General features: G+C 38.0%; 2 protein-coding genes and 1 pseudogene across 10 annotated transcripts in view; 1 reads left to right on the forward strand and 2 right to left on the reverse strand.

Annotated features, from left to right (window-relative positions):
* Nucleotides 1-33,872: 33,872 nt before the first annotated feature.
* ARHGAP28 (Rho GTPase activating protein 28) lies at nt 33,873-236,619 on the forward strand. 8 transcript variants are annotated; one of them, XM_037508819.2, is made up of 19 exons: nt 34,198-34,243; nt 113,685-113,748; nt 168,010-168,212; nt 173,688-173,905; nt 188,546-188,638; nt 195,385-195,477; nt 198,677-198,761; nt 201,543-201,685; nt 204,005-204,170; nt 204,274-204,365; nt 206,593-206,670; nt 214,582-214,744; nt 220,728-220,810; nt 224,109-224,306; nt 224,649-224,762; nt 228,868-228,924; nt 230,558-230,682; nt 234,458-234,522; nt 236,442-236,619. In XM_037508819.2, the coding sequence occupies exons 3-19, from the start codon at nt 168,044-168,046 to the stop codon at nt 236,534-236,536; spliced, it is 2,037 nt and encodes a 678-aa protein (XP_037364716.1). In that variant the 5' UTR covers nt 34,198-34,243; nt 113,685-113,748; nt 168,010-168,043; the 3' UTR covers nt 236,537-236,619. The 8 variants fall into 8 exon arrangements, with proteins under 8 accessions (XP_054550176.1, XP_037364716.1, XP_054550175.1 ...); XM_054694202.1 differs by lacking the exon at nt 34,198-34,243 and adding an exon at nt 65,179-65,196; XM_037508813.2 differs by lacking the exon at nt 34,198-34,243 and adding an exon at nt 112,433-113,155.
* Nucleotides 236,620-250,462: 13,843 nt separating this feature from the next.
* On the reverse strand, nt 250,463-256,631 carry LOC119242819 (mitochondrial import receptor subunit TOM70-like; annotated as a pseudogene).
* A 9,671-nt stretch (nt 256,632-266,302) lies between these two features.
* Nucleotides 266,303-288,358, reverse strand: part of LAMA1 (laminin subunit alpha 1) — a 156,332-nt gene continuing 134,276 nt past the window's right edge. The window contains exons 38-52 of one of the 2 annotated variants that reach the window (XM_037508820.2): nt 285,374-285,524; nt 284,607-284,751; nt 283,997-284,138; nt 281,683-281,797; nt 281,416-281,586; nt 280,503-280,654; nt 279,407-279,592; nt 277,537-277,672; nt 275,487-275,599; nt 273,037-273,226; nt 272,329-272,487; nt 271,662-271,815; nt 270,338-270,471; nt 267,299-267,521; nt 266,303-266,684 (exon numbers count right to left, since the gene is read on the reverse strand). In XM_037508820.2, coding sequence (XP_037364717.1) covers nt 266,524-266,684; nt 267,299-267,521; nt 270,338-270,471; nt 271,662-271,815; nt 272,329-272,487; nt 273,037-273,226; nt 275,487-275,599; nt 277,537-277,672; nt 279,407-279,592; nt 280,503-280,654; nt 281,416-281,586; nt 281,683-281,797; nt 283,997-284,138; nt 284,607-284,751; nt 285,374-285,524 — 2,332 coding nt within the window. In that variant the 3' untranslated portion in view covers nt 266,303-266,523. The remainder of the gene's footprint in view (nt 266,685-267,298; nt 267,522-270,337; nt 270,472-271,661; nt 271,816-272,328; nt 272,488-273,036; nt 273,227-275,486; nt 275,600-277,536; nt 277,673-279,406; nt 279,593-280,502; nt 280,655-281,415; nt 281,587-281,682; nt 281,798-283,996; nt 284,139-284,606; nt 284,752-285,373; nt 285,525-288,358) is intronic. The other variant, XM_037508821.1, reaches the window with a different exon arrangement.

A 288,358-nucleotide genomic window follows, 5' to 3' on the forward strand; every position in this document is an offset into this window, starting at 1 on the left:
TTGAGCAATTTTCTGTAAAAGATTTCCTAAATACATCCACAGCTTTTCATCTGCTCTTCAGTGGGGAGCTGGAAACTGGCAGCTTCTGGCTTCCAGCCCATTAAGGACTAAGTGCTCCTATTCAGATCCTTATCTCTTCATTGACACAGACATACTTATTAGCAACCATTTCTATCTGCAGGGACATTTGACTCCACCCATTTCCTGGTTGGCTTTCAGGAGACTTCTATATTAATCCCGGGAAGGCTAGCTATTATAAACAAACACACCCCAAATCCCAGCACCTCAAGGGAATACAAATGCTGATTTCCTAATCCAGACACAGGTCAATGGAGTGGGATGTGGGGGATGGGATGGGCCTGGGGATGTTTTCCAGGCCACTTGCATCTTCCACCTATTTTGAGGTCCTTGGTGTTTTCTCTGTGTGTGTGTGTGTGTGTGTGTGTGTGTGTTTCTGTTGAGATGTATTTATTTATACATACAAGACCTGGGGTACAAGCCAGAGGTGTGGGGTGTGGGGCTGTGAGAGGATTCACCAGAGACAAAGTGGGGAACAGAACAGGCAGACTGACTGAAATACACTGCTGAGGGGAGCAGCAGGCAAATCAGGAGAGGTCTGCTGCGCTATGTGGCTATCTCCCTGGCCAGGGATTGAACTCATGTGGCTGTGGCTACATATAGCTTCACAGTGCTATGCTTAAACACTTACCAGGAGGCCCTGTTTTCTCATTTTGATTGGAGATTGAGGACCAAGACAGAGCTTATGTGAGAAATTTTCCTGGGCCCAAATTTTCATTCTCATTTTCCCTTTCCTTCTCCCTCACAAGTGCCACCTAGTTCAAGGGGAAAAATAATGTGTTCTTGGTTAAATAGCTGATGAATAAACAAATGAATGGCCAAATATGCTAATGAAATAAATTAAAATGAAAAAATATCAGTTTTAGGTAATAATCCATTCTTCAGTTCATCCTTGCTAACTTCCGGTTGGTTGATTTCAACCTGAGATAGACCAAAAGCCTAGTTTTGCAGAATATAGAAAGCTTACTTGAAAAAAAAACTATGAAAATCAGCCCCCAATTTTTCATCTTGATTATATTAGCAATGTTTGGTGAATATTTGCCAGGATTTGCCTCCATAAGGAAGAAGCTATTCAGTTTCACTGATTCTGTTTTCCACATTTCCAGAGTCTCTACCTTCACCATTAATGACACCACTTGTGGTTCTGTTAGGGGAAAAAGGATGTCCCATCTGAGACTGCATCCCAACCTCCATATATTCAATCTTCATCACCATGGAAATGGTGGCAAAAAGTGAAAGGGGGGAATTATTAGGGGGAAAAGGATGTCCCAAAGCTAATTCCATATAGGCTTTGTGGACTCCACCCCCACCCTAGGTCAAAGTCAAAGACACTGGGAACTCCAAATCCCATCACCACCAAAGGGAAGGTGGCTGGGACCTGAGGGTGGGGTTAAGCAGCCAGGTGGATATAAAAGGCAGACACGTGGGCTTTGGAGGGACCCCCCCATTTTTGGCTCTCTGCCAGCTCGCAGTGTCCGGCCAGCTCTGAGAGTGACTTTGGGTTTCCAGGTCGTCGGATCGGGTAGGACGCATTAAAGACTTTATTTCCCTATTTTCTCCCTGAGTTGTACATTTTCCTTATTTCCTTTTCTCTTGTAAATAAACCTTTTATTAACCTTTTGTGTGTGTCTGTAGTAGAGTATTCATAAGTCCCTTTAAAGCGTGCGGGTGAGGATCCACAGCCAGGAACCCGTTTAATATCGGGGCTGCTCTATAACAGTTCCTGTTTCTCTCAAATCAGTTTATAACCAAGTTTAAAGTGTCTCTGTCAAATGCTTCAAGATTTAAGGCAACAAAATGTAGTGGAATATAAGAGGAAGTGAATTGTTGAAACTGTTGCTATGTGGAACTGCCAAAAAGAAAAGAGACCTGGAATTATAAGAGCTTTTACTAGCTTAAGAGAAACTCTTACTTATAAGTAAAATGTCTTCACTGGTCAATGTTGGCCTCTAATTAAATTAGCTTTTGTTAACTGGAAATACAATTTCAATGAAATTAGAAAAATAATTTATTATTTTTCCTTTCCTTCTCCCTCACAAGTGCCACCTAGTTCAAGGGGGAAAATAATGTGTTCTTGGTTAAATAGCTGATGAATAAACAAAATGAGATAATCAAAATGAGAATTCGAATCTGGAAAGCAGTCCGAATGATTTTATTCTGTGAAAAATGTTCCACAAAACCCAAGTGTGAATTTAGTTCACACACACAGGAACTGTGAAGCCTAACATTAAAAATGTCATTATTCCTGACAGGGGGCTTCTAGTTCTAAGTTGTTGCAACCTAAAGATATGTTGACTCTCCTATGCACAGAGGAAGGCTGTGCAGGATTTAATCTCTTCCTTTCTAAAGGAAGTACTGTAGAGATGCAAAGACTGAGCACCCACTGTTAAATCATTTTATCCAGCTCATTGGTCATCAGTAGGGGTGAAAAAGCTATCTTTACCTCCAGGCATCATATTTTGCATAGCTGTTTCATATTTCAAGTCTATACAAATGGCCCTGCTCTCCTGTCTGCCAGAGCAGGGAGGGTAATTTTCCCAGAACATTTATTGTATGCTCACAACCTGCACTCTTCCTGTCATGTAATCAACCTTCATTAGATGCATTTATGACTAATGTTATATCTTCTATAAAACATCAGGAAACATCTTGTGTCTTTTATCTATATTTTTACCTAAAGAGTTGTTTTAGATCATGTCTGCCTTCCTAACCATTATGGTCTAAAGCTGTAATCCCTCTTTTCCCTCCACAATGCCAAGCACTGGATCTGAAAAACACAAAGTCAACCTTATATTTTTATTTATTATTGTCTGCCATAGTAATCCTATGAACTGGGCTATTGTCTGACCATTTGATATTTCTTTAGACCAACTTTTCTTATAACATTTATAAATTAAGAAAATGGACAATATCAACACAATGATAATAAATACAGTAATAACATTTTCTATAGTATGAGGAAGGTAGAAAGTTTAAAAGACAACCAATCCAACAAAAAAAATCTGGCACCAACATTATAAGCAAACCACAAGTTCAGTTAGGAGTCCTGAGTGCAATAGTCTAGAAGATTTTTAGATATCATCAGGTTTTAAAATCAATGTTTGTTTGTCTTTTTTACTTGCAATTCATGTGGTTTCAGAAAAAGACAGTCAGGGTTTAAAAAATTGAGAGGGAGAGAGAAAAAAGATTGGAAATGTTGGTTTGGAAAGTTACTTACACCTAGGAGTGGAATTTTCGGATCATATGGAAGCTCTATCATTAGCAGGTTGAGGAATCTCCACACAGCTCTCCATAGTGGTTGGACCAGTTTACACTCCCACCAGCAGTGCAGAAGAGTTCCTTTTTCTCCACATGGTCACCAACATTTGTTGTTGCTAGTTTTTTTAATAGATACCATTCTCACTGGTATAAGAGTATATCTCATTGTAGTTTTGATTTGCATTTCCCTTGATTACAAGTGATAGTGAACATTTTTTCATATGCCTGTTGGCCATTTACATTTCCTCTTTAGAGAACTTTCTTTTTAGCTCTTCTGCCCATTTTTTTTTTTTTAAGATTTATTTATTTATTTATACAAGCACTGGGTACAGTCAGAAGCAAGGGAGAGTGAGATAATTCATCAGAGCCAGAGCGAGAAACAGTACAGGCAGGCTGACGATACACTGCTGAGGGGAGCAGTGGGCGGCAGGAGAGATCTGCATGCCATGTGGGACCCTCGCCTGGTGGCTGGGGATCGAACCAGCTCTGCAGAGGCTTGCTGGCAGCTTCGCAGCCCAGCCCTCAACCACTGGGCCACCAGGGAGGCTCTTCTGCCCATTTTTTGACTGGTTGTTTACTCTGTTTTTGTTGAGCAATTCCACTCCTAGGTATTTACCCAAAGGACACAGAATCATTAATTCAAAAGGGCACCTGCACCCCTATGCTTATAGCAGCACTATTTACAATGGCTAGGCTATGGAAACAACCCAAATGCCCAAAAATAGAGAACTGGATCAAGAAGATGTGGTACATGTACACAATGGAATTTTACTCAGCAATCAAAAAGATAAACTCATGTAATTTGCAGCAACATGGATGGAGCTGAAAGGGATCATGCTCAGTGAAATAAGCCAGAATGTAAAAGAAAAATACCAGATGGTCTCACTCATAGCAAGAATTTAGAAAACCTGAATAAAGGACCAGGAAAAAGACTAATTATAATAAAGTAAAAATCAACAAGCAACAAGCAACTATAAACCAGAGACACACTATAGGGGCTGGGGATGGGGGAAGGGAGTAGGATCAAAGCAAGGGTGGTGGGAATTGTATGGGGAATATAACCAAGATGGCAATGCATACACTGTGCAAAAATAAAAAAAAAAGTTGTAAAACATATATAAATAAAAAAAAATTAAAAACAAAACTTACATACAGACATTAGAAAAATTCTGGATCTAGCCAAGACCACAGGTTATAAGATAAAAGTTTTCACAATCTGGAAAAAGGGAAATATAAAGAACCAGTAATACTTTATATAAAAAGTCATTAAAATTACATTAGGTTTCTGTAATTCAGCCAGTCCCTATAGAAGTTCTTTTTTTAAAAGATATATTTATTTATGTATACAAGAACTGAGGTACAGGCCAGAGTTGTGGGGGGGGGGGTTGAAAGGATTCACCAGAGACAATGTGAGAAACAGAACAGGCAGGCTGACTGACATACAGTGCTGAGGGGAAGAGCAGATGTGTCAGGAGAGGTCTGCTACACCATGTGGTCACCTCCCTGGCCAGGGATGGAATCTGTGCTGCAGTGGCTGTGGACAGTTTCATAGTGCTACATCCCAACACCTTGCGCCACCAGACAGTTCCCCTTGTAGACATTTTTGATCTCTTGTTGTCAATTATTTTGTGTCCAGGTTTTTTCCATAAGTTTGATAATTGTGTTATCCTCAATTCCATGACAAAGTGTATTTCTATAATATTTGTAAAAGTTCTTTTTGTGTGAATCATTTTGAACATAAAACAGGATAAACAAGAGCTTCTGTAAATGGCAAAAGACTTTAAAATGACCTTAAGATTTGATTACAGTGTCATTGACAAGGAAATCTGCTCAATTTTATGACATAATATTTTAGAATGACAATAATTGACCAGTAATAATATTATAAAATAACATATCCAACTTTTAAGAAGTTTCAGGATAATTTTAGAATAATAATATTAATATCTGCATCCGGGTTAAATGTTTCTCCATATGTAGCAACGACTTCTATGAAATTACAACATCTCACATTGACCTAGGAGGCTAGCAAGACAACAGCAGAGTGAAGGCACTAGGCCTGACTCCTCAGCATACAAATAATTAAACTGCAGAAGAAGAAAATGAATAACCCCTGAAAGATTAATAGATGACTATAACATATAGTGGGAACAATGGTTGGTGGAAAGTAGTAGGAAAAACTTTAGCTGAGGGGCCTCCCCTGTGGGGCAGTGGTTGAGCCTGGGCTGCGAAGCTGCCCGCAGCCTCTGCAGCGCCCGTTTGATCCCTGGCTGCCTGTGGGTTCCCACATGGTGCGCAGACCTCTCCTGCTGTGCCCACTGCTCCCCTCAGCAGTGTATTTTGTCAGTCTGCTTGTTCTGTTCCCTGCTCTGGCTCTGGTGAGTTCTCTTGCCCTCCCGCGCTTCTGACTGTACCCAGTGCTTGTATAAATAAATAAATCTCAAAAGAAAGAAAGAAAGAAAGAAAGAAAGAAAGAAAGAAAGAAAGAAAGGAAGGAAGGAAGGAAGGAAGGAAGGAAGGAAGGAAGGAAGGAAGGAAGGAAGGAAGGAAGGAAGGAAGGAAGGAAGGAAGGAAGGAAGGAAGGAAGGAAGGAAGGAAGGAAGAAAGAAAGAAAGAAAGAAAGAAAAACACAGAGCGCTTTCTTCCTCTCTTTAAAAAAAAACAAAAACTTTAGCTGAACTGTGTTCCAGGGCACTATACTTCATTAGAGAGAGGGGCAGAGAGAAGGTACAGAGCCCCTCTATAGTTGGGGACAAAGGACATATATGCTGTGCAGATATAGCAATGCACTAGATAAGGGTGTGCACAGAGTTAGCATCCAGGACAGAGGGTGCACAATCAGAGAACTATAGGAGAAAGGGTGCAGAGAGATGACTAATGGCTTAAGCCTGAGGCTCCCAAATATTATAGGTGGAGCCTGAACCAGCAGAGAAAGCCAAGTGGAATCACCTGTGTCTCCTCATTGGCGTTATTTGCAACCTAAGACTGCGATATTTTAAACCTCTACCAAAAACCTCTCCCAAGGCCAAAACCAAGACAAAAACTGAATGCTTTCATGAAGAGTTTAAGCACCTGGACCCTAACATGAGCAAGCCCCACAGGGGAAGGCATTGCATTGGAAAAAGAGAACAACTACCCACTTGTGATACAATCTCATCTGCAGTCCATGCCTAGCATCGCAGTTAGTGCTTAGCAAAGCCTAGTTGTTGAAGCTTGCAAAAAAATACATGAGCTATTTAGAGTGAGGAGATAGCCCAAGGAGTGGAATCGCTGTGGCTCCTACCACACAAGGCTGGAAGCTGCAGCACAGCAGGAAACTTGGAGCCCTCATGCTCACAAAGCAAACTTTTAGAGCCCTACTACCCTGGATCTTTTCTACCTAGTATCCCTGGCTGGTCTAGTTCTCTGATCACTTCAACAGGTGTGTGGTGGCCTGTACAGGGAAGGCATAGAGCAGTGTAGAGGCCAGGAACGGGCACAGGGCAGGTTTTCTCCCATTCCCTTGGTGTAGAGGCCAGGAACGGGCACAGGGCAGGTTTTCTAGGATCCCATGCAGACCAGATAAAGGAGGAATCAGAGTCCTTAATGGCTTTTTGCAGATCTTTTTATTGGGATTTACCCGGTACACAGCAGGTAAGGGTGCTGGGGGGCCAGGAGGCTGGCAGGTCTCCATTCTATCTGGGCTCTCCGGCCTTCTCTCTGCTTCTGCTTCTCTTGCTTCTCTCTCGGCTTCTCTTTTGGCTTCTTTCTCAGCTTCTCTTTCAGCTTCTACTGGCATCCCCGTGACGCTGCCCTAAAAGCACAGTCTTAGCCCAGATGGATCTCATCTACCTATGCCCACACCCTACACCAGGTGCCCACCATCAGGCACACATTCAGGACTGCAAGGATCCATCATCTATCCTGATGGCGGGAGGGCAGAAAAGCCAGACTTTTTCCTTACCCTACAAGCAGGATCTCTATGACCCTATGCAGACAGGTAAAGGAGAGTCCTTGAGCCCTTGGTGGCTTTTCAGGCTTTTATTGACCTTTTTTAGCTACAAGCAGGTGGCGGGGGGGGGGGGGAGCTGTGGGGCCGGCGGGAGGCTGGCAGGCCTCCCTTTCTGCTGGTTCCCCATGATGCCACCCTTATAAGCCCAGTCTCAGCCCAGGTATACCCACCTATGTAGGCCCACACCCTACTCTAGGCGCCTGCCATCAGGCATGCATTCAGGAACAAAGGGCTCCATCATCAATGCTAATGGCAGGAGGGCGGGAAAAGCCTGATAATCACTTACCCTACAGGTGCAAAGTCAGCAGTAGGATAGTCTATCATTACAACCCATAAAAATCTAAAAATGAAGAGTCATAAGAACATATCACAAATGCTGAGACAACTGTAGGGTAAGGTAAAAAGTATCAGGCTTTTCTGCCCTCCCACCATTAGGATGGATGACAGAACCCTGTAGTCCCGAATGCATGCCTGATGGCGGGCACCTGGAACAGGGTGTGGGGCATATGTAGATGGGATTCATCTGGGCTAAGACTGGGCTTTTAAGAGTGGCATCACGGGGACACCAGCAGAAGCAGAGAGAAGCAGAACGAATGGAAGAGCAGAGAGAACATCGGAGAGCCCAGAAAGAGTGAAGACTTGCTGGGGGCTGGGAGGCTAGAAGCCTCCTTGCACCCCTGCCTGCCATGTACCTGGTAATCCCAATAAAAGCCTGCAAAAGCCACCGAGGGCTCAAGGACTCATTCCTCCTTTACCCCTGTTTGCTGGATCAGAAAACCTGTACTGTGGCCCATTCCTGTCTATACACAACATAATCCCAAAAAACTGAGGGAAGTCACAGTCAAGCACAATTATGCCTGAAAATGAGTTCGAGGCAACAGCTATAAAAATGCTTATTGAACTTTAAAAAGTTTAGATGAGGCAAAACAAACAGAACAAAGACTGAGAAAACATGAGGGCCTCCCTGGTGGCACAGGGGTTAAGTCTCAGCACTACGAAGTTATCGCCAGTCACTGAAGTATGAGTTCGATCCCTAGCCAGGGACCTGACCCACATGACGTGGCAGACCTCTCCTGTCTTGCCGCTGGTACCCCTCAGCAGTGTATTACAGTCAGTCTGTCTGTTCTGCTCCCCACTCTGTCTCTGGTGAATCCTCTTACCCCTGTACCTCTGGCCTACACCCAGTTCTTCTAAGCATAAATTAAAAATAAATCTTTTTTTTAAAAAAAGGAAACATGAGACTTTAAATTAGAATAGATCTAAAGACTATATAAGTGAATTAAAAAATGCAATGGAAGACTCAAGAGCATTCAAATGCAAATGATGGAGAGAATTAGTGAACTCAAAAGCACAATGTCAGTAACCACACAAATGGAACAACAAAGAGGAAAAAGAACAAAAATTAAAAAGGTGAAAATAGTGTAAGAGCCACTTGGGAGAACCTAAGAGAAATAACATCCACATCAGGGGAGACTCAAAACAAAAAGAGAAAGGCATAAAAAATCTATTTACAGCAGTAATTGCTGAGAACCACCTCAATCAGGGAAAAGAATGAGACATTAGGATCTAAGAGGCCCACAGAGTTCCAAACAAAATAATACCAGACACACAGACACACACCGAGACACATTATAATACAAACCAATGACAAGGACAAACTACTAAATCTAGTTTAGTGTTTTAAAATACTAAAAATCAAGGGAAAAAGGGTAACCTATAAGGAAACACCAATCAGAATATGAATTTCTCAGTAGAAATATTGCAGGCAAGATGGGGATGACAGGAAATATTCACACTACTTAGAACAAAAGATTTCCAGCCTGAAATCCATTACACCATAAAATCAATATTTAGCACAAAAGGAAGAGTAAGTAACTTCATTAAAAAACAAAAGCTATTAAGAATTTATCATCACGGGCCTCCCTGGTGGTGCAGCGGTTGAGCGCTGGGCTGCAAAGCTGCCTGAAGACTCTGCAGCGCCGGGTCAATTCCCGGCCGCTGGGCGAGGGTCCCACATGACGCACAGACCTCTCCTGCCGTGCCCCCTGCTCCCCTCAGCAGTGTATTTCGTCAGTCTGCCTGTTCTGTTCCCTGCTCTGGCTCTGGTGAATTCTCTCACCCTCCCTTGCTTCTGACTGTACCCAGTGCTTGTATAAATAAATCAATAAATCTTTAAAAACAAACAAACAAACAAACAAACAAACAGACGGTGGTTGCCTTGGTGGTGGGAGCAGCTGGTCCATAGATCTGAACATGTGTGCGCCTATACCTCTAAATCATATAGAGTTCCGTAAATTAAATTAAACTAAAAAATAAACTAAATGGGACTCCTAATACAAAGGGAAAATAATATAAAATAGTAGGTGGAAGTCAGGGTTAATTTGAAAATGAACAATGTAGATAAAGACAAACAGACAAATTAATGAGTCTTCATCCATCATCATATTAATTATCAAGAGTGTCTTTCTGGCCACCAAGCTTATTGCCAACATCCCCAAGTATATCAACTCCATCCCCACCCTGAAGTCAATGTTCTTTTGGGGAGGTTGAAAAGCACAGAGATGGTGCTTTTCTATTCTGTAGGTAGGGAGTCCATGTTGGGAGAAGCTAGGTCTTTGGAGACTGCAGAGCAAGCTGCCAGCAGCCCAAGCATCTTGGGTTGCCTTCTTGCCAGTGTACTTTTTAGTAGACAGCCCTCCCCTCTGTCTGGTGGGCTATGACCCCAGAGAAGCTTTGGTAGTCCAGTTAAGGGCAGAGTGAGTGTTTCCAGGAAAGCTTAGTGTAGAATAAGGTAAAAAAGTATCAGGCTTTTCTGCCCTACTGCCATTAGGATTGATAATGGATCCCTGTGGCCCTGCATGCATGCCTGATGGTGGGCACCTGGAGCAGAGTGTGGGCATACCTAAGTGGATACACCTGGGCTGAGACTGGACTTATAAGGGAGGCATCACAGGGACACCAGCAGAGTGAAAAAGAGAGAAAAGGAGAGAGAGAGAGTGAAAGAGAACTACTAGAAGAGAAGAGAGGGAGAAGAAGGGAACGAGAGCGAAATGAGCAGAGAAGTAAAGGCCACAAGAGAATGTCATCGGAGAGCCCCAATAGACTGAAGATTTGCTGGGGGCTGGGAGGCCTGCCTGCTGTGTACATGGTAAATCCCAATAAAAGCCTGCAAAAGCCACTGAGGGCTCCAGGACTTCTCCTTTACCCGTCTGCCCTGGTTATGGAGAACCTGCTCTGGCCCTTCTTGCTGCTGCACTTAGCTAACTGCTAGCAGCGCCAGTTAAGTCAGATCAAGGCCAGGCCAGGCCAGCTGCCGGTTTTCCTTATAGAAAGGAGTTTGCCCACCTGTAATGGGCTAGGAGTGAGGGAGAAAGGTAGAGTTTGTAGCTGGTAGAGGTTGAGACTTGGTGCAGTGGGAGCAGCTTCCTAGCTTTTCCTAGACATGGGGGGAGGGTGCATGCCACCCACTTTTTCACGAAGTGTTCTAAAGAAAAACTTCTAGGAAAGTGGTATGAATTTGCCTATCTCATTCTTCCTTCCGCAGCAGGAATTTTCTCAATATTCTCTACATTTGCTATAGAGTAAGCCCAATGTGAAATGGTTGGCCTGAGTGTGGGTCCTCACCCCCACACTTAAAAAAGACTTATGAGATTCAACTGCAGGCACACAAAGTTTACAGGGTTTATTTACAAAAAGGGGAAATGAAGAGAGGATAACTCAGGGAAAAAGTTCAGTATTCAGAAAAGTTTTTCTTTTTTTCATACTTCAATTAGAACCCTTAACCCTTAAAACCTTAATGTCCTAGTTTTTACATTGTAAAGTCTGTTACATCATTATCTCTTTTAGATCGAAATACTTACAAATAACTTTCAAATATTTTAGAAGATGGTGTCTCCATTTTTTTGTGACTTTTTATTCACAGACACAAAGCTTAAGTCTGTAAGAAGTCACCAGTAAGTGAAAAATTTGGTAATTTGGAATAGATATTAACAAATTTCTGTTATTAAACTTAGTAAAATCTTAATTTTCCCAAGAGATTTTTACAGTCTTTCCTTGTTCTTTTATGATAAGAAACTACTCCTTAAATTTATACTTCTAAGAATGATTCTTTGGTTCTGAAGAAAGTGGGGGTAGAAAATTTGCATTATACAGAGACTCTAGCTTTCTACAGTCAGATATATTTTTCTCTCTTTAAATCTGAGATTTTGGATTTGGCATACAGTTTGGAAGCTGAAAAAAGATTTTCTTTTCCTGGCCATTGCAACTTTTAAAGGTATCTTTGATATTAACACAATTTATTGATGAGAATTTTGCAAAATCACAGCTATAACTTTTGTTAAAATATTTTTACATTTGACCATTGTATTTTCATTTTTTAAAAAAAAAGAAAAAATCTCCTAATCCCAGCCAGATGCCTCTCTATATTTCCTTTGTTACCAATTCAATTTTCTCCAACTAGAAATTCAGATTGAAAACCCTCCAAGTTTCTAGGTCTAATAAGCAATCAAGAAACTTTCCAGTCCAGTATTAGCTCATATAACCAGTAAATACTCCTATACCTTCCTCTAAAGTCCAGAAGTTCATTCCCTGCACAAAACATAAGAGGAAAGAAACTCAATACACAGAACAGATTTCAGCTAAACTTTGGAGCCAGAATCATAATTTATGCCCACCAAATTTGTGGCTTTTGGCTTCCAAAATTCACTTAGTCTGTATCTTGTCGGAATCAAGAAGCATGAAGGAAAATGGCAAGAGCTTGGAACTTGGATTTCTTTCCCAGGGAGTAGAAAAGAAAAAAAAAAAAATCACCTCAAGGTGGAGGTTCTTTTGTTGCGGGGAGATGATGTCCTGAACTATTTCCACAAACTCAGGTTTTATGAACCCCACCCCCACCCCAGGCCAAAGAGACCCAAGACATCAATGACTGCAAATCCCATAATGTCATCACCACTGCAGGGAGGATTGCTGGGAACTGAGGGTGGAGTAAAGCAGCAAGGCTTGGTAGATAACCAGACGTGTGGGCCTGGGGTTTTTTGGTTTTTCACCAGCCTTCAGTGTGCTATTGGGGGTCCTAGCTCAGTGGAACATGTAGGACATTTTCATCAATATATAGCACTCTCCTTCTCTGGGAGTTATTCCTCTCTTCATTTCCCTTTTTTATAAATAAACCCCTTATTAACCTTTTTGTGTGTGCCTGCATTTGAGTCTCATTATAAGTCCATTTCAGTGCATGGGTGAGGACCCACAGTCAGGCCAACCCATTTCACACTGGAGTTGCCCTGTAACTTTGTCTAAATTCAAATTAGAAATCTTTACTTTAGGGCCTCCCCTGGTGGCGCAGAGGTTGAGCGCTGGGCTGCGAAGCTGCCCCCAGCCTCTGCAGCGCCGGTTCGATCCCGGCCTCAGGCGAGGGTCCCACATGGCACGACAGACCTCTCCTGCCGCCCGCAGTGCATTTCATCGTCTGCCTGTTCTGTTCCCCGCTCTGGCTCTGGTGAATTCTCTCACCCTCCCATGTTTCTGACTGTACCCAGTACTTGTATAAATAAATAAATAAAATCTAAAAAAAAAAAATAATAAATCTTTACGTTAGCAATTCATCATAAAACAGCAGAAAATATGAAACACAAACAAAGCAGGACACATGAGAAAGATTCTGAAAACCAAGTCTCCAGAGGGAGTCCAAAAGAAGGAACACCCCCAAATCTCACTTTTGAAAAAAGGATTCAAGAAAGAAATTTCCTTTTGTATTCATTCTCTAGCTTTACTTCCAAATACAACCAAGTAGACCAGCTGATAAAAGCCTGAGAAGCTAGAAACAGCGTGTTCTACCTTCATCCCTTGGTATCCTTTGTTTCCAGAGTGGGTGGAGAAGGTGGAGATAATGTCTGGGCCTCTGTATCCTTCTTATTTAAGTTAGTTTTTATCGTTTCTTTAGTTCTGAGACAGTCTTGATCATTTCATTCATTCTGTATGAGTTTACCATTATTTCTCTGAGTCAGTTTTCTCAAGTTGTGTATGCAAATATTGAAAGATCTTTTTCAGTAATATCCTTCCATTTAAGGAACCACTTGAAAATACTGTGTCTGAGTAAAATGCCAGTTTGAGCTGCAGACTCACTCCCTTCAAACTAAGCATCTAAATGTGGAATTCCATTCCCCTCTGTGAGAAGCACAAAATAACTTGTCCCACCTGGACAGCCTGAAACAATTATCTAATACTCTTAAGAGCTATCAATCATTAGTGGGAGGTCCAAGGGCCAGGAAGAACTCACCCTCCTTGTGGCTGGAGCTCCGAGATGGGCTCCCCAGTGGGCTCAAAGGGCTCAAAGGGCCTGCTGGTACCTAGGCAAGCTTTCTGTCCTTTTGATTCTCCAGTTGGTCTCAAGCAATCCTTCTGGGTCCCTTCTATATGGCCATCAAATTGTTAACTGAAAATAAAATGTCAGTGATAGACAAAGAGTTTATTTCTAGTTAAAGTAAGTGTCTGAACCCAGGAAACAGTCTGACAGATTTAACTCTGTGAGAGCAGTTCTAACAAACACAAGTTTGAATTTAGTTTATACAGCAAGTCATTGACACTGAAAGTATCATTATTCTGGGTTGGGGGCTTCTAATTCTAAGTTGTCTCAACCTAAAGTCATGTTACTGCTCTCTATGCACAGAGGAGGGCCATGAAAGATTTAATCCCTGCCTTTCTAAAGGATGCACTATAGAGATGCAAAAGCTGGGCACCCACTGTTAAATCTTTTTTATCCAGTCTTTGGTCATCAATGAAGGTGAAAGAACTCTCTTTACCCCCAGGCATCTGATTATACATAGCTCTTTCAGACTTTGCACACCTGTCTGCCAGCATAAGAAAACAGGTTATTTCCAGAACATTTTATAGCTGTTCACACTTTAAACCAGTGAGCAGACCATTCAAAATAGATCTGAGGGCCTCCCTGGTGGCACAGGGGTTAAAGTCTAGCTCTATCAAGCTATCACCGTCACTGCGCCATGAGCTCTATCCCAGCCAGGGACCTAACCCACATGGCACAGCAGACCTCTCCTGTCTTGCCCCCTGCTCCCCTCAGCAGTGTATTTCAGTACATCTGCCTGTTCTGTTCCCTGCTCTGTCTCTGGTGAATCCACTAAACTTCCACCCTCTGGGGCCTATGCCACAGTTCTTGTATGCATAAATAAATAAATCTTTAAAATTTATATATATATATATATCTGAGGGTCAGACTCAACTGGTAGGTGCCATTTTGCAGCCTCTACTTTAACTTCTCTGCCCTTGAGAAAAGACAAGTGTTTAGAAGATATCAGAGCAGTGAACCCTAGTAGTTTACATAGAGGGAAAGTGAAGGGTGACTTCTTCTCTTTCAAAGGTTTAAGGGCATTTGGGAGTTTAAGGGCATTCAATTTTGCAAGAGTAATCATGACTTAGAACTTCTACATATTGAGCACCCTGTTATTTCTTTGCAATTCTTTATACACAGTGGACATACATGAAAAACTCAAAGTTCTTTTTCACGGACAAAAAGGACAGGTATGATGAGTCAAACTTTGATGTTAATAGGAATCTAATCTCTGTGTATGCATTGGGCGGGGGATGATGTGGAGTGTGTGGAGTGTGAGCATGTGTATATGGTTACATAATCAGCGCAAAACCAGTTTGAGAAGTCAGTGGCCACTGATGGTGAGAAAAAAATTCAAAGTCACATTCAAGCAAAGCAAAATGGCAGTTTATTTAGCCACAGTGGACATGGGGAGGGGTCAGAGCAGGCAGTAGCCACTGAAGAATAACAGTGCCTAATGATGCTGAATTTTTGTCTTTAATGGCATGCAAGGCAGCTTGCTGGAAAAATACAATTTTAGTCAAATATTTCAGAATGCCTGGTAGAAAGATATAATTTTATTGTGTTTTATTTTTATTTTAAAAATCATATTAAGGGATGGCAAAGAACAGGGATTCGAGAGAAGGAAGGGAAAGGAAGTCTGGTCAACAATACAACACTTAGGAAACTACTAAGGCATTTGGGAATTTAAGGGCATCAATTTTGCAAGAGTAATTATGACTTAGAACTTCTACATGTTGAGAAGAGAAATGAAAATGGGAGAGGACACACACCCTACGTGGAATCCGCACTGCGATTTGAAAAGTCCTGGCATGGAGGGAGTTCCCACTTAGGAACAACAATCCAAATCCCAACCACCTTCTTTATAAAAAGAGTCAGGAATTCCTCCCCGAATTGGAGACTGGAGTAGATGACCTTAATGATTCCTTGTGACAAGAAGATTCTGGGCCTTCTGGTATAAAATTTGTGGAGAAAACATGAATTTCTGCGATTTAGATTCGATGTAAAGGAAATTCCAAATTCAAAAGTCATAGAACGTCATAGGAAAAAAAAAAGTCATAGAAAAATATTCAAATTTACATGAGCTCTCAACAAGGGAAAGATATGAATTAAGAGAGGAATAAAAGGAATAAAAGATAAAAATTAAAAGGAACTTGATGCTAAGTGATGCCAAATGCTGTAAATTTAGAAAAGGAGGGCTTCCCTGGTAGCACAAGGGGTTAAGCACCACACTATGAGGCAATCCACACGACACAGCAGACCTCTCCTGACTCGCCCACTGCTCCCCTCAGCAGTGTATTTCAGTCAGTCTGTTCTGTTCCCCACTCTGTCTCTGGTGAATCCTCTCACTCCCGCCCCCGCACCTCTGGCCTGTACCCCAGTTCTTGTATGCATAAATAAATAAATCTTTAAAAAAAAGGAAAGGAAAAAGTGTGTGTGTGTATGTATGTGTGTGAGAAGAAGGATTGTTTCTAGAAGTTTGTACTATATATAACAAGACTTCGATGGAGGTCTGACCTTTGCACACTTTCCAGGCGTATCTCTTCTTGCTCAGCAGTCACATCTGCTATCCCTACATATTGTCCAGGGCTCAGGTTTCCCGCCTCAGACCTGCTATATTCATTCAGCAACAGATGCGGTATCTTTTGAATGTGTTTACATTTAGCTTTTTTGGTTTGTTTGTTTTATTGACTCACTAGCACTTCCTTTTAAACATCATTTCTCATAAATGGGTTTCATACATATCTCATGTTTCATTCTGTAAATGTCTCCCCACAATTTAGCTACAACTTTAGAAATCTTCCCTTTTCTAAGAGACTGGTCTACTCTTAACATAAGAACAATATAGCTATATTTTTTGTAATTAGTCACTTTTCAGAGTGAGTGTTTGAGACTCTGCTATCAACTTCCTAAGTCTTGTTTTTATCTCTATTTAATTTTTTAAAGTATATTGTGAAATTTTCCATGTCTTGATCCCTGGTGCTATGAATCAATAATTAAAATGTAAGTCATCAGTTGTGGTTTATTTAACCAATATAATTATAAACAACTAAAATTTCTTTCTTTAAAGAGCTAGATATATTAAATCCTCTTGTGTTTGTGGAGACTGGAAATTACCTCCTTAGATGCTCATACAAATTTCTGCAAATATATAAGAATCTTACAAAGCAGAGATATGTACCTCTATAAATATATAACCCTCTGTGTATAAAGGACAAGACTTTCTATGTAGGGCCTCCCTGGCAGTGCAGCGGGTTGAGTGCACTGCTGTGAAGCTGTCTGCAGCTTCTGCAGAACTGGTTCGATTCACGGCCAGCCAGGGAGATACCCACATGGTGCGCCAGACCTCTCCTGTCTTGCTCACTGCTCTCCTCAGCAGTGCTCTCGGTCGTCTGCCTGTTCTGATCCCCACTCTGTCTCTGGTGAATCTGCTCACCCTCCCACACCTCTGGCCTGTATACCAGCTCTTGCATAAATAAATAAAAAATCTTTAAAAAAAAAAAAGACTTTCTATGCATTTGATATATTTGAGACTGAATCCCATTGACTTTTCTTTTTCTTTTTTTCCCCACTGGCTTCATTTATTTTTCAAGGTACCAGATCAAAGACAAACTAAACCTTAAGGTAAATCTCACATTCCTTTAGTTATATGCCATATCTGATAAAGGTAAGTGAACTTTCATTCATTTGGAGTTCAATTCATTTGGCCCATTAACTCTATAACAAGAGGGACAACACACTTAGCACAAAGGGTAGGTCTCCACCTGTGGTTCTGAATATGCCACTTGGACAGTGAAAACAATCTGCAGGGGATCTCTCCTCAAATACCCAGGGAACCCACACAGATCTGAATGCCTTTTTAGTTACCATTTAGGGATAAGAAGTTAAAGGAGATAGCCAGGAATTGTATATTACTCAAAACTACCACCAACCACCACTCTCGAAAAGTAGAAAAAAAAGGAACCAAAAGACTAACATCTATAAAAATAGGAAAGGCAGGCAATAACCAAGTTGGCTGGATTTGCTCATGCTATCTCCTGTGTGTGCACTGCTTATGTTCACCTTTGTACTGAGTCATATTTTAGCCACAGGCATAGGTAGAATGACAAAGGATTCATACCCATTGATAATAGAATGAAACCGGTTTTGTGAATTCCTTTCGGCATAGCAGAAAACAGCAGTGAAGTTCTCACTTTAAAGAAAATACCTCCTCTATAAGAATTCCTAAGAAACAAACATGGAAAAAGAGAATGTGGAAGTACTCACCATGATTGAGACAACCTAAGATTTTTATCATCTTCTTCACTAAGGTATTTGATTCAGGAATGCCTGGCCTGCATTTGGTGTTGGTTTATGGCTTATGTTTAACCTTGGGTGTGTTAAGTAAAGATATCTGCTATTCCTGGTTAGCTCACTAAAATCTGGCAGCTTAAAAATGTTGACACTGTTTTGGAGCTATAGACTACGAAAGAATAATGATTGTGTGTAAATTTAAGCAATTATCACAATAACCATTGTTATTATTATGATTTAAATTAAAATAAGGCAAATGGTTACAATATTAACTTAATTCAGCAAAATTTTGGTACATTCATAGTGTCAATTTCATGTAAATTCTTGAGATTGTTTGAAAATTGTTTAGATACTTAAATTAGAATTTGGGGCTAAATAGTATATCTGAGTAGATAGGCATTTCCAAAGCTCCTGGAAATGGACCTTAAGTACCAACCTTGTTGTTTTGACGGTACTGCCTTGTTATGCATCCACTTTTAACCAAGGTGCATATTTTAGTTTAGGAAACTTTTGCTCTTCAGCAGAGCATGCTGCTTGAGAGAAGAGATACAAATGCCTGGCAGGCCAGCCCTGTCCAGGGAGGCACATCACAGCCAGATCACTGCCAGTCTGTTGAAGAGAAAATATATGGCTAAGACACATGAAAGATTGATGCAAATCCATTTCAAAGAAAGCCCCGCTGCTATTCATCAATCCCTTTCTCATTCATGCGATGTTTACTGATGTCCACTATATGTCCTCTGCTCAAAGCTTTGGACACAATTCTGAAGAGTAAGGAGAAGAGAAAGAAAATGAAAAGAGGAGGAAGAGGAGAATCATTGATTATACTGTATAGTCAAATAATATGCCAAGTACATTATCTACTTAATGGAATATCTCAGTGACTCCTGTCAACTCCTTGAGGTAAATGCTGTTATTTATTCTCACTTTTCACATGTGGAAACTAAAGTTCACTAAGGGTAAGTAATAATTCCAGCTCAAATGACTAGTGAGTGGCTGACCTTGTTTTAAAACCCAAGCCATTCTGAATTGAGAGGCAACACTTTATTAGAACAAAGAGTGCAGCCTCTGGAAACAATTGCAGGGTTCAAATTTTGAATCTGACTTACTAGCTTTGTGACTTTGCAGATGATAACCTCTCTCTGTCTTACTGTCTTTTTTTTTTTAAAGATTTTATTTATGCATACAAGAGCTGGAGCACAGGCCAGAGATGTGGGGGGGTGAGAGGATTCACCAGAGACAGAGTGGGAAACAGAACAGGCAGACTGACTGAAATAAAAAACTCCCCTCTGCTGAGGGGCGCAGTGGGCGAGACAGGAGAGGTCTGCTTCGTCATGTGGGTTGCTCCCTGGCTGGCCGGGGATCGAACTCATGCTGTAGAGGCTGCGGATTGCTTCATAGTGCGATGCTTTACCCCTTGTTTCACCAGGGAGGCCCTGTCTTAATGTCTTGCGGAATTATGAAGATAAGGTACATTAGTGTATGGAAAGCATATGAAATAACACTTGGCACACAGTATGTACTGCAAGGTAGTTTTATTACTCCAAGCTTATAGCTATCGCTTTCCCATCTTTGTGGAGCTTAGAGTCTAGTAGAGAAACAAGACTAATGGATAGGCCATTCCAATACTACATGTTAAGGACTCAGACAGAAGAAACTTAAGGACACTAGTGGAACATGCTGGTACTTTTGAATCCAGATTTTTTGTTTCAGGAAGCCTTTCTAGAGGGAAAGACATGTAGGTGCAAAGAACTAGAAAAGGAGCAAGAGTGAGTTATCCCATGGTGCAGAGAGTTGTGGCATGTGCTTAGGGAAGGGTCATTTCTGAGAAACATAACAACAAAAAAAAAAGAATCCAGGGAATAATTGCAATTCTTTACTCATGTTTTCCTGATGATTGAAAGAGGAAATAGTACACTTGACAACTGCTGTCAAAATAATATTTACAAATATATGCTAATCATTGAATCTGGAATTAGCATTTCAAATATCAAACATTTAAAAATTACTTTTGATAACTGTAGACTGACAAACACAGTGGACTTAAAATACACAGAAATGTCACTTTTCTCATCCTTTTCCCTACTAGTCCATTTCCATCCGTTCCTGTCTTTGTTCCCTGGCTCCCTGCTGTCCTTCCTCCAGTGACAGTATTCATACTTGGTCTGCTATAAACCTCTTGTCATTTCATGTGTCCAACAGCTTTGATGATGCCCCACTGGGGAGAAAGGACAACTTAAGTAATGGAAAGCCAGAGGAGAGAGGGTAGATTCAGAAATGCATATATAGAACAGTCTAGATTTCCCTAGTGCATTCTATTGTTTTTAAGTCTTACTCAGCACTCCCACCTGTTCTTTGCATTCATCATTAGTACTATCTACAAAAATGTTTCAATACTCAGAATACATTTTCACCCCCCCCCCAAAATTTAAAAATTTAACATGATTTCAAATGAGACTATTGTGAGCTCCAACCTGATCCTAGCATGTGAAAATCCATGTTTCTTAAAAACCCAGGCATGTGAAATCCATGTTTCTTCACCATTTAATGAGATGGGCAGTTGTCTTAATCACTTAATCCAGGGTTTTGCAATCCCTACAAAAGCAAAATGAGAAAAACATGGCTTTTCTTAGCACTGGCTATATATCCCTAACTGTCATTAGAAGAAAAATGTAGCACCCCTGTCTACTGCAGCAGAGGCAAAGCAAATGCTCAACCTTTCCAGCATAAAATTTCCACCCCGTGCTATGAATTAAGTTAAATATCACCCTTTTTTTCCTGTAAAACAAGGGCTTGTGCTTTAATTTTTTTCAAGAGTGTCCTTTGTTAACACTTTCCTTAAGTTTTGTTTTATCAGCTCACATATGGTCCTGCTTAATTATTTATGGCTAAGGCAACAAGGCCAGAAGCATTATACATATCCAAGGGGATACTCTGCTAGGTATTTTTAAATGTGGTGAGAGTCATAATAGTCTTTCTCTTTACTTTCTGTGACTACAAAGAAAGAAAGGCTTGTTTTGCAAAGCTTAGACAGGATCCTTGTGTCTTTTTTGACTTTTTGATGCTTTTGCTCATTGAAAAACAACTGAATTTCCTTTCTTTTAGTGTACTTAATACAGCAACTTGCAAAATCAGTATCATTTTGTAAGCTATTTAAAAACTGTTTGCATCCTATTTGATTTTTTTTCTCAAAACCTAGAAATGTCTTACAATATAAATATGAAAATACTCCAGGCCAAAATAAATCATTGTTTTAGCCATAGTTTCACTTATATTGTACTGTATACTGAAAGTGTGTTCTTGAGATTTCCATCCTATTGATTCATATATCTATATAAGCAATGAGGATAAGCCAGGCTTCATCAGAAGCACATAATTGGATGATCCTTCCCTCCTATGAGCACCTTTAGACTTGCTCTCTATATACTTGATGCATGGCACATCATGACCAGTGCAAGGGAGCATTGAGAGTTAGGTGGCCCAACCACGAAACAGTTGGAGGTGTGCATTTGAGGAACAAAGAGTATCATTAAGATATTGTTGCTGTACTTTGTAATCAACACTGCTGCCCTTTAAAAAGGACACTGATCCTATATGAAATAACCCCAGACTTTAATTTTCTGTCTTGATGCCTGATTTACAGCTCTGCTATTTCCCCTCAGATGATAGTAATGTCTTTAATTCATACTATTTTTAGTTTGACTTTCAAGAGTCCTCTCTGAATTTGAGGTTATTATCCTATTGTAGACTTCTAAGAGAAAGTTTGATATGCCCAGTACTTGTGTCTTTATTTTGATGCTCAGGAGTCCCCTTTATTTTTTTGCTTTGTTCTTCATTCTCAGTGGTAATTTGGATTATTGAAGTTTTCAGATAAATGAGGGATTTGTTGTACAAGACTGCAGTGTTTGAAATGGAAACTTTGCCTGAAACTAAGCAATTCTGAATGTGAAAATATGTTTTCTATTAAGATAATCTGGTTGTCCATATTTTAGGCATACCATGGCTAAAATTAATTCTAATTCATCTTTGACATGAATTTGACCAAAATCAAATGTTCTTACTATGAAAACATATCCCATATATAGCTTTCTTTTCACTTGATGCCAGGTGATTATTAACTTATTTCTAAAATCTCCTACAGTTCTCATGTTACGAGACTATGGTTATGGAAATATAGAACTCTTTAGTTTTCAACACATATGAACTTGATTTTAGCTAAAATCAAAGCACATATTTCAGGCAAATGAACAAAACATTGAAGCATATGAACAAAAGAACACTTAAATTTTCATGGTTATTCAATCAGTTTGTGGTTATGGCAAAACATTTCTAGTATAAAACATTTGCTGAACACATGCTTGGCAGTCTTCCAAAATAGTTTCATAGAAAAGTCAAGAGGGCAAGAATTCAAAGTGCTTTTCACATTTTCAATATTAAGTTTCTATAAAGGCTCCAGCATAGAAATCATATAGAAATATCAAATAATAGTCAGATATACTTCATTATCACTTGATCTTTTACATTTAATGTAGACTTTAAAACTTTTGTTACAAAGACTCAAAATGAAATTTGTTGTAAAATATTCCCGGGCAAGCTGAATACAGGGACATCTCTGAGATGTTGTACATAGGCCACAATGAAGGCAATTCTTTCACTAAATCTCTGTACCTTTCTTTCTAACCAATTAGCTACTCTTGAAATAAAATAAAGAACTAAATACATTAACTAAATAATTCTCATCCAAAATAAAGATACTTTTACTTTTTCCCCTTTGATTATAATTATATTTTTATCCCTTTCAAGAGTTCAGGCTATATAGGTAGTTTTCTATGTATTTTTATTTTTGCTGAAAATCATGTCACAATGAGCTAATTTTAACCTTGGATAAGTTCAAAACAATATTAAGAAACATTACTCTTAACCACACCATGCAGGGTTAAGCGTCCCGTATATTTAGGACATATTTTTCTAAGCATCACTCTATAAATACACATACATATAAATAGCACACAATTTTAAACAAGCAGAATTCTATGTATTAATTCATGATCTGTTTTTATTTTTTAAAGATTTATTTATTTATGTATACAAGAACTGGGGTACAGGCAAGAGGTGTGGGGGGTGAGAGGATTCACCAGAGACAGAGCGGGGAACAGAGCAGGCAGATTGACTGAAATACACTGCTAAGGGGAGCAGTGGGTGAGACAGGAGAGGTCTGCTGTGCCATGTGGGTATCTCCCTGGCCAGGGATTGAACTCGTGCTGCAGTGGCTGCGGATAGCTTCACAGATTGCATCTTAACCCCTTGTGCAACCAGGGAGGCCCCATGGTCTGTTTTTAAATCAAGGTATCATAAAAATGTTTCCTCATTTATTGAGTATGATATACCTTATCTATCAAAAAGTTACATACTATTCTGATACATGGCTAGACACTTGTTTATTGAACCTATTTTGTATTAATGTGTTTTTGTAATACTTCCAGAATTCATTACTTTAAGAAAGAAAAACCAAGGTGAACATCCTTGTACTTTTGTAAATCTCAGTACTAATGGGAAAGGCTAGGAAAATTCCTTTTCTGCATTAAAATCCTTGGACATACCCAAGCAATGATTTTCCTTTTCTCATAGAAAATGGAGTTGAAATTGATCATTGTCTATGAACTTAAGCAACTACTGCAAGAATCTGTGTGGCCTCTTCAAAAATGTATATAAATATATACATGCAGGGCCTCCCTGGTGGTGCAGAGGTTGAGCGCTGGGCTGCGAAGCTGCCCGCAGCCTCTGCAGTGCTGGTTCGATCCCCAGCCACCGGGTGAGGGTTCCACATGGCGTGCAGATCTCTCCTGCCGCCCTCTGCTTCCCTCAGCAGTGTATTCGTCAGTCTGCCTGCTCTGCTCCCTGCTCTGGCTCTGGTGAATCCTCTCACCCTCCCGCTTCTGACTGTACCCAGTGCTTGTATAAATAAATAAATAAATCTTTAAAAAAAAATATATATATACATGCACACACACAGATCTTTATACAGAGAGCGAGAGAGCGAGAGCAAGAGAGAGAGAGAGAGAGAGAGAGAGAGAGAGAGAGAGAGAGAGAGAGAGAGAGAGAGAGATTATAGCAATGAACATATGTCAGGGGTTATTACTACTAGCTGTTCAGCACATGATCCCGCTCCCAAATTCCATTTAGTTATATACATATATCAGAAACAGAACAGTAATGTTTTAAATTTCCTTCTGAAAAGACCTTTTTTTGTCTACATGGATATGGTCTTCCTTTTGTGTATGGTATTATATTTTTTTTTTTATTTTATTTTATAGAGGCATGTTTTATTTATTTATTTTGTTTGTTTGTTTGTTTTGTTTATACATGCACTGGGTACAGTCAGAAGCACGGGAGGGTGAGAGAATTCACCAGAGCCAGAGCGGGGAGCAGAGCAGGCAGAAGGACCGAAGTACACTGCTGAGGGGAGCAGCGGGTGGCAGGAGAGGTCTGCGCACCATGTGGGATCCTCCGCCGGTGGCCGGGGAGCAGCCGGGGATCGAACCGGCGCCGCAGAGGCCGCGGGCAGCTTCGCAACCCAGCGCTCAACCGCTGCGCCACCGGGGAGGCTGTATGGTATTATATTGATCTTGAGGAGAAAGGAAAATAATGCATTTCATCTGACATAGCTCAGCTGAACGATGATGGCTTTGAGTGTGCTTGTCTCCTAAGAAAAGACAGTCTTTTATTTTAAGAAATCATGTTTAAAGCAAGAATATGATTATCAGATAGACTGTTGCCTCTCAGGAAGAAAAGGGTTTCATTTTTTATTTTTGGGGGATCCTCTTATTAATGAAAATAAATCTAATATCTGTGTTGCTTGTTTTTACTTGTTATAAAAATAAAAAGTTCAACAAAATGTGAAGGAAATATTTCTAAGATCATTGAGTGGTTTTAAATACTAGAATGAAGGCTTTATGTTAAAGGAATAAGTAGACACAATTATTTGTTTTAAGAAATTCCGAAAGGAAAAAAAGGAGAGATTTTTTTTTTTTCTACAGCAATCTCACTTCAAGTGAGATTGATATAGAGAAGCCAAGAATCACTTAGAGCTTCCAGAAAACTGGCTCTGCCATCAGTCTCTTGGTCATACGTCTTTGATTTCTTTTGGTTGTATAGATTAAGACATACCCTTGTTATTTTACCTATGCTATTCTGAGGGATGCTATGTTCTATTAGCCACCTCTATGACCCTCTACATACAATTATCTTGCCTTTTATGATAATGGCAGCCACTTTCTTCTGACTTTGAAGCACAGCCATTCACCCTCTGGTATTTCAAGATCCCATTATCCCTATTGCTCTCAGAGAGCACATTGCTGTAATAGCATCTTTTATCATCACTGGGACTACAGAGATGCCCACATCTGAGCTTCCTTGTGATGCTCATTCCTTGTTACTTTAGTGTATGGAGTATCCTCTGAACTCCCTTGAAGCACAGCCATCTAGTGGGATTTCAGTCCTTGCAGAGCAGTTCACTGTAGAATTCCCACTCCTCTAAAGCTTTGGCCCTTTCTTCCTTAGTCTGCGATGACAAGTCGCCAGGAAATTCCTGGGTATTGCTTTCTCTAAACTCTCAAGTGCTACCTTAGCAGTGTGTTAACAATATCTACAGATAAACTTTCTCTTATCCAACTCTTCATCAAGAACCCTCAGGACAGAAACTTTCAAATTCTCTTCACTCTAAATGGTTAGTGTTGGCTAGGTCCTGTAGCTTCTTTAGAGTATAATTATTTTCCTCTCTTAATAGAGGAACACTTTGAAGTGATGTTATATTGCAATTAACTCTGGTGAGGCCACTGCTACCCAGGAAGGAAAATGAGGTTAGATATTGAGGGTGGTATATCTTACAAGGCAGATGTCTCTACATCATCTTCAGATAAATGAGAGAGCACAGGCTTTAATGGAGAGGAGGTGGGCTGAGAATTCTATCTGCTATAGAGTTCTGAACTGAGACCTCATTTTTTCCTGCTGCAGGAGGGGATAGTGTCTTTATATACTGCTAAGAGGCCCTGTGGCTTTCATACTTAGCTGTAATTGGTGATTAATTGCTGTGGCAGACAGAATAATGTCCCCCCAAAGATTCATGTCTTAATCTCAGAGACCTGTGAAAAAGGGACTTTACAGATCTTGAGTTATTGAAGATTTTGAAATGGGGGATTTGCCTATATTTTTTCTGGATGCCCCGATGTAATCCTAGGGTCCCTATGAGAAGAAGTCAAGAGGTCTAAGCCAAAGAAGGAGACTGGATGAGGACTCATCCAGTGAGGTCAGAGTGATATGATTGCTTCCTTTAAAATTAATATTCCACTGAACTCTTGAATGCATATATCTGTGTCTGCTAATGCATTTCCTTCCACTAATATCCTATGCAAGCTCTCACCACAAACATAGTCCCTTTCTAATTATTTTATTTTTTTCATAGTCCAGTTTAAAAAGTTTTATTTTTATCCATCTACTATTTCCTAGAATCACTAGGCATGTTCAAATCTACATTATAGTTAAAATCATTTTGCAAGAATTGTAACTGCCTTCCTGCCAAGCTATAGAAAGTACTTCCCTTTTTTATAGTTTTTCAGGAGTTTGTAAATAGGATGTGTGTGTGTGAGAGAGAGAGAGAGAGAGAGAGAGAGAGAGAGAGAGAGAGATATCATCACCTGTTCATTTGAGGTCCCTGCCTTCATTACTCACATTTGTTCCTTCAGAAGACCTACAGGATAAGGTCTTGAGCTCCTAGACATAGGGTCTTTCTTTCATATCAAATCCCTCTTCTTCACATCTCTCAAGGGCTACTAAGTCTAGAGTCAGTGAATTTTCTCAGAGAGAGAAAGCAAGATTTATAAGACCTATTTTACCTGGTTCTGCTGGACTCCCTTCAGTACCACTGTTGCTTTGTTGCTGAATCTGACCTACCTTGCCATGTTTCTGACTTACTGATTGTTTTCTCAAGATATCTTTTGTCTCTCCCTGATATCATTGTTATCAACCCCTCTAGCTCTTCAGGTAAGTCTGTGGATGTTTGTTTCTTATTTCCAAACAAGATTCACTTTTTCTCAAGAAATCCAAGTGTTTTAGCTATGATACCATTTCAGTACTGAATAAGCAATGAAGACAGAGGCTTCTTCTGACGATTCTGTGTCTGATCAGATCATAGAATTTTCTGGAAGGAATCATTGCCCAACCCTGTACCTGACTTTTCTGTCCACATCTAAGAGTCTTTGCTGCATGCAGTGACATTGCAATTCATGTGGAACTCTCAGTCTTTTTTCCTAAGTAGGAAATTGCTTAAAATCAAAATTACCTTTGAAAATCCCTACTATTTTAAAATCTACTGTAAAGAAAGTATAGTGCCATCCAACAGTAAATTCAGCATTGGAACAGACTCGCTAATTTTTCTGTTGAATAATAGATCAATTATTTGGCTTCTATTCACGAGCATTGTTAAATTAAGACAATAACAAAACAAACAACCTGTTTTTAAATGTGGCCAGGATGGTCAAAATGGTAAGGGGCTCATACATTAGGCAACCCCTGACTAAAGGAAATACTAATTTCTCTCTCTTAATTCACACTTACTCAGTAGTGTGTGCTCAGGAATGACTGGTAATTACTACTTATATTCCAGTTAAAATGTACAAGTCAAACAAGTGTGTGGTAAAAGTGTGCTGCATGAATGGAAAAAAGGATAGAAAAAGATAAATATTTTATCCAGGTAGTAAGAATGTGAATTTTATTTTTAATAAACTTTTATTGCATTACACTTCCAAATTTTAAACAAGTGTTCATTTTAAAAAGCATTTTATTCTTTTCATAAAAGCAATGCACGGCCATTGCAGAGAAACTGGAAAATGTAAGTAAATGAACAAAAGAAGGTAAAGATCACATCAACACCCCATGACCTAGGGAAAGCATTTGCTAACATTTTGGTATATTTCATTTCCATATTTTCCACACACCCAGATATGACCGCCTATGTGTCAAACTGGATTGATATTTGGTGTTGAGTCAGGGAGCATACTTTTATTTTTTTTCACTTAATATTGTATGGTGAGTTTTTGGCTTATTCTTAATTTTCAAAACAATGTTGTTAATGAAGGCATGATATTGCACTAAATTTCCCAATTACTAGGCATTCATAAATGTCTAGTTTTTTTAAAATAGCGAATAATGATATGATGAATAAGTTGTATATAAATATTTAACCACATATCAGATTCTTTCTTGGCATATATTACAAGAAGCAGGATAGGAATTAACTACCAGAAAAAAAGGTTCCATTAAGAATATCAATTCATGATGGGTTCACAAATACCTGAAAAAACACTGGGTATTGCCAAAAGGTGTGTTGGTGTTTCCTTTATGTCGGATGTCACACCAGCCTGTGTTTAATGAAATAAGCCCATACCTGATACAGGTAGTCTGAACCATGCAATGATTATTTCTAACATGAGGACATTTTCAGAATTTTGCCCTTCTGCTGTGGGAAGTTTTCCCTCTGCCTACAGGGATGTGTGGCACAGTAGCTAAAGAATCTTTGAAAGAATTTTGGAGAGGCTGTGGAGATAAAGGAACCCTCTTACACAGCTGGTGGGAATGTAAACTGGTTGAGTCACTATGGTAAGCTATTTGGAAGTTCCTCAGAACACTCAAAATGGATCTACCACATGATCCAGTAATTCTACTCCTAGGAATCTATGCAAAGGACAAAAGCACTAATTTGAAAAGAAACCTGCACTCCTGTGTTTATTGCAGTACTATTGACAATAGCTAAGATACAGAAACCACCCAAATGTCCCCAAATAGATGAGTGGATCAACAAGTTGTGGTACATTTAAACAATAGAATATTGCTAAGTGATCAAAAAAGGCAAATTCATGCCATTTGTGGCAACATGCATTGAACTGGAAGGAATTATGCCAGCCGAAATTAGTCAGCAGGAAAAAGATAAATACCAGATGGTCTCACTTGTATGTGGGATATGGAGAAACCAAACAAAAAGTCAAGAAAAGTCAAAACTAGGAAGCTGACCATAGATCTGTGGTATACAGCAAACGAGGGGGTGGAGGGCAAAATGGGAGGGAAGAACACAAGGGAATATGGTGATGATTTACACATGATACAGTAGTGGGAGGGACTACAATGATGTAAGAAAAAAATAAAAAGTGAGGGGGAAAAAAAGAAAAAAAATCCTTGAAAGACAAGACATTGCATTGGTGTAATCTCAAAGTAGCAGCTAGCCGGGTGAGTGCCCCTGAGTATCCCAGCGCTAGGCCTAGAGGGAATGACCCTGGGCACCCCAGACCCAGGGACTTTACTGACTACGTATGGGAAGAAATTTCTTTCAGACTCGTCAAAGCTGTGCCTTAGAACAGTCACAACTGCTTGTTAAAATACACAGAAAAAATGCTTGGTTCAGACTGAGGGGCATGTCCCATGACAGTGGAAAATGATAAGCCAAAATGTGCAGAAGGTTTGAACTTCCCCAAACAAATATCTTGATATTCATCTTGAATTCATTTCTATATTGATACACGTCACATTTGAGAAAATAGTCCAGTGCACATGTAAATAAAAGCTGAGAAAGAAATTGTGATGTTTCCTTATTTGGAATGAAAATAAGTGATTCGGGAAGATTTGAGATTAGCTTTAAACTTGTCTCTTTGCAGAAAGGTAGAAAACTACATAGAAGTAGTTTCACCTTTAAAATAAATGCTCAGTATTTAGTCTCTCTATCAATGTGTGTGTATTTGGATAATTTCCCTTTTTGTTGCAAAAAGTTATATAACATATATTCTTTCTAGTTTAGGCAGACTTCTTTCCCTACAGAAACGGTAACACTAAACTTTAGCATTAGGTCATGCTATCAGTTATTATAATTGATAGACATGATAGGTCTTGCAAAAATGCTTTTTTATGAGTAGTGACAGACACACAAAATCATTGCAGTCTCTCTCTGCATAACTAAATTAAGAGGCTCTATCATCAATCATGTCAAATTTGTTGCAATGCCTTTTTTGTCAGGTTGATATAGGCTAGCTTATTTTAGTTACTGTCAGGCTCCTCTTTTTTATTTTTTTATTTTTTTTTTAATTTTAAGCAGATGTTCTTAGTAAAAAGTATTTGATGTTAAAGGAATGAGTACTGGGCTGGTTGTGATAAATGAACCATATTTAAAGATAAAAATTGGTAGAGGATTAAGCTTAAAATATCTCCAAAAGGAGGAAAATGAGTTACTAATAATGAGCATCAAAAACGGAGGTGATGGTGCACAGGTGCATTGGAGAAGAAAATTCTATGGGGACTACACCTGAGGGGGTCAGGGGAAGCAAATATTGTTTTAAAATGAACAATGCTGTAAAAATAAAAAAAAATAGAAGGAAATGTATTCACATTAATATCAGACGAATATCATTCAACTGTTTTAGGGAGAAAATTCTGAGAAGGGTGAAAAGGGCATGCGTGCAGCCTCTGCAGCGCCGGTTCGATCCCCGGCTGTCTGTGAGGGGCCCACATGGCGCGCACAGACCTCTCCTGCTGCGCCCACTGCTCCCCTCAGCAGTGTCCTCTGTCTGTCTGCCTGTTCTGTTCCCAGCTCTGGCTCTGGTGAATTCTCTCACCCTCCTGCGCTTCTGACTGTACCCAGTGTTTGTATAAATAAATAAATAAGTCTTAAAAAAAACAAACAAACAAGATGACAAATCTTATATTTATTTTACCATAATAAAAAGTAATATCCTATTACACTAATTCCCAATATTGTATTTCTTAAAGTGTATCATAGATTACCTTTACCTATATTTGACTATCCAAATAATGCTGAGTTAGGAATCTGTTGTCTATGTTATTTAGCTGAGAAAACTAAACAGAAGAGGGGTTAACAGATATGTTTAAAGTTGCAGAGCTTGTAATATCAGAACTGAGACTGGACCCCAGGAACCTGCTTCTAAACCTGTAAATCTGAAGATAGATAAAGTCTTGTACTACTTAATAATGGGAATATGGTTTAATAAAGCCATTGTTAAGTCATCTGTTGTCCTGAAAACATCATGGAGTGCAAACATACAAACTTAGATGGTGGAGCCTATTAAACATCTAGGCCATGTTATAGCCTTTGGGGATCACCATTGATTATGTAGTCTGTCGTTTACCAAAACATAATTAAGAGATGCATGACTGTCTACTTTCTTCTGTATGTGTGCTGTCATATCTATACATTTGATTCTCTCAGTGAATCCCTCAGTTCAGTTAAAATAATAGATGTTGATATCTTGATAAACTTGAGAATTATAGTCTGTTCCTATAACTGGTAAGCCCCTCCCGAACATTTTCTAAGGCATATTCTCTGTACTTTTAACAAAATGTATTAGGCAAGTAGTGAAAGTTCTATTACCTTAATTTACTATCCGAGGAAGCAGTAAGGCTCAATGACATGCCTAAGTTCACTGGGCTATGGGAGCTGGCAGCTGAGGAGAGCTTATGCCCCCTGACCCTGTCCTTGATTCTGTTCAGCGTATAACACTGGAAATCTGTATAGGTAAGATCTGGAAATCTGTATAGATAAGATTGAGAAAATCATGCAATGTCAACATTCTTTTCCTCATGGAATCCAAATAATATAAGACAGCCTGTAACTTGGATTTGTATTTGGGTCTGTGTTACAGTGTCTCCTTCAGAAATCTATAACACTTGTGTGTGGTCACATCACATCTGTTTCCATTACAACAACAGTCTGTGTTGCACTGTATTCCTTTTATGTTTGGCCCATCATGAATGAGGCTGTGACGAGAATCGTTCAATGCTTGCAGATGGGCTAAGTCTTGAACTCTACTCCTGGTGCTCTTGTTCTGCTACACCATGCCAAATACATTCCTGAGTATGTATTGTGTGCCAGACACTATGCTAAAGGTTCTATATACATCTCCTTATTTAATTCCTTACAATACTATTGTTATCCCCAGTAAATACATTCACTTGCTCAATTTATAAATGTGGAATTGGACAAAGCCAGCATTCAAATGCAAGTAGTTTGACTCCACAGTCACGATACTTAATCATCATACCCCTTGCCTTAAATTTCTACCTTGAAGCCATGTGATTGTCACATTTTATCAATCTCTAAATAGTAAGAATGCTGTCTTATGTTTTGGCGCATGCCCTTTTCACCCTTCTCATGCCTTCTCAGTTCAGTTCTCTCCTTCTGCATCAATCATTACCAGACAATGTTTAACCTAAGAGGGAGAACCCAATGACAGTTCTCATTTTCCAGGAAATTTCATGTACTTGGTGCAATATTTCCCTTGTGTAAACTGGTATTTGATCTCAGGTTCCTCAAGACTCACTGTCAGCCTCCAATGCTTTGCTGACTCTGCAAAGCAGTGAGTGATAAATTGCCTGCTCTTTCAGCTTCTGTGCTTTAAGAACACAGTCATCCATCTATATCCCACACTTTTTGTGTCATTGTCAATGATGTCTGATAACGTGTGTACCCCAAGTGTCAAGCATGATTTCAACACGCAGTGTGAATTCATTCTAATCTTGATGGGCCTTGAGTACTGATAAACTTTTGAGAGTCACCAAACTTGTGAAAATTTAATAGGATGTATCAGCAGTTTTTCTAATGGTTGCTAAATGATTTCATGAGATCTGGAAATGCTATTTAGAACTTTTAAATGTTTTCTTCACATTTCCCAGAATTAAAACTATTTGTTTTGTAATTGATCCTAAATGCACACATAAAACTTTTCATTAGCTGATCCAGTTATTTCTAACTAGGATTTACATTTTCAATGTGAAGGTTATACTTTGAGATGGTTAATATTTTGTTTTATATAGTTAGCTCTGATTAATTAGCACTAAAAGTGACCAAAAATTTGGTACATGAAAATTTGAATTTATAGTAGGGTATTTGTTTCTAAATTTTTCAAAACCTGTAGTTCTGAATATCAATACTCCTTTTTAATCAGAAAATCCAGAGATATACAGAAAATATTTACGAGAGAGTGTTAACAGTGAAGATAAGTAGAAAGGTTGATACAGATTAGTTGTTTGCTTTGAGAGTTATGGAAGGTTTCCACTGTCTTTTAAATTCAAGTTCCTGGCGCTCAGCCCTGCTCAGTTTAGCTCTTTTGAACTTAAATGTCTTTTCTTGGTCTGTAATAAAGTTTTTTCTTGACTTTCTGGGTCCCAGCCCCTCTACCTAAAATGGAGGGGGTCACCATTGTTGTAGCTTGGACTTGGAGTTGGAGAGGAATGGAAATCTTGTATTGGGCCCTTTAATGTTCACAATTAAGGGCTTCAAATTATGGGGACTTTTTCGTACCCAGTATCTGTTTATCAGCCTATGATGGCCCAAGACCTGAGTAAAGTCACTGAGGGCAGAGAGAAATGTTTTCTGCAAGAGCACACACTGTGTGTTGTGTGCTGTGGCTTCTCAGGACAGGAAAAAGTCAGTGCTCACTTTGATACTGACAGTCAGGGGGCACCGAGTGGCCTCAGGCAATTGCCAGGGCTTGGCAAGGGCTGAACTAAGTACTAACATTGATTCTGCTCATCTGCACTAAGGCTGTCCCTCCTGAGGTAGTGCGTCTCTATTCCCTTTCAACTATTGTTTATGGATACCTACTATTCTCTGCTCCTTATAATATTTGTTTTTAATTCCGAGAACACATTTCCACACTAAAAACAGAAACAAGACAAAACAAAACTATACTCTCAGTTCTTATCAAACTTTATCAACACTAGAAAGACCGGATCTTGTGACCCTCCCGCCATGAGAGGCAAAGCTGCCCGAGGCCACTGCGCAGGCGCCCTGGCAGCCACGAACGGAGTGGGTGGAGCCTGCGCTGCCTCTACCGCGCAGTCTCAGAGCTGCCATTGACCTTCAGCTGCCAGGCCGAGGCTAGCGGTCCTCGCCTCGCCACGTTGACCCAGAAGACCTAGCTTTGAGGAACTTTGCCTCACGTTCCCTGACGCACCTGCTGCGAAGAGCAAACAGGCTTCTAGAACCACGACTGCCAAGCACAGCAGGGCTGAATATTTCTCTAAGGGTCCAAGAAATCCGTATCTCAGGACAAGTGCAGGGCCGTGGTGTGGACAGGTGCTTCCTGCGTTTGCGAAGACAGCCATGACACAAAGGCCCGAATCGCGTGACTCCTGAGAACCAGTGCTTGGGGGAGAAAGCTGACCAGTGTGTGAGGCGCCTGGACCTGGCTGCTTGGAGAGATCCGAGAGTCCTTGGGAGGAAGGTGAGCCCCAGACTGGCTCCGCCTCTGGGCCAGAAGTCCACTGTGTTCCCCTCCCATTTCGCCATTCCTTCTGAACGTGAGGTGATAGCTATGTGCACCCATAAAAATGATAGGGCAAACGCGGAGGTCCAGTTTGGGCTCAGTGTGGAGGCCCACATGGGACTGAGGATCTAAGTGGTAAACTGAGTGGGATCTGAGAAGTAGACTGAGTGGGGCTGAGGATCTGAGAGGCTCAAAGTAACCGAGGCTTTCTGGAAGATTCAGAGCTAGAGAATCAAACCAGGACAGAAATAGGGACGTCTCCATCTGGAAATTGGAGAGCATCCCGAAGTTCCAGTACACTTGGGTCTTTGCTAGCCAGAGGTAACTGCTGTCCCTAGTTTTCGTTTTCAGAACTGTGACCTTTTTAGGACAGTGCTTTTCAAACTTTGGTCTCAGATTTCTTTATACTGTTAAAAGTTACTGAGGATCCCTGAGAACTTCTGTTCCTATGGGTTTTATCTGTTAGTATTTACTATCTTTGAAATTGAAATGGGTAAAATTTAAATACCAACTTATTTAAAACAGTAATGAACCCTTTATGTGTTAACATTTTGTTTTTTTATGAAAAACAACTTTCCAGAATTAAGAGTGGCACTGTTATACATTTTAGCAATCTCTTCAATGTATTCTATCGTTTCAGCATTCATTTTGTTGTGATATCACATGCCATATAGTCGCTGGAAAACTCCACTGTAAACCTAGTGAGAGTGAAAATACATATGTAAGGTCTCTCTATTATTGTGAAAATTGTTTTGGATTTATAGGCTGCCTGAGTTCCCAGAGTCTGCACTTTGAGAACCTCTCTAGGAACTTGAGAGGTGTGATCTGACCCAGGTTAGGGTGTTTGATTTGGTTGATGCCTGTAACACATACCTTGAGGTGAGGGTTCTCTGACAAGTAATCCCTTGATGCAAACGAATTGTATCAAGAATTATGTTTCCTTGAGATACATGCTCCCTAAACTTTCATCTAGTTTAAGGATTTAGGATGGGATGAGAGTCTGGTTTCGTGATGCTCTGATAAGGGAGGTATCATTTACCTCACAGAAGTCAGTATTTCCATATTTATTCATTTTATTTGGGGCATCATTATAAATTCTGTGTGTTGAATTTTACTTCCTTTTCAGTCTTCTTTGCTTGCTCATCTTCCTTTATCTAAATATTCAAAAGGGAATAGAAAGGAATTTCACCCATAGGGTTATAACGGGCTGAACATATTGTTAAAGTACAAATAGGCATCTTTTCTTCTAGAGGGTGGGCAGCTCTCTGATTGCAACTAAGAAATACTGATGAGACTTCTAGTGCAGGAGAATGTGCAGGGTCCTGAACCCTAATTCTTCATGTTCTCTCTCTGCATGATTTTACCCAGCCCCATGACTTTCAGTGTTTTTTATCTTCAAGACATTACTGGCACCATTGTTTCTAATCTGAGTTCTTGGCTCAAAATTTAACTATTTATATGACATCTCCACTGTTATGTCTTGGAGACAACTGAAATTTAACAAAGCTGAAACTAAACTCCCTTTCTTTCCCATGATTGTATGCACTCAGGCCTGTTCCTTATTCAGTTTCCCCAGCTTAGAATTTGGAATCATTCTTTTCTCAGTTGCTCAGACTATAAATCTGGAAGTCATTATTGAGATCTACTCATTTCAACTCCTTATATCTCAATCTGTCACCATATTCTATTCATTTTCATTTCTAAGTTATATCTCTAATACATTGACTTTTCCCCCCGCTCCTACTATCCTAGTAGTCATCAATTTTGCTTCTACTACCCAACAGCATCCTTCTGTCTTTTCTCCTTATGTCCACATACTGTCTCCTCTCTAGCCTATCTCCAAATAATCTTTTCAAATAAGAAATCTGTGACTTTTCAGTTTTCTTAGGATAAAGCTCAAAGTTCTTAGCAAGGACTCTTAAGACACCTTTGTGATCTTCCCTTGTCCACTTCTTTACTCTTTCTCATACATCTCTTCATTGCTCCTTATGCTCCAACCACAGCGAGTTTCATTCACTCAGTGGTCAATATTTATGCATGTACATTGTGCCAGATACTGTTCAGATACGGAGAACACAGTGGTGCCCAAGGTCAGCGATCATGTTCTCTTGGAAATTATATTCTAGAATAGGGAATTAGGCTACAAACAATCACACTAATACATGTTAAAGATAATTAATTTCTGATGGTAAAATCACTGCAAAGAAAATTTAGAAATGTGATGGAAAGAAAATGGTGATAAGCAATTTTGATCTGGAAGGTAGGGAAACACATCTTTGTGTTTCTATCATCACATTTCATTCATCTACTCACTCTTCTGCCTCTCTAGTCTACTTTTAAGAGCCCATCTGATTACATTGTACCAGCTAGATAATCCAGGATAATCTTCTTATTTTAAGGTCAGTTGATTAACACTTTAATTTTATCTGCAACCTCAACTGCTCTTAGCCATATATGGTAAGATATTTGTAGGTCCCAGGGACTAAGAATGTGAATGTCTTCAAGAAAAAGGCAATGTTCTGCCTACCAGGAAGAGTATGGAAGAAGATGAGGTCAAAAGGTGGATTTGGACTAGATTATGAAAGGTTTATAGGCCAGGTGAAGGAATTTGGATTATATTCCAAGTGAAAGGGAACGCCCTTGGAGGATTTCTAGTAGGCAGTGAAGTGAGCTGAATTGTATTCTAAAAGGAACATTGTTGTTTATGTGGAATTGGATTTAAAGAGGGAAAAAGTAGCAGCAGAGAGATTAGTTAATAGAATGTGAGAACATATCTGGATTTGGTTAGTAGGGTGATAGCGATAAAGGTAGAAAAAAGTGAATGATTATAGGACACATTTGGGAAACCGACACTTGGTAAAGAGAGAAGAATAAAGAGGTGTGCCTAATATATAAAATGGAGAAGGTGAAAACATGAGCACATTTGAGGGGACGGAAATCAATTTTTTTGTTCATATTAACTTTGAGAGGCATACATGGTATCCAATTGGAAACATCAAGAAGACACTTAAAAGAATCTGAATCTCAGTGGAAAGGTGGGGTCTAGAGGTACGTACTTGAAAGCCACCATATGAGTGAGATTAAGCCATGAGGCTGGCTGGACATGTAGATAATGATGTATATACAGAAAAGTAAAGGACTCAGGATCAAATATTAAGACAGATATTAAGCAGTCAAGCAAAAGAAGAAAACCAGCAAAGAAGACCGAAAAGGTAAACATAGAGATCATTTCTAGCTTTTTTGAGTGGGAAAGGGGATGATTAGCAATTTGAATGCCAGCTAGAGATTGAATGAGATGGCAAATATTGTGGATATACATTATGGTGGTTGTGAGTGGCCTTAAAATAGTTTGAGTGTAGTGGTGGACATGGAAACCTTACTGAAGAGATTTAAAGAGAGAAAGGAGGGGAGAAAGTAGAGGTAGTTATGCAATACAATTTTTCTAAAATCCTAAAATGTGCTGTGCTCCATCCCAATTTGAAGCCATTATATACTTTGTTTCCTCTGCTTGATATATCTTTCCTCTTTACTGTGCCCAATTTCTAGCACATAGTAGTTGCTCAACATGCAACTCATTGATTGAACTCATTATTTGAATTAATGAGTATATTAATGTTTTTTTTTTAAAATCCTGGGATGAAAAATGTGGTCTTGTGGTATTTTACTTTTTTTTATAGTTCTTTATTTGCGTGTGATGTTTGGCAGCCATTCACAAAATAATATAAAACTATCAGGAACATTTTAACAGTTTTTAACAGCTTATACATATTTTGGCCTGAAAAATAATTCAGCATTTTTAGCAATGAATTCTATAAAGTGAAGAGTTTTATAAATCAATTGAGTTGTGACATTGAGGAGCCTGCATACTGTTCCCAAAGGCTGGCATTCCTAAATGCCAACAAAGGGCTATTCTGAAATCTAGAATACAGTCTTTGTGTTTCTTGTATATTGCCTGGACCTCAGTGGGACACCACTTAAGCTCTTAGAGTCTGAGTGTCTTTATCTGTTAAATAGAGATCATTGCCCTTATTTTGGTCATTGAATATGGTTGTTATAGTCAAATGAAATAAAATATGTGAGAGCACTTTGAAAATTCTAAAGCTCTATGAAATTCTCAAGTATTAATACTATTATGTTTCCTTTACAATACAACTCTTACTATAGAAATGAAAAGATAAAGATACTATTGCTGATTTCCTACCTTCTAAACTTGGTATCCTTTTAATAGTACTTGCAGTTAGATTAGATGCAGTTAATCCTTTTATTATTAGTTCAGGAGCCAAACACTAATATTTTTCTTTGTATCTTGTTTATACTGTTATGTGTTATCTGTTCCCTCTTGTTCATTTATCCCTCATGGGAAGAAAACAAGTCATTTGTGGATTTGGAATCTGTAGGCATAAAATGTGCCCTTTTTGTCTATTCAGAAGTAGAAAATCTTAAATACATGAAATGAGGTGTCTCTTCAATGTGCTGTAGGATTTATGGTAGAGAATTTAAGAAAGATAAGTATTTTGCCAATCAAAAAGCTGTAAATATGAAATTGCTTTTGTGTTACGAGAAATCTTTCTATTTTTTTTTTAAAGATGTATTTATTTATTTATTTATTTATTTATTTATTTATTTATTTATACAAGAACCGGGGTATAGGCCAAAAGTGCAGGAGGGTGAGCAGATTCACCAGAGACAGAGCAGGGAGCAGAACAGGCAGACTGACGAAATACACTGCTGAGGGGAGCAGTGGGTGAGACAGGAGAGGTCTGCTGTACCATGTGGGACCCTCGCTGGCCGGCTGGGATAGAACCAGCGCTGCAGAGGCTGCGGACAGCTTCACAGCGCTGTGCTCAACAGCCTGCGCCACAGGGGAGGCCTGGAATCTTTCTATTTTTTATATAGTGTGTACAGTAAACAAAGAGTGATTCTCACAAACCATAGAATTCATTATTTTACAGCTGTCCATCTCTAATGTACATATATAGTAATAGCATACTCAGCACAATGACAAGTACACAGATATAGAAATATAAAGGACTTGGTGCAAGTTTTAACTGTGCTGCTATTGGCAAATGTGTAATTACATGCAAGTTATTAACCTTTTTAAATCTCAGTTTCCTCATCTCTAAATGAGATTTTTTTGGTAAGATATTGTGAGGCATGAATGAAATAAGATGGGGAAAAAAGTAAGTTTGTAGTAAGTGGTCAGTAAAAATTAGTGTTATATCTAATTATATATTTAACTATAGTTAGTATTAATATAGCTATATTAATCACATGTTAATATATAAATACATTATAAATCTAATATATACATACATTTATAATGTGTTATATAAATATATTTATCAATGTAATTATTAGTGTTATTAGTTATTGACATTTATTAATATAATTAATATAATATTTAAATATTAGACATTTTTAGAATCTTCCTATTATGGGTGAAATTGTGTCCCCCTGCTATTCATTCTAGCTACGTTGGCCTTTCCATGCCCCAGTCGCTTTTTTGAGTCATCAAAATTACCAGTCTGTGTTTTCATTTCCTCTCCCTAGTCTGCGACTTGAAAACTGCTTCCATTGTTCACCTTGTTTGTTTTCCTTCTCTGAACTTTCTGATCAGTTTCTGATAAGTGTCTTTTCATATATTTTGTCCAGGGCTCTAGGTTTGGTGTTAAATTTTATCACTGTTACTTTGTCTGCACTTAAAGTGGGAATCTCCCTGTTAAAAAAAAAACATTTATGGGGCCTCCCTGGTGGTGTAGGGGTTAAAGTCACAGCTCTATCAAGCTATTGCTAGCCACTGCACAAGGAGTTGGATCCTCAGCCAGGGAGCTAACCCACATGGTAGACTCTCCTATCTCACCTGCTGCTCCCCTCAGCAGTGTATTGCAGTACATCTGCCTGTTCTGCTCCTCACTCTGTCTCTGGTGAGTCTTCTCACCATCCCCTTCCTCCCCCCAACACATCTCTGGCCTACACCCCAGTCCTTTTTTTTTTTTTTTGTAAGATTTATTTATACAAGCACTGGGTACCGTCAGAAGTGTGGGAGGGTGAGAGAATTCACCAGAGCCAGAGGGCAGAGTAGAGCAGGCAGAATGACGAAGTACACTGCTGAGGGGTGCAGCGGGCAGCAGGAGAGGTCTGAACGCCATGTGGGACCCTTGCCTGGTAGCCGGGGATCGAACCATCGCTGCAGAGGCTGCGGGCAGCTTCGCAACCCGGTGCTCAACCGCTGCGCCACTGGGGAAGCCCTACCCCAGTTCTTGCCTGCATAAATAAATCTTGAAACAATACATTTATATATATGAACATAGATCTATTCACTTTCCACTTTTTCCTTCAATAAAGGATACTATACAAACATGCCATATGTACTTTTCTCCATTTCACTGTGTTCAGTTAATAGTATGTCATGGGACTCTCTCCATAATAGTATGTAGAGGCATTCATTCCTTTTTGGTTTCTGAATTGCATAATTCTCTTTTGTAATTTCAGCTTGTCTGCTCTAGATGATCATTTGTGTTGTTCCCGTCTTTCGCTATTGCAAAGGGTGGTGCTTGGAACAACCTTCTGCATGTCTTTTCATACTTTTGTCAGTGTATTTTTGATTAGTTTGTTTGACATAAAATTGCTGAGTTAAAATAAAAATGCCTATGTATTTTTTCTAGAAATTGCCAATCTCTTCTTTATAAGGGTTTAGCATTTTGAATTTCCACCAGCAATATATGAATACCTAACATAACATTAATTTCCCCAAGATCTTATCAACATTTTTCAGATTTTTTTATTATTGTCAGTCAATAAGGTGAGAGATATCTATTGTTTAATCTATATTTCTCTTATTTTGAGTGAGATTGAGCATCTCTTTATAAAATTAAAGCTATTTGAATTTCTTACTATAGCTTATCTGTTAACATCTCTAGATCTTTTGTAACAGAGTTGTTGGCCTATTTCTTCTTTATGTTCAGAAACTCTTTATATTTCAGAATATAATAATGGGAAATATAAATTATAATTTTCATTATAATTTGTAATGGGAATATTATCCCACTTCTATGATAGAAATGTGCAAATATTTTTATCTTAATGTCATTTGTCTTTTTGGTTTTGTACTCATGGTAGCTTTCCTCTGTAAAAGTTTATTTTTAAGTTTTTTTATGTAATCAAATTTACTAATTTATTAATGTGCTCCCTATTTCTTCTGAAATTTGAGTTACAGTTAGGACAGTTTTTACCACTACCAAATTATAAAAGAATTCACCCATTTTTTTCCCCCCAAGAACTAGAGTGGTTTAATTTTTCACATTTAATATGTGATCTTTTTGGAATTTATCTTATATCATAAGCCAAGGCCACTGCTTGGGCTAGTTGAAGAGATGGGGTGCATTGGAATGTGATTTGAGGACAATAAAATGTGAATTTTTGTAAGATACTATCTCTGAATCAAAGTGTCATTACAAGACAAGGAATCAAAATTGCTTTTAAGAAGAATTGAATGGAAGGATACTATGACTCAGTATGGAAGATGATAAGGAAATTCGTTCTTATCAAATGAATTTATTAGTTCACTTGCAGACACAAAGCTATTCCTAAAAGATAATGAGATAAATACTAATGAATGCATTTATAGAATAAGTTGATATTAAAAAAACTTTTATTTCATGGGACAGTTTAAAGAAGCTCAAGTGAACTGTTAGGAGAGCTGAATTTTAGGGGCTGTGTAGGATAAAGTAAACATGAAGAAGGAGGGTATTTTAGCAAACGGTGTACTTGCAAGGCATGAAAATACTTGCCTTGTTTTGAACAAACAAACAAGTTCCTTTAACTTTGTCCTCTACCATATATACATTATGGAAAGGAAGGAATGAAAGAAGGGACTCAATGATTCTGCTAAACCAAAAGCCAGGAAATGTTTTCATAAAAGGCCAGATTTTAATATTTTAGACTTGCAGACCACTACTACAATTACTCTTTTCTGCTGGTGAAGCATGAAAGCAGCTAAAGGCAATATGTGAACAAATAAGTGTGGCTGTGTTCCAATCAAATTTTATTTAGTTATATAGGTATCAGTTGGATTTGGCCCATGTACCATGGTTTGCCAATTCTTGGTTTAAAATATTGGAATTGGAGTGCAAGTAGAGATATGGGGTGTTAGAAGTACAGTAAAATCTAGCGAGTGTGGGGGAAAAGTCAAAGCAACATTATTATCTACTTTAGCATCCTCAAAGAGCTAGCTTCTAGTATGAGTGCTATCACTGTGTAGTTTTTAAAAAATAGCATGTAAATTTTAGATTTCAATCTTCATGACCTTCTATTTTGAAAAGCAGGAGTTGCAGAAACCAGAAAAGAATAATGATCTCATTTTTGCCTTGCCCAAGTAGGAGCAGTAAAAGCTAAATTTTCCAGGGTAATCTTAATCTAATTACAAAGCAGGTATCACCCAATGCCAGAAGTCTCTCAAAGGTGGGAGTATGGGGATGGAGGATTTGATGTTGGAAATGAGCCTTCTTAGTGTAATTATCCAGGGGTGTAATGCTGATGGCTAAACCCTTAAAAAACTTTGAAGTCTATTTAAGTGTTATATGAAATCTGTTGAATTAGTTCTGAAAACAAAAGGGAAAATTTCTTGAAGAATTGAATGGTATGCCTAAATTGTGTTTGAAGGAGTAGATGGATTCTAAATATTCTTTAGACTTGCCAGACCCTACAAATATAGCAGCTTAATGACCAACCTATCACAATTTTTGTTTCTGACCTACTGTGAGGTAATGGAGTTTAATTGTGTAAATGCATTTTCATTTTGGTAACAGCACAGGCAATAACCATGTATTTCAAGTACAAATCTTATGAAGTCATACATAAGGTTGATGATTATTCAGACTTACAATCTTAAAAATAAAAAGTTTTGGGCCTCCCTGGTGGCGCAAGGGGTTAAGACACAGCACTATGAAGCTATCCACAGCCACAGTAGCACAAGTTCGATCCCCAGGCAAGGAGCTGACCCACATGGCGCGGCAGACCTGTCTCGTCCACTGCTCCCCTCAACAGTGTATTTCAGTCAGTCTGCCTGTTCTGTTTCCCACTTTGTCTCTGGTGAATCCTCTCATCCCCCCACAACTCTGGACTGCACCCAGGTTCTTGTATGCATAAATAAATAAATCTTAAAAAAAGTTTTGACTATGTCTCTGAAAGGAGAAAACATCTTGAAGTTATTAAAAGAAAAATGGCAACAACTTTCATCAAGGAATCAGTCACGTTTTCTCCATAATTATTGGTCGATATAAATGTTTAATTCTGTCAGAGAACTCTTTAATTTTTAGAATTCAATAGAGTGGAGATAATTATTGAGCAGGATAGATATTGAGAATGTTAGCCAGAAGCAAATTACCTTTCAACAAGATGGAAGTTTCATGATCATACTAAATGAAATTTTCTAATGTGTCTGTATGCATTATAATATATGATTTTTGAAATATGGAGATATATAACTTTGCCATTTACATGATTTTTTTTCTGGTTTATTTAGTTTGTTAGGAAAGAATTAGACTTGAAATGCATTTCACCCATTTTTCACAATTATTGGTCACTCTGCCTCTTGGGCTCTTTGTCTTTTTCTCTCTTCACTATTCTCAACAAATACATTTTTTTTCATGCAGTGACATATATTTAAGCTCCTCAGTCATCAAAGGTCCATGACTTGGGTAAAGGCCTTGAGAGTGATCTCTTCCTAAAACATTAATTTTTTTATTTTTTTAAAATTTGAATTTCGCCTCCTGTGCTTCCACATAAAGACTTGAGATGTTATGGGGGATGGGAGTGAATTTGGTTGGTGGAGGTGAAATGTGAGCAAATGGTTAGGAAGTGATGAGGAATTAAATATATACTAGTTCCCAGGTACTATGTTAAACTCTTTTCAATGTAATTTCATTTAAGGAAGTGAAATTTTCTTAATTTCTGAGAAAATTGGAGATGTCTTATTAAGATGTATGTAATATCATTTAGATTGTTTTCCCCTCATGTTTTAACACTTTAGTCAGACATCCAGTAAAATGTTGAATCTGTGTTTTGTATTTCTTTCAAAAAATTACTAATGAGCTTATGAATATAATAAGTGATCATTTCATACTATAGCCTAGGTCGTCTTCTCCATTCTTCTCTATTCCCCACACCCCACCATAATCTGAGACCTAACAAAATATTCATTCTTAAGAATTTCTCTATATCACTTCAAAAGATAGCATGTGACAGATGAGATAAAACTGTGCAAATAAATAGTATCCAAGCCACTGGGGAAATGGATGTGCTGTGCCAGTGAACTTGGTAATGGGGACCAATGGAAAGACTTTCTTAGGGGCAAGGATGATCTAACTTGTGTTTTAGGAACATATTATGCTGTTAGTAATCTAGGGGATGGATGTTTGGAACCAAGACTGGTAGCCAGGAAGACTTGTGTGAAGATTCTTGTAATGTCTACATAAGAAATGGTGAGGTCTGCACTGGGAGCAGGGATGAGAAAGAGGGATACATTTTAGGAAGATTCAACCATTTTTAGGTGTGGGTAGAGGAAGAGGAAAGAGACAGTAATATCTCTCAGATTTTTGGTTTGGATAACTATACAGATGATAACATTCTTAATAGAGGCAAAGAACACTTGAGGCTCTATTAAACAAAGCAGTATTTTCAGTTTTCAAAGTTGGACATGAACATTAATCTTGTATAGAGCAGCACTTTCTAATATAAATATAATTCGAACCACAAATGTGAACCACGTATATAATTTTAAGTTTTCTAGAGACCACATTAAAATAAGTAAATGAAAGAGATGGTTTTAATTTTAGTAACATTTTATTTAACCCAACAATTTCAAAATAATATTAAAATTGTAAACAATATAAAATTATTAATTGTCATTTTACATTTTATTTTCATGGGAAATTTTTGAAATGGTTTGTATTTAATACTGACAGTGTATCTCAGGTCAACTAGTACATATCAAATGCTAGTGTCAAATGGCTACAATGTCACTAATAACTACCATATTGGACAATGCATCTGTAGAGTATCCTGATATAAAGAAAAAATATTCTTTTTCATAAAAGAACTGGATAGCCCCTGGATATTGACTAGCTAAGATAAGTGCTCACTGACAAACAGCTCAGAAAGAAGCCATTTAGCTTAACAAAAGACTAGATTATCAGGAGATGTGACATCTGCTTTGGTTTTTAATACTAAATGTTGTTTGAACTCTGTTAAGTCAGTTTTCCTGCAATCTAATGTCAGTGCCCTTTACAGTTTACTTTGAATATTTTAAGTCAATGAATTGACTGTTTTGTGCAACTTCAGCAATTGTAGTAGTAGTGATGATCGTGATAATCACAATCTCATGCGGTAGATTCTATTATGTTCATTTCACAGAGAGGAGAATTGAAGTACAGCAGATAACAGCTGATGGCTTGTAGATTTGGATTTTAAATCCAAATCTTGGTCTTTGCCTATACCCTTAACCACTGCACATACTATTTTCTTTAAAAAAAAAGTTGTCATTTTTTTTCAAACATCATAAGCTTAAATCTTTTCCAAGTATATAAAAATAATTTCAAGACTACTGTTAATAAGTTTTGAGTCAGTTTGATTTGTACAGATAATGCAGTGTGTACCTATTCATCCTTTAAAACCACTGTTTAATGTAAAGGAAAAAAAAAGGTAATTACTGCCTTCTCATTTTTTCTAGTAATTCTCTGGAGAAAAGTATATGTGTTCTATATATCAGTCTATTGTAATTTTTATAGATAGCATGTGTCCTGTGTAATTTACATATAATAAAAAATAACTATACACTTTACTATAAACTTCATATGGCCAATTAGTTCTAACACAATTTTTGTGAGATTTTTTTCTTGGCTGAACTCTTGTTTTGGTAACCTGTGGCAGCAATTAATGAATGAATAAATATGTTTAGGGCATGAATGTTCGTTGACATTTGCATTTATATGAACCAAGAAGACAACAGTGAATAATGAAGACATATGTCAGAACATGACTCTTTTGTAGATTATGTGAGCTACTTCTTTGCTTAATCAGAAAATAACTCAAACAATAGAAGAGGGGCCTCTCTGGTGGTACAGGGGTTAAAGACACAGTGCTATCAAGCTATCACTGCAGCACTCGTTCTATCCCTGGCTGGCCAGGAAGCTAACCCACATGGTGAGGCAGACCTCTCCTGTCTCACCTGCTGCTCCCCTCAGCAGTGTGTTTCAGTCAGTCTGTCTGTTCTGTTCCCCACTCTGTCTCTGGTGAATCCTCTCACCACCCCTCCCCTGCCAACTTCTGGTCTATCTCCTAGTTCTTGTATGCATAAATAAATAAATCTTAAAAAAAAAAGGAAGACTATTTCATCATTTATTTGTGCTATTTAATAGGCCTTCCTGGTGGCACAAAGGATTAAGACGCAACCTATGAAGTTAGCCACAGCCACTGCAGCATGAGTTTAATCCCGAACAGGTTGCAGACCTCTCCTGTTTCGCCTCTACTGCTCTCCTCAGCAGTGTATTTCAGTGAATCTGCCTGTTCTGTTTCCACTTTGTCTCTGGTAAATCCTCTGGCCTGTACACACCTCTCGCCTGTACCTCAGTTCCTGTATGTATAAATAAATAAATTAAAAAAAATAAAAATAAAATGCAATGACTATATATACAACATACTTTTAGATTACATTTGTATTATGAACACTTTTTCCTTTACTTTTAAAAGTCTAGAAAATCAACAAAACAACCAAGCCCTCATTTGTAGTAGTTTGCTGATTTCTTTGGTTTAAATACCCACATCATGATTGATTTCATGCAGAGTCAGGAGGAGATTCCCAGTAGCACACCATTAATGCAGGTTCGATAGGTGCAAATAACCTCAAAAATATAAAAACCAGTAAATTGTAGTAAAGTAATTAATATTTCTTACTTTTGTTTTAAATATAATTTATTGTAAGTTTATATAATTCAATTTTAATAACAGCTGTGTTCACAATTGGTTCACAAAATTCCTAAAAGTTTAATAACTAACTGTTATGAGCCCATACAAATCAGTTCTAGTAGATTACAGGCAGAAGTATGAGGACCTTATAAGAGACCTGGAAGAAATCACATTCCCCAGCTTAGGCATAAGAGATTCAAAACCATCATGAGATTTTACAATTTGGAAAGACGACAATGTACACGAACTTTAGAACCATAAATAATTATAGTGCACTTAGCATATTCACTAAAAAAAAAAAAAAAAAAAAAAAAGCCCTTGCCACTCTTTACCAGAATCTTGATTTTAATAACCAGTCATGGTCTGTGAGAGGGCGATAATTAAATTTTTATGTAAAACATCAAAAGCAGTTGTTGGAAAAAACTAAGCCCATACTCTGAAATAAGATCTCTGTATGATTTAGATCATGTAAAAGTATCTATAAAAAAAAAACAGAGTGTGTTTTTATACAGAGTGTGTTGTTCTTCCTTACCTAAGAAATTGATGACAGGGCTTGAGCTAACACGAATGAATGGCCTTACTGACCGCAGCCACCTCTTCTGTGACTGCCTCAAATTGCCACCATAACTCAAAGTCTGCTCTGTCTTGAGATGTCTGCTTTTTGCTTCAAAGTCCTGGGTACGAAGTCAAATCATTTCTTATGCTTTTGCCTAAAGCCCACCCTGAATCATGGGTCTTGCCTGCCGAGCAGTGGTTTTGCCAGGGAACTGGTCTTAGAGCCTTTCCTCAGGTGTTCCATGGGCGTAGTATCTCCATGCCTGGGATGTAAGCCTGCACATGCTGTGAGGAATGAACGTTCATCTCCATTGTGTCTGGGTTTTCTTAGTGTCTGATTTTAAAATATTTTTAGGAAAATCCCTTCTTGACTGGAATCCATTATAAAAATAGATCTTCCATTGATGGGACATTTCCTAGGGAAACACCAGTAAGCATACTATAGGAACCCTGCCTACCTCCCAAGCACATAAAATACAAATACCTCAGATAATGTTACTTCTGATATCATGTGTTTTATTGCACCAAAAAAAAAAAAAAAATGCCTCAGACCTCAGAGCTATCTAACTCATTTAAAAAAAAAAAAAATGGAATAGAATCAAGGGGCTAGCTTATAAGGATTTCAATAATTTTTTTTTAAATTAATAAACCTTTTTTTTATTCCCTTTTCCTATCAGCATTTGATTTTCTTGACTTGCTTATTTTAATACATTTTTTTTAAAAGAATTTTTAACTTTGCCCTGAAGGTTTTTTTTTTTTTTTTAAGATTTATTTATTTATTTATGCATACAAGAGCTGGGGTGGGGGGTGGGGGGTGCTGATGTAGGCCAGAGGTGGTGGCGGGGGATGTGAGAGAATTCACCAGAGACAGAGTGGGAAGCAGAACAGGCAGATTGACTGAAATATACTGCTGAGGGGAGCCGTGGGCGAGTCAGGAGAGGTCTACTGCGCCATGTGGATCACCTCACTGGCTGGGGGGATTGAACTAGTGCTGCAGTGGCTGCAGATTGCTTCATAGTGCTGAGACTTAACCCCTTGTGCCACCAGGGAGGCCCAATATATCTTTTCAGAGAGTATCTTCCTCAACTTGGTAATTATTTACGTAGTTCTTTACTGGTCTTTCATCGACCTCTGTTTGTTACAACTGGCAATCTATTTCTGCATAAGAACATTAGCTCTTCTGGCCCTAAGCTTTATATATTTTTACTTTAGCTGCCAGACACCTAATTTATAAGCATGAAAGGTATTTGTTTATAAACTGTCAAGACCAATCATATATGAAATTATAAGGCAGAAAAATGGCTTCCGTTCATTTATATCAGACTCCTAGATTATAAACTTGCAGCTATAATTTTATCTCATTCCTGTTTTTGCACTGGGTTTTACTTTTCAAATACAGTCACAAGTGTGTATTTTTTCATTTGTTCTTAACTTAGCTCTATTCTATCACTTCAAAGATATTCTATCTTTTGATTTAAGGAATTCTCTTTCGGGTGATCATTAGATAGGATTTAAGCTTAAGTCACAACTTCCTCACAGTTGTTCTTCTCTCTGGTGGGTTCTTCTACTTGACATCATGAGGTTGTGTATGTAACACTGAGGCTGGTGTTGGCCTCCAGACATGGCTCATCTATTTTAGTTGTTGGTGGGGGGGAGGGTGGAGGTCACTTTCACATTGTCCCCACTAGCTCACTGTCTGCCTTTTCAGTATAGTCAGCATTTCCAGAAGTTCTGTCATTTCCCCCTGCTCTTCAGAATGCCACCTTGGAACTCACTGGCCCTGGGAATCTTCTGTGGCCTGCCTATACCAGCTTTGACTCTCTGCTCAGCCATCAATTCTGTGGCCCTCTGCCACAAATCATCTCTGCTATTGTGAGAGCTTTCCAGTCAGTTCCAGCAGGGGGAAATGGGAAATTGTGGCTCCCCACCATGCCCTCCACACCCTCCATAGCTACAGGAGGTGTAGCTATCTTAGTGCTGAGCAGGACGGCCAAATCTGGAGTTTCAGGTTGTGATGACATATATACTTCTCCAGCCTCAGTTACTGAAGCTTGTTGCTCATATTAACCTGCATCACAGAGATTTAGCCCAAGAGGGGGCAGATTGGTTAGCTCTCTTCCACTCAGAGAGACCAACTAGAGCATAATGGTTCATCTTTGCCACCTCTGCCAAGCTCTGAGAATTTTCAAGTCCTCTCCATGTGGAATCAATACTGCCCTTTTCTTTATATCACTCTCTGATGCCTTGATACAGTTTAATATCAGTTTTTCAGACTTTGCTTCTTGAGTCTAATGGGAAGTTTTTAGAACTTAGATAACTTAAGTGCTAAGCTTTTGTCACTGAAAGGTGTGTTTTTTTGACCAGTCCATCTGGAATGTCCTCGTAGAGCCAATATCAAAAGTAAAAATATGGGCCTCCCCTGGTGGTGCAGGCAGTTGAGCACCTTGCTGTGAAGCTGTCAGCAGCCTCTGCAGGGCTGGTTCCATGCCAGACGGCCAGCAAAGGTCCTACATGGCGTGGCAGACCTCTTTTGTTGTGCCCGCTGCTCCCCTCAGCAGTGTATTTCGTCAGTCTGCCTGTTCTGTTCCCCACTCTGTCTCTGGTGAATCCTCTCACCCTCCCACACATCTGGCCTATACCCCGGTTCTTGTATAAAATAAATAAATAAATCTTAAAAAAAGTAAAAATATGAACTTAAAGATTTAGCCATTTATGCACTTCATCTATCACAACTTATAGAAGTTCCCACGTCTGCAAATATTACTTTATTAAGGTGACTGCCTCTAAAATGTGAGAGGACTTGAAAATCATAGTAGAGCAGTGCCAGTGGGCCTCAGACTAAATACACTTGTGGAGTTGCACAATGCAGCCCTGACAGAGTAACTTTGAAGGTAGGACTATAAGGTTAAATGATATTTGTAGTAATAAAACTTATGCTAGAGGGAGAGGACAGTCCTGATCTCTGTTAACCTGCTAGCCATGAGACTGTACATGTCTGTGTATTTATATATTGACTCTCTTTCTCTCTATATATCTTACATAAAAGCATTTTATCACATTAGTTGTATGTAATATACATACATATATTTGTATTCTTTTATTGTTTATATTTATATTTCTTCCATATCCTTTCTTTGGGGCATCACCCTGAGTGCCTTTACATTGAACCCTCCACAAATCTTGTGGTTCGGAGTAGGTACATGCTGGGTTCCTGTCTTAGGAGTTGCCACATGACTCTGGCCTGGGTCAAGAAATGGATATTTGACTAAAGCTGGGCCACTTTCCTGGGACCTCTGCCAGATTTTTCTCTCTCTGTTGGGATAATGCAGCTGTGCAGCTATAGTCGTGTTGCTACCACAGTGCTTATCTGATATATATGTGTGTGTGCGTGTGTGTGTATTTTAAATTTATTGAGGTTACATTGATTAACAACACTGTGTGTGTTTCAGGTGTATAGTTTCATGCCTTTTCAAGTGTATGTTATCACACCATTTCTACTGCCAAAGCACCAGTAACCCTCCACCAGTCTAGTGGGTCCCCTCCCTGCTTTCCTCCTCACTCCCCACCATCCCCTCTGGTAGCCTGCGTTCTGTAGATATTTAGGGATTGTTTTGGTTTAGTTTTGATTCTTTGTTTCTTTATATTCTACTTATAAGTGAGATTATTCAGTATTTGTCTTTCTCCTTCTTTGTTTGATGTATCTTGAAGGCAGGAGGAAGCAAGCTGAGAAGCAGGGATTCTTCTTAACAGCATCTTTTTTAAGGTATGACAGAAGCAAATGCTACCATTGTTTTCTTCAACAGCTTAAGCTAGTGTGAATTGGGTTTTGATTACTTGTAACCATAATAATAATAAGCATGCACATGACATTTACTAAGTGCCATGTGTTGTTATAAGTACTTGACTCACTGAATCCTCACAATAACCCCTTGAGGTAGGTACCAATTATCATCCTTTTCACTTTGCAGAGAGGAAATGGAAGCCCAGAGGTTATCTCATCTGGCCATAGCAGTAGAAAGAGGTGTGAGATTTAAACTGGCTAACATGGCACCAGCTATACCATACTGCCTCTTACTCATCCAGACAAATACTGTGAACCTGGATACATAACTCAGCATCTCAGACTCGTTTAATTAGTAAATACATGATATTTTACCAGACTATGTATACAGTTCTAGTTTGATTTGATCATGTATTTACTCTTTAATTTACTTATTAAGCTTACCTTTATAAATGTGTACATTTCTAGAGAGCACATATGCTGCACACCACTGTGAGTGCTGAAGGATACAAATGTAGTCAGAACATTATGAAGTGTATTCTCAGGCTTTCTTTCTTGTATTTCCCAGTATGCTATTCTTCCTATTCAGCCAGAGGTTACAATTATGTTAGTGTGGATTCTCCAAAGGAAGGATCATGTACAGACAAAAGAAGTGTAGCGTGACTAGTGGGTGAGGGCAGGCATCAGAATTGTCTTCCCTCCAGCACAAGTTTTATTGCTACAAAATATTGTTTAATTTAACTTTACACTCCTCTCTTCAAAGTCACTCTAATAGGACTGTATTCTGCAACTCTGGGGCACAATTTACACAGTATCCTATTTTCTGGTTTTGAGGCCCTGTGGTACTACTCTCCTGTCACTTTCTATTTTTCCCATTTTCTGTAGAAAGTCACAGTAAGGTAACAGCCCTGTAGTTTCATTTCACATTTACAGATGTAAAAATTGAGACTTCAGTGCAAAAGGGTTCCATGAATATGGAACTTAACTAATAACTTAAGCCTCCTTTATACCAGATTCTATTCTAAGTGTGCTTTGAGAAACCAACCAGAAATGACTGCGTGGGAGTGCCAGTGCTGTGGCTCAGGACTGCTCCTCAGGGCATGCCACTATTCTGGCCCAGTGACACCAGAACATTTAGGCTTTCTGTGATTTTTTTTTTTTTTTGAGCTGGCTAATAACCAGTAATAACTATATCACTGAAGAATGTTCCAGGTGATGAGCAAACATCAGTTTCCTGCTCAGTTTCAAAACATGGGTCTGTTCACAATAATGGCCCTTCCTGTAGGAATATTTGTAGTCTTCAGAGTATATTGAAGTATCTTTATTGGCTACTAATCATGGTGTTTAGAGCTTACTGAATTTTCCTAGAAACTCAAAAAGTTAACATTAACAAAGCAAGGGTATAATGGCTTTTTGAATGTACAGCATAGTAAGAGGAACCTAAATTTACTGAGCATTATGCACATGATGATTTTATAAGTTATCTTTTCTAAATCCTTGCCCAAAACTGTATGGTAGATACTATTGCCTTGTTTTACAGATGCTAGAGAGATTAAAACTCACAGTCCTTCTTCACAGGGGAAATAATGGAGTTTCCTTATATATTTGTCCCACTCCAAATCCTACCTTCCTTCCACCATGACATTTTAACCATCCATCTCTTAAACTAGCTTCAAACTAACTTGCCATTATACTTCTCCAATCTAGATGACTCAGTTGAGGTCATGTAAATGTTATCGAATGATGTCCTCTGAGTCATGTTTGAGAAATTTACTAATATGGATTTGAATCTTACTATTCTCATCACAAAATCATAGGTCTATGAAAACACGACCCTCCTTATTCAGGGCTTTGTCCAGGTAAGACTACAAGGTGGGAAAGTATATTCATTTTCTCTGATATCACTTCATCTTACTCTATGCAAGGCCTTTTCTCCTCTCTTGTCCTGAGTGTGCCTCTTGAAAAGTGACTTCAGGATAGTCCTGTCTCCTAGAGTCTTCACCAAACCTGACTCTGGTGAACTCTGTTCATTTCTTGGCATTTCAGCATCATCTAAAATGGCTGAGATGTCAATTTGAGGACTCTCTCCCCTACCACCCTCCATAGTGTGCAGTTTTGGAGTCTGCCTTGCCAATACAGAAGACAAGGGTAGCATCCTGGAGGGTCACATTAGCCAGACCATTTCTCTTAACATCCAGGAAGTGCCAAGTGGAAGATAAGCTGCAGCCTAAGTATGCAATATTCTGGTGGTTTGTGTCCTGAGAAAGAAGCAAGGGTGGGAAAAAAAATATTTAATTTTTAAAGATGCATCCTGGCAAGACTCTATTCTAGCAGGCTTGTGTTCTGGTTCCTGCTGCTGCTTTGTCTTTTAATCCTGTAATATTCCCTTGATCTTCCCAAAACATTCATGTTTCAGAATTAGAAATGTCTCCATGGTTTGCAACCAAAGGACTCTCACAGTAAATTTTACTTCATTGGTGGCCCTGCATGTCACAACTCTAAGAATTTACTGTCGTGTTCTCCTCTCACCAACTTAGTGGAAATCTAATGTGTTTATCCCATCACTTTCCAGGCCAGATGGTCTTGTCTATCTAGGATGACTGTTACCAAAGCTCTATAATAATGAGCTGGTGACTGAGAGAAGGGGTAGATAGTTCTTTTCCAAGCTTCCCCTATGAGTAACCTATGTGATAGATTAAACTAAACTTCTCAACAGGTGTTTACAATCTGTCTTAGACTTTGTGTTGGATATTATTTGAAACTTAGCATCTGACCATTTGTAATTGACCCCCTCCAGCCCCCCCCCCCCCCCCCCCCCGTCCAACCAGGCTTCAGTGGGGACTCTTCTCCAAAGGAGGTTGGGATGTGGCATAGGGGATGTAGCTCAGAAAAGTTGCATGAAGACCAAGTTGTGCAGAAGGAACAATTAATCTAAAATTACGGCCTGATGTGGGTACCTATTTGAAACCTACAATTGATTTCTCATCAGAACTCTAGGATAAAGTTGAAACTTTTCACATGACATTCAGATATGTCCAGTCCCTGAACTTTCTGTCTGTCTCTGGCTTCATCTCCAACATTCTTCCCTTTACCCCATATTCTCCAGAAATTTAAACTAAAGTGCTTCCCAGTATGTGTCTTGTTCCTTTTTTCTCTGCCTTTTTCCCCAATCTATTCGATATCTCTGGAATGCCCTTCTTCACATCTCCCTAATTGCCTGCACCTACTCCTGAGCTGGCAATTTGTTATTCACCTTTTAAGATTTATTTCTAGCATTACTTCCTCTGGGAAGTCTTCTTTGATGAACTGTTCCAATCCCTCCAGCTCCCACCCCTTGTAGACACAGTGCTTTCAAATTCTAATTCACTTTTGTATTTCTAGTTGCTTAGTATTGTAGGTACTACTGATGACTGTAGATCTTGGAATGCGTGGTTGGATGGAGTGAGGAAGAGATGACTGGCTGAATAAAGCACTTGTGTAATTGCAAAACATGACACTACAGATAGTATTCCAGAGTGTAAGTCTTTTTAGACTAAAGTTTATGACTATGGCTGATTTATTCCCTCTCCCTACTTCAACTGGGTCTATTCTGGTGATTTATTTCCAGTCAATAATGATTCAATTTATTTTCAGAAGTCATTTAAGTCACTCAGTTAAGTCACTTAAGTGGCTCAGTTATATCCATCACATAAATAACACGTCCTGACCTGACAGGCTCTCATGGTGATATAGTCGCTTAACTTCATTACCACATTGATCATAGAATAGAGAACAATTACTGTAGAAAAATAGACCCTGATATCTCTTTAGAACCAGATAAGCTAAGAAAACAGTAGGAAAATCAGAGTACTCTAAATATTCTGTGCCATTATGAGAACACTCAGAAAATAAATGTGTATACTTTAATTAATGTCAGTAAGTTTTGGTAACTAGTTCAGGGTTGTAGGTCATTTGTCACGACACAATGATGGACTCATATATAACCTTTTAAAATACTTTAAAAGTACTTGTTTTTATTAGAGTATTTCCTTTTTATGTTAATGCAAATTTGTATTTATTTCCTCAATTCTGGAGGGTTTGGGGAAGTGGTGAAAGTGAGGTAGCGTTTACATATTCCCCTAGGCAAGTAAGTGTAGGGAAAATGGAGTGGCTCTGCTTTTCTCCACCTTCCACTGCTAGCCTCTACAGCTGGCACCTGGTGGTCTTGGATTCCTCCTAGGTGGCTTTACCCACTCTGACATCCAGGACCGAGGGCCTTACACATGGGCATGGGGCACACATGCCTTTCATTACAAACACTTAGGCCTAGAAGCCAAAGAGTATGAGGTACGTACATATGTAAATACAGACACATCAGCCTAAAAGTGAGTGATAAAAGGGGCTTCTCAGCTCTGATGTGGGTGGCATCACTCTGAGGGTAGGGGTTCAGTTGCTGTCTCCCTGACTGCTGGTCTCCCTGTGCCCAGTCCTCTGATTCAGCATTAAAGGCATGATAGAGATACTGTACTCTTCAAAATTCTCTTTTCGGCTGCGCTAATTGACAGTGAACCTACCCAGCCATGGATGGTTCCACAACGGTATGAAATGATCCTTCATTTCCAGCAGGATAGGAACAATGACTCTGTAATTTCAGTTTTACTAAGAGAATGACAGTCATGTCTGCAAAAGCTCATAAAGCTGCAGCTGTTTTCCTGTTCTGGTATTAGACGATTATCCCCGCAGTAGTTTTGCCAGATAAGCAGCCACGGCTACAAGAGGCACTTTTCTTTTGTCCGTGTGAAGGTTTTATATAAATGCTTTGTTTTCTTGCCTTTCCTGATGAGGTTGAATATGTTGGAATCTCCATACCTTATAATATTTACTGTCTTGTCACTAAAGCTTGCAGCCAGTGTTTGTGAGGTTTTCCCAGGTGAGTTTTATTATGTGAATTCAGTCTGACTCATCTCTCTGTAAAGGTTGTGAAAAGCCTTTGGAATTCCTAAGATCAGGTTGTTTATTCTTGAGGGCTGAACTCAAATGATGCTTCTAGAAAGGCTGAGGTAGAGGGCAGATGACACAGGGTAATGAAAAAGATGGCCTAGTGTCTACTGACCACCTAAAATATGCTTTGTACAGGACTGGTGTAGGATAAGTAAAGTACCAGGCTTTTCTGCCCTCCTGCCATTAGGATTGATGATGGATCCCTGCAGTCCTGAATGCTTGTCTGATGGTGGGCACCTGGAGTGGGGTATGGGCATACGTAAGTGGGTACACCTGGGCTGAGAGACTGGGCTTATAAAGGCGACGTCACGGGGATGCCAGCAGCAGAATGGAATTACCAGAAGGGGAGGAACAGCAGAGTGAAAGAGCAAAAGGAGAACAAGCAAGAGACCAGAAGAGAACCAGCAGAGAAGCAGAGACCATGAGAAAGCTGGAGAGCCCAGAAAGACTGAGAACTCACTGGAGGCTGGGAGGCTTGCCTGCCATGTACCTGATAGATCCCAATAAAAGCCCGAAAAGCCACTGAGAGCTCCAGGACTCCTCCTTTTGCCCATCTGCTCGAATCGTAGAAATCCTGCTCCATTCCTTCCTGCCTTTAAATACAACTGGTATTTAAAGATGCTATTTCATTTAATATTTCCAAAAACTCTTTGAAGAGATCCTCCACTTTTCAAATTGGGAAATTGAAAGAGAAATTAAAATAACAGTGTAGCACCAGGAAAGAAAAGAGCAGGTTTTCTATGATCCAGGCAGATGGGTCAAGGAGAGTCCTGGAGCCCTCGGTAAAGGCTTTCAATGATCTTTCTATACCTTTTGTAGTGAGGCAATCAGGTGCAGGGCAAGCAGGGAGGCCAGCCTCCTGGCCCCCAGTGAATCTTCACTCTTTTTGGGCTCTCTGGTGTTCTCTCCTGGTCTCCACTGTCCTTTGCTGCTGAGCTTGGTTCTCTGCTGACTGCACCTCTGTGTTGTCACCCTTATGTGCTCAGCCTCCAGGCTCAGGTGCACCCACTTACGCATACCCACACCACACTCCAGGTGCTTCCATCAGGCGTACCTGTAAGACCACAGGTGTCCATCATTGATGCTAATGGCATGAGGGTGGAAAAAACCTGATCACTTCCATTTACTCAACACATAGCAGCAATTAGCAAATTCATAATTCATAATTCAAACTCCCATCTGACCCTTTTTGGCCTACTACTCACCCTCCTTCTGTTCATTTGTAATGTGCAGGGTGTTTGTGCCCCTGTTGCTCACATGTATCACTAATCTAATGCCTGCTGTATGTGTGTCTGCTGACCAATTTGTTTTTTTTAATTTTTTAAAAATATTTTTTAAAATATTTTTGCATAGAAGAATTGGGGTGTAGGCCTGAGGTGGAGGCATGAGAGTATTCACCAGAGACAGAGTGGGGAGCAGAACAGGCAAATCTACTGAAATCCATTGCTGAGGGGAGCAGCGAGTGAGACAGGAGAGGTCTGCTGCACCAGGGTGGCTTCTTGGCTGGGGATCGAACTCAGGTTGTCTAGATGGCTGTCAGGATGATAGCGCTGAGCATTAACCCCTAGGCCACCAGGGAGGCCCTGCTGACCAATTTAGAAGGCAAAATGAAATCCTCATTAATGTGAGAGCAGTGAATGAATATGTGTATAAGAAAACAAATAATTTTGAACTATTTGGTATTGTGCATTGAAAATACATGTAATTTCTCCATTTACTACTATTGTCCTATTATTGTGACAAACATAAATCAAGTCCTATCCATTCTTTATGTTCAATAAGGTGGAACATGTTTGAATTTCTGCAAACTTTTTATACAAGGGAATAGAACATGTAAGAACCTGGATGCAGGGCGCTAGACTACCTTGGCTTGAGTCCCAATTTTGACCACATTCTAGCCTGGATGACCTTGGGCAAGTTACAGCAGTCATTTTCTTCAACTGTAAAAGGAAGATGTTAACAGTGATGCTTATCTCAGTTGCTGTGGGCATTTCATAAATTGGGATTCTGATACCTAGAACAGAATGAGGTGCATGGTAAGTACTCAGTAAATACAGGCTTTTTAATTTCCTTCAAAGGTGAAGTAAGAGGTCTATAATTCAGCGATCTGCTTGGGTCCCATGTAGTTGGTGGCAGAGTTGGTGCTGACACTGGCTTCTCCCATTGTCAGTGCCGGGCTCTGTGGTGACATTCAGAGCTCTAAAGGTTAGGAGTATTCCCTCTACTATTGCCTCTATTCCAAATAAGTTCCAGTTGCTATTTCTGTGCCCTGAATGTCCACGTTCAACCTTCATAGGGACAGTTGATCAGTCAACTCTGTGATGGGGAACCTCTTCCTGGTCCCCGTTTACTTCATTGCTTGAACCAGCGGCTACAGTCTTGTGCTGTCATCCTCTAGCTCAGTGACTTGAAGCAAGCCAAAGTGGTAACAAACTCTACAAGATCCCCACACCCATATTCCAAAATCCAAAATCCAAAATGTTCTCAGATCTGAAAGATTTTTTTATAACTCATGTGATTGTAAACCTTGTTCAGACTGGAACTGGGCAACAAAACACCTGAACTGACATTAGGCTGTTTATTGTCTATATTTATCCTTCATGGTGCTGTGTTTGTACAGTTTACTGCAGATATACTCATGTTTTTGCTTACAGGATACTGCCCCAGATCTCACTTGGGGATACCTATTAATCTGGGTCTTGGCAAGAAGAGCTGGGGACACTCTGCTCAGATGAATGATAAGAATTTAGTGGAGGGATTGTCTATAAAGGTGCAGGTGGGTAAAGGATCAGCAGGGATAATGCAGGAGGGCCACTGGAGGTATTGTTAACTCTCAGGTCTGAAGGATCAAGTAGAGGTGGAGGTACTGGAATCCCAAAAGAGTAGCTTGGAGGTGGCTGCACTCAGAAACTACTGCCCTTGGTAAAACGAGCCAGGTTTTAGCAAAATAGCAGAGAAACCTGGGAAATAACACTCAATCTGGGTTTTCTCCTTTTTGATTGCTTTTTACCTGATGCCAGAGGCAAGGGAGCACAGAGATGCAGACCATAATGTGAGCCACCTGGGCACCAAGCAGGGTAGTGAGGGTTACAGGTGGCTCTAGAGGACAAAAGGGAAATATCCTGCGTATTGTGTTCTGTGATATCCAATGTATGCATTCTGCTATCTTCATTAAATTCAAAAACTGAATGTTTTATGAGTTGTATTTTATTGTCAACAACTTATGCCTATATTTGAAAAATATTAATGCATACATGTGTGTAGGGTAAAGAAAATGTCAGGCTTTTCTGCCCTTCCGCCATCAGGATAGATGATGGATCCTTGTCCTGAATGCATGCCTGATGGCGGGCACCTGGAATAGGGTGTGGGATAGGTAGATGGGATTCAGCTGAGCTAAGACTGTGCTTTTGGGGGCGGCATCACGGGGGGACGCCAGCAGCAGCAGTAGCAGCAGCAGCAGCAGCAGAATCTGAAGGAGAAGCCGAAGTAGAAGCAGAGAACGCCTGAGAGCCCAGATAGAGTGAAGACTTGCTGGGGGCTGGGAGGTCTGCCAGCCTCCCAGCCCCACAGCCAGCACCCCTGCCTGCCATATGCCTGGTGAACCCCAAAATAAAAAACCTGCAAAACTACTGAGGACTCTGACTCCTCCTTTACCCGGTCTGCATGGGATCAGGAAAACCTGCACTGTGGCCAGTCCGGCCCCTTACAATGTGCAACTTTTTATAAAATTTGCAGTGCCATATAGACTTATGAACCATTTATAAAAATTCCTTAGTTCTCCTGAAAATTGGAATTACTACACTAAAGAGTACGATCTTATTCATTGATTCACTCACTGATTTATGTATTCATTCATTCAACATATATTCTTTATTGATTACCTACCCTGCAAAGCACTATGAGCTTTGGGATACAAAGACAAAAACTAGTCCTTCCAGTAACTTAAGATTTGGGAAAATACACTAATTTGTTGGAAAATAGTAATACAATAAAATCCTGTGTTAGCAAATAGTTTTATCTCAAAACTATCCTGCTCCTGTGAATTTTACTTTGAGAAGGAATTTTTGGTCACCTCTGGACTCAGTGGAGAAAGACTGCCTATTAGCTGCATGTGGAATGGACATATGGTACATAGTTTTGACTGACTGTACTGTAAGCGCCGGACTGGGCACAGTGCAGGTTTTCCTGATCCCATGCAGACCGGGTAAAGGAGGAGTCAGAGTCCTCAGTAGTTTTGCAGGTTTTTTATTTGGGGTTCACCAGGCATATGGCAGGCAGGGGTGCTGGCTGTGGGGCTGGGAGGCTGGCAGACCTCCCAGCCCCCAGCAAGTCTTCACTCTATCTGGGCTCTCTGGCGTTCTCTGCTTCGGCTTCTCCAGATTCTGCTGCTGCTGCTGCTGCTACTGCTGCTGCTGGCGTCCCCCCGTGATGCCGCCCCCAAAAGCACAGTCTTAGCTCAGCTGAATCCCATCTACCTATGCCCACACCCTATTCCAGGTGCCCGCCATCAGGCATGCATTCAGGACAAGGATCCATCATCTATCCTGATGGCGGGAGGGCAGAAAAGCCTGACATTTTCTTTACCCTACAGTCCACCCCCTCAGGGTTTTCTGCCATACAGTCTTTATCAGTCTCTATGTACAAATTATAAACACATGTCTCTTGGCAATATGAACACTGCAGCCATGGCCCACAAAAGTAAATGAAATACATCACAATATAACAAAATACAATGGAACACAAATACAACAGAACACAAATAAGTCCAGGCAGGGCCCCAACCTAGCGCAAAAGACAATTATTGGTACCAGCAGATGAGCCACCAAATCTGCTGCTGAAGGCACTGCTCTTACGAGGGAGGGGAAATCACACACGGCATCTGCTATAACATACCAGGAGCCGTCAGGCTTCCTGGCCTTCTCTGGCTGTAGTCTAGGCTACAAGGCACACACAGCATCCACCCCCAGGATGCACTAGCTCTGGGATTGGCAATTTTATTCTGTTGGGGGTAATCGCCAACCCTCAGGGTTTCTGTCTGCAGGCGCTCCAACACTCGGCCTTCATGGCCACCCATGCGACTCACAGACCCCTGCTCTCAAGCCAACCCACTGCACAAGCACATGGGTTGGGGATCCAAACTTTGCATTCGGCTTGGGCTCCACCCCAAGCCACATTCCCCACCCGTCCCCCAAGGACAGGTTCCTCAGCTCCTCACCCTCACTCAAGAATAAGCAGGGCATCACCCACAGGTGATTTTACGAGACTCACAGGTCTTCAGCATACTCAGGCTGCTTAACAGCCACTCAGGGCTTCTCAACTTAGCATCAGTACCAGCTTTTGCTTTCTTAGTTGGCTTTTCTCCTCCACCTGGCTGCTGGGCATGCACAGGCTGCTTTTGGCCATCTAGGCCTACTGGCCACCCCCAGATTCCCATCTCCTGGGGTGTACAAACAAAACTGTTCCACCCCCAGGGTCCCAAAACATATCAACCTGCAAGGTCCTCCGCCTTCTGGCGGGATTGTCAGTCCAAGTTTATCAGTCCATGTCCATTGGCCTCTCCCTGCGTCAGCAGCGGCCTGCTGCCTCAGGGGTCATTGGCTGGTCCTTTCCGGTGTCGTTGGCTGGTCCTCTCGGGCGTCTCCTCCACGTGAGGTCTCGTCCCACAGCTCCGGACCGTATCCAACTTCTGTGCTGCCATGGCACCTCCAGCGTCATCACAGGCAAACAGTCTGTTCTCCTTAGTCCCTTCTGGTCTTCGGAGGGCTCCAATACCCGTCTACATGGAACCTGTCGACTTACGCCAATTGTAAGCGCCGGACTGGGCACAGTGCAGGTTTTCCTGATCCCATGCAGACCGGGTAAAGGAGGAGTCAGAGTCCTCAGTAGTTTTGCAGGTTTTTTATTTTGGGGTTCACCAGGCATATGGCAGGCAGGGGTGCTGGCTGGGGGGCTGGGAGGCTGGCAGACCTCCCAGCCCCCAGCAAGTCTTCACTCTATCTGGGCTCTCTGGCGTTCTCTGCTTCTACTTCGGCTTCTCCTTCAGATTCTGCTGCTGCTGCTGCTGCTACTGCTGCTGCTGGCGTCCCCCCGTGATGCCGCCCCCAAAAGCACAGTCTTAGCTCAGCTGAATCCCATCTACCTATGCCCACACCCTATTCCAGGTGCCCGCCATCAGGCATGCATTCAGGACAAGGATCCATCATCTATCCTGATGGCGGAAGGGCAGAAAAGCCTGACATTTTCTTTACCCTACATGTACTTTCACTATATGGCAGAATGAAATTATTCTAGTAACAGAAGAACAATTTCCACAGTAGGACAGGAGAGGTTACTTTGAATTAGGAACACCTGAGAAGGCTTTATGTGACTAGGTAGAGGGCACTCAGGACTCCAGACAAAAATGGCAGGTAGGAGCACAGGCAAAGTAAGAATGCAGGACAGGCTGGTATAATAATAGTAAAAAAAAAAAAAAAAAAAAAAAAGTATTAGGGGATCAAAATAGATGAACAGGCTAAAGAGAATCTATTATAAGGATCTTACTTTATTTTGTACCAAGTAGGTTACAGCTGAGGGCTTTTGAAAATGGGAGGTCCTATTTTTTTTTTTTTTTTAAAGATTTATCTATTCATTCACGCAAGCACTGGTTACAGTCAGAAGCGCAGGAGGTTGAGAGAATTCACCAGAGCCAGAGCAGGGAACAGAACAGGCAGACTGTTGAAGTACACTGCTGAGGGGAGCAGTGGGAGTGGCAGGGGAGGTCTGTAGTGCCATGTGGGACCCTTGCTGTAGGCCAGGGACCTAACCGGTGCTGCAGAGACTGCGGGCAGCCCTGTAGCCCCGCAGCCCCACGATCAACGGCTGCACCACCAGGGCAGGCCCCGGAGGTCCTATGTTTTAAGAAAATCACTGTTATCAAGGCTTTAATGGTGGTGGTGGGGTGCTTAAGAGGAAAATGATTGGAAGCAATCTATGTAAAGGGGAGATTGTCATCACCTAGGCAATGTGATGTGAGAACAAAGACAGTGCAAATAAAAGGAATGCTTGCGGTCAGATGTTACCAGAACGAAATGGAAGATTTGATACTCAATTGGAGGGAGGAGTCAAAGTGACTCCAAAATTTTCTCTCTAAGACAAAGAGGAGGATCATTGACACCAGCATAAGGAGCACTTGTGCAGTGTTGAGCATATTGAGGCAGAGTTAGGGTCAAAATATTTACAAGGAAATACCTTGCAGATATTTAAAATAGAGTCTGTAGTTTAGGGGGAAAAAAGCTAAGAAGAAATTCTGTGTCCAGAAAAGGTGCTACTATAATTTTTTAATGGTAATTCCAAAATTCAAAGATGTTGGTGCCAAAACTTATTTGATAACTAATCTGACCTAAATAAATATGACTTTAATTATTCCAACCAGGGTCAATTCTTTTTGCTGCAGAAATAATATTTTTGAATTGTGCTAGGCTGTTCCAAATTGTCACCCCCCAGGAAAAAAGGTACACTGACTTCTCTTTCCACTCCAGTTAGCTTCCAGGAGGCACTGGGTAACACAGGTTGTCAGGATGTGAAAGGCAAAGTCAGGGTGGACCTCTTTGCTTCCCCTTTTAATTTATTAAAAGAGAGTTGTCTTTCCATTTGTGCTCTTAGTCTACATAGTGAAAATATTGGGAGACACAAAATTTCTTACGATGCCTCTTACCTGTTTTCCTGCCAGATGCCTCCCATAAAGATCTCTGAAAATAACATCGATTGACCCCATAATCAAGTTTAATTTTCAGACAAGTTGAAAGCAGTTATAATTGTGGCATTGAGGGCCAGGAGGGAAGTGGTCTGCTTACTGTAAGAGGGAACACCTGATCAACAGGAAATCAAGTTTATTGTAACTTGACTAAGTAAATAGCAATGCAATATGGTTCTTCAGTTCGTTATGTGGATGCTTTACACGAGATTGTCACATATTCTTCCTGATCACAAAGTTTAGATTGTAGACCCGGTTCTTCTCAGTGGGGTCTCCCTCTGGGGCGGGTTTCCATCTCTTCCCCAGCCACCCTTCACCTTCACCGCCCCCCCTTCATTACCCTGCCTCCAGCTCTTGCTAGGCAGGAAAAGTTCTTAGCTTTGGGCTAAGACTCCCGTTTAAAGAACGGAGTGGAGGTGGGTGGCGGGGGAAAGTTGTTGAGAAAAGGATAAGGGAAGGAAAACAAGGCGAGAAAAACTTTACTAGGGTAGCTAGCCAGAGCCCTAAGAATCACCGCCGGTTTCCAGTTTCCTAGAAACTGGGATTGACCCCCCGCCCCCATCCTCCCCGCCCCCAAATGGGGCTCGTGGGCGTGTTTTTCAATCTATGCTAATAGGGCTGCCGGGCGGGCGGGGCCGACTTCCCCTGACAGCCCCGAGGGAGCCCCCAGGAGCCGGGCGGGCCGTGCCCGCCCTGTGGTGACCGGGTCCTGGTGCGCTGGTCCATGCTCGTCCCCGCCTTTGTTCTCCGGCCCGAGCGGAGACATGCGCGGCTGACGATGGAAGTGGAGGACTCGGGCGGCGTGGTGCTCACTGCCTACCACTCGTACGCCCGCTCGCCGCCGCCCAGCTCCGAGCCCCGCTGCGCTCCTCGAGCCGCCGCCAGCCACCCGGGCAGCAGGTACCGACCGCTCGAACAGGGCAGAGATTTCCTGGGCTGGGGGGTTTCATCTTGTTGCTGTGTTTTCTGCCAGGGCATACGACCACCACCATCCCTTGATTGTTACTGCAAGTTTTAGTGGAGTAGATAAGTGAGCCTGCTGTTCTTTGTGTTGTCATTGATTGGCGGTGGGAAGTGTATGAAGTCAGTCTGAAGTCTGTCTGCAAAGGCTAAAGGCAGTGACTAACAGAGTTAAGCCGTGGAGTGGGGTTCTCCATACAACTGGAAGAGACAGGCATATGCCTCATTTCTGGCAAATGCACCAATTGAAGTACTGGAGAAGTGAAAAAAAAAAAAAATCATTTAAACTGAAAGGCAAGCAGAAAATGACTAAGTTAAAAATACCCCCGATGGTGCAGCGGGTTAAGCGCAGCTCTGTGAAGCTGTCTGCAGCCTCTGCAGCGCGGGTTTGATTCCTGGCCGTCCAGGGAGCAACCCACATGGCACTGCAGACCTCTCCTGCCTTGCCCGCTGCTCCCCTCAGCAGTGTCTTTGGTCCGTCTGCCTGTTCTGCTCCCCGCTCTGTCTCTGGTGAATTCTCTCACCCTCTCGCGCCTCTGACCTGTACCCCAGTTCTGGTATAAATAAAAAATCAATCTTGAAAAACACATTATCCCAGGTCCTTGAATACTATCAAAATCTTCGTTTGTAACTGCATGCCACCTTAGCTAAAATTTCAGGAAGAGGTACTCTAAAAAGTAAATTTCAGTAGACTTAAAACCAATTTTATGTCTAGATTAAAAAATAACCATTTCAATTGTATAAATATATTGTACCACCATTTTATTATTGCTAATGTTGACTCTACTGTAAATGCAATTTTAATGTAATTTTGGGTCACAAGAGATCTGTGTCTCACTAAGTGCACTTTCGATAAAATAAATCACGGATCCATGTTGAATTACTTTGTGTTCATCTATTTGATGAAGGCCAAGGAGAATTCCATTAACTAAGCCGAAAATGTTAGACTCTCACCAAGTTTTCCTGGGTAGACAAAAAATATTTCAATAATAAGTGAAATGCTTTGATGACATATTTAGGGAAAGCTTTATTTGTTTTAGTGTGACTATTATCTGCTATGGATTCTTTGATGAATGTTTTTTTTTTATAAATGGGGAGTCTGAGTGTTGTGCTTTTTTGGATGATGTTTATTTTCAATTTTCCCCCCATACTTTCCTTTATCTTTAGTTATGTGGTAATGATTACTTCTGTTGCTTATTTTAATTGATTTGTGAGGCTTTCAACAGATTGTAACTTTATTTCAAGAAATATCCTTTTGGCTGGTATCCATGAGAGGAACCAACTTTATTGGCATGAGGTCTATATTAGGCTTGACCAACAAAGAAAATATTGTTTCTTCCAAAAGGAGCAGGTTGGGTGAAATCTGCTTTTTATGCAAAGACAATGACAAAGTAACATTTTTCTTCCTGCTTTAGGACTTGTGCACGTTATTTTCAATGCTACTTATACAGACTTGCATTTATCTTTAGGGTATTTTCTAAGCATAATCATTGTTTATAATTGTATTTATTATGAGTAGTTAAATAGATTTGTGATTTACTGAGAAGCAAGGGCCAGGTTTGTGCATTTTTAGATGGTACTGGTGTCATTGTCTTGTCTTTAACTTTCAGCAGCTGTCCAGAGCAACAGCCAGTCTGTGCCATTTGGTCTATCCAAAACTGCATCCATTTCCAAAGCAAACCAGAAGTTCCATTAACTCAGCATGTGGTCTGGTGAAATGATAATACATGAGAGCAAAAGCATTTTGTGCCATAGCTAGTGTTTTAGCATTGGGTTGCCTATGAGATTTGTGTTGCTGCAAGTTTGCATTTTTAGTTATGTCTCCTCTATAGGAATCTTTGTGCCGGTCACCCTGTGATGCAGGAGATAGACGACTTTTAGTCTCTACAACCAAATCACTAAAGAATAGCTTAATTTCTTGGTTCCCAGTAACAACTATCAAAAAGAGGTTCCTGTATTTACAAGGAGCCAGAGGACACCATAAATCATGAGTCAGATAACAGAAATAATCAGGCCCAAGTTATTAACCTTTGACTCATTAACTATTGATCAATACATCCTTTCAAGCCAAGGAGCAAGATCATATTGTTCTATTTATGAAGAAAGCACTCTCTCTTTCAAGAATACCCTTTCCTTTAAATTACTTACACATGTGTCACATATTTGTGGAGCAGTGACCCGCATGGCTGTAGGAAGCATGGACTATTGTAGCTGACTTTCATCATTTTTTTGCCCTTGGTACCATGGTTCAATTCAAAGCAAACCAGCTCCTTATTTTCCAAACCTCCACTCCATCTGACTTTGTTTTGATTTTTTGGGGGGCCTATTTCTCCCCCACTAAAATGTCCAAATGTCCCCAGTTAAGCTCATATTCTTCCTCCCCTCACCCCCCTTCTCTCTTTTTTTCTCTTTCCCCCTCCCTCCCTCACCTCCCCCACCCCTTCCTTCTTCCTGCCTCCCTCTCCTCTCTCCCTCCCTCAACGTAAAGTGGCAGGATTTTTATGGCAGCCAACCTACTTGCACATACTATATGCCAGCAACACATTAGGCATTAGGGGTACAGGGATGAATGAGACAAAGTACCTGCCTTGAGAATGTAGCTCTTCACCTTTTAGACCAATAGGATTTTGGAAAAAAAAAAAACAAACTAGGAATAAGTTACAAAATTAGAAATCAGGAGTCTCCAGATATAAAAATGGACTTCTAGCTTCCCATAAACAACAACAAACAATTCAAAGGATCCAGTAACTCAGGCCTCAGCTGCTGCCTGCCAGCAATGATTAATGCTGAGTAATAGGTTCTCCATTATGCGCCTCTGTTACTGTTCAAAATTGAAGCTTGTAGTCGTTGCATTTCTTTTTAGATTTTCCCATTTCCTTAAAATTAGTAGCCAGGATAAAGTATACTGTCCTTCAAACTTGGGGTCAGGTTTTGCATATCTGACACCATTTGCTACCATGTGGCCTCAGGCTACTCGCTTTACCTCTTTACCTGTTTAGAATAGTATCAGACACCAAGGGAACATATATGTTAGCCGTGTTATCACTTTTGATTAGTTGTTGTTGATATAAAGAAGAAAGTAAAACATTATTGTACCTACCTCCAAAAGTTATTCATGTAGGAGAGTCCAGAGTTAGAAGTATTTGTTGGGATTGAGGAACATACTCTGTTATTTCAGAAATATTCTGTATTTTTATTCTATTTTAAAGGATAAAAGATAATGAAGAATTATGAATTCTCTGTACTGTTAAGATAAATGATTAGAATTGTGTTTAGAATCATGTGACTTTTAGAGTCTAATCTTCTAGACTCTTATTCAGAATTCAGAGTAAAAACGTTGACAATTAATTATATAACCTCACTCACAAAATGATGGGTAGCCAAAGATAAAACTGGGTAACTTGTTTTTCAAAGATTTTCTAAGGTATATTCGAATAACATACATAACATTTTTCTATGAAGGTATAGTGTGAAATGGCCATGAGTATTTCTGATGTTTATCTCGTACCATAAACTTCCTTAGAGAAGACAAAAATAGAAAAGGAAAAGAACCAATTCTTCCTCAAAAACAAATAGAATCTAACCAAGGTTATCCTGGAAATTCTAAATCTACAGCAGTGTTAAAACTTCTGTAAAGGGGATATTATTTCCTAATGTTACTATCATGGGAATGATTTGATTAAAGTGGACTGAATGATGATTAGGAATTTTTTATTTTGTGGAAAAGACTAAATTTAACAACTGTATTGACTTATTTATTGGTTCCTTCTTGGATTGAAATTAATTAAAGACATTTACTTCAATATGCCAACTCTTGTTAAGTATTTTATGTAGGTCTATGTGAATTTTTTGATATATGGAATAAGTACATCAAATACAGGGGGGAAATAGTTACACCTTTTTTTTTTTTTAGAGGATTCAGAAATGGAAATAGAATTTTAATGAGAGAATGAGATGTTTATAGGTCAGGTTATGGGTGAAAGGAGTTGGTGTCTTTGGTTTCTTTTTTTTTGTCGGGTCCTTGCTGAGTGTAGGTGCATTGTGTGGGGTAGTGTTGAAAACATCTGGCACATTTTCTTTTTTGTGTTGTTTGGTCAAACATTTGGCTAGTTGTTCTGTTCATTTTTAACCTGTTCAGTGCTCCCTGAATAGTAATCCTTAATATATTCACAAAAATTCAGAGGAGTTAGGGTGTCATACAATCACTTTCATGTCGATGAAAACTACTTTATGTGTGTATGTGTATATATATATAATTTTAGTAAAAGGCGAAAGATTTATGCGATCTGAAGAGAAACCAGAGTATATATATATATAATTTTAGACTATGGAAAAGTTGCAAGAATAGTATAGAGTGCTGTGTAATCTTTCCTAGCTTTTTCTAATGTATTATCTTGCAAACCATAGATCTGTTATCAAAGCAAAAAAAATTCACGCTGGTATAACTACTAATGTTAACTGTAGACTTTATCCTAAGTTCATCAGTTTTTCCACTATAATTGAAATTTATTATTGTAAAATTGAATCCCAGATTTCTCATTAAGTTTAATCATGACTCCCAAATCTCCTCCAGTTTGACAGAGTGTCCTTGTCTTTTATGACATTGGGACTTTTGGCATAAGAATTTCCTCAGTTTGCATTGACCTAATGACTTCTCATGATTAAATTGCAATTGTGTGATGTTGTTGAACATTCCATAGATTGATGTCAGCTCCTCTTAGTGTGTAATATCAGTGCTGTCTTCCTGATGTTGATGTTAGCTCTGATATCCTGCTTATGGTGGTGTCTGTCAGACTTCCTACTGTAAAGCTATTTCACTCTTTGTAATTAATAAATACCTGGGAGGAGATATTTTGAGACTGCAAATATCCTGCTTTTCCTCAAACTTTACTGACTTTAGCATCCATCTATGAATCTTGAGAAGTAAAATTGATCACCATGGTTTTATAATGGTGATTTTACTATTTTTGTCATTCTTTCTGCATTAGACTTTTTAAACATACTCTAAGATCCACGTTTAGTATTTTCTCTGGTTGTATCATTTTTACCTCCTTGACCTTTAAAAGGCCAAGGAAATATAAATAGAATATAAGCCATTTAACTTATTATTTCCATGATTTTGTGACAAAGTACATTAAACTTTTTATTTTATCTGGTCTGAGTTTATGAAGCCTATAAACTCCCTAATTTTCAAAGTCTGATTTCTTAGAAGCAAAATTTTAATATAAACTTAAAAGAAAATTAATCAGAAATTAACTGTTGCATTAAGAGGATAGTAGTTAAATTTCACTTTATGGAAAGTATTAAAAAACTGAGGCAGTCTTTCCATAATTTTTCCCCATTTTTTTTTTTACAGCTGTATTTGTATCTGATGGAAAACATTTCCCCTTCACCAGTGTTACTGAATATTACCTGAACATTTGCAAATGTATTATAACTTAAGTCAACATTTCAATTTGCATATAGTCAGAATTTCTTCTCATTTCATCCTTAAGCCAAACTTTCATTTCTTGAGTAATTTCCATTCTCTGTTTTCCCAATCAGTGGTCTCAATGTATCATTTCCAGCAAAGAATAAAAGTAAAATGTTAATGGCAAAGCAAAGGAAGGGAATAAAATGTTTCTCAGAAGAAAATTTTAGAAACAAAGTTTATACATAACTGTTTTGTTTTTAAATCTCTTTGAATGAACATATAAAGTCAGACATACTCTTAAATAGTATAGAAATGAACTTTTTCTCAGTGGATATCATCAAGATAGTATGATTTACAAGGGGTGTAGTACAAACACCTATTGAAATGAATGTGTAACTTTGCTTGCTTTAATAGTGAAGTGTATATATTGACACTTTTTTTAATATACTTTAAGTATTATTTGTTGTTGTTTTTTCCCCTCCCCCTACTTTTAGGCAGTCCTAAGAGGCTTTTATGCTTGTGTTCTTTCTAATATTTTTTAAACATGCTTTGTAGTTTACTTTTGATCAGATAATCAGTTTTCTCAGAACTGAAAATGCCAAAGGACTAAAATGTATAACCTAACAAAAGATTTTGCAAACATTCATTTCTCAATTTGCCTCCATTTTTCTTGTTTTGGTCTGGATAAATGCATTTAGTGAGTTTTGCATAATGCGTCATTCTTTATCACATGGAGTCCTTGTATCCATTTCTTTGTTATTAATAGAGAATGTGCATCAAAACAAAGTAAGAATATTGTGTCCAAAATCTTCAACTTAATTTATTTTCTAAAATAGGAACTAAAGAAAATAACAGATGCTTTACTATATATTTGTCTTAAATAGCTGGGGTATATGACACATTCTTTGACTATCTTAAGTGTTATGTCACTGAAATAAATGAATATTATAGATAAAACTATCCATGTAACAGGTATTAAGTACCAAGGTAATTCCAAGTGTAAGTGTGGGAGAAAATGAACTAAGTATTACTTAGGAAACCAGCTGCTGTGTCTCATGTTACTCTTAAAAACTAATTAAACATATGCATTCTATTCCTGATCCCTTACATGAATAGATGAGGGCTGCATACAAACATACAGTATAAAGGACAGGAAGGAGAAACTGGAAACCTAGCTGTGTTATGTAGAATTAAAAAAATTGTCAAACATTTGAGATGTTTTTGTACATCTTATTCTAAGTTGTGACTGGTTATCTTTATGTACAAGAAATAAATCTTTATATTAAAATTTATGGTCTGCCACAGAAGTCAAATGTAAAGTGAAGGGTGTTTTGTCATCATGCTTTTGCACAATTTTATTGGAAACATACTTAAAAATGTCAACATTCAATTTATTGATTTTTTTTTTAAAGATTTTTTATTTATACAATAGCTGGGGTACAGACTAGAGGTGTGGGAGGGTGAGAGGATTCACCAGAGGTAGGCAGACAGACTGAAAGCACTACCGAGGGGAGCAGCGGGTGCTACAGTAGAGGCCTGCGGTGCCATGTGGGAATCTCCCTGGCCGGCCGGGACTCGAACCTGCATTGCAGAGCCTGCAGACAGCTTCACAGCACTGTGCTCAATCCGCTGCACCACCGGGGAGGCCCCAATTTATTGATTTTAGGCAAACTTTTAATTCAAATACTTATGGGAAACTATGTGTTTGTTTTAAATATTATTACATTGTTGTAATTTATGCCTCCATTTTGGTAACAATATTAGATAAAATAAATATTTCACACAAAAAATTCACACAATAGCCAACAGTAAACTTGTTTCTTGTTAGGACTAAACTCATATTTATAAGTGGCACAAGGTGAAAAGCAAGAGAGATTATAAACTTAGTCAAAGAAGTAAAGACTGAATTTCTTTGATGAAGGTTTCCTAGACAATAATAGCCAGAAGAGTTGTTACCTAACATGACAACAATCACTTGGTAATTAATCATCCATTGTTCTGTGATGTCAATTCTTTCTTTAAAAGGCCTGGTTTTATTGATAGCTAACTGAACTTAACGTAATCCTTATAACAGTTCAATAACATTGAAAGAAACTGAGGCATAGAGAAGAAGCCCTAGGTTTCAAAGTGAAGTTATGATTTCAGCCAGAATTCCAACCCAGTCCTTCCCAAACTGGTGATTTTACCTGTTACTCGAATCTTAAAATATCATTAAATATTTTCTGCCTAAATTTGATTATAGGTTTATTGAGTACAGAGAGAACATTGTTGTATCTTCCCTTTAGCAACCAATGATGGTAACTTTCACATAGTAGATATTATAAATACTTGGTTTTGGTTTAATCTTTGTTTTTGCAATCATTTTTTTTTTAATTTTTATTTTTTTTTTACCAGAACTTGGGTACAGGCTGGAGGTGTGGGAGGGTGAGAGGATTCACCAGAGACAGACGCGGAGCAGAACAGGCAGATGGACCAAAGACACTGCTGAGAGGAGCAGTAGGTTAGACAGGAGAGGTCTGCTGCACCATGTGGGTATCTCCCTGCCTGGCAGGGAATCAAATCTGTGCTGCAGAGGCTATGGACAGCTTCACATCACTGTGAGCTCTACCCACTGCACCACCGGGATGTCCCAATCATTTCTATTCTGTTAACATGTGAAAGTATGGAATTAATAAAATATGAATAGATAGTTTATTTGAGAAATTTTATTATCACTTAAAGGAAGTGCATAACAGGATTTTTTTTAAGAAGTTGTATTTTTGCCCTTCATGCTCTCTTACTTAGGTAATAATATTTTTAAATAGATAAAATGTTCTAGAGAACTCATTCAACTTGACCAAGAAACTGAGATCCAAGCAATCAGTAAAAAGAAATCTTCCCAAAGCTTTTTTTGCAGGCAGAAGATAGGGGAAGCACTTTTAATCTTTTAATCCTTTAGTTTATGTTCTTAGTAACTAGATCTTAGAATTTTTCATTTTCATTTTATGAATTGCATTCTTTACTAAGAAAGACTTCTGTGGGTGAAACATTTTTCACTTCATTTTTTTGCAAAAGGATTAATAATATAAGAATTCTTAATGCAAGTTGAGAAATTTTGCTCCATGAGAATTAATGGGGTCTTTCTTTTTTCTCTCCCAGTATTCAGTCAAGTTTTCACTTAACCTGATTTGAAGTAAACTGAGGGACTAAGTCAGGTCTTGGACCTTATTTTTGTGAAGATAGGTTCTATTCTAAATCTTGCTCAAATTTTAGGGTGAGAGAGCATGTAGAAATATGGACCTCTGAGCCATCCCTAGTCTCACTGAATCAAAGAACAGCCCTTATCCATCTATGGTCTTGGAGCCATGGATAAAACTGACCTTAGGATTTCTGTTTAGAAAACTAATTTGTGGCCCTTCATAGTCTGAGCTTGAATCCTGTGGGGAATCTTCTTGGATCATCAGAATCAGAACGACCTTCAGCCATTGGGCACTTTTTTTTAATTTTTCAAGGTATTGATTTTAATAAACTTTGGTTCACAGGACACCAGAACTAGAGAATGGACAGCCATTTTAGTTATGTATATAAGCAGTGGCCTGGGTGCCTCTGCTAGCTATCATGTTAGGCGTCTGTTCTCACAGTTCTGAGCTGGCCAGAAGCTCAAGGTTTGTTACTAATAGGAACTAAGCATCATGAAAGAGCAGTCACGAGTGAGGACTGCAAAGAACAATCAATTTCTGTGGTATAATTGGGAAGCAAAATGTGGAAATGTCTCACCAAGTACTTCAGAAGGAGAAACCAGCTTGTTGAGTCACACTTTGAATTCCTTCTGCTGACCTTGGTCATCTGCTCCCATTACCATAGCACCAAATCAGGCCCACAGCATGGTCAAATGTGCTTGGGAAAAAGTCAAACCAATAGTAAGAAAAAAGTGGAGGAGGGAAAACTGGCTTTTTCATTAGGAAACATGAAGAGTACAGAACTGAGACAGGGTGGCAATGATTTATGTGAATGGGATTTCCTTAGTTTCCTTTCAAACACTGTTACAACTACCTGTGCACATTATCTCATTAAGTCTAAGTTGGAGAGTCTCAAAAATACACCCGCTGCTACTTTTCATTGGCATCTTAAAGAAAAACATTTGCTGACCTCAATAGAGTAAGCAATTAAAGTGGAAAAGAGCTGACTGTAAGTTTCCGCAGTTTCTGTTTTGAAAAAGAGAGGATGCCTGGCCCCAGTGATTTTTAACATACCATAACTTTTCTCCTCCTCATTTATAATGCTCAGTGATTATGAGGTCGACTTGGCAACTGTTTTTTAAAATCTAAATTATGCTTAGTTGCAGAAAACTCCACTCTGGAGGACTCCCACCTCCTCCAGTTGCTGGACGCATGTAATTGGAAAAAGCAGGCGGTGCTCTCCATGTTAAAAGCTGTGTCATCCTTTGTGGAACAATGAGTCAACACCAGCTAAAACAACATGAGTCATTGCTTAGAAGAAGCACCAGTGAGGCTGATTCTGATTATACCAATCCTAAACAAACACCATACTCCTTTTAACTAGACTATTAAAAAGTTCTGACTATAGAAGTTAAATAAATTAGCACCAATTCTCATTAGAATTTGTGGAAATACTTTGCTAATCATAATGCTTTTTCTGAATATGTCTTAAGAAAGAACTCTCTTCAGTTAGTCAATTTTATCTTGGTTTATTTTCTTCTTTCTTTTCTACTACCCCCACTGCAGACCCTGCTCATAGCTGATTTAGATCATCACTATTTCAATATGGTTTCAAGTGCTGTTGGATTAAAATCCTTAAGACCAAAATTATAATCTTGTAACTGCTTATTCTTTTCTGGGATCCCCCATTTACCATAACCCCTGGATTATAAAATATGGTTTAAATAAAGGAGGACCATGACTTGAAGTAGAGAAATAGGGAAGGTTAATGCCATTGTTCAAGCACAGATAAAGAGAGCCTAGACTAGGATTCTGGGAACACGGATGAAAAGGAGTAATGGATTCTGTGTGGAAAATAAGCAATGAAGTTGGTAGGATTTGGTGATTAAATGCATAGGGGAATAGGAAAGCATAACTTGGGTTTCTGTCTTGAGTTTTATTAACTGAAATAGAACTCTGATGGATGAGCAGATTATGAATGGGGAGTTGATGAGTTTAACATGTGAATTTTTGAGTTTTAGGTTCCTGTGAGATAGCTCTAATTATACATGCCCAGCAGACTGTTAGCTATACAAGTTGGAAGATTGGGAAGGAGATCAAGGCTGAAAGTTCTAAGATCTTTTTTCACGGAATATTTCAGCATTTGGGGCATAGTTTAAACTGGGCTTGAGTGACATCTGGCCTGAGAGAATAGAGTGTCTATGGAGACCAGTACTGGAACAAACCAGCAATGCTTACTATAGAAGAACAGGGCCTTGGGAGCCTTTGGAAATCTATCAGGGAAGTCTTGCAGAATCTGAGCATCCCTTCCTTTGTGAAGTCTTCCTTGAATGCCTTCCTCAATTCAAGTGGTCACTTCCATCTATGTGCCTTCTCCACCTAAACCATTCTGTAGTATTGCACTTATCTTTCCGCTTATTAGTAGTTCTTAGATACCTGACTTCTCTATAGACCATGATTTTGTTCATGTGTGGGACCATGTTTTATTCATCTCAGTATCCCTGACCTAATACGATACCAAGCATATATATGTTGATTGAGCAAATGAGCAGCTCATTAAATTGTAGTAAATGTAGTGATGATGTAGCAAAGGTATTAAATGGTGATGTTTTCATAATGTGCTATTATTTTTGATTCTAGAAATTTTGGATTGGTTGTTATGTTAGGGTATATACTGTTGTGATTTTTACTACTTTCTTTCCAAGAATCTTTTAAATTAGCCTTTTTTCACAGGATAACACAAACTCTTGGTAACATGCTATAAAGAATAATTAAAAAAAATCAAAACTGACCATTGTAAATTGTACTCTCAGTTTGCCTTGACAGATAAAACTGAGAGCAGCATGGACAATAGGTAAATAGACCATTGTTTTAAAGAGTATGTTTGTTTAAGGGTCATTTTCACTCACAATAAGAAGAATTTAAACACTAATTCTTAGACTATAAGTGAAGGTGAACATTTATTCAGCCTTGGTATGCCCATGCACTGTTACTGATGCTGAGACTATAAAAAAGGTTTTTTTTATAGGTGGCTTTTCAGTGAGGGTAGAGGGATGTGTTGATAGGCAGCTGCATCTGAAGTGCAGCTCCTTAGGTGCAGAAATTATATCCTTCTCCGTGTCCCTAACATTAACCTGCTGGCCCAGAGTTGAACACTCAGCATTTGAATGGTTGAAAGAATGATTGAGGGAAAATGAATGAAATGCTCTGTGGGGGAGCAGAGGAGGTCTGCTAGCACTGGAGGATGGGTTGGTGAGAAAGAGTTAAAGAAACTGATCAGAGGATTTAATAACTACATTAAGTCTTACCGAATGCGCACAAATCAGTAGGGGGAAATGGGAGTGAGGAGAGTGTTTTGGCAGAACTAGTCTGAGCAAAAGGCTTAGCAGCATGAAGCCACAGTTGGTATGGTTGAGACCAGGTAATAGGAGACTAGGCTAGGCAGGAGGCTAGAGACCACTTACTAAATGTTTTAGGTAAAATGAGTAGGGTCAGACAGAATTCAGTTAAATGCCAAATTTCTTCATTTGGATAATGAGAGTTTCATTAATTGACCTCTAAGTTCTCTTCCAACATTTAACTTGTATTTTTCTCTGTTATTAACTTGGAAGTGAAGGTAATCAGATAATCCTTGCATTTTAAAGAAAAACACGGTTTCAGTCCTGTACTAATTTATAACACCTTTACCCTTCTCATTTATTTACTTGGTCTCTCAGGTGCTTATGCTATCTGTGCAATAAGCATACATTTGTTACCTAATCTTAGTACATTCAACTGCTCTAAGTACAATTTAGTTTATTGTAACCAAGCTATTCAAGAATAATATATAAGATGTTTGTTTTTCAGCTTTTCTTTGACAAATACAGCTTGCCCAATTAGGCAGAACTGATTTTTGACTTCTGGAGATTATAAATTGGTAGCCCAATTAATAGAAGTGTAGAATATTGTTTAAGAATGCCACAACACTTTTATTACTTTTTTGTTTAAATTCAAAGGGAATGTTAACTAATAACTTAATTTTTGAAAGATAACTTTTATTCATATCATGTGCGCTAGCTTTAATACTTCAATTTGTACTGGTGTAAAATTAGAATACAGTTTAAATAAAACAAAGATTTCCAAGGAACCAGTGAGCACATTGTGAAATAATTTCTCTGTTTTTTAAAATTTTTTTAAAGATTTATTTATTTATTTTATACAAAGAACCGGGGTACAGGCCAGATGCATGGGAGGGTGAGAGGATTCACCAGAGACAGAGCGGGGAACAGAACAGGCAGAGTGATGAAATACACTGCTGAGGGGAGCAGTGGGCATGACAGGAGAGGTCTGGCCTGGATCGAACAGGAGCTGCAGGCTGCAGACAGCTTCACAGCAGGGTGCTCAACCATCTGCTCCACCAGGGGAAGCCCTAATTTCTCTGTTTTCTAATGGTTTAGCAAAGTACACACCACACATAACAATTAAGGAAGAAATTTAATTTTGCTTACTTCCTCATTTTCTGCTTTTCAATTTTTATCTGAACTAATAGGCCCCCAAAGTGAGATATTTTATTACATATTGTGCATATGCCTATGAAGGAAATGGGCTGAGAAACTTGATAGGGATCATCTCTCCAAAAAACTCTTTCCTCTTTCTTATTGCCTATATAATGACAATGATCCTAAAGGTCCAAAAACCAAATTAAAAAAAATCTTTTAATAGTAGTCACTATTTAAAAAAATTGAGATATACTCAATATAAAGTGCAGTTAAACTTTTATAAGTTAGATATAACTGCTTTTCAAAATAAATGTACACTATTTTTATCACACAAGAAAATTCCTTTATGCCCCTTTTCTCCAGTTAACTTTTCCTGCTATCTTCTGACTTGCATCACTGTGGATTAGTATTTCCTGTTCTTGGAAGTTGTATAAATAATACAATGTATATATTATCTCATATCTACCTTCCTTTATCCCAAATAATGGCTTTTGAGATTTAAGAACATCATTTCATCAAAACTGAAAAATAGTAAAGCAATCACTCATTCAATTCTATGAAAGAATCAGATTTAATCAAAAAAATTATTTCTTTAGAACTCTTTTTTTTTTTTAAATTTTTTTTATAGAGGCATGTTTATTTATTTATTTGTTTGTTTGTTTGTTTGTTTGTTTATACATGCACTGGGTACAGTCAGAAGCCCGGGAGGGTGAGAGAATTCACCAGAGCCAGAGCGAGGAGCAGAACAGGCAGAAGGACCGAAGTACACTGCTGAGGGGAGCAGTGGGCGGCAGGAGAGGTCTGCCTGCCATGTGGGACCCTCCTCCGGTGGCCGGGGAGCAGCCGGGGATCGAACCGGTGCCACAGAGGCTGCGGGCAGCTCGCAACCCAGCGCTCAACCACTGCGCCACCGGGGAGGCCCTTCTTTAGAACTCTTATGGCCAAATGACCCATCTGGTGGCACAAGGGGTTAAAACACAGCACTGTGAAGCTATCACCAGCCTCTACAGCACGAGTTTGAACCCCAGGCTGGCCAGGGAGGTACCCACATGACACAGTAGACCTCTCCTGTCTTGCCCTCTGCTCCCCTGAGCAGTGTATTTCAGTCAGTCTGCATGTTCTGTTCCTCAGTCTGTCTCTGGTGAATCCTCTCACCCCCTGTACCTCTGGCCTGCACCCCAGTTCTTGGATGCATAAATAAATAAATCTTTCAAAAAAGGGAAATCATAAACATGTTAGAATCATAGTGGTTCAGTCAAAGTCCCAACTGTCTTCAAACTTCACATTCATTAGAAACATACATAACTCTTATCCCAGTGTGGCTCAGGATCAGATAACAGAGTTGGGTACTGTGGATGACAGAGTTTTCCTAGTGTTGTACACCAGAGGGATACAGGACAGGTGGAGAGAGAATACTTTAACCCAACTCTCATGAAACTCTGACCCCCACAAGCATTTGGGTAATTCCATGAAGGCAAGAATGTTGCTAAAAATGGAGCAAATTTTGGAGGTCATCTCAAACTTGGTGAGCAGCAGTTAAGCCCATGACTGCTAGTGTTATGGAATGCTACTGATTTGTTTTGGGAGAGTGGTATAAGAGATTCAGTTACTGGTTTCAGCCTCTTTGGAATGATGCCACCATTAGAATTCTCCACATACCCAAGCATGATTGGATCTCAAAATCAGTAAATGTTTATTAAATGAACCATTTATTGCATTTGTACCTATTTGGGAAAGTGTTTTAACTTCAAATATCTTTTTAATATATAATATCTTATTATATAATATCTTATATAATATCTTGGTATTAGGTTGAATTTATTTAAAGCTAAATTATAGGTCTTATTCTGAGCATGTATGGTAGGTCCTGTTTTTTAATTTGGAATTTTCATTCATTACACAAAGATGTTCAAATGAAAGCAAAAGTACATATTATATATTTTCTTACTACTTCTAGCTTGGGGAGCTGAGTTGTAATTTTACAGAGAATTAAAAAAATATTTTTTATCATGTAATTGATAGCTTTTTCAAGTTATAGAAGCTTCTGAGAATCTAATATAAGCTTTAGACCCTATGAGAAGTATACAAATACATGCTGTCCAAATTTACATGCATTTTCAGATGATTCATGGGCCACGGATTAAGAAGATGTTGGGTCAAATTACTATTTAAACTTTTCTTTTTCCCTTTCCTTTCTGGATATCTTCACATTTATAGCTGTCATGTGTCCCGACCCGCGGAATTCGTAGGCACGAAAAGAGAAGGGCTGAGGATTGAAATGAGGGGCTTGAGACAACTTGACGCTAGCGTTTCCTTCTTTATTTTTCCTTTACCTTTCTTTTACTTTTCCCTGTCTTTCTACCTTCCCTGACCTTCTCTCTGCTCCTCTCGCGGTAACCTCTCTCGCAATAACCCCTCTCGCAATGACCTCCTCGCAATAACCTCCTGACCTTCTCGTGGTTCTCTTCTTATATACTGGTAGCTCCTCCCATCGTACCTCCCAGTCTCATTTGATTAATAGGAAACACCTGTGGTTTCTCAGCAGGCAAAACGGTAAAGCGAAAACTAATTAATGGCACGTGTGTTGCGCAACACGGCGCATGCTCCAGGCGGCTCCGGACAGTCATGACCATTTTATATACCTGAAGAAAACACTCTTACATTAAGAGTGTTTCTGTAGTACCAGGAGAGTAGCTTTGAACAAGTGTAAAAACCGTATTTGTCTCGGTGACAGGCTGGCAAGCCTGCTATGTTGAGGCTGCCACTCTGTTTTGTCTCCCTGTAATCAGCATGCTTCTGAGTGGCACTGCCCTGGTGGACAATGTGACTTGGGTATTTCTAGTTGATGTGAGAAAGATGACAGGGTAGAGACTGGGAGTGCCCTGGGCTCACCACATAATATTGTATGAATAGCACAGTTTTATTGTCAGAAGTGAAAAATGTTGGCAGATAGCATTTGGTGAGATCACGGCACAAGAAGATACTGAATTTTAGCCTCTTTTCAGGGAAGGCATAGAGGAAATGGAAACTTTTCAGTGTTTCACACGAAGGGTGGAAATTGTATAACTGTTGCCTAATAGGAAGGCACAGGAAGTTTATCCTTCTTTTTGATCCTTACACTCACAATCTATGGCCTGTTTTCTAAGTGGGAGTTTGCTTGATGTTTCTAGAGCTTTCCTTGGATTCCCATGCAGGTGTGCGATCTGCCAGTTCCTAGTCGTGTGCCAAACCAGAGAGAAAAATATTTATGCAAATGAATCACATCTGAGCTTAGGCTTTCAGTGCATCTCTGACTCATATAATCACAACAGGACAAAATGTTTGAGCTAAAAGTCAGTTGGAGCAAACAACTGATCTTAGCTATTTATCCATTATCCACTCACTTCCAGTATACAGAAAGTAAGGATTCAAGAAAAGTTAGCTGAAATCAAGAGTAGCACATTAGTAGCATATTTCTGTAGGGAAGTTAGAAATGTAAAAGCCAAACAAATGTTGCTTTTTCCTACAAACATTCACCAGTAACTTTTTCTGACAGATTACTGAACTGGACAGGTAGTTTTCTTTACCCTTTCTGCCTTGATTCCATACAATTTGCCAATCAGTTTAGAACATGTGAGGTCCCAGGTGTGAACAAGCTCAAATGTGCTTCATTTGCATAAACATTTTTCTCTCTGGTTTGGCACAAGACTAGGGACCGGCAGTCTCCTGTGTAGAGGTCCTTCGAAAACATCCAACCCTATTTTTTCAGTGAGGAAATGAAGACATTAGGCACATGAAACATTCAGTATTGTAACATTTCTATACTATTTTTTTTTTAATGGAAAGGACTCATATATTCCATATTGTGATTCCTTCCCATATAATGTTATGGCACCACAACATAACAGTCCTCTTTCCAGGGGCTATCAATTTACATGTTGTATCCAAATACAGGGTTTTGTGGTGCTGCCTGACAGTCATAGATTTATGACTGACTCCTTCAGCCCTTGGAAGAGAAGGCACTTTTAGAGTAGTACGGTTATCCTGTCCTTTGAGAAGGAGTATTTTAATGCTGGAACACATTATTTTCCACTGATATGCTATTCTCAAATAGTAGCTAAAGTGTACGTAGCATCAAGGGTATATACCCTCCTCAGGAGGAAAAAAAAAAGTGATATCTTCAAAATGTTATTTTACAAAAAATGATAATTTATTTTCCCACCAGATTTATTGAAATATAGTTGATATAGAGCAGTGTGTAAGTGTAAGGTGTAGAACATAATAGCTTGACTTATCATTACCTGAGTATGTTTAGTCACCATCCATCATCGCACAGCGATACAAAAAAATAGGCATTTTTTTTTCAAATGTTGTTTCTGATCATCTTCAGCTTAGTTTTCATTTATGGGTTTCTGCCTTGTGTCCTGGGCTTTTCTCTCAGAGAAAGCAACTTAAATTCACCATATTCTTGAAACTCTCCTGCCCGCACTCACCTCTGGGTCTGCAAGCATGATAATTATAGCATCTATTGAATACTTCCTATAAGCAAGCATGGGTGCTAATGAGTATCATTAGGTATGTATCAGTTTGTGTTTCATTTTATAGGTTTGGAAGCAGATTCAGAGGGAAAGGAATTTGCCTAAATGAAGTAGGGCATCCTCACTCCAAAAACTATGTTGCTTATTGTTTTTAAACCATGGTAGGATATACTGAACACAGCAGAGCCTGAGTTAACTCCTGCACACCACCCCCTGTCTACACATTCTATTTCCCTTGCCTGAAGTCTTTTCCCTTTGCCCCAGTCTTCATATAGTTAAGAAGGGATTGCTTCACAGGTTTAGAAAGCCTGCCCTTCACTTCCAGTCTGGCTCCAGTTTATCGCCTTTGTGCTCTCAATGAATCCTGGATCTAGTTTAATTTTCCTAGTGACAGTTGTGATGTCACTTCTCTGTAACTGCTTCTACACCAAACTACAGCACTGCCTAAGAGCAGGGGGCAATATAAGGCTTTCCCCGCAAAAAACTGGAAAGCAAAATAATTGACTATAGTTAAACTTTATCACAGAAGATAGTTTCTTACAATAAGAAATAGAAAATGATGTTCTGAGGAGACACAGGGGAATGCTAATCAAGGTCAGGGTCTTCATGCTAACTTGCTCATATTTTCACTTTATGAGATTTTATCTCTTGTGAAGGGAAAATGAAAAGTTCCCTGGTTGGTGAAAAAGAAAGGAAGTTTTTTTTTTTTTTTTTTTAAACTGTAAAACTAGAGTTTCCATGACCTCATAGTGAGGCAATGATAGTATGTCTCCTGTTAAAGCACAGCATCTAATTTAGGGCTCAGTAACTTGGGATGATTCAGTGGATATCAGAGAATGTAATTTTAAAGACTAGAAAGTTGTGGCCATGAGGATTATACATAGAAATTAAGATTGTTGGGCCTGGAGCATAGAAAGGCAAAATGAGCTTTGTGAGCTGATTCAGCAAGAAGAAATACTGTCCAAACTGGTGGCCCACACATGCTCTGCTGGGGTGTCTGCAGTGTATGCTGGTTCTCCAGCGGCACTGCCAGATAGGGTAAGAGCACAAGAAGCACTATAGACTACAAAACACTACAATGTTGTGTCTTTGTAATTGTGTAAACCATAACATTTGCTATTTAATGTTCCTTTCTGATTTTAGTTTGACTTTCTGTCTGTGAAATTCTCTAGGGTTATGAAGTTAATTGGTAATTGTAAAAACAAGAAGCCAATTTTCCTATTGTAAGAAATAGCAAAGTTCCTTCCATTTTCATGCCTATAAGATTAAAATTCCAGGCATCTGGGGACTCCAACTTCATAATAGTGTTTAATTAGGAAGGAAAGAGAGCAAGATTTGTAGAACAGACCAATTTGATTATATTTTAACTATTAAACTTTCAGGGTGGTCATTCTTTATTATATGCATTTAATTGACATTAAATTATATTAAGAATTTAATTTTAGGTCCCTCTACAAGTTGGCCAGTGCCTGTTTACCTTTAGTAAACTAATGATATTTTTACTCAGTCATGCTTTTTGTTAATCCTCATTACTACTCTTGGAAGAAAAACATGAGTAGGACCAAATGGAATTCTTTCTTTGACTAAGTTCAAAAACCACAGTTTTTGGAACTGTTTCAACTGAATATGAGCTATATTTTAAATTATTGGGTCCTCAGACCCAAATTTAAACAATGAAGTAGAACAGACCTTCCTGTCTGTTCTGACCTGTCCAAATTGTATCACTGGCATTGCAAGTCAATAAAAGATTAAGGCTTGACATTTAACATATGAGCTTTCTCTTGATGCTCTTATTCTAACTTGGTCTCTCACCATCTTTTTTCTGTCTACATCTGAGACCATTTGTGTCTTCATTTAACATAAACGACATGCAGTATAACAAAAGTTCCAGGCTCAGCAAAACCAATTGCTAAATCTACTTCAGCCATTGCACAGAGGAGTACCCAAACAGAAAGGACTGCTGTGAAATGGACTCTGGAAACTTCTTTTCAGGTACAATGTTAGTCTTTAACGTGGAATTGCCATGTGATGACACAACAGGCTTTGCTTACTCTCAGCTCAAGAGCATAGACTGCTAACAATGAGGTCACTTGTTCCTCTCAACGCTTCTTTATCTAGTCACAATTCAGGAATGCACAGGTTAGGTTGCTAAGAAATGTGGTTTTTTTTTTTCTTTCTTTTTCTATGCTTTTCTCTTTGACTCACTGACTGATGATAATTTTTTTCCCTTGCTATTGCTATGAACACTGCACATTGGAGTATTAACTTTTCCTAATCAGTCAATAGCTTGTGTGTCTTACAGAAATGCCAGTCAGTTGTTTCTAAGTCAAGGTTATCACTTGGAAGGAGACAGAGAAATAAGGGATTTATAATACCTAGGTGCCCAGTTCAAAATGTCTTAAGAGGGATTATTTTGTGTTTTTTTTTTTAATTTGATCAAGTCCCATTGTTTTATATCCTTGTTAATATTTTAACAGTGTAGGATTTCTCCCCTCAGGTGTGCTCTGCCACCACTGAAACACCCATGTCCTTTCACCATAGTCTACTGTGCTCTGTTCATCTGTGCCCCCCTTCTTACCCACCTCCCCCATCTTCAGATTTATGGACAGTTTTTAAGGGTTGGTTTTAATGTTTGTCTTTGATCCTTTGTTTGCTTTTTCTATATTCTACATAAAAGGGACACTGTCCAGTATTTCTCTTTCTCCTTCTAGTTCACTTTTTTTTAAAAAACATAGTCCTCCCCATTTTTGTTCATGCTGTGACAAATGGCAAGATATAATCTTTTTGATCACTGAGTAGTATTCCAGTGTGTGTGTGTGTGTGTGTGTGTGTGTAATCTATATATCTCAATCCACTCATCTGTTTATGGGCACTTAGGTTGTTTCTGTATCTTAGCTATTATAAAAGTAGTTCTGCACTGAAGATAGTTTAGCTTTCCTTTCAAATTAGTGTTTTTGTGTTCTTTGAGTAGATACCTTGGAATGGAGTTGCTAAGTCATATGGCAGATGCAATTTTAGTCTTCTGAGGAACCTCCATATTTCTTTCGATTGCGCCTGGGCCAGTCTACATTCCATCAACAGTGTTTAGAGGTTTCCTTTTTTCCCACATGTTCACCCACGCTTGGTGTTTCTGGGTTTTTTAATATGGATTATCCCCACTGGTGTGAAGTGGTATCTCACTGTGGTTTTGATTTGCATTTCTCTGATGATAAGTGATGATGAACATTTTTTCATTTGCCTGATGGCCGTCTGCATGTCTTCTTTGGAGAAATACCTATTTAGCTGTTCTGCCCATTTTTTAAATTGGGTGATTTGTTGTCTTTTTGTTGAGTTGTATGAGCTCTTTGTAGATCTTTGGTATCAGTTCTTTGTGAGATGTATGGTGTGCAAATATTTTTGACCATTTAGTAGGGTCTGTTTTGGATGCTGTCTCTTTTACTGTGTAGGAGCCTTTTAATTTAATGTAGCTACAACTGTTCATATTTTCTTTTGTTTTCCTCGATAGTTTTTTTTCTAAGGTAAGAGCTATTGAAAGAGATTATTAAATATTTTCCATATAATACTGCAATTGCAAAACTTAAAAATAGTAATTTGATATGAGAGTCACTGCTCATATCTAATTAAAAATAAATTCCTTCAAATTAATCTCTTAAGATAGTTGTATTTTAGATATTCTCATTTTATATAATATAACACGTATTGTATTTTTCATGAGATCAAATTGAGATCAACTATTTTTTTCCCTTCTCTGTCTCCTATCTATATTTGTGATTTATGGAGTCAGTGCCTTCTTATGATTTACCTTGTATCATACAATAAAACTTAAACTTACTCTACAAATGCAGAATAGAGTTGGAAGAACTGTGTACAAACAATATAGAAAACCTCATGTAGGTCCTCCCCTGGTGCCCTAGGCGGTTGAACACAGCACTGTGAAGCTGTCTGCAGCCTCTGCAGCGCCGGTTTGATCCTGACCAGCCAGTGAGGGTCCCACATGGCGCAGCAGACCTCTCCTGTCCCACCTGCTGTTCCCCTCAGCAGTGTATTTCGTTACTCTGTCTGATCTGTTCCCCGCTCTGTCTCTGGTGAATCCTCTCAACCTCCCACGCTTCTGGCCCATACCCCAGTTCTTGTATAAATAAATAAATAAATCTTTAAAAAAGAAAACCTCATGTAGTATGAGATTAACCATTAAAAATAATTAATAAAATTAATATTTTAAATTTAATAAATTTTGGAGAATTCAAATGGAATGAATGGAGAAATCTTACTTTTGTTGGTATTTTTAGGATTTTCCCAGTGGCTTCACTACTGCTTGTATCTGACTCTGTAGTAGAATTTCATCTTGAAACATTTCACTCCAAACATACCAATTTTTCTCTTAGTAAAAGTGGTCTCTGCTCATAGAAGACAAAGAGATTACTGAAATTCTTACAGGGGTCTAATTGTAAAGGTGTCACATGGAGCCATATTCACTTTTTGTGATTAAGATTTGGTCAAATTCTGGTCTATATTAGACAATTTGTACTTAGTCTACGAATCACATCCAGTGCTCTTGAAGTGTATGATACAGTTGATTCTCTGCAATGATTTAATCTTTGTTCTTGATGTTTGCTTATCTTTTTTTTTTTTTAAATGAAGGGAAACATTTTATTTATTTTTAAGATTATTTATTTATACAAGCACTGGGCACAGTCAGAAGCGCGGGAGGGTGAGAGAATTCACCAGAGTCCGAGCAGGGAGCAGAACAGGCAGAAGGACCGAAGTACACTGCTGAGGGGAGCAGCGGGCGGTAGGAGAGGTCTGCGCGCCATGTGGGGCCCTCCTCCAGTGGCCGGGGAGCAGCCGGGGATCCCGGGGAGCAGCCGGGGATCGAACCGTTGTTGCAGAGGCTGAGGGCAGCTTTGCAACCCAGCGCTCAACTGCTGCGCCACCAGGGAGGCCTGATGTTTGCTTATCTTAAGAACATTTTCACAAGGAAACAGATAATGAGGAAGAAATGGCTTTAACATTATTACAGAATGGAGTATATAATTTTTAATCTGTAATTACATCTTTAATGAAATCCCCTTGTTTCTATTAAATGTGATTTTGAGACCTTACTGTACTTTCTCCCAAAAAAACACCACATATCCATGTAACTTTTATAGAGAACCCTTTATTATACGTCATTATCATAGTGATATTATGCCTATCTCTGCATAACTGAGACCATTTATATTTACTAAACCGTGGTCAGAGAAGGCACATTCTAGGACAATTAAAGATGAATGCAATTCTACGTAAGATATTGTCATCAGGCTGTTTAAATACTGAGATCTGAAGAACCCATGCTGGCTAAGAGAGAATATTAACAGAACTTTGAAATCATAAGCAAGATAGGATAGGTTTCCCAGCAACTGGCAGCAGTCTCCTTTATACCAATTCACCACCAGCACGACTGCTTTGGTACCAGTGACAGACTGTACCTTTCACCATCTATAAACAAGCAGATTGAGATAAAAGTAAAGCAATAAATTCCAGTGCTTTAGAGTATATGTAAATTGATTATTTTTTTATAGAAGGAGGGCAGGAATTTCCACTTTTTCTTCTGCAGGTCAGTTTGCTAAGTATCTTCATAAGCAGTTTGGTGAAGCAATATGGTGAATGAAGCCCAGGAACTGAGAAGCTTAATCTACCTGAGTTTTCCAAGTAGCTTATACATCTGAGGGGATGGATGAATTAGATTCAAGGCTAAGGATGTCAGGGAGTTTGTGTAAGGGGACCAGAAGAAAGGAATTTTTCAGAAGAATTATAAAATGATACGGAGCAAGGGCAAGGATAATAAGGGAGAGTGAAATTGAATAGCTTGTTTCCAAAAATTCTTAGGACTATAAGTGAATGTAGGGGGGTTCGTTATGGACTAGAAAGCAGTGAAGAAGGGGAAAGCAGTGATTTGACCAGAGGTTAGAGGAAAATGAAATGTTTGAGGGTAAGAAGAGAAAAGGCACCACTAAGCTCACAGTGGCAGACAACTGATTTTAGGGTGAGATGAAAGAATCAGAATTCTTTTTTTTTTTTTACCATATCGCTACTGTTTTATTTTTTTAAAATTTTTACATCATTGTTCATTTTTAAACAATATTTGCTTCCCCCACCCCAGGTGTAGTCCCCATAGAATTTCCTTCCCCAGTGCACCTATGCACCATCGCCACAATCCCCTGTGCTCCTCCCTCCCACCCTCTGATCCCTCTCCCTCCTCCTCCCCTGCAGGATGTCTCTGATTTATAATCATCTGTTTTTGTTTTCTTGTGTTTTGTATTGTTATTTTTTTACACTGATGTCTTGTTTGGGTCCCCTATATTCCTGCTATAAGTGAATCCATCTGATATTTTTCTTTTTTTTTAAATTTTATTTATTTATTTATACAAGCACTGGGTACAGTCAGAAGTGCGGGAAGTTGAGAGAATTCACCATAGCCAGAGTGGAGAACAGAACAGGCAGACTGACAAAGAACACTGCTGAGGGGAGCAGCGGGCGCAGCAGGAGAGGTCTGCGCGCCATGTGGGACCCTCGCCTGGTGGCCGGGGATCGAACCAGCGCTGCAGAGGCTGTGGGCATCTTCGTAGCCCAGTGCTCAACCGCTGCGTCACCAGGGAAGCCCCTGATATTTTTCTTTTTCCTTTTGATTTATTTCACTAAGCTAAATTCCTGCTAGCTCCTTCCACATTGTTGGGAATTACATAAATTTATCTTTTTTGATTGCTGAATAATATTCCATTGCGTATATATTCACATACTCTTGATCCAGTCATCTATTTTAGGGCATTTGGGTTGTTTACAGGTTTTACCTATTGTAAAACCAAATGCATCACTTGTCAACTTTTTCTAATTTTTTTTTGAAGACATTTATTTATTTATACAAGCATTGGGTACAGTCAGAAGCATGGGAGGGTGAGAGAATTCACCAGAGCCAGAGCAGGGAGCAGAACAGGCAGACTGACGAGGTGCACTGCTGAGGGGAGCAGCGGGCAGCAGGAGAGGTCTGTGCGCCATGTGGGACCTTCACCCTGTGGCCAGGGATCAAACCGGCACTGTGGAGGCTGCGGGCAGCTTCACAACCCAGCGCTCAACCTCTGTGCCACCGGGGAGGCCCAGCACTTGTCAACTTTATGCGGCTATTGATTCTACAAAGATAAATAAAATATTTAAAATTAACCTGGTGATGTATTAAATCCTGTAAAACATTTGAGAAAAAAAAAGGTGAATAGAACACATCCTTTTATGAACATATATGATTATATTGTAGAAATAATTATGTAGGTTTAGATGCACAGAGTTTTTTATTATATATTTTTAAGATGGGGAGGAGGGTGTTTGTTTTGTGTTGATTTTTTTCTTAATCAACTGCCATTTCCCTTAATTAACTATTTTTAATTAGTGGTCCAAATTTGATAGAAAAATCTAAGTGAAAGATTCCTGTTAAATAGAATGTTTGGGAATGGGATCCCACAACATCAACAAAAATATACATAAAGATAATAGAATAAGAACTAGTCAGAGAATAGCCATTGTTTGTTGTTGGCATAGATCAATGTTCTGGAGTTGCTTTTGAAGAATGCTCTAAAAATAAAATGATAAAAAGATTAGATCTGATTTTTATGCATTTTTCCAGTTATACTTGTGCATAATAAAGACAATTATATATTGTCCAAAAATGGGGCATTTTTGAAAGTGAAAGGAGATGCTATTAATAATCATTCCTGGACAGCAGGTAAAAATTGCAATTTATCTGAGGAAACCAGGACAAATAGTCACCCCATCTGAGTCCAAATACCATAAAATATAGTCCATTTTTTCTAAAATGAATGTCATTCTTGGACAACAGTTAAACAGTTTCTTTGTGTTATCAATTAACACATCCCCCCCCCCCAAAATCAGTTCAGTTAATATATATTGCAACTATTACAGTTCATGTGTTGGTCATAAAAGAATTATGGCATTTTATTTTTTTTTTTAATTAAATAATAAATTTTATTTTTATATTCCCCCATACAACTGCACATGCCCCATTCTGACCCCAATCCCTCCCCTCCCGGCCCCCACCCCCCAAAAAGTGTCTCTGGTTCATAGTTTTTTGTTGATTTTGATTTTCACTTTCTTATAGTTATTCTTTTTCCTGATCCCTTATTTAAGTTTTCTAGATTCCTGCTATGAGTGAGACCATCCGGTATTTTTCTTTTTCTTTTTGGCTTATTTCGCTGAGCATGATCCCTTCCAGCGCCATCCATGTTGCTGCAAATTGCATGTGTTTATCTTTTTTGAATGCTGAGTAATATTCCATGGTATATATGTACCACATCTTCTTGATCCAGTCATCTATTTTTGGGCATTTGGGCTGTTTCCAAAGCTTAGCTATTTTATTATGGCATTTTAATTGTAAGGCATTGCTAATTTCACTTCCACCTTGTCCAATATTGAAATAATCAGCTTGATTAGCATTGAAAGAAGCAAATTAATGGTGAAGTGCAAGATTTCTGGAGCCAAACTGACTGGTTGGAATCCTTGCTCTTCTAAGGACTGTGGGGCTTTGGCCAGGTTAACTAGTCCCTGGAGGCTCCCTTTTCTCATTGGGGATAATAGATTCATTTGAGGATCAAAAACTTCAAAACAAGGAAAGAGTGTTGGACATTCTTAGAACAATGACTGCAACATAGGTCTATGTAAGAATGACCTGTGCTTATTAGCATATCCTCATGAAGCACTGGTCTTGTTTTGTTCAGCCCTTTGCATCCTCATTTCCTGTTCTCCTGTGCTTACCCACTTCCTTTACCTGCACAACTTTAAAATGTTGAAAACCTAAGATGAACAATGAAAATAACTTGCACCAAAATGCCTAGCATACTGTTCGATAGTTACTACCAGTGGGAAATAGCATTTTTTTTGGAACATGAAAAGTGACCTTAGATACTGTGGTTTTGACTGCACACCATTGCCAAAAAGCAAGTATCACAATAAAATGAGTCACATGAATTTTATTTCCTTCAATAAGAAACTGAAAATTATGTTAAAAGCTATTGAAAGTTTGTAGGTTATGTTTACTATACTATGGTCTATTAAGTGCAATAGTATTATGTCCAAAAAACCAATATGTATCTTAATTAAATGTGACAGAGAACATGCTATTGGAAAAATCACACACATGGACTTGCACAGTGCAGGGTTTCTAAACCTTCAGTTTGTAAAAAACAGAAAACAGGGTAATATCTGCAAAGCATAATAAAATGAGGTATATCTCTAGTGAAATAAGCCATTTTTTTTTTTTTTTTTAGCACCAGGAAGCTGGGAAATAGGAGAAAGCCCTATTAAACATTCTGTGGAGATACATAGGGGAGTATAGAGGGCAGAGCAGTACTGAAAAACAGGAAGGAAAACAAATTAAGTCAAATTTAAAGAAGTCAGTATCTTTAGAGAGATAGGTCAGAGGAGGAGATAATGACAGTAGGAAGTTGGCCAGCATTATAGGAGTGTATTCGAGTTAGGAATTATAGGAATGATGGTATAGGTATAGTATTTGGATTATATAAAATTTGGACTCACAACTATCCTCATGTTACCACCTTGGGGAAATAAAATGCATACAGATTTGGTAAAGGGGTATTTAAGTGGTGGTGCATGTTCTACCTACTTATTCTAATGAATTAAGAATTCAGCAATGACAAGGATATATATGATTTTCAAAATTTTATGATCTTTGTCTCTTTATAGCTTTCTCTTCATTTCCAAAGGTAACAAGGTCTGTGAAATCAGGAACAGACTGACTATCCATCCTTTTAGAAACATCAGTAAGTTCTTTTAAAACGGTTGCCAAAGGTATTTCCACAGTTGAATAGAATGAAGCATTGAACAGAGTTGTTTGCCCCATGCAAGCAGGACCAGATATCACACTGTCACACCCCATTGCCTCAGAAGAAAATTAATGAGTTCTGTCCCTTGGATTACCTATCAAGTCAAAAGGCTTTGAGCCTGGTCTCCCTGGGACTAGACCTTAACAATTGAGCTATATTTTTTTTTACTTTGAGGGTCATTTTCCAAGTGCTATTGAATCCTTTCCTTCTGCTTTGCTTGAGCGGCTGTTTCCCGAGTTCATTGGGCCTGGGTTTGAGGAAAAACTTGATGCTTGTGAACTCTTTTCACATATGTCACACCATGAAATTGTAGGTTTGCTGGAAATATTTAGAAGATTCAAAATAAGAGACACCTGTGGCAATCACACTATAATTATATCAAATAAAAATGTGGGGGAGGACTGTAAAAACTCCATAAAACATAAATATGATTCTTATTTTCTTTTTTGTTTAGAGACATAGAATTGGCACTGGAGCCTGTTGTTTGCCTGTCTTTTGACATTCCTGATCCAGAAATCAGGAAAGGAAATTTCTTCCTGGTTTGGTCTAGTTAGAGATTTGTAGGTAGACAGACTTGAAAGTGAGATTTTATGGTATTTGTGGCTTTTTCCACTTCATATGAATGTATTTACTCATTATCTTAGAATCTGTGAGCTCTGCTCTTTAATTAGATAAGATCAAAGATGAAATAGGAAACCATGATTTATTTATTGTAGGAATCAGATAGGACTGCTTTTAGATTTGTGCTAAAATAATATGAAACTTGTTTTATTAAATGAGATTTTATTGGGCCTCCCCGGTGGCGCAGCGGTTGAGCGCTGGGTTGCGAAGCTGCCTGCGGCCTCGGAGGTGCCGGTTCGATCCCCAGCTGCTCCCCGGCCACTAGGAGGAGGGTCCCACATGGCGCGCAGACCTCTCCTGCCGCCCGCTGCTCCCCTCAGCAGTGTACTTTGGTCCTTCTGCCTGCTCTGCTCCCCGCTCTGGCTCTGGTGAATTCTCTCACCCTCCCGCGCTTCTGACTGTACCCAGTGCATGTATAAACAAAACAAACAAACAAATAAATAAATAAAACATGCCTCTATAAAAAAAAATAAAAAATAAAAAAAAAATAAAAAATAAAAAAAATAAATGAGATTTTATTGATGTGATTAAAAAATCATACTCATTTCATATATGATATTGTATAACTTGAGTTTGAATATAATAATGGCTCAAATCAATTAAAATTTAATAGTATGTCAGCAATTCCACTCCTAGGTATTTACCCAAAGGACACAGAAACATCAATTCCAAAGAACACCTGCACCCCTATGTTTATAGCAGCACTATTTACAATAGCTAAGCTTTGGAAACAACCCAAATGCCCGAAAATAGATGACTGGATCAAGAAGATGTGGTACATATACACCATGGAATATTACTCAGCATTCAAAAAAGATAAACACATGCAATTTGCAGCAACATGGATGGCGCTGGAAGGGATCATACTCAGTGAAATAAGCCAGAAAGAAAAAGAAAAATACTGGATGGTCTCACTAATAGCAGGAATCTAGAAAACTTAAATAAGGGACCAGGAAAAAGAATAGCTATAAGAAAGAAAATATCAAAATCGACAAACAACTATGAACCAGAGACACCCTATGGCGGGTGGGGGGCGGGGAAAGGAGGGCTTGGGGTCAAAATAAGGGACTTGTAATTGTATGGAGAATATAAAAAATGAAATTTAAATAAAAAAAGATATAAGAAAAAAAGAAATAGATAAAAAATAATAATTTTCAGTTACACCCAGGAAATGGCTTATGTTAAAAAAATTAATAGTATGTGTGTATCAAGTGCTTTTCCTTTCAAGTGCTTACTCTGTTTCCTTCTAATCTTTATTTCACCACTGATGCCTTATATATAATTCTAAAGAAGGAAATTCAGAGTCCTGGCAGATAGGGGTTTGATTCTTATTCTAATCCTTTTAATTACAATTGCTCAAGTTTCAGAGAGTTTTACTGAAGAGTTGGTTGGCAAATTGGAAACAGATTTTTTGAAAGCAAAAATTTAGAAATAAGTTCTCAAACAGAACATTCTGTTAGTGATAATAAAAGTCTCACTTTGCATATAGTCTTTATTATTTTATACCTTTTCGGTACTATTTATAAGGTTGCAAAGATTACCTTAATTTCTATATGATTCTCTAAATTATTATTAAAATGGTACTAATTTTTACCCAGTTATCTTGCCGTAAAACATGGTTGGTTAATTAAATATATATATTTAGTGTTTGAGTTATCCGCCTAACAAGTTTAAGAATTTTAAATAAGCTAAAGATGTTTATGGAACAGCAGTCTTATATTAGTGAAGAAACTGAATCTACAACTCTGTGACAGGAAATAATGGAAATTACAGGATCAATAATGAGAAGTAAAATATAGCTAAAATATGAGCACTTTCATAGAGTTCTGTCTGACCTGGACAAAACATTAAAGCTATGACAGAAAAACTAAGCTCTCATAACCAGCTGCAGAGTTCCCCTGATACAAAATTACTTGATTTAAATTTCATCCAGAAGTTACAACTTCCCATCTAGTTTTGAAGATAGCGTCCTCCAGTCAAGAGTTTGGTCACAGGTGGTTGATTCTTTTCTCAAAAGCAATTCATTAAGATTGTGATAAGAACCAACAAGAAGGCTATGCAAGCTATTGGCTATTTTCTAGGAGAGGGACTTGAAAATATAGTCAGGAATTTTAGGGTTTAAGAGGAACTTGTGATCGGACTACATAAAATTAAAGAGCTTCTGCACAGCAAAAGAGACAATAACAAAAACAAAGAGAAACCCCACCAACTGGGAGAACATTTTTGCACACAACACTAATGATAAAGGACTGATCACAAAAATCTGCAAAGAGCTGATGAGACTCAACAACAGCAAAGAAAATAATCCAGTCAAAAAATGGGCAGAAGAGCTAAAAAGAAACTTCTCTGAAAAGGAAATGCAAATGGCCAACAGGCATATGAAAAAATGTTCAACATCACTTGTAATCAGGGAAATGCAAGTCAAAACTACCATGAGATACCATCTTACACCAGTGAGAATGGCACATATTAAAAAAACTAGCAACAACAAATGTTGGTGAGGGTGTGGAGAAAAAGGAACTCTTCTGCACTGTTGGTGGGAGTGCAAACTGGTCCAACCACTATGGAGAGCTGTGTGGAGATTTCTGGACCTACTAAACATAGAGCTTCCATATGATCCAGCAATTCCACTCCTAGGTATTTACCCAAAGGACACAGAAACATCAATTCCAAAGAGCACCTGCACCCCTATGTTTATAGCAGCACTGTTTACAATAGCTAAGCTTTGGGAACAACCCAAATGCCCAAAAATAGATGACTGGATCAAGAAGATGTGGTATATATACACAATGGAATATTACTCAGCAATCAAAAAAAGATAAACACATGCAATTTGCAGCAACATGGATGGCGCTGGAAGGGATCATGCTCAGCGAAATAAGCCAGAAAGAAAAAGAAAAATACCGGATGTTCTCACTCATAGCAGGAATCTAGAAAAGTTATATAAGGGACCAGGAAAATGAATAACTATAAGAAAGTGAAAATCAAAATCAACAAAAAACTATGAACCAGAGACACTTTTTGGGGGGTGGGGGGCAGGAGGGGAGGGATTGGGGTCAGAATGGGGGGTTGCAATTGTATGGGGAATATAAAAATAAAATTTATATTAAAAAAAAGAGGAACTTGTGATCAAAAGATTTGCAGTTGGCCTTCACACAAAGAATTCAGTATCCTGAAAAATGAAATGAGTCTTCTCTGAAATGGAATTATATCCTATTTACACATACCTATGTAAGCTCGAGCAAACAAAACTACCTGTTTTGGAGAACTGCAGTGAAAGATAAGTTTTTTAAAAATAACTTTAAGTGTGCAGTAACTTTGAAAGTTTGATGGCAGTAAGTTTGCGATTATTATATCTTTAAAGTAAATTCTTCTTTGCAGTTTTTTATTCTGTGATTAAAAACAAAAACAGTATAAGTTATAGGAGAACTCTCAGGGCGAAGACCATATTACCCTAAAAATAAGACTAATTCAGCATTCAGCAAGGTCAATATAAATTATGTAGTACAATGAACATATAGTACAATCTTGAAAGTTAAATGAAAAATAGTTGTTTTAGAAAAAAAATTAAAACTGGTAGTAAAATTTATTTTCATTGATATTTCTATGGTTTTTATAAACACACTTAAAACATTTTCTAAAGTCATTTTCAGTTCCTTAGCAGTGTGAAAGATTCCTTACTAGAAAAAATATTACTTTGACAAAGCAATGATTAGCATTGACTTATAATTTGTTATTATTCAAAGCTTATCTCTTATTTTATTTTTTAAAATTTTTTAAAGATTTATTTATTTTATTTATATAAGCACTGGGTACAGTCAGAAACGTGGGAGGGTGAGAGAATTCACCAGAGCCAGAGCGGGGAACAGAACAGGCAGATTGAGAAAATACACTGCTGAGGGGAGCAGCGGGTGCAGCAGGAGAGGTCTGCGTGCCATATGGGACCCTAACTGGTGGCCGGGGATCGAACTGGTGCTGCAGAGGCTGCGGGCAGCTTTGCAGCCCAGCGCTCAACCACTGTGCCACCAGGGGAGGCCCTGATCTCTTTATTTTAAACTACTGCAGTAGGAATTTTTTTTTTCTTTTCTTTAAAACAGCTCTCAACTTTACTATTACTTTACCTTCTAATCTTTCATTCATATGAAGTACTTTGTTACTCTTAGTCTGGTTCAGCAAATCAATCTCTTCAAAAGGTTACAACATTGATTCATTTCACATTGCTGATTTTACCTGAATGTAAGTCAAGGGTGTAGGTCCTATGTAGACATAACAGGGATTCTAACAATACAGGAAAATGACTCATGAGATTTTACTCATGTCTCTGTAAAAAACTTTTCCCCCCTCAAGTTAAATTGGGGGAAATTCATGTAGGTGTACACTGTATCAGTCCATTCATGTTTGCCAAAGATCAGCCAAAACAAATACACTATATCAGAGGTCAGGAACGTAGGGGAATCTAGGAGTGGTGGTGTGGGAGGGCTGTGGGGTCATGACCAGGTTATATTATCTTATTAAGCCTCAGCTTTCTTATCTGTGGAAAGGTATATGGTAATATGTATAGAGTACACCACTCTGTGGTATATAGCGAGGGTTTAATAAGCAGTGGGTACTATCAGTAAAAGGTAGTCTACTGGCAGCCCTGTAGATTCCTCTAACTCAAGAGTTTCACTTTGACTTTGTCATTTTACCTCATCATCTTCCTTACCCATTTGACGGTAACATGGAAATTATTCTTTCCTCTTCTACTCCTTATCAATCACCAAGTCCACTGATTATTATTTCTGAGCATATCAGGACTTTCCTCAAGCCTCAGCATCTTACTTTTCTTATTTCAGATACCTCCTAGGTGCTCACTCTTCCTCCAAATATCTCCTTATAATGCAGACAGTGATTTTTCTAAAATGGAGTTCAATCATGCCACACACTCTGTCTTAAATTCTACGATGGTTTCCATTTCCCTTAGAATAACCTACATATGCTCAATTCTTAAACTGTCTTAAAACGTCTTATGTGCCTGCTTTGTCTTGGTTTCCTCCTTTATAATCTTTACTCCAAAGGCTTTAATTTCATCCTTTTCTCTTCAACTTATTATATGAGCCTATTATAGTTCTTACATGTTATCCCTTCTGTGAGAGAAGTCCCCTGTCCCTCTCCCTGCCTCAAATATAGTTGTGGGCTGAACTGTTTTCCACCAAAATTATATGTTGAAGTCCTAACTCCCAATATCTCAGAGCTTGACTGTATTTGGAGATAAGTTCTTTAAAAAGGTGATTCAGTTAAAATGGGGCCCTTAGTGTTGGTCTTACTCCAATTTGATTGATCTTATAAGAAGAGGAAACTAGGGTACCTACTGGCACAGAGGGAAGATCATGTGAAGACAGAGTGAGAAGATGAACATCTTCAAGCCAAGAAGGAAACCTCAGAATGAAATCAACCCTGCTGATAGCTTGATCTCGGACTTCTAACCTCTAGCCTGTGAAAAAATAAATTTCTGTGTTCATGTGCCCCAGGCTGTGTTACATTTATGGCAGCCCTGTCACATTTATTTGTCCACAGTGAATCCATGCCCGTGCTTCAGGACTGAGCTAAGAACTCACTTCATCCAGGATCCCAGCTGGGCTAGGCCAGGTGCCCTTCCATATGACATAATCTCACCAAACATGCATTGATCATTCACTATGGGCCAGGCTCTGTTCACAACATATTGCCTCATGTTAGTCCACTTAATTTTCATAGTAACTATGGGGGAGATAGCTTTAAATCCTAAATTTACTGATCAGGAAACTGGGGTAAAGAAGACTTGCTAACCAATGCAATCCCAATCTCTTTTCTTTAGTTCTTATTTGTCAAGGTGGAATTTTCTTATACAAGTGTTAAACTTTGTCTCCATAGTAGCCTTATTTACCTTATAACAGTCATACAACATTATTTCAAATACTTGCTTAATTTTCCTCTCTAGAAGAATCACAAAGTCTGTCTGAATTATTTCTGCCCACCTATTAGCTTCCAGTATTGGGTGCTCCCAACTTCAGTGCTGAGGCAAGTGATATGTGAAAGCAATCCTGCCTGGCCTGTGGGTCAGGAAGAATGGCAGCAATGTGGTTGAGTAGAGAGGATCGAAGTGGCCAGAGGATGCAGAAAGCACAGGCCTCTCAGCTTCTCTCTCTTATTCTCCGCACCCCTGCATTGTTTGCATTTGTTTATTTGGGGTCTGAAAAGAGAAGTATTAAAATAGACAAGTTATTATCAATAAATATTATAGATCCATTTTATAATTACATCTGGTTGGCTGTCTTTTGGCTGTTTTGTTCAATCAAACTAAATATGGCTTTGTTCAGAAATTTATGATATAGGTGATAAAATTAATTCCACACAATTGAATTTATCCATGAATTTATCCAAAGAATTCTCATTGACATAAAAGAATAAGACTGAATAGTTTCAATGAAATGAAACAAAGACATCTCTGTTATTGAATTATTTGATGCTAGAAAAAATAATGCAAGTTGGCATGTTTTATAAAATTTCAAGCCACTTCCTACAACTAGGGCCTATTAATACTGAATTCATAGGCTCACGTCCAGGTTCCAGGTATCCAATTAGAGCTGGGCCAGGCAAAAATTAAAATTTTAATTTCAGAAAAACTTTTATTTCATTCAATTTTTTTTGTAAATATTTAGAGTGGTAAGCACTTAGAGTGAGCCAGACACTAGGGCTATGAAGATAATGCAGTTACTACTACATCCAGATGGCTTCTGTTTAATGAAAGAGACAGGCACAAGAGCTGATAAATACAGTGATGGAGACAGAGGCTGGCATAGAAATGTGTTTAAGACCTAGAGGACAAAGGAAGAGACGGGAGAGTTTTACAGTTAGTGGACTGAGTTCTGAGAGAGGAACCATTGAAACAGGCACATCGCCACTTAGAACCAAAACCAATTATTTCAGCCAATTCTTTTGGCACATTAAATAAAACTTTTCTAAGGAAAAAAATCCTCAAAAGTCATATAAACAATGGACACAACCGTAATACAAGTGTACTTACTCTCTAATTCTAGAGTTCATTTTTTATTTTATACTTGTAACTTTGTTTTAATAACTACATTTATTTTGAATCAACATTCAGTAATTCAGTTCAGCATTTACTGAATAGTTACTTTGTTCCAGATGCTGCATTAGCCCTTATATACAGAGACAAGTTTCTTGTCCTTTAGTTCATAGCTAAGAGGGAATCATGTGTAAATGAGTGATTTAGATTGCAGGTATTAACTGCACCTGAGAATGAATGTTTAGCTCTGAGTAGTGAGGGATCCTTGTAAGTTTTTTTGGAGGTGGTCACATCTGATAGGTTTTTAAAGTTAAATAGGATTTGTAGTTTTCAAAAGAAACATAATAAAAACTGAACATTATCTTTTAAATGCCATGTTTGTGGAAGTTTTTCTATATATTTTATTAAATATATTTAATAATCAGCATGGACTGACCTACTGTACTTACGTATGCTGCAACATTTGTGACAAGTACTACCAGGTCAGATAACAGAGAGCCTAATTAACTATTTTAAGAATTTTTATTTACAGTCCTTTAGACATTCATCCATTTACTAAACTGTGTCGAGCATCTATTTTGTATCTAGAATTATATGAGGTACCAGGATGCAATGGACTTGCCTTCACATGCAGTTTTTGCTTTCCAGCAGTTTATGTTTAACAGCAGCCTTAATATAAATAATACAATGTATTGTGCATTTATATATCAGGCATTACCCTGAAGGTACACACACACACATACCTGAAATAGCTACAGTATTATTATAATATAGCTATGATATAGGTATTGTTATTATTCCTGAATGGGAAAACTGAGGCATCACAAAGTCAAATCACTTGTCTAAGATCTCATGGTCAGTCAGCAACAGCACTATGCTTCAAGCCAGGGAGAGTTACCCCAGAACTTAACCGTGATCACAGTATGGTCTAACCCCTCAAAGAAAGTAAACCACCTCTTGCAAAGATGTCCCTGTGAGGTGGGAGGGCCCTTGTGAATATGGCGGGAGTTGCAGAGACTGATAGATCTGAGGTAGAATTCTGACCTCCCTCCTATTTAGCCAGGTGATTTTACCCCAGTTTTCCTATTACTTAAAAAACAAGGAGGACACTTTCTAGGTGCATTGTCAAAATATAATTTGATGAAATGGGGACAACACCTGTTTGGCAAAACCTGGGCACTCAAGAAATATTTATTTTTCCCCTTTTCCACAAATCATGCAGATATCACCCGATGATTACATTTTCTATTCAAGGAAAATGCTTGAACAAGGATGATATTTTTTTGTTGTTGTTGAACTGAACAGGTTTACAGGACAAGTTTCTGTAGATAGATGTAGTCTCCCTTTCTCATTGTAAGATATAGGGGTTGTTTTTGGAAGTGAAGTGATTTCCTTTTGCTCTAGATCAATGGGAGCCAGACATTTGCACTGCCTACTTTTCAATGTAACACCTTCTCACTTGCTACTATTACTACTGTTACTATGCTATTTCAAATGTGCTTGTAGTCATGGAGTGTGCTACTGTTTTGTTGAAAGGATTTTCATCTTGGTAAGTTGACCTGCTGCTGAAAAGCTCACATAACCATATTATTATTTCTTCATATTTTTCTTGATTCAGAAAAATCTATAGAGACAAAAGTGTCATTCCCAGAAGTAGGAGACAAGTAAAAATATAAATTCCTGCAATGTGAAAGCAGAAGTAGTAGTTGGTACACGGCAAAATTATTCTTCAGTTTGTACAGCATTAGAAGCCTTGCTGTGGAACCCTGAGCAAATTACATAATACAACCTGAGAAGCCTTGCTGTGTAATCCTGGGTGAATTACTTACCTCTCTGTAGAAGGATAAAGCCTTGTGAAATGTCAGAAGCGTAGCTGTGTAGTATTGGGAAAATTACTTAACTTCTCTGAGCCTCATACGCTGTCAGAAACGTAGCTATGCAATCTGACCAAATTATTTTACCTGCCTGTGCCTCCATTTTTTCATCTATAAAATGATGGTATAATCTCATAGGGCAGTACTGAGGGTGTGATGAGTTAGTATATGTAAAGTACTTACAGCACTAATCAATACCTAATAAATGGATGAAGTTCTTTACTATTATCTCACTGTTTTCATCCTCGCACGACGCCTTGATTGTACATCTTCCTGTGAAACTGTAGGTAGATTATGGTTGCCTTCCTAATATGAGAAACATAAATATTTGAGAAAGATAAAAGTAGTTTCATCTATTAGTGATCACCAGTGATCAAATTTAACACATAATTGTTACTTAAGGCAAACAACTTGTTTGACTTGTAAATTGAGAATAGTGCTTGATTTTGTTACTTATTCTTCCTTGTTGGCTACCTATGTGACTAAATAATAAAGACTTAACTCATGAGTTGCATCAATTGTTTTCTGTATGAGAATTACCTAGCACTGTTGTTTATAATCCAAAGCTCAGGACTGTTGAAAATGGGCAATAAAATTAAGCTTTAGTAGAAGTACAGCGTAACAGCAGCAGTCACCCTGTGCCTTAATGCCCTCACAGTGCAGCTGAGTTAATAATCACTCACACATAATAGCTCATAGTCAAAGCAGGTTGTTCATAGCTTACTGTAAACAAGAACTGTTTGCTAACTTGGTTTCAGAACATATTTCCTCCTTGACAATCATTTTGCTTCTTTTGTTCCCAGTAATCATCTTGGGAGTGCTTGTGTTACCAAGGAAGCTATAGTTTCACTTCCAGACATTTTATTTCAAAAAAAAGATGGGCTGAGATCTTGATATGTATTTAAACCTCTTTAAAAATTTGTTTCCCATTGTTAAGGATAAGGACTAAAATCCTTCATAAGGCCCGATGCCTTCTGGTCACATCCACCTCTGCAGCACCCTCTGTGTTCTTGTCCTGTTTTTTTCAAGTTGTTCAGATGTCCCACATCCTCTCTTGCCCTAATTACCCTGCCTATAATATTCTTCTGGCCATCTACCTCCCACCCTCTGCACTAGCTGGATCTTGCTCATCTATCCACCTCCTGTTACAGCTTTTCCTCAGTCAAGTCTTCACTTATGACGGTTATCACCATTTTGTAATTGTAGTTATGTGTTAGTTCTCCCCCTTAGAAGTAACCTGGACAAGTGCAGAGAATATACATATCTTTGTTCTGCATTCTGTCTCTTTTCTCCAATACCCCTTGATACTTGGGTTCTCAGAAACCCAGTGGGGACGTTTTCTTATATGCCAGCACTAGTCTAAGTCAGAAGCATGTTGTAGGTTGGCAGAGATTCTACTCATGCCTCCATATGCATGTCCTTTAGCTCCAGTGTCTTTTTCCATAACCCTTCTCTGTGCACCACATCATGTAAAACTTACTGAAAAACTGCATTAGTTATCAGTTATGCCGTGCTTATTACCATTTAATAGAAATAGGGAGAGGAAACGAATATGGAAACCAAGTAATTCTGGATTTCTAAAGAAAGACACTTTGTAAATAAAAGAATTGTTTTGTATTTAACAATATAGATCATTGCCTCATTGAACAAGACAAGTACAGTATCCTGATCCTGACATAAAATACTCCATTAGGCAATTACCTACAAAGAGAAAGTCCATTATTGAATGACTACATTCTGAAATTGGTACCAGTACCCAAAGATTTCTTATTTGCATAAACACATCCTGCTGATGACTTGAAATAGTAGGAATGGTGACTAGTTTTACCTTGATGTACAATAAGATAAATAACCTCTTTCACCACATTGCTATTTATTGAAAGTCCTATGAAATATGGTTTTTAAATATGGTGTTTTCTCTCTTTTTTTAAAGATTTATTTATTCATTTATACAAGCGCTGGGTACAGTAAGAAGTGCGGGAGGGTAAGAGAATTCACCATAGCCAGAGTGGGGAACAGAACAGAGCAGGCAGACTGACGAAATGCACTGCTGAGGGGAGCAGCGGGCGAGGCAGGAGAGGTCTGCGCGCCATGTGGGACCCTGGCCGGTGGCCGGAGATCGAACGGGAGCTGCAGAGGCTGTGAGCAGCTGCGCAACCCAGCGCTCAACCGCTGCGCCACCATGGAGGCCCCTGGTGTTTTCTCATTTTGCAGGGGCCTCATCATACACACTGGATGTTGCCTATTTGAGAAGAGGTAAATGGGAATTCACTTAGTTAAAGGTGACTTTAATTTTGGCCAGGAAGTTAACCTTAACATGATGTTATGTTTTTCTTTGCATTCGAGTAAATGACTGTGACTGCTGAGCATAAAAGTGATGAGAAAATACAGTTCCAAGTCAGAAAATGTGAACCAGAGATTTAAAGAAACAGATCCTGGGCCTCCCTGGTGGCGCAGCGGTTGAGCGCTGGGTTGCGAAGCTGCCCGCAGCCTCTGCAGCGCCGGTTCAATCCCCAGCTGCTCCCCGGCCACCGGAGGAGGGTCCCACATGGCGCGCAGACCTCTCCTGCTGCCCGCTGCTCCCCTCAGCAGTGTGCTTCGGTCCTTCTGCCTGCTCTGCTCCCCGCTCTGGCTCTGGTGAATTCTCTCACCCTCCCGTGCTTCTGACTGTACCCAGTGCTTGTATAAATAAATAAATGAATAAATAAATAAATAAATCTTTAAAAAAAAATAAAGAAACAGATCCTAATTTTGCGTTGGTTTACATATGTATGATGTGAACAAGCCCTTTGTAATTTTTTTTTAAATGAACAAAGTGATAATCATTTCAATGACTTTATTCACTTTAAGTGAAAATGAAAAATTGAGTGAAACATGAAAAGGCAGTTAATTTGTGACTTGAGCATAAGAAAGAGGTCTGAGTTTTAAGATAATGTTCAGCCTATAAAAACTCTTTTTTATTTGGCAAATTTGGGTATTCAGGTAGACCTCCAGAATATACTTGAAAAGGAGTCCATTATGTATCAAATATATAACAAGGAAAACAGGTAAAAATAATCTTAAAAAATGTTTTTAGTCTTTTCATTAAATATATATGCGATCTAACATTGTCTCAAAGGTATGCAACATGTTAATTTGATGCATTTATATATTGCAATGTAATTGCTATTGTAGCACTAATTAGCACCTCTAACACATTATATAATTATCATTTCGTTTTATGTTCAGATGAATTAAGTTCTTGTTTCTTAGCTAGTTTGATGATGCTGTACAATATTATTGTTTATATTCATTATACCATGCTTTAGATTTCTGTGGCTTGCTTACTACTTACAATAAATTTGTACCCTATGACAATCTTTCTGCTTTATCCTTCTACTGCCAGGTTACTCTTTATTTTTGCACTTTGACTTTTTTAGATTCTACATCTAAGTAGTGTCATGTCACACTTCTCTTTCTCTTTTATTTTTATTTTTTTAATCTCACCTGTCATAATGTACTCAGGTTCACCTGTGTTGTCACACATGGCAGCATGCCCTCCTTTCTCATGGCTGAATAATACTCATACACACACACAGAGAGTGATACACACACACACATATCACATCTTTACTTTGTTGATAGGCACATAGGTTGTTTTCATAACTAGTGTGTTGTGAATAATGCAATGATATGGTAGTGCATATATTTCTTCAGAGTTTTGTTTATATTTCCTCTTGAGGTATACCTAGAAGTAGAATTAATGGGTCATATGGTATGATATTATCTGTTTTGAATTTTTTGAGAGACCTCTATGTTGTTTTTCATAATGGTTGTGTTACAGGGCAGGGAGAGGGGCAGCCCAGTCCCTGCAAACCTGCCTACTCTAAATGGGTTTTGCCATCTGCCGCATCTAAGATAAAACATCTGAGACTTTAATGGGAAGGAACTTTAATACAATTAGTAAACAATATAGGCAAAGAATACAGTTTCTAAATCAAGCACCCAAAGTTACCCGTTCCCTCGTAGGCAAAAGTCCACCCAAGCAGGATTGGCCCAGAACAAGGCCCCAAAGCCTGTCACAAGTCTAAAGCATCTTCCAATGGGGACCCACAGAAAAGGATCAGAAACAACCAGACAAGTCTGAAAGGAAAAGAGCAAAATGAAAATCAAGACAAAAACCACCATTGTCACCTCCCCACGGGTCTCTCACCCACATCTATGTCACCCAGTCCACGATCAAAAGGCAAGCACAGTTTCTTCACATGTCCCTTGACTCCATGTGCCTCCTCCAGGTCTCCTTCTGGCTCTTCATCCTGCTTCCTTCCTTCCTCAGTCTCCTCTGCAGCCTCTTCTCCCCTTGCTTAGCTCCACCCCCCTTTTGGGTGGGGCAGGGAACCTGGAACCTCCCCCTTTCCTGGGGACTACCCTGTTACAGTTGGACGATTGCATTCCCAGTAACAGTGCACAAGGGGTCCATTTTCACTACATCCTTGCTAGTTTTTGTTGTCTTGTCTCTCTCTCTCTTTTTAAATATTAATTTATTTTTATACAAGAGCTGGGGTACAGGCCAGAGGCGCAGAAGGGTGAGAGGATTCACCAGAGACAGAGCAGGGAGTAGAACAGGTGGACAACTGAAATACACTGCTGGGGGGAGCAGCAGGCATGACAGGAGAGGTCTGCCAAGCCGTGTGGGAATCTCCCTGGCTGGCTGGTGATCGAACTTGTGCTGCAGAGGTTGCAGACAGGCTCACAGGGCTGCGCTCAACCTGCTACGCCACGGGGAGGCCCTCTTGTCTCTTCTTGATGATAGTTATTCCAAAATATGTCATGTGATATCTCATTGTGGCTTTTATTTGTATTTCTCTGATGATTATTGATAGTGAACATCTTTTCATATATCTGTCAGCCATTTGGATGTCTTCTTTGGAAAAATGTTTAATTCTTACACCCATTTTAAAATCAGATTGTTTTGTTATATGAGTTCTTTTATATTTTGTGTATTAACCCTTTATCAAATATGTGATTTACAGAATTGTTTCCCATTCTGTAGTTTGCCTTTTCTTTTTATTGATTGTTTCTTTTGCTGTACAGAGTCTTTTAAATTTGATGTTGTACTGTTTGTTGGTTTTTGCTTTTGGCGTCATATCCAAAAACATTTCCCAAACAAATGTCAATGATTCTTTTTTTTTTAATATTTATTCATGCTTACAAGAACTGGGGTATAGGCCAGAGGTGCCGGGGGTGAGAGGATTCACCAGAGACAAAGTGGGGAATAGAACAGGCTGAAGTATACTGAAGTATACTGCTGAGGGGAGTAATGGGCGACACAGGAGAGGTCTGTTGCGCCATATGGGTAGCTCCCTGTCAGCCAGGGATTGAACTTGTGCTGTGGAGGCTGAGGATAGCTTCACAGTGCTGTGTTTAACCTCTTGCACCACCAGGGAGACCCAAGGAGTCTTATACTTACAATTTTTTCTTTTAGAAGTTTTGCAGCATCAGGTCTTAAGAAAGTGAAGATCTAAACAAGTAGACATCTTTTGTTTATGGATTGGAAGAATTAATATTGTTAAAATATTCGTACTATTCAAAGTCATCTATCAATTCAATGCTATCGCCATAAAAATATCAAAGGCATCATTCACATTATTCTTCTTCAAATACAAGAAACCATAAAAGACCCTGAATGGCTTATGCAACCCTGAAGAAAAAGAACAAAATTGTAGGTATCACACTTTTTGATTTCTATACTACAGAGCTATAGTCATAAAAATGTTGGTACTGTCACAAAATAGACACATAGATCTGTGAAACATAATAGAGAACCCCAAATTAAGCTCCTGCATTTATGATCAACTAATATTTGACAAATAAGCCAAGAGCACCTAATGGGGGAAGAATAGTCTCTTCAATAAATGGTGCTGGATAAACTGGAGAAATGTACTAAACAATGAAGTTGGACTTCTATCTTACACCACTCACAAAAATTAACTCAAAATGGATCAAAGTAATGCTAATCTTGACTCTTAGTCACAAAGTAAATTTGACTTTCTGTAATAACAAAGTTTACTACTGTGCTAAGGGAAAATTGAAAACGATAGTAAAACTTCTACCATGCATGCAAACATGATAAAGAAGTGAAATCTTTATCTTCAAACTATTCTTAATGACAACAAGAATAGCTTATTCTTAAGAGGAACTTAAAGTGCAGTGAGAGTTCAGAGGAAGATGTCTCCTCCCCTCACTGCACTCAAGGACTAAATGGCCATAACATTGGAATTACCGGTCTTCTGGAGCTTAGAGGTCCACCTTCCTGAGGCTGCAGTCTGTTTTCTGACTAATTGCATCAACCTGAGACTATTAGATTCTGCTTCTAACCTTCTTTGGAATTCAAATCAATCATGAATTCATGAAAGTTCATTTTGCATCCTATTTCATCAGTTTGTCTATATTTTCAATATGGCTAATTAAAAAATTCACTGTAATATAATTTCTACGCCTGTCAGTTCAAGTCTGCAAACAATTACTGCACTCACTGCATGTTATGTTATACTCTGACCTGGGGGCTAGATACTAGTGAATGTAGAAGTGTTAGGTACTTACTGTGTCCCCTAAGCCTTTTTATTTTATCCCCTGATATATTTTGACAATGTTTTCAACCAAGAGGGCCAGTATTACTGAGTTCAAACCAAATGAACAATAGAAATTTATATCTTCATCTCCAACAGAGGAGTTATAGCAACATAAGAAAAAAATATGATGCAACAGTGATCATTGTTACAGTATTAGGCAGATGAACACAAGATGTTATCAGCTGGTACTTGATTTGATTTCCTAATATTTTGTTGTGGATTCCCATGTTTATGTTCATGAATGATGTTGGTCTGTAGGTTTTTGTTCTTGTCCTGTCTGATGTGGTTTTGATATTAGGGTTATCCTAGTATCTTACAATTAAATGGGAGTAGCTCCTTCTTTTTTCATGTAAATTTGGTATTGATTTATCCTTAATACCTGATACACATTAATACTTAATTTATCTGATAGCACATCAGTGAGATTGTCTGGGCCTGGAGTTTTCTTTGTGGATGGGCCTTAGTTATGAATTCAGTTTCCTTAATAAATATGGGTAGATTCTACTTCTTCTGATATCACTTTTAATAGTTCGTATATTTTCAGTTCTGTACCTCTATTTATGAATGGATTTTCTTTCTCTTTTGCATGTCCATGGCATCTTAAATATATTTTTTAATTTTTTTTTGGCAGGACTATTGTTTATGGAGAACTTAAAGAACTTAATATTCTATTAAATTATTAGTATTCTTAAATTCATTTAATTTTCACCACAACCTATGAGACAGGTACTAGCCTAATTTGTAGTTTACCAATGAAGAAAGCAAGTCTTAGAGGGATTAAGATGTTTGTCCAAGATCACACAGTGTGGAAGTGGCAGAGTCAAAATTTGAGCCTATGTCCTTCTCATTTCATGCCCTGCACTCTAGGTACCATTTTTTAAATTGACAGTGATGGAAACGATGTACTCAAAACATCTAGCAGTAAAACCCTTGCCCACAGCAAGCTGAGAGGGAGAAAAGAAAGGAGGAATATTTCCTTTATTTCTGACTTAGGAAAAGAAATAACCCTAAACTCTTAGAATTAACTTCCTATCAAAATATATACTTCCTTATCAATAAGATTAATCTTTCATTGTAACTTTGTTTTACTTACTGTATTCCTATCTAATAATAGCTCCAAGAGCCTGCTGCCAGGAAATCAACTGTCCTATAAAACAACAGATGACAAAAAGGAAAAATTCATTATTCTATTGTTCAGTGTACATATCTAGTCATGGCAGATTTGGGGATAATGTGTTCCATGATATTTTTAAGTCTTTCAGAAACTGGGGCAGTAAATCTCTTCTATAGGGACCAGCTAGTTGGCACATGGCATCCTTAAGTAAGGACATCAGAGCTCCTGGGTGGATGCTTCCAAGAAGTGTCTTCACAGTAAATGAGGAGAAAACTGGATTTTAGATCATGGTTTCCACAGCTCCCCTTCCCCTCCCAGAGTGAAATGTGCATGTTTTCATAGGCATTTTAGCCATGTCTGATACCCTAGTAGTTGAAGTAGGTAAGCTCCATGTAGACTGGGGTTTTTCAGAGTCTACCTGTAAGGTGAGGGAGTCTGCATGCTGGAAAATGTCAAAAATTTATTTCAGGACTTCTGCAGAATCTCAATTATTCAATTAAAAATGCCTCTAGCACTGGGGTAGCTGTGTAAGAGGAGGAGCAGGAGGAAGAATATGGCAGATATCATCACAATGTCTGAAACTGAGTTCAGAAAAACATAAAGAGATACTTGTTAAAGGCAGTAAAATTCTATTTTTATTGAATCTGTTCTTTAGAGATTCTTTTTCATTGGCCAAAAGCTATTGAACTTTCATGTACAGTGATTGTGAGACACTGCCTCATGTATTGAAACTAAAGTGTCTTTGTTGAGTAAGCCATTTGAAACCTTTATTTTCCATTTTTAACTCTTGCTGAAAGAGCCATAGTAGGATGGTTCTTGTTCTTTCTTTAAAGCGCCAATGGAATACTATTCAGCAATCAAAAAAGATAAACTCATGCCATACGCAACAATATGGGTGGAGCTAGAAGGGATTATGCTCAGCGAAATAAGCCAGAAGGAAAAGGAAAAATAACGAATGGTTTCACTTCTAGAAGGAATATAGGGGAACCAAATAAAGGATCAGGAAAACAAATAGTAATAACAACAACATTAGCAGGCAGCCATTAATCAGAGACATTCTGCGAGGAAGGGAGAGGAAAAGGGATCAAAATGGGAGAGACGAGCACAAGGGACTATGGTGATGGTTCATGGTGAATTGGTGGTGGGAATTTTATGGGTACTACACAATGATGTAAAAGATAAAATAAAAAAAAAAGCATAAAAAATAAAGCATAAAAATAAAGTGTGAGCTGAGAGAGAGGGCAGAGGGGAAGGGGAGATGTGGAAGTTCTCAAGCAGAACAACAGGAATCCTTAGAAGTAAAAGGAAATTATGTTTCACATGATCTCTTAAGATTCAGGATCTTTCCTCTCAGTAATTTTATAAAGTGGGCGAATGTCCACCAAAGTCCCTTTCTTCCTTACACATTATGGATTGATGAGCAGTCATCAAATAATTGATTTTCAGTCTCTAGTGACTTGAACTAACCTGAACTAGATTCAGGCAATAACGTGAAGGCTCCAAATTAAATCCATTGTTTCAGATCCCTCAGACTATCCTGTTTCCCACCATGTTGTTATGTTATGTTAACCATTAGTAGTTGGTTCATAAGAACCACATGGGAACACACTTCCTTAGACTTCTTGTCTGGGTAATGCTCTTAAAAGCAATCAATGAGTCCTTATCAAATCCCACTGCCACCGAACTAGGACTTAAAAGACAACAGAGGACAGAGAGTTTCCATTTTTAATGGAAGGATTTTAGGTACATTCCAAACTAAGTGAAGCTCATTTTAGTGAATTCCTATCAAATATTGTGCATAATGTCCATGCTCAAAGAAGTTTCACTTCTTCGAAACATTAACTGTCTTCATATATTTGAATATGGTGATTCTACAAAATGTACAGTCATATTTATCTCTCATGTTTTCGAAAGTGCCAGCTTGGTTGAAGTTCTATTACATTGCATTTTCTCTGGGGTGTTTGTAGAAAGAGGTTGTGTTCATTTACTAATCCATTGAGTATTTGTTGCAGACTTACTGTGTATAGAGATGCTGTACTTGATTTTGTCTGAAATTATGTATTTATTCATTACTTAGCAAATATTTATTGCACGTTAGTATATGCCAAGAGCTGTGCTCAGTACTAGGAATGTTGTTAAATCAGCATTATCAGTGAGCTCTCTGACCCCTCTGCAACCTCAGTACCATTGGGGGAAATTAGACAATGTAAAAGCAGATGTCTCCATAATATAATTTTAGGGAGAGGAGATATATTAGTTCTTTTGTCCAGCTACTAATGCCTGATATTATAGAACAGGAGCTGGGAAATTGTACACCATATCATAATGATAGCATGATCTGACTGTTAGGTAGGGCAAAGTATGGGGATTTTTATAGGGTTATATAAGGCATGTCTCATAATACCCGTGTAAAATATGTATTATTAGTCTCATTATTCTCGCAAAGAAACTGAAGCCCAAGAGATTGGATTAATTTCTTAGGTGGGACCCAGAGAGATCAGGTGAACACTTTTACTTGAAGCTAATAAATGACAAAGGTTTTTCCATATCAAACTCTTGCCTTCTAACTGTAAGTTACACGTTTTTTCCCCTCTGCATTATAACTTGAATTTATATTGGATTAAACATCTACCAATTCTTTACTTTCTACATTCAGGTTAAGAATCTCTCAGGAATAAAGACATTTGCCAAGCCATAGGTACTACTTTTTCCTTTTAAAGTACTTTTAGTAAAATCCCTTATTTGCCTAGTGGAGGGAAGGAAAGGGAAAATCTTTCTAAAAATTGCCTTTGCACACTGCATGGGTTTTTATAAACCTCAGTCTTCTTGAGACTGATTACACTTTGCAGTCTTCCTTAGGAAATGGATGAAAATGTGCTCTGGGACACAAACAGGAAGACTCTGAGGCAGCACCTCTTTAAATAGCCACTAAGCAGTGGGAATTCCTTCTGTGCTTAGACAAGAAACTGCACTGCCCTTTGTTTCTCTGGCCCCTGCAGGGCTGGAGGCTGCCAGTTCTCCTGTGCTGGCGTGGAGGCTGGCTCAGCAGGTGTGGGGAGGTGAATGTGGGCTGGAGGATGGCTCCCTCACCTCTGTACCATGAGGACACAGGGCTTCAAAGGTGTTCTGTGCTTCTCCCTTAAGAATATCATCCTTGAGACTTTTAGCCTGCTAAAAGGTAAGTTTCTGAGCATTTCCCAAATCAATAATTTAGGCTACAGACTTCTTTCTGCAGATCGGTTCTTTATTTAAAAGAAGAAAGAGGAGAAGAAATAGTTGCTCCAGCTTTTTAAAAAAGAAATGTTTTTAGGGGACTGTATAGGTGGGCCTTACAGTTTTATTAGTAGTTTATAGGTATATATTGTTAAGTGATAGTGAACTTTAATTTTTTAACCTTCAAAAAAGATCTTGTTGGGGTATGAATGAATATGAGTATCTTAAGCTTAAATACAAAAGGAAAGTAGATAAGCTCTGTAGCTGATTTGGGAAGACTAGTTTAAATGGGATCTTCAGTGATAGATAAAAGTGAAGACTTAGGGGTCTCTTGGTTCCAATTCTAATCCAATCTTTCCAGATAATTATCTACTTTCAGAAACATATATCGAGGTAGACTCCATTATCCAAGCAACCAAGCAAGCCGTTCCACTCTTTAATGGAATTGCTGTATTTCTTTGATCAGACTACCAAGCTTTTCCTCTTATTTTCAGTGCTGGGACAAAGGGCGCCAATTAGAAGTGGCTGTGTTTGTTGCCCTGATTCTAGAGAAGACAGGTGAGTGGGGAGGGAGTTCTGTGAATATGCCTGCGGTACAGAAATATATTCAACCTGGAAATTTCTGTGAAACTGTATCTGTTTCTTCTGATCTTGTCCTAGTCTCCTCCTGCTCCTTCTTTATGTAATTTCTAGAAGTCTGCACCTGAGTTAGAATGTACTCTAGAAGCCAGTGGTTAGTCTGATTAATAACAAGCAGAGGGTCAACAATAAGGTATACAAATACAGGTCTTCCCAGAATGTTTTCCATAATGTGGTTTGACCTCTTCTCATGTTTAATTTTTGGAGCACTGTTATCAACCACAATGACTATTTATCTTTTATTTTCATTCTTTCTCTTGTCCTTTGAGGTAAGGAGAACTGTTAGGGAGGGTGATTTTGTTGTTTATTTGAATTTTGTTTCCTGTGAATTAGAATCATTTGCTTCAGACTGTAAGTCCTATCATCATTGTATTTTGCAACTGTGTTCATAGTATATTGCTTTTAAATTGCTTTACTAATTATTTTTGTATAAAAGTTAGTCTACTTTCACCCTACTGAGCCTTCTTTGAGATTGTGGTAAGAGAGCCTTTTTAATTAAATATTTATTGTTTGGTTGTATAGTATGGGGTAGATAAGGGATTATAATTATGATTACCACTTAGTTTTACCTCAGATTTTAGAGGGTTGTAAGCAAAACCAAGGTCTATATTAGGATATAAATTTCTAGCTTGATGTGTAGGATGTGGCAGTAATGTTCTAATTTGTCTAAAAAAAATAATGTAGTACTTCTGTGCTTTGATGATGATCACAAAACAGAGACCATCTTTAACTTTAAATCTTGTAAGTAATTATATGTAGAAATTGTTTCAAAATTCACAATCTATTCACAATCTACAAACTTGTTTTGATAACTCCTGTAGTTCTGCAAATAACCATTGTCCCCTGCTCTCCCTCCTTGTACAAATCCTAGCTGATTAATTGAGTAGCAACTGTACTAATCAAAGAAAAGTTTAACAAGATAAGATTTGTGTTTATATCTAAAAATATAAACAAAGGACTTTATTTTTCTGCTACTAAAGGAAGAAAAAAATCACATGGAAAACAGAACAACAGTTCCCTTACCTAAGCAAGCAGAAATTTTACAGATAAGGAATTCTTTCTGAAGACAATGGGCATAATAATATAAGGCTCTGTTAGCCTGCTTGGTAGCCAAGGTTCTGATAGAAATTTTAGGAAAAAATAAGAAAATAATTTAAGATGAGCTAAAAGTAAACCAGTGTCCCTCTGCAATAAGTAGAAAGACAAAGCGAAGTAACAGATTTACTGGAAGGCCTCCTACTGACCCCAGTTGAGCTGAGTGCAGGAATGTGTTTCAAAGCCTGTTTAAAACCCCAGAGGTGGTGTTTTGAATCTGTCTTGCTGACGTAAACACAGACCTTGCCTTGGACGTTTTCCAAAAGCTGAAGGTGAAAGCAGCTCAGTCAACATGTATAGTGGTTATTATAGTAAAGGCATGGGGAAGAAATGTACCACAGTCTTTAGACAGAATATATCACCTTGAAGCTCTCTCTAAAGGTGTAGTGAGACTTAGGGATAAGAACAATCTCAGAGAGATCACACCAAGAACAATTGCCCCAAAGTACTTATCTAAACAGAAGGAAGGAAGGATTGAAAAACAGGGAATTATTTCTAGTGATAGCCTGTGCATTGTTTAGGGGAGAGAAAAACTATTTCGAGGAGTGTTTGGACTACCCAAGCGCTGATTAGGTGGATATTCATTGCTGGGTGACTTCAGTGATGAGTAAGTGATAGGTTTATGGAACTCAGGCTCCAAATAAACTGAGGGTTTGTTAGTGGAGTAAACAGGGCTTCTCTCTGTTAGCTAGGAAGATAAATGTAATTCTGCCTTTGTTAGATGTATTTAATAAATGAACATCAAGGTTTAAACTTTTTTCCTTTCTCTTTTGTTAGACATAGTAAAATTAGAACCAGATAGGTAAAGGCTATTTCCTGCTTGGTAGCAGATTACCTTAGTTTACACTTCCCCTAAATTTTAATTGGTGCTTCATTAAAATCACTGTTTGGGACATGAAAGGGCCATTGTTTTGCTCAGAAAGACAGGGGTACAGTATTTCAGTTATTTGTGTATTGAAGTGGCAGTAAACTAACTGAAACTTCTGGAATAAGTTGATGACAGTAGAGATGTGTTCACACTGTTTTGCTTCTTGTTCCATGACTTGCAGAATTCACTGCAAAGAGTGGTCCATAAACTTCCAAAGAAATGCTGGACATATGGAGACAATAACCATAGGACAGTCAGACCTGCTGAAAGCAGTTTATAGGAGGCCTTCATTGGTTGACCAAGTGTCTCAGTTATGGTGTAGGACATCCTCAGGAGCAGTGTGAATATTTAAGGCAAGGTCCTTTATAGCAATATCATTAAAATGGGGATCGAAGAGAGTTCACTTTAAGAGTCTTTTAAAACAATAGCAAGTTGTACATTAGTTATATTTCATTCTTTTTCAACCTCAAATTATACAGTAGGTATAAATCTTCTAATATATTTGAATTTAAATACTACAGGATTTATCATTTGATCCCTTTGACTGATACTGCTTCTGTTCTCTCTTTTCCCTCCTCCCCCCTTCCTTCTCTTCTAACAAAACGAAACACCTTACAGCATAATTTCTCTTTGAATTAGGCAAGTGTATGGCTCTCCTTTACCAATAAGAGGTCATAGTGCCCTCAAAACTTCTCCCTAATGTTTGACATAGAACAAAGCGGGAATCTTTTTTTTTTTCAAGAAGTAGTGTGATTTCCAAAGAACAGAAGTGCCTGAGCTGTCAAAATGTCTAGTACTAGACATCTATAGGTTTTGTTTTGTTTTTTAACTGTATTAGTCTCCTTATTCTATACTTTGTCTCTTTCAGGGTTGGCTACTTCTGTTTGTAGGTGATAAAATCTGTAAGGAATCCATTAATAGATATTATTATAAACATGGTCTTTCCCCTCAGTTCAACTCAGAATTAAGACTTTTGATTCTTGTTTTTTTTATATTCCAGTTGCAGAAGTCATCTGTAGAAGTTTTCTGAAGACAATCTTATGCTTTCTAGTAGTGGTCTTCCACCAGGCTCTGGCTTCTCCAAGAACACTATTGCAATGTGGAATTAAATAGCTATTAAACTAGAAGGCCATCTCTCAAATGAGTTTAGATGCATTTTATTTTAAGACAACTTACCTACTATGTTTTTCCCCTGAAAACAATGCCTCCACTTCAAGTAAATCAAGGTCAAAATAATTGAAGCGGTCAAGATGACTTCAGCTCCATTTATCTGTCCTGGTGGTATGTAGATACAGTCAGCTGTGATGACAAGTGGTAGATCCAGAGTAATCATCAAACTTGTTAATGTTTTCCCACTTCTGAACCATCATTAAAGAAAACCATATATGGGGTCACACCATCTTCACAATAGTACAGCAGAACAACCATACCATCTGGATTCAAGTTTTCATCAATAAAAAGTTGGTAGTCTTTGAAATTAGCAATGCTGTGCTTGATTTGATTTACAGCCCCTATCAGAAAAGGTTTTACTCTTTCTGGTCTGTGTTCTTCAAGTTTGCCTTCAATTTATTTCATAGCTTATCAGGAGCTGGAAGTGAGGAGTGAGTGCTGCCAGAGAGGTGCTAGGCACTGGGGGAAATTTTGTGAATACTGTTTCAGTCCTTGCAAATGTGGCTAGTCACAGTTTATAGGTGCAGAAATTGAAGCATGAGGAGGCTGTTTTGCCCAAGTTCATACATCTGATAAATGTCAGGGAAAGAATGGGAAACAAAGTTTGTTTGACACTGTGGCCTGAGCATTTTCACCCATACCATGCTGAATAAATGACAAAATTTGTTCTTCTGTGTGTTTTTCAGTCTGGATGTAGTAGGAAAATTATTTGAGGTTATGGTGGAAGTTGCTTCAGGACTTGGAGCAATCTGGAGAAGCTGTTTCTCCTCATTCATGGGGCTCCCATGTTCTCTCTATTCTTTGACCATTTTTACTTCCTTCTCTGACTTAGTCATATGAAGGAGAAGATAGTGACTAGTCCTCTATACAAATCTTATTTGTTCTTTTGTGAGTGTATAACAGTGTGCATGTGCACGTGCGTGTGCATGTACTGTTGTGAGTAAAGATGGGAAAGGAATCACATCCCATAAGAACTGATGGATAAGGAATGCAAAAATTGATAAGGAATATATTAGACCAAATTATTGTGTGTTCTTAAACCCTAAGTGAGTCCACTGAGCATTTTCAGTAATCTTTTTACAGTTCTATCAGAATTGATCAAGATTTAACTTTTAGGAAGCTCCTTGACCACTCTGTATTTGTAACCTGATTCATTCGTCAAAGTCCAACTCAGATGCCATACCCCCTTTCTCCATAAAACACTCTCCCTGTAACCCCCCACTCTGATATCTTCTCCAAATTCCTAAAATCTAGGTTATTGTTATCTTTCCTTCACTATGTACTCCCATAATCTGCAAGGTGAGTATTATTTTTAAAGGCATTATCTTGTCTTTTGGTCAGCTCAAAAGCCCCATTGGATACTGATTGCTTCTTCTATCTCAGTAACATTTCCCTCCCCCCATCACTAATATAGGGGTTACCCTTTAGTTATAGTTGACTCAGTGGTTATATTATCCTCCCATTCATTCTGTCTTTCTATTGTGAATATACACAAATTGTTCTTCCCAAGAGACTTCTTGAAATGTTTGCAGAGTGTGATCATGCTTCCTTGGAACTTTCTAAATTTTTTCCAGTGCTTTCAACATTTGCACACATGACACTGCTTCTTGACAGTATTTCTTCTATCTGTCCTCTGAATTCAGTCCTGGAAGTCAACATCCTTCTTGAATATGATGCCCAGAACTGAATTCAAGTCCTGTTGCATTTAGGGTAATCATTTCCTTTTATATATGATATATTTTTATGCCACTTAGGAGCCAATTCGTTTTCTTGGCATCTCTGTCATATTGTTGGCTCATACTGACTATGCATTTGGCTGAAATTTCTTCATCTTTTCACATGGACTGTACTCATGTCAAGAAGCAATCATCCTAAACATGTACAGCTGAAGTTTCTGAACTTCATCCTCATTCCTATTAAATTTCATCCTGTTGGTTTCAACCTATTAGTTCTCCCAATTGAGAATTCCTTGATTTTTGGATTTTCATCCAAAATTGTCTATTGGATGAATAAAGAAAGTGACCTGAGAAAAAAATTCCCAAGCTTTAAACAAATTCTAATAAAACTTCCCAAGGAATGCTTCTACTCATGTTACCTTGTTGAGAAAACTTGAGACTTACATAGCCTAGTGGTTAAAAGCCAAAAAGACCTTCCTGTATCTTCTAAAGTGTCTTTACAACTGTGTCTCCTATCACATCAACAGCCAACCAGACCTCATCATCCCAGCCATTCCTTGCATCCTCCTAATTCTATTCACCCAGTGTTTCTGCCTAGAATGCATGGCACACCCATGCCATCTCTGTCAGTCAGAATCCTGCACATCGTTCTTCTTAAAATATAATAGAAAGTGATATCTCCCAAAAGCATTGTCTAAAACTTTCAGCATTTAACTGTATTTTACTTTATGTGAGCAGAGTAGCATGCTGGTTGAGAGCAGAAAGTGTGGGAATGGATAGCCTGGTGCACATCCAGGCCTTCCCTTCAGTAATGGTGTGAACATGGCCATGCAAATCTTTTTCTCTGAAACTCAGCTGTTATAACTATAAAATGGATCATTGTGATCCACTGGAGCATTGTGAGGATTGAAAGAGTTATTATATATAATGTGCTTTGGATGGTACCTGGCATATAGTGACTGCTAATAATTGTTATAGTCATAGGTACTCAATAAATGTAAACTTTAGTGAAGAAGCTTAGAATAACTTATGGACATGACTTTTTCAATCCTCTAAATATGGCTAAGAGAGGAAACATTTTTGAATTTATGGGGACAGGATATTGGAAAGGAACAGCATTTTTCTAAGGAGACATATGAGATCATCTCCAGCGAGTGCCAGACTTAACAAACCTTTTCACTTGTAGTAAAATATTAGTCAACATTTTTATGAGCACTGTGCATATTTACTGGTATCAAGTAATGTAGACAATCTAGAGAAATGTGGCCTACATGTTATATACTGTGTTTATCAACAATGTAATTAAAATATGTAATTGTTCAAAGCCCAGTTTTAACTTGTTTGCCCATTATGCCTGTTAGCTTATGCTAATTTGTATTTTGCTTTGTGGAAAGTGACAAAATAAATTGTAAAACTTTTATTTTTCCTTTCATGAAGTATAATCTTTATTACCTTGAAGCAAACCTTGGTGGTTGAAGGACATTAAAAACTTATACATTTAATTTTTGGCATTTATCATGGGGATTAGCAATATTCAGTCTGATAATTCTCTCTGACCTCAATATTTACTGATGGTCTGCCAAGAATCTTGTGTTGGGCTTTTAAGTGTTGACATGTTAAGAAATATAAGATGAAATTTCTATACTCTAGTGTATTTGGAGATATAACAAATAGTAAATAGAATAATTTAAAGCATATTGTAAGGAAATTCTATACTCAGTTAATTACTTAGTCAATGGTATAAAAAAAGTATGTAATAAAAGAACCTCATAGAATATTCTTTTATTTTTTGATTAAATTTATAATATTTTCTTACATCATTGTTCATTTTTGTACAATATTTGATTCCTCCCCCTCAGGTGTAGTCCCTGTTCTCCCACCATTATAGCAGCCATGGTGCATCACTATAGTTCCTTGTATTCCTCCCTCCCCGGTTTTGACCCTTATCCCTATCCCCCCCTTGCTGTATGCCTCAGATCTATGGTCTGCTTGCAAGTTTTGTCTTTTAAGTGACCTTTTGTTCAGTTTCTCTATATTCCACATATAAGTGAAACCATCTAATATTTTAAGTTTTTCCTTCTAACTTATTTCGCTTAGCATAATCCCTTCCATGTCCATCCATGTTGCCTCAAATGACATGAGTTTATCTTTTTTGATCACTGAGTATTATTCCATTGTGTGTGTATTTGTGTGTGTGTGTGTGTGTATACACCACAACTTTTTGATCTGTTTGTCTATTTTGGGACCTTTAGGTTTTTTCCATATCTTAGCTATTGTAAATAGTGCTACAATAAACATAGGAATGCAGGTTTCCTTACACATTAGTGTTTTTGTGGTGTTTGTGTAGATTTCTAGGAGTGGAATCACTGGATGCTATGGTCATAGATCCATTTTGAGTGTTCTGAGGAACCTCCAAACAGCTTTTCATAGTGACCTGGGCCAGTTTACATTCCCACCAACAGTGTAAGAGGTCAGCAGGATAGATCTTAATTGATGCAAACTGATTTCAGTGTTCTTTCCAAACTCTCACTTCAAGAATCTTTGGCGACTAAAGAATTATAAGTCATGAGGAAATCATCATTTAACAATGTTATATCTTTACAAAGTGTTTCTCCTTTGAAAATGTGTTCTACGTTAAATAGTAGATATAGCTATACCTGATGATGAAGAGGATTGTAGCTGCTAACACATTATCTTGGTTAGCTCTGATGGTAACTTAACATTATCCTATTTTCTGAGACATGGGGAAATTGGGTCTCAGAGTGTTCACCTATGTTAATTCATCAAAAAAGGGGTAAACCTGTGATTCAATTCACATCAGTCCAACTGAAAAGTCTTCTTTCTCAACAACTATATCTTGATCCCAGATTTCTACTCAGCAGCCTATTTTTGGAATCTATGATTAGATCATTCAGGATCAACTTGAATGATTGAAATGGGGAATAAAGATGAGTTTGAAGAGGTAACTTAAGACAGGTTGTAAAGAAACTTTACAGTTAACAAGTTTGGGACATCCTGCCAACTGTTGGGAGAAGCCCCATTACTGATTAACAGGAGGATGGCAAAATATAATTTTTGTTTTAGCAAAAGAACTCTTGCAAGTGTATGTAAAGGGTATTAAAAGTAGAGGAGACAAGATACTGGGAGAAAAGTTAGGTGTACAATAGCCTAGATATATCATAAATGTATACTGGACATACAATAAAATAGAAAATAGCTGGAATGGAGAGGTATGTCTGAGGTAGACTTGCCAAGATTTGTGAACCAGTCTAATAGTAAAGAAGAAGGAGGAATGAAAAATGGCAGGTTGTGTAGTGATACCATTCCTGAGGTCGGAAAAAGGAAGGGGGCTGACTGTTGGGCATTATAAGTTTCAGAAGAAGGACAAGCTAAAGGCAGTTTCACATCCTGAAGAGTCAGAACTCAAGAGAGATCAAAAGATTTGTGAGGGCCCCAGTGGCGTAGTGGTTGAGCACTGGGCTGCGAAGCTGCCCGCAGCCTCTGCAGTGCCAGTTCGATCCCTGGCCGCTGGCGAGGGTCCCACATGGCGTGCAGACGTCTCCTGCTGCCCACTGCTCCCCTCAGCAGTGTACTTTGTCAGTCTACCTGCTCTGCTCCCTGCTCTGGCTCTGGTGAATCCTCGCACCCTCCCTTGCTTCTGACTGTACCCAGTGCTTGTATAAATAAATAAATAAATAAATCTTTCAAAAAAAAAAAAAAAAGATTTGTGAACCATCAGCATGTAGTCGAAGCCAGAGCACTGGGTAAGGACCTGGGGAGATGCAAGAGGTGCACAAATAGAGAGTAACTGAACAAGGATGAAGACTATAACCAGAAAAGCTACCAGTATTGAAAGATGACTTTCCTTAGCCATGGTCTGATCTGATGGCCTTTACTAAGGACTCCTTGATTGGACATAGATGTTTCTCAAGCCTATGTCAACATGGTTACAAGTCATCCTTTATGGTGGTTCCCTTGAATAGTGGCAAAGTCATTAACTGTTAATTTTTACTAATATCACTCTCAGAAGATTGATTCAAAACTTCGAAAAAAGTAATTTGTTCTCTATAACGAGTAAGAATTGGCATATATATATATAGATCTATATAGATATATAATTTACAAGTATATAACTTACAAGTGAGTTGTTAGATGTCCTAGATTTTCTTTAGAATTAATTTTCATAAAATTTTGCATGTTATATTTCTAGTTCTAAAATAAATTAGTGCAGTGATGGAATTCACATGAAATGATTGACAGTCCTTTTATGTGCTCCAGTTTCTTGTGAAATGTCTTAGCGTCTTTACTGGCAGCTTCCTAGATGTTAAAAATGTATGAGGTCTTTGATTTGATTGTGATGCACTCTTTCAGTAATGAGCAGAAACTTCTCTAAAAATTGATCATATTGTCCATTCATAGAAAGCTGTCTAGCAATGACACTGCATGAGAAGTAACTGTAATGCAAGTAGATGGGGAGAAATACTCAAAGCCCAGGGCAAAGAGTTTGGACTCTTAGGTCCTATGCCCTGAGTTCTTTGAATCCTAGATCTTCCTCTCAACAGTTATGGGTCTTTGAACCAGCGAGGAACTCTGCTTAAACGTTTGGCTCCTTATCTGTAGAAAGAAATTATGATAGTACCTGTAGTATTTCTCAAAGAATTGTGGCTATTTAGCAGGTATTTTACCCAATGTTTTGCACTAGGGAGTTTTACATTTAATTACTGAGTATTAATGCACATTTACTAATGCCAATTAATATTTTATTCTGTTTGAAATATGTGTGAGTGCCGCACTATTTTGGAAATGCTTTTATCTGATTGTTCTGAATGTAATACAGCTCCTGGCTAGATAGTATTCTGATATTAGAAAATTTTGGATTGTCACAGTAGTTCATTTGAATGGATCTGGAAGACTGTGCTTGTTCAGGGTATCCCACCCTCCCTTCCTCTTATAGAATCACCATTTCACATCTGTAAGCAGAGTGCCAGTCTAACTCTGCAGCTTAAGCAGGGGTCAGAACATCGGAGGCAATCGCTGATACTCTGGTAGGTTCTTTTCCTTTATTCTCCAGACCAGATCTTACAGAGCATTTGCTGGAGAATTATAGTAGAAGTTCTTTCTAAAGTATCCATGACATAGAATCACACAGATGTAATCCCAAACTTAAAAGCCCAGTTTTTATTCTGGATGATTACAAAAATCAAATTAGTTTGGGTGCAGGTATTGAAGAGTACAGTGTTTACTCCCTATTAAAGCAAACATGCATCATACTACATGGGAAATTCCCCCAGATTGTGGATTTAGGACAGATACTACACACTGCAAATTAAGTAGTGGTGTCTTCCTTTGGCTGCTAACCAGGATTGTGGAATTTACATGATAAAAATGATTAATGTTGCTGGCAAACTAAACATTTTCAGGAATACATTTGTCACATTTCCTCAGGTGGGACAAGATTGCAAGGACTTTACCACGGCACCTGCTTGGTTTTCACAAACCAAATATGAGAGCTGTGTTTGTATTCCAGACTCTCCAGGTTGTTTTCATCAGAATTCTACAGTGTTGTTTCAGCGTATAGCTCCAGGGTTCAGGTATACTGCGATCCCCTAAACAGCCATTTTATGAACAATATCTGCCCAGGAAGTAGGGTTAAGATCACATTCACTTGCTTGCCACTACTTGGGGAGAGCATCTGCCTAATTTTGCAAAAACACTTTAAATACAATCTTTATTATCGGGAAAGAGATGTTATAATATGGAAAGTCCATTTTTCAAAATGTACACCGGCTTCTGACAAAGTCTTCATTGCTTCAGAATTAGTTGGGCCAATTCTAACTAAATTCTAGCAGGAGTTCAACCATCCTGCTCAAAAGGTAAATTGAAGAGAATCAAAAATATCACTCACATGGAACCTAAGAGTCCCTAGCTCATGTAAGATATTCTTAGTATTTGGAATAGTTTGTGAAACTGCAGGGGACACATGAAATAGTGGAAAGATGCAAAGAGAAGGGAAGGGGTCCACTCTCCCTGGGAACTGCAGAACTGGGGCCACGTTGACATGTGAGCTGGGCTTGCCCACAGGTTTTGCCTCTCAAGTAGGGCTGAGAACCAGGTGCCTCTAGGCTGGACTGAACCTATGAGGCCATCCCAGCTCTAAATCAGAGTTCAGGTAAGATCAAGGTCAAGGCCAGAATCAGCTTCTCCATTGTTCAAAAGTCAGACTGCAGAGCTGCTGCTTCTGGATAGAATTTGACCTTAACTGAGTGTTCACATATAAGATTTAAGCAATGAGAGGTGAGAAAATCAATCAGTTTTTAATGCATATGAATTTCACAGTCACAGAATATAATTTTCTTTATTTCTGGTAATGGAATTTATATTCTAACTCTAGTCCCCCATTTCTGACAGAGAGCAGAAAAACTTAATCTAGTCACGGTCCCAGCCAGTCAGCTTTATCCAATTTAGCGCTTTCTAAGATGCTTCTAGTTAAAATTCAGGAATATTCAGAATCTCTCTCCTCCATCCCCCTCCCCTCTGTTGTTCTATGTGTACCACTATAGAGGTAATCTGGGCACTGGTTTTCTGGACTCAGCCTCCCCTCCCCTTACATCTTTAACAGCCTCAGCTGTCTTACTGACCCCAATGGAATTGCATGTAGGGATACAAATATGGGAGGGGACATGGCTACCCACTTGTCAGTACCTGCCATTAGGCCCTTTATCTCCAGTAGAGAGTATTTGTCAGATTGAGAATTAATCTGTTTCTTTGTTCAGTTAAAATCAGCATCCCTTAAGAAAAACGGTGAGTTCCTATTCCCACCATCCCTTAGCCCACCAAGCTACCTTCTCAACCCATCTGTCCTGCCCTTGTGACATGGGATGTCTGCAAGCTGCCCTCAACAGAGAAGGGAAGCAGGAAGTAAGCATCCTTCCCAATTGTCTTAAACTTCTTGGGGGGAACTGTGATGACACCAGCTCCCATCCTGATACATCAGAGCTTTCGTCTTAGGAAGGGACACTGAGTTAAAACTCAAAAAATTGTTCTGCTAGTTTATTTCTCTTTTCCAAACTGTTTTTGTCTCTCATTTGAAATACAGTCAAGGATTTAGAATCTCTCTCTCTCTCTCTCCCCCTTTCTCTCCCTCTCTCTCTCTTTCTCTCTCTGTGTGTGTGTGTGTATATATGTGTATGTGTGTGTGTCCTTTAACAGTTTCCCCTGGGCAAGTAGTAAACTGACCACACCACTTCTCTTGGAATATGAGTTTAGGGAAGGGGTTCAGGGCAATGAAGAAGGGATGTGTCAGTCAACATTACATCATACTGTCCTGGTGGGGTTACACAAGCTCATCAATCCAGGTCCAGGTGGCCTTTGTGCCCTTGAGATTCTAGCGCTGTTTGGCTTCCCTCCTGTTCCTACCTGGCAGGAACTGCTGTCTCCACTATTGCTAATAAGTAGGATGGCACAGAGGATGAGGTGACTCTTTCTTAGGGTGAAAGACACTGGTTTTTAACATGTCAAAAATCCAAATATGAGAATGCTGCTCTTTCCATTTTCTATTTTCCTAAGAGCCTTAATTAGAGTGCTAGTGAGGAATGTTCTTTTTTTTATTTTTAAATATTTATTTATTTATTTATTTATTTATTTATTTATTTATTTATTTATACAAGCACTGGAGGGTGAGAGAATTCACCAGAGCCAGAGTGGGAAGCAGAACAGGCAGAGGACTGAAGTACACTGCTGAGGGGAGCAGTAGGCATGGCAGGAGAGGTCTGTGCACCATGTGGGACCCTCACCGGTGGCCAGGGATGGAACCAGTGCTGCAGAGGCTGTGGGCAGCTTCGCAGCCCAGCGCTCAACCACTGCACCACCCGGGGAGGCCCAAGTGAGGAATGTTCTTTAGGTGTGTGTCATACATACATCTATACATCTATGCACACACATATATGATTATAATCATAGTTCTCTGGCAAACTTTTGATTAGAATTTTTTAGTTGTTGCTGTCTTGTCATGGTGGAGGGTCTTAGGCAAACTGGAGACAGTGGAGGTCTGCCTCCCACCTCCCCACTCTCAGTGTCGTTTCTCCAGCAGAACCCTAGGAGCCACCCATCTTCATTTCCTGAACTGGCCTGTTAGTCTTTTCTTAGCACTTCCTTTATGCCTCTGCCACAGGCATTCATCTTGTTTTTTTTTTTTTTTCTTATGTTTAAGCTACCCCTGCTTACCATGCCCTTAGAGGCTTTTTTCCCCTAAAGATGGCCTACATGCAGTTTTTTCATGTAGACAAGTCCATACTCTTTCTGCTTTAAGGGTATTTTCTTTCAACCACAGGAAATAATAAATCACTAAATTGACCAAAGTTTCTATGTTGGATAGTTTATTCTGCCTTATCTAGACTCCTCTCCACTCTTAATAGTTTTTAACATGTTTAAATGCTCAGTAGCTTTGAGCAGCTCAGGGGCTCATCAATTAATCCCCCTTGTCCTTTAGGTCTCAGTTGGGTCTGGCCAATAGTGGAGCCTGGAGGGGATCAGAAGGTAGGGAGAGCATGAGAGTGTCTATTTTCCCTCCAACTGCTCATTCCTGTTCTAGTTCAGTGTTCTTTGCTTCTGCTAACTTCTCCCTCCTGATATCCTAATGATGGCTTATCCTTTAGTCTGTACTCTTTTTTTAATTTTTTTAAAAATTTATTTATTTATTTATATAAGTACTGGGTACAGTCAGAAGCGCGGGAGGGTGAGAGAATTCACCAGAGACAGAGCGGGGAACAGAACAGGCAGATGGACGAAATACACTGCTGAGGGGAGCAGTGGGTGGCAGGAGAGGTCTGCTGTGCCATGTGGGACCCTCGCCTGCGGCCGGGGAAACCGGTGCTGCAGAGGCTGCGGGCAGCTTCGCAGCCCAGCGCTCAACCACTGCGCCACCAGGGGAGGCCCTTTAGTCTGTACTCTTATGATTTTCTGTTTTTCCTTGTTGGTGTCCCCTATTCTTGCTCACATCTTGGTGAAGCCTCCATCATTACTCTGTTTATTGTTCCATATCTACTTTCTCCCAGAACCCTGATCAAATCCAAACAGTTATAGATCCTGTGCCTTCAGGTGTGTCTAAATTGTGGACCAGCAGTATTTGTAACCCCTGGAAGCTTTGGTAGACATACACACTCTTAGATTATGCCCCAGACTACCTAAATGAGAAAATGTGTTTTAAGGATTCTCAAGTGATTTATATACATCTTCACAATTAATAAGTACTGTGCTAGAGATAAATGTCCTTAATTTATAGGTAAGTCTCTGAGAGTGGCCCAGAACCCTGTTGGGTTTTTTTTGGGCTGAATGTAATTATTAATTGTCAGGCTCAGAGGCCTCCAAACCTGCATGCTTTAAATGGATTCTGCCACCTGGTGCACAAAGACAAAGTATACAGGATTTTATGCATCCAAAAAATAATTTTATTTATTTATTTTTAAAGATTTATTTATTTATTTATACAAGCACTGGGTACAGTCAGAAGCGCGGGAGGGTGAGAGAATTCACCAGAGCCAGAATGGGGAGCGGAGCAGGCAGAAGGACTGAAATACACTGCTGAGGGGAGCAGCGGGCGGCAGGAGAGGTGTGCGCGCCATGTGGGACCCTCCTCAGGTGGCCGGGGAGCAGCCTGGGATCAAACCGGTGCTGCAGAGGCTGCGGGCAGCTTCGCAACCCAGCGCTCAACCGCTGCGCCACCGGGGAGGCCCCCCAAAAATAATTTTAATAGAAAATGTGTGCATAGAAAGAGAAGAGAAAAAAGATAATAGTTTTCTAATAACAAGTTTGGGTTAAATGCGCAAGCAAACAGGGCCTCTGAGGCATGAAAACTTGCCTAAAGTCTAAAGCACCTTTTGGTGGGGAACCATAGGAAAGGGGCAGGAGGAGCTAAGCAAGTTTGAGACAAAAGGAACAAAATTAAAGTACAAATGAGGGTAGTGGCTGCTATTGTCAGCCTCCCCAAGGATATCTCACCCACATCTTTTCCAAGTGTCTCTACATGTCTTGACTCCATGTACCCCTTTCTGTGTCCCCCAAGTCCTTGGTACAACTCTAAAGCTGAGAAGCAAGCAGACTTTCTCGTGTCTCGGCTCCATGTGACTCCTCCAAGTCACTTCCCTGCTCAGCTTCACCCAGGTGGGGCAGGGAACATGGAACCTCCCCTTTATATGGAAATTACACTGTTACAGAATCTCTTTGATTTCTGGAGAAAACCCAAAACTGTCCTTACTTCTCCTGCCCTGCTTCCAGTCTCTACCCCATGCTAAATCTCATATTCTTCCTACCCCTCTCCTTGTTTTTGACTATAGTAGATCGGTGAGACCTTTCTAAGCTCCAGGTATGGTCACAGTGCTGGGAATACAAAGAAGAATAAGATAATGCATCCTTGTTCTCAACTGGATTTAGTGAAGGAATAAGATATGTTCATAGTCAATGTCAAGTCAATAAGAAGTACATGTTATAGCAGAAATAGGGACAAAAATAAGATAGAAGTAAAGGCCAAAGTTAGCTTGATGAATGTGAGGAAGTTCCTCTACAAGGTCCTGTGAAAAGCATTGTTTTCTAATTTTGGGCACATTTGAAAATCTTGAGGAAAGGTATCTACTTGTAATTCCCTGTCCTAAAACTTCATCCTAATGTTGCATTTGACAAATAGCAGTCTCTCTCCCAGGGATGGCTCACAATCTGTGCAGTCAGTGTTTGCATTGAGGTAGCTGCTGAACAACAAATACCTATGGGCAGCAAGAGCCATAAAGAAGCTAAGGAGCTGATTGTTTGTTTGTTTGTTTGTTTGTTTGTTTGTTTTGTTTATACATGCACTGGGTACAGTCAGAAGCGCGGGAGGGTGAGAGAATTCACCAGAGCCAGAGCGGGGAGCAGAGCAGGCAGAAGGACCGAGGGGAGCAGCGGGCAGCAGGAGAGGTCCGCGCGCCATGCGGGACCCTCCTCCGGTGGCCGGGGAGCAGTCGGGGATCGAACCGGCGCCGCGGAGGCCTCAGGCAGCTTTGCAACCCAGCGCTCAACCGCTGCGCCACCGGCGAGGCCCAGGAGCTGATTTTTTACTAAAGAAAATTTGTAAAAAAACAAATGATTTCCTCATAAGCTGTCATTGGAATTAGTGTAAGTTCTTGGGTTAAACATTCTCGTAGAAGTTCCTCATAATGCCCCCATCTTTTTGTCACTTGTAAGCACCACTTCTGCTCAAGTCCCTGCATAATTCATATAAATGAATAATACAGATTCCGAATTACCCAAGGGAAATGGGGGCAATTTTTCATACCATTAATGCATTTTTGAAAAAGGAAATGTGAACTTAGAACTGTGAATATTGACTTAACCATTCACCCAAGAGTTTGATGTGTCACTCAAAACATGCTCTCCACCCATACTTTTGCCCCCTCTCCCTGGCACTGCAACTTAGCAAAAGAGAAAAGATATCTTCATCATTCTGGATTCTTAAGCTTTGATTACGTCTTTAACCCAAATGATACCTTAGACCAGCATATGTTGCTTCCTGCTTTCTGCTTCCTTTATGAACAGATGGAACTTGGGATAACTTCTGTGAGTATGTACAGGGGTTGATTCTGATGGTGACTCTGTTATTCTCTACCCCTAATATGTCATAGTCCTTAATTTCTGGGAAGCGATTAAACTAAGCAGTAGGCTCAGGAAATTCCAAAAATGTGGGCACAATTGAGACACAGAAAGGGGCATTGTTGTGTCTGTGATCTATAGATGAGTTTCTAAACACTAAGACTACCAGTAGTGGGATGTGAAATCAACTTAATTGGTCACTATTAGCATCTGAAAAAATAGAAGAGGTAGTATGTCAGAGTATGTTACATACAAAGAGAATTTCATTTAATGTGTATATATTATATTTGTTGCATATATGATGTATGAGTGTACTGGAGATATAAATTTTAATTTCTGATATGGGTGAGGTTAAAAAAAAATTTAAAGTCCATTAAACAAAAAAACATTTTGGGATCAAGTAATCAAGACACAGTGATTTCAAGAGCTGTTAATTTATACCAGCTAAACTGCAGCTAAAAATTAGTTCATGTATTATAATACATCATTTTTTTTACCATCTCATTTTCTTTCCCTCTCCTCTATTTAGTATTTAGTAACAGCTGTTTTAAAAAATTATCTTTTCATATATGATCAAACAAAAATTTATGAGTGTTTTCCTAACTATACCAGAATCTGAAAGGGGTACTTATAGCCCAAATCAGGATAAATTGGCAACAATGAGGGTAAAGATGTGAGAACTCAAAGGAGGAAAGCAGCTCTCTGGACTTGAGACCCTGTGTTCCCCACTCCCAGTGACCCTCTGCAGCCTTCCTACTACATGACTCCAGATTCTTGGGGTGACCACTTAATTTTCTTTTTCATTCTTTGAAACCAGTAACATTATTCCAATGTCCTTGCTATTGGTAGATGAATCCCTGAAAAATTATGAATATTGTAGCATTTAATATCTGACTAAATGGATTAAAATAAATTCTTACCATAGCAAAAACTGCCATTCAAAACTATTAAAATTTTGCTATGGGGGAAAAACCCTAAAATAGCATTTTTTTCTTTTTAGAGCTTAATTTCTTTTCATAAAGATTGCCATTCTCCAGCCTTTTGCCTTTAGTTTAAAAATATTGAAATGTTCCAATCTGATCATTAATTTAGATTTTAATTTTATATTAAAATATATTTTGAAAATAGGAAAAAGTCAACTAAAGTAAAAACTGACGTCCTTTGAGAAAATTCTTTAAGCTACATGGTTGCAACTTATCTTCCTTTGCTGCATCATTCACTGTCACTTTTTAGTGATATTAGCAATAGTGAAATTAGCAATAAGGATGCCAATGAAGATAATTGTTTCCTTTTAGGAATGTGATCTACAACTGGGGAAAATTTTTCATGTAGTTTGATGGTTCTCAACAGTAGGAGGTTTTAATAATACTTATAGCTGATTCCCACCTCCTGAATTTCTAAGTCATTAGGTCTGGAATGTGGCCGAGGCAAAAGATTTTAAAAAGTTGTGATACGCATTCAAAGTAATGGCAGCTTGAATATGAGTCTGGCCCAGCTTCTCATAGGTGTCCTCATGGGCATTTTGTCTTACTCAGGAACACAGTTTTAACCAAAGTTAAAATTGTTTATTCAAAACATTAGGCAAAATTCACAACATTTTATGCATTTTAATTATATGAGCACATGAAATTTTTAAAATGTGAACATTTAATTCTTCATTTCTAACAGTCTCTAATAGTTATCAGTCACCGCTTAAGCCAACTGTCATTTCTTCTTCAGCAAACTCAGGTAGTTCTGTTTCTTTCAACAGGTGCCTTTTGCCTTTTGTCTAGTCAGAAACTATAGTCAGCTTCAGTTTCTCCAGGCCAACAGCACATCAGAGTTCCTCACAGATTATCTTCCTACAGCTTTTGGTTCCATTCATTAATTTGGTCTTTCATCAAATGCTTTTCTGAGTGCTTGTTGTGTGCCAGACTTTGTATCAGGGCTTGGGGTACAAAGATAGCTAAGATACCATATTTCCCAGGAAGAGGGAATCCTTTGTCATTTCTCTCTTATACCAAGAGATAAGTGCAAAAATAAAGTGTTCACAGCAGTGCTTGGGAGGAGAGTGTAAGTGGCTCCTAACTCTCAGCAAAAGCTTCAGAGAGGTAACGGCATTCAAGTTAAGTCTTAAAGGATAAATGTTACTTGAACGGCAGCAAAAGGGAAAAAGGACATTCTTGTCAAAGAAAACAACCTTGCAAAAACTGCCACAGTCCATGACTTGTTCAAGCAAAGATGGAAGGTCTGTTTGTTGAGAGGAAATACAGGGGATGAGGCTTAAAAAATATATTTGGGAGAGAGGCTGTCAGACCTCTTCATGACAAGCATGTGTATTTACTCATGGACCATTGCAAAGTAGGGAGCTGGCAGAAGGAGAGCTCCATGAATAAAGCAACACACACTTTGAAAAGTTTAACCTCTTGGCAGCATGGAGGGTGCCCTGAAAGAAAAAGATACTGGAAGCTGAGAAAATGTATGAGAAGGTTGGACTATGGTACAGGCACTACTGACAGTACTTAACAAGGATTTAAAATAATTTCTTATAGGAAAATCATGATCATTGATGGAAATATGGAAGATAGAAAAAAATATTAAAAGGAAAATATAATTCATAATCCTTCTATCAGAGATAATCACCATTATAATGTTTCCTTATGTGTTTTATATAGCAAAGATAATTTATCCTGATTTTTCATTTAACACAATGAAAAGTATTTCTGATTATAATAAAAACATCCATTAACATAATTTAATAACTACAAAAGTGATTTTGTATGGATGTATAATAGAAATATCAATTGGTTGTTTCTTAATTTTTTGTAAAAATACTGATATATGACATTCATCTTTATAAAGTTTTTAGAATCATTATTTTAATAAGGCTGTATGATTAGAGTTAACATGTTATACCACACTTAACATGGAGACTTTAATGCTACTATATTATATTTCAGAAAAAGGGCAAAAATTTATGATTTAGATTTTAGAAATACTCAAGATATAGGATAGTTTGGTTGGATTTGTTGGTTCCCATTTTCTAATTTGTCAGGCTTGATAATTTATATCACCACTAACAAGAAAAATAAGAATATGGAAGAAGCTGATTTTGTAGGGAAGATAATCAGTTCTGCTGTGTGGACTTGCTGTATTTGAGATAGTGCACTGGTAGTAATATATAGTGAACAAGTGAAATTTGGTGTGTAATTCAGCAGAAGAGGTTGGAAACTGAAGGTCTAGATTAGAGAGCAATTTGGTAAATAACTGTTTCAGACATTAGAAGTGAGTTGAATTGATAAATCAGTAATAATAGAGGGGTAGTGTTGAAAATCTGGGGAAAATTGCTGCTTTTAATGGTTGAGTACAAGAAAAACCAATGAACTAGTAAGAAAGTGTGTTTAAGAATACCAGCATCATTACAGAGGCAAGGAGTGAGAGATTTTCCGGAAAATAAAAAAATGGTCTGGTATGAAAAAATGTTAATTGTCACTCCTGATAAGAGATGCGGATTGAAACTGCATTGAAAATGGCATACCATCTCACACCCATGAGAATGGCACTTAGTAAAAAGACCCCCAGCGACAGATGCTGAAGAGGATGCAGAATAAAATGACAAGGGCACATGAGGGACACTGGGGGCAGGCTGAGGGAAGAATGGTCTACAGCCCTGGTTCTCTATCAGAAGTATTGTCTCCTTAACCACGTGAAATTTATGGATAATGTAATTAACCTAGTCATACAATTTTACTTATTTTTATGTCTGTCCACCCACTATTCCATGTGTCCCCTTGTCCCTTCCCCTCTCCCAGAACCCTCAGTTTGTTTATTAATATCCACTATTTTTAAAAAAGATTATTTATTCATGCATACAGGAATTGGGGTTTAGGCCAAAGGTGCAGGGGGTGAGAGGATTCACCGCAGACAGAGTGGGGAGCAGAACAGGTGGGTCTACTGAAATACACTGCTGAGGGGAGAAGGGGTGAGACAGGAGAGGTCTGCTGTGGATTAGCTCCTCGGCCAGGGATTGAACTCATGCTGCAGTGGATAGCACTGAGACTTTAAACCCTGTGCCACCAGGGAGGTTCCAATATCCACTATTTTTGAAAGTGTTTAATATTATCAAATTGTCTGCTGTGTAAATGTCCAGTATTTGTTTTCATCCTTTTGATTTACTTTGCTGCTCATAGTTGTTTCAAATTCCCTACATTTTATTGAAAATGGCTGTACTTCTTCTTTGTTATGACTACGTAATATTTCATGCTATATATAGACCATGTCCTCTTGATCCAGTGGTCTGTTGATGGACATCTAAGCTGCTTCCATATCCTAGCTATTGTAAAGTATGCTGCCACAAACACTCTGGAACATACAGGTTTTTGTGTTGATTTCATGTTCTGTGGGTATATGCCCAGTTGTGGATTTGCTGGGTCATATGCTATTTCCATTTTCAGTTTTATAAGGTAAATCCAGATTGCTTTCCATAACAGTTGCCCCAGTTCACATTCCCACCAACAGTATAATAGAATTCCTTTATCTCTGCAAACTTTTCAACACTTGCTATTGCGGTCCTTTTAATATGTGCCATTCTCATGGATGTAATTTTATTTGCATCTCTCTTATTAGAAATGACTATGAACATTTCTTCATATTTTGTTAATCTTCTGAATTTCCTTTTTGGTAAATTATCTGTTCATAACTGTTTCCCATTTACTAATTGAATTATTGTTTTAGTTGTTGAATTACATGAGCTTGTTTATACATCTTGCATATTAATCCCTTTTCAGTTATATGAATGTTATTTCATGTATTATATGAACATATATGAACATTTTCTCCCATTCAGTAGAGTGTTAATCATGTTTCATTTTCTTTCACTGTGTAGAAGTATTTTGCTTGCAATAATCCCAAATGTTTGTTTTTAATTCCCTTGCCATAGGGTTGAGTTACCAACAATATCTTTTTTGTTGGTATCATGGAATGTATCATGTGCTTTATTCTATGTATTTTATTGTTGAAGCTCTTATATCTAAAATCTTTAATCAATTTGAAATTTATTTTTTTCATGATGTTAAAGAGTGATCCAACTTCCAATTTCCCCAGTACCATTTATTAAACAGACTGTCTTTTCCCTATTTTATGATTATAGCTGCTCTATCATAGATTAGGTCCCACTAAGTATGTGGATTTATTTCTGGACTTCTGATTCAATTCCATTGGTCTGTATATCTGTTTTGGTGCCAATATCATGTTGTTTTTAATACTATTGCTTTATGGTAAAATTTGAGGTCTGGTAACCTCCATTTGTCTCCTTTTTTCTTAAAGTTCCTTTTGCAGTTTGAGGCCTTTTGTGGTTCCATATAAACTTCAGTATATTTTTCAATTTCTGAGAAAAATATTGCTGGTATTTTGATGGGGCTTGTGTTAAAATTGGTATATTATTTTAGGGATGGTAGTCATTTTGATTATACTGGTTCTCCCCATCCAGAGAATTGGATATCCTTCCATCTTCTTATGTTGATATCTTACATTCTCATTGTATATGTTTATACCTCCTTTTGTAGGTTAATTCTTTGGTAGGTTATATAATTAAAGATAAGATATTTAATCCTTTTTGAAGCAGTTATAAATGGAGTTATTTTCTTACGTTTCTTGTTCATTGTTTATAAAAAAAGCTATGGATTTTGGTATGTTGACTTCGTAAATCTCTGCTTTGCTGTAGTCATTTATTGTTACTTTATAATGGAGTTTTTAGGATCTTCTATATGTGATGTCATATCATGTGTTAATTGTCATCGTTTCACTTCTTTTACTACTTGAATTCCCTTTATTTCCTGGTTTGTCTGGTAGTGGTGTTAATGGACATCCTTGGATTAGAATGGATCACATGGGGAAAGCTTTCAGTTTTTCATTATCGATCATTATATTGCATGTTGGTTTGTAATATATGGCCTTTATTTTATGGAGGCAGATCCCTTCTGTAGCTGTTTTGTTTAGAGATTTTATCATAAATGGATATTGAATCTTATCAAATGCTTTCTCATCATCTATTGGTATCATATGATTTTTGTCAATATGTTGTATTATATTAATTTACATTAAACCTTGTATCCTTATGATGAATCCACTTGATCATGTGTATAATCCTCGAGGTATACTGTTGAATTCAGTTTGCTAATATTTTGTTGAAAATTCTTACATCAATATTCATTAAGAATATTGGTCTATGGTTTTCTTGTACTACTTTTTTTTTTTTAAATAATAAATTTTATTTTTATATTCCCCCATACAATTGCAAACGCCCCATTCTGACCCCAATCCTTCCCCTCCCGCCCCCCATCTTGTACTACTTTTGATTGGTTAAGGTAATACTGGCATCATAAAATATTTTAGGGAGGGTGCCTTCTTGTATTTTTAAAAGTAATTTGGGGCCTCCCTGGTGGTGCAAGGGGTTAAGCACAGCACTGTGAAGCTATCTGCAGTCTCTGTAGCATGAGTTCAATCCCCAGCTGCCCAGGAAGTTACCCACATGGTACCGCAGACCTCTAATGTCTCGCCCGGTACTCCCCTCAGCATTGTATTTCAGTCAGTCTGCCTTTTCTGTTCCCCTCTCTGTCTTTGGTGAATCCTCTCACCCCCTGCACCTCTGGCCTGTGCCCCAGTTCTTGTATGCATAAATAAATAAATCTTTAAAAAATGAAAACAAAAATAAAAACAATTTGAGCAGGGTGGGCATAAACTCATTTTTTAAAATGCTGCATAAAATTTAATTTATGAAATTTAATTTAATAAAATTTAAACTGCACCTTGATTTTTGTTTTGTGCAAGATTTTTTTCCATTAGTTTCAATTTTCATGCTTGTGATCTGTTTGCTCAGTTTATCTCTTTTTTCCTGTGTTAATCTTGGTAGACTATGTTGATGTAGAAATTTACTCATTTCTTTTAAGTTCTCAAATTTATTGGCATATAATTTTCATAGTGATCCCTTATGACCTTTTGTATCTCCGTGCTATCATAGTGATTTCTCCTTTCATTTGTGATTCGGTTTATTAATGTTTTCTCTTTTCTGTTTTTCTGTTAGCCTAGCTATAGGTTTGTCTATTTTGTGTATCTTGTTAATGAACCAGTTCTTAGTTTCATTAATTTATTTTGTATGGTATTTTTTATCTCTATTTCATTTATCTCTGCTCTTATTTTTATTATTTCCTTCTTTCTACTAGCTCTGGTTCTTGTTTGTTCCTCTTATCCAAGTTGCTTTAGATGAGATATTTATTTGGGATTTTTCTTGCTTTTTAATATGGGCTTATATTACAGTTATATTCCCCTTAAATCACTTTTCAGTATCTCATAGATTCTGGAAGCTTATATCATCATTTGTGTTTGTTTCAAAGTATTTTCGATTTCTGCTTTGATTTCCTCTTAACCAATTGCTCGTAGGTAGGATGTTGTTTAGCCTCCATGTATTTGTAGTTTTCTCTGTTTCATTTTTTCCTTATAGTTGATTTCAATTTTATGGCATTATGGCCAGAGAGGAAACCAGTGGTATAATTTTGATCTTTGCCATTATACCAATTCATACCATTTTTAAAAATCAACATGATATTCCAACTATAGCATAAAAGAAAAAAAAATAGTATTTTTTTATACCATGAGTATTTCAGTGTGTAAGCATTGTAACATATGTTCAGTGAGGTGAAAGAGGGAGTCACGTTCTGGCATGTGAAACTACCATGGAAGGGGAGGCTACCTACTGGAGACTCATCCATATATAACTATGTTGCTGAATATGATTGGAATTTCCAGAATGGTGAATGTTCAAGCAAGAAAACAATACCATTTTCACTCAACTTATGCTATATGTTGCTGAAAAATTTTGGATATAAAAATACTTTATTTAATAGATAAAGACAAACTGAAAATTAACCCTTGATAACCGGCTGTAGAACTGAAGCAGCAAGCAGGGAGTGACTGGGAGAGGAAAAAGAACAAAGAGGGAAGGAAACATAATAGTCTATGGTGGTAGAATATGAGTGAGTTGGTGGTGGGTACACTATAGTGGTAATACCTAATGGGGTTACCCCAATATTACCTCAGTTAAAAATAAATAAAATTAAAAAAAAAATCTTATGTCTGAAACTGAATCAAGTCCTTTGTCCAGACAGTTATAAACAGAAGAACTGTGCAGAGAGTTCTTCACCTGTGGTGTTGAGCAAGGTGTGGACAGTGTCATGTATAAAACTGGACAGTCCTTTTTTGGTGCAGGAGTGTCCAATGTGTTGTAGGACTCTTAGCATTCCTGGCCCTGCTATTTGAACGCTGGTAAGACCCCAAGTCATTTCAGCAATCAAAGAGATCCCCACAACATTCATTTCAGAGCACTACCTTTGGAATGTAGTCCAAGAGGGATGCAGTCAAAGAGGGATTCTTGAGTTCATTGTCAGATACCCCTCCTAATTCTTAGTCTTTAAAATTCTGACTAAACAAGAAATGGAAGGGAAATAACATAATGGCGACTACAGCAGAGGTCACCCACTGTGACCGCTGCAGAACTGTCTGGTTCTTCCTAATTGGATGATATAATTTTCCACTGTTTCTACATAAATTCCTTCCTTCCTCTCTGAATTATTGGTTCTTAGTTTAATTCATTAGGCATAAAATTATATAAGTTCCCTTAGTGGTGGTTTAGTCCAGTCCGTTTCCAGTCCATTTACAAAGGAAACTGCCTTAAAGCTGTTTCTAGCCAGACACTTAAATTAACTTGGTTCAAACTTGTATTTTAAACATTAAACAGAATATAATGAGGATCTTGAAATAAATTCCTTAATTATTTGGGGTGATTTGTGTGGCATTTATACTGATCATATTGGGTACAAAAGATTTCTACCTTTCTTCCCCAAAGACCATTCTGGGGCCTCGCCGGTGGGCAGCGGTTGAGCGCTGGGTTGCGAAGCTGCCCGCAGCCTCTGCAACACCAGTTCGATCCCCGGCTGCCAGGCTGCCACGAGAGGGTCCCACATGGCGCGCAGACCTCTCCTGCTGCCCGCTGCTCTCTCAGCAGTGTACTTCGTCAGTCTGCCTGTTCTGCTCTCCGCTCTGGCTCTGGTGAATTCTCTCACCCCGCCCCCCTGCGCTTCTGACTGTACCCAGTGCTTGTCTAAATAAATAAATATATCTTTAAAAAAAAAAAAGACAAAGACCATTCTGAAAGTCATGTGACCTGGGGAAAATCACTTAACTTCATTTCCATTTCTTCATAAGTAAAATTCTTACGAGATGTGAGAAATGTAGAACACTAGAATGTCATAAACTATAAAGTCCATAGTTGTTAGGGACCAGCTTCAAATATAGAAGACTTTGGTGGGATAGGTAAAGTCCTTTGCTCAAAATGACAAATGAAGAAAGTTGCTCCTCCAGTATTTCTTTACTAATTTGTAATTTTAAGCATTCAGACCATGGAATCTCTTCTTCTATATAACTCTATTCCATTTCATTTTAATTTTTTTCCATTTATATCTTTATGCCTAAAGGGAATGGGAAAATTTGGGGTGGATATGAACAGTGTAGGAGAGAATTAAGCTTGGGACTCAGGAGGTTACGTTTTGAGTGGAAGAAAATGAAGAATTACAGTCGATTTTCAGGGAACTGTTTAAAATGTCTTTCTGTTGCCCTGCCCCCTTCTCAGTTCCATGTTGGGAAGCCATACTGTGAATGTTGTACAGTATCTGTCTCTGGACAGTAACATTTAAAAGATGGTAAGTCATCCTCTGTTTGCTTTCATCAGTAAAGGATGTATATTGGCTTCCAGCATGCTGACAGTTTTAATTATATGCGTTACTCCTTCAGAGGGACACATGATGTCAAGGAAGACGTCAGAAAATATAATTCACAATATGAATGGAACATTTTACACACATACAGTAAGGGAATGTGTTTCTTGCTCAAGGCAAGTATTAGATCATTTCTGTAATGAGTATGAAGGGGAGAGAGAAGTTATGCCTTATAAATTCTATATCATGATAAAAATAATTATATTCTTTATACAATACATTATTAGACAATACACTGCTGGCTCTTTTTCTACTTAGAGTTCAACAATATTTTTCTTTAAGAAAATGTATTTTGTGTGTAATTCTAGATTTAAGGTTGCAGAATAGATTTGTAGAATATTGATTGTACTTACAGTAATTGCCAAGTGTTTTCTGTTTTTTATAGCATTTCTCACTACACATGAATATTTTTCTCCCAATTTTTTCTAACCCTATCCACAAAATCAGTTTTATAATACACTAGAAAATTTTGTTCCAGTCTACTTTTTTATTCATAATTTAGTAAGTAATTGCAGTGATTTTGCTCACTATTTTTGCTTGACTTCAAAAACACTGGAAGAATTGTCACTTTTTAAAATGGTCTATTGACCTTCAGCATGTAGTAGGGAAATAGGGCAATAATCCTGTGAAATGCAGTGGAGTCTTGGAACTGACCAATCCTTGACCTCCCACTGTGAGTGACATCCTGTTGCTGTTCTGTTCCTTGTAGGACATAGCTGTACTTCAATAATTTTGATTTCAAATGCACTGTCTTCCTAAACTTCCTTAACAAGGCACAGTGATTTTCACCTAACTCTAAATGCTTTCTTCTAGATCCTGTTTTTTGTTCATTCAGCAGAACTCAAGCTTTTGAATTCTAAAATCACATTTAATTTTTCAATTATGGTTTTTCCTAGATATATGAATAAAGATTAAACAGACTTCTTGGAGAAATCAACTGAAACGTGGACTTTTTATTTTTTGCATACTACCATTAAGTATTTTCTAGCATATTTGTTTCATTAAAGACTCATGAGTAGACTTTAGACCAAGGTTCTCTCCAGATGATTAGAACTTTTACAAAATTTTAAACTCAGAATATGAAAAAAACATACTGAGTCTCCCATTCTTCCTGAGATTCAGAAATGATGGGTCAAGTCTTGGAGTTTCTCTGCTCCAGGAGGGTGCAACCTGTTGTCCTGGTGGAGAAGTGGGGAGGGTGTTATTCTGACACTCTGTTCCCCAGGAAGCTGTCTGTTCTCTTAAACTAGAGGACTTAGCTTTCTCAATGTGTCCTACTCCAGCACACACAAATCCCGGTGCCCCAACACTTTTTCTGTTCCAGGCCAGAGACTAGCAAACTTCCTTTAAAGGCCAGTTGTAAATATTTCTGGTTTTGTGGTCCATAAGGTCTCTGTTGAAACTATTCCCCTCTGCCGTTCCAACTGAAATGCAACCGCAGAGTGAAGTTAAACAAATGGGTGTGGCTGAATGTTAGAAAAACTGTTTTCAAACCCCAGCAGCTGGCTTCATTTGTCCATATGTTGTAGTTTACCGACCTCTGCTCGATGTCATGCCCTACCTTCTTATTGGGCTATCTGTGTCTTGTCCCAATCTTAAGGTGAACGAGGTGCTTGGGTCCTCATTCCCATTCACATAAAGGACAATTCACCACCTGTTTAGAGGTAGTGCTTCCTTAAGCACTTACTTTATCCAGGCCACCTCTTGGACATCCAAGAAAAGTTTTAAAATATAACTAAGTAACAATTATATACTGACTTCATCTGTAACATTAGAGTCTAAATTCAGACTGTACCATGTGGCAGAAACCAGACTGTCATATCTAGTTCCACAGGCTTTCCCTGTAATGGGGTACATAGGGCATATGGGGATTGAGCAAAGTTGCCAGAAGGCAAGAAAGTATGGGTTCAAGCTAAGCAGAAACCCCATTTTTCTCAATCAGGAATAAATAAGGATGATATTCCAAGTAAGGGTGATGACCCAAGTATTTACTAACTCTTAGAATGGACCAGGGACCTACCAAGAGCAATAGGTCCTAATGGTAGGTAAACAGCAATGCTCCACTAGCCAATTCTCACTTGAAAGAAGTTCTTAGTATATGGCAACAGAGTACGCACTTGGACATCCTGAACTTGCACAAATCTATGTATATGTTAAAAGATACATTCGTAGTGTATGTACCTATTTTTTAGATAGACCATTGAGATCACTTGGTCTTGTACTTCTTTATTCTGAATCTCAATCTTCACTCTCTTTACTCCTGATTGAGAAAAACAGGGTTTCTACTAAGCTTGAACCCATACTTTCTTGCCTCCTGGCAATTTGCTTAATCCCCATGTGCCCCATGTGCCCCAAGCACCCCTTACAGAGCAATCTTACTTTTTCTAAAAACTTCCTGTCATTTGCCTTCTCAGATGCTTAGGGCTTTCTTATTCTAAACTAGTAATCATTTACTTAATACAACATTTTCCATTCTATATACTAGCATCTGTTTCTTCAGAAAAGGTAAGTTGTTATGCAGGCTAAGAAATTTGGTATCAACAATTTACTGCATTCTTTTTAAGCTCTCTGAATTCTGTGAAGTTCATCTTTCTTGTCACTTTCCAAAAATAACTCACTTGTAGCCTCTGGTAGGTCTTATAAATAATGATATCAGCCAATTAACCTATTTGATAAAGTCCTAGCAGACCTGTGTTGAATTAAAAGAGCAAAGCCCCATAACAGTCTAAAACTACCTTCTGTGTTTCTATACACACACACACACACATGCACACACACACGTCTGTGAGTTTATATTTCATTCAAAAAATAATTTAGGGCCTCCCCTGGTGGCGCAGCGGTTGAGCGCAGGGCTGCAAAGCTGTGCGCAGCCTCAGCAGCACCAGTTCGATCCCCGGCCGCTGGGTGAGGGTCCCACATGGTGTGCAGACCTCTCCTGCCGCTAGCCTGCTTCCCTCAGCAGTGTACTTCGTCACTCTGCCTGTTCTGCTCTCTGCTCTGGCTCTGGTGAATTCTCTCACCCTCCTGCGGCGTTTCTGACTGTACCCAGTGCTTATATGAATAAATAAATAAATCTTTAATAAATAAATAAATAAATAAATAATTCTTTTAAAAAAATAATAATTTAAAAGCTTAAATTAACAAGTAACACATGGAAAATGAGAAAAACATTAGCCAAAATGACTGTTGGAGGAAGACTCTGTAAACTTGTGATGACAGTAAGATAAAGTTTAGATAGAGTTTTATTGGAAGGTAAAATGGAAGGTAAGACTGTATGTGTATGTCCAATATTTACTGAGAAAGTAAATAGACACTTGGGGGTATTTAATTGGCCCTGACTTGTTTTGTTGCCATTCAAGTGTTGTATTAAGTTAACATTCTGTGTTAAGGTGCATCCACTTTCAAAATCTTGCCTGCTTTGTAGACAGTCCCTTCCACCCCCCCCCTTTTTTTCTTTGGCATTAGTATGCCTCACCTGAAGCAAGGCTTTAGAAGTGGAAAATACCTAAATCACTTTTATGCTTTTTTAGAGTTGGTTCTCTGTCACTTTGAGATTGGGAAAGAAAAGATGGCTCACAGATCTCTGCCTTCTGGGTGCTCCTGTGCCTTTGCTTCACAGAATGTCTTGTGAGACTAGAAATCTCCTGGCAGTTGTTTCTGGGACTGCACATACAGCTTAAGGACTCTATTCCCATGAATGTTTATGTGGTATTTTTTCTCCCACTCCCTAGTCTTCTGTTCCCTTTCTCTTCCATAATAGCATAACTTTGTTATCTTCTTGAAGCTGGTACTGCCTGGAACCAGTTTCTACAGTTTAGAGATCTGTGAGAGCAAGGAAATTAAAGAATAGTGATGAACCTCAGATAATGTTTTATTTTTTTTAAAGTTGTTTTTGAAATGAAACCTTGAGTTTAAAGGAAAAGCACATTTGGAAGAAAGAAGAATATAGTTATTTTATTCTATAATAAATAGAAAAGAAATTATAACATTATTAAATTATCTTAAATAAAATAATTTTCTGAACCTTATTTCTTAAGTGCAACATATACTTAAAAAAGATTGTCCACCTCTACCTACAATCCATCCATATTTATGTGTCTAATATTTATTCATGAAGTTGGATTCGTGCTGGAACCTGCCATGGACTGAGAGTTGTCAAAATAAATCCAATGTTATTCTTTTTCAAAGTTGCTTAAAATCTAATAGTTGAGGGGGATCATAAAGGCAGTATAATACAGCCTTTGGTGATGGCATACATTGGCAAAGCATTTTCATCTATAAGACAAGGGATAATATCCTAGACAAAGTGGGACTTATTCATTCTTGGTTTATACAACATCTCATTTTTCTCTAATAATGTATACAATTTTTTCTTTGATTAAATGTCTGTCCAATCTCTGGCCTATTAAAAAAATTCAGTTGTTTCTTTTACTATTATTGAATTTTGAATGTTTTATAAACATTCTGAATGTGAGTACCTAATCAGACATGTGATATACAAATGTTTACTTATAGTATGTCATTTATCTTTTCATATTTTTAAACTGTGTCTTTCACACAGGAGAAGATTTTGGTCCATTAATAAAGGTTTTATTTTGTGGATTATGCTTTTTGTGTCACCTAGCCTAAACAAAGATTTTCTCCTACTTTTTTTTTTTTTTTTGAAATCTTACAAGGTTTTAGGCTTTACATTTAGTTCTATGATGCATTTTGGGTTAAATTTTGTATATGGGATGAGGTATGGATAGAAATTTTATTTTTAGTTATGGATCTTTAATCTTTCTGGTGCTCTTTATTGATAAGATTATTTTCCCCACTGAATTCAGCCTTTGCGCCTTTGTTGAGAATCAATTGACAACATGTGTGGGTTTATTTTCCCTTTAGTTGATCTGGGTCTATTTGGTGGCACTATCAAATTGCCTTCTTACTGTAGTTTTGTAAGTCTTAAATTCAGGTAATATAAGTGTTCTGATCTTTTTTCTCCCCTTGATATTTTGGCTATTCTAGGTTTTTCATATTTCCATGTAAATGTTAGAAATGTTTCCATTTCTACAAAGATCTGCTTGAATTTAGATTGGGATTGAACTGACATCTTAAAATATTGAATCTTCCAACCCATGAACAAGTCATAAGCTCTCCATGTATTTAGGTCTTACTTGACTTCTCTCAACTATATTTGTAGTTGTCAGTGTACGGGTCTTGCTGTCTTTTGTCAGATTTATTCTCACATTTTTTGTTGACGTTTGTTTTTGTTTTTGCATAGAAGAACTAGGGTGTAGGCCAAAGGTGCAGGGGGTGAGAGAATTCACCAGAGATAGAGTGGGGAAGCAGAACAGACAGATTTACTGAAATACACCATTAAGGGGAGTAGTGAGCAAGACAGGAGAGGTCTGCTGTGCCATGTGTGGGCTAGCTCCCTTGTTGGGGATTGAACTCAGGCCATAGAGGTGATAGTGCTGAGACATAGCACTTAGGCCACCAGGGAGGCCCTATTTTTATATTGTTTATACTATTGTAAATTGTATTTGTTTTTGTTTTGAATTTGAATTGTTCATTGATTAAATACAACTTCTTTTTGTATATTGATACTATATTTTACAAACTTGCTAAACTCACTTGTTTTAGTAGCTTTTCCTTTATTCTATGGCATTTATATATATATATATATATATATATACATATGTATATATAAAATGCAGGTATAGTACTGCTTTCTTTCCTATATTGAATGCATTTTCCATCTTTTACTTGCCTGTTTGCACTGGTTAGAATCTCAAGTACAATCTTGAATGAAAGTGTTGAGAACAGTCATCCAGGTTTTGTTGTTGATCTTATGGAGAAAACGCCCAGTTTTTCACTATTCAATATATTAACTGTTTTTTCCCCTGCAACTTGGGGGAACATTTGCAAGAGATTTTCTTTTTTTTAGAAGCATGTATTGCTGGAATTTTGTCAGTTACTTTCCCCATATCTATTGAAATGCTGCTGTGGTTTTTGTTTTACTCTGGTAATAGGATGTATTATCCTTTTTATATATTCTTGAATTTTATTTAGTAAAATTTTGTTAACAAATTTTGCATTGGGGTCATTGATATTTGGCTTTCTTTTTTTTTCTTTTTTAAAGATTTATTTATTTATTTATACAAGCACTGGGTACAGTCAGAAGCGCGGGAGGGTGAGAGAATTCACCAGAGCCAGAGCGGGGAGCAGAGCAGGCAGAAGGACCGAAGTACACTGCTGAGGGGAGCAGCCGGCGGCAGGAGAGGTCTGCGCGCCATGTGGGACCCTCTTCCGGTGGCCGGGGAGCAGCCTGGGATCGAACCGGCGCTGCAGAGGCTGTGGGCAGTTTCGCAACCCAGAGCTCAACTGCTGCGCCACCAGGGAGGTCCCTGGCTTTCTTTTTTTTAAGGACTTATTTTTATTTATTTATGCATACAAGAACTGGGGTGTAGGCCAGAGGTCTTAGGGATAAGAGGGTTCACCAGAGACAAAGTGGGGAGCAGAACAGGCCGATCTACTGAGTTAAACTGCTGAAGGAAGCAGCAGGCAAGACAGGAGAGGTCTGCTGTGCCATGTGGGTTAGCTCCCTGGTAGGGACTGAACTCATGTCACAGTGGCTGGTGATAGCCTGATGATGCTGAGACTTTAACCCACCAGGGAGGCCCTGATATTTGGCTTTCTTTTATTGTAATATGTTTCTTGTTTTTTATGGACTGATGTTTCCATCATGAATGAGTTTTGTAAATATTTCCTCTTTAATTTTCTTGAAGAGTTTGTATAATTTTGGCTTTATTTCTTCCTTCAATTTTTGGTGTAATTCTCTGCTAAAGCCATCCAGGCGTGGAGTTTTCTATGTGCTAAAGTTTTTAACTGCAAATTCACTTTCTTTAAAAGATATGGGACTGTTTGGGTTATCTGTTTCTTTTTAAATGAGTTTTGATAGGTTGTGTTTTATAAGAAATGTTTTTCACATCTAAATTATTTTTTTTTTTTTTTTTTTATAGAGGCATGTTTTTATTTATTTATTTATTTGTTCGTTTGTTTCGTTTATACATGCACTGGGTACAGTCAGAAGCGCGGGAGGGTGAGAGAATTCACCAGAGCCAGAGCAGGGAGCAGAGCAGGCAGAAGGACAGAAGTACACTGCTGAGGGGAGCAGCGGGCGGCAGGAGAGGTCTGCGCACCATGTGGGACCCTCCTCTGGTGGCCGGGGAGCAGCCGGGAATCGAACCGGCGCTGCAGAGGCTGCGGGCAGCTTCGCAACCCAGCGCTCAACCGCTGCGCCACCGGGGAGGCCCTAAATTATTAACTATACTATGCCTGTGTTATCCATTTAATACTGTAAAATTTATAGTGATGCCATCTCTTTGGTTGCGATACTGCTAACGTGTATCTTTTCTCATTTCCCCCTAACTGTCTGGGCAAAAGTTTACTAATTTTATTGATCTTTTCTAAAATGAGCATCTGGTTTCATTAATTTTATCTACTTTTCTATCTTACTGTGTCTGTTTCTGATAATTTGTTGTTTCCCTTTTTCTGCTTACTTTGGGTTTAATTTCTTTTTCTAGTTTTGTAAGGTGGAATTTGAAGTCATTGGTTGATTCTTTTCTAATATAGGTATTTAGTGCTATAAACTTCCCTACAATTACTGTTTTAGCTAATTTCATCTTGAATCCTCTTTTTGCTCTATTGGCTATGTAGAAATGTGGTTTTTTTTTATTTTCAAAATATTACTGAATTTTCCATATGCCTTTTAACTATATACTTCTAATTTAATTCAATTGTAGTCAAAAAACGTGTTTCTATAACTTGAATTATTTTAATTTATTGGCATTTGTATAGATCAGATATTTATATTGGTAAATGTTCTGTGGGAACAAAAAATGTATTGTGCAAGTCTTGATGGGTGGAGTGTTCTGTAAACATCATTTGAATTGCCTTTTATAACTTGATCTATAAATTGTTGAGTGAGGGAATTTTTACATCTCATTATAATTGTAATTTTTGTCTGTTTTTCCTTTTCTGTCAGTTTTCGCTTTTTACTTATTATACATTATTGTGAGCATTCATTCTATTTTTTTAAGATTTATTTATTTATTTATACAAGAACCAGGGTAGAGGCCAGATGCATGGGAGGGTGAGAGGATTCACCAGAGGCAGAGCAGGGAACAGAACACAAGCCTGACGAAATACACTGCTGAGGGGAGCAGCGGGCGAGATAGGAGTGGTCTGCTGCACCATGTGGGACCCTCACCGGCCGGCCAGGATGGAACCGGTGCTGCAGAGGCTGTGGACAGCTTCACAGTACTGCGCTCAACCGCCTGAGCCACCAGGAGAGGCCCTGCATTAATTCTTGATTGACCATTCTGATATTATAAAATTTTAGTAATATTTTACTCTGTAATAAACTCTTTCTGATATTAAGGTTGCCATCCAACTTTCATTTGATCATTTTAGCCCAATATTTTTACTTTCTTTGTACTTTTAACATATCTGTGTTTTTTCACTTACAGTGGATTTCTTGTCAGCAGTATTTGTGTCTTGGTTTTTAAAGCAATATAACAATCTCTGCTTTTTAGTTAGTTTTGGACTATTTATACTTTGGTGCGATAGGATTATGTGTAAACATTATTTTAACAATTTGTATTTGTCTTATTCCCTCTTTTCCTCCTTTTTGGGACTTGTTTTGGAATAATTGAATATTTTTCTTGCTACCTCTGTGTCATGTGATTTTAGTGATAGCTTTAAGTTTAATATTCTTTAACTTATAGTCTACCTTCAAGTTATATATATTATTAACTTGATGTTATAAATATTAATACTATTAATGTGAAATAATATCCTATTATTTTTGTTTCAAGTAATCATTTTTCCTGTAGGATGATTTAACTAATAAGCAACTTATGTTTCATATTTAACCCTATTGTTATTATTTGTTAAGCTCTTCATTCCTGTCATTTTCCTTTTGTTTGAAAGATTTCCTTTAACAAGTCTTACAGTAAAATTGTGCTGTTAGTGGATCTTTTATCTTTCTTATTTTTGAAAAAAATATTTTCCTTTCATTCTTGATTTTTTCACTGTACATATACTATTTTTTTAAGATTTATTTATTTATTCATTCATTTATTTATTCATTTATTCATTCATTCATTCAGTCATTCATTCATTCATTTATTTATTTATTTATGCAAGCACTGGGTATATAGTCAGAAGCGCGGGAGGGTGAGAGAATTCACCAGAGCCAGAGCGGGGTACAGAACAGGCAGACTGACGAAATAAACTGCTGAGGGGAGCAGCAGGCGAGGCAGGAGAGGTCTGTGCTCCATGTGGGACCCTTGCCGGTGGCCAGGGATAGAACGGGCGCTGCAGAGGCTGCGGGCACCTTTGCAGCCCAGTGCTCAATCTCTGCACCACCGGAGGCCCTGATTATGATATACCTTGATGTAGCTTTCTGTGTGTTTCTTACATACTTTGAATTTATTGAGCTCCTTGAGTTTTCATTAAATATGGACATTCTATTTGGGTCTTTGTAAAATCTCTCATCCTCTCTCCCCCTTTTTTTAGTTAAGGTTAACATTCATTTATAACATAAATATTTTAGGAGTTTAGGTTGACACCTCTTCAAATGTATGCAGTTACACCATACCCACCACTAAAATACTAATAATTCTCCACCACAGTTCATTTGTCCTCCTCCTATTTGCTCCTACCCCGCTGTCTCCCCATTTAGTAGCCTCAGTTCTGCAATCAGATTCTAAAGGTTGGTTAGGTTTTGTTTATCTGTTACTGGCTTTGTTTCTTTATATTCTTCATGAGTTGCTATATTGCTCCTTCTGACTTATTTAGCTTAGTATAATCCTCTTCATGTCATCTATGCTGTCACAAATGTCAAGATTTCACCTTTTTAAAAATAACTTGAGTCATATTCCATTGTGTGTATATACTTCATCTTCTCTAGTTACTCATCTATTCTTGGTGCTTAGGTTGTTTCTATAACTTGGTTATCGTAATAAGTGCTGCAGTGAACATAGGAGTAGGTCTGTCACTTCATATTAGTGTTGTATTCTTCGGATATATACCTAGGACTGGAATTGCTGAATCATATGTTAGATCTATATTTAACATTTTGAGAAATATTCAAACTTTTTCACAGGGACTGGACTAGTCTACATCCCCACTGTGTGTGTGTGGGGGGGGGTTATTTTTTTCTCCTGACCCTAGCTAACACTTGTTATTTGTGATCTTTTTGATATAGACCATCCTCACTGCTGTGCAGGTGTATTTCACTGGAATTTTGAAAATCTTCCAATTGTTTACTTAAAATGTCACTTTTCCCTCCAGTTTCCTGAACATATTGCATAAAATATTAACATATTGCATAAAATATTAACTGTTTTATTATCTTTCTATTAATCCTATCATCTGTGTCATTTCTAGGCCTGTTTGTGTTGATTGAGCTTTCTCCTCATTATAGACAATATTCTCCTGTTTCTTTGCTTGCCTGGTAATTTTTTATCGGAATTATTATGAATTTTATCATCTTGCAGCTGATATTTTTATATTTCTATATATATTTTTGAACTTTTTTCTGGGACTTGAAAACTGTTTTATCCTTTTGTATTTTGCTTTCAGGATTCACTGGCTGGGACCAAAGTGGCATTTAACCTAAGGGAAAGTTTGCCCCACTGTAGAGGTAAAATGCTTCTGAGAACTGTATACAAAGTCCTATCAATCATTAGCTCTTCCACTCTGCCATTGTCAACACTAACTATTCCTGACTGTCTTGATTACTGAGGATCATTTTCTCTTATTTTTCTAATGACTTTTCCCGGGCCTGCTGTAGTTTTCATGTATGAGTTTTCTGATCAATACTTAGATGAAAATTTGAGGGGTATTTCAGGAGCTCCAGAGTTCTCGTTCCATGGAGATTCTGCTTCTTCAACACTCTCATCTCTGAGCTCCATAACTTCCTTGAGTTCCAGCTTAATATCCTAAACTCAGACAGAGCAGCAGTCTTAGCTGGGTTCCCTGTCTCTGTGCCTTGGCTTGGAAACTCTATTGACGTAAAGCTGGACCCTATGGTAGGAGTGAACTTGCTTGTTTTCTTTCTCTCAAGTATCATTGTTTTTAGTTTCTTGACATTTAATATCTTGAGAATCATTTAATATATTTTGTGGATTTTATTTCTTTATTTGAGGTGGGTGGTAAATCTGGTTTCTATTACTTCATCATTGCTGGAACCTGACACATTTATTAGACCACCTGACTTCCTCCTATTGGTCACAGAGGTTCTGTTTATGTTTATTTTTCTCTCTGTGTCTTACCTTTGTGCTGTTACTATTGATATGTCTTTAAGTTCACTGCTCCCTTTTCTCTAATATGTAATCTGTTGTTACTTCCACCCAGTGACTCTTATCTCACGTACTGCATTATTTATGTATGGAAGTTTTATCTTTATTTCTTCTCTTCATATTCATGTTTTGTTTCAATTCTTCAATATTTTTATATTTTTACTATGCTCTTTTAACATTTTCCCCTGTTAATTAAATCATCACTCTATCTTTCTGTTGACTGATAATATGATTATAAGCCGCTTTTTCTTTCTTTCTCATTTATCTGTTAATTTTCATTGGACACTTGAATTGTGAATTTTAGGTAGTGAATTGGTAGGTTATATTTCTTTTTTTTTAAGATTTATTTATTTATGCATACAAGAGCTGGGATACAGGCCAGAGATGAGGGGGCTGAGAGGATTCACCAGAGACAGAGTGGGGAACAGCACAGGCAGACTGACGAAATACACTGCTGAGGGGACCAGCGGGTGAGACAGGAGAGGTCTGCTGTGCCATGTAAATTTCTCCCTGGCCAGCCGGGGATCGAACTCATGCTGCAGAGGCTGTGGATTTCTTCATAGTGTGGTGCTTAACCCCTTGTACCACCAGGAAGGCCCTATGTTATATTTCTTTATTGTTGGATTTGTTTTAAGAACATGCTGATTTATTTTGGCAGAGTTATTTGTGGATTTTTTTTTGGGGGGGTGGGTAAATGAGTGCATTCTGGAGTAACCTGTAAATTAATCTTTACAAGTAAGGTAAGAGACTTCCAAGGTTTCTACAGAATGCTCTGTGTATTCTCTCTGCCTTATTTCTTTATTTTGGCAGGCCCCACATCTATTGCTTTATCATGGTTGAAGGTGGAAGTCCACTTGATATATTTTTTTTTCACTTGATATATTTTTAATGTGTATACCACAGCACATACATATACCTGGCTCTGAGGATTTTGAGGATTTTGTCATTTATAGCTCCCTGATTCTAGTCCCAGGAGTTAATTTGTATCTGTTATGAAGATTCAAATTTGCAACCCTGACAGGTGAGGTACCTGAGTAAGGGAGACCCCCATACCAAAGTTTTACTTCATAGATCCTACTTTTCTTGTGTTCTAATTAGAAAATTCTATCTTACTCAGCCTTTCTGAGCCACGATATCTGCTCCTGCATTTCAGTGATACTGCTCAGTTCTGCCCAGTATCTCCTCTATGCGCTATTTTTGAAATTGTTCTAAATTGATAGTCATGTGCATAGGAAGATTCATCTCATTTGTTTCCTTTCTCCAGGCAGCACAATCCTGCACTGCCTGTTAAGGTTAAAAACAGACTTCCTTTATTTGTCCAATTTTCAATTTTGTCCAATTTTCAGTTTTGTCCAATTTTCAAATTTTGTCCAATTTTCAAATTTGTCCAATTTTCTTGTTTACAGCAAGAGGGTAATTCTGAACCAGTTTTCCATGATTCCAAAGGGAAGCTCACTTAATGAATTTTTAGTTATGCAACTGCACGCATGATATATATACAGTTTTTTTGTTGTTGTTGTTTTGCTTCTGCTTGCCCTATTTAGAATGAAAGCTCAAACAATCTTTTTGCTTTATTTACAGTACCTAACACAATGGATAGCACCTTCAACCTCATATCTAGTACTAGTACATACTTCATAATTTTTTAATTATTCATTATCATCATCACATTGTAGTCAGTTTCTTCAGAATGCCAATTTTGTTTTTCTCTTTGCACATATTTTCTAATTCACTATTACCTCTAAATCATCTCATATTAAATTCTTAGTTGTAAATACTTTGCAGATATCTACTTTTCTCTTTTTTTCTACCAAGTTAAAATTTTGGCTGATTATTGAGAAAGTTGGGGCTTATTCGAGGAAGTGTTTGAGCTTAATGACCTGTATCTTCTTGTGAGTTCTAAAGTACTTACCTACAAATTATTTTTGTGTCTTCCATGGAAATATCTATGATGCACTGATAGATTGTCTCAAATCTTATTAGCACTCATTGAGAAGAATGCAGAATAGGCTTGAGGATATCTTTCCTTCAGGAAAGGCCATCTAAATAGATCTTAAATTAAGTCAGGAGTGGGAGGAAGGATTCCAAACATAGGGAAAGCATGAGCTAAGACACCCAGTCATTAATCTGTGGTTGAAGAAATACATGTGCTATTTTGCATTCTCATTGCAACATCCAAATAGTAATGTTCAGTGGGATGTTGGATGATGATCCTGAGGGGAGTGCTCAAGAATGGAATTAAGGTTGGGAAGTTACTACATGACTAAGTCTAAACTCTGATGTGAGAGCTTTGTGAGAGGGTGAGAGGGTTTGTATAAATATAGACAAAAATAGCTGTGTGGAACCTTGAGAGATATACTAAAATATATAGTCTCCACTTAATCTGTGTCCATTAAGTGCATCAGGTATACCAATTTTGTGTTTTCTAACTTCAGAAAAACAAAGATATAATTTAAGGGGGTTGGGGGACTTTTATTTACTATCCTCCTGGGTTTTTGACACTATAGATCTATTTTTTTTCTATTACAATATTGTTTTTATGCCTTTTTTTGAGAAATACATAGTTTTTTTTCTTCTCATCTTTTCTGTTTAGGATAATAAAACCAAGAAGTCTTTTGTGAAAGAGCACATTTTTTACAAGTTTACTCAAAGAGCCATAGGTAATATTCAACTTCCACATAATTTTTAAATTTTCATTAATGAATTTAAATTATCATTTATCAAACATTTAAGAGAACATTTTTTTCTTAAATATGTGATTTCAGAATTTTTGCTGGAGACCAGTACTTTCCTAGAAGAATTCTACATTGGAAATAAATGGGAAACTGAGTCATCTAGAAGAATTCAGAGTCATGAATATAGTGATGTAGGTTGCTTATTATATGAGAATGACAAGATGGCAACTGGGTGCTCAACCTTGCTCCATTAGCCAAACATGCTTTCCTAGGAGGATAGTCTTTACTGAAATCCCACAAAGGTGCCATTCATCAAAGGGGAAAAAAAAAACACACACAAAATATTAATTGCAAAGTGGCAGGTTCCTTTTTATTTATTTATTTTTTTAAAAAAAGATTTATTTATTTATTTGTTTGTTTGTTTATACAAGCACTGGGTACAGTCAGAAGCGCGAGAGGGTGAGAGAATTCACCAGAGCCAGAGCGGGGAGCAGAACAGGCAGAAGGACTGAAGTACACTGCTGAGGGGAGCAGCGGGTGGCAGGAGAGGTCTGCGGCCATGTGGGACCCTCACCCGGTGGCCGGGGATCGAACTGGCGCTGCAGAGGCTGCGGGCAGCTTTGCAACCCAGCGCTCAAAAGCTGCACCACCGGGGAGGCCCATAATAAGAGTAAATGCACTGAAATACAAGACCTAGCTCTTTTGTGTCATTTGTGTTTTTAGAAAAATGCATGAAAGCTCAACAGATTTGCTTGAACAGAGAGAATTAATTTAAAATGTCTTTGATTTGTTGATTATTATTATTAATAGTATGAATGATAAAAATGTGAATTTGGAATTTATTATTTTACTTGGCTATGTATGAAGCTTGGCAAATATCTACATGCCACAGAAAGACTGAGTAAAATGGAAGTCTTAGCTCCTATTTTTTTGAGTGATTTCAAAAAAGAAGATATGAAATATTGACACTATTTCAAGAGACTTGGGTATATTGTAATATGACAACCAATGGATAAATTAAAATGTGTGATTAATATTTAACAATACTAATATATTCCTTTTAAATCAGATATATAGCAATTTTCTGTTACGATGTCTATATATATTTCATATACAACTTATATAACTAGTGTATTTGGTCTGCTACAATTGCCAATTTTATTAGCTTACTTTTAGATTTTTAGAGAACTTTTTATCTTTTTATTTTCTCTCTTTTTTAAAAGATTTATTTATTTATTTATACAAGCACTGGGTACAGTCAGAAGCACGGGAGGGTAAGAGAACTCACCAGAGCCAGAGCAGGGAACAGAACACACAGACTGACGAAATACACTGCTTAGGGGAGCAGCGGGTGCGGCAGGAGAGGTCTGTGTGCTATGTGGGCCCTCGCCTGCGGCAGGGGATCAAACCGGCGCTGCAGAGGCTGCGGGCAGCTTCACAGCCCAGTGCTCAACTGCTGAGCCACCAGGGAGGCCCAAGAACTTTTTATCTTGTGAGACACTTTTGTATATAGATGTCTTTATGTTTTAGTAAAAACTTTCCCTACCCCTTGATGATTAAAAAATGATACATTTGAGGGCCTTCCCTGGTGGTGCAGCGGTTGAGCACTGAGCTGCGAAGTTGCCCTGCAGCACCGGGTTCGTTTCCTGGCCACCACAAGGGTCCCACAAAAAAAAAAAAAGTTAAAAAAAAGATACATTTGATTATTTTATTGTGCTTTTTGAGAAATAGATTAAAGGAATATATAGCATAATCTCTAAGATAGGGTGTAAAGTAAAATTTTTGGGATAAATGAAGAACATTACGTAAAATGAACAAGGTGACTGTTCATTGGGGAAAAGAGCATAGAGTTAAGCTTCAGGAGACCAACTTTATTTTATAGTGTAGTTTCTAATAGTTAGCTTTGTGATCTTGGATGAATTATTTGTCCTCTCTGAGCTTCAATTTTCTTGTCTGTGAAATGTGATTTATTTGAGTATTCCTCAAACTCCCTCTCAGTTCTCTAATTCGAGGATTCTCTGTTTCAGTGGAAACCCTAGTTATGGATTTCCAATTCAGAATTGTTTTTGTATGGCAGTTAAGAAGCAGCAATCTTAAAGTTAGTCAATAAAAGTAAATGGACATAAGATGGTTATTGCTCAGTTGGACCCTATAGAATTAAAAACCATCAGGGAGGGAATCTGAGTGTGAAAAAGTATATTGGGAAAGAACAGAGATCAAAGTTTGTTGATAATTAATATTCCAAATGACCACCTCACTCCTGCCAACACTTAATAAGTCAGACTTATATTTTACTTTGGATTTAATACTGAATAGTTTAAAGTAAGCTGACACAAGTTCCCATGAGGAAGAAAGCCAGTCCACCCAGGGGAAAGCCTTGTCAGGTGGACCACATTGCTCTCTAAGACAGAGGGACTACCAGAATCCTTTCATCTTGTTTGTGATTCTATCCTGTTATTATTGAATTTTCAGAGCTGAAGAGGGGCAACAGAAAAAAATCAAAAAACAGTATAAAGATGTATAGAATAGTTTTCACATTTCATGGCTGAAAATTAATGACTGGGTAATAATGACAATAAATAGACACCAGAGTTGTGGAGGAAGCAGAGGTCAGTTACATGGTTGTATTCCATCAAATCATCACAGCACCAGAAAGACAGAAGGGGAGTTGGAAAAGCAAGGCAGCCCCTCAGATGATGACAGAAGGAGGGACTCATCTGCTTTATTACTCTGAAAGTCATGTATAGCAATACCAGCTGCATCAGGCCCCTTAAAACCACATAATAAAAAATATATACTGCAAGTTGGCACTAAACAATAGAGAGAATGTGTAACTTACTTTGGGAATAAACATAGGATTTTCAAAGATTATTTATCCAGACTGTGTGGAGAAGAGTAGTTTCAGAAGCACAAAACACCAAGACTCTTCCTGTGACATATAACACCTAATGGATAAAAGATAGAATTCTATTAAAAAGCAAGAAAAAGCTGTCCTTTGCTCATATTATATTTCATAGTTTTTCCCCCGGTTATCTCTTAATTGAATAAAAAATATGAGCCTTTGAGCAATGATTAGGTGTCACTAAACTAGGTTTCTACCCTTATTTTAACTTACCTTTGAGTATAATGGTAAAAAGAGTTGCCTGTGTTATTGACTGAGCTTCACCAAAGTTAAGTTAATAAACTGCATATTAGTTTTTAAGAAGACAGGATATAAAAATATTCAGATTTGGCAGCCACTTAGGAACTTGTTGAGATGATTATTAGTTGAACAGGTTAAGATTATTTGTCTTTGCTCAGAGCAGTCACTAGCCTTTCACAGACGTATCTTTCAATCTTTCTAAACCCATAGTCTTTAAAATCTTGCATCGTTTTTGACTTTTCCTAAGTCACTTTAAATCTCATGGCACTTTATTAATACTTTCTTTTGAGGGAACTTTCAGGTTCACAGCAAAATTTAGGAGAATATACAGAGATTTCCACATGCCAACTATCCACACACAAGCCTGGCCTTCCATTAGTATCATCCCCACTAGAGTGGTACATTTGTTATGTTGATATTTAATGACTCTACATTGTCACAGCTTAATCACCCAAGGACTATAGCTTATAGTAGGGGTCATTCCTGGTGTTGTATTTTCTATGGATTTGGGCAAATGCGTATAATGACATGTATCCATTGCTATGATATACAGAATAGTTTCACTGTCCTAAAAATCCTCTGTGCTCCATCAGCTCATCCCCCACCCCCCAGCCGCCACTATCAGTTTCCTACCTTTTACCTTAAAAATCACTGATTACAATTTCTATAGTTTTGCCTTTTCCAGAATGTCATAGGGAAGGAGTCATACAATATCTCTTCTTTTCAGATTGACTTCTTTCTTTTAATAGTACACATTTAAATTTCCTTTGTGGTTTTTTTTTTTTTTTTTTTTAATAGCTTGATAGATCTTTCTCTCTCTCGCCCTAAACAGTATTCCCTTGGCTGGATGCACTCCAGTATATTTATCCTTTCACCTACTAAAGAATATCTTGGTTCCTTCCAAATCTTAGAAATTATAAATAAAGCTGCTAAAAATGTAAGTTTGCAGGTTTTTGTGTAGACATAGTTTTCAACTCCTTTGAGTGAATACTGACGAGTGTGATTACTGGATATAATGGTAAAGCTTTGTTTAATTTTGAAAGAAACCACTAAAATATCTTTTATGTATCATTTTGCAAACCCACCAGCAACAAATGAGAATTTTCTTACTCTACCTTCTCACGAGCTTTTGTACTGTCTTAATTACCAAAACTCAAAAAAGGGTAATTTTTCCTCTACAGTTTCATTAAGGTATAATTTACATAACATAAAATTTACCCTTTTAAAATTCAATGGTTTTTATTATATTCACAAAGTTGTGATACCATCACTACTATCTAATTCCAGAACATTTCACTCCAAAAAGACTCCATATCCCTTAATAGTCACTCCCATTTCCCACTCTACTCTGCCAAAGCAGGGGAAATAACAGATAATATTTTGATTTTGTCATATTTATATTAACCGATATAATTGATATATTTTAGTGACCTTTTCTTGGTAGAGCAATAGTTAGAACACAGTATAGATCACTTTCAAAGTTAAGCCTATAGAATTATTTTTACTTGGATAGCTAGAAGTACAGAAAAGCATGCTGTCTTCTACCTCCAAGAAGAGATTCTGTCACTCTCTGTCACAAAAGAGCTTTTGCTCCATGTGAGCCTCTTCCCTTTGTCAGTCACTGGGATTCAGTGTATAACAGTATGAAGTTGTTTCCTCCCCATTGCCTCTCTTCCTATTCCCATACTGTACTCCGACGTGATACATAAATGCATAAAAATTTAATTGCTGCTAAACCTCAGTTGGTTAATAAAAAAATTCCACCTTGTAAACCATTTCTGATATTTCCTGCTGAGTGACTGAGGATTTGTTTGCTGTTTTAAGCCTCCCCCTAATCTACAAACACATTTTTCTGTATCTTTTATTGCCAGCAGAGAGGTTCAGGCAGACCTGTTTACCTTTTGATGGAATAAATTCATCAGCTTTCTCTTTGCTCCCCTAAGAGGGCTGAGGCAGGCCAGGAAAGACAAAAGAAAACAGGATGAGCTTGAGAGGATGCCAGGATAATGTGGAAAACAGAGTCATGGAGCCTGAGAAGGATTGCAGGGACCCCTTCTATGCTCTTACTTCTGTTACTCTGAAACTATAGCTTCCTTTTATCAGCATTGCCTTTCAAGTGCTTTTTGCAAAACATCCAAGTTGAGCTTGTTTATAAGCATGTTAAAATCCTAGATTACTGAGAAGTCAGGGCATAAAAACAAGGGATTTGTCTTCTTACTTTATCTGAATGGTCTCCCTAGGAAGCTGAGAGGCAAACAGCTGCATTCCTGGGACTGTGCCAGGGTCTCTTCCAGAGAACCCCTGTTACAGAGGCCCATGTATCAGGATCCAAGATGATTTCTCTAGATGACCGAACTGTGTGGCCACCAGTATCATTCAGAGACCAAGACAATGGGGAATTCAGTCCTCTTCTTTTCAGAAAGGGAAGGGGAAATCTTTTGTATGAATCTATTCTTCCTAAGACTCTTGAAATATATTTGATTTGAAAACAATATAAATATATTTCCTGTTTATCTAGGCAGGAATATCTTCATTAGGGATGAAGTTTAACTCCATTGTATATTGATTAAGATGAGACCAAGGCATGGGATTAGGCTAACAATTTAACAGCTCCTAAAATTGAAAATCATTACATTAGATACCACTTTCTTTAGGAGCCAGGTTTTTGACAGTCTTAGCCCATCTCAAATGACTTGTTAAAGTATCCCTTCCAATTATATCAGTTAAGGAAGATTTTGGCCACAAAATAATAGATTTTTTTAAATAGTGTATTTTATTTGCATTTTGAGAAGTGGAGAGATAGGCAGCACTTAGGTTATTTCTGAGATGAACTAAGATCATGCCTGGCTACAGCACTGTTCTCGGCTTTTCTTTTATGGTTATAAGATAGCTGTTGAAGTCCCAGTCATCTTGTCCACATTCCAAGAAGGAAGGAGGAAGAGAAGAGAACAGCACCTATAACGGAAAACAAGAGTTGACTGAAACCATGGAGAAGAGTTTTCATTATGTGACTGTTCAGAATTGTGTCAAATGGCCAAGTCTGACCGAAAGGAGTTGGGGTAACAAGTTGCCAATGGCATTGAGTCAGACAGTCTTATTTATCTCATTTTGAGTGACATTTTAGTGCCCCCTGTGATATTTTATTGCCTAGTATAATCTGACTCTAAATCAATGAGCTCGCTAACAAATTAGTTAAATGATAGTAATGGACTTACTATGTGCCATGTAGCCTACAGATATTAACTCGATCCTCATACTAACTCAACAAAATGTAATGATTAATGTTCCCAATTTATAGATTAAGAAATGGAAGCACACAATTTTTTTTTTAAGATTTATTTATTTATACAAGCACTGGGTACAGTCAGAAGCGCGGGAGGGTGAGAGAATTCACCAGAGCCAGACGGGAGAGCAAAGCAAGCAGACTGACAAAGTACACTGCTGAGGGGAGCAGCAGGCGGCAGGAGAGGTCTGCTTCCCTGGTGGCCAGGGATCAAACCAGCGCTGCAGAGGATGTGGTCAGCTTCACAACCCAGCGCTCAACCACTGCGCCACCAGGGAGATCCCAGGAAGCACAAAGTTTTAATAGATCACTGTAGGTCATAGATTCAGGAAAGTGGCAGAACTACATTCAAACCTGAGCTAACTTCGTTTTTTTTTTTTTTTTTTTAAATTCAGTTCATTATATTCCTTCCCTGGTATAAAAATAAGTGTAGCTAAACCAAGATACACAGATACTAGAGGGGACTTTTGATGTTAAGAAAGATTACTATAGAGAAAGCATATGAACATGATTGAAAATATTTGAATTCATATACTGGTTCCACTGTTACTGGTTATTCACCCAGAAGATATTTCTGAGTCCCCTTCATTTGCCAGACACTGTATAAATAAGACATATGTAGTTTTTCTATATATATATTTTTTTAATTTTTGCATAGAAGATCTGGGATGTAGGCCAGAGACAGAGGGGTTGAAAGGATTTACTAGAGACAGAATGGGGAGCATAGGAGGCAGATCTACTGAAATACACTGCTAAGGGGAGCAGTGGACGAGACAAGAGAGGTCTTAGACCTGTGCCATATGTGGGTTAACTCCCTGGCCAGGGATCAAACTCAGGTCATAGTAGTAAAAGCACTGAGACTTAACCCCTAGACTACCAGGGAGGCCCAGTTTTTCTATATTCTTTTGGGGAAACATTTTCCCCAAAATGATATAAACAAATAAAAGAAGTGTATATTGTTAGTGAAATGAGAAAAAAAAATGCAGAAAGCTGTGGTGGTGGATAACTTGAAGGACTGGTATGTTAGGGTCTCCAGGAAATGATTTCCTGAGGAGATACTAGGTTGAGAGCTGAATGATGAGAAGCATTTTGCTATGGAAGTAGCAGGAGAATGTTCCATGCTGAAAAAACAGTAAAAGAAAATTTCCTACACGGAGAAAGAGCTTGGTTTTGTAGAGAACTTGAGAAAAGATTAGCATAACCAAGTAGTAATGCCAGGGGAGAGTGATATAAGGTGAGACTGGAGAAGTTTCAGGACAAAATGTGCTGGACCATGAGGTCATAGAAAATAATTTGTGTGTTTTTGTCATTGCAATGGAGAATTCTGTGTCCCTACTCCATTCTACTCTCAGTAACTGTTTTCCTCATTGTACTGTGATACTTGCTTTGGTTACTTCATGGAGTTAATATAAAGATCAAATGATGTAATGTGAATGATATATTGTTATATGTGAAATTGTTTTATATGACCTGTTTTATGTAAAATTCTTATATAATTTGAAACTTTCTATTAAGTAAGCAATAACTAAAGGTCCGATGATAAAAGCAAGAAGTATGTCTTTTTAAAATGTTCTTTGGAAAATACTCAGAATAATCGAAGTTGTGGTTAGACAAAGCAAACAGTGTATTAGCAAATACAACATTAAAACATCTGATATGTTTATAATGTTCTATGGAAGTTTCACTTCCACTTAGGACATAGACTAGTTTGTGGCCAACTTGTGTTTCCCTCTAACTAGAGAAAAAAAGAGAAATGAGAAAATCATGTGTGTGGGGGGCAGGGCACATGGGGTGGTGTGTGTTTTAACTGCAATGGAGAGGTATTGGATAAAAGTCTGAAGGAGCTAACTTTTAGTGAGGGTCTAGCTTTCCTTGTGTGTGGAGAGCCCAGCATTCATTTCCCTCCCTGGAATGTCTTACCCTGAATCTGTGAACTGTTGGACAAAGGATCACTCCTGCAAGGGCTTGGGACTCTGCTGGCATGAGGAGACACCAATGAAACTGATAATTGTCCTGCTCTGGTACAGCACATTGGAATTTGAAAAAGTTCCCATGCAGAATTAGTTTTCTACACCTGATAATTATCTGCCTTGGAGAGAGCCCAGAAACACAGGAGGCTAGAAACTGAACTCTAAAGTAAAGAGATTTCTGTACATTTCTGTAGCTCCCCTGTAGTCTCCCCAGAGGAAGAACCTATAATGCACATAGGGCAGATTTTCCACTCAACCATCTGGAACCAGAGGTGACCTATAACTAAATTAAAGTTTCAGTGCAACCCACACTCAGCTCAATACCTAATTAGATTGAAATGAATGATCTTCACCTCATTCTCACTATCAGAAGAGAATCTTGCCTGTCTGGAGAAATAACTATTTATTTTCTAGAAATCTTTTTTAAAAAAGTGTCTGCCTACAACAAAAAGTCATATGGTAACTGGAGTTATATAAGGGGAATGGAAAATGTGATCTATATAAAATGGACTGTTTTTTGATTAATATTAACACACTGATGACACAGATATTGGCCATTAAAAAACAGAGACTTGTGAATAACGATGATAAATACGTTAAAAAAATTAGAGGAAAATGGAGGAAATGGATGAAAAGATGAATAATGTAAACATAAAAATAGAATATCTACAGAACTAATTGTACATTCCTGATATGAAAACATACAACGTAGAACTGAAACGTTCAGTGAATGGAATTAACAGTAGACTCGATTTGGAGAAGAAATAAAAAATGTATAAGAAGATAAGGCAGTGGAGATTTTCTAAATATGAGGATTAGAGAAAAAGTGGGGAAATAAATCAGTTTTTTAAGGGCATTGGGACATATTAATTGGTCCAACAGTCATGTTATTAGAGTTCCAGAAGTGGAAGAGAGAATAGGGCAGAAGAAATATTAGAAGAAAAAATCCATAAGAATATCCAAAAATTGGGCCTCCCTGGTGGCGCAGTGGTTGAGCGCTGGGTTGCGAAGCTGCCCGCGGCCTCTGCGGCGCCGGTTCGATCCCCGGCTGCTCCCCGGCCACCGGAGGAGGGTCCCACATGGCGCGCAGACCTCTCCTGCCGCCCGCTGCTCCCCTCAGCAGTGTACTTCGGTCCTTCTGCCTGCTCTGCTCCCCGCTCTGGCTCTGGTGAATTCTCTCACCCTCCCGCTCTTCTGACTGTACCCAGTGCATGTATAAACAAAACAAACAAACAAATAAATAATAAAAAAAAAAAAAAAAAAAACATGCCTCTATTAAAAAAAAAAAAAAAAAAAAAAAAGAATATCCAAAAATTGATAAAAGACATTGATCCACATATTCAGGAAACTCAGTAAACCTGAAGCAGAATAAATACAAAGAAAACCACAATCTAGGCATTTCATAATTAAACCATTAAAAACAAAAGATAAAAAAATCTATCAAAAGTAGCTGAAGAAAATAACACATTGTGTTTAGAACATCAGTAACAATTATAATAACTTCTCACCAGAATCAAGAACCCAGAAGACAATGGATTGGCAATTTATAGAGGAATTTAAAACAACAACTACCAGCCTTGAGTGCTTTGCCCTTTTTTATTAAGATAAAGATTGAACAAAATATATATTCAGAAAAAAATCTAATGGAATTTATTGCCAACAGATCTACAGTGCAAGAAATGCTGAGGAAAGGGAGGAAATGCCAAAGGAAGTTCTCAAAACTGAAGGGAAATGATCCATTGTGGGTGCATGGATATCAGGAAATAATAAAGGGCTCCAGAAGAGTAAAATGTAAGAGAAGACTATTGACATTTAAAGCAACCACAATAATATAAAATGTAAACTTGTAAATAAGCAACATGCATGATGATATAAAAGATAGAGGGAAAATCATACTTTTGTGAGATATTTATGTTGTCCGAAGTTGTAAAATACTAATTCAAGGCAAACAGTTTTAAGTTGTAGGTCTCTGATAATTATTAAAATACAGTACATGTGATTTTTAAAAAGACAATAGAGGAAAAAATGCAATAATAAAATATTTCTTCATGCCACTTTGAATTCATGGTGATTACCATGCACTGAATATCTAATTTTAATTTTATGGTGTTTTGCCAACAATTGTTGCTATATAATACAACTGCACTATGTTTTTCATGTAATGTTTTCCTAGTATTGTTTTGGGAAAAAAAAAAACAAAACAAAACATGAGCAGCTGATGAAGCTCATGCTCTATTATATCCTAATATGGTGAGGTATGAAGCTGCAGATAAGGCTCATCAAACTGTAGGATGGGCCTGAAGATCACAATTACATAATGCTTTAAGACTGGAAGGTCATAGTCCCTACTCCACCCTGGAATGAAGAAAGAACCATTTGAATCCTCAACTGAAAAAGAGAATTCGTCCAAATGTATTTGCCCTAAAAATGCTGCCTGACGGCTTTGCCAAAAAAAATTTGATCATTACAGCCAAAGTGGTCTTTGGGTGGATTGCAAGAGGTGAAATTAGTGTGTTACTTACATGCTCATGGCCTGTATTTTATCTGATCCTCAAGCCGAGCTTTGAGGTGACTCTTCTTTAAGAACCCATCGGTATACCTTTGTTTGTATAAGAAACCGTTTCATAACTAAATTATCATTAACCATAAAAGTATCTGCTCCCCATCTTCTAAAATTCACTTATGTCCAAATTTCTCACCTCTTCAAACATTTTCAGTGTTTGAATATATCTGTATGTTTACTTACTTTCTAAGATAATTTATGCTACCTCACACAGCCATTGAGATATCTCTGTTGGCATGGAAAAGATGTGTACAGCATGCATTTGTAGGAAAAGTAAAACAGTTTTTAGAATAATATTGACATGATGCAGATGGAAAACCCTCAGTTGATGCTTTATATAATTATACTTTATTTAAATTTTATACTTACACTACATTATAATTTAGAAAACCTTGGTCCTTGTCTCTGGCAAGACTATAATTTTTTGCAAGTTAACCATTTTGATTTTTGTAAATAAATAAACCTAAAAAATTCCAGAACTAGGGGAAGTCTATTTTTTTCTGACTATGGAACATGGAGGGCAGTAAACTATGTGAGTAGTAGTGATTGTTTATAGTTTACCAAGATGTAAATGTTTTATATGATTGGGTTTTGTGAATTTATTAGTGGTTTTCAGTATGAAGCTTGTTGCAAAAGGGAAAAAAGCCTTAAATGCCTAAAACGAATCAAGAAAATGATAATTACCTTGATACTTGTGTTGATTAATATATATATTAACCACTGGAATGTGTATTTTTTCAGAATAAAAAAAATCCAGTGAAAAACTTATATCAACCAATTTATTTTTTTAAATTAAAATCTAATCAATTTAGGAAAATAGAAAAAAGTCACTTTTTAATATTTTCCTAAATTGATTAGATTTTAATTAAAAAAAATAAATGTGCTAACTTAATGTTCAAAATTAAAACAACTTACAGTATTCTACCACAACAGGCTCAGTGATATAATGACAGAGATGGTTACTAAAAGGTGGTTTAGAAATCAAAATTTCTTAGAAGTATGAACAATGTAAGCACACAATCTTATTACTTATTCTCTTTTGTGATCTCATGGCTTTTAGTGTGCTTTACATATGCTTTAGGGCATGACTAAATTTGATAGCAATCCCCTCCCTATATGTATCAAAATGTATTTGTCCTAAGCAAGTCATAATTCCTACATGAACATTATTATGCTATTGCTCTGGTTACCTCTTTCTATCTGGGAGTTCTTGTTTGGGTTAAACAGCGGAGAGTCTCATCTTTTGGTTCACCTCCACCTGAACCTAAGGAGAAGAAGGCGACCTTGCAGACATACTTTGAAAGGGTTTGCATACCCACTCTCAATAAGAAAAAGCAAAAGAAAAAAAGTCATGTAAAAACAAGAAGATTATATTGCATAAAATAACCTAGTTGGGGCCTCCCGTTGTGGCACAGGTGATTGAGCGCAGCACTGTGAAGCTGTCCACAGCCTCTGCAGCACTGGTTCGATCCCAGCTGGCCGGCGAGGGTCCCACATGGTGTGCAGTCCTCTCCTGTCTCGCCTGCTGCTCCCCTCAGCAGTGTATTTCGTCAATCTGCCTGTTCTGTTCCCAGCTCTGTCTCTGGTGAATCCTTTCACCCTCCCGCGAATCTGGCCTGTGCCCCGGTTCTTGTATAAATACATACATACATACATACATAAATAAATAAATAAACAAACAAACAAACAAACAAACAAATAAATAAATAAATAAATAAATCCTTTAAAAAAAAAAACTACTTGTTTTTCATAATAGGGAACTGTATGTAGTGTTCCAGTTTAATCAAATATTTTGTTCCTAGGAAATGTAATACTTGTCAATTACTTCATTTTCCAGTGCTTGAAAACCATTTCGCTGAAGGTTTTCTCTGAATTTGATTACTTAAGGCAATGAAATCATATCTTATTTGTCCTTATGTGATAGCGTTATTTCACTTGGCATATTGTCCTCAAGGCTCATCCATATTGTAGCATGTGTCAGAATTCCCTTCCTATTCAAGCCTGAGTAATATTGCTTCGTGTGTGTAACCAAATATTTTTACCTATCCATCCCTTGATGGACATTTGGGCTGTTTCTACCTTGTAACTACTGTTGTATGATGCTGCTATGCTGAACAAATACTTCTTTGAGTCCCTGCTTTCAATTCTTTTGGATTTTTTTTCTGTTTCAATTTTTTTTTTCATTTGTTTTGGATGCTGTTGGTATATAGATATCTCTTCAAAGCACTACTTTCAATTCTTTTGAGTGGAATTTCCTAGAATAGGAATTTCTGAATCATATAGTAACTCTAAGTTTAATTTTTCTTTTTTTTAATTTATTTTTTAATTAATGAAGTACCATTGTTTTAAATCTTTGTTAATATTTTGACAAAGTAGAATTTCTCCCCTTATGTGTGGCCATTATAGCTCTCCCACCACCAAAGCACCCATAGTCTTCCGCCATAGTCTGCTATGCTCTCCACTACTTTGCATCCCTCCTCTTCTTCTCCCCTTTTGGATGCCTCACATCTATAGTAAATTTTCCAAATTTAATTTTTTGAAGAACTGCCTTATTGTTTTCCAAAAAGGGTGTATTCCACAAAGGGTACATTTTATATTCCCACCAAAAACCAACATGGTTCCATTTTCTCCACATTCTAGCCAATATTTGTTTCCTGTTTTTTTTTTTTTTTTTTTATATAGTAACCATCCTTGTGGGTATCAGCAGCCAGCTCTTTACAATCTCCTGTCATATGAGATATCATATGAGACACTTCACAGAGGCAAATCCTGATGATTCTAACCTAGCTAGAGTCATTATGAATTACAGAGAATAAAAAAGGGCCACCACTGAATGGAGATTATTTCTTCAGCCCAACCCCTCCTACCACACTAACTCCATTTCTCAATTCACTTTTGTTATTTATGACATAAAACACAGTTGTTTTTTTTTTTTTATTATTAACAGATACTGTTCTTTCTTTAGAAAATCCATTCCTCGCTGCCGAAGAATTAACAGGATGCTCTCCAATGAATCCCTACATCCCCCTGCATTCAGTCGATCCAACTCACAAGCCTCTGTAGACAGCGCCTCAATGGAGGATTTCTGGCGGGAAATAGAGAGTATTAAAGAGAACAGCATGGGAGGCCAGGAAGAGCAGATGTCAGCGGAGGTCAAGCCTGTGGATGGTAAGATGCTCGACTGGTTTTCCCATGTGCTCACTTTCTTTGCATATTCTCTTTGGTTGGCAGGTAGAATCCATCCCATTATTTATTTAATACATGAAATGGTAGAATTTAGCGTGTCTACTACTTGCTTCCACTGATTTCTATCTGCTGCACTGGCTCAGGGTAGCTTCCATCCAAAGTGAAGTGAAGCATTTACTAGTGTTGATGTATTTAGAAAACGATTGTTTTGTATTCCACAAAACAAAAGCTATGTCAAATATATTAGTTTTCAGTGACACTAAAAAGAAGAAAGTTGAGGACAAAAATGAGTGAATGAAGGGATATAATTGTCCTTATTTTTTTTTAAAGGAGCAAAATTATTGGCTGAGGTAAAAAGCAGAAGTTATACCCTCTACCTGTCAACAACTAAATACATAAGATAGCCAAGAAAAACTAAAGATGTTTAATAAGTATACACCAAATAATGAATTAGTCAGTGATTGACCTCAAGATAACAATCAAGTTTAAACCTTAAAAACTTTTTAATTCTTCTTTCCCTATTCTGTAAGTTTATTTTTTTGTAGGACTATAATTTAGATGTACTGCAGTTAGTATCCTTCATAGGCCATTAGAAATAAAAAGTCCCTCCACACATTTAATGAGAATCCATTCAAGGGAATTATTCCCCATCAATGAAGTATATTCTTACTCCTTTTACTTACTTCTCTACTTTTGTCATTTCAGATCCAGAATGACAGAAAGACTCATAAAAAGTAAAATACCTCTTATCCCCACCCCTTTTCTCTTACTAGACAGTTATCCGTAAGTTGAACCATAAGTTCAAGTTGATAACCTCCAATTCCATTCCAACATGACATGGTTTGTTGTTATCATCCCTTTTCCTATATTCATGACATGTTCTCCAATAATGAGAAATCTGACTCCCACTATCTTTAATATATTTGCTCATTATTTCAAGCCTAGGGTATAAGATGTTTTTAGTTTTTCTAACCTTATGTGCTACATAGAGCATACCTACCATCCAGGGAATCTTTTAATTTATTTAAACTTCTTTTTTTGCATTTGGTTTCTTTCAGTCTTTTTAATACTTTTCATTTCTTTGTTGAAATTCTCTGTTCACTCTTCATAAGCATATTTTCCTTTAAGTACTTGAGTATAGATTTAATAACTGCTTTAACGACCTTGTCCAATACCAGTCTTCTCAGGGTCACTTTCTAATGACTACTTTTTCTCTGGATAAATTAGTCCATTTTTAAATTATATCCTGGATATTGTAGTATTAATGACAATGCAATATTGTGACATTATTGGTATGTTTCCTACGCTCTGTATTCCATTATTTTCTTCTAAAGGAGTTAATTTTAGTTCTAGTAGTTACTTGACTGGACTCATATTCTTGACTTTTTTTCCTTTGCTCTATGCAGAATATATTACCTGGCTTATTTATTTTAGCCTTTTAGTAGATTCTAAGAGGATGTTTGGAGTGTCCCTTATACCTTTTTTAGTCCAAAGTTAGTCAAGGTTTTGGTCGGTTTATGTAGATTTGCTCCTACCTCCTTCTCTTCAATTCTGGTAATCTGAGTTTGACTCCTTCTCTTCAATTCTGGTAATCTGAGTTTTGGAGGCAGATATCAAGGGTTTACTTTGATTTTGTTTTTTTGTTGTTGTTCCTTTGCTTTTTCCCCCAATCTGATATTTACCTTTCTTTTTCTGACTTACTTTGCTTGGCATAATCATCTCCAATTCCATTTGTGATGAATGGCAAGATGTCATCTTTTTTTATAGCTGAGTAGTATTTCACCATGTATATATACCACATCTTTATCCACTCATGTGTCTTAGGGCACTTAGATTGTTTCTGTACTTAGCTATTATAAATAGTGCTGCAGTAAACATTGTAGTACATGTATTCCTTCCAATGAATATTTTTGTGTTCTTTGGGTAGATAGATACCTAAGAGTAGGATTGTTGAATCATATGGGCAATCAATTTTTAACATATTGCAAAACCTCTATAGAGGTGGGACTAATTTACATTCCCACCAACAGTGTAGGAGGTTTCCTTTTTCTTTACCACCTTTACCAACGTTTGTTGTTTCTGGTCGTTTTGATCAGACTATTCTCACAGGTGCAATGGCAATTCTGATTGTGCTTTTGATTTGCATTTCATGATAATAATCGATGATAAGCATCTTTTCATGTGCCCTTTTTGCCACTGCCTTCTTTAGAGAAATGTCTATTTAGTAGTTCTGCCCATTTTTTGATTGGGTTATTTGTTTTCCTCTTCTTGAGTTCTCTGTTGATCTTGGATATTAACCCTTTGCTGGGTATTTGATGCGCAAAGCCACATGGTAGGGTATCTTTTTGTTTTAGTGATAGTTTCTTTTACTGTAAAGAAGTTTTAAAATTTTTTGTAATCCTATTTGTTAATTTTTGCTTTTATTTCCCTTGCTGGTATACAAGTCCCCAAGGACATCACTGAAGCAATGTCATGGAGAGCTTAGTCTGTGTTTCACATCTTCCATCCAAGTGTTTGGCCTACTTTGAATTAATTTTTTTGTACAATGTGAGGTAGTGGTCTAGTTGCATTTTTTTGCATATAGCTGTCCAGTTTTCCCAGTGCATTTGTTGGGCAGAATAATATTTTATTAAGGGCCTGCCCCGTGGCGCAGTGGTTGAGCACTGGGTTGTGAAGCTCCCTGCAGCCTTTGCAGTGCCAGTTCTATCCCTGGCCGCCTGGCGAGGGTCCCACATGGCACGCAGACCTCTCCTGCCACCTGCTGCTCCTCTCAGCAGTGTACTTTGGTCCTTCTGCCTGTTCTGCTCCCCGCTCTGGCTCTGGTGAATTCTCTCACCCTCCCGTGCTTCTGACTGTCTCCGGTGCTTGTATAAATAAATAAATGAATAAATCTTTAAAAAATATTTTATTAATAATTTTTAATTAAAAAGTTTTTGCTGTATTTTTTAAGTATTTTATTTATTAATTCTTCATTCATTCATTCATTTTCTCCTTATTGAGGTAATATTTGATAACAACACCTAGACACTTTAGTGAAAGTTGAAATTTTATATTCATTTTCTGACTTGATTGAAAATTTCATTAATTATGTACTCCAACCGAAAGTTTTAATGAGTTAAACAAATATATGTACCTACTCTGTGCAAGTACTGTGCAACATGTTAGAGTTACAAGCAAAAGCAGAAATGCTTCCTTCTCACATGGAGTTCATAATCTAGTGGAGGAAAACAGTAATTAAGTATATATTTTTGGAAAATGATTTGAAGGCAAAAGAAACACTGTTGTATGGGGATAGAGAGCAATAAGGCCTGAATTGTCTGAGGTGTTTAGAGCAAAAAATACCTCTTTGAGGGAAGAATGTATAAAATGAAATCTGAAGGATTAAATGTCATTATTTAGGGGGGTCAAGTAGGAGAATTGGCATGTCCAAAGACCTTGTTACAAAATAAACCATGGAATTTTTGAGAAACCAGAAGTTGGCCAGTAATGCTAAAGAAGAGTGGGTGAAGAGAACATGGTATAAACTGTTGGCCAAAAGATTAACTGCTTCATATCTTGTAGGCCATGTTAAGGGTTTTAATCTTGATCCTAAGAGTGAGGAAATCTTGTTTTGTTATTTTAGAAAGTGTAATGGATTTATATTTGCATTGTGAACAGACTGATTTAGTTGTAATATGGAGAACAGAGTGGAGGGGGAATGAAGAATGGGAAGAACAGTTAGGAAGCCACTGTAGAAGTTCAAGTGGGAGGTCGCTTGGGTCAAGGGTCTAATCAAGGGGAAAAAAAAAAAGGAATAAAACTTTGAGAAACAATAAGGAGGTAATCCCAAAGGTCTTGGTGATATATTAACTTTGATATATGAAATATAGGGAGATATCTCCTGGGTTACTTGTTTTTATTAGGTGGATGGGGGTTTCATTAATTGAAATATAAAATACTGAGAGAGGTCTAGAATTGGGAATAAAGAATATGTGTTCAGGTTTCAAAATACTGTGTTTGATATATAATTGCTGGAGCCAAGTTGATATTGAGTAGGCCGTTGTATACATGGACCTGAAATTCAAAGGGGTGTTCCATGTTGAAGTTATGTATCTGACGCCTGGAGTAATGAATATAGGATTGCATTGTCTATGATTAAAAAATCAGAATAAGTAATTTCTACATAGATATTTATTTCCTGTGGGAAATAAATGCCCTATATAGTCTGCAACCTGATTCCAAGGATTTGAATCTTCCTTACCTCTAATTTGTTTACTCTGACCTTACTGATTGCTCATCCTTCCTACTCTTTCATTACTACTTACTGGGGTAGAGGGAAAAATCCAGTTATTAAACTTTAATATTAAACTATTTTAAATTTTGTCCTCAAAAACTAGTATTTTAGCTGAGTTTTAAGAAAAGTCATGACTCACTAATCTAAAAGGCTTATTATTTAACTAAAGCTAAGTTTAAGTTCACTGATGCATTTTCTGTTAAAGAATCAGCATATAAAGCAAATGAACAATAAAAACAAGATAGCAAATAAAAGATTTTCTGGGCTAAGAAATTGTACCTGACCAGCACGTTAGAAGGCGGTGTTTATGTATGAATGATGAAGTGATATAAGTCCAGGATTCCTTCCTGGACTGATACTTTGACAGACTGTTTACAAGTCACTCTAATCAGCTCTTTAAACAAACCTCATTGAGGTAATGCCTTTAGCATAGTTCCCAGAAATGTATGTAGAGGGGAATTTTCTTTTACAGGATGTTACAATTCTGAATTCTTTATTATTTCTGTACATTTGATTTACAATAGTAATTGATTCTCGTATGACAAATTTTAAGTTTTTAAATTGCCTTCTGAAAAAGGGAAAAGGTTCAGAATAAAGAGAAAAGTAAGAGGATGACTAACTGTTGAACACATACTTTGTTCCAGATTATTTACTATGTTTGTAAAAATATTGATAAAACAGTTCATAGCTACCTAATACTTTCATTTATGTCACCTCTATTTTGATATGACACTGAGATCAAGAAATATCTTAAAACTTTCCAAAATCTTCTGCTAGTCAATGTATGCCATTAAACTCTCTTTTTCTGGTATAGTTTAAGTTTAAATATTCATATTTTATTATTTCTTGAACTGGTAGTCCATAGATAGATTATATTTAACCCTCTGAAAGAAAAAAAAATACCTTACCATATTTGCCAATTAACTTTATTCTACTAAAAAATACTTTAAAATTTGACATATTTTAAAAATGTAATATAACTTTTTTATTCAGTCTAATAGGACTTTCCCATAATTACTGTGGAGGAAAGAATGTCTTAAGAAATAGTTTACTAAAAAAATAAATAAATAAATAAATAAATAGTTTATTGACATCTCTTATTCAGTGTTTGCACGGACCTACTTATATGCAATTCACCCAATCATACAGAAAATGTTCTAACCCCTTGATAATGTTATTTACAGAAGGAGAACTTGAAGCAGAATGGTTGCAAGATGTGGGTTTATCTACACTGATCTCTGGTGATGAAGAGGAGGATGGCAAAGCCTTGCTCTCTACATTGACTCGAATCCAAGCAGCTGCAGTGAAAAAGAGATATAACACTTATACTCAAACTATGAGGAAAAAGAACAAGCAATCTGTCAGGGATGTCAGAGATATCTTTGGAGTCAGCGAATCTCCTGTAAGTAATGAATATAGCTCAAAAAGTTTGTTTTGATGAGGGGGAGGGAGGAAGTGTGTGTGTGTGTGTGTGTGTGTGTGTGTGTGTGTGTAAAAAGTACCAGAAACAGTTGATTACCTTCTCAGTTTTAGAGACTACTGAAGCATAGTATAGCACAAAATTTTACAAATTTGTAAGTTAAGTGATAATTCCTTATCTACTTCAACACTAGCAGTCTCCCTCAACACTAAATGTAGTCCCTTGGTTGTTGAAGTTGAAATGGAGCTTTGTCAATGGAGCAAGTCTTTGTGGATGGGATACACAGAGCCTTTCCTTAAATCTTAGTAGAGGTTTAATGGAAACTCAAGGGACAAGTAAAGGAATTTTGGGTAAGTGGGCTCAAGTATTAAAGCAGGCTAAGGCAGTTTGTTTTAAATGGGGGTGTGATAGGAGAATGAGTAGTGTGGCCTTTATGTTCAAATAAATCACAGTGTTCAAAAGTGGAAGAGAGCAGCATTACTTAAATGGAAGAGAAAATGATTCAAAAACTATAAAGGAAGCACTACATGTTTTTGAGAAATGGCCTGTGCCAATTCCAGCTTAGCCTTAGCAGTTCTATGTCCACAACTTTACTTCGAGACTCAGAATCGTGTTTTCCTAGTTCTATGTATGTTTTACTGTTAGCTCTCTTATTCATTGCATCAATGCAATGTTGGATTGAAATAATTGAAAAATTTTCTGCAACAAATGTTTGTTATATATTTCTCTGAAAGGGTCTTATATTAGGTTCTGTGCGATAGTATTCTTAGAACTTTGCGGGTGAGTAGTATACCGGAAAAAAAAAAAGACACTTGATATTCTGCTGTTGTTAAAAATAAAGTTGCCTGGGGTAAGTTAGTTACTCATTCTGATTTTAGGCTTTTCACCTGTTTAATTATAATATCAATAATGATATAAATTAGCACCTCAAAGATCTTGGGTAGAAAACATAGTTGAAGAGAATCACAAATTTGAGTTAGTTTAGATTGTGTGTCATATCTTCTCTTAGGTATATTAATCACACTAAGTAGTTGCCAGGGTAGCTCACATATATTTAGTTAACCTTTGCATTTGTCCTAATGATGTCCCAAAATAGCACAACCCTGTAGAACTTTCTACATTAATGGAAATGATCATTTTCTGTGCTGTCTAATCTGGTATCCTCCAGCCATTTGTGACACTAGCACTTGATATGTAGCTTAGTGTGAGTATGGAACTGAATTTTAATTTAATTTTAATTGATTTAAATCTAAATTGTCACATGTGGCTTATCGGTAATATATTGAACAGCTCAGTTGTTCAATAAAAAATACTATAATTGTAGGATTTTCTGTATGTAATGACACATCTGAGGTAAGCACAGTTTGAGTTCTTTGCTGTTTGAACTTTCATTCTTGTTGAAACCTGTGTCTTTCTGGATTTTGATGTTTTCTACAGCTATAATTGAGTCACGGTGTCTCTCACAACTTGAGGCAGGGGTCCCATCAGTAGGTGTCCTGGCCAAGATGCCAATCAAAGAAAAGGTTTTTCTTGCAGGTTTCAACCCCCTGGGTCATTGTTTGGTTATCTCCTAAGAACCTGACCTGCATACTTCCTTTCTCACTTCTTCCAATTACTTCAGACTAAAGATTTTATTCTTCCTTTCCATACTATAAAATAGCTTCTCCTGAATCCTCTGGTTACTCAAGAAAATGCATGACTGTTCTCTGTAGACTTCCTAAAATTCTGGGCCTGTAGTGAAATAGAAACAGGGAAACAAAGTCCTTTTCATGTTCCTACTTCTTTCACATAGACCCTGAAGGGAAACATTAACAAGGCACTTTACACTTTGGGGATTTCAGCATAAAAAGAAAGGAAGACTCTTACTTTGCTGTAATACATAGTTGCAATAAACTGATTCTTATTTAACTTCAGAAAAAGTAGAGAGAGAGCCAAGGAGAGATTTCCCATCTGTGGTGAGAGTGAAGAGTGATAGGCATGGGGGGACTCTTCCTCTTGCCCGCCTTTCTCGCCCCTTCCAGCCTTACTGTTGAAACTGTAGTTCTAGAGTGAATTGAGAATGAGGCCTGAGGCAAGGAAAGTGGTCATAGGTGGAAGAAAGACCATATATTCTAGGGAGTAGAGATTTTGTACTATTCTGAGAAATGGGGCCTCTGAAAGTCAGCCTGGTATTGTATATGCTGCTTAAAAATTTGAATTGTTCTTTAAAATGTTAAAAAGCTGGCCTCCCAGGTGGCGCAGCAGTTGAGCGCTGGATTAGCAAAGTTGCCCGCATCCTCTGCAGCGCTGGTTCGATCCCTGGCCACTGGCTGAGGGTACCACATGGCGTGCAGACCTCTCCTGCCACCCGCTGCTCCCCTCAGCAGTGTACTTCAGTCAGTCTACCTGTTCTGTTACCCACTCTGTCTCTGGTGAATCCTTTCACCCCCCCACCTCTGGCCTGTACCCCAGCTCTTGTATGCATAAATAAGTAAATCTTAAAAAAAAAAGTTAAAAAGCCATATAAAGCTAGCCTTTAAAAAATATATATATATATTTATATAAGGCCAAATAGCCATCTTCACTGATTCCACCCCCCCACCGCCCCTAAAAATTGCAGCTTCTGCTTCTGAGGTAGAGAGACTTGGGAGTTTCTTAGGAATATACCTAAACTGTTCAGTTTCCTATTTGAATTTGTCATCCTAAACACCAATTCTTCCTTCCTGCTCTCTCTTTAAGAGTCTCTTTGTGGTTGCTCTTTGCTTTCCTTTCCATCTCCTTCCTCCTCTGTCCCTCCTCTTGCTTCTCCTCCTCTTCCTCCTTATTTTTCCTTTATCTCTCCCCTTACCCATATCCCCTCCTGTCTTTATTTTTCTCTTTGGCATCATTTACCTACATTAATAGGATAATTACCTAGAATTTTCCATTGCACTGTCTTAATAAAGATTTGACATTGAGTTTCAAAAGGTGATTTTGCATTAATCTTAATCCAACTCAAGTACCTAGTGAAGATATAAATCCAATAATTCAAAAGGTGTATATATATATATATATATATATATATAATACTAGTTATTTCCTTAATTTTTTGCACTTAGAATCCCATGACTAATATCATTTTCCTTCAAAAATTTGAAAGTTCATTATCTTTTCTCATGTACCATTGCTGAGGGGGAAGTACAATGTCTATATCAATCTCATTCCTTTATCTACACTGTGGAAAATTTTTGAATTTTTTTTAATCATTTTTATTTATTTATACAAGCACTGGATATAGTCAGAAGCGCGGGAGGATGAGAGAATTCACCAGAGCCAGAGCGGGGAGCAGAACAGGCAGAAGGACCGAAGTACACTGCTGAGGGGAGCAGCGGGCGGCAGGAGAGGTCTGCACGCCATGTGGGACCCTCCTCCGGTGGCCAGGAGCAGCCGGGGATCGAACCGGCACTGAAGAGGTTGCGGGCAGCTTCGCAACCCAGCGCTCAACCGCTATGCCACCGGGGAGGCCCTGAATTTTATTTTTATCATTGGAATCTTTAAATTTTATTGGTTCTTCCTGGCTAGAATATTTATCTTGGTTGCTGCTAAGTAAGCTCTCTCATTCTGAGATCCCATTATTCTTCAAGTCCAAATTTCTTCTAACATTTAAAACAAGTGTATATTCCCTCTGTCTTATCACTTATCTCCTTCTTGGACTCCTCAAAATGACTATTGCATTATTTGCATTGAATCTCTGTTCTTTCATATTTTTCAAGTTTTGTCTGTGGCATGTTTGCTCTGCCTTCTTGGATATCTCTCACTTTCAATTTTTATATCTATAATTTGTCCATAAGTTTATTAATTCTTCTACCTGTCATTAATTTTTAAAACCTGAGTCAGGGCCTCCCCTGGTGGTGCAGGCAGTTGAGCGCAGTGCTGTGAAGCTGTCCACAGCCTCTGTAGTGCCGGTTCGATCCTGGCCAGCCAGCGAGGGTCCCACATGGCTCAACAGACCTCTCCTGTCACTCCCATGCTCCCCTCAGCAGTGTATTTTTTTTTAAAGATTTATTTATTTATGCAAGCACTGGGTACAGGCAGAAGTGCAGGAGGGTGAGGGAATTCACCAGAGCCAGAGTGGAGAGCAGAACAGGCAGAACGATGAAGTACACTGCTGAGGGGAGCAGCGGGCGGTAGGAGAGGTCTGCGTGCCATGTGGGACCCTCGCCCAGCGGCCAGGGATCGAACTGGCACTGCAGAGGCTGTGGGCAGCTTCGCAACCCAGTGCTCAGCCGCTGCACCACCGGGGAGGCCCTCAACAGTATATTTTGTCAGTCTGCCTGTTCTGTTCCTAGCGCTGTCTCTGGTGAATCCTCTCACCCTCCTGCGAATCTGGCCTGTACCCCGGTTCTTGTATAAATAAATAAATAAATCTTTAAAAAATAAAAATAAAAAAATCAAACCTGAGTCATATTGTTAATTTACTGAAGTATCTCCTATCTGATTTCCCCTATATTTTAACAATCTAGTCTTGTTTCCTGGTTGCAATAGCCTCTCAGTCCTCTGAAGGTACTAACTAATTAAACCTTAAATTACAAGGTTTTCTTCTTTTCTTTGAATTATTTGTCATGTTTACTTTTAGCTTTTTGTTTTTCACTTTCATTGCATTTTTTAACTGATCTTGATCCTGTGAGTTTATTTATATTGTTAGTGGAGAACTATATTGATTGGTTGATTAGTATAGGTAATGATGTTATATTTCCAATGCAGTTATGTAAACCTCCTTGCTCCCCAATTTTGTTTGTGTGTGTGTGTGTGTGTGTGTGTGTGTGTGTGTGTGTGTGTGTGTGTGTGAACAGGAACCTGAACCTGTGTGAGTGGTAAAGCTTGTCACACTTCACTTTAAGATACAGAAATATGGTATCAGTGAAAATAAACAAGTCCTGAGTAATCATAATTCACTTCCCTTTAGGCAGACCTAACTTTACCTTTTTATACTCCTGTTCCTATCTTTTTAGAAGACCCCTATGAAGTACTACCCAGTTCTATTTCTCTTCATGACCATAACACTCACATTAGGACAGTCATTGCATCCCTCCTCTCCCATAAACACACCCCCACCTCAAGGCTGCTGGTCACTCTGTCAGCAAAAGGATCCATCTTGGGTTTTATCCTGGAATCACTTGCAGCTACTGGCTTATGATAAGTATTAGAAGGAGGAAAGTTCTCCTGGCCTCATTGTTCAGAAAAAACATTCTTTAATTACCTGGGTCATTGTCTTCTGAGCTGAGGGATGCCTTCCTGCGTTTTCTGTTTTCATTCTGGCTCTCTGCTTTTTCTGGATTAGCATTTGCTTCTATATATATTTTCTTGTACCTTTTTTCAAACTAACTCTGTTCTTATCAAACAGTTCTTGCTTGCATTTGTCATCCATTAACATATAAAAATTTCTGTTCTGCCAATGGAAATGCTCAGTGATTTCTACATCTATTCTTTGAAAAAGGTATCTCAACATTTTTAATTTGGAGAGGAGAAGAAAAAGTGGTATGTGAATTTGCTATCTTGATCCAATTTTTTATGCCAGTTCTTATGCCAGTATTTTTTCATTTCCAAAAAAGGTAGTTTTTCCTTATTAAAGTAATACATACTCTTTACTGGAAACTTTGAAAATATGGACAACATTGGTGAAAAATAACTATTTCCATGTACCCAAATAAAATTGTATGATCACATAAGGTATGTAATAAATTCATTTTTTAAAGGAGTTTTAGCCTTTGTTTTAGTAGTACCATTAGGCACTAAATCACAAATATTAAATCAACCTCTAGATACAAAATACAAGATTGACAGTACTGTTCGTCATGAGCAGAATTTTAGTGCCCCAAAATCTTTTCCAGTATTCAGAACATTTGAGTCAGATTGTTCCTTTCAGACATGTAATTGAGCAAAATAGTCAATCTAATTTATTTCCAATTTATAATTGATAATTAACAGTGGGACTAACTTTTAATTGTACAGACTAGTCTATTTAAAAAAATATGATTATATCTCTTACATGTACATTTATCACTTATATTTTGTAAACCTGAGAACTCATGAGCTATATAAATATGGTTTTGTTTTTCTCTCTTCAAGAGAAAGCTTAGGGTAGGTGTTCCTTTTCTAATTATTAATCCAGCTTCCTTCTTTCTATTCTGACTTTCACATGTGACCTTCAATCATTTACTTATACATTGACTTGGCTACTTCAGGCACCATATCCATGTTCCTGATATCTCCTAGAACTTGTGTAAACTGACTCTTTCTACTTCTGACCTTAGTTTCCTGGAACTCTTATTTGGTAGCACTCCATTTACTTTTCATTACCTGGAAATATTATATGGTCATCCTTAGCTGCAAAAAGAGCCTGGGAAGTCAGCATTTTTATAGTTGGAGACAAAAGTTACTGAAAAAAAAATCAGGATTCTATTAAGGAGACAGGTAACTCGTCTAATTTCATTCTTTTGTCTATTTTGTTGATTTTTTTTTTCAAAGAACCAGATTTTAGTTTCATTGATCTTTTAGTCTGACTTTTTAAAATTTCTATTTCATTTATTTCTGCTCTGATTTTTATTATTTCCTCACTTCTACTAGCTTTGGCTTTATTTGTCCTTTCTGTAGTTCCTTTAAGTATAAGCTTAGATTATTTATTTGAGCTCTTTCTTGTTTCTTAATATGGATCTGTATTGTTATGTACTTCGTTCTTAATACTGCTTTTGCTGCATCCCATAGGTTATGGTAATTCATGTCTTCAATTTCATTTATCTCCAGGCATTTTTAAATTTCTTTGTTGTTTTCTTCATTAACTCAATAGTTATCCAGTAGTATTTTGTTCAGTACTCATGATCTATTGACACTAAAAGTGACCCAGTATGTTGTCTGATCTTGAGAATGTTCTGTGTATATTTGAGAAGAATGTTTTCTGAACTTCTCAGTGATACAATACTCTACAAATGTCTAATATGCCCATGTGGTCCAATTACTCATTTAATGCTTTAGTTTCCTCGTTGATTTTCTGTCTGTCTGATCATTGATATGAGTGGGGTGTTAAATTCCCCTATGCCTCTTGTGTTGTTACTAATGCCTATTTTCAGATTTTACAAAAGTTGACATATATTTTGATGCCCCTTTATTTGGTGCATATATATTGTTGAGTGGTATGTCTTTCTGATATTTTCATCCCTTAATCATTATATAATGTCTATACCTGTTTCTTATTACCATTTTTAGCTTAAAGTCTATTTTATGTGATATAAATATAGCTGTCTCTTTATTTTGGAGGGCTCTCATTTGCTTACAGGATTGTTTTCCAACCCTTTGCTTTGAGCCTGTAATAATTATCTTTGAAGTTTGAATTATCTATGAGTCTCCTGGAGGTATCATAAGATGGGTTTTGTTTTCTGATTCAATCAGCTACTCTGTGCCTTTTGGTGAATTCAGTCCATATCCATTTAAGATAGTACTTGATTTATGAGGGTCTGCTGGTGTCATTTTGTCTTGAGTTTTCTAGTTCTATGTATTTCCTTGTTTATGTTTTTGTGGATTTTCTTCTCTCCAATTTAGGTAGGAGTGCTCATTTCAATATTTCCTGAAGACAGGATCTAGTGTTTACAAACTCATTCAACATTTCTTTGTCTGGGAAGGACTTTATTTCTTCCTAATATCTGAGGGAGAGTATTCAGCATATGGTATCCTTGACTGGCAATTTTCATCTTTAAACATTTTGATGAAAACCTAATGGGAGTATTTTTATAGTTTTTCCCTTTCGCTACCTTCAATTTTTTTTTTTTTTGTCTTGAATTCTTGGAAATTTCATGATGTTTGTCTTGGTTTTAGATCTTATTGCATTTAAGTAAGAACGTGTTCTTTTCCCTTCATGGACTTGTATTTTAGCTCCTTACTCAGGTTTGTGATGTTTTCCTCTCTTGTTTCTTGAACATATTCTCTGTTCCTTTCTCACTCTTTTCACCTGAAATGTCCATTATTCTTATGCTGCCTTTCTTAATGGATTTGCATAGTTCATGAAGTTTTTCTTCATGATTTTTTATTCTTCTGTCTCTTCTTCCACCTGGGACCTTTGTGCATTATTATCTTCAAGGTCACTGATTTTATTTTTCATTTTGGCATATTTCTCCATGGATTTTTTCAAAAATTTCCCCCTCTATTAGTTATTTTCCAACCTGTATCTCTGTTGTGGTATATTTTTTTCTATTTTATGTTAATTAAATTTATTTTTGAGGTCATTCACTTATTTTTCTGCGTTTTCCATTTCTTTGAATTTCTTTATCATGGCAGTTTAAACTCTGTATATGATAGGAGTATAAAATCTTCAAAGTCTTTTTGTTTGGTTTCCAGAAAGCTGTTCTCTCCTTATGATTTCCTTGAGGTCTCATGGTGCCATATGTTGTATTTTTCTGTCTGCCCATTTTGCTGCTTTTCATTTCCATATAGTTCCATTTTAGTTTCTGTAATAGTTAACTTAGATATTTGCAGTACTTTATTTCCATCAGGTGGCACTATGGTAGTGTTGTTTTTTTAACCTTTTCCCCAGCTTTATATGATTTTAGATGTTTGGCCTTTTTGGGTACCTGTAAATATGGAGACCTGATCTAGCATCTGCTGAATTAGGGGGTTGGGGGGGTCATTTACTGATAGGATTTTGTGGGTTGGGGAAAGACTCACTCATGCAGTACCATTGCTAATATCTCTCGTCTCTGGTATTCCTGACCTGAGTCTCTGCAGTCAGTGCAATCTACCAGGCCAGTACCAGTACTGAGGGAAAGTACTGCCCAGTGCAGTCTTTGTCTTTTCACTGATGACCCTGCCTGCTGGGTGCACCCTCGCCCCTCCCCCTTATCTCCCCTCAATCAAGTATGTATGCCTTCACTCAGTACAATTCTTCCCTCCCCAAGGAATGCTGGCCAAATGGCAGCCTGCAGTTTGTATGGGAGCTGTCCATCAGATCATCATCTACAATGATTAAAAACAACCATACTGTAATGACAGCCACAGCTGGATATCAGAATTTAAGAGTTGGTTGACAGCTAAATGTTTACCCTGTTAGCCTAGCACATAATGGTAAAGCTACCCTACATGGTAGCTTACAATATTAATTTAATTCTCATCATAAGAAATATTGGGACATTGCAGCTATTTTCTAAATGTAAATATCTTGTATGAAGTAGCAATATAGCAGAAATGGGTGGCAATATGTAGGAAAAGTGCAGTATCTAGTATAAGCCATACAATACACTTTATTAGAAGCTACCTGGTCTGTTTTAATACAGAGTTTCAAAAAGTGCAACTCAAAGTTCTTAACTGCCAGTGCAGCTTTCTGAATAAAGCAGACTTTGTTTTTGTGAGATGAATCCCATGTCATAATCTGTACCACTTTGTATGAATGAGTATGGGTCCTTTTATTTATTAAAGTGGTGTGCTCTGAGATATGGAAGAAAGTAGGTTTGAAGATATAGAAGGGAAACATCTGATTTCACTTGAATTAATGGCAGCAGAATATTTATAGTGAGAGACTTTGTTGTACTCCAATTTCCTTTCCTTTAGCTCTTCTCTCCCTTCATAGCAGAGGAAAAGGGATTATTTGCTGTTCTGAGGATAACCTCTTTGAGCTGATCATGATGATGGTGGTGGTGGTGGTGTTGATGGTTCATTTCTATGTACTATATTTTCATTGTGTATGTATACTTTGCAAGAGACACTCTGTCTGGATCTTGTACTTACCCTAATACAGGTTAGTTCTTGGTCACTTCCAAAATGCTGCTGAAGGTTTTGGATGTGGGCAGTTTGGTTCTGGTTGCCCTTCTAGTAGCTTAGGTCTGGAGGTAGAGTGGGGTCAGCTGGGGCCGTAGGCAGATTTGTCTCTAATCCCCCAATTTCATTATATTTATCCTAAGAATGTTAATTCTATCAAGTCAGAGGTCTGTATTTCCTGTTGAGTTGAAAACAGATGTCCTTTAGTGTCAGATGTTCCCTCAGTACAGGAGTCTTACACACCTTACTTCTGAGGACACTGAATCCTAGGATTTGTTCCTCACACAAATCCTGTTCCCCCTCATAGGAGCTATTACCTCTTCCTTCAGCCAGAAGAAGGGAAATCAATGTAGACACTGGAGTCTTTTCAAGTGCTGGAATTCTTTGACCTTTTTATACAGATGTCTCAGTTCCTCCTCTTCACCCCACAGGTGATGGAGGAATTCCTGCCCTAGAGTTGCTAGGATGATCAAACACATGGCACACACAACTCTAGACAGATGAGATCAATAGCAGTTTATTAGTCACGTATTCTCACAGCGGGGAAGGAGGTCACCACATAGGGCCATATTTGGACTGCACTTGGGAACAGAGGGAACAACCAGGCTCTGTGGAAGACAGGCTTTGTAGTATGAAGAAGGAAAGGTGCCTCCTGGTTCCCACGGGAGGATGTGATTGTCTTATTTAAGGGTTTCTATGTACTAAACCTTTTATTCAGAGATCAGCAAGAGCTATGGCAGGTCTCTTAAATAAGGAGAATTATTTGTCTGGGGGACCTTATCTGAAGCAGCAGAACTTGAACTCATAATTAGGTCACTCCTGGTCCTCCTTACTTGACCAGATGTCAAATTGCATATAGTACTGAGCCTTATTTTAGGTGTGAAGCCACACTGACACTCCCACCCTCATCGCAGATTCCCATGATTGGTCTGGGCTTATGTTATTTCTTTTCTCCTTTTCCTCTATCCCTTTTATTTCAGTTCCTTGGAGGTGTTACCCTTTTTAAGGGTTTATCAAGAGGTAAGTGTGGTAGACTTCTCACAGAGAAGGAAGAAAACACTTAAATTTTACTCCTAACTCTCTGAACTGGTCATCAATTTATAGAATGAGAAAGCATTCTATTTTCTCAAACAGGACCTTGAGAGCTGGAATAACAGAATGACTACAGAGAATAGTAACAGTATTAATTCGAATAATCACATATATTTAGAAAAATTGTATCTTCTTAGCTGGTTGTATCCTTTCATTGTTTGCTCAAAGAATAAAATGGACAAAGAATAAAAATGGAAAGGAGTATCTCTGGCTACTAAATAGTCATCTTTAAAAACTTAAATCCTGTACTTGTGAGTATCCAACACTTTTGGTTCCTAAATTGGTTTCCTTCAGAAATTTATAGACATTTATCTGTTTACTCTTTCATACAGTATTGATATTGACATGTCAGATGCCTCTTTAAATACTATTTAAATTTATATATTAATATATATATTATAAAACATGTATATGAAACTTCTTTCTTCTCATCATGATCAACTTTTAAATTTGTTTCTGAAAAACTATTCATTTCATTTCAGTTCTGAACATCCTCTTTGCATTATTTTTATGCCACAATGAAATAAATTTATTTATTAATTGAATAAGCGGAAAAATAATGTGCAAAAAAGTATGAAAAATAACAATTCTCTTACTTTGCTCTCATTTAATGGAAATTGTTAAGCACAAAAATGATCTGTTTTTCCAAATCTTAGTATTTTTATCTTCCACAGTTTCTTTAAGTCTTCACTAGATATGGGTCATTTTGGACAGTTTGTAGTAGAATAAGCTCCTGCCTTTTTTTGTTAAAAAAGCAGTATTTAGTGAGTACCACTGACATTTTTGTTTAATTTATGCTTTTTAAAAATAGTATAATTTTTTATTTATTGACATAAAAACACTGTATGTGGTTCAGAGATATAGGTTCACACCTCTGTGTTACCACACTACTTTCACCGCTACAACACACATATTCCTCCACCATAGTGCATTGCTTCTTTCCATTATTTCTTTTCTCTTTTTTCTGGCCTCTCTTTCATTGCTTGGAATAAACTCTTGCGTCTCTTAACTTGTCTTATATTTCAATATTTTTGTCCTGTTTGTTGTAAACTAGGAAATTTTGTCTAAATTATTTTGTAGAGCCCTTCTTCTAAGTTTTGTCATGAGTGATTATAATTCAGTCCTCACCATTTTTTTTATTTCAACTATGATATTGTTAATTTTTAAGAACTCTTTTTTTTGCAAAGAACTGGGGTTTAGCCCAGAGGTGTGGGGATGAGAGGATTCACCAGAGTGGGGAGCAGAACAGGTAGATTTACTGAAACACACTGCTGAGAGGAGCAGCAGGTGAGATGGGAGATGTCTGCTGTGCCATATATGGGTTGGCTCCCTTAGCTCCCGGTCGGGGATCAAACTCAGGCCGTAAAGGTGATAGCACAGAGACTTAACCCATAGGCCACTTGGGAGGTCCTAATTCTTAATAACTCTTACTTTTATACTGATTTCTCCTTTATTCTTATAATTAGTCCTGATTTATAATTGCAATAACCTTTCAAATTTCTAAAGTTATCAGATCACTGTAAGCCTTCTCTCAAATTTCTGTTTTTTCTAGAATGTTTATCACTGTCCTTTTTTTTTTCAGGATTTTTGATTTTTTCCCTGAATGACTTTTTCATGTTGATTTTGTCCGATGACTGATGATCCTTAGTGATTGACTTATATTTATTAGCAAACTGGATTAATTAATGACTTAAGATATGCCATTGCTGTGTATTTGTCATTATATGTATTTTTTTTCCTGACTCTTTCTTGAATAAAAGGGAGAAATTTGGATCCTGTGTAAATTGATAAAAGTATGTCAACAGTATATGAATGGAAGTTAATAGCACGCATTCATGAATGTGCAAAGATATACACACAAACACACACACACACACATCACACACCTTTAATGCCAAAGGGAATGTGGTGAATGAATTCATGTCTTTCTGTTTAAGACAAACCTGAGGTTTTCCTTTTATTTTTCTATCCCTGTTTTCTGTGAAAATCTAGAATGGCATGCTTTGGTCCAACTCTTACCATGTACCTTGAAGATCTTCCTAAGGAAAATATCTCACTTCATTTCGAGTGCTTTTCTAGTATTCATACATAGCTACTGCCTGCTTTTCAGTATACAGGGGGGCTGTTGGAAGGCCTGACTGGCTTCTCTATTGAGTAAATGGTTTTTAATAATTGCAGGCCAGAGATGTGGGACAGTGAGAGGATTCAGCAGAGACACAGTGTGAAGCAGAACGGGGATTTACTAAAATACATTGCTAAGGGAAGCAGTGGGTGAGACAGGAGAGGTTGGATGTGCCATGTGGGTTAGTTCCCTGGCCAGGGTTCCAACTCAGACCATAGTGGTGATAGTGCAGAGAATTAACCTCTAGGCCACCAGAGAGGATCCTATCTGTTTGCTTTTGTGTTCTCAGTCCTTTATCAGCAAGGTTATCTTATGCTGTTCTTAGGCTGCTAACTTCTCCATAATTATGAAACAAAATTTTACTTTTTATTTTCCAAGAATTTCTAACAATTTCTGATTGGTTATTAGAACACTTGATTTCCAGTGCCATTTTGAATCTCTTCTTCTATAAATAGTTTTATAATTTTAAGACACTGGATTTGGTGCCTCTCAGTCCTCTCTTTTGGCCTACATTTTCTTGTACTATTTCTTTAGTATTGTTTCCACTTCAATATAGATATATTTTTCTCATTGATATAGTACATACAATTTGGGGGAAAATTAAAAATCATGAAAAATGAGATAAAATAATAATTTCTAAGGTCTGGTGAAAACTGTGTTTTCATTACTATCCAGTATGCTTAATTTTGCATAAATTAAGTTGCTTCATTACTGGAATGAAATAGTTGCATCTTATTTTGGGGGATGCCATTATATCAGAAATGCTTAAAATCTTAGAGCATATTCAAGAAGCTTACAGTATAGCTCAATATGATCAGAATATTCTTCAAATATCCTTCTCTCAAAATGAAAATCAGAGTTTTCCCAATAGTCAGTGAATGTGATGAAATTTTTGGTTTAGTCATATGTGTTCATGATATAATCAATTGAATAGATTTCCAGTTTGGTAATTAAAAAAACAACTATTCTTGCTATCAATTTATAAATCATTGTGAAATTACAGTCATAAAAAATTGATTATAAGGTGGCATCAGTAAGCTGCATGACTTAAACAATAGAAAAAATATTTTCCTTACAAAAATAAGAAACTAAGACTGGTGTGGCTGGTATCCCTAACATGGATCTACCAACTTCTTTATCTTTCCATTTTGTTCCACGAAGCATATGAGCTAACATTTATTATTTTCAGAATGTCTAGGCTTCACAGACATCCACATTCTGGAAGAAGCTAATTCCATGCACATTAACAATAAAACATTAGCTTTCCTGGGTTCTCTAGCAGGTAGGATTCTACTTTTGTTTCATTGGACATAACCATCACATGATCACCCTTGTTCTTTTTAGACACACAGCTTCTTGAAGCAAAATCATGATATTCATAAGTTAAAGAGGAACAGAAAAGTGAATGTTGGCAGGGAGTTAGCAGTGTCTGCTTTCCAGACCAATTTCTATTGTAGTGCAGGGCATTTATGGAAGATCAGTGTAATTATGGACAAATTGATGAATGCTATTATCATTGCACGGTTGTCATTGACTTTCTCTCCACATGTCTGTACATTTTGCAGATTATGGTGTAATGCATAATTGAATAAACAATCACATTGGGAAAGATAATCCTGGTTAAAAATGACTTCCTTTTCTCTCATTAGCCCAGTGATAGGTGTGACAACCATACTGCTCAGTTGGATGGCACCCAGGAGGAAAAAGAGCTGCCAGGAGTTATCAAAACAAGTGCTTCCTTGGTAAGTTAGAGTATGGTAAAAATGAAAGAAGAACTATTTCTTCAAGACAATTGTGCAAAACTTCAAAACAATGAACATCATTAAGATGACTGGACAACAGGCATCAGCATGCTATCTACCTTTAGCCGATTTGTAAAGAAAACATCCAGAAGCAAATGAGCCTAGGTTTAGTAGTTACCTGAACAAGCTGCATGCTTTTTAAAATCAGACCCATGCTCAGAAACGAAATGAGTGTAGGAATTTCTTTTGCACAGATTTAGTTCCTTTGTATTTTTGCTTTTATTTAAAAGCATCTTTATAGAAGTGTTAGTTCTATGGAACCACAGTTTTACCTAGTTGGAGCAGAGGAGTCCACAGATAGTCTGTTGTTTCCCCAGCACCAGGAGAGTATCAAACACTTTACTTCATCATTATTTTAACCCTAAGCCTTCAGTGTTTCCCTCTCACCCCCACTCCCCTGCCTTTGCCCAGAGCCAGAGTAGGGCAAAGTCAGACAAGCCTGGTAGGAATGACTTGCAACCAATAAAGGTGCTCTGTTTATAGACTGTTCCTTAGCCTTTTCTCACAACTGTGTTTTCTTTCTCTTGGTGAAATTCATATAGTTTCCCATTTATTTTTCAATATTCATAGTTCTTCCACTACCTTCCTCTCATATAGGAAAAAAAAGGCAAAATGATGCCTGAATCCCAATATGTTCTCCTATCCAAACTGTGATGGTGTTGGAGAGACTTACTTTGAAGTGGCATACATATAATGATTGAACCCTATTGTGGTTACTCTGCGTTTAGTCATTTTCCTTCTTAATCCTTTTACAGAATATCCATTTTCTTTCTTCCTTGGTGCTGTTTTGATGGAAAGGGAGATGGATTTTGGAATAGAACCCTTGTTATTCCTGGAAAATCTCTCTGATCACCTCTTCTGTGAATGTTGCTGTTATTCTTCTTTCCTATTTTTTTTTAATTTATGCTTTTTCTGTTCTACTAGGTTTTAGGAAAGAGATGCTTGGTCATCAGACTTACCTATCTCATTTTATGCCATGATAATAATCTCTATTATTTACAGAAATAGTACAAACTCTCTTTAAATAATGAAATAACCCACAATCTGCTCCTTCCTGGTGTTTCCAGCCTTTATTTCCCTTGACCTTACCACATAAATTCTTAACTTTTGAAAACAAATAGATTTTCTCTTTTAAGAATATACCTTTAGTTTGTCAGTGGTAAATTTTTGTTCAGTCTCTCTTATCTTTTAAAATCAACAAAATATTTGAACAGACACTTACCAAAGAAATCAGGGATTTCAAATAGCTCATGAAAAGGTGCTTGATATCGCTAGTGATTATGGAGTTGCAAATAAAGCCACAATGAGCTATGGCCAAAATTAAGCAAACTTACTATACCACTGGGCCAAGGATGTCAGTCAACTGGGACTTTCATACAGTGTTGGTAGCAATGTAAACTCATTCATCCACTTTGGAAAATAATTAGACAACTTCTTCAAATGTTAAGTGTAGACCTACATAGACCCATCTGTTTCACTCAGATAATAAATATTCATATAAGGTCTTATTCAAAAATATTTAAAGCATGATAGCTCCAGTATTGAACTAAGAACAGCCCAGTATTGTCTAAAAGGAAAAGGATCAACAAACTGTAGTACATCTATGTAGTAGAATACTACTCAACACTAAAAAAGCAATGGGCCATTGATACACACAGGTGAATCTCAGAATAATTATGCCATATGAAAGAAGGCAGAGCCCCCCCAAAATATTCAACTTACATAAAATTATAGAAAATGTAATAATAAGGGAAGGAATATCAGTGATTGCCTGGAAACTGAGAGGAAATGAGGAGGAGAGGAAATCAATACTGGTAGGGAATATGAAGACATTTTGGGGAGTGCTAACTTTGTTAATTGTCTTGACTGTGGTGATGGTTTCACAGGCCTAAATATTTGTCAAAACTCATCAAACTCTACTTTATACTCTTTAAATATGTGAGTTAATTGTGTATAAGATAGATCTCAATAAACCCGTTAAAAAGAAAGTCTATATGATTTCATTAAAGTCCGACATGTTTATTGTGCAGTAAGCTACTTACAATAAAGGACTAGTCTACATATGCGTTACATGTTGTTGATCTTTGACTCTCAATCCAAATGCCTAAATTGTTTTTCAAAAAACAATCCAAACTACAGCCACCACAAACCTCTACAAATCATTTCTTATACACCTAAAAGAAGTAATTTTTCCTCATGTGCAGTTGAGATAATGAATTGTTCATTCAAGGTATTAGTTTATTCAGAAGGCAAAGTAGTTTCTGATTGTTTTCAATGTCTTGAGTGAAAATCAAATAGCTACACTTGTTATTGATTCATAATTTCCTGCAAAATACAATCATACCATCTGTTAAAAATTATCAGTTACATCTGTGTTTGTTTCATAGAAGAGAAATGCTAAGGAAACTTGGTTTAAACAAGTGGGAATATGTTTTAATATAATGGGCAGATCAAGCTGGTACAACTGCACTACTATGCAGTGCCAACCTTAGCATGAACTTCTGACTTTTCTTTTTGTGCTGCCATTGTAATATGTGAATTTAATCTTTACACTTACAAGATAGTTAATGCATTGTGGGCGCCATGTTGATGTTTCTGTTAAGAATGTGCCAACTGATTGTCCGTGCAAGGAAAAATCTTATCTCTCCTGGAAAACCTGGACAGTAGACTTTCTCTTCTCTTTCATTCACTGGCCATTCCATTTTTAGTATGACATTATTTTTGTTTTATTTCTTTCTCATTTTAGTTGCCTGAATCCCATCCAATTAGAAATAAGGTGTTTTTGTTTCTTTGTTTGCTCTATGCAATATTTTTGAAATATAAATTTATTTTGAGCTTCACAAGGATCTGCCCTTTATTTCATTCATCATGGTAACTATTCAGTGAGTCCTTTTTAAATTGTTTTCTTTCTTGATTCTGGACATTGCCCTCTGCTATGTCTTAACTTATTTTTCTCCCCATTTTCAGTGTCCCACTCTTCTAGATCACATATTATATAGTTGTTGCTTCGCTTTAAGTGGATTTCAGTATCTCCTAAATTTTCCCTCGTTTGTCTATTTGCCCTGTGTTCTGTATTCCAGATTTCTAATTTTTTTCTTGGTTATGATTGTATTATTTTTAGCTTGTTCTTAGTCTTTCTGTAAATATCAGAAAACACTCTTATTTCTTTCTTTTTTTTTTTTTAAGATTTATTTATTTATTCATACAAGCAGTCAGAAGCGCGGGAGGGTGAAAGAATTCACCAGAGCCAGAGCAGGGAGCAGAGCAGGCAGAAGGACCTAAGTACACTGCTGAGGGGAGCAGCGGGCGGCAGGAGAGGTCTGCGCCATGCGGGACCCTCCTCCGGTAGCCGGGGGGCAGCCGGGATCGAACCAGAGCCACAGAGGCTTCAGGCAGCTTCGCAACCCAGCGCTCAACCGCTGTGCCACTGGGGAGGCCCAACACTCTAATTTCTCAAGAACAACTTTTTTCTCTTGGATTTACCTGTTATGTAGCCATAGGTTCTTGATTCATAGTAACAGCAACTCTTAAAATTACTATGATGATAAAAATTAAATTATTCCTAAGGAATTGAATTATTTTTATACTTTTTTTTGAAGTGTAATTTATAGACAATAAATGCATGCATTTTAGATGCATAACTCACTTACTTTTAACAAATGACTTCACTGATGTAACCACAGTCAGTCAAAATATAGAACAATCCTTCCTTCAACACAGAAGTTTCTCTCAGGTCCTTTCCCGTTAGCTGTACTCCCACTTCCACAGAGACAAGCCCTGTTGTGATCACCTTTACTTATCATGTGTAAGTTTCACTTATCATGTATAAGTGGAATTTTAAATACGCACTTTTGTACCTGGCTTCTTTCACTCATAATAATGGTTTTTAGATTCATCCATTTGTTGCACATATTAGAAGTTTGAATCTCTTATTATGAATAATCCATTGCATAATTATACTGCTTTTAGTATATTCACCTAATGATTGATATTTTGATTGTTTCCAGTTGGGCTGTTTTGAACAGTGTCACCACAAACACTAATGTAATAGAAAGATGTGTATTCTCATTTCTCTTAGATAAAGATACAGCATAATTCAAGTTCTCGGCAGACACAGCCCTGTCATCCAAGTTTTTAAAGTTAGCAAAGGATAATTTAATAGGTAAATAGTGGGTATGGTGTGGCAACCAAAAATGAAGGGAGAATTTCTTTACCTCTAAAACATAAACAATATTGTAAACGAGCATTACCTCAATGTAAAAAAAAATCATTTCTATCCTTAAAAAAAGCACCTATGAACAGAAACAACAGCTACAAAAACTAATTTTTAATGTGTTTACTAAGTGGAGGATGTTGTTAACGAAAACTTCGTCTTTGCGGATGAGCTCATGCAAAAATAAAGTGGATTACTATATAAATATTTTTTCAGTATTTTCCAAATCAACTAAAATATAAATACTTAGGTTTTTTTCAGTTATTTTTCAAATGTTAACATTATGTGTGGAACACTCAGCTTTTGGAATGTGCAGCACTAAGTGATGCACACAGTTAAGTGTGTGGCGTAAGCAGCATCTGCTGAGGAAAGGGCACACCTCCCAAAGCGTGGCAGCAAGTGTCCTCAGGTTTTAGGTTTTTCTTCCGCTGCAGGGAGAGCTTCTGACCATAACTGTGGATCCTGAATGGTAATCCGATCCATATCCCCAGTCCCTTCTCTGTTCCCCGGTACATCTGAATGTTATAGCATCAGAGTCCACCAATGACTCCATTGAAGGAAATGCAGGGGAGAAAACACTCTACATGGCAGAAGATATCACAATTGCAAGTAAAACCACAACTTTCAGGTGCTCCAAAGTTGTCTAGAGGCGTAGAGCAGAACTTGACTTATTTTTTGAATGATTGGTGTAGAAATTGATGTATGTTTCCTCTGCAATGGAGTTGATAAATTTTCCCCAAAATTGCTGATTGTGTGTTGTAAGTGGGAAGTACTTATGATGTGTTGAGGGGGCAGGTAGGTTAATAAACACTCTCCCCAAATGCAAAACCAATGAAGGGGATGAGGAACTCTCCAGGCAAAGCTGATTTCATTTTACATTCTGTCATGCCTTTTACTGTGGCTTCCTGTTCCCTCTCCCTTAGAATCCACTATTCACACCAACAACTCACCTATCCCAGGAAGTTAATTAATTTTATTTAGATTCCATTTTGGAGAATTTATCCTAGTGTGATATTTAGGGACTACCTACATGTTTAAAGGAAGAGAGTCCATTTTACTCCAAACATTCTTCATTATTTTCCTGCACTATGTACATTCCATATTATTTGCTTTTCTCTTCCCTATTTAGACATTTCCTTTTACAGTGTTTTAAGTAGTTTTTTTTTTAACTTGGCCAAACCAATTCCACTTTCTTTTTTATCTATAAATTTCTTAATTTCCTTCCTTTTTTTTGAGATAACATTGGTTTACAAAACTATATATTTTGGAGGAATAGAATTACATCTCTTCAGATATATGTTACCACATTCCAACCCTTCAACCCACCAAGGCACCCCATAGTCCTCCACCACAGTCCATTGGATCCCTTCCACAGTTGGTCTACTACAGAATTCTTTGCAGATTTCTAGTTCTGTTAAAAATCTATTCCTTTAAAAATATACATTTTTTTTGTATTTGGAGTGGGAGTGGAAGTAGGTGATTGTCAGTATGTCACCTTCAATTTCTTGTATTAATTCTTGTGTTTTATTTTTTCCTACAAGTTTTTTCTTCATCTTATACTCTCTTTAGTGGAAAATTTAGAAAATGTGGTCAAGCAAGATGAATTACAACTTTTTAAGACAAAATAATGTATTTCTCATAAAATATACTCAATTTTGTAATAAGATTCCTTCAGCAAAGGGAAGAATATTTATGCCTTACACGTCAGTAAAACCATTATACACTAAAGCAAAATTCTCTTAGTGACAAAATAAGTTGATACTATTGCTACTGAATTCTAATTACTACAAAGATCTGTATAGAATATGTTTAAAAATAATTGAAAGTTAATTTTGTTTTTGGCTGCATGTAATAGAAAATTAGGAGTTGTTTTTGTTCACATGAAGAAGAAACTGAGTGAGGTGTCCAAATCTGACAGCACAGACACATGATGCTCCTCAGCAAGGATCCAGCCATTTGCTATGCTGTCTCTTCCAGCCCCCTCTGTAGCCATCATCCTTATTTGTACAAAATGCTTGACAACTCAAGGCTGTCATCTCTGAACCTGTTATGGGCATATATACTCTGATCTTATTCTTTTTGTTCAGGAAAGCCTTAGATTTTCTTCGTGCACTCTTGGTAAAATTACACTTACATCTCTTTGGCCACAATTGTCACACAATCACTCTTAACTAAAAAGGAGCAGGGAAAGCAAGTTCTTTGGTTTAACACCTAATCCCTGAATAAAAGCAAAATATTGTTAAGGAAAATGGAGTTTGTGGCAGGAAATAGAGGCCAGTGTCTGTCAGAGGGCCTGGCATGTGGGTGACCCACAGTAGTGATCTCTGAAGGGCTGTATGCAGCACCTCTGCCCAGGGACTCATAACCTCTATATATTGCCACATATATCTAAATATGTTCATATTATAGATTGCAGAAGTGCAACAGAAAGCATTTGCCTGAATAAGAATGGTGCTTTCATTTCTTCATTTAGGCAGATGATGCTTCTCTCAACAGTACTACCCTCTCAGATGGGTCCCAGGATGAAGAAGGGAGTTTTGCAGTTTCCAGGAGTGAGGGCTCCATGGTAAGTCATTGCATGCCAAGGCAATTGCATGTCAGGGTAAAATTGCAAGGTCAAGGCAAGGAGAAACAATTTCTTCACAATAGATAAGAAAAATTTGAACTAAGATTGTAAGGCAACCAGTGCTGTCGCAGCTAGCTAAAAAGGAGACTTAGAGCTGAGGGATGAATAGATCTCAGTAAAACAGGACTCTATAACTAATACACTACATTCAGAATCCAAAGGATGCTTGTTACGTGTATCAAATACATAGAAATTTGTTAACTTTGGTCCTCTTGACTAAGTTCTTATGGATGACCTGCATTTAACCTGCAGGATAAATGAAAAACCTCTTATTCTGATAGTAAAGGTGCTCTGCTATTGTCTGTAGTCCCTGCCTTAGTTATTAGGACTTACCCAAACATGGACAGATTCACTTGATTAAAGTTGAGTAACAGAACTTGTGTCTTTGTCAAAAGTGCTCATAATTCCTCATGCCGCACCTCCAGTGGGAGACCCCCCTTGGTGTCTCTGTGTAAGTGATCTGGCATGGGTGATATGCTAGACAACAGGAAGCAAGAGACCTTCTTAAAGGAGGTAGTGGCTTTCCTATGGCCAGTTAATAGAAGGAAACAGAGAACACATTAGACAGCAGATGGAGTGGACACATTCATATATGTTCCTCAGGGACAGTTTGTCTACTTTGAGATACAGGATAGTTGACATATACATGCATGACACAAGTCCAGGATATCCCCACTGTTCAGGGTGGTTATGTTATTAGCACCATATATCATAGACTTTTCTGTTGTATTTTCAAGTTTTTCATTATGGTTGTTTTATTTTGTGGTACAGTGATGTTGTAGACACATAGAATAATGTGAATGACTTATCAATTAGTAACTTAGCAATGGCAATACAGGTTATGGCATAGATGAGCTGAGGGTTATCCACAATGTCTGACCTACTTACTAACTTCCCACAAGAAAGCCCCCAGAGGGCCTCCCCTGGTGGCGCAGCGGTTGAGCGCTGGGCTACGAAGCTGCCTGCAGCCTCTGCAGCGCTGGTTCGATCCCCGGCTGCTGGGCGAGGATTCCACATGGTGCGCAGACCTTTCCTGCCGCCTGCTGCTCCCCTCAGCAGTGTACTTCGTCAGTCTGCCAGTTCTGTTCCCCACTCTGGCTCTGGTGAATTCTCTCACCTTCCTGCGCTTTTGACTGTACCCATTGCTTGTGTAAATAAATAAATAAAATAAATCTTTAAAAAAAAAAAAGCCCCCAGAAAAATTTGCATTACAAAAATCAGGCACTCATTCACTATCTAGACTGGCAAGGGGCCAGTTAACCCAATTTACCAGATGGATTCACCTTATAGATTAAGAAATTGACATTTAGTAGGTTTCAGCATCCAAACCAATGGTTTCAATCCCTAAATCAATGTCTCTCATTTTCAGGAGTGTTTCTCACATAGGTGAATTATTTCAATGTTTGATTCTCCCTCATTGGTGAATTATTTCAGTGTTTGATAAAGCATTTCTTTGTTCAAAAACTCAAGAAATCACTGAAAATTTGTCCACATCTTTTTAAGGGTTTGAATGTATTGGTTATCTTTATTCTGAAGTGTTAGTTTTTGGAACCACCAAAAATGCAACTGACTATGAGCTGTATGTCCCTAAACTTTTTTTTTTGCCCTTTCATTCTTCTATCAATTACAATGAACACCTATGTTTTAATAATTGGCCATATATTTATATACTGTTTACACAATAAGAAGTGTGTCATCTCCTTTGAGATAAAATAGGGAGGAAAAAACACACACACACACACAGAAGGCCTAGAATTAAAATTTCCTTCTGCAGTTTTTAGCAGGATTGAAATATTGTTCATGAAATAAATATTTGGTTATTGCTAAATAAATATGAGTATAAAAGAGACAGCACTGGACTCTGGGGGAAGATAGAACAGGCTCTGTTGTGAGTAACAAATAAAAGATTCTTGACAAAGTAACAGGTTTTCACCCTCACATGTATTCACAGATGATAATTCCCACATTACAATTTGTATTGGTAGAATTTGTGTGTAAATTTTTTTTACTAATGCGCATCTAATTTGAGGAGTAAGTCACTTTGCAGAGTTCTTCAGAGGATAGATATGCAACAGATAAGATTACAGGGAAGTGTTTTGTTTTGGCAGGTCTCAGTGAAGACAATAGCACATAAGAGGAAAAACTGAGTGAGAAAACAAAATTAAATTTTTAGTAGTTATTGCCACTCTATTTTGCAATGAAGGAATATGTTGATATATTAACAGTAGCTCATGTAGTATTCACCATGGACGAAATATTGTTCTGTGTGGTTTATACAGAATAAGTTATTGAAAATTTATAATACCTCTTCAAGTATCTTTTATTATCATCTTCATTTTATAGTTTAGGAGACTAAACAATAGAGAGTTCTAGTAGCTTGCTCAAAGTTACACAGAAAGTAGCTAAACCAGGATGAGAATCCAGTCTAGTTAAAAAATCCCTGTCATTAACTCTCTAACTGTGTCATCACTTAGAGTTTAAGCCAAAATGTATTACCAACTGCATCAAAAATAATATATACTGGGCCTCCCAGGTGGCGCATTGGGTTGAGCACCATGCTGTGAAGCTATCCACAGCCTCTGCAGCACAGGTTCGATTCCTGGCTGGCCAGGGAGATCCCTAAATGTCGCAGCAGACCAATCCTGCCTTGCCCGCTGCTCCCCTCAGCATTGTATTTCAGTCAATCCACCTGTTCTGCAACCCGCACTGTCTCTGGTGAATTTTCTCACCCTCCTGCACCTCTGGCCTGTACCCCAGTTCTTGTATAAATAAATACATCTTTTTAAAAAAAAGAATAACATATACTATAAATGTGTAATTGTCAAACTCTAGTATATTTTAATTCTTGTAACATGGAGTATTTTAATTTCTGCATCTTAGGAAAGGTATGAGCAGCAAATACTTAAGAGCTAAGAAGATGCAGTTATTTTGGCAGTTCTCTTTTGAGAAACCTGTGTGAGTTGTACAGGTGTGAACTGAATGCAAAAGCAATGCAAACGATATGCAAGCCCTTTATGAAATATAGAATGGCTGTTTGTGAAAAGAAGTCCTATATACTATAGAACATAAATCATTTTGAAATGTGGGGTTAGACTACTTATATGGTAAAGTGTTTTATGTTCGTCTTCTCTTATTTTAGTCTCTACTAGAGACCATTCCAGATATTCCAGTTCATTCCAATGGATCTCCAGAACGTGGACAGCCCAGTCAGAATGTAGTGAGGGGTGAGTGGGACAGCTACCAATTAAACATAAGCTGTTTTTTCTTGCCTTTCTTCTTGTACTCAGTAGACCTTAGCAGTAAATTTTAAAAAGTAAAATGTGTGTTTTTCTCCCCATTTCGATCCTATCACTCCAGTACTCCCCTCCACCTCCAAGCACACCATTCTGTCACACCAATAAATTGAGCCAAATTAGAAGGAGAATCTTTTTCTTCCTTCTCTACTGCTACATCATTTAAAAGCTACTCCCTTGGGGGCCTCCCTGGTGGCACAGGCAGTTGAGCACCCCACTGTGAAGCTGTCTGCAGCCTTTGTAGCACCAGTTTGATCCCTGCTGGCCGGCAAGGGTGCCACATGGTGAGCAGACCTCTCCTGTCTCGCCTGCTGCTCCTCTCGGCAGTGTGTTTCATCATTCTGCCTGTTCTACTCCTTGCTGTCTCTGGTGAATCCTCTCACCCTCCCACGCATCTGGCCTGTACCCCGATTCTTGTATAAATAAAAATATTTTTAAAAAAGCTACTCACTTGGGTAGTGTATTTGATTGGGACCGCTTTCACAAGTAATCTGGATTTGCTTATAGTTACAAGCAGATCAGGAAGTAGGCCACTTCCAGGAGTCACTAATTATGCTCAAGTCTATGCAGCACTGAGACATCTTGTCACATACAAGGTGACAGAACTAGCTTTTAACCAGGCCTCTTCCACTTGAGAGGTTAGCATGCTACATAGCTCGGTACAGAATCTCAGATCTTTCTTGTAGGAAATAGGCCCCTTCAGGCCATACTTTAGTGATTCCTCCAAATTTTCCCTAAATATGTACACCTTCCTCATAAACAGTAGGGCCATGTACTTGCAGCATTTCCATCGAAATTAAAGTAAATTGGGCTGGGCCTCCCCGGTGGCGCAGCAGTTGAGCGCTGGGTTGCGAAGCTGCCTGCAGCCTCTGCAGCACCGGTTTGATCCCAGGCTGCTCCCCGGCCACTGGAGGAAGGTCCCACATGGCGCACAGACCTCTCCTGCTGCCTGCTGCTCCCCTCAGCAGTGTACTTCGGTCCTTCTGCCTGCTCTGCTCCCCGCTCTGGCTCTGGTGAGCGCTTCTGACTGTACCCAGTGTTTGTATAAATAAATAAATAAATCTTTAAAAAAAATAAATAAAAATAAAGTAAATTGGGTGATGAAACTATTTTAAAATTGTGCTGATGGTTACATAACTGAATGTGCAAAATCCATTGTTTGAAACTCTTTAAATGTATGAACTGTATAGAATGTGGCTTATATTTTGATAAAGCCATTACCAAAAAAAAAAAAAAATCATAGAGAATGGGCTTGCCAGAAATTATTCTACATCATTCAGTTCAAGTCATGCCACTAAAAGTTAATACTTAGAGTGATCTGGTATTTTGGGCATTGGCCTATGTATTCACCACTCAGAAGAATCTGCCCATAGTTATTTAGGAAGGTACTGTATTAACAATCTTCCTCTGCTTTGAATGCAGCCTCTGGATAATGACTGAAAATCATAACTCTACCCTGGCTATTTTCTAAGTTCTTCCCATATCCCTTTGTTGTCTAATACCTATGTATAACTCAAATTTTTAATCAGCTGATTTACAAATTTCTCCACTTAACTTTTATTTTAATTAATCTTGGGCCTCCCCTGGTGGCACAGCGGTTGAGCACTGGGCTGCGAAGCTGCCTGCAGCCTCTGCAGCACTGGTTTAATCCGCGGCCGCCGGCGAGGGTCCCACATGGCGCGTAGACCTCTCCTGCCTCGCCTGCTACTCCCCTCAGCAGTGTATTTCATCCCTCTGCCTGTTCTGTTCCCTGCTCTGGCTCTGGTGAATTCTCTCACCCTCCTGCGCTTCTGACTGTACCCAGTGCTTGTATAAATAAATAAATAAATCTTTAAAAAAAAGATTAATTAGGTCTTCTATTATTTCTGTCTTTAATTCTTTGTTCTTCGTTCTATTTGTTGTCCTTTGGTCTAAGAGAGCAGTTCTCTATTTTGTAGTCAAATAATTCTTTTCATTGCACGTGAACAATTTTGTCAGACAATGCAACAAGATGGGAGGCCAAAATCTTTGTTAAAAATCAAAGTTTGGGATTAATCAAATGATTTCTGGCTTCTCTTGTTTTTGTCAAGGAATCTTGTTTTTATTTCAAACTGCCTTGAGGAAAACATTTACCTGGGCATTACTTGTCACCATTCAGCTCTTTCTTAAGGAACATGACAAAAGGTCGGGCACCAATGCCAGATCATAAGAATGTGACTTAATTCACCTGAACATACCTAACAGTAAAGTCCAAATTGAATTTGAACCAGTTTTAAGGGCAAATAGTCTACAGTTTGGGTGAAAAACGTAAGAGGATTGAACATAGGCAGGGATTTGCGTGGGAGCTCTTCTCTTTTCCCCTCTGCATTAAACATCTTTCCTAATGGCAACAACATTAGATCTGATTTTAATATCGTAATATATAGAAACACCTCATTTGTATACTTCCCTCTGTTAGTCCTCAGTAACTTTCACGAAACATAAAAATGTAAACTTAAAAACATCAAGTTAAAGAGAAAATTTGTTTGGATAATAATTATAGAAAATTATTCATGGGCAGTCTGATGACACCTTCTTACTGTCTAACTGAAATCCTCTAGATGAGCCTGATGCTTTTACTTGGATATAAACATTCTAACATGCTTATGGATTAGTGTGCAGATATTTTTCCCTGATTTTACAGTAAATTGTATTGATGGATTAAATAGCATATTTAATATCTTTTGGTTTTAGGTGATGATTATTTGGAAAAGAACATTCTACCAGAAGCTGAAGAACTATCATTTGAAGTATCTTATTCAGAAATGGTTACAGAGGCTCCAAAAAGAAACAAATCTAAGAAGTCCGATTTTAAGAAAGAAGATTATGCTTTAACCGTAAGTAAAGACTTTCATAATTATTCCAGTAACTTCCTGTGACTTCTCCACAAAAGAATCTAGGATTTTAAACAAATTCCAGTGTGTGTGGAGAAGCCAAGCATTGGTGTCACTCACTCCAGGACACCATATGTTGAGTAGTGCACTACCTGGTTGGCCATACCTGGGAGCCCTGAGTCAATAAAGAGTTGTGAGGGTATATACTTGAATACTCTTTAACTGATGAAATTGTATTTTCACATCACTTGTGTGTTTTCATATACTTTATATCCTTAATTTACTGATAAGTTGATGCTGAATAATGTGTAGTTTCTTGTGCCTCTGGTAGCCACATGTCAGAAGCAGTAGTGTAGGAAAATGCAGTAATAACAATAAGAAGTAGGTGCTTAGGAGTGACACAAAAATTCATCAAAAATGAGCCAAAGAATTTATCCTATTATTGTGGTTGGGCAAATAGAGACACACATTTCATTATCCTGGAAGCCTGTGTGTGTGTCGGTGTCTTTATGTGTCCATATATACATATACACATGCACATACCGATCAATAGATATATCATCTCCTGAAAGCCAACTACAGAAACTGTGTTCCATTGATCTGTTTGGTAAAGAGTTCATGATATAGAGCCCTGAATATTCTGCCCTGATCAGGGCTGAAGGAATGATGAGCTGGGCTCAGGTAGTTCAGAGCTAAAGGAATGATTCATGTAAAATCTGGTAATCTTTACCCCAGGCAACCTAGACCATCCTAGACAGCAACCCCATGGTAGAAGGGACAAGAAGACAGGGCAAGAGCTGTAGATGTCTTTTCTAGGCCTGACACTACACTAAATAATGTATTTGTAATTACCTAAGTGATCACTCCAATTTTACATCAGAGGAAACTGATCCCCAAAGAAGTCAAGTAATATATTAAAATTCCCACAGCTATAGGAAGCAGAAACAAGATTTAAACTTATGCATGTCAATCTCCAAAGCAATCTTTATGTTAGAGCACACAGTGCCATTGTGGAGCAAAAAGAGGAATCCAGCGGGGCTCTGGTTTCAGGGAGAGTCCTTCCAAATCTTTAGAGAGTTGGCTAAGGCAAGATATCACCCACTGTCTCCTGAAGCTTAACTTGCCAGCCGTGTAGGCAGATCACATGAAGAGCTTTGCATAGGATTGAGCACATGGTAATTGCTAAATGGCTGTGGTTCTTGTATACCACTGTTGATATATATTATTATTATTATTATTATTATTATTATTAAGGCTTTGGTGTCAAAAGAAGACAAAATAACTAATTATTCATTAGCACACAATATGCCCCAAATCACATCCTACATATTGTTGTTTTATTTTTACATACTCAGAATTCCAAGGAACAATTATTGACAGACTGAATGAATGAATGAGTGAATAAATGATTAGATGGCTTAAAATACCCAGGAATTTATAATTTAGGGAGCTTCTACAGAGAAATGTGTTAAAGCTTTGTAATTTAAATAAATATGGGGTTTTTCTATCTTAGCTTTTTTTCAATAGCAGATTTTTCTGAGAATAAAATATATTTGTGAGTATTATATAAGAACAATTTTCTTCAAAGGTTTTACTTTTTACAGTTTTCACACTATTTCTGGATTGTTGAAGGACGTCATTTTTTTTTTTTTTGGTCTTTTTAGTGTATTTTGTTTCCTAATGTAGAAATGGAAACTATAGCAATATCATTGTCTTCAAAATACTAGTAGGACTCTTTGGCACTTACTTTGCATTTTCCTTCAAAAAAGAAAATCATCTCAATTGGAATCATCTCAATTGATTTCTAAGGTACAGTAACTGCAGTCTCAGCAAGCATGTACAATCAGGTACAATTGAGAGATGATTTAGTCTTTTAAAATAAGCAGTAGAGAATAGATGATGACTGACTGAAGGATTAATGGTCCGAAATTTAAGAAAGATATGTCAAAAGCTCTCCTGAGAGTACCTAGATGATGTGCCTTGTGTTTATATGTCATGTCTGCCTGTGCTAGGTGCTTTCTAGACTGAGCCTGGGGTATGTATTGTTAAAAATATAGTGTTCCTGATAAGACAACAGTTTAAACGGTTTTGGTGACAATGGAATAGTACATTTCAGGCCACTGTTTCGCTTCTATTTTAGTATAGTAATTACCTGCAGGTGTTTTAAAAATCATATTCATAATCTTCCTATGGCATAGCATGCTCCTGAGATATTTTGCAAATAGCATGTTTTGCTGTACTGATTTAGAACAAGACATTTGAATGAAGGGATAATCATTTTCTTTTGTCATAAAAAATAAATATCCTCAATATGTATTTTAGAAATTTATTGTTCAGAAAACCAGATTTGGTCTAACTGAAGCAGGAGATCTGTCTGCTGAAGATATGAAGAAAATTCGCCATCTCTCTCTAATTGAATTAACGGCTTTTTTTGATGCCTTTGGAATTCAACTGAAGAGAACCAAAACAGAGAAAGTAAAAGGACGAGGTAATTGACAAGACTGGTTTCTTCTGAATTTAACACTCTCTTGGGATGAAATAGTGTTTTTCTGATTCTTTTTTCTTTCTCTCTCAATTATTTTACAATGAAGACAATGGAATTTTTGGAGTTCCACTTACAGTCCTTTTGGACAATGACAGAAAGAAAGACCCTGGAGTGAAAGTTCCCTTTGTATTGCAAAAAGTGAGTTGAACGTAAATGAACTGAGTACTAATAGAGCCTCATGCTTGTGTATTTGTAAACCCACTAGTGAATTTTCTCTTAGAGTTTAAGATACTAACTAAATCCTTATTAGGACTCAAGTCTTTGGTGAGTTTCACTTTTCTTCCATGTTTCTCTTAAATGCCACACAGGTATTTGGAACAGTTGCTGTTGTAAATTTTTGGTACCTGTTTCTTTGTTTGGACCATCAGGTTTCAGGTGATGGACATAGATGCTCTGTCACATGACTTCCTTTGTTTAATTTTCTCCCCAATATTAAAAAAAAATGTTATTTGTATGCACATATGTATTTGTGTGTCTCTGAAATGAAAGATGACCATTAATTATCAGCAGTCCATTTATATATCATACAAGCATATCATAGGTTTGGTGTTATTAAATGCATATTTGTTAGCATTAAATGAATTTTCCAACAAACATAGCAAAGTGTAAAAATCAACTTGTTCTGATGATTTTTCAGGTATGACTGGGAAGATAGGATCCATTTAACAAAGAACTTTTGGTGAAAGGGATTTTTGAAAACAGTATATTTGAAACTATCATATGCTGCTGTCTCTATGGCCATCATTGCTGAATAGCTGATTTGGATTTAAGTCACTATGCTAAATTTAAACTGGTTTCCTTAAGTATGCATTTATTCAACAGTGATATACAGTGACACAATTAAAATTCCAAGTCTCAAAGAAAATCTAGTTGAATTTTAAATTAAGCTTTTAATGATATATAAAAACATTGACTGAAGAAACATATACTTACTTTGCTCACAGTAACAATTCTGTGTTTCCTATCTTTCTACATTTGCTACTGATGCCCTGAAATTAGCTGCTTCTCAAATCAGGTGATTGATTGGCTACCAGTGGGAGAGGATGCTGGTGACATGTCAGTGTGCGCAGGGTACCTGTAGGGTGCCTCCCCTGTGCCAGTGCCATCATACCTTATCATGTCTAGTCAACACCAAGCATCCTGAGGAGGTGGTGGTAACTTCTCCTTTTTACAGGTGAGGCAGTTGGGGCATAGTAGGGTAAGATCACTTAACCAGAACACGCAGCCAGCAAGAGGTAGATGTGAAAAAGAGCACAATGTATCTTCAAGGCCAAGTCTATGGTGATGCTAAGATTTTTTTTCCTTTGAGTTAAAATCAGATTTCTGCCCTTGGCCTCTTTGTAAAGGTCAGAGTATGCAGAAAATGCATAAAATATCTAAGACTGAAAAGAGTCAACTCATGAATATATATTATTATGTAGGTTCAAAAACCTAACACAGATTGTAGCAAATGTAGCTGCATGTTACATTAAGTCCAGATTTATGTCATATTGGCAACTCAAAACTGTTAATACTACCATCGCTGTTGTTTTCCTTATTTAAGACCTCTTGAATTACTCTTTCGCTCCTTTGGGAGAGTCTTCCAGACATGCTTCTTTCTCCTACAAAGATTATTTTTCTCCATTTATACAAGAACTCCTTTAGTTTTAGGTAATATCATTTCTTGAAGGGAAAATAGCAGAGACTTGATCTTCCTTTTGCTGTGTGTACTCGGGCGAGTCATTCATCCTTCCCATGCTTCAGTCTCCTCAGCTGTAGAATGGAAATAATAGTACCAGACCCATAGAATTACTGTGAGGATTAAAGGAGTTAATTTGTGGGAATGCTAATACACAGTGAGTGCACAATAAAAATTAGTGTTTATTATTACTGTTTAATACCATCCTCATCTCCACCAGGAAAGCTAAAGAAATCTATGAACCTTTATAATTTCCACCTCCTTGGTCAGATTTCCACAATTCCTTTAGTTTTTTTTTTAGCCTGAGTGGTTGCAACTAATGATACTAATCGTAGATACGCTTCTTACTGGTCACTCTGCAGAAAGAGATATAGTCACCAGATCTTTAAGTGGTCAAGTAACAGCATACTCTGCAGGTTAAGAGCATAAGCTTAAGTCAATCAGTGCCATTAATTTTAAGGTTGATCCTAGGAAAGTAACATACAGCTCTTAATTGTCTGCTTCCTCATTTGAAAATTAGTTTTCCTAATGTTGACCTTATAGGGTAGTTGTGAACTTTTAGCAATGCATTTAAGTACTGGGTGTGTATATATGCTTGGTAATTTATCAGCTATTGCCATCATTATGTTCTCATTGTTTGTAACCATATGGAGGTGCTTATTTTTTGTGTGTATCATTGTTTTTTAGTTTTTTAAAAAAGTGGAAGAATCGGGTCTAGAGTCTGAAGGAATTTTTCGACTTTCAGGATGTACTGCCAAAGTGAAGGTATGGACATTTTCTGTCTTCTAGATAGACAGCTCCCTAGAGCCAGTTCATAGAAGTATCAGGTGCCACGTCCTTTGTTGTTGATACTTATCACTTGACCCCATCTAGTATTCCTCTATACTTGTGATTAAATGTCATTTCAGGTTCCTGAGTTCTGTATGCTTTCAAATTAAAACAACAGCAACAAGAAAGTCAACAACAACAAAGCACATCAGTTCCCCACCAAAACCTGCTATGTGTCTTTTGTGTGAAATATCCCATTGCTGATTTTTAGGCTAAACACTTTAGTTTTGATTCCTCTCAGTGGAATTCACTGTCAATATTTTTTGAGCTTTTATTTCCATTTTCAGTTGCTTTAAACTCGGAAACATTCTTTGGCTCCTCTTTTAATGAAAGCCCTTACAAGAATTTGTAGAAATGGCTGTAACCACTAGAATACCCACTCAGCAGTTATAAAACCCAATTCCATTTAAGGTAATGTTAGTTTCCACAAGGAAAACCACCCATGCATGCAATGTGAATCTTTTTGCTTTATTTTTTCCTTCTGTATGGTGGCAAACTCTATAGTACAATAAACAAATAATTTAAAAAAAAAACCCTTTCTTACAAATTTCCAATAAGTTATCTCACTTTTTCTACTGGTGGGCATACACAGTGAAGTTTCCTGCTGCCTTCCCTGGCTAATGGACATAGAAGCTTGAGTAGTTTTATGTGGTCTTTTGGATCAAATTTTTTGTGTCCTTTGGGTCGATCCCTAGTAGTGGAATTGTCAGGTCTGCGGTAGCTCCATTTTTAGTAGACTGAGGAATACAGCTTTCCATAGTAGTTGGACCAGTTTGCACTCCCACCAGCAATGCAGGAGAGTTCCTTTTTCACCACATCCTCACCAACATTTCTTGTTGCTTGTTGTATTTTTTTTTGTTTTTTTGTTTTTTTTAAAGATTCATTTATTTATTTATACAAGCGCGGGGTATAGTCAGAAGCACGGGAGGGTGAGAGAATTCACCAGAGCCAGAGCGGAGAACAGAACAGGCAGAAGGACCTAAATACACTACTGAGGGGAGCAGTGGGCGGCAGGAGAGGTCTGCGCGCCATGTGGGACCCTCCTCCGGTGGCCGGGGAGCAGCTGGGGATAGAATCAGTATCGCAGGGGCCGCAGGCAGCTTCACAACCCAGTGCTCAACCACTGCGCCACCGGGGAGGCCCGCTTGTTGTGTTTTTGATCTGTGCAATTCTTACTGGTGTAAGGTGGTATCTCAATGTGGTTTTAATTTGCATTTCCCTGATGATAAGGGATGTTGGACATTTTTTCATATGCCTGTTGGCCATTTGCATTTCCTCTTTGGAGAAATGTCTTTTAAGTTCTTCTGCCCATTTCTTGACTGGATTGTTTATTTTGTTTTTGTTGAGTCATGTGAGTTTTTTGTATATCTTTGTCATCAGTCCCTTATCAGTTAACTTGGGTGCAAAGATTTTTTCCCAATCAGTGGGGTGTCTCTCTGTTTTGTTTAATGTCTCTTGTGCTGTGCAGAAGCTTTTCAGTTTGATGTAATCCCAGGTGTTTATCTTTTCCTTGACTATCTTTGCTTTGGGTGATGAGTCTTTAAAGATGTTTTTGTGATGTATGTCTTGTAGTGTTTTACCTATATTTTCTTCTATATATTTTCTGGTTTCAGGTCTTATGTCCAGTTCTTTTATCCATTTTGAGCTGATTTTTGTACATGGTGAAAGATAGTGGTCTAGTTTCATTTTTTTTTGCATGTGTGGTCCAGTTTTCCCGGCACCATTTATTGAACAAACTGCCCGTGTTCCATTGCATATTCTTTGCTCCTTTGTCAAAGATTAGTTGTCCATATAGGTTTAGTTTTATTTCTGGGTTCTCTATTTGGTTCCATTGGTCTGTGTGTCTGTCTTTGTTCCAATCCCAAACTGTTTTAATTATTATGGTTTTGTAGTATAGCATGAAGTTTGGAAGTGTGATAACTCCTTTCTCCTTTGTGGGTTTTTTTTTTTGGGTGTGTGTGTGTGTGTGTGTGACCCTCACCGGCGGCCAGGGAACGAACCGGCAATGCAGAGGCTGCGGGCAGCCTCGAAGCCCAGCGCTCAACCGCTGTGCCACCAGGGGAGGCCCTCCTTTCTCCTTTGTTTTCATCAGTAGGGCTTGGCTATGCGTGGTTGTTTGTGGTTCCATATGAATTTCATCAGTATTTGTTCTATTTCCTTGAAGAATGTCATTGAGATTTTTATTGGAATAGCATTGAATCTGTATATTGCTTTTGGTAGGATGGCCATTTTATTGCAGCACTATTTACAATAGGTAAAACTTGGAAACAACCCAAATGCCCAAAAATAGATGACTGGATCAAGAAGATGTGGCCTATATACACAATGGAATATTACCCAGCAATCAAAAAAGATAAACTCATGTCATTCACAGCAACGTGGATGGAACTAGAAGGAATGATGCCCAGTGAAATAAGCTAGAAGGAAAAAGAAAAATACTGGATGCACTTATAGCAGGAATATAGGGGAACCAAATAAGACATCAGTGTAAAAAATAATAACAGTACAAAATACAACAAAGCAAAAACAGACAATTATAAATCAGAGACATACTGCAGGGAAGGAGGAGGGAGAGGGATCAGAGGGAGGGAGGGACTGAGATGATGGTGCATGGGTGCATTGGTGAAGGAAACACTATGGGGACTACACCTGAGGGGGTGGGGGGAGGCAATTATTGTTTAAAAATGAGCAATGATGTAAACAAATTTAAAACAATAACTTATTAAAAAAATAAAAAAAAGAAGCTTGAGTAGTTTTAAATGAGGAAACCTTCAGAAAATGGGTTAGGAGAAAAATGAACTTGGTTGTGTTTAGAACTATTAAAAGGAAATGTGTAGCAATGGAAAAACATCTCTTTTTTAAATTCGTTTTGGTACATGTTTTGGGAAATTTGCTTTGTATCAGAAATCTCAGAGTTTTCACATGAAATTGTTTCTAATGGGACCTCCAGAAAGCAGATGCTGGACAGGAGTGAGAGTAAAAGAGGATTTGATGAGGGGAGGAGAAGGAGGGATAGTGAGCACTTGTGAAAGATGAAGGGTAAGTAGCATGATAGGAGAGGCTGAGCTTCAGGCTGAATGTGGGTCTGATAGTTCTTCCCTGGAGCTTTGGGCACAACAGGCCAACCCAGCTGCCATCCTGCCCACAGTCTCTGCTGGGGTAGATCAGCAGGTGCTAGCTTATATCTCAGGGAGTCAGCTACCTAGACTTACAGATGAACAACAGATTCTTTTTTGAAGGGAGATCTGAGTAGCACACAGACTTTGCCAGTGGCAGATGGGATCAGGGCGTTTTGGAGAGTTGTGACTTCTCTGAGATTAGAGTTTGCTAAATACAGCAGGTCCTTAAATAACTTTGTTTTGTATCATTTCATTATATTGTTGATGAGAAGAAGAAAATTCCTGCCCATGTGAACAAAGTGACATTATTAGAATGTCTCCTTTCATTATGCATTCATTATGCATCATGATATTAAGTGAGGACTTATTCTATTGGTACAGTTCCTTTGGCAAGCAGGAACATCCCTAATGACTCCTTAAGTTTTCTACTATCTTAAAGTGAATCTACATTTTATCTCAGGTTCTTATGGTTATGGTTATTACTTATACTGCTGTACAAATGTTTCATGATTCTGAGGATGGAACCTATCACTGGTTTTGGTTAAATCTTTGGTTATAGCTATAGAGTCAGAGAAACAAAATGAAATTAAAGAAATGAATTTCCTAAACAAAACTAGACCCAACCCTTATACCCCTTTCCATAATTGAGAAACTGTCTTTACACATATTCTCCTGTGTGTGTATATGTGTGTATTTGAAGGATCATGATGGATATGATAAAAATAGTCAAAAAGCGAAAAAATTAGACATTTCTTGTGCACATGAACTTTAACATCATAACAGAAATTACTTTTTCTCAATAATCCTTGACTGAAAAATACTTACCAGGCTAATAATTTGTTAATGTGTTTTTGAAGACAAGCATTCCTGCACCACATTTAGGTAAAAAAAAAAATCCCTTTTCTCTCATAACTGGTTTTGTATAGTCTCAGCTTATTTGTTTCATTGCTTGTTAGTCTGAAAAATATAATCCAGATTTTTTTTTTTTGGTTTGACTTCCAAAAATCCAATGTAAGAGAATTTTGGACCAATGACCAGAAAGAGGGAAATACAACAGAAAGACTGTGTGGAAAAAAAAAAAGAAGAAGAAGAAGAAAGGGTAATTAGATATATTAAAGGGGATTTTATTTCTTTCCTTTATTCAAAATTTAAACTACCCTCTTTTTTTGTGGTAATTTCATCTTTTAGACATTTTTTTTTCTAGGAATGTGCTTGGGCAAAGAAAGTTAAAAAAAAATCCATTATAATTATCCTCAAGTTGCGCCAAGTGGATGACACTAACACTAATGTACATTATGAATAATCCAGCCCCAGTTGGGCTTTCAAGGCCTGGCAAGAGTAAAGGGGAAGCAGCCCCCAGGGGATTCTGCTAGTTTTAGCCAAATAGGAATAGGGCATACACAGTGGGACCCACTCCTGGGTTTGAAGCATCAGATCATTTGGAACCAATTTAATACTTTGGTGTTTCCAGTGATTTTCTTTTCCAAAAATGACAGAAATTTGAGCCAGACACTAGAGGAATATATTTTATGGAAGATGGCAGACTGTTTGGCATGCAAGGTTTTCCTCTTTGACTAGCTTCATTTATTCTGAAGCTGATCTAAATGTTTTATAATTATATTACAGATCTGCTAGTTTCCTGAACTAGTTTCTGAAACTGTAGGCAAGTCTTTTGCATTTTATTAAAAGTACCTCAAAAATGGAAGTAGGTCATACATTTTATTCAGAGGTACTTTAAGCACATGACATGGCTTTGGATCCTTGTCTAGTGTTATCATTAACACTGGACAGAAAGCACAATTTCTTTAACTTCTGAAGGCTTCTTTGGCAAGGCAAATTCAAGTCCTAGTTTATATGTATTTTTTTAAACTTTTATTTTATATATATTTTTAAGATTTATTCATTTATTTATACAAGCACTGGGTACAGTCAGAAGCGTGGGAGGATGAGAGAATTCACCAGAGCCAGAGCGAGGAACAGAACAGGCAGACTGATGAATTACACTGCTGAGGGGAGCAGGGGGTGCGGCAGGAGAGGTCTGCACGCCATGTGGGACGCTCGCCGGGCGGCCGGGGATTGAACCGGCACTGCAGAGGCTGCAGGAAGCTTTGCAACCCAGCGCTCAACCACTGCGCCACTGGGGAGGCCCTAGTTTATATATTTTTATGCTTAGGACCACAAAGGAAATATCAGCTCTGCTCAGACAGTCACTGGTCTGCACTATCTGGCCATCTAGATAAGATGAAGATATTTTCCCCCCAATCCACACCACAGACCCGTTGGTGTCCCATAGTAAAAAGGCCATAGTAGACTGAAAGGTGAGGGAAGGAATGAGGCTCTTATTGTGTGGCAGGCTCTTTTGAGCTTTGAGCTTTATATTATATGATCTGATTATATTGTATTATATAATCTGATTGAATCTATGTGAGACAATTTTAATATTGCAATTACATGGTGAGACACTTGAAGCACAGGCCATACAACTAGTCAGTTGTGCTATTGGGATAAGAACTGCAAGAATCTGGTTGTAGAGTCTGCCCTTGACATCACTATGATATAGCCCCTTAAGGGACAGGGTGCCACTGACAGGTCAGAGTGATGGTCACCTCCAAGTTTCAGAAAGCATCCTATGGCAAAAGTATGTGGGAAATGAATTGAGTCATTCCTGCCCACTGAAAATAGTTTACTCCCTTTGCTTTATGGCAGTCATAGCAGGCAATGGATGGAAAGCATTTGCTCCTCTGTATCGCCTGTTAATGACACCTCCATCTGCCTATTACTCCAGCTAGCAATCTGAGAGTCATCTTGAACTGTAATTTCTCCCTCTGAGTCTAATATTCAACCTTTCACTCTCATTCTTGAGTTTTTTTCTGACCTAGGCATTTCTGAAGTCCCTCCTCTCCTTTCTATCATACAACCATTTATCCAGGTTAGTCCTCAATTATCCATAACCATAAAATAGTTCCATGGCCCAATAACTAGTTTCCTTTCCTCTAGTCTTCTCCCCAACCAGCACTGCACTCCCCTCCCCCAAATTGCTTTTCCATCTCACTGTCAGGAAAGATAAATTTCAACTTGTAATTCTATTCTTAGAAATCTTCCATGTTGCCTCATTGCCTTCAGAATGAAGCCTGTTCCCCTTAAGATCAGCTCTGGTCTGCCCACAACTCTCATTTCTTCTCCTCCTTGCCCACAGTGCTCCAGCAACACTGAACTAACAGGAATTTCCTGCACTCACTGATGCCCTTGCATTTGTACCACTGCTTGAGCAGTTTCTTCTGTCCAGGACACCCTATTTCTTTTATTCCCTGGCAAGCTCTCATCAGTCCTTGAGTCCTTGCTGTCAAAGACTCAGCAGATAATGATTTTCGTCTTTCGTGGCTGCATAGCCCCAATACTAATTTTGGTTTTAGCATTTAACAACTAACACCCTGAAATTAGCATTGTGAGTCCATGAAGTTTTCCCTTCCACAAGATCCACAAGATGCCCAAAGACAAAGAGTGGATCTCATGCATCATCCAGAGCCTGTCTATGCTCTATCTGTAAGGATTTTATGTGAACTTCAGGACTTCATAAAATGTACTTACGAACAAAGGATTGCTTGAGTAGCCATACTGTTCCTGTTAGATTGAGAACTTCTCAAGGACAAGAAGAAAATTTCCTTTAGACATCATCAGTGGGGTCAGCAGGTAGCTCGGAAATTTGTCTGTGAGAAACATGTCCTAATAGGGTGCCCCTGTTATGAGGCTCTGGGGGTCAGTAGATCACTTGTGTGTGAGCTGGTGCATGAGCTGATCCTTGGATGGAAAAGATAAGATGTTCAGGCAAACTTGAGCTGTGCATGCTCAAGGTTAGAAGAATCAGGCTTCTCATGAAAATAAAGCAGAGGGCCTAAAGAACAGGGTTTTCAGAGTCATCTTTTTTGAAGCAGTTTGTGTCAGTTATGGAACTGACTGTAACTGCTTGGTTTGAATAGGTAGATACTGCTGTTCAAGAAAATGGCAAAAATGAATTTGACTTTGGAAAAAACACATGGAGAATGGGTTGCACTGATAATCAAATGAGTTGATACTGTGAAATGTATAGCCAGGTAGAACATATGGAGGCTTAGTGACTTTTTTAAAAGTATTTACCCAGCGTTCCAAACCTTATGAAGGATTCCGCACACATGCAAACATGTGGAACACACATGTATGACTTAACAGAGAGCTCTCCTGTAGCTGCTGTAGGATGGTGTCATTCATCTGCATGCTGCAGTGATGCTGGAGTTCCTTTATTGGGATGTTTCTCACTCTGTGTGTGAACTACTGAGAGGCATGCATTATTGATATAAGTTAGAAATAGTTGATGGCTGAAGAAAGGAGTAATGAAATAAAAAGGAAATGGAATCTTTGTCAAAATCTAGCAGTGCATTTATTATGTGAAGATAGGTAGTATTCCACCAAAACCACATAAATAAAACCATGGCCTGGGTAAAGAACTTTTTATTTGTAAGAATTAACAAATTATATCAAGATGAATCATATTCTAAAAAGATTTTAAAAACTTTTTAAAAATTCAGAAATATTTAAATTCTTTAATCATGTTGAAAAAACTTGGCCTTGATACTGGCATTTCAATCTACTTACAAAATTAGTTTCTGTGATGACAGATTTCAAAGGGAAAGGGCTTCAAATGGTAAAAAATTAAAACCTGATAGAATATTGACTGTTTTTCCTTTGTTTTCAGCAATACCGTGAAGAACTGGATGCCAAATTTAATACTGATAAATTTAAATGGGACAAAATGTGCCATAGAGAAGCTGCAGTAATGTTGAAAGCATTTTTCAGAGAACTACCCACCTCTCTCTTTCCTGTGGAATACATACCTGCCTTCATCACTCTCATGGAAAGTAGGTTGAACCTTTGTAAGTGGACTAAGAAATAAGGTCAATAAATGTCTAGATTTGCAATTTCCTAGCTCCTTGGTGAAATATTGAGTTTGGTGGTAAACAGTCATCTCTTTGCATATCCATGTATTTGTGTCTGATAGGTAAGATTTAGAACATTTTATAATCATTATAAGGTAGAGCAGTTTTCAGAAAAGATAGACTTTTGAGATTTAAATTCCTGTTTCAGCCATCTGTTTGTCTCATAATCGCCGCTTCTGAATTTCATTGCTACACCTGAAATTATAGATAATAATTTCTTGTCAGGGTAGTTGTGGATATTGAGTGAAGACTTGTAGAATAGTACCTGGTATTTAATAATCCTTCAAAGGCATAAGATCCTTCTCTTTAAATCTGAAGTCCTGGTTCTGACAATGAAGCACACAATAAATGCTACCCAGAAGGTGCTTTATCTCTGAAATCAATATCACTTAGTACTTTTGAATATTACAAAGTCACATAAACTAGACCATAAGTGAGGTATTTGGATACAAACATAGAAACTGGGAATTGTGTGTTATACATAGCAGTGAGGGAATAATTTGGCATAGTTTCAGTGTATGAAATTGAGAGAAGTAGAGTGGGGCTGGATAGCCATTATGGAATTTGGGGGTCGCAAGCCTAATTATGTATAAGTCTGTTAAGTAAATGGTGTTTCTACGTGGACAAGAAAAGTGTTGTGGCCAAACTGTGTGGGCTCACACCACATGAAAAGTTGAACCGTTGCTCAACTCTAGACAATGGCCACCATGCAGGAGTGAGAGCCCAAAATTCAAGTTTTAGTGGGAAAATCTTCATTTGAAAATGTGCATCATGAATTCAAATTTGAGACCTATTCTATAAGCTCAGCGAGTAATATCTGTGTTTTTTACTTTACAATTTTATAGGTTCATTGGAATTATAAAATCCTTAAAACCAAAATGAAAGAAAATTATAGTTAGATCCTAAGTTATGTGACAGAATTTGTCCTAAAATTTAGTAGGCTCTAAGTCCTTAAAAAAAAATTTTTTTTAAAGATTTATTTATTTATTTATATAAGCATTGGGTACAGTCAGAAGCGCGGGAGGGTGAGAGGACGCACCAGAGCCAGATCAGGGAGCAACGCAGGCAGAAGGACCGAGGTACACTGCTGAGGGGAGCAGCAGGTGGCAGGAGAGGTCTGTGCGCCATGTGGGACCCTCCTCCGGTGGCCGGGAGCAGCCGGGGATCGAACCGGCGCTGCAGAGGCTGCAGGCAGCTTCACAACCCAGCGCTCAACCGCTGTGCCACTGGGGAGGCCCAAGTCCTTAAAATTTTTAACAACAGATTCATAAAAATAATCTTTTGTGTCTTCAGAGAGGAGACTATGATAGGCAAGTCAGTCCTTTTCTGAGCTTTCATTCATACGCCATGTACGACCAGTATCTCATTACTTGGTAAGATATGTTTTTTGTTTTTTGAAGAACACTGATAGAGAAAGAGAGAGAAGAGTTATATTCTTTTTTTTTTTTGATATTATATTTTGTTTCAGCTATAGAATTTCCAGTTGGTGCTTCTTAGATATTTTCTATTTATTGGCTGATAATTTGTCTTTTCATTCACTATATGTATATTTTCCTTCACGTCACCGATCACAGTCGTGTGTTGCTTAACAATGGGGATACATTCTAAGAAATGCATCATTAGATAATTTTTTTATTATGTATATATGATAGAATCTAGTCACACAAACCTAGATGATACGCACCTGGGCCACATGGTAGAGCCCATTGGGACCACCATCTGTGCTTGCTTCATCATTGACCAAAATGTTGTTAAGTTACATATGACTGTCATTATGACAGCTGCTTCAAAAATTCTTGTCTCTGGTTCAACACTTGGGTTATCTCAGGGCAAGTCTCTATCAGTTGTTCCTTGAGAATGGGTCACTCATATGTCGAGTAAGTTTAACTCTCTTGAACATAGTGAATATTATAGTTCGGAGGTTGTATTCTGTAGTACTTTCCCAAAGAGTTTTCCCCTTTTTTTTTTTTTTTTTTGCTTGTCTATTTTTTAGAGATAATTGCTTACCTGAAGTCAAATTGCCAATGGTCTTTTAGACAGTGGTTCAATTCACTCTCAGTCCAATTAGTTAATCATTACCTGTGCTTCTCCATACAAGCCTGATTCATCGGCCAGGATTTGGGTGTACTTTACCACAGAATCAGGTCTTTCATCTCTGACCTCTCCTTTCTGGATTCCCCTCCTAACTTTCTAATAGTTGTGGTGGTCCTGAGTCCTGTCCTGTAGTTGGTCACAGTAGAAAGACTAGGGTTCTCTTTGAGAATTTTAACCACGTCTTTTGCCTATTCTCAGACTCAAAGTCAGAAAAACAAGACTTTACCATTCTCAAATTCCCAGTATTCAATCTTCTCCTAAATCTGCCTGCTTTTATTCACTTCCCATTGCTCAAGTAGTTGTTTTTGGTATTCTTTCTAGAGTTTGTAGTTATTTTCAGGAGGGTACATCACATAGCAGCCATACCAGAAGCAGAACTCCCTCACTTTACTGTAAGTCTGAGAAACACAAATTTTCTATACAGTGCATCTTCTTGGAAAATGGACTGCAGAGGCATTAACTTTGCCTTGATTGTGGTTTATGTATTAAACAATTCTTCAAACTCCTCTGGTGTGACAGGATTTTTTTGATTGGGGTTTTTTGATATTATGAAATTATGCAAGAAGGAATTAAACCTCTGATGCCAGACCTGTTCAGAGAATCATATTTAAGAAAAGTATACCATTAAATTAGCTTTTCTTAAACCATCCTTCCCTATCTGGCTACAGCCAATACACTTCATAGAAGGGAGAGAATCTGGAAAATATCCTGAAAAGATCCACAGAGGAGTTCACTTTCTTTACATGATGGATTTACTGAAATACACTGCTAAGGGAAGCAGCAGGCAAAATAGGAGAGGTCGCTGTACCATATGTGGGTTACCTCCCTGACTGGGGATTGAACTCAGGCTGTAGTGGTAATAGCACTAAGACCTAAACGCTATGCCACCAGGGAGGCCCCCAAAACTTAAGTGTTTTCATGAAAAGTTTAATAACTTTCTGGAAAAATAGTGACCTCAGTGGAAAAAAAAAAGACTTAATTAGGATGTGAAATGAATTAACTACAAAACTACTAACCATAAAACAGTGTAGAGCCAAGTTTCCTAAGTAAAATGAAAATGGGTTATTTGCAGATTTCAAGTTTTAATCTTAAAGGAAATGAACAATTTCTCTGAAATTGATGGAAATATAGAACCTGCATCTGCATCTACAATCCTCCCTCCAGAATTTTTTTGGATTGCATTGAAAGACTATAGTCTTTCAGTTTATGTATTAAAATATTGCCTATCATAATGCTTCCCTAAATGCTCTGTAATGAGATATGTTCCTGCTAGTTCCTATTATTCAGGTAACTCACATCAATGTGTCGTAGCTATTTTCAAAAACATATAGGACTCTGTCATTTCTGTTTACAACTTTGACATAAATTCATAAAAATCCACCTGGGTATTATGTTGTAACAATATGAGATGATCCTATAAATATTCCTCACAACTGTTCCTTCATTGCATGGTTATATACATTAGTCATCTCCTGCTAACTTGATTTCATACCACCTCCTGTAACCTAGTAACTTGTCACAAGAGTGTTTTTCCGCTACTGTACAGACAGCTGACTGCATTTCATCCAGTGACTATAAATAGATGGACTTTCCTTCAACTTGAGAATTCCCCAGGGATTCTAGAACATAATGCTTCCCTCCAGAAACTCCCCACTAAGAGGCCATTTTGAGGAGGATACAGGGAGACAAAACAAAGCCTGGATACTCTGGTATACTATACATTTTCAGCACAGCTGGTTGTGGATCATCCTATTATGGATGGAATCCCTAAAATTCTTTCCTTAAACTGCAAAGAGCCTATACTGAGGCCTCAAGTATACATGCCAACCCTCTGGCGCCATCTTCTGTCATTGTCAAAGAATAAAATACTCGGAACTCCAAAGACCCAACTATAATCACCTTCCCCAAATGTCCATAAGATATAGAATAAATGTGATTAATCATCATAATAAGAGTAAGCACATATAAAGGTAATTGTGTATATGTACTGATGTAAGCACTCTACATATAGTGACTCATTTACTCTTCACAGAAGCCCATTGAAGTGATGGGCTACTCCAATTTTACAGATAAAATTATTGGGATTCTTTTATAGATAATCTACTTCTCCACTTTCACTATTTTTTCTTTGTCTTGAATTCTTAGAAGTTTCTCTTTATTTACTTGGTGTTCTTTTAGTTTTATGGACTTGTGTACTTAGCTCTTACTCCAAGCTTGGGAAGTTCTCCTTTCTTATTTCTTTAAGTTCTCTGTCCCCTTCTGTATAAGAATAATATTCCTATACTTCATGAAGTTGGATAGTTCTCAAAATATTTATTATCTTTTTTTGGTATCTCTCTCTCTGCTTCCACCTGAATTCTTTGTGCAGTTCATCTTCAAGGTCAATGATTCAATCTTCCATTTGATCTAGTCTCCTTCCATAGCTTTTTCCAGGTTTTTTCATATCCTCTGTTGATCTTTATATATCCATCATCTCTGTTCTTATTTAATGTTTTAATTTTGATCTTCTGTTCATTAATTTTATTTCTCATGTCATTCATTTATTTTTCTGCATTATATTGTACCACTTTGATCATATTTTCTGTTTCCTTCCATTTCAAATTTCTTTATCATGGTAATTTTGAATTCTGTATCTATTAGAACAAAAAATTCTTTCATGTCTTATGTTTGGGTTCTGGAGATTTGTTTTCTCTGGTGATGTAGTACTCCTTCCCCTGAGGACTCAGTTTGCCATTTGTTGTGATTTGGTTTTTTTTTTTTTTTTTTTTTTGGTCTCCCCAGTGTTTACTTTCTGAATATTAAGTGTGTACAGCTTCTACTTTCCCAGTACATAGCACTGGATATCAGTAAAACTAATCTCTATATGGGTCTTCAGTGAGTAGGGAAAGGTCCTGGAGGGGCCATCAATAATGCAGGTTTTCAGTGTGAACTTTGCTCATGCCTATGTCATCACTGCTAGCCCTTTTTTCTGGGCCTCAGACCCACACCTCCAGAGTCTGTGGGCTAGGTCCTGGGCACAACCCTCATGCATTCCAAAATGGCTTCCCTTTAGTCCCATAGCTGCCTGCTTCCTGAAGAAAATAGAGAGGGTCACATATTTCTAAGCTTTCCTTTATTCAATGCCTGGCTCACCACAGCACTTTTGCCTCTAGCTCCCATGGCCAGATCCATAGCAATTAGCTTTGGCTTTCCTCTGGGTACAGGTATGAACCTAGGTTTCTAATCCATAGGCACCCTCTTTTCTTACTCATTTTTTTGTTCTGCCCAGTATTGAATTTTCTCCATGTCTCTTCTGTCATGCTTGGTCAGCAGTCATTATGCTTGGTCCCTGGTCATTATGAAGTATTCCAATCTCACTCCACATCATGGACTTCTCTAAGTTCAGTGCCTGTCTAGACTTCTCAGGCCATTCCCCATGAAGCAAAGCAGGCAACTTCCTCCAATGTCATCTTCCACCAAGGCATTCAAGATATATTATCTTTTGAGCTTCAAGTCTTTTGTTTATAGCATAAAACTAAATCAAGGTCTGCGAATGTATTTTGACAGAGAAATGTAATATGAATCCAGAAATATTTTGAGGTTCTTATTGGCCACTGGCCTCTATAATGGCATCCTGGGATATGAAAGAGGACCTGATAGAATGAGGCTCCTGTCCATTCAAACAGATTTACCTTGTTAGGCTTGAAACTTGAGTTGTGACCTTAGAGAGCTGTCAGGAGCCCTCCTGTGCTACCACATATTGCCAAGAAGTACTGTCAGAATGTATTATTGTTGTTCAAAATATGTGGTTATTTCTCTGTTTTCTTGTTAGGAGGACCTCACATCAAAGTACAATTTCAAGCCTTACACCTCATGGTCATGGCACTGCCTGATGCCAACAGGGACACAGCCCAGGTATGTTGTTATCAACCTCATGGTCTCTCGTCAGTTCTTATTTGTTAGAGGAAATAATTCAGATGGACAAATGAAAACTGAGTCGACAATTTACTAAGCCAGCCAAACATGTTGCAAACCTATTGCTTTTCCACATTCCCACTACTGTTCTCCTGAGGAAGACAGGGAAAAATATAAATCATAGTATCTACCTTGAACATTGCAGTTTCATTTATTCAGTCTAGTAAGAGATATTGAGTGCCTACCATATGCTAGGCACATGGGCTAGGATTAGCAGTAGGAGGAGAAGATAAAAATAATGAACTGGAACAATGTGAGAAGTAAATGAGACCATTATATAAATTGTAAAGTATGAAGCTCTAGAATTGTTGGTTCACAGCTGTTCACTTCAGGGTAGTGGCAAAAGATCTGGTGTATGTGCAGGAAGGAAATTGGGGAGGAAATTTGAAATCACATATTTAAATGGAATTTCTGAAATGTTCATGGCTTATTATTTATGAAGATAATTCAATTTAAAGAATTCTAGAATCTCAGAATTTTAGAGATCACCTGGTAATTTCTTGTCATTTTATGGATTAGAAAAATTAAGATCAGCAAATTGACTTCCCACATTAACATATAATAGAACAGTTGATAGAATCATATCCATAGTTCTACATTCTAATAATCTTCTCTCCCTTTACTTCAAATTCATTTATATTCTCTATATTAATAAAAGTCAAAGTTTCTTTTGCTATTTTGGTCATGATTCTGTACACAATAGGAAATTTATTAGAATATAAGCAGGTGTTGAATCTTTGAACTGAATTTGAGTTAAAAATGAATTGAAGAGAAGGGCTTCCTTGCCCCTCCCTGGCCTGGTTCCACTGGCCTGGGAATCCCACTTTATGTCTGTTCCATTACTCCTCAATAAACTGTTTCTTTCTCTAAACAAACAAAAAAAAAATTGAAAAGATCCTATAATTTTGAGGTTAGTAAACATAATGCTGAAGACAGATAATTCTTAGTGCCACTTCTTATAAGAAATGTCAGTTTGGTGAGGACTTTTCCTTCTACATAGTGAAAACATCTATGTAGGTAGGATTTTGCTATGACATAAGAATATCTGTGTCTAATGCAATTTGGTCTTTTTTTCAAAAACTAGGAACATATTTGCTTGCTTTTTGGCTTCGTCTGAACAATGCTATTTTTTTTCCCCAAAAAAACAATGCATGTGGGCCTCCTTGTTGGCGCAAGGGATTAAGACACAACCTATGAAGCTGTCTGCAGCCTCTGCAGCATGAGTTCGATCCCCAGCCAGCCAGGGAGCAACCCACATGATGCAACAAACCTCTCCTGACTTGCCGGCTGCTCCCCTCAGCAGTGTACTTCAGTCAATCTGTCTGTTCTGTTCCCCACTCTGTCTCCGGTGAATCCTCTCCCCCCCACACACTCCTGGCCTGTACCCCAGGTCTTGTGTGCATAAATAAATAAATCTTAAAAAAAAAAAAAAAGACCAAGGGATTTAAAACAACAACAACAAAAACAATGCACGTGATACCAGAAATCTGGGTCAAAATGTCATCTACTCTTTCATATAACTAAGATGCAGCAATTGTCATATAATTTCTAACAGAAATTATTATTATCAATACACTTCTAATAGGAAATTCTAAAAAAACAGCCATGATGAAGAGTTCACATACACACACACTTTTATTTTTTCATTCTAAGTTGTGTTTGAAACTAATATTGAAGCTAGAACAGTGTAGAAATCAAGAGTTCTGAACTCTTGCCACTTAGTTAACTGACACTAAGCAAAATTACTTATCCTTTACCACCTTAGTTTACTCAGCTGTAAAACAATGTTTGTGAAATACCTACATTCCGAGGTTTGGAATGATGATAAAATGCATGGATTGTATCTATTAAGTACTAAGAAGAATGCCTGGCTCGCAATGGGCCTTCAAATAAAGGTTAGCTATTACAATTATGTGCTGCTCAATTTCTCATTACAAATACTATATTTTTTCATATTTAATGTAATATTTATTTTTAAAAATTTATTATATATATTTTATATCAGTGTTCATTTTTGTACAGTGTATGCTTTTTCCTCTCAGGTGTACTTCCTATAAAATCCCCACCACCAACACCAGTGCACCATCACCATAGTCCTTTGTGCTCTTACCACCCCTGTTTTGATCCCACCCCTTCCCCTACAGAATGTCTGTTAATTTTGCTTTATTTATTTATTATTATTATTTTCCTGATTCCTTATTTGGTTCTCATCTGTTCCTCCTGTAATAAGTAAAATCATCTGTTATTTTTCTTCTTCCTTCTGGTTTATTTCACTGCGCATACTCTCTTCCAGCTCCATCCCTGTTGCTACAAATGTCATGAGTTTATTTTTTTTGATTGCTGAGTAGTAGTCCACTGTATATGTACCACATCTTCCTGATCCAGTCATCTATTTTGGGGCATGTGGGTTGTTTCCATATCTTACCTTTTTTAAATAGTGCTACAATAAACACAGGGGTGCAGGTATCCTTTTGAATTAATAGTACAGTATTTTTATTTTTTTATTTTTTACATCATTATAAATACTATTATAGAATTCAAAATTAGAAACCAAAGAGACTCTCCTTTTAGGATTTCAACCCTCTAGTGAAATTTAAAAAGTTTCTAATAAGCTTCTGTACTTTGGCGGCTCAGCTAAACTTTCACTAATCTTTCTCAGATCATTTTTTTATTTTATTTGTAATGCTGAGAACAGCTGTATGTAAGCATTTCTACTAAAGATACCAAAATTGAAAAACAATAGAAAAATGACACTCAAAAAGTAAACATTTTAAAGTTTTCAGTTGAGTTTACATTTGGGCTGAGGAATGAGATACTCATTTTTTAAAAGGGTTTTCCTTTCCTAAAGAAAGAGTAAGTAGTTTTCAACACTAATGCTTTAAATTAAGGTTGTTTTTTAGAATTATATTACTTCCTTCACAACAGAATTGCATTTTATGTTTATTTGAGCTGCAACATTTTCTCCTTCTAGTTCACTATTTAATTTTAGTACTTGTGAATTTACAAAAGATTTTTAAAAAACAAAATGCAAACTGTTAGTAAAATGTAGCTACTTTTATGATGCATAGAATTGGATTAACTATTCACTTTCCTCACCCCTTTTAAGCAACTAAACAGGAAATATTTAAGCATTCCACACTACTGGCACATTGAAAGGGTATGGAAATGTATGAGAGAGAGCAATTTAGTGGTACCTTCTGAGGTTTTACAATACTGTAACAATGCTGTTTCTTGTTAGGCCCTCATGACATTCTTCAATAAAGTGATTGCCAATGAGTCAAAAAACCGAATGAGTATATGGAACATTTCTACTGTAATGGCACCAAACCTTTTCTTCAGTAGAAGCAAACATTCTGATTATGAAGAATTACTGTTAGCAAACACCGCAGCCCACATTATTCGATTAATGCTGAAGTACCAGAAGATTTTGTGGAAGGTAAGTGACAATGTGATGACTGCAGTGTTCTTCTTAGAAGTCTACCAAACCAGGGAACATATGTCTTATAAGTCTTTGTGAACAAGTAGGACCCTTAAGTCAAAGGGAAGAAGGAGATATTCCCAGGTTATTCCCAGGCAGATTATAAGCTTTTATTTTCCTTTTAAAGAAGAGCCCTCGGGATTGTTGCTGTTTTGTTAATCTTTACAAGTACAAATACCATGGTTCCTAGTTCCCGGACATTAAATAGCTAGAAGGAGTAAACCATAACTGAGGACAGAATCTCCTAGAGTGCTTTTGTTCTAGTGTTCTCCTTCTAGTAAAGCTATTTTTCTTCTCCAGGTTCCATCTTTCTTAATTACTCAAGTCAGAAGAATGAATGAGGCCACAATGATGCTGAAGAAGCAGCTTCCAAGTGTCAAAAAGCTACTAAGGAGGAAGACCTTAGAAAGAGAGGTAATAACAATAAAGGAGGGTATAAATTTTGTAACTACCCAGGTTTTTATTTTTCAAAGTCAGGTACAAAGGAGCTTGTAATTTAGAACCAAACATATTCTCTTCTCAAAGTAAGTGGGCAGTCTTGTGACCTAACCTTGTGGAAACTCTGTTCTTATAAATGGTCGTAAGGTTAAAATGGTTCTTACAAAAACCGAAAGTCAACACTTCAGCATCTGTGAACTGGATTTAGGGGCAATCCAGTATCTAGTATACTAAGAGAAAATTTTTCTTTAGTAGTTGGATAATAAAATAGTATCTAATTATCTCAAGTGGTTATGTGTAAATTTGCTGCATTCTGAAGAATTTTTGCCCAGTTGTTTTCAATGGAGGTATGTAACAGAAACAGGTTTTAGAACAATTGTCTTTATTGCTTTAACTTAATTTGAGGATAATCATGAGTATGGGTCAAAGCATTTGACCTAAGCAGACTTTGAAGATAATGAAATTCATTTTGCATTTAAAGAAACTTAACCAAATGTGGGAGAGAAATGCATACAAGGGCCATGAATATACATTAAGTTTCAGAGCCCTTTGCAGGCGATGTGTCAGTATCATGCAGAGGAGAAAAAAATATGCTCCAACATTGGCATTTGAGTTACAACTTGAAGACTGGATAGCATTTTAAATGCAGAAAGGAATGGAAAATTCATTCTGGAAAAGAAATGGTAAATGCCAAAGCAGTAAAGTGGGGGTTGCTCATTGTCTTATTGCAGTCATGATAAATGACAGTATTTTCTTATTATAGACACAAAAAGCATCAAGTAGAATCAGGACATTTATTGACGGAAAACATTTTTAATTTGTTTAGAGAAAAATACATATAATATAAATTTCAAAATTTTAACTATTTCAAACTTTTTCATTATTTTAGTACATTTACATAGTTTTAGTATATTTACATAGTTTTAGTATATTTATAATGTGCAACCATCACCACTATATAATTCCAGAATAATTTTACTATCCTAAAAATAAAATGCACACCAGTCAAGCACTCTGCATTCCACAGACCCTGAAAAACACAAATATACTTTTTGTTTCTATGAATTTACCTTTTTTGGGCATTTCGTATAAATGGAATCATACAATATGTGGCCTTTTGTGTCTGCCCTCTTTTGCTTAGCATACTGTTTCCATGGTTCATCCATGTTCTAGTATGTCAGCACTTCATTTCTTTTTCGTTTTTGCCTCCATCTTTTTAAAAACAACTTGACTGTATAATCCTTGTTATACAATTTATCCATTGAAGTATACAGTTGTCATTTTTCATGTATTCATATATATTTGTAACCATCAACAATTAATTCTAGAACATTTCCATCACTTCAAAAGAAATAAAAACCGATACCCTTTGTTGTTATCCCTCCAGTAACACTACTTTCCTGATTTCTCCCCACTAGCCCTAAGCAACAACTAATCTACTTTGTTTCTGAGAGTTCCCTATTCTGGACTTTTGATAAATGAAATAATATGATAAATATGTGATCTTTTGTGATTGGCTTATTTCACTTAGCATTATATTTCATGTTTTTTCCAAGTTGTAGTATAAATGATTATTTGTTATAGCCAAATAACATAGTATTTTATGTTATACCACATACTGTTAATTCACTTAGCCTTTGACTTAGATTTGTGTTTTTTTACACTTTTTGGCTACTGTGAATAATGCTGCTATAAACTTTCATGTACAAATTTGTATATATGTGTGTATAAACATATATACATGTATGTATATGTATGTCTGTATATATATATGTTTTCAGTTCTTTTGGGTATATGCTATGTCATAACTTTTTCAAATCCCCTCCATTTTGTTGGACATGGCTGCATTTTATCCTTTCTTATAGCTGTGTATATACGTTTTGTATTTTTACTAGTAGTATATGAGGAGTCAAATTTCTCCATATTCTCAATATTTGTAATTACCAGATTTTTTAGTCTAGTTATCCTAATGAGTATGAAGTGATTTTGATTTGCATTTCCCTGATGACAAATGATGTGAAGAACCTTACTATGCTTATTGGCTAGTTATATATCTTCTTTGAAGAAATGTCTATCCAGATCTTCTGACAATTTTTGATTGGGTTATTTGTCTTTTTATCAAGTTGTAAGAGTTCTTCATATATTCTAGATACAAGTCCTTTATCAGCTGTATGATTTATAAATAATCTTCCATCCTGTAGATTGTCTTTTCAATTTCTTGATTGTTTCCTTTGATGCACAAAGATTTTTAATTATGATGAAGTATAATTAATCTACTATTTCTTGTGCCGATCATGCCTTTGTTGTCATATCTAAGAATTTTTTGTCAATTCCAAGATCATGAAGACTTAACCTTATGTCTTTTTCTTGTGCAAGTTCATTCTTTTGCATGTGATTTTCCTTATACCGTTTACTGAAAAATCTACTCTTTCCGCAATGGCAAGTAAGAGCTATGAAAAACTTGGCACTCATAAAAAAAAGTATAGGCCATAGATGTATAATTTTTGTTCTAGACTCTTAATTTTGTTCCACTGATATGTATAGCTATCCTTTTGCCATAACGGCAGATAACTGTATATTTGTTGTAAGTTTTAAAACTGAAAAATGTGAGCCCTTTAAATTTTCCCCCAAAACATTGCTTATTTGGAATTACTGAATTTCTACATAAATTTTAGGATCAACTGTTCCCATTTCTGCTAAAAAAAAACCCAAAAAACAAAAAACAGAAAGAAAGAAAGGGTAGTAGGAATCTTGAATGGGATGGCATTGAATATGTAGGTGTTTTAGAAAGTATTGTCATCCTAACAATATTAGGTTTTCCAGTTCATGAAAATGGGTTATCTTAACATTTATTTAGTTTTTCTATAATTTAATTCAATGTTTTATAGTTTTCAGTGTACAAATCTTACAATTCCTTGATTGCATTTATTCCTAAGTATTTTTTTTTCTTTTTGATACTATTTTAAATGGAATTTTCTTAAGTTAATTTTAGATGGTTGTTAGTATGTGGAAATACAACTGGGTTTTATATATTAACCTTGTATCCTGTAATTTTGCTAGACTTACTTATTTTTTTTAAGAAGATACTTCTTTTTCTTTTTTTTTTTTTAAGATTTATTTATTTATTTATACATGCACTGGGTACAGTCAGAAGCGTGGGAGGGTGAGAGAATTCACCAGAGCCAGAGCGGGGAGCAGAGCAGGCAGAAGGACCGAAGAACACTGCTGAGGGGAGCAGCGAGCAGCAGGAGAGGTCTGCGCACCATGTGGGACCCTCCTCTGGTGGCGGGGAGCAGCGGGGTTGCAGCCAGGGATCAAACTGGCGCTGCAGAGGCTGCGGGCAGCTTCGCAGCCCAGGCTCAACCGCTGCGCCACCAGGGAGGCCCTAGACTTACTTATTTTAAAAGTTTAGTTTTATATGTATAGATAACTTTGGATTTTCTATGTAGAAAGTCATGTTATCTATGACTAAGAATTTTCCCTCTTCCTTTCCAATCTGAATGCCTTTTATTTTGTTGTTGTTGTTGTTCATTTAATTGTCCTGACTAGAACTTTTAATAGAATAATAAATAAGAAGGAAAGGGCAGAGATTGCTGTGTTGTTCCTGATCTTAAGGGAGGTGCTTTCAATCTTTTACCATTATAGTTATAGCTGAGTTTTTCATAAATCCCACTTATCAGTTTAAGAAAATTCCTCATAATCTTAGATTGTTGGGTATTTTTGTCATGAAAGTACGGGGAATTTTGCCCAATGCTTTTTTCTCTATCTGTTGAGATGATCATTGGGATGCCATTTGATATGGTATATTACACTGATTGGTTTTTAAATGTTGAACTAACCCTACATTCTTGGGATAACTCCTGTTGCTCAAGATATAAAATCATATGTCATTTCTCACAAATGAGTATATGTGAAGGATAAATTTGTAGACATGGAATTGTTGGGTCAAAGAACATAAACATCTTACAATTTGGTAAATATTGCCAAAAGTCTTCCATAAAGATTGTACCAGTATATACCTCCAACAGCAGCATTTACTTTTTCCAACATTAATTCTGAAATCTAAATGTGTTTTATTTAGGTTACAAGCCCCAAGACTTCAAAGGTACTACAAAAATCACCCTCTTCAAGAAGAATGGTAAGAAAACAAGTAATTTCTTTCTTCCCTAATACTAACTACCTACATTAGTATTTTCTAACTATATATACCCCACAGTCACATATAGTTTTGGCCATGATATATCCTTCAAAGTTGATACACGTGATGGAATATTACAGGTAATCAACTAACTGATGACTCCATTGTCTGTTTAGGCATTTTGTAACAGTGTGAATACTATAGAAAATTACAGGAAGTGATTATTGTGATCATACAGTTTCAGAAGTGTGGTAATTTTATAGAGGCCTCTGAGGAGCTGGAAGTAGAGGGACATGAGATGACTGAGTGTTTTAGGAGTACAGTCTTTTTTAAATTTATTTTTATATTTTACATCATTGTTCATTTTTAAACAAAATTTGCTTCCCCCCACACCCGCTCAGGTGTAGTCCTCATAGAATTTCCTCCACCAATTCACCTGTGCACTATCACCACAGTCCCAAGTGCTCCTCCCTCCCTCCCTCCCTCTGACATAAACCAGGGGTACTCTGCTCCCTCCCAAGTTTACATACTTCATATCCATTCCCTGAAACATTCTCCAGGTTCTTTGTAGTATTATCAGAAAAGTACTTTAAAAATTGTCCCTATTATTTTTTTTAATTTTGCTTTAGTTTCTTAGTGTTGCCTTAACAAAATACCATAAACTGGGTGATTTAAAGCAGTAGAAATTTATTTTCTCACAGTTTTGAATGCTGGAAATCTGAGATTAAAATGTTTATTTAGGGGACTCCCCTGGTGGTGGTGCAGTGGTAGAGCGCTGAGCTGCACAGCTGCCTGCAGCCTCTGCAGCACCAGTTTTATCCCTGGCCGCTGGTGAGGGACCGGCATGGCACAACAGACCTCTTTTGCCTCGCCCGCTGCTCCCCTCAGCAGTGTATTTCATCCTGTTCCCTCCTCTGGCTCTGGTGAATTCTCTCACCCTCCCACGCTTCTGACTGTACCCAGTGCTTGTATAAATAAATAAATAAACAAACAAACAAATAAATAAATAAATAAAATGAATCTTCCAGTTGATCTTGACAAAACAGAAATTTATGTAATTTACACAGTATCCTTTGAATATTTTATTTACGTAAGTGCTCCTGAGTACCCAGATCAATCAGGACATCATATGAAAGCAGAGCCACTCTGCTCTTCACAGGGTCATGAGCACACTCTGAAAGGCTCAAATTTCAAGTGCCCTTATAGAATTAATTTGGGCCTGGCCTGTCATTGTTGCTGACTGAAGAAAAGGATATTTAAAAAGTCATATTTCCTACTTGATCCTTTAGAGAAGGTTGACCTTTTCAACAATGAAATACAGAAAGCTTAAAGTAGGCTTCTTTAAGATATTGTTCAAGGAAATGTGCTGATAGAAATGTTCGGTTTTTGTTTTGTCTGTGTCATGGTATTAAGACATTACTATATAGCAGGACCTTAGCTTGTGGTGATAGTGAAGTCCCGGGGTAAGTTGAGTCACTAGTGAAACTCCCTTAAGAAGAGGCAGTGCTTTATTTTGGTTAAAATCTGGTCATGTTTACATATTTTTCTATTCAGAGTGCCACTCATTTCCATCTGTCTTATGTGTAATCATGACTAGTTTGATACAATGTACTGAATTTTTCCTCATTGCCAGTCTGACGTGCCCGAAGGAGTCATACGGGTCCATGCTCCACTTCTCTCCAAGGTGTCCATGGCCATTCAACTCAATAGTCAAACGAAAGCCAAGGACATACTAGCAAAATTTCAATATGAAAACAGGTGAGTAAATTTGTGTCTAGGTTTTTATACAAGGAAGATGAACTTTTATCAAATGAATAACTTTCCAGGCATTTGCAGTTTGGCCTTTTTGAAAAATCAGAACCTTCACCAGTAGATGAAAAGGCAAAATAATTTAATAAACTATAGAACAATCAGTAACACAAGTGTATTTTTAAGAAATTTCCATACATGGGTTCTTTTTTTTTTTTTTTTTTTTTTTGATTTTTTAAAAATGTATTTATGCATACAAGAACTGGGGTACAGGCCAGAGCATACATGGGTTCTTAATAGTTGTTTCCTGTCTTGGTGGCTTAATTTACTTGAGTTTTACTTTTTATTAGAATAAAAAATACAGCAAGGTAGTTTTGCAAATGTCTTGATAGATTCCAGGAATACTATTATTCCATGCTCTATTAAACATTAACATGCCTTTTTCAGACAGAGTTAATGTAAGTTAAATGGACATTTTAGCTCTTTCTTAAAACAGGCTACTAATAAATCTTGCAATGAGAATGACATTTACAAAATCTCTTTGTTTATCTGTCATAAATCACCTTAAAGAGCATAAATCATAATAATTTTTATCTAGGCATGCTCCCTTGAGGATAAACATTTGCTGTGAGGTTTTTAAAAGATGAAAGAAGCACTAGTTGAGTCTATCCATCAGCAAGCAGGTACAATTTGGTGGTCTCTAGTAAATCTCTGATGGATATCCTTAAATAGGAGCTTGCCAGTAATACGAAAAAGGAGTAGCCATGTTTAGCAGAAAAAACATATTTCAAAGATTGCATTTTACAAGATTCCATTTATATAACATATTAAAATGACAAAATTTTAGAAGTGGAAGATAGATTAGTGGTTGCCAGAGGTTGGGAAAGGGTTGTTTCCATAGGGAGGTGGATGTGGTTGTAAAAGGTAAATGAATACAAGTAAAATGGGATATGTGAATAAGATGGGTGAATCATATCAGTGTCAATATCCTGACTGTCACATTATACTATAGTTTTGTAGTTATATCAGTAAACTCATCACTGTCACAGAATGCAAGATTACACAAAAATCAGTCAGATTGGAACATGTAGAAATACTTCAGTAAATATTTACAGGATTTATATGCTAAAAATTGCAAAATACTGATGAAAGAAATAAGTGAAGGCCTAAGTAAAAGTAGATATATACCATACCATTTTTGTGGATTGGAAAATACAGCACAGTAAAGATGTTGATTAATTCTTCCCAAATTGATCTATGGGTTTAATGTAATTTCTGTCAAAATCCCAGTAAGTTATTTTGTAAATGTGCACAAGCTTATTCCAAAAATTGTATGGAAAGCACAGGTCCTAGAAGAGCTAAAACACTCTTCAAGAAGATATAAACTAGGAGGGATCACTTTACTAGATATTGAGTCCAACTTGCTGTAGGAATCAAGGAAGTATGATTGGTGGTAGAGGGGTAGAAAATTAGGTTAATAGAACAAAATAGAGAATCCAAAAATATATTCATAGTTATGCCCAACTGATTTTTAAAAAAAATATTATTAAGCACATGTAGCATACAGTTTACCATTGTAACCATCTGAAGTATACAATTCAGTGGCATTATGTACATTCACGTTGTTCTGCAATCATCATTGCCATCCATCTCCAGCACAATTTTCCCATACTGAGACTCTACTCATTAAACATTAACTCCCTTTCTGCCTGTCCACAGTCACTGGTGTAACTGCTGTCCTACATTCTGTCTCTATGAATTTGACTATTTTAATAATTGATTTTAGCAAAAGTACAAAAGTAATTCCATAAAGAAAGGATAGTGTTTTTATCAAATGGTTCTACTGTATATCCATAGGCAAAAATAAAAACAAAAAACTTAATCTCAACCTCACATTTTATATAAAAATAACCCTCAAAAGTATCACAGATTTAACTGTAAAATGTAAAATGATGAAACTTTAAAAGAATAACACAGGAAAAACATCTTTATGACATGGGACTAATGAAGAGTTCTGAACTTTGACATCAAAATCCTGACCTAGAAGAGATAAAAATTTAAAAATAATTAAATAACAAATTTTAAAACTTAGACACTGATAGAGCCTATGAAAAACATAAGGTAAAATAATTATAAACCACAGATTAAAAAAAGAAGTAATATCTAAAATATATTAAAAACACCACAACTCTGCAATAAACAATCCAATATGGAAATGAACAAAATACATAAAAGACATTTCATGGAAGATATGTAGATGACAAATATGCACATGACAGGTACTATCTTTAGCCATTGAAGAGATGTTTGAAAAGCCACAATGAAATATTATTAAACACCTATAAAAATAGCCAAAATAAAAAAATAGTGATGACACCAAATGCTGGGAATGATGCCAAGAAAATGTCACTCATGTATTGCAGGTGAAACTGTAAAATTGTGCTGTGTCATCATTCTAAATTAACTTGAGAGTCTCATAAAACTAAACATGTAACTATCATGTGACCCCCACATTCACATTCCTAAACCTTTATTCAAAAGAAATGAAGATGTATTCACACAAAAACTATACACAAATGCTTATAGCAGCTTTCTTTATAGTAATTAATAACTGGAAAACCCAGATGTTTTTCAACAAGTAATAACTAAAAAAAAAAGTCCAGAGTATGGCATGCTACATAGCAATAAAAAAATGTAGAAACTTTTATGAATCTCCAGGGATTTACACTGATTGAAAAAAAAATTCCATCCTGTGTATTTCAAATTATATAACAATTTTTAAATGAAAAATGTATAGAAATGTGGAATAGAGCAGTGGTAGCCATGGATAAAGAATGGGGGTAGGCATGGGGAAAGAGGAGCGTGGTGAGTGTGACTATATAAGGGGAACATGGGATTTTATGGTGATGGAAACTGTCTCTCTCTTGACCGAATCATTGACATCCATCTGGTTATGATACTGCACTAAGTTTTGCAAGATACTATGTGGAAACTAGATAAACATTGCAGGGGATCTGTCTGTGTAAATTTTTACAACTTCTTGAAAACCTGCAATAGAAAGTTTAATTAAACAAACAACAAAAAGAATACACAGCCCTATTCCTCACAATAGAGAACTGAATGATTTTGAAGTAACCAAACTCAAAGTCATTACTGAAGTGCAGTAAAGATCAGTAATTGTCTTTCTCTAAATCCTTCTATTAGGGCAGTCTAGTTTGGGGTGGGAAAGTAAATTCAGCAATTATTTCCTCTGATTTGTTTTTATTACATGGCAGAGACAAGCAATGAAATCAACATTGGACAGTTTGTAAAGCAGTAGGCAAGCTTAGAAATGTGACATGGACTGAGGAGAGAATCCCATTACATATTTGGCAAATACAGAAATGAAATTCAACTTCTTTTGAACTGAAAGTAATGTGACCAATGATGAGGCAATATTAAACAGCCAGCTGGTCCTTGGCCAGCCTTGATGTGTCAGTAACATTTTCCTACCTAAAATGGAACTCACAGTTGTGTTTAGAATGGACTTTGTGCTGCTATAGAGCACTATAGAGTCCTTGATTTGAAATAGCCCCATATTCTCTGAGCCTTGGATGCTTTACTGCATCCAGCAGGGAAGAAATTGTTTTTATTATAACTTCAGTTTTTATTATAACTGCAGTAATGATTTGTGGGGTATATTTCACTTAAGGCAAAATGCTTTGTGACCATGGCTGTTTAATCTACAGAGTTACCTCAGATCATGAAGAAGGCTTAAAATTATATCACTTTCTCCCTTTTTCAGTCATGGTTCACTGGAATGCATTAAAATTCAGAACCAAAGGTTATATGAGATTGGAGGAAATATAGGTAAGCTTTCTTTATTTTACTCCTAAATTCTGATTACTCTAAAAGAAATATGTTGCTATCATTATAAAAGTATATTTTATAAGTTTCTTAGATACAAATTTTATATTTATTTTTGAAAATTTAAGTGTGAATATTTTCATTGGTATGGGGTGGCCTTTGGGGTCTTTTAAATATGACTCAAAGTTGGAAACTCTGGAGACTCATGAAAAACAAACAAGAGAACATCAAAAGAACTTTCAGAATCAGGACACCCTTTTTGTTCAACTTGTCTGTTTTCACTCTCAGCCCAAGTTCATTCTTCCTATTTTCCTGAGGTGAATAAACTAGGAAATCAAAGGAAAATTTCCTCTGCTCCTTATCTTCCTGATGAATGAAATACCAGTGCCTCCTTCCTGTCCCCCCGCCTAATCGTGACTTTGCTCCAGTCACTGCCCATTCCCTCCTGAATCATCCACTTTTTTCCTCTCAACTGCATAATTTCTATCTGCATAAACAATTTTGGTTATTTCTCTGTCTACTCTCATTCCTCTGTTCCACTTTACAGCAAAAACTCCTTGAATCAGTTGTCTAGGTTCCAATTTCTTCCTCTTGTCCTCTCTTGAAACCACTTTGGTCAAGCTTATCCCTCAACACTTGACCAAAATTGCTCTTATCATGGTCACCAGAGGACTCTTATGTTGTGAAATCCTATCATTCATTCTGTCTTTATAACTGCTTGAGTTGATCATTCTCTTCTTTAAGAAATGCTTTCTTCACCTGGTTTCAAGGGCAACCTAAACTTCTGGCTTTCTCCCCACTTCACTGGCTGCTCCTTCTAAGTCTTTTTTGCCTGTTATTTCTCATCATTTCAAACTCTTTACATTGGAGAGCTATACTGTTCAGTCCTCATAACTCCTATCTGTCTACACCTAACTTCCCTGGTGAGCTCAATCCTCTTCATGACTTTAAATATACCTGTTTGTTGATGCTGCTCAAATTTACATCCATACTGGCCCACAAATACCAACCTTGTATATCCAGTCACTTGGCACATTTTGCCTGGTGGCCTTTGCATTGCTAGGGCTGTTGTCCTTCAGTTGGACCTCTCTCATTTCCTGATCTCTTTTAGGTCTTTGGTACTAAATCACCTTCTCATGAGATCTTCCTGGATCATACCCTCTCTTTTGTTCTTTAATGTTCTTATCATAAGCGGACTTGTTTTATATTATACTCATTTATTTCCTAGTTGCCTTTTACTACCTTAGAAAGCACCCAAGAGAGCAAGTAGTTTTGACTATCTAATGTGTATCTATTGCCCTACCCCCCAGAATGACTCAATACATATTTGAACAATTAAACCTAAGTAGTTATGAGACTTTGATATACTTTTCCAACACACCAAACATAGAGGTTTTGATATATTTTTGCCCCATAGAATGACCTTTTTGTTATCATTTCTAGATCTCTTGCATATGGGCATTGCACCCACCCATGATAAAGAAATGAAATGACCCATTTAAATTTTCTCTAATCCTGGTCAGTTAAAACCATTCAAGAACATGTATTATTATGTAAGTGATCAGTTTGTACCCAAAACAAGTTCTTGTCATATTTTTTCTAATTGATGTAGTAAGTACAGTGAGCAATTTTCTTGTGGTTGGAATGTCTGGGTTTATTTTTTTCCCCTAAAATTTCACATAGGCTGTATTTGAAGTCCTTCACAGAAAAATATGAAGAAAGGAGAGAGGGAGAGAGAGTGGGAGGGAGGGAGAGAGAGAGGAAGCAAGCCTGGCATCTTTCCTAAGGAAATTTAAAATGTTTCTACTTAATTTTGGCTGAGAGAACTGGTTGGCCATGCTTGAACTTATAAACACACACATACACGTATGCACAGAAGTATGCACTCTTGAAAATGTTCTCTGATTTTCTCATTCTTTTAGGGCAGCATTGCTTGGACCCAGATGCATATATATTGGATGTATATCATGTAAATCCTCAAGCAGAATGGGTGATTAAACCCCAACCAAATTTTTGAAATACCTGCCATGATGACAGCTGTCATGCATTATATGTCAAGAAGAGCCTCCATTTGGTAGGGAAAAAGAAGACTGCTTTTGACGTGTTTGTTCCCTCCTAACCCTCTTGATGTTTATCACCCAAGTGGGGACTCCTGGCATTGTCAACATGAGCTGTGGAAGCCGAGCTGGTTGGCCATTTGAGCTGATGCTTTCTCATGACAGTACCTTGATAAGAGTGAAGGAAAGATTTGATCCTTCCAGAAGAAAGGCCAGTCTAGAAAATAGACCTACAATAATTTTGAGTATTTTGACTTCATAGCAGAAATAAACTTGATCCAAGCCTGGAGATAAAGAAACACTTCTTTATGTAACAAATGCTACCAGACACAAGAAGTGGAAGACTCTTTTTTACTTACTTATCTTATACATATATATTGACTTTTTTGAACAAAAATGCCAGAAACCAATAATTTCTCTCTGAAGAATAATTCAAATCTACTTTCCAAAGGGAATCAGTTTCTAAAAAGTTATAATATTTATGCTCTGATTTGCTCCTGAACTGAAGGAAAAGGAACTTTTGTTTAATGAGCACTGTACTGTATGTGTCATACTATACCATGACTATCAGTATTCTGGGGCAAATGAACATTTTTCTATTGTGGACTATTGGAAATTGATATTTGTAAAGCTTATTCTCTGATGAGCGTAACTAAATTTAGTTTGACAAAGTTTGTTCGTAGGCTTTCATAACCTTCTTTGTGGTCAATCATCACAGAACCTCTTTTTTCTCATCATAATTATGGTGCTTATGAATAGCTTTCCATGTTCCAGGCACAGATTTCCTTTCCTGATGAAACATATCGTTTTTTATATTTCACAACTGTACATAGTTACTTCTGCAACCTCAATTTAAAAATACTGGCTTTGTCCAAGTACTCTTTATCCAAGAATGCTGGAAAATATTGCTATATCCAGATTTTATATGTTGTGAAAGCAGATTTTGCTGCTGTTCATCAATCATAGATATAGCCAAGCTTTGTGGATTAGCTTCAGGCTATGAAATCAGATGCCTGTTCGGTTAGCAAAAAGCCAGCTCCCTATCAAGATCCTGTGGAGCCATTTTGCAGACCTGCAATTGGCCAGAACATGCAGTTCTTCATGATTCTAATTGAAAGCAAACTAAAATATGCCATAGGGTTATAGAGCACTGCCTTTCATCTTGAGACTGCAGGTATAGTCCTTCTAAGGAGAGATACAAATGGGAACAGACATCTCATTTATCCCACACTTGTACTTTGGAGTAGAACCCACAGATTGAGATTTTGATGAATTCATATCAGTTTTAATGAGATTTAACACCCAAATGACTCCCTTACAATTCAAGCAGTAGACGAAATAAATCACAAGAAAACTTTTTGTCTTTTTTTTTTAAGAAATCTTTTATATAGTACATTATGTATTGATGTTCATAAAAACATTACTTATATCCAACAAAGATAATTACATTTCTGGCCATTTTGTTTTATTTTATAGAAAATGCAAATATTCATTTAATTTGAGAATTTTTATTTCCTTTGCCTAAAAGCCCATTAGAAGATAAACATGTTCTATAGGTTTTTTTTGTTCTTTTCATTAGTTTTCAATGTATGGCCTATTGATGATACGTGAGATTCCATAATCAATTTCAAAAATCTGCAAAAAATGTTTTTATTGTTTTTTTGCAATTCAAACAGTGGGACTAAACATCTTCCTTTCAGTGTTGCTAAATTCCAAGATATAAGATATCAGTAATTTATGCCTACACACATAGAAAAGAATTCTTCAAATTAGCCCCCTTTCACTTCTTTGTACATATGAAACAGTGACAGCTTTTGCTCATTGTCGTTCCTACCATTAGAATATGTAAGTTTTATTGATTTATACAGAAAATTCACAGGTCTATTCATTCCATTTGGGGGGGGGAATTTCATTTCTTTTTAACTTAAAACACACTAGATCATATACATAAGTTGTAAAGGTTTTAAGGTTTACTCCACTTGTTCTCAGATTTTGAAAATGCTTAATAGATGACAGGTAAAGGAATTTCTGAATTTCTTATCCACTTTTGTATGGTTTTAGATGTCAAAGCCTTAGCTGAATCAATAGCCTTAATGATGTCAATGTATTCAAATGTGTGACAACTTTCAAATAACTAATATGAAATGCCATGTCATGCTGATATAACTCAATGTAACTTTTATTCTTATTCATGGGATAACTGATTGGAGAAGAATATCCAGTAGACACAGGCTAATTTTTGTATGAAGAGGTCCTTTAAATGAGCTTATTCTTAAGGAATAAAAAAAATCATACAATTGAAATTCAACAATTCCTGCCACCTAAGTATTGAAAAACATCTTTGTCTTACCAGGAGTTGTTTTAAAATAGTTACAGTAATGTGTAAAGGTGATTAGTATATTTGCAAGCAAAAGCAGAGTCAGATACTGGACTTCTAATTCTATTTTTAATGGCTTTCCCCTCCCAGCTCACCCTAAGTGCTCTGTATACAGTTAGGAAAATACTATCCAGGAAAGTATTAGAGAAAGTTAATGTTTTAGGAACACTTATTCAGAAAATAACCTTAAAGCAGACTCATTTCCTCCATTCTGCAAAAGAGGATCCCTTTGTAAAGCAGCTCACTTGGTGATAATGATTCTTGCAATCAATGATCTTTGAGCATACTGGAAGATTAATTTGTCTACAATGTATATACAGTATAAACTACCTCACTTGCCTTTCTTGGGAAAAAAAAAATTAATGGACTTTAACAATTTTGTTACAAACTGTCCCTGAGTCATTATTTAAGTCACTTCAGTTAGCTTTCAATGTATATTTAATAATATACATTTAATGATGTAAAATATTTTTAGCAAAGCTTTAAAACCAAAAACGCTCTTAACTATAATCTATGGTATACTCAGAGAATTTGTGTCTATTGGTCTTTGTGTTGATAACTGTGTTAGATGTAGGTTTTCAAGTGTAGGAATTAATATTCATCTCTTTGTTTAGGCCTTTTTCAACTGCTTTCCCCATACTGCACTTGACTGAAAAGTAGCATGTAATTAAAATGTTCCTTTTCATTATCAACATATTTCACCTCTTGTTCACAGATGTATTACAGGATTGAAAATGTATATGTTATGGAATTGAATAGTTCCTATTTACTGACAAGAATTTTCAACTGTTTCCATAAATATGTCACTTAATAAAAAATAATATGACATGGATAAAATGTTTCTTTCAAGCATTTTCCACAGTTTTACACACATATCTTAATTTAAAAATATTTTTTTCTTGCAGATATATTCCAACTTTAAAAAACTATGTGATTTGATTGAGAAATCATCTATGGCTAGAAAGGCCAATGTTTTTTGTTGTTGCCCCTCTCAGAAGTCATTATTCTTTTGTCTCATCAGCTTTTGTTGTTAAGCATAATATATATACTGCATTTTATCTATAAAAATAAAGAGAAAAAATTAAACACATTGTTACAAGAGTTTATATTCAGCTAGTCTCTGAGCACCATGGTGCTGGTTAAAACTCAGGAGCTTCCAAGTCAGCTTTTTATCTGAGCATAGTGTCTGTCACTTCCTAGCCAGATGGTGGTCTCTTGCAAAAGCCACATAGCACTATAATGATGATAGGTGATTATGTGTAGGGGACAGACTGAAGAAGCATAAATTTGTTTGAATTCGTACTTTGGGCAGGTTTTTAATATGTGCTTTTAAAAAAAGATCTTTTCAATAGCTACAGAAAAGACATTTGACAAAATGCAAAACTCACTTCTATTTTCATAAATCAGTGCTTCAGTCTCTTGTTTAAAGGAGCAGTTTGTCAGGGAGATTTAAATTACAGGTGTCTAGGGAATAGTTTCAATGCAATCCAGTTCTAACAAGCAATCCACAGTTGTTCCAACTTACCATTACATAAACTCTAGCCATACAACTCTTGATTCAGCAATGCAGTGGTTCAAGTTGCATGCTTTAGTGATGCAGACAACAAGTACAAGATGTACTGAACATAAAAACATCTTCCACAGCAATTTAGCAAGTCAACATCACCCTCACACCACTTTGCAAAAGTTGGGGAAAAAAAGTTGTAAAGCAAAAGGTTCACAAGGAATCCTAGGAGGTCTCCGTGGTGTTCTAAGTCACCTCAACTTAAAGAAGGATAGTATTTTACAAATTTAAGAACTCCCTTAATAACACCACCCAATAGCAGTAACTTTTCATCTATTTAAAGCCTATAATATCCTTATACAACAATTTCAAAGAGTTCATGAAGAGAAAGGCAAGAGCATGTGTTTCTTTGAGGTTGATGTATTCCTCAGCAATTCATACAGAGGGATGAGTCTGAGAAATTACTCACCTGGCCTTTCTTGCTACTAGAGCCAGAAATTCATATGGATATGTTGCACTACACGTCAAATTGAGGAAAAGGTTTTCTGCTTCAGGAGAAAAAGATTACAAAAATCTTTGTTTGAAAGTATAGGGATACATCATAAGCTCTGCTCTTCCTTTGTGAGAAGTTGGTTCCTAGGGGATAAAAGAGTAAGAAATGTTATGAGGATCAGGTTATTAGAAAGACAGAGGAAAGGTTATGCTTATCCTGTATTTACAGCCCTTCCTCTCAAGACAGATGTTCAGTCCACTTGAAAAAAAAAAAGTGGGCCTCCCTCGTGGTGCAGGGGTGAAAGACAAAGCACTATCAAGCTATCACCAGACACTGCAGCATGAGTTCAAACCCCAGCTGGCTGGGGAGCTACCCACATGGCACAGTAGAGCTCTCCTGTCTTGCCCGCTGCTCCCCTCAGCAGTGTATTTCAGTACATCTGCCTGTTCTGCTCCCCACTCTCTGGTGAATCCTCTCACCCCTCCCCACCGCACCTCTGGTCTACACCCCAGTTCTTGTATGCATAAATGGATAAATATTTTTTTTAAAAAGTTGTAAAAAGGTTTCACAGGATTTCAAAAGGATTCAGAAGGAATCCTAGGGACCTCCTAGGAGGTAAAAATAAACAAAATAGTGTACATGTGATCATCTTTTTCCATGGAATAGTGAGCTGGTGAAGTAATTGCTTCACCAGCCTCTTACATATATTCAATTAATTTTGATAGGATCTCATATCTTTATCCTGGAGATTATAGAAATGTTTACATAAAGTAATCAAACATGGCAATTTAACAAATGAGATTACAGCATAATTTTTATCTAGTTTATCAAAAATGTCCCCTTTTCATCATTCCAAATTTAGTAAGTAGCTAAGCAAATTTTTAAATCTTTACACCCAAATCTATTCTAACCATATTAAGAAAAAAACTCAGTGAAAACTTAATACTTAATACTTAAAACTTAATACTTCCTTAATGTCCCTCATTCTCCTTTTTAAAACCACCTTGTCATAACCCACATGGGGGGGTGATCAAGTTTAAAAGCCAATAATACCCCTGTCATAGCAGAACACAGGTAAACCCAGGTGCTTCTGGCTTGACCTTTTGAACAATTAGATTCTGTCCCTTTTCATTGTTTCAACTGGGATGGCAAGTTCATCTCCCCCTACCTTTGCTGCCTTCCTTGGGAGGGGGCAGAGTTTCAGGGCCCTCCAATGTGGGTGGAAGCCCCAGTGAGGCAGGTGCTTGTGGCCTTACTGCCTGAACTACATGCCTACTATAGGAACTATGGAAAAAGGAAAGGGCAACACCTAGTCTAGGAGTCTGCATGTACACATACAGTGTAGGCTGCACAGAAACCCTGTATGATTAAATGATGTTTTGAACTAAGACTCCTGCCCAGTGATGCCTGAGGAAATGTTGGATATTGACATGATCAGAAACTAACCAGGCCCAGTAAGCTAGGATGTACCTGGGTGAAGGTGACCAAGGAGGCAACAGCAAACTCTGGGGACTAAACATGATGAACACCAGGGACATGAATGTGATGGGCCATTATGATGGACTGTTCACTTATGATTAACTATCATTTTTTAACTCACTAGAAAAAGGCCAGCTGGAGATGAGGTGCCAGAATTATTATTTGGGGACAACATACCTGCTGTTCTCTCAGATGACTGCCTTTCTAACAATAAAAAGTGCACCTTGAGATTCAATTCCTGTCTCTGCTCATTGGCTTTGGCAGTGACAGGCAGCCTGACCCCAGCATTCTGGCAACACTTCTAGAAGTGCCTGCCTGTCCCTTGCAGTTCAATGGGCAGACAGGGTGTTTACTTCCTATACTCAAGGTAAGACTAGTAGGACATCTCTGTTTGAGCCTCTCTCCTGCACCCCACATATGGTTTCATTCCAAATGGTCCATTTATTCCCTTTGGCACAGCAAGCAAATATGGCTTCCCCACCCTCTTTGTGCTTCCAGTTCATCCCTTTGAAAGAGTGATGGAGATTGCTGCCCCATAGTATAGCTTCTTCCCTGTTCCATTGAAGCATTTTTTTTTTCTGCTTCATTTTTTTAATAAAGCTCATTTTCTTAGGCAATAGCGGATAGTTTCAAGGGCACAGTTAGGTTATTTATTCCCATGTTTTCTGACTAGGGGGTGTGTGCTGTCCTCTTCTGGCCATACTTACTCTGCCTGAGTTGCAATGTGTTCCATTAGATCAATTTGAAATCCTGCTGAGTGTACCTCGTGATGAAATCCATTATCTCAATTCCAAATATCTCTGCAAAATGTGATCTGACAGAAAAACATACAAGTGGATTGAAAAGAACCAGGAGTTCCAGGGATGCTGAGAACTCCCAGACATGTCTCTTCTATCTGCCCAGCAGGAGAGCAGTCCAAATAGAAGTTGGTTAATGCAGGGAGGGGAAAGGGAGCAGACCTCAAAAGATTAATCTGAGTTTTATCAACAATCACATGCGTGCTCTTGCAGAATGTTGCCTTATTTATAACAGTTCATTCTCAGTAATTGCTCTGCATTTGTTTAGCAGTTTTTATCACTGCACATCAGCAGCCTTTGCTGTAGTCCTTAGCTCCACATCCTTTGATGGCAGAGTGGCAACTGACTTCTTTTCTATGTAGTCCCCACTACATTGCACCAACAAAAACTTAGCCACACAAGGACAACAAAAACTTAGCCACACAAGTTAATATTTGATAAACTACACCAGGAAATGTAAGATTTCTGCTCAGCCAAAATTAAAAAATTGAAAAGGCAAGCCACAAATTAAAAATTGTGTGTGTGTGTGTGTGTGAGAGAGAGAGAGAGAGAGAGAGAGAGAGAGAGAGAGAGAGAGAAACAGAGTCAGAGAGACAGAGATAAGAGATAGATAGACAGACACCCTGGGTATGTAAAGTACTCAAACTCCATAGTAAAAAAAGATAACTCATTTTTAAATGAGCAAAAGACTCACCAAAGTATAGTGATTGTCAGTATACATGAAAAGGAAATCAATACCAGTCATCAGAGAAATGTTAATTAAACCACAATATGATAATGCCACATGCCAACTGTTGGCATGGATATGGAGTAACTGTCATTCTCATATATTGCTGGAGGATGGGGGATCTAAAATGGAAGAGCAACTTTGGAAAAATATGAAATAGAATGAAGTGAATCATTGATCTATCCCATATAAACTAGAAATTCAACCTGTGGATATTAACTCAAGAAACAAAAACATATGCATACAAATACTTGTACAAAAATGTTCATAGAAGTTTTATTCATAATAGACAAAATGTGTAGTAGAGAGAGTAGAGATAATTTTGGTTAATTCAGTCAATGGAGTACTACTAGATAAAATACACATAACAATATGGATTTCAAACAATTTCAAGAAGTCAAATGCAGAAGAGAACATTATACTATCTCTTATGTAACATAAGAGCAGGAAAAAAAAAAAAAACTAGTTTTATTGTGATAGACATCAGAAAGGTAGTTGGTTACCTCTTATTAAAGCAATTAATTAGAAATGGGCCAGAAGTAATTTTGTGGGCTTAACTTTACATCTGTCTGTTGCTCTACACCCGGGCCTGGGTCATCTAGGCAGCTTAGCTCTATTACATTCCCACACCACCTACCCCAATGTTAGAGGATCCAACCCAAAGAGTGAGTTCTTTGCCTTTTGAGAAGAGAATTCACCAGAGAGTGCAAAGTGTAGTTGAAACAGACCGGGCTTAGAGATTTTTGCATAAGAGAATGAGTTCCGGAAAGGAGAATTTAGTCTGGTTCTCCTAAGAGAGTTAGGAAGAGAGATTTCAAGGGTCGGTCCATGAGGCTTGCCAGAGAATTGCCTCATAGCTTGTTCTAGGTTGGGCTATGCCTAAGCACAGACCAGTTACATGCTACTACATCTATTGGCTCTTAACCTGCTCCCTCCAGGAAAATGTGAGATGATAATTAGTCAAAACGTGATGTTTTCTTCCAGCATTGTACTTTATGGTCAATGTGGTAGGTCAAATTGTTTGGACTGGGGTCACCAGTCCAAGATTTAGTCCACTTGTTCAAAGAATGCTTGGGACAACTCATCCTACCAACTCACAATTTCTTTTACCTAGTTTGTCTTACTATCACCTACAGTCCCATTACCATAGTGCAGTAACTTGTAAATAAGGCTGTTATCCTACGAGTGTGCTACCAGTACACATCCTGCAAAGCCTAGTTATGTTCTTAAAGCCTTCTCAAGACTTTCTACTCCATTGCACTACAACTGAGTCCTTCATTTTAGTGTTTAAAGGTACACATGTGCCTAGCAACTTTAACACATCTCCCTTTTTACCTCAGCATCCAGTTCAAGGGCTAAGTTAGCACTTGATACTTGCTGGTAAGTGTTCTTTAGTTATGAGTCATCTTTAAATACCACTATTCATGTTAGAGACTTCTGCACAGACAGACTAAATGGAAAATTAATGTTTTACTATAGAAGACCTATTAATTGGGCACTATCTTCCATGTCAAAGAGGCAGTATTTGTTTTCAGGAGCTTTGATATAAAATGAAGTTACAACTGGCTCTTCAGTGGTATATCTGTGGACCTATTCAAAGGATTGGTAAATAGAAGGACCTAAGAAATTTGTAAATGGGGCTTCCCTGCTGGCCTAGGGGGTAAGTCTCAGTGCTATCACCACCACAGCCTGAGGTTGATCACCACCAGGGAGCTAACCCACATATGGCACAGCAGACCTCTCCTGCCTCGCCTGCTGCTCCCAAGCAGTGTATTTCAGTAGAACCTGCCTGTTATGTTCCCCACTCTGTCTCTGGTGAGTCCTCAGCGGCGCCCCCATCTCTGGCCTACACTCCAGTTCTTTTATTGAGGTATAATACAAAATTTTTAAAAAATAAACAAAAATTATAATTGAATACAACTTCTTTCATTGCTCTGTTCCTTTCATTTTGTAATTTAGGTGATTGTCACCTATTAGCATCCTTTCTTCATGAAGGACATGTTTCCCCTTTATGAGGTTATAAAAAAAAATAGCCAACCTGCTTTGTAATGTCAAGATAAAATGAATGTATCAACTAAAATTGAAGCTGCAGGGAAATTGGAAGAAAAACTGGAAAAATACACAAAGATTAAGTGAAAAATATAATGCACTGGGAAATGAAAAAGGGATTCAATTGTAATTGGTCATGGTCTCCCTATAACTGATCAATGCAATTAACCAGTATTTTTTTTTTGGTTTGTTTTTTTTTTTTAAATTTATTTATTTATACAAGCACTGGGTACAGTCAGAAGCATGGGAGGGTGAGAGAATTCACCAGAGCCAGAGTGGGGAACAGAACAGGCAGACTGACGAAATACACTGCTGAGGGGAGCAGCAGGTGGCAGGAGAGGTCTGTGTGCCATTTGGAACCCTCGCTGGCGGCTGGGGATCGAACCGGTGCTGCAGAGGCTGTGGGCAGCTTCGCAGCCCAGCGCTCAACCACTGTGCCACCAGGGGAGGCCCTAACCAGTATTTTTTTTTGAAAATATTTATTTATTTTTATACAAGAGCTGGGGTATAGGCCAGAGGCAAAGGAGGGTGAGAATATTCACCAGAGACAGAGTGGGAAGCAGAACAGGTGCACGACTGAAATACATGGCTGAGGGGAGCAGCGGGTGAGACAGGACAGGTCTGCCATGCCAACCATATGGGAATCTTCCTAGCCGGCTGGGAATTGAACCTACCTGCAGGGGCTTCGGGCAGTGTCACAGTGCTGCACTCAACCTGCTGCGCCACAATTTTCATAGGTAGGTCCAAAGATAAAATTAGTCTGAAATTGTCTTATAATTTCCTATCCTGGTTTTGGAGCCAAGGTTATAACAGACTTGAAGAGTTAAAGCAGCTTTCCTACTTTTATCTTATTTGAAAGTGTGTCTTAAGTGTTTAAGGGAGGTTGGAAAGGAGGGATTGTGAAAGTCATGAAGAAACTTTTGGGGATGAGGAATACATCCATTACCTTGAGTGTGGTGGTAGTTGCAGGAATGCATATGCTAAAACTTATAAAATATATGTGACATTTATTATATGTCAATTATACTTCAATAAAGCTGTAAAAACAGGTTAGCCTAGGATCTGTGCTTGGGCTCCAAGATACGGTGGTGGCACTCTGAATTCCCATATGGGGCCCTGGGAGAGAACCATGCTTTGCCCATTGCCGTTGCCTGAGAAAAGAACACCAGAGAATTACCCTGGGGAAAACATTAAGACTATCAGAGGGACAATCAAGACTATCTCTTGCGCAAAATGACAGATTCCATTGGAAAAATTTCTGGAAAGAAATTTTTATGTGCTCCTTCAGAGCATTTCAGACAGCCTGAGATTCCTCCAGCTAATGCCCAAAAGTTGATTTGAAAGGGAAGCATATTGCCTTCACAATGATTCTTCACTGTTTATCGTCACAGTTGTTGGGATTAAAGGTGGCCAGGATACAGTTAGCACTGGGTGGCAGCAACAATAGAAATGATTTTCGGAGGCTAAGTGATTCCTCAGACACACAGCCTGTTGGGACATGTGGAAAGGAATAAAAGAGAGCTTTGCCCTTGATTCTTCCCCAAGTTTCATATGAATGCATCATCCTGGCCAATGTTCCTCTAAATGGATATGAAACCTTGACATTATTTAAGAGGGAATTACCATGACTAACTTTAAATAGTTTAAAGTGGGAAGGAAACTTGAATAGACAGAAAGATCCCTTATCTGATATGTCCTGCAATTAGTGGAGCTATTAAAGGACATAAAGTTTATATTACATCTGAGAGCTAGGTAGGACTTTTGATTATTGCTTCAAGCAATTTTTCAGGTATTTCCTACTTGGATAATGTCACTTTACAGATGTCTTACCACCATCAGGAAATAATGGTGACATTACAAAAGTATACAAATCACAATCTCCTTTCAGAGTGACTCAACATTCATTGTGGTCTCATTGGAAATTGGTGCCAGTTGGTCAAGAAAGTAGGCTAGCTTAAGCCACCTGGACAGACTTCAGTCCCCAAGAAAGGTAAATTTCTTTAAAATGTTTCCCTGACCAAAATCAGTATTTATACCTTTAAAAAGGCCCAACAGAGGGAAAAAAGGGAAAGTGATCCCAGCTTGTGTTCTCCTGCATCTTACTGTATGCGAAGGTGTAGCCATGCCTTGGCCTCCGATCTGGTGCAGGATGACATCGCTAAGACAACTCCTGCAGTGAGGTCTGCAAGTCTGTGTCTGGAAACAACAGGGAAACTCTGGTGCTCACCTGGATCACAAGAGAGAACCACAGTTGCCTTCACTTTCCTGGATCTGGGGGTGTGGGGGCATGCTCATGCAGGTCACACATACCTGTGTGGATTGTGCCCTATAAACTGCCTTTGGGAACTCCTCCATAGAGGAGATGTGGTTGTTGCCTCCTCTGATGGGGAAAAGAATCTTCCCATCCTCCAGTGAAAATCAACTACTTGAAATAAAATAGCAGAAGACAGCAGAAAACAAAAGTGCCAAACAACATTCTCAGAAGCCTCACTCTATGCTATTTTTAAGCACCCCACACTAAATTCTATATCCCAGATGCAGCATTGTCTTATGTAGAAGAAATGGCCTGGATTGACCATTCTAGATGTCTTTAGAACACTTGTGATGCATGGGAGGAAGTGAAAATATCCACACATTAGCAGGAGTTTGGAAGACTTTGAGGCCACCTTATGCATGACTTGGAGGAATACAAGTGGAGGAAGTCATTGCAGATGTGGTGGAAATTCCAAGAGAAGTAGGATTAGAAGTGGAGCTTGATGATATGACTGAATTGTTGCAATTTCATAAAACTTTAATGGAAGAGAAGTTACTGTGTTTGAGCAAAGAAAGTGATATCTTGAGATAAAATCTAATCCCAATGAAGATGCTGTGAACATTATTGAAATGACAAAGAATTTAGAATAGTACATAAATTTAGTTGATAAAGCAGAAGTAGGGGATGAGAAAATAGACTTCCATTTAGCATTTTCAGCAATGAAATACTTTTAAATTAAGGCATATACCTTTTTTTTAACATAGTGTTATGCATTGCTGATAATGCAGTACAATGTAAGTATAACTTTTACATGCACTGGGAAATCAAAAATTTGTGTCTTGCTTTATTGCAATATTTGTTTCATTATGGTGGTCTGGAACTGAAAGTGTTGTATCTCAGGCATGCCCGTGTCTTTTAATTTTATAAAATTATACAATTTACAAGTATACATTAGGAAGGTTGAAAAAAAAATTGATGCTCACAAATACAAACAGAAAAGCTAAATTCCAAACCCTAAAATATCAGAAATTAAAATTCTATAAATAAATCACAAAAATGTCACCTTAGAAAAAAACTTACTACCCAAATAAATCATGGTTTTTCAACCTGACACTATTGACATCTGGGCCACCTAATTCTCTGTTGTGGGGAATTGTTCTGGACGTGCTTGGGAGTTTAACTGTCTAGTAAATGCCAGTGGCATTCCCGCTTCCTCTTCAATTGTGACACCAAAAATGTTTCCAGACAAATGTCGCCTAGGGGGCAAAACTGTCCCTGATTGAGAACCACTAAGTTAGATGTCATTTCTTTTGTGAATGTTCTATCTCTCTGGTGATAAAAATGTCCCATTTGCGCTTTATCTATGTCCAGAAAGGAAACAGCTAAATATTTTTCTTTTCTGTTATTATTTTGTATGCATTTTTTAAAAGAAAAAACTTAGAAACTTGGATGGGGGAAATTATCTTAGGTCTGCGTGAATTCAGACTCTGGCATAAGGCTGGGAAGCAAAGGCAAGTCATTCTGTCCTGTGTTTTTAGAAACACTGAGAAAGTACATTTGCAAATTATTTTTTTCTCAGAAACTCTGAATACTATAACAGCAAAAGCCCCAGAGCTATTAAATGAAGGGCAAGCCTTATAGGTCAGTTGTTTGAAACTTAAAAGTTGCAATTTCTATTATAGATTTTTTTAAAGGGTATCTTTGGTGTCTGGAAACCTCACAGATTTAATGACACCCTCGCAAGGCACTGCATAAAACAAGTAAGAGAAACTTAATTCTTTGCTCCAGGTGCTGAGAGCATGCACAGCTGGTCTTTCTGGGTCTCTCACGCCTCCTCTGCTGAGTGCTGACTGATTCCTTGGAATAGAGTTCACAAGCGTGAACTCCAGATAGCCACTAAGCACTAACACTTTATTTTTGGATATTATAGCTTTTCTATGCTACCTGAGAGAGTAACTTGAGATTTTCCTTCCCCCTTTATCCGGTCCAGGTCTGGGTGACGAAGCACGAGGGGAAGAACACTGTTCCTGTGCTGTCAAAGCCACCAAAAGGTGTTATGATGTCAGCTCCACAGTGGTGATTAGAACTTTCTCACTCCGTTAGTGTGGATAATTGGGAGTTGGAGTTAGATATGTCTAATGTATTTTTTTTTCACTTTTGTGTCCCCAACACTGAGATCAAGCACCTACTTTGCCATTTACAATCTTTAATCCAATAGCTCCATTTTGGCACTGCTGATGCCCAGGATGCTGTTCTCGGAGGAAGTATGAAATGTGATGTGCATATCTGACCTGACTTTGCAGCCTTCTCTGACTGAAAAACACAAGAATAACCCAGCATAAGTGGTGAGCTCTGTTGCTCTAGGAAGGTTCAGGGTCAAAGAGACTGAGAGCTGGGGCAGCAGGTTGGCTGTGTGTGTTATTCCTGACTGAGATTCAGGAGACTGGGTTCTAGTTCTAGCTCTGAATCCAGCTCCATCCCCACCCAACCGGCCTTGGTTCACACATCTGTGTGATAAAGGGACATTTATAAAGAGATACAGGGGATCGGCTGGGCTAAATCACAAGAGAGTGCAGGCAGGCATATTCTTTCATCCATTGCCAGGTAAGCATTTGACACCTGAAGAGGTCTGCATTTGCAACAAGTGCCAATCTTGAATTCCATAACAATACTATTTGAAGTAAGTTTTGTGGTGTGGTACCAGCTGGCAAATTTACTAGCTCAAGACAAGCAGAAAGAATAGGAAGAACCTGGTGGAATGGTATATATAATGACCTGATCTTTCCCCAAAGCCCAAGAACATGATCAGTGAAATTGGCCCATTGACTAGGGCACAGAGGGGTTTGAGTCTGGTTGAACTGGCATGATGAGTGCCACATGACATGAGCTATATACTTGTCAGAAACAGAAACTTTTTACAATGTGTGACACTTTTAAGGTTTGCCAGCTACAATCCAACATTGTATACATTTTGGTTCAGATATAATTTATCGTTTTTATCATCACATTGACTTTTAAGTAAGAATTTTAATTTAAACATGTACATATTTGGTAGTTATAGGCAATTACATTTGTAAGGTGAAGTACTGAAACAATAGTATGATTTGTAGGAAAGTACTGGTTAATGAAGTCATGAGGAAAGTAGAAGTGACATTTACTTACTAGATAAATACAAAACAAAATTCTTTGAGAAAAAAGAGTTTTGGAGACCTCCCTGGTGGTGCAGCGGTTGAGCGCTGGGTTGCAAGGCTGCTCGCAGCCTCTGCAGCGCAGGTTCGATCCCTGGCCACCGGGCGAGGGTCCCACATGGCGCGCAGACCTCTCCTGCCACCTGCTGCTCCCCTCAGCAGTGTGTTTTGTCAGTCTGACTGTTGTGGTCCCCATTCTGGCTCTGGTGAGTTCTCATCACCCTCCCATGCTTCTGAGTGTACCCAGTGCTTGTATAAATAAATAAATAAATAAATAAATATTTTTTAAAAAAAAGAAAAAAAGTTTTTTTTTTTTAAATATTTATTTATTATTTATTTATACAAGCACTGGGTACAGTCAGAAGCACGGGAGGGTGAGAGAATTCACCAGAGGCAGAGGGGAGAGCACAACAGGCAGAGTGATGAAGTACACTGCTGAGGGGAGCAGCAGGCGGCAGGAGAGGTCTGCGTGCCATGCGAGACCTTTGCCCAGTGGCCGGAGATCGAACCTGCGCTGCAGAGGCTGCGGGCAGCTTCGCAGCCCAGTGCTCAATCGCTGCACCACCGGGGAGGCCCAAGAAAAAAGAGTTTTGAATTGAAGTGCTAAGCCTATTTCAATATTATACATACAAACTTTAAATTTTTGGGAGGTTTCACATAGAAAGTCTCTTTAGATTGTTAAAACTGAAAAACCATTTATGATTACTGAAAGATTAGCAAAATATTGTTGAAGATATTTGCTCAGAAGCATTGGGTGAAGTAGAAAAAATAAGGTTCAAGTATCACTTTCTTGATGTGTTCAGGAACTAGTTATTAAAAATATATCAGACCAACTCATAGAATATGAAAATCACATTTTTCCAATATGAAAATCACACAGATATACTGCTAAAATGAAATCTTTTGGTATTATGAACATGATAGATAATGAAAATTTTTGTATTGCTGACAAACACGACCAGCTCTGAACTAAGTCAAGCTGTGAAGGAAAACCTCAACAAACTTGCTTTGGAATGCAAATTTTGCATAGGAGTCTGTTCTGATGTCACAATTGCAATGAGAGAAAGAATTTGGAAGAGTTACACAGATTGAGAACTTGCAACTGCCTATCACCATTAAGTTTTAGTAAGATATATGTCAATTAGTGACTTTAATAATGTAGCAAAACCCGGTGTTGTATATTTGAAATTATTCCTTTTATAGCACAGTAATATGGACATTGAGTTATAATTGATACTGCCGACTGAGTTAAGATCCTTATGGAGTGGAAAAGTTATGTCAAGAATAAAATACAAGACAAATTCTGCATGTTTCTACAAAATAAGAAATCAGTCTGGTTCTAATTTTTGAAGTGACAATATCAGATAGATTTGTTTATTTGTCTGATATCTTCACTCTCTTTAATGATTTATACTTCTAGGCAAGAAAGCACAGCAACATGTTTTCCCAAGAAATATGTGATTGAAGGGCTAAAACAAAAGATGTCTGAAGAATAGTTTAATAGCATTTTGGCATGTTCCATAATTTAACAATGAAATAGGGACTGATCTTAATATTATCAATCTGAAAAGTTACAAACAAGCATTTGACAGAATGCTTTATACTTTATTTTCATTAATAGGAGATTTATAAGCAGGAAAATCATAGCTCTGTCTTTTATTGAAAGGTAGTTTTGATAAAAGAAAACTGAACTGTAACTTTATGGCATTTGTGAAACAGATTTTGAAAATACAATATCATTTGTTTCATTTTAGGTCTCAAAAAAGAATTATCTTGAACTTGCTGAAACTACTTTAAAATGCCCATTTATACTGCAATCAACATACCTCTATAAAACTAGTTTCTCTGGGTTTTTATAGTAATTTATAAAAATATCAGTCCATAATGGTTAGGAAATTCAAAAACACTAAAACTGGTATTTTACTATTGACAGTTTGAGAAGCACTAGTTGAAAGGTATGGGGAAGCAAAACAGTCCACCCCAAAATATCTCACTTTGGGATATTATTTGAATTAAAGTTACTTGAGAACACTGATTGTCCTATATGCCTTTGCAAGCAGGAAATGAATTCCCCTTGTGAAAACTACCCTTCTGTAATGGAAGGCTAGAAGGCATCCTGGATTATCACCAAATAGAGGGTTTTGCAAAAAACTTGTTCTTTACTAATCTACAGATTTATTTTTCTGGTCAATACTTCTTTGAAAGGGCTAAAAACAAAATGCTTAGGTCAGAGATCCTGTATCTTGAACCCCCAAATATATGCAATTAGATTTTTCTTCTCCTGTTGTCAATTTATTAGACTAGCCAAAGACCTAGAAAAGGGAACGTTTGTCTCCCTACAGAAGCAAACTGCTTAATATTACCTCCTCATGCAAAATTTCTCTGTGTTCTTTTGATTTAGGTCACATTTTCATCTCAGTCTTTGTTACTAGCCTCCTTCCTTTAATTTATTGGTCACCTCAAGAGAGATTTCCATGTTGACAAGGATTCTCTTATAAAAAGGCTTTTAAAGGCTCAGAAATTAAGCTACATCAAGGCCAGTTGGGAGAATTATGAAGATCAACAAATCGGTTGGACTTAGAATAGAGTTCAGAATCTTGCTCAATTTAGAGAATGGCTCTATAATATTCTGAGAACAAATAAAACATTCAGTGATAGTTAGGTCTGGGCATTTGTTCATACGTGAGGAATGTGAAGTGGGTAAGAGGAAAGATAAATGAAGGATCGTTTGGACTAACCATTTGGCAGGGGAGAGAATGGCACATATTAAAAAAACTAGCAACAACAAATGTTGGCGAGGGTGTGGAGAAAAAGGAACTCTCCTGCACTGTTGGTGGGAGTGCAAACTGGTCCAACCACTGTGGAGAGCTGTGTGGAGATTTCTGGACCTACTAAACATAGAGCTTCCATATGATCCAGCAATTCCACTCCTAGGTATTTACCCAAAGGACAGAGAAACATCAGTTCCAAAGAGCACCTGCACCCTTATGTTTATAGCAGCACTATTTACAACAGCTAAGCTTTGGAAACAACCCAAATGCCCAAAAATAGATGACCGGATCAAGAAGATGTGGTACATATACACCATGGAATATTACTCAGCATTCAAAAAAGATAAACACATGCAATTTGCAGCAACATGGATGATGCTGGAAGGGATCATGCTCAGCGAAATAAGCCAGAAAGAAAAAGAAAAATACCGGATGGTCTCACTCATAGCAGGAATCTAGAAAACCTAAATAAGGGACCAGGAAAATGAATAACCATAAGAAAGTGAAATTCAAAATCAATAAAAACCTATGAACCAGAGACACTCTATGGGGGGGTGGGGGGCGGGGAGGGGAGGGATTGGGGTCAAAATAAGGGGGTTACAATTGTACGGGGAATATAAAAATAAAATTTATTAAAAAAAAAAACAGGGGACAAAAATTTCCTAACAAAAACATCAGAACTTGTGGACAAGTACAAAGGCACTTATATGAACATGTTACTAAATATTTATCATTGGAAAGTTGAGGAAATGTGGAGTTTATGGGAGCTATAGTATTGGAGTAATTATTGGGACAAGCTTTGCTTGAGAAGATGGGCTTTCTTGTCTTTTGATAGCTATCATCTTTAATTGCTGGAAATCTAGAAGTTTTATTTACTTTCTTTCTCCATTTATTTTATCTTTCTACACAATCCTCAATAAAGAGATAAAGAATATTTTTATTATTAGTGTTTGAGAAAAGAGTGAGAACTGAATATTTTACATTTTCCTAAAATGTCAACAAAGTTATTAGTGCATACACTTCCAGTGAATAGTTCCCCCACTAATTGGGGAACTAATTTTCCTCTTCTTTCTAACAAAATAAAAACATGCTTGGCTCTTTCTTGAGACCAAGAATGGAGGACCCTTTGTAACTTAGTGGCTCATGGAATTTTTCTCACTTTTTGCTTTGTTTTTATAATATCTAATGAAGGAAAACTTTATATAACATCTAATTAATAGCCCCAAAGCATGATATCCCCTTATTAAAAGTTAATAAAATATTTTGACTTTTTGTTGTATTCAGGGGGTCACTGATTATATAAGGTCCCCTTCCATTAGGGAAGGAATAAAGTTCTAAAAAGAAGGTCATTTTCTTGCCCTCCATATTTTATAATCATGATTTTTTTTCATATTTTTTTTATTTTTTTGCAGTTTTTTTCTGGAATAGGCACCATAACAGAATGAGTATAGAGGAGCAATTTCCACTTCCATTTGGCCAGGTTAATAAATTTGCTGAATGAGTCAATAGCTTCCTCCATGTTCCCTCTCCCACATCAATAGTTTCTGTGGTTCTTATGCAAAATCACACTTATCATCCATTTTAATACCTTTGTCAATAACCTCCAAGTCTCTACCCAGATTTTATTTCACTGAAAATTGAAGTAAATCTCATGAACATATGTTGTGGCATTATCTGGTTCATATTTTACCAACTTTATGAAACTGTTATGGATTTGTTTGTGTTTGGGTATGCAGTGCATAGCTTTCAGCACACCCTAAAAATTTCTTTATGATGCTTTACAATCTAGCTTGAATTTTGAAGAATTGTCTCTTCGGTATGCCTGGCAATAAAGTGCAAAGCATTTCTAACTTTGTGGTAGAGCAGACTCAGGTCTTAATCTACTACATTTATCAAAATCTGCCACTACTTCTTCAACTTTATCAAATAATAGTTTCAACTGTACTTGGTTATGAAACATCTGCATTCTGAGGATTGATGTCAGCAGTTATGTTAAAGCCCAGAATAAACTGCAAAGCCTAGTGCTGGTTCATGTACATGCTGTGTTTTTCTATGAGAGCATTTGCTGAAAGCTTCGCATTAGCTTCTTTCAAACTAATGTCCTAATCTAAATCTGGCTTGGCTATTTTGGCTTTGCCAATAAACAGGTAGAAGGTGGCTAGTATTAATAACACTTGTGCTATGTATTTTCCAAGAGCATCTATTTCTTTCTAGCATCTATTTCTTTTTAATTCTCTTATGGTTTTATCATAGTTTTCTTCTTCCATATGCTGTTTGGCCTTTAAGTATCCAGACATCTCTTTCTTTCCTTTTCCATGTCTTTATTTTCATCAGACGCCTCTCTTTTAAGCATGGGTTGAGAAATGTCATCCATGAAAGAACTGAAGTAAGATTAGATAAACTATGGAGATGACATTAAAAGCTCACAATTTAAATTGCCAGTTTGTTACAGAAGGATATAAATTAAGAAAAGCCAGAAGAAAGGAACGCATAAGACAAAGTATTTGGGAAGGAGCTCAGAACTTCTGTATCCTCTCCAAGCATGGCACTCTTCTTGACATGTTCTCATCAATTTGGAAGCCCTGTGTTTTAAACATTAATGCCATCCGAGAACACTCTCAACAGAAATGCTCAGAATAATGTTTGACCAAATTATCTGGGCCCAGTCAATTTTGACACATAAAATTAACACTGGCATGTTACATAGAAGTGACATAGAGTGTGTGTGTGTGTGTGTGTGTGTGTGTATTCAGCATAATAGTTCTGAAATTCATCTATGCTGTTGCATGAATCAATAGTTTTCCATTGTTATTTTTATGTGGCATTTCATTATTTCATTATATGAACTTACTGCAGCTTATTCTTTTACTGATAGATATCTGGAATGTTTAAAGGTTTTGGCTACTAAATAAAACTCCTGAGATATGATTTTATTTCTTTTTGATAAATACCAATAATAGAATAGCTTGCACATAAGGTAGGTGAATACTTGACTTTATAAAAAAATAACCGAATTGTTTTCCAAAGTGGTTGTACCTTTTATATTCCCACCAGCTATGTACAAAAATTGCTTGGCATTTGCTGCCAACACTTTTTGCAATTCTGGAGGGTATGTAGTTCAATCTTATGGTTTTAGTTTGTATTTCCCTGATGTTTAATGATATTGAGCAACTTTTCTTTTACGTATTAGCCATTCATATGTCTTCCTTTGTGAACTATCTATTCACATCTTTTGTTCATTTTTATCTGGGTTGTTTGTACTATTAGTGAGGTGTAAGAATTCTTTGTATGGTCTTGAACTGTTCTTGATGAAGTATTTTCATTTTCTTTCAATTGAAGATGTCTTTACTTCACTTTATTACTGAAAGATATTTTCATATTTTCACTGAATGTTGAATTCTGGGTTGATAAGCATTTCTTTCAGTACTTTAAATATGTGGTTCTGCTATCTTCTTGCTTTTGTGGTTTCTTCTGAGAAATTCACAAATTTCCCCTGTATGTGATGTGTACTTTTTTCTCCAGCTGCTTTCAAAAATTATTTAGTTATCTTGGATTTTAGGATTGTATTATGTGCTGAGGCATTGCTTTCTTTGAATTTATTCTGTATGAAGTTTGCTATGTGTCTCTCCCTATGAGACTCAACAATTATACTATGTGTAATCATTAGATGTTATTCACAGGTATCAGACTTTCTGTATTTTTCCCCAATATTTTATCTCTGTTTGGTAGCATGGATGATTTTTATTGTTCTATGTTTAAGTTTTTTGATCATTTTCTATTATCATATCTATTTTGATACTTAGTCTATATGATCATTTTTATTTTTCATTTCTCTGTTGATAATTTGTATCATTTCATTCTTTCTAAATGTGTTTTCCCTGGCCTTCTGAAGCATAGATGCTCTAGCTATTTAAGGTCTTTGATACTTCCATCTGAGATTGGCATATGTAAAATGATCATTTCCCCTTGAGAATTGGTCCTGTTTTCCTGGTTGTGTGTATTTTGAGAGATTTTGAATTGTATCCTGGACACCTGAGTGTTATGTGTTATAGACTCTAAGTCCTGTTGTAAGCCTTTGAAGAATTGTTGATGTTTTCTGTATTAATAAGAAATCAGCTAGGTTCTGTTCAGACCACAAATTCTATCCAATTTTCTGTTATTACAGCAATTAAAAAACATGCATGTCCTTCCACTTGACTTTGGAAATTTCTATAAGATTCAGTAATAATTCATCAATTTGCCTTGCCACCTTATCATTTTAGAATTCCTCTTCTCCTCTCCCTGTGCCTCTAATCCACTCACTTCTAATATAACACTTAATGAAAGGAGAAAAAAGTGTTCCCTTTTAGGTTAGCCTACTAAGAAGTGCTTTATTAAATATATTTCTGACTGTGCCTGGAAGAGCAGCAGCTTTCCAGAGTCTTCCAAGTTTGAGTGTTTTTTGCCCAGTCAGACTTAATACTGTCAGTTCATTTTCTACTTCTTTTATCCCTTCACTCATAATTCTTCATAAATTCCATGCTCAATTTAATCAGACTTCAAGGATTCAGAATTACATTTAAAGTGTACAGTGTTAATTAGACTCACTAACTTTCTATCCACATCTAAATCCTGCTTACTTTTATAATCTGAATAAAGACCCAGTTGTAGCCTCTGGTGTGTCTGTTCCTCGTAAGTGCCCACCTGCGCCCACCACTGTTGTTCTTTCCCTAATCGTTCTCTTCTGACCACCCAATAGGAGCATAACTCAGTGTTCTTCATTTGCTTTCAAAGCTTTTACTGTTTTTTTTTATTAATAACAATCACATTTGGATTTTGAACACATGCTAAGGATTAAATTATTAATGAAATGTGCATAAAGGCTCTGGCTAAAAAAACACATAAGCTTTACTCTTTCATAACTATGAGATCCCTCTAGTTACATAAGCAGACATCACAGCTCCTCAATTTTCACGTTGGAGTTTGAGATTTAGTGCTTCGTAATTATTATATATTACATATACAGTGGAAAAGATACTTAAAAATGTTGTGTTACTCAGAGAGAAAGAAATGATTTCCATTATATTATCCAAGTCCTTGCTTCAGACTGCTGCTCTGGGATCCATTGTTGGATGTGGAAAAGATTTGAAAGGAACAGGAGCTATGTCTTTGTTGTACTATTAAAAGCTACTGATAGTTTTGGCATTTCAGAATATAGTAAGTTGAAAATTTCACTACATATTGTAAAAAGTATTAAGCCTATAGAACTTTTTTTGAGAATAGCTTGCAAAAGAAGCTTATTATGCCATTTATTAATGCTTATTAAATGGTTCAAATGAATTAGATTTGCGTAAAACTTTGCAACTTATAGGAAGAACTAAACTGTTCAAGTATTTTTTGAAAGAAGTGATAAGCTAATATTCAACTCAACAATTATTTAGTAATTGTCCTAAGTATGTTAGCTCTGACAGAAATGCCCACAAGATAGCGAACACAATACAGACTTAGTAGGAGTTATGAAATAACAAGAGGCTCATTGAGGAACACATATAATCTGAGAGGGAAACTGAGCAAAACTATGAATTATTGGGAACAATGTCTCTTAACAGGAACAGGGCTGCATGAGGCTGTCCATGAAAATATCAAAGTCCAGGAAGATACAAGTTAAATGCACGCAGTAAAATAGACACAACTACACAGACTTGAAATCTATGCAATGTTTTTTTACAATTTTAAAAAAATATATGAAATAATAATCTGACAGAGAAAGTCTAAAGCTTTAACATGCACCTAAGAAAAGTTATCACAAGATGCTAGGAAATGAGTGAATGACCTGATGCTTTCTCTTCAGGATGTTGACTTCTTGTAGACACTTGGAACTGTGCTAGAGATGCTGCACCAGGAGGCCCAAGTGATTCTGAGACTGATATATATTAATAACGGAGTTTGTAGGTGTGAAAAGAGCCTTGGGTAGGGGCAGGGTAGAATTATCTCGTCACAGTTCCAGGTGAGACAGAAAAGCAGATAATGCTGTGCGGAGGGACTTTGTTAAATTTTAGGAGGACACATACAGGTTATTCTGAAATTTTAAAAATATGTAATTAGCCATTAGTTTCTGCTGCTTGTGAAGAAAGTACTGTTACCTTTACCAAGGAGCACTATCATAAGAAATCTAGTGAGACTTCTAATCTCTGTGTTACTAATTCCCAAATCTTTACTTTCAGAAGTAAAACAAAGTTAGAGAAACCACTTGCAAAATCCAAAAACCTGAGAATCCATTGGAACTCTGAAAGGTTATTTATCAGTGAACTCCCCATGAAAACCCAGCAGTGGCTAGAAAATGCACATACAAGTTAATGTCCAACAAGAGTTTCTTTGCCGGTTTCCAATGAGAGTTTCTTGCTGGTTTACTCTTCTTGTAATCCTGAGGTCCATCTTGATATTTCTCAACCAGTTCTCAGTGATAGTTTCAGTGCCGTGGAGGGTAGAAGTCCCCACTGGCCAGTCTTTTGCTTATTTGATCTCCATTCTTCTATATTCAAGTGGTATCTCCCTTCAGATGTTCTCACCAACCACTAAAACTCAGTATATTAGAAATTTAAGGTTGTAACTTTTTTCAATTTATCTCCTGTCCATGGAACCACCATTCTCATTGATTTAAACTACCTACTGCATCTCGTAATACTTTACTACTTAAAGCTGACATATTGCTGGAGCCTCTTGCATTCTTCTATCTTGTCCCTTATCATCACAGCCTGGCTATCAGTCACCTCTTAATTAGTCTTGCTCAATTGCCTGACACAGACTGCAGTCTCCAGCCAGTGTGTGACTTCAAACACACCATTTAGTCACAGCGCTTCCGTGGTGGCGAATGCAATGCTGATGCTTCACAAGGCTTCATGTACAGCCTCCTTCCTACCTACTTGAATTTTGGGCTTTCTATGATCAGGCCCCACCCACTCTGTTCTTCACCTATGCACCCCATGCCAACAGTTCCTCAGTTAGCTGAAGCTTAGACCCATGTGTTCTGCTCCTGCATGTACTTTCCACACCCAGACCCCACCATATTTGCAGGTTGGACAAATGCTGCCGTTGCACATTCTGCAAAGCCTCGTTACTAGACTAGCTCAAGCCACCTCTTTTAAGCTTCCCAGAATTGCCACGTTATGGTACGATGATTCTGTCTTTGTTTACAGTGTTCTAAGAAAAATGCATATGCTTCATGACCCCAACAATTCCAAAAGAGCATTTTATCTATTTTAATCTCACTAACTGGTCCAGATACTACATTAGCATTTAATCAATAAGGCTTTGTTGATATATGGTTATTCTGTATTCAGCCAAGTGTGTTTTATCTTTAATTATGATGCGTCATTTCAGAGATGCTTGTATACAGACAATATAGGAAATCATTAATGTATCATATAAATAGGATCTTAATAAAGGCTATGTCAGCTGTATTAAGTGGGTTGGTTAGTTTTATTTTTCTAGCTTCAGATGTGTAATAAAACTTGCTTTAAGCTGGTTGTTGACCTTTTTTTTCGGGTAGGTGTGACTGAGGATAAAATTTCACGAGGTCAAATTTCTTGGTTTATGCAGGTATTCTCTTACTCTTTGAGTTAATTTTAATAATATTTCTTAACTATATATCTTTTTGAGATTGGTATCATAACCCCATTTTGTAGCTGAGAAAAATGAGGCTTAAAAACAGTGCTGGATGTTATGGGGAAAGTGTGGTGATTCCTCAACATTAAAAATAATTGACATATGATCCAGTAATTCTGCTGGGCATATATTTAAAAGAATTCAAAGAAGTGACTTGAACAAATATTTCTACAACCATGTTTATAGCAGCATTATTCACAATAGGCAAAGGTGGAAACAGTCTATTAATGTATAAATATGTAAACAAAATGTGGCATATACATATAATGGAATATTACTCAGCCTTAATAAGGAAGGAATTCTGACACATGCTATAACATGGATGAATTTATAGGACATGATGTTAGGTGAAATAATCTAATGACAGAAGACTAAATACTGCATGATTCCATGTATGTAAGGTAACTAGAGTAATGAAACTCATACAGACAGAAAATAGAAAGGTGGTTGTCAGGGGCTGGATATTTACACAGGCTGTACCTGTTTAAGGGTACAGAGCTTCAGTTTTGCAAAGAATAAAAAAACCCTGGAGCTGTGTGGGGTGATAGTTGTACAACAGTATGAATGTGCATAATGGCATAGAACTGTACACTTAAAAATGGTTAAAATGGTAAATGTTGTGTTACATGCATTTTATAATTAAATTTACCATTAGTGGGCCTCCCCTGGTGGTGCAGGCAGTTCAGCGCAGCACTGTGAAGCTGTCCGCAGCCTCTGCAGCACCGGTTTGATCCCAGCCAGCGAGGGTCCCACATGGCGCGGCAGACCTCTCCTATAGCGCCCGCTGCTCACCTCAGCAGTGCATTTCGTCAGTCTGCCTGTTCTGTTCCCTGCTCTGTCTCTGGTGAATCCTCTCACCCTCCCACACGTCAGGCCTGTACCCTGTTCTTGTATAAATAAATAAATAAATAAATAAATAAATAAATAAATAAATAAAATCTTTTTTAAAAAAATTACCATTAGTCCTGGGTTATTAGACTGATCAAATCCTTGGGCAACCTAAAATAGGTTTTGAAAAAAAATCTGATATGTCAATAAAACTAGGAAAGATTTGATCTTCAATGGACTTGTTATATGTGTTTTAAGATGTAGATTTGTAAAAAATCGAATCTTCTGGTAATAAGGGAAGGGACATTAAACTTTTTAGACTCTTGGGGCCTCTCAACTGGGTTGCCGGATTTAGCAAATAAATACAGGATGTCATGCAGTATGTGGGACAGACCTATACTAAAACACGTTTGTCTTTTATCTGAAATTCATAATTAAATGAGTGTTTTTTATATGACCACTTTGCTCTAGAGGTCTGAATGCATTCTTGCTGAGAGGTCAAGAAACCAGCATGAGGTCCTGTAACGAGAGTCTGACCTGGAGTACAGGCTTTTTAACTATGACAGGGGGACATCCAAACCCAAGTCTCGCTTCTGTGCTCTGTGAAAGGCCTAAGCAAAAGGAAAATGTTCCTTTGAGTGGGACCTTTTAAGAGAGGCCTTGTTAACAGTTATAACCATGAGAGACCCAAACTCTGCTTAGGAAGTGTAGGAAAGAGAAAGGCAAAAGAAGCGGAAGTGGGAAGCAGGGTAAAAAGTCCATGACCTCTCTACAATCTGCTTTTTGTCCTGGCTTGGATCACTCACTAATTCAATCTGGGGGGGACCCAAGTCTAGAATGTCCAAGCTGTCAACTCCCACTGTAGATGGTTTCCATAGAAACATGAACTGAAAGGCCACCTCCTGCACAAAGAGATCTTGTGCATTTTCACTGCCTACAAGGCAAATGCACCTTTTCTAATCCAGCTGCCCAAGTGAGCTGCTTTTACACAGCAGGAGTCTGCATTCCTTAGATTGCAAGGTGCTGCAAACAATCTGCTCTTCCCAATGGGATTTTACTTTTCTTTAATACCTCCATGCAGACATTTAACTGGGAAGGAATTATACATTTCAGAGATCGCAGTCATGAGGTGCAGATCATGAAAGGTTAAAAAAATGAGCAAGACACACAGGTAGCTTCTTTGTCAAATTAAATTCTGTGATAGACATAGAAATTGAATGTATCACCTTTTCTGTTGGAAAAATGTGTTATTGCCTAGAGCAGTAGAGACCTTTCTTCAAGTAAGCATTTGAAAAAGCAAATCATTTTTCTGAAACCTATACAGAATAGGAATGAGAATCATTCTGATACCAGCCATGGCCACAGAGAAGATTTAAATGAGACTTCAGAAATAAGGGTTTAAAACTGCTCTCAATTAATAGATTATATATTTTTGGCAATTACATTACCTTATCCTTCTTTGGAACTTATACATATTCTCCCAGAAAAAGAAGCTGTCTGGGAAACTCTCATTCCGGGGTGAAAATAAAATGAACAAAGCAACAGCTAGCGAGTTATGATGCCTTATATTGAGGCGATATTTGTTTACAACACTGCATGATTTGGAGGTATAGGATCACCACTCCTGAGATAATTGTATTGTCACACCCTACCCACCAAGCTGCCTCCACTACGGTCTGCTGGGCCGACTCTTTTCTTCCCTCCCCGTCTCTAGTAGCCTCAATTCTACAGTCAGATTTCTAGGCCTTGTTATTGGTTTAGTTTTATCTGACCTTCTTTTTTATTTCTTTATTCCACATATAAAAGAAACCATAGTAGATTTGCAACAGGGTGGTCCCCAGGAAAGGGGGAGGTTCCCTGCCCCACCCAAGGGAGGGTGGAGCTGAGCAGGAAGAGGAGAAGCTGCAGAAGAGACTGAGGAAGGAAGCAGGATGGAGCAAGGAGACCTGGAGGAGGCGCATGGAGCCTAGAGACACGTGAAGAAACTGCGCTTGTCTTTTGGTCGTGGACTATGTGACACAGATGTGGGTGAGACCCGTGGGGAGGTGACAATGGCAGCTTTTATCTTGATGTTGATTTTGCTCTTTTCCTTCGGGGCTTGTCCAGTTGTTTGTGACCCTTTTCTGTGGGTCCCCACTGGAAGATGCTTTAGACTTGTAGCAGGCTTGGGGGCCTTGTTCTGGGCCAATCCCATTTGGATGGACTTTTACCCATGAGGGGACGGGTAACTCTGGATGCTTCATTTAGAAACTAGACTCTTTGCCTTACCTGTATTGTTTCCTAGTTTTATTAAAGTTCCTTCCCATTAAAGTCTCCTATGTTTTGTGTTGATGCGGCGGATGGCAGAACCCATGTAGAATAGGCAGGTTTGCGGGGTTTGGGCTGCCCCTCTCCCTGTCCTATAACAGATTTAGCTTTTGGTTGATTTTGGTAGCTTAGCCCCTCCAGTTCCATCCATGTTGTAGTGAAGAGTTCATTTTATTTTATAGCTGAAGAATATTCTATTGTGTATATATACCACATCTTTCTAACTCACTTATATGGCATTAGGCACTTAGGCTATTTCTATAACTTGGCTGTATAAATAATGCTGCAATGAACATAGGAGTGCACATACTCCTTAGAATTTTTTTTTTTGCATTTTTCTCTAGACACCCAAAAGTGGAATTGCTGGATCATATGGTAGATCTATTTTTAATATTTTGAGACATCCCCATACTATTTTCCATAGGGGCTGTACCAGTCTAAATTCCCACAGTTGTATATGGGTTCCTTTTTCTCCACACCCTCCCCAACACTTGTTATTTCTGGTCTTTTTGACTCTCACTGTGTGAGAAGCATCTTGTTGTGGTTTTGATTTGCATTTCCCAGATGGTAAGTAATGATGAACATTTTTTCATTAGTTTGTTGAACATACATATGTTTTTTTTCAAGAAGTGTCTATTTAGCTCTGCCTATTTTTTTTTTTTTTGGACTGGGTTATTTATTTTCTATTGAGTTATATGAGGTTTTTTTTGGTAGATATTAGATATGAACCCCTTGTCAGATGTGTGGTGTGCAAGTATTTTCTCCCATTCACTAGGATGTGTTTTTGTTTTAGTGATAGTTTCTTTCACTTTGCAGGAGTTTTTTAGTTTGATGTAGTCACAGTAATTTATATTCACTTTTGTTTCTCCTCCTCTTGAAGATGAATCCAGAAAGGTATCACTGAAGTCTTGTGTTTTTCCAATGTTTTCTCATTTATATTTTATTGTTTTCAGGTCTTATATCCAAGGCTTTAGCCCATTTTGAGTTAATTTTTATGTATGGTGTGAGATAGTGGTATAGTTTCATTCTTTTGCATATGGCTATCCAGTTCCCAACACCACTTACTGAAGGGGTTTTCTTTTCTCTGTTGTATACTCTTGGCCTTTCATCATAGATTAACTGTCCATATAGGTGTGGGTTTACTTCTGCACACAATACTTTTTCCAGCATTGACCACCTATAGTGTCACCAAACAAGTATCAACAATTCACGAAGACTAAAGTCATACCAAGCATCCTCTCTGATCAAATTAGAAATCAACCACAAAAAGAAAGCAAGAAAGCCCTCTAATATACGGAAACTGGAAAACATACTACTGAATCACTCTTGGTTAATGGATTCAATTTATATTTTAATCTATTTAATGGAGGTATTTGTTGTACACATGGTTTTAGTTGAACGTAAGCGCAATGTTTCTACCTGGAAACAACCTGAGTTGGAAGTGAAATCTGAACTGAAGAGTTTTTAGTTCACAAAAACAACTCTCAAAATATAAACAATGATCCCCAATTGAGGAATTTTCCTGAAGTTCAGGACTCAGTCCCAGGACAGGAATGAGGGAAAACTCCTTGTAGGTCAAAAGCTCTGCTGAAGTCATAAGGTTGCACATGTGGGCCCTTAATCAGAGTCAGCTTTCTCAAACACCCCCGGAAGGAAGTCTGGCTGCTCAGGCAGTTTTGCTTTACATCAGCTGTTTGAGACAAAAAAAAAGATAATTCTTGCTTAATTTTTTTAAAAGCAACATGGGTACCACAATAGGAACAAAAATAATCTCAAGTGCTTTCTATATCAAAATTAGAAGAATATTTTTTCACATAAATGGTTTCAGTGAATACCAGCATTCATAGAATATTTTTAACATATAATAATTTTAAAGTACCCAGTTGTACTTAAAAAGTCTTTAAAAAGATATTTACTTTATTCTCATTTGTAACAATTCTTGGAACACCTGAAATGCATAACGTGAATCCAGAATTAATGTGAGAGTATAAGATACACTTGTTTTCTAAAATGATTTAGCTGTCCTAAAATGATTTCCTACTCATCCCTAAGATTAGTCGCCTCAGTAAAGTCATGCAGTTTACTGTACCTCACATCTCTTGTTCTCGGAGTCTTAATCAATTTACATATGAAGTTTATTTTTAATTTTCCAAGAAATCCTAGATCTTGAAACAGCTTCTCTAAAATGGCAAAAGATTTGTCGCCCAAACCATGTATTTTTCAGAATGTTCTAAATCCATCTGATCGAAGACTTGCCTCAGTGACAGTTCCCCTGGAAGTACGCGGGCAAGCATGTATACATACCAGGGTAGCCGCCGACATAGATGGGGTTGTTGGTGTCCACTGAGGTGGACTGGGTGTGTGGACTTTCAGCATGAACTGCATTTCCATCCACAATGAGCACCAAGCGGTGTTTGCTTTTGTTAGCCTGAAGTGTGTGCCACTTCCCATTGCAGAGAGTACTGGTAGTTTTGGGCTCATATGTAGCTGTTATCCTACCGGCACCATTATTAACATGAAACAAGAGCTAAAAAACAGACATATACAAATATTTGGGTGAATTTTTCCACATTTAAGGAATTTAGTCTTTCTATATATATAATGCTCTTAGAGAAGAAAAAAAAAACATCATTTTGCCAAAAAAAAGGGATAACTATAAAAAAAAAAAAAGATTTTGAAAAATTGCCTCTTAAAGGATTCAGATGCTATTCTATTCCAGAAATTTCAGAAAGGACAAATGGTCACTGCCATGGGAACAAGACTGAGCCATCAACATAGGATTGCATCCTCAAAACACTGCCTCCATTTCAGGATAACAGGCAATGGCAGATGCTCTACCACAGAAAATGGTAATACTGAAAATCTAAGTCTTGCAAAAGATGGAAGAGAAGAATCCTAAGTATATTGTTGCAAGATTCATATGCTGTATGTGAACTTACTCAGTATTATTCCAAGGTCAACTCTGCCAGATTAAAGATGTGTATTATAAACCCTTGGGCAGCTACTAAAAATATTTTAAAATACTGTAACAATAAGCCAATGATAGAGGTAAATATACATTAGAAATTACATGTTTTGCAACTACTGATAACATTTTTATGTGTCATATAAATATGCAAATAGGCACACAATTTTTCAATTTTTGGGGCCTCCCTGGTGATGCAAGAGGTTACGCACAGCACTGTGAAGCTATCCGCAGTCTCTGCAGCATGAGTTCAATGTCCAGCCGCTAGGGAGCTATCCACATGGTGCAGTAGACCTCTCCTGTCTCACCCTCTGGTCCCCTCAGTAGCGTGTTTCAGTAGATTTGCCTGTTCTGCTCCCCACTCTGTCTCTGGTGAATCCTCTCACCCCCAGCAACTCTGGCCTGTGCCCCAGTTCTTGTATGCATAAATAAATAAATCTTTAGGGGCCTCCCTGGTGGCACAAGGGGTTAAGCTGCAACCTATGAAGCTGTCCTCAGCCTCTGCAGCATGAGTTTGATCCCCCGGCCAGCCAGGGAGCAACCCGCATGGCACAGCAGACCAATCCTGACTCGCCCGCTGCTCCCCTTAGCAATTTATTTTGGTCAATCCACCTGTTCTGTTCCCTACTCTGTCTCTGGTGAATCCTCTCACCCCACACACCTCTGGCCTGTACCCCAGCTCTTGTATGCATAAATAAATAAATCTTTAAAAAATATTTAAAAATAAAAATAAAAATTTTCAATACAGATAAGGAAGTACAGATAAGGAAAAATAATTTGTTCAAAACTACAGAGTAGAAAGGCAGCAATATGCTCTAGATAGTTCTGTTTCAATGTAAAGATGAAGTACCATAGGGAGAAAATGAAGGGCAAAATGTGAGATATGACTTCTGATATCCTCCTGACCCCCATTCTAGAATATCCCAGGGGATCTTGTGATGACTAAGCAGGGAAATACTAGAAATAGTAAGTTTAGGGGAATCTAGAGCACAGAAAATATGAGTATGTTAGTCCTGTAACAACCACCACCCAAGCTGGCCACAGTAGAAATGGTGGCAAAGAGCAGTTAGGTAGAGAGAGGGCCTGAGAGACCATCACTTTGATTGTCCATGTGGCATGGCAGCCATTACTAAGTTTTCATAGGACCCACTGTGGGACATGGGAGATGGCAGCAGATGAAGCAGCAGAGTGCCCCTGACAGCTGGGATGGGACCCTGATCGGTGCGGGTTGTTGGAAAATCTCCAGGAGTAGTCCTGATAGACTCAAATGAGGCTACTCACTGGTCACTCCAACTGGCCAGGCCCCTTCAGTGGCCTAGCGCATAAAAGACAGGCTGTGCTGCTTGAAGACCGGGAGAACAGAGCTGTCAGAAAGCCCACAGAAAAGAAGAGAGTAATGAAGTGCGGCTTCCCTACATCCTGCCTGCACCCAGATGGCCCCTATGGTGATAGAGAATGAGAACTGGGAGAAACCAAGGAGTCATGTATAAAACAAGAGATCAGAGTAGTGTTAATTGTTGAATTTATTTTGTCATGTGAAGGGCTGGAAGTGAAAAAACAAGGACAGAAGAGTTACAGAAAAAAAAAATAAATTTGTCTGTAAAATAATTTAGACTGTGGCACATCCATCCCATGGAATATTCTGCAATAAAGAGAAATGAACTGTTGATAGGCACAGAAAAACTGGATGAACCTCCAGGAAGTGAGGCTGAATGTAAAAAGCCAATTTCAGAATAGATACTGCATCATTTCATTTATATAACATTCATGAAACAATAATTGGGAGAACTGATTAGTGGTGGCGGGGGAGGAGTCAGTAAAGAGATAGCTGGAGGGAGCTGGTGGTTATGGTACAATTAGGTGTCTTGATTGTGGTGGTGGATACACAAAGCTACACTTGATAAAACTGTGGAGAGCCACACACATGTGTGCACACATCTATGTGTAACTAGTCAATCTTATGGATTTGATGATGTACTAGAGGTATGCAAGGTGCCAATGCTGGAGGAGCCTGGGTGTCAGGTGCATGCATCTGGACCTCCTTTTATATTTCATTGAAAGCATCTATGAATCTGTAATTATTTTCGAATAAAAAGGGAACACATATTAGAGAAAAGGGGACATCAGGTCAGAAACTTTCAGATGATTCAGGGAAAAAAATAACCTTCTTATATTGTTGCAGTTTTGCTTTAAATTTAATTTCAAAATTGTAAAGTTATTTTAAAATCTTGTTAGATTATGTTTTTAATATTAACTCATTTCTCTATTTCATTAAACTGGATCAGTAGAAATCTGAATGTAGGTAATTCTACTGCTTCTCAACTGCTTTCTCTGATACTGAGGTGATAAGGGGGGGCCCATCAAGATTAAGCACTCACCTTGCCATTTACAATCTCTAATCCAATGGCATCCACTTTGGCACTGCTGATCCCCAGAAGGACTCCGTTTTCTGAGGAGGTACGAAACTCCAGTGTGATGTTTATGTCTGATCGCACTCTGTAGCCTTCTTTGACTGAAAAACAGAACTCTCTGAGTAAGGGGTGAACTCTGCCAGCCAGGAAGATTCAGGCTCAGAAAGGTTGTGGGGTGGGCCAGTTGGCTGTACATTTTGCTCCATCCCCACCAGCCAGTTACCCCCACCCTCTAAGCCTCTGCTTGCACATATGTAGGATAAAGGGACACTTGTAAAGAGGACATAGGTGATCAGCTGGGCTAAGTCAGATGAGAGTTGAAGCAGGTACATTTTTCATCTACAGCCACAGAGGGTAGAGTCCAGAGGAGTCCATCCACACAACCCTTCATCATATACCCAGAAGAGTCACTTTATTATCACACTATAGACTGGGTAGGGCATCATTTACTGAGTTCGTTAGTGTCTACACTTGGTTTTCTTTAAATTGGGATTTAATTGACTACAGTTTTACTCAAGTGACAGACAGCTGAGAAGCTAAACCATGCCCAGTATTCAATGGACAATGGGAGTTGGTGATGTCACCAGCACTCAGGAGCACAGTGTGACAGATAGAAGTGTGCTAGGTTTTCACCTTCTCCCTTCATGCTCCTCCTTGGAACCCTATGACCAAAGGAGTCAGAGAAATACAATTCCCTGTACAGTTGGCAGAACACGCGCCAGAAGGAGACTGGCTGTGAGTGCAAACAGGTAAATTAAATATAAAATGGGGATGTCAGACTTATTACAAAGGTTAGGCATGAGTCTTGAGGAATTTACATTCTGAGGCATTTGAGAGATTTCTGTTTCTCTACTTGTAATTGATTACTATTTTCACAATCTAAATGGAATTATTATCTTCCATCAAATGTGACTTGCCTGGCTGGCTGGGTTACAAAGTTTATGTTGCTAATTTTAAATTCAAAGCTCATTATTCACTTGGATAGAGGAGATTTACATAAAATTGGGGGAAAATACAGATGAAACCAGCCAAACAGAGTGCCCTCTGTCAGAAGTTGCACCCCTCCTGGTAGGAGGATGCCTTAGCCAGGTCATCTGCATGGCACAAAAGTGAGAAGGCTTTTACATGACAAGTTGAAAAATCAAGAATAAACAGGGTCACTTCACTAAATGTAGTCTCATTGCATCCTTGTCCAGTGGGTCCTGCCCTACCAAGTAATTCCTGGATCCATGTCATCTTAGTGAATAGGTGAATTCCAAAGATATCCTTTGAGGTTGTTGATAATACATACCCAGAGCTGCATAGCCACTTCCTTCAAAGAAAGACCCTTCCTGGGCTGCTGCATAGCACCTGGTGACTGCAAATGCAGACATTGGGCTGTCCTTGTCCAGAGGTTTGCTGTTCATTGTCACCTCTCCAATGCAAGCGGGGATGCTGTGGGTGATCTAAACCAAATGATGTGAAAGTAGATGGTGCTGAGTATAATAACCAGAAGCACAAGGACAAGTTTTTCCTGTACTTCAACAAAACAAATAAAAATATTGTCTTTTGGTTTAAAAAATCAAATTGCCACAACATTTCACATGAATGTCTATTAGAGCCACAATTTGAGTATCTTTGCTAATAATGCAGTTAACAGTGACTTCTATTATTTTAATTAAATATTGCAGGAGTCAAGAATGCTGAATTTAATGATCTCCAAATACAAATTTGTTAAACTTCCCTAAATTGTACTGGGCAAAGTGGCTATGAAGAGAGAAATGTTCACTAACAGGCAGGAGAGGTTGGTGGGGCTTCAGGGGAAGCCCCAGTACAATCTAGGGGTGGGGTTTGAGGGGTTTATATCTTGCTGCCAAGCTCCAGTTTCCAATATGATAAATGAAACAAAAACATGTTCTTCTACAACATAAAACCAGAGTGAAGGGCAAAGGGACCCCCCCACAGAAGACGCTGCTTACGGTTCCAATGTTCCTGGCCCTGTACTCGGAGGGAAGGCCACCTAGGTACAATTTTCCTTCCACATCCAATGTAGTACCATCTCCCACCGTGGTCACCAGGGGGGATTCCTGGCCGTCAACTGTCATGGAGCCCTTTCTTTTAAAGTACTCTGTTTTGACCTAGAGCAAAATAAAAACATCCATAGTTATAAGGAATTTGAGAAAATATTAATCCATTTGTTTGCAGTGTAATGATCTGAGTGAAATCCTAAAGGATGGCTCAGATGGCCACAGCCAGTGTTGAGTAGAGACTGAGCCTGGCAGACGGCCCAAGGCAGGCACAGGTAAAGCAACTAGAACAGAAAGTGCTCCAGAGGCCCAGGTATGAGAAAACAAATTTCACGATCTCAAGTTTGGCCCATTCATGACATGGTGGGCTTGATTTACTTCTTGTCCTGTGCTGTGAGAACATTTTTTGTAGCTTTCATTCATTCCATCATATTTGCTGAGTGCCTTTTAGTTGTCAGATAACTGAGTTAGGCCCTGAGGATAGTCCAGGAATTGGAAAAATTCCCTACCTGTAAAGAGCTTACAGTCTGAGGCAGATATGGTATAGAATGCAAACTGGAAATCAAAGGGAATCATTTCATGATAGTGAAATGCAGTAGGAGAGAGAGAGAGAGAGAGAGAGAGAGAGAGAGGTGTGATCACAGCTTCTTGAGAGCCTACCGTGTGCCACTTGCCATCACTGAGAAGTACCGGGTGGGAGACCTGGGTTCTGCCTTTCCCCAGATCAAACATGAAGTGGAGGCGGCCCCCACGCAGCTGGAGGGTGGCATAATCAACTTGGTTCTGATGAGCCATGTAGTAAATCAGGCCACTGGGGGCAAATGTGCGGATGCTGAGCTCAACCGTGAGCCTGCGGGGAGACAAGAGCCCAGCACTCAGAAAGGAAAAAGAGCTTTCATTTCACTTCTCAAAATAGCCTCAGGAGAGAACATAATAGTTGCTTCAACATTTATATTTGACATCTCCGGAGAAAGTCATTCACTCTTTCATTCATTTATCTGTTCATGGATTCAGAGTATATGGATTTTAATTGCAATGGGAAGTCAAGGGAAGGCGTTAGAAGGGGAGTGGGCACGACTTAATTTCTATCTGAAAAGGCATCTCTGATGTGAAGAACAGATCAGATGTGGTGAAAGTGACAGAAGGTATTAGGCAGGGAACCATCACAGCAGTCCAGAGGCCGTGGGTGGCTTTGACCAGGTGGCACAGGGGGATGTGGAGGAGATGAACTACCGCATGAGATGTTCTGGAGGAAGAAGCAATAGGACTTGCTGATGAGCTGAATTTGGAGAGTGAAAGAAGGAAATAAACACCTGTTAGGTTTTGGGTGGGAGGGTGGTGGGAGATGGGAGTGTCTGTTTTGAAAGAAGCCACTGGAGAGGGACTAGAGCACTGATGACAAGAAAAGCTCTCAAGCCACCGTACCTGGGCCTGACTCCCAGCTCTGCTGTGTGACTCTGGGCAGGTGACCTAGATGTCCCTAGACCTTAGTTTCCCTGTGTACAACATGACAAGAATACCATCCTCATAGAGTAACTATGAGAACTAAGTAAGGGTAGGTGTGCAAAAGACTGAGACAGTCTCTGGCACAAGCGTTTGCTCCTCTCCATCACTCTTGATGAAGGGATGATGATTTTGTCTATTGTTGATGGGATCATGTATGATAAAGGGAGACATGGATGCGACCTGAGTCTTTGAGGGGAGGAGGCTATGGGGGACAATTGAGAGGGGGAACAAGGGCCCTTCCACCTTGGTGGCAAAGGAAGAGGCAGAGGAGTGGAGGCAAATGCAGGGAGTGTTCTTTTGGGGAGGGGGCCCATGAAGGAGGCAAGAGGAAAGGCTGTAGGGATGTAGAGAGTTGTGATAAGAGGAGAAGCTATGAAAAATAAAACCATGTAGATATTTGAGAAATTTATAGCTGGAGGGTCCATCTGAGAGTTGTGGTCATGACTTTAAAAGTCAAACCAGGAGGAAAGAGAAATGCATTTCTATAGCCTTAACCAACGGGCTGACTTCTGGCACTGGGCCAAGTGTGGTTTTCACCTGGGTTGACTGTGAATAAGATGAGAGGGTTAAGGGAACTTGGAAAGAAAAACCTGCAATAATGACATTGAACCTATCTGGGCAGGGGCTAAATTGTGTTGTGGAAGCTAGAGAAGGGGGTTATGATAGTGAGAAAGCAGAACAATTTAGGGATCTTGATGCAGTTGAAGAACTGCTTGTGGGGGGAGGTAACAGAGTAGAAATGAGGAGGGAGAGGTGAGTAATAGGATGCTTCAAGTCAAGATTCAGGAGGTGGGGTGGACACATCACCAAGGGGAGAGGATTTCTGAGGAGGAAGGAGGGAAAGATCTGTGCCAGATAGGAGTCTGGGAACTTGCAAGGCCAGGTATCAGGTGGCTGCAGAGTTCCTGGGCATCATGGCAGAAATTGTAAGAAAAAAGCCATGGAGTCAAGGTCTGAAGAGGGAGTGACGGGGCAGTGATCACATGCCAGGGACCACAGGTGCAGCCTGAAACATCATTGAAACGGAGAATAAAAGGAGACTAGGAGAGAAAAGCGGAGTCCAAAGGAACCTCACCAGCCCCAGGCCCTGAGATCTGGGGGATGTGAGTGGCTTCACTAAAGGGTCCTTGGGAGTGAGATGAAACATGCAGACCGGTGTGGGTAAAGCCCCAAGATTTTGGGGAAGAGGAGAGAATGGAAAAGTTTGGGTAGACAATTTTATTAGATTAGTGAATGCTCACAGAGAAAAGGGGTTGAAAGTTCAGATGATGATAGATCCAGGGGATATGGGATTCCCAGAATGATGGGCAGTTGCTGCCTCTTGGTACTTTCCCAGCATCCACAGAGAGAGGCGGCAACCAGCATCAAGAAAGGAGTATCAAGGACAAACTGCCAGAATCCCACTTTTGTATGTTCTAAGAGTCCATTGTACACAAAGGCAGCATTCCTATCTCTTCATTCTCATGGCTGCCATTTTTGTTGCGGGTCAAGTATTCCATAATAAAATACAACAGGCTTCTAGAAAAGACCACATTGCTGAAAAATACCTCCCCCATTTCATCTAGTAGCAAGATGCCTCCACAGACTTTATAAACAACACCTACCTCCTTCTGACAGCTGACTGGTTAAAAGGCAACACGAAATGGCTATGTTGTGCGAGGCCAAACTGGTGAGCGCCGGGGACATACTCTGGAGCTCCTTCCAAGGCACACTGTTCCTGTGAGGGATGCACAGGGGCCCTTAGCCACACACAGCCAGGGTCCCCACTAAGCACACAAGTTCTTCCATGAAGAAGGCATGTAGCGCAATGGTATCAGTGGTGGCGGTGGCCGGGGAGGATTCCCCAGTGGAGGAGGTGGTGGTGGTGGACAGCAGCGAGCTGGGGACTAGAAATGTCCTAACCCTACCTGTGAGAATATGAACTTTTCTTGGAGGAATGAACGCAAACAGTGGAAGGCCCTTAAACCAGATGGCCCAGGAGGGTGACCAGGAGGCTCTCACGTGGGGGGTAACTATGGACATGATAATCATGGTGGCAGAGGCGGCTATTATCGGGGCGGCTACTGAGGCCGTGGCAGGGACCGGGGGACTTCCAAGGGGGCCAGGGTGGTGGGGACAGAGGTGGCTTTAGCTCTGGCAAGATGGATTCCAGGGGTGAGCACAGACAGGATCGCAGGGAGAGGCCATATTAGCCTGGCATGTGATGTTCTGGAACAGCTCTTCTTCCTGTACCCAGTGTTACCCTCACTATTTTGTAACCTTCCAACTCCTGACTACCCATGGGTTTTTTATGTTGGAACCTGTAATTGTAACTATACCTCTGGTTCCCATTAAAAACCATCATTTCAGTTAAAAAAACAAAAAAGAAGGTGGCATGTTAGCACAATGGTATCAGAATACCAACAACAACAGATACATGTTTGCATTGATTTAATCTTCTTTAAGTAATTTACTTCTCTCTCTTCATAAAGGAAGTCAGAACTTCTATTTTTCACCTTAATCCCACTTGAGTTAAATTCCCAGGAATTTTCTCAGGTCTAAGGGGATAAGGTCCTGCTATTACTCTCTTCCTTCTCTGTAGCTTGGGGGTGAGGGGGGGAAGGGAAGGGGCCTGAGGGGATTCACAGCTGCAGCACTAGCCTGAAAACTGCAAATGCCTGCAGGGGAAAGGCCTGGCCAGACCTTTCTACTTCTTCATGGAAAGGAGCAGGGGACAAGAGCAGCCAAGAGGAGCCAAGCTGGAGGTGCCCCCAAATCCCAAGGGCAGAGCATGTGAGCCAGAAGTTCCCTCTGCACACTGACTTCAAACCACATGAGGCCTCAGACTCAGCTTTCTAGCCTGGCGCCGGCAGGCAGACGCTGTCCTGACGTCACACATTAGCCCCATGGGGAGGTACTGCTTCCGCAGGACTGCACCACCATCTAACTAATTAGAGGGCTCACTTTCAACCTAGGAACTAAATAAATCAGAAGTGGGGGTGGAAAGAAAATTAAAACTAACAACTGCTATTAAAATCTGGGCAAAATAAGTTTTCCCCGCAAAGGTCAAATCTGTTTTTTAAAGCAATACTGGTGTGCATAGTGGCTTACCCTAAATACTTAGTTTCATGTTTCTGACTAAATCCAAAGTGATAATGAGTTCTCATAGAAACTGTCAAAAATACCCATTGTTGTGTGGCAACCTAATGAGGGTGTCCAATGCTGGGCTCTGTCATCTGCAAGTCTGCTCAGAGAACCACTCCCCACCCTGCCCTGCTTCCCTCTCCCCCACCAGGATGAACTCCGTCACAGCTTTCCCAGGACTCCTTTGAAAAATGGTTTCTGCCACAGAGGGCTGAGAGATTAGAGAGAGAAGATGGAAGAAGCTGGAGTGCTTCCTGCTGCCTCCAGGCCAGGCATCCTCCCTGGCAGGGCTGTCTTCTCTGTGGTTTCAGCTCCCACAGGAACCCTCTGCTCAGCTTCCCTCAGCAGCTTGGCTCGGCCTGGAGGTAGCACCTGCCAAGCACCTTCCACCACCCCACACATACATCATTACTCCTCCTGCTCCTTCAACTTTCCCAACACCTTTGTAATGAAGTTCCCATTTTAATATCCTCTGGGCTGTGCTCTCTTCCTGACTGGGCCTGACTGGTATCACTGAGAAAGCCCCCTTACTGGACGTGGTAAAGGCTGGGGCTCTGGCAGGAGCTCGCTGTCCTCTCCAGGGGAAGCTGGGTTCAGCCTTTCAGAAAGCCGGCAGGTGTCCAGGTCCACTTGTTCATAATCAACTGCACTAGTGAAATCCAAAAGTCTAGACAAAAAAAAACAGTGTTTGCAAAATTAAGATATCATAAGCCAACATGAACCGATGTCATTTGATTACTGAACACTTAAAAACCATTAATATATCACTCTTAGATAAACCACACTGAGCATCTTTCACAGTGACTAGAAGTCCATCTTATGTATTTTCTTTCTTGAGTCTTCTGCCTGAAGGTAACCCTTCTGGTCCACTGCACCCCATGACTCCCTGGCCATTCCTGAGCTTCCCTCTAGAGTTGGCTCAAATGCTGTCATCATCCCCTCCTGCAACCTGGGCCTCCGGACAGGGCTGTCTCTGGCTCTCACAGCACTCCTCAGTTGTCTCAATTAAACACTGGTCTCTTTCTTACAGGTTTCCTTTTCCCGGAAGCTGTGACCTACACTTGTCATAAATCCCTTTATTCTGCAGCCCTTGCAACGTGTTCCTGTCTACACGTACACTTTTGGCATTTGAAGGATGAACACAGAACATGAACACAGAAACGCTTCTACCCTACCAACCTCCCAGCTTCACTGCTTTCAGGAACATGAAGAAGCCTAATTAATCAAAAAATTAATAAAGACAATTGGGTGAATATATGTAGCAATTATACAAATAACTAGCACAAAACTCTGACACAATTGTGTTTAAATCCAATGCAACATTCTATTCTTGCAAGTATCAAGGATTCCTAAAAGGTTGTCTCATAGAAAAGGAAACTGTGACCATGAAAGAGCCAAGTCCTTGCTCAAGGTCACAAGGCCAGTTGGCAGCCCCCACGGAGGGAGCTGCAGTCACCTGATACTTGGCACACAGTTAGTTTCCCCGTGCAGAGTCTGGTGCCACAGGTCAGGGCAAGGTTTCTGTTCTCAGAAAGCTGACCCTGCCAGAGGCAGGGCTTGGGTGAAGAGAAATGAAATGCCCCTGGGCACATGTTAATTCTTTTCCTCATCCTGAATGCCACATAGAACACAGACGTCCAGTTCTTAATGAGACAGTAATTATTTCAGGACGAAACATTAATAATCTAAGCTGCAAGTAGCCCAGTTATAAAGGCTTCTTTTTATAGCTATAAGTTCATGATAGCAAGAGACATGCATCACAAAATCTCTATACACTCTTAAATGCATGCCAGAAGTGCATTTGACCTCTGCTGTTGATTGACAATCTTGTGGATCTAATGTTCCATATTAAAAAAAAAAAAAAAAAAGAAAAGTGGGCCTCCCCTAGTGGCACAGCATTTGAGCGCTGGGCTGCGAAGCTGCCCCAGCCTCTGCAGCGCTGGTTCGATCCCCGGCCACTGGTGAGGGTCCCACATGGCACGTAGCCCTCTCCTGCCACACCCACTGCTCCCCTCAGCAGTGTATTTCATCAGTCTGCCTGCTCTGCTCCCTGCTCTGGCTCACGTGAATTCTCTCACCCTCCTGCACTTCTGACTGTACCCAGTGCTTATATAACTAACTAACTAACTAACTAACTAACTAACTAACTAACTAAATAAATAAATAAATAAATAAATAAAATCTTAAAAAAAAAATTGAGGACCAGGTCTCTCTATCATTCTAATCCAATAAAATCTGTTTGGAAGACTTTATGACAAAACATTGGGGTTCATTTGTTATTCAAGATCATGTAGAATTTTACACAATTTCAAATAGCAAAATTAGATTGCTGGTTTATGTCAAGACTCAGCATCTAAGGATGAGGAAATGCAAAATCAACCCGGGGCACAGGTCCACTTACTCCATGTTGAAGATCAGGTTTCTGATGCAGCCATGGAATGAGCTTCTTATCTTGAGCAGGGATGTCCCCTCACCCTCTGGAACCCCCCCTATGTACAGGCTGGATATGTTTATTGTTCTGTTTTCCGCTGATGGACCCAACTTCATCTCTACAGGATGTGTCTCATCCAACTGGACAGTGATAGTTCTATAGGTCAAAGGAGAAAATAAAAGCTTTGAAATAAAATGAAAAATAATTATATATTTTAATACATCAGTCTACAAGTTCTTACCTAATAATAAAAGTTCCCTGAAGACACATTTTAACATGACATTGTGAATAAAAAGGTTACTCTTGCAAATTAAAACTTACAATTGAGCACTCTCTAAAATTAAATAGAATGCTATTAAATATTATTGAGTTCAATTACTTTTGGGAGGCATTTTTCTTTTATTTCTTTACCTGTGATGAAATGTGCAGTGTAATTTTAAAATAATAGGTCTATTACTGTTGGTCTATTAGTATTTACTATTTAGCATTGATGTAAGAGCATTTACTGATGCTATCACATTGTTTGCCAGATAAATAATAGAATGTAAAGACAACTCATACTGAATCCCTATAAAAGGCAAGATTAGGAGTATTCAATTAAAAAATCTTACAATGAAGGAGATGAAACTTAGTAATCAGTTTTCTAAGGCAGTATTTTAGCAAAATTCTTTTTTTTTCAAAGATTTATCTATGCACACAAGAACTGGGGTACAGGCCAGAGATGCAGGTGGTTGAGAGGATCCACCAGATACAGAGTGGGAAACAGAATAGGCAGACCGACTGAAATACACTGCTGAGGGGAGCAGCAGGCGAGACAGGAGAGGTCTGTTGCACCATGTGTGTTTCTCTCTGGCCAGCCAGGGATCGAACTCGTGCTGCAGAGGCTGTAGATTGCCCCATAGTGCAGTGCTGAACCCCTTGCGCCACCAGGGAGGCCCAATTATAGCAAAATTCTAAAATAATCTTGGAACTATAAAACCCCCAAATATTAGAGATGTCATACTAGTCATCACCATAGTTTCACTGTAAAGAGCACCAGGACAAGGATCCCTCATCACATCAGTACCTCCCATTCCTTATCAGGGAGACAGAATGTTCTTGACCATCGCCATATGTGCCCAGGGGCGCGCGCAGGATCACTCTTCTCAGGCTCGTTCCGTCCCCTGGATTAACATGCACTTCAATGTGGCCTTCAATCAGCATGATGGTAAAGAAGGGCTGGGAGGGTTGCACAGAGAATCCCCACAGGAAAAAAAAAATTAGTATATGATGTTAAAAATGACCATCTGACAAAGATGAAACATTCATTCACCCTGCAGCATGGTTGCGATAATTTCATAGCAATGTCTGTAAAATGTGGGGCACAGTAGAGAACAGTACTAAATAAATTGCAGGTGCATGACCTCTACATTGTTAAGACAACAGCTTTCCAAAGTCTCTTCAAATGTCATGATATATGCAAGTTTAAATAAAGGAAAGGGTAAGGATCACCTATAGTATTGTAATGGATTATAAATATGGGAAAACAACTCTTCTCACTTCTCCCACTGCTGGTATACTGTGCTTGTCACAAGTCACATTTTTCTGCCTGCTCCTTTCAACCCTATGACATTTAAAGAAAATCCTGACACATGGGGCAGTATACCAAAGAACTCTATATGAACTTAAGGAATTGCTGTTTTCACCTTGGAATAAAGAGGAACATACTGAAGAAAACTCAAGTATGTGCTCTCCCAGTGAGTTTTAAAGCAGAAGACAGCAAGCATCTTTCTTTATAGTAGCGAGACAAGATGGATCATGTAACATGAAGACATCACAGAATATGGGAAAGCCAGCAATAACTTTTACTTATTAACAAATGCACACCCATAAACAACAGGGCACGCAACTACAATAAATGTTTACAATAAATGACTCAGTCAAGTCATTTTCCAGCCAGTGTTTCCTGAGTCCTGGCCCAATGGCTTTAACCTACTCACCACGTGGGGGTGTCGGTGGCCCTGCTTCTCCCTGTGCTTGTCCAGGGCAGCCAGGATGATGCCACTGCTGTTGTTGGTGGCAAAGGTCACTAATAATTCCGATTCTGATGACAAGGACTTGGGTGGCAATTCAACATAGCCACCTTTCAGGAAGCTGACACTTCTGATAGGCTGGTCACAAAGGGGAAGACAAAGCACGTTAGGACTCCTCATGCTGAGTCATCCATGGTTAGGAACTTACTGCAATGTTAGTTCAATGCTTCCCACCTCCAGTATGCAGCCTTTTCTCACTCCATAGGAATTCCTGAGTAAATCAAAGGTTGATCTCGATATTTCCAGGTTTTTGATACAACCCACATAGTTTTTGCTGGTGATACCTTTCCTGTAGGGAAGGACATAAGAACAACAAAATTTGGGCTTTATAACTCTATTTTTGAAAGAAGGAATTAAAATGGGCCTATAGATAAGGATAATTTGTTTCTGTGTGGGAAGGATGGTGATGGTGAGGCCTTCAGGTCAAATGAATGTTCTTAGGATTAAAGAAAGAAATGGGATTTAATAGTTTGATTATTTAGATAACTACTGAGATAAAAATGTGCTTAATATTTAACATTAAAATATGTTTAAAAACTATTATAGTCATTATAATTTAAATGTGTTTATGAAAACACAGACCAAGAAAAACTGGGCATTACCACAATGAAATTATAACACGTAGACTTCAACCCAGTGTCTATGCTAAATAGAGTGTTTGCTTCCAGCAACCCAGTCCCCATGCTAAATAGAGTGTTTGCTTCCAGGGGGCAAACAGGCAATAGTATCTCCTAGGATCACATATCTGGTGAATCGGTGGCTGTTGCTCATACTTTTCATGAAGTTTCTCCTTGAAGGAGTTAATTGCATTTGGTGACATCTGGCAATATCCAAAATCCTATTTCTTAGACTTCAAGCCAGTACCATATTTTTCTTAATAGGAGTTGGGGTGAGATTGTGAAATGTCAGGCTCTCGTTTCCATAATTTGGAGACTGCTGTACCTCTCCACGTTATGTACTTCAGAATCAGCTAGTCCCAGAACTTTGTAGTAACATGGTTTCCCATTAGAGTCATGTCTTATTTACTTCTCTGTGTTAATCAACAAGTTGTAGACTATTAAGTAACTACATGATTTAGGTGAAATTTCAACCTTTCTGAATCTCAGATTTTCCCATTGTGAATGAGGAGGCTGACATTGATGATACCCAAATCTTTTCTAGCAAGAAAGTGTGTTTTGGGATATTTTCCTAGAGCAGAATATCTACAGTGTGGTGTTTAGGCAACTCATAGATGAACTACAACACAGTTGTGGTTACAGGAACACCTGAAGTCACCATGTCAAGGAATAATATCTGGAACCTGTGGTTAGAAAACTGGCTTCTGGTCCTGGCTTTGTCTTGGAAGAGGTGTAAGACCTATGGCAATTAATCAGTTTCCCTTTAGTTTAAGTGTAATTCATTTCCAAGGCCAATGGCGAACAGTGATTATAAACAATTTCCTTGGAATTTACAGAAATTTCTGGCAAAGAAAAGGTGATGGGGAAGTAGGGAAGTAGATTCTGGGCTACTCAACCCATAAAAACTAGTGGTTGCATTGCTGCCCCACATATTAAGATTTGGTATAAGAATTCAACTTATCTTGTTTTGACTGCTGGTCTTTCACATCTTTAATGATGTGAAAGAAATTTAGAGCTTAGTTTGTGCAGTCCAACATTACAAAACTAAGGACAATGAATTGCAGAAAGTTTATTTAAATTATTAAAGTTACAAAGCTAAACATGAATCAGTGTTATAAAAGGCTTTCTCTCTTCTGCTGTCTTTTATCCATCTTCCTGATGTTGGTCTTTCAACTTCCACATACATTATTCATTCTAATCACAAAAAAGGGAAATCCATCTAAATCTACAAGAAAGCATGATTTTTCCTCTGATACACTAAAAAATAGAGAGGATAAAGATGTATAATGGAAGTGGGGAAGGTGTCCAAATATTGCATGTAACAAATTTCTGATGTTCTAAAGGCAGATAGAAGATCATTAATTATACTCCAGAGGATTTCTTTACTTCTTAATATGGCATATAGTGGTTTGAATCAAAGTAATTGTTATGAGTTAAACTGTATCCTCCCAAAAGGTGTGGAAGCGCTAAACCCCAATGCCTTAAATGTTACCTTATTTGGAAATAAGGTTATTGCAGATGTGATGAAGTTAAGACAAAATCATCAGGATAGGGCCTAATCCAATATGACTGGTGTCCTTATAAAAATACACAGAGAGAAACACACAAAGTTGGACACACAAAAAGAATGCCATCTACAAGTTGAGGAATGCCTTAAGGCATCAGAAGCTTAGAGAAGGGCAAGCGATAGGTTCTATTTCAGAGCTCTCAGAAAGAAGCAGTCTGCTGATACATTGATTTCAAACGTGTATTCCCCATAACTAAAAGACAATACATTCTGTTGTTTAAACCACTCAGTTTGGGCTACCTGGTTTTGAGAACCCTAAGAAACTGCTATAGGGACATGCAAATCCTGCAGTGTGATATTATACCTTACAACTCTTGACCTAGGTAATCCACCCACATAAATTGGATCCTTATCAAGACGATTGAGGTCAGAAGATGCACCCGGAGTTTCTCCTTGCTTGGTTTCTTTATAACTGGTGTTATATGCATCAATAACTGCTAGGAGTCCTAAAAACAGATGGGGAAAATAGATCAGAAAATTAAAATTACATTCTAAGTTAAAAAAGCTCACATACAAAGACATGTTCTTTTATATTCTGCAAATATGATCAGCTAAGGTCTTGAACATTAAAGGACAAATGAAAATCCTCTGCACAAACCTCAATAAATCCATAATACACATCAGTACATAATGATAGTATGTATGTAGAAGAAAACAGACTGGATCTGATTCTTGATTCCAGATAGGTATTTCATGTTAAATGACTCACTTGGAAACCACAGACAAACAGAATTAAAATTTTCCTCCAGAGAAATGTGAATCCTGGTGTTTATTATTCCAAGTAAAACAATGGCTTTTGATTATAACATAATTCAAGAATACCCAGGAAGCTAAAGGAGAATGACTATGGATTTTGGAAAGATTTCTAATCCTACAAGAGTGGCCAACATCTCATCCATAAGACCTGCACTTACCTTGCTTTCGGTTTCGCTGGAAGGCAATTTTGTACCAGGTTCCATTATTATATCGTCTGTCTGTAATAAGAGCAAGAGGCCCTGAGCCCAGGTCAACAGTGACTTTAACTCTGCCATGGACAAGCTCAATGGATAAAAAGTCCTTCTGCAAAGAAGAGAAAAACTAGTTATCCATGGCTAAATCATTTTCACAAGATTGCCCTTCTTTTCAAATCAGGGGTGGCAGAATCCTTTAAAAGTCAAATTTAGAAAACTGCATCTGGCCCAACAGCCAATAGTCTATGCCAGGAAAGTACAAGTATGCACAAAGACTTTCTGGAATATCACAGAGATATAAATGATATATATACATTGATATCACATATAATTCAAAAGAAGTGGAGTCTGTAACTTTTTCCATTGAAATTGACAAAAAGCCAGAAGATCTAGAGAAGTCACCATCCCATGAAGAACAAAATGGGAATGTGAAATTCCTGAATATGAAATTCTAATAAGGTCACAGTGGTCACTGTGAACATGGGACATTATTTAAGCTCACATTTTAATAATGTTTAATTGGTATCTATGAAGACTGGAAGGCTACTTTCTACTTAGGATTCTTCCAATTTCCATAGGTTCTTCAATTCATTTGTAACAATAAATAATTTGAAATGGTAAACATGGCACACAGGCGCAAGTATATGCTAGTAAGAGTTATCAAACACAGATGTCCTCACGGCAATCTAACTGTATACACACAGTGGTCCCAGTGCCAGAAAGACTCTCACCGTGCCATTTGAAGCGAGATAGAGAAGGAGTCCATTAGGTGAAAAGGTACTAAAAAGCATAATTATCTGAGTCACGGTAGCCCGGAGTGTCTTCTCCATTACAGAATACCCACTCCCATCAAAATGGAAGGAAGAGTCTTCATTCTGGAGACTGAAAAGCAGAGCAGGTAAGGGCAATCCACTCTCAGGAATATAGATAACAGACAACAAATGATGTATTTAAGTGATTCACCCTCACAAAAATGATGGTAAAGCTGTAATTTCCATATTTTGATAACAAATACACATCATTATATCTTGAAAGATGCTTGTCATTGCATTATGCAAGACAAATGCTCAGTTGCTCTATAAGCAAAAGAAATTAATGCAGGCAGCAAAAGAAATTTCTTGTAAGGATGGATAACTGCTATTAACTACATTTTTGCTTTTGTTTGCTTTTTCTAATTTCTTTAATTTAATAGTCCTTAATTCCAGTGCTTTCAGAATAATTTGTATATGAGTGTCTATTGCACTCTGCTGGTTTTAACTAATAAATCACATAAGCTGGAATTACAATTGAAAGCAAATGGGTACTAATGTATCTGAAGGATTATTTTACCAAAAAATTCATTGATAAAAAATAAATCTCAGTTAGCAGAATGAGCTTACAACAGAGTTATATGGATAGACCACACACTTCTCAGATACTTGTATTTCCCTGTCTTTTCCCCTGTGCCTCAAATAGCTGATTTGACTCTCTGTTTAATTATTCAGTGAGTTAATCTGGAACATATCATTATTAGGTTTAAAAGACTTCTCTGGAATACTGGAATATCACAGAGCTTGAGAGAGATGAAACTTTGGAGTTGTTTTTTGGGCTTTTTTTTTTTTTTTTTTTTGGTATTTGAATTTGAAATTTTCCCAGTTGAAGCTGTTATAACCAAATTTAGTGTCACATGTCCAAGCAGCACAGAATAACCAAATAGCGAAACTCTTTCCATCATGATTTGTGAAATCAGGGTTCATACAGCCTCATGCAGCTCTGCTTTCCCTAAACATTTCTGTCTTGCAAACTCTTTTAAGATGTATGACTTAAAAAAATGAACTCTGTAAAATCTCTTAAATTGTGGCTTAATTTTAATTCATTAATTCTTAAGCCAGTGGCTTCCTGAAAGCGTGTTCTTTACTCTGCCTCATGGCTGACCACAGTTCAATGTGACTCAAGACTCTAGAACCAGACTGCAAATTACTAGCTGTGTGAACTCGGAAAGTTATCTAACTTCTCTATGCTTCACTCTCCTCATCTATTAAAAAAAAAAAAAAAAGAATAATAAGCATAACAAGCTCTCTAAGAGAAGTACACTGGGTTTAACACAATAAAGTCCCGTCTGGCACGTAGCAAATGTTCTCTCCATTTTAGCTCAATTATTCTGCTGTGTTCAAAGGCCTTTGATAGGTCCCCATCTTGGCTACTGATAATTAAGCTTCAAAGATTAAGTACTTTCCCCATGGACACCCCAAGAAAATGTAGAAGTCAGGTTTCAAAACTGCAGAAATCTGTCTCACCCCTCTGTGCATTTTCTCCCTTCCCTACAGCTTGTGAGTTCTCTGCTCTCATGAATATGAGGGCATGGCTTCTGGCATCACACCTTCAGCAGGGCCTGCCCAAGGGAGGAGCCAGAGAGAGGGATGGATTCAAGTGAAAGGATGATGAAAGCAACTGTCCTGAGGGTGTGCGTGTCCCCGGGATCAACCACACATTTTGGGGCTTGTCCCCATGTGGGTCCAGCTTCTGTTCTATCACCTTGAGGCCAAGTGCATTCCCAGTCAGCCAAGGCCCTGTTCCCCAGATGGACCTTGTGACGAGAGCTAGGTCCCTGTAGGACAGGAGGCCAGGATGAATAGCACTGGGTCGACATTTTGTGAATAGCTCTGTTGTAGCCCCGAGCGGTTTTGGAGGAGCCTGGCCATCACGGGGCCTAGGGTGAACCCCGCCTCCCCAGCTCGCAGCCCTGTGAGCCTGGAAAGATCACTAAATCCAAGTTCTGTTCACGATGCAGAGAGAATGTGCACTATCCAGGAACACAGTGTGCAGCTGCTATGCAAGAGGCTGACCACCTGGGCCCAGACCTAGGATACTGTGCACTTACTGGTGCCCCTCTGTGTCACAGGGGGGCACTTTTAAAAATGTTTCTATGTAGCTAATTCCCCCCTAGATCATGAGGCATCAGAGGAAATAAACTTAGCTGACTAATGATGACATTGTGGGGACTTAGCAGAGAGCCCTGAACACAGATGACCCAAAGTTCAGCCGCCTCGCCAGTACCCTAAATTAACACAAGGATTGGTTTAATGCTAATTAAAGAGACCCGGGAGAATGCAAAGATTATGCCTGTTAATTAGGTGTTCTATTGAGAATTGTTATAATCAGTGATTTATTTTGCAATATCCTCTTAAGAAATTAAGAGATTGTTCCGAACGTACAAATGTTATAAACATTTGCTGATAATGTAAAGCAGTATAAATATATTCAAAGAAGGATAAGAAAACAAAATTTCAATTAGTTTAGTTGGTAATATAAACTAAACATGCAAATTCCAAATTCTGGAATGGTCAAATGATCAAATGAGTTTGGGAAAATCTGCAACTCTGGCATCCCCCTGAAGGGACATTTTAGAGGCTCTATTGTCCTCATAGGAAAGAAACATGGTTTATTTTATTTATTTTTAAATTATTTATCTGTGGATACACCCTCGATTGCCATGTTTTCTTAAGAGAAAGGAATATTTATTATTATTTTACCAAAATAGCACTCTTAAAAAAAACCCCACATTTGGGCCTCCCTGGTGGCGCAGGGGTTGAGCGCTAGGCTGCGAAGCTGCCTGCAGCCTCTGCAGTGCTGGTTCGATTCCTGGCCACCGGGCGAGGGTCCCACATGGCACACAGCCACAGACCTCTCCTATCTCGCCTTCTGCTCCCCTCAGCAGTGTTCTTTGGTCGTTCTGC

The sequence above is a fragment of the Talpa occidentalis genome, unplaced genomic scaffold, assembly GCF_014898055.3.
Source record: "Talpa occidentalis isolate TD23 unplaced genomic scaffold, MPIMG_talOcc4v2.1 talOcc4.13, whole genome shotgun sequence".
Taxonomy (NCBI): domain Eukaryota; kingdom Metazoa; phylum Chordata; class Mammalia; order Eulipotyphla; family Talpidae; genus Talpa; species Talpa occidentalis.

Coding starts and splice junctions, on each gene's coding strand:
- ARHGAP28 (XM_037508813.2), top strand. CDS start 113,041: ATGTGGGCTGGAGGATGGCTCCCTCACCTCTGTACCATGAGGACACAG. Junction 204,171..204,273: donor AGAGAAAGTAAAAGGACGAG/GTAATTGACAAG, acceptor TTTACAATGAAG/ACAATGGAATTTTTGGAGTT. Junction 234,523..236,441: donor TGAGATTGGAGGAAATATAG/GTAAGCTTTCTT, acceptor TCATTCTTTTAG/GGCAGCATTGCTTGGACCCA.